This window comes from Epargyreus clarus, unplaced genomic scaffold (assembly GCF_041222505.1).
Source record: "Epargyreus clarus isolate Ecla_fem2 unplaced genomic scaffold, WU_Ecla_fem_2.2 ptg000003l, whole genome shotgun sequence".
NCBI classification, from domain to species: Eukaryota; Metazoa; Arthropoda; class Insecta; order Lepidoptera; family Hesperiidae; genus Epargyreus; species Epargyreus clarus.
Window position 1 is genome coordinate 9,380,942 of NW_027332211.1, and position 219,563 is coordinate 9,600,504.

A 219,563-nucleotide genomic window follows, 5' to 3' on the forward strand; every position below is an offset into this window, starting at 1 on the left:
TAACAACAAGCAAGTGCTCAAGTGACGATAAACTTTTTGTCTCCCTCACATGTTCGCAAAAAAAAGAGAAAAAACATAAAGTGTCATTTGTCAATTTAGACATTTAATGTTACGTTACTGACACTTTAGTTCTGATACAATCCGCTAGGGTCGCGAATTGGAAATTGTATGTGCAAATACGTAAACAAATACTAAAATAGTCAAATTTGTCAAAACGTAAAAACCATGGTAAGGGTACAGATCGAGGCATGTGACATCACAACGTATCAAATGGCGGAACGACGACACATGCCTCTTAATTCGTTACACGGGATCTGACTCATGCACTTTATAAGAATCTTCAACCAAGATACACAGCCATGAATATCACAAATAATATGTATGTATATTTATTTTTTATTAATATATTTATTTCCCGGGAACATCGGAACGTATCCTATCGCGGTCCCATGTCGCCTCTGAACCCAACGTGAACCTAAATGCTTCTTTGAAGTGAGTCAAAGAAGTATAAATGTGAAATGTACCCTGTAATGTTTTGTAAACAACTTGATTTAATAAAAAAAATACTTGCCTTAAGGTAAACTTCATGCGCATATTTATTTTTTCGGTACTATACAAACTGGTGAGGACTAATGTTGTAAGTCAGTCCACATACACACCCTTCCACGGAAGCGCAAGAAGTACTTCACGGAAGAAATGGGCATAGGAGTGTACTTTGGTGCCTACATACTGATTGTGCCACATTTTATAATTATACACACAGAGATATCCCAAATTAAATTTCATAGGTTTCATTTCTCATGTAATGTTTAACTAGATGAGCTAGTTGAAGGTGGTAAATCCCTTTGTGATTCGACTCCGGCGGCACCACCGCCACACCTATTTCTGCCTCATAACAGCAGTGTTAAGCGCTGCTGTGTTTTGGTTTGAAAGGTGTAGTAAATAAAGGATACATACTTAATTTTCAGAGGAGTTCCAGCTTGTCCTCAGGGTAACGGTATTTAGGTTTGATTACAGAAGTCTATGAGTGGCAGTAGCTACTTACCATCAGATGGATTGCATGCTCGTCTGCTGCTCCTACCTATATTATAAAAAAAAACTATTTAAAAAATAATTAATCATAGAACTTTAATAGAGGTTCTATTTAGTATACCTATATTCGGAAAATTATAACAATGATGAACGAAAACTTAATTAAAAATTAAATTTAACAATCCATCGCAACGAATATTCCATTTCAAACGCACGTAGTATTTGTATACTCTTTGTTAAACGCGCGCTCCGATTCGGATAGGCCAGATGTGTAACAATAACAAAGTAAAAAAATACTTTTAGAAAATTTGCTATCCACCTTAATGATTTTTTTTACAAACTTAACTACTTATTTCGAGAAAATTGTTTTATATTTTATCTTACTTATTTCAGAAATTCTTCACAGTGCCGTGAATCTTGCCTATATTATCTTTAGGTAGTTTTATGTTATCTGTATTGTGAATTGTACGCGCCAGCTGACACGACACGCCGTTTCCTTGGCCGTTTCTACTTTCGAGTTTCGTTCGTTTCATTTTGGGCATTCGGTTGTCTATGTATATTGTCTTTCTTTCTTTGCAATACTGTCAACGTGAGTATACGTGGTATTTGAAAAGTAGGTAAGTTTTCCAAATAATTTTGTCCACATTTTCTACAAATTGTAATAAATGAAATAATCACATAACATTCTTGTAGTTATTACGCATAAATGTGAATAATTTGAATAACTTTTAAATTATAAATGCATTCATTTAAACTACGAAACAATTGCAAAGACTTCAGAATAAATATAAATCTGTTCAAATAACCTAACTTCTGACCCGGCGACAGCGGCGCGACATTTAAAGCTGTATTTACATATTGATATAGCGTACGAAAGTTACAAAGTAACTTTTCTCTAACTTTTAAAACATCTGGCGCCAAAATTAAAGCATATTTTTTCGAATACTATCAGTTCCTTGTGATAAACATAGTAATTGTATTATTTTTGGCAATAAATGTCAAGCAACAAGTTACACGTTACACTCGTATCTATTTTAGTATCTTAACATTGAGGGCGACAGTTACGTCGATATACTCTGTTAGTAAACTGGTAACTGAACAGACTTTATTTGTTACATAATTCATTAATCATTCATATGTTATTTATTTTTTTCAGAAAATGTCTGCTTTAATTCACGAAAAGGTCTGGCTAGACAAGACAGTATATAATGATGCTGAAAAAAACTACTACGAATCATTATCAAAAGTAAGTACTAATGGCTATAAAATATCATATAAGATTATTCCTTATTTTTTAATTTATCTTGTTTTAGTTAAAATAATACAAAAGAAAAGCTGTAATAGTATTAAGACAAGGATTAATCGTAAGACTTTTGAACTTAATTCTCTGCTTGTCTATTTTTGAGGGTACAAGTGGTCCAGTGTCATCCTCACTAGCGAGTGAAGTTGAAAAAGCCAGGCAATTGATAAAATCTTCACTTGAGTGTGTAAGTAAAAGTTAAATACTACCCAAATAAAAAATGCTACTAGTTCTCAGATCTGATTTTGACAATGATCATTGCTCATAAAAGATAGGAGTACCTTTATGAGTGGTCATCTTTGTCAAATTTTATTAATCGAAAATGAGTGATTTCCTCGTCTCAGAATGAAAAAAATGTTTACCAATGATAGATAAACTTAAGTTATCATTATTATTAATTTTATCAAGATTAATTCTGAATTTCATTTGCATTTCTTAGCTACTGCATTACTTCAAATAATTTATGTAGATGTATCTGAATGTTGATATTATACCATTTATCATGAAGTTACATGTAACCTAGATAAACTCAAAGATATTAAAAGAATATGATTTGCTTCTCATAACATGTATCCTATAATCTTGTTTTCAATGAACTAGTAGTTAATTTGGCTATAAATACTTTAATTCTTACTTTCAGATGGATACTGTTGCCTCATTCACTGGAGTTCCCCAAACTGAAATTAATAAAAAGCTAAATAATCTAGAAAAAGAAAATGTGGAACTCAAAAAAGCAATTGAAGATTTGCGTAACCTGGTGATTAGTTTGCAAGCTAGAGTTTCTTCATTAGAGTCCAGCAGTTCAAAAGAGACAAATACATCCAAACCAGTACCACCTAAGGTAAGGATTTAAAATTTATCTAATAGAGATCAAATGACTATAACTGTGATCTGTAGATGGTTATTGCTTTAATTCGAAATTTAAAAAAAATCCTCTATGCTTGGGAGAATTCAGAGCACCAAACCCCCTCATATATGCCCACAAATTCAGAGAGGATAATAACCGGCTGAGATATTGTGCTATAAAGCTTGTGATATTTTGCTAAGCATTCAGAACAAAATCCCTAACAATTTCTGGTGATTTGCCTTAAGTCTTAAGAGATAACGCTTTAACGCTTTCTACACTCACAGCCCCACACTAGGATTCCCTGTATCGTGGGTGCTATGGACACACACAGACAAATACACAAACACCCAGACCCAGAAACAGGAATCTAAATTCATCATTTAGAAATCTGTCTGGCCGGGGATCGAACCCGGGACCCTCTGCGCGTCAGACCGGTATGGTGACCGCTCCGCCACGCGGGTCGTCATTCAAATGTGTTAATAATAAAAATCACTAGACCACATTTTCTCAATACATTTATTTTGCAAAAAACACAAGTTGTAGTGTTGTTAATATTATAACAGTACTCGCTGACCTGGCAAACATTGTATGTATTGCCATAAATAAAAAAATGTTAAGGGTGAACAACCCTTATCACTTAGGAGTATGAAAAATAGATAGGAGCCGATTCTCAGATCTACTAAATATGCATATAAAATTTGGTAAAAATTGGTAAAGCCGTTTCAGAGGAGCATGTGTAACTAACATTGTGACACGAGAATTTTATATATAAGATTATTACTCATGAATAATATTGTTTTAGGCTGCGAATGAAGCCCAAGACTCAGACGATGGAGTAGACCTGTTTGGATCAGATGATGAGGAAGAATCTGCAGAAGCAGCTAAATTACGAGAAGAGCGGCTTGCAGCATATAATGCTAAGAAGGCAAAAAGTATGTGTACATGGTTTATTTCATTTTTAGTTGCTACACCATTTATTTTTGCATTTACTTAGCATTGTTTATGCATCATATATAAATCATATATTGAAGAGTTTGGTCAGGTACATGAAGTAACACAAATTGAAGAAAAAAAATATTCAAAATAATTATGATCAACTTAAAATAGCTATTTATTTGACTTTCATATAACTTTTTGAGATATCGTTACAAATATTCTTTTTGTCTTCAATTATTCAGAACCAGTGCTCATAGCTAAATCAAATATCATATTGGATGTGAAGCCTTGGGATGATGAAACAGACATGAAGGCTATGGAAGAAGCAGTAAGATCTATCAACACAGATGGTCTTTTGTGGGGGGCGGCTAAACTTGTACCCCTCGCTTTTGGCATTCATAAACTCCAAATATCATGTGTGGTCGAAGACGACAAAGTTTCTGTAGACTGGCTCACTGAAGAAATAGAAAAACATGAAGATTTTGTAAGTAAATTTTCATATGTTAAGGATATTTCATTTAATTTAAATTGTGATCGATTTGAACAATCTGTCCTTTTTTTTTTAAATAATCAGTCAAATTTTTTCCATATGTCCAAAGGAAAATGTAGCTTCAATAACATTACAATAAACCACAAATTACATAGAAACATGATACTCAGAAGAGATTGTTTTTTTTTCCTGAAAAAATAAATTAAGTAAAATGCTATAAATTAGTTAACTGCTTCCCGTAACAACATACGGTCAAATTGATTGCAAAGGATATCAAGAAGCTTAATTAGATAAAAACTTGATTAGGACTACTGTGTAGATTCGTAGGCATTGAACGCGCGCTAGCAATACAGCTATTTGTGTAGCGCTATGTGTAAACGTGATTATTCACTTAACACGACTTTTCTCTCCATGATTTCTCGATGTTGTATAGGTATTTGATACTCTCAAAATATTGTGGACCAAGTTCAATTATAACTTTTCATTTGTTTTCATTTTCAGGTTCAGAGTGTCGATATTGCCGCATTCAACAAAGTTTAATGTCTAAAAGATTTTAATAAAATTTTAAATTTTGGTCTGGTTCTTATTTCAAGATTAAACAGTAATTTACCTATTTATCAAATTATTTGTCCTAATTTTATAATACATAAAATCCTATACCCTATAATAACAATGAATACCCTTTGGGTACGAAACTAAAAATTAATAACGAGTATGGTATGAGTGACCGGAAGGCACCTTCAAAATCTTTAAAAACAAATCCTTTATTACCCTTGCCTAGTTCATTTTTATCGTGTAACAAATTAAAACAATCAACTCATAATTAGGGAAAATAACAAAAATAAATTAGGCACTGTAATATAAGAAACTTATCACCTACATTTATGATATAGCTTCCCCGGTTTTGAATTTCCCTCTACAATTTAGAAACGTGCCGCTCTAGCTATACTAGATTTATGCACTAAGATATAGTCTGCTCTGAAGTTGTTGCGCACATGTGAAGTCAGGGAGCCAATGCGGTCGAACACAACTACAAGCATATACTCCGTAGCAACAGAAAGGCACACTAACGCTAATATCTGCAATTTGCTGTTGCGACGCGACTCGTTACTATATACAGAGCGGACTTGAAATTAGGTGCGGACTCTACCTGTGAATGACATCTCCACCTACGACCGTCACGTCGAGAACTGGAAGCATGAAATGCATACAGTGCCGTGTTTGAGCATGATAGTGCTTTTGCCACCCCCTTGAGATAAAACTCCAATAAATGCAACGTCTATTCAACCTTTTAACTATGAAATATTAAATTTTATTGGATTAAAGAACGTCTTACGAGTGAAACAAACATCGATGTTTCTTTGTTCAAAATAAGTCGATTATTGTAGATACTCTATTTTTCAAACTGAACTGTTCCTATATAGGTTACTATACTCTTTGCTGAACTGAACTGAAGAAAGGTTTTTTTAATATCAAAGAGTACATAGTAAATTCTACAGGATATCAATAGTATTGGAAATGTGACGGTGAGAAAAAGTCCTCACAAAATATGTTTTAAAATTATAAATCGCGTCAAGCGCACTGCCGATCATTCGTTATAAAATCTATTTGTAACAAAAGTTTTTATTATAATCGATATGTACTTACAGTCCGCGCCAAACTGCTAGTCAGCTCTGAAGTTGTTGCGAGCAGGTGTAATCATAAAATTTGCTATGGTGACGCGATTAATTTCTATATTCAGACCGGACTAGCAGTTTTACGCGGACTATACAATTTTAAAATCCATTATTAATAATCGATTATTTTAAATGTCTATCGAATCGATCATTATTTTTGCACATCCCTACTATCAGTGCTACTGCTCTAAGGTCTATCTACTACTTGTTTCAATTTAAAAAATCAAATGAAATTTATTTAATTTAATTTTTTCCATTAAATATGATTTGTAGAAAGTGTGAAAACGTCGGAACCATTACTATAAAAAAGGATTACTGTTACTGTGAGATTTGTTATCTGGTTTATATAAATCATAAATTTCGGGCGTGTATTGGAAAAAATAAGGTTATAACTCCAAATGAAAGCATTTTAATAGGTCTTTCAGGTGGAATAGGTTCCATTGTTTTGCTAGATTTAATTCATACGGGAATCACATTAAATACCCATAAAAAATTGCGAGTACAGCCACATTTTGTCCATTTGACAGGTAAGCAAACTTAAACTTGTAAAAAGTAAGTAAGTAATAAAATACATATATGAGAATCCTAAGCCTTCAGACAACAAATTATTTATTTTAATATATACATGATACACTAAGCATGTCCTGTTTATAATGTATTTATAGGAAAAGTTTATTTCCGTGTTATCTGTGTAATATTTTTTTATTTTAGGACAAGATGGACAAGATAATGTTAGTGAAGCAATTGTAGAACAATGTAGAAAATATGGTTTCACTGTACATATAATAAGTATGTCAAACTATACCTCAAGTAATGATATTTTATCATGTGACTTAGCTTCGCAAACAACTAGCAATGATTTTATAAAAAGAATAAAACAAAATATATTGGCGAGTATTGCAAAGGATTTAAAATGCAGATTAATATTTACTGCTGAAAATGCAACAGCTCTTGCTGCTAAATTGCTATCTGATCTTGTGATTGGACGGGGAGCCCAGGTTGAAAATGACATTGTAAGTAAAAAAATATCATTAAATGATTTCGTTTTTACTAGATTTATTAATTAAGTAGAAAATGTAATTTACTTTCAGGGATTTTCAGATGATAGACATGAGGATATAAGAATACTAAGGCCCCTACGAGAAATCACTAAAGAAGAATTACAACATTATATTAATATTAAAGGTTTGGTCCCAGCATGTAATCATCAATTACAAAACAGCTTACAATCAGTTATAGATAATTTTGTACAAAATTTAGAAAAAGAATCACCAGCTACAATATCAACTATATGCAAAACTGCAGACAAAATTGGTTCTGACAATGGTGGTGATCAGGAAAAACAGTGTGTATTTTGTAAGGTAATTTTTTTTTATAATTTTGGAGACTTCAAATATGCTATTTCACATCAACAAAACATATTCAATAAATACCCATTTAGCAAAATTGCAATATAATTTGCGTCTTAAAATAATAAATTTATTAGTTTCTTTTACATTCCTAAAACTTATATTTTTAGGGGAAATTGGATAAAGATGGTACTAAGCTGACAGCCATTCAAGCAACAACTTTTTCAAGAATAGTTTCGTTTGCTAATAAACAAAACGAATCTCAACTGGATGACTTGATAAATTCACATCATGAAGGAATCAGTGGAAAGTCAATGTTTCCTTTTATTCATACACACCTCTGTTATTGCTGCAGCAGAAGTTATGCTGAAATGGATGGAACTACATTGCAACAACATATTCAAAGATTAATTGACAAATGATATAGTTCTTCCTGTTTTTTTTTTTTAAATATTTTATATAGGTATAAAATGTGAATCATTAAAGATTTGATTTGTCATCCATAGTGAAAGAAGATGCAAATATGGTGAAACACTGATTCCACTAATCTGACCAACACCTATTGAATAAAAATATATATTTAGATGACATTTCTTTAAATATAGTATTGCGAAGAGACATTGTTTGATTTTATTTATAAGGATTTATCAAGCAGTGCTGCAACCGCGCGACCGCAATGCTCTAGGCGACATAGTCTAGACGAATTTTAAAGAAGAAGAAGTAAGAGTTAAATGCTACACTGTTAGTGAGGTATTGTGCTCAATCTTAAAAAATACGAGAAAATGAGAAATCTCGAATTGATCTCTGCAATTTTTTAAATTAAATTTTAAAAATCATCTGAATGCTGGTGTGGCAACACTGACAACAAATATTTTTCGATATTCTGTTTCTATGCATAATATCACAGATAAGGAATATAGAATCGAAAAAAAAATCCAAATCTAGGCCTAATACAATTTTAACCAATGATTTAAACAAAATATGACGACGATAGTTCTAAGTTCTTCGCACCGTAGCATGATGCAGATAGCGGATTACATTGGCAACAGGAATGCAATTCCGAAAAAGATCGATTGGAATCTAAGTCTGATTTATCAGATTCGCAAAAAAATCGAGGCATAAGGAATCGATTTTCAAAAAAACCGATCCTTTATCGATTTAGTCTTTGAATTCGTATTTTAATACAATTACAACCACACGATAGAAAACAGTTTTATAAACCTTAAACAAATATAGTTTTACTAATTTAAATTTCAAGTACTTACCTTATTTATTTGTAGTACATATAATTGAGCGGCACCAGAATTTGAGTAAAAAATTGAGGTTGGGAAGTACATTCAAGTAATTGTAAATAATTATGTGGTTGTTATCGAAACCGAAAAATACGAGTTTAGATTTTCAAGAATGAGATATTGATTTACTGATTAGATATCGATTGAAATAATCGTCGAAAAATCGATTAATTGATATCAGATCCCATCCCTACCTCACGTCACGACATTGCGACGAAATTCAACGATAGTGATGCGCAAGAGGTGGGATGACGTCATTTACTCAAGTAACATGGCCGACCAGAACGGTTACAGTTTTTTATCTTTTTTTGTATAGAAAATATAATGATTCTTGAAATTTGTATATAAAGGTTTTTTTAATCCTTTCAACGTGTATTTATTAATTGATTCTTTAATACTGTCAATATACCCATATACACCACAAACACCTATTTATAATAGGTTCACCGAACACATTTATAATTTCTTTTGTTTTAATCCAACCTAACCCCACGTTGGTTCAAACTTACCAGTTTCTGCAGAGAAGCTTACTACATTATGCGGCTCCAGTACGACGAATTGCAGATTCCCCTTGATGTATAAGTGTTGTATGTTAGGCCGCATTGGACCTTCGTGGTGGACTATGGTCTTAGAAGAAATTTTATTTTTACGATGTAAGCAGTCTTTCTTTGCTTTTCGAAGTAAATAACCGTTATGAATAAATTAATCACTATGCATACAGTCCAATCTGTTAACTCCGTTCTCACAAACGTGTTAAAATCATTGATATAATAACTAAAGATACGTTACTAGAAGAAAAAACTTGAATCATAGAAAAGCAACCAAAGACATATTAAAACTATAGATACGTTACATCCCCACTAAACAACACAAAAAGTGAGTGAAACGCCAGCGCAGACACACACACATGCACGTTTTTTATTTACTTGCATAGAAATATATTCTATAGGGGACAGAGCTATAATCAAAACAATATGAAAAAAGGCAACTCGTGTTTGCCTTTGCGTTTCATTACTACGTACGAGTACATATCGACGTAAACTTCGCTTCTCTATCACTTTACTTGAAGGAAAACGTTCTCTTTCTTGTCAGTTACGTGATCATGACGGACCAAACACAAAAATCATTAAAATATAATAATTTCTCCTCATTTACTTGTGATATGTGATCCCATGATTTTTTTTATTTTTTGCGCATCATTTGAACATTTACGCATTGCACAAGAAGGCACATTTTGAGGCTTAGAAGTCTCTAAAATAATTTTGTTTTACGTCTACAGTGTCATATCTATCAATTACTGCGCCGCGCGATAGTGACTGGAGTCTGGAGTCGACAAACACCAGTTAGTTGCTTTTGTACGTTTCAAGTTTTGCTCGCTAGTAACGTATATTTAGTTATTATATCAATGAAAGCGAAGCGGACTACTGCCAGCTCCATTGAATCGTCATTGCAACTTATTATAAGGATCAATATATTATTACAAGACCTGGTGTATTTTTCGTGCTAACCTCGCCTGCTGGCATAATATAAATTTATATCCAGCAATTATTATTTTTACCACGCTTTTATTAGCTTTACCTGTTTGTATGTAACGGATTTTTTATAGATTCCTATAGATTTTCCTCGGGCGATTCAAGTGTGGTTTTTAGTTTTTAAACTATAATTATTTATTATGTATTTATGAAAGCCCTTACATTTTAAAGGTGGTCTTTTCACCTTTTTACTAAGGACTAATAGAGGTACCTGAGGTCCTTGAAGGAGGCCTGTAGTATTCAAATCTAGACAATTTCCTAAATAAAGCTATCCGTACATCTAATCGTTTCAATAAAATTAAAGTGACCAGTATGTAGCATGCAAAGCTCCATTTATGTTTTATGGGAAAATGGATGTGTGTAATACTGGCTGCTTGAAGATTGCTGAAGTGAACCCAGGATATCACTTTCGATACAGCAATCTATTCTGCATTAAAATGTTCATAACTCTATTTTATATACACTTTAAACCACAATTTTAAGTACACACTTCAATGTGTAAAATCTATCAAGAATTAATCTATTTTGTAATTATATTGTCACCGCAAATCAACGCAAATCAATCAATGGTAGGTTCGATCTAATCGCGCAAAGTTAGCACAGAAGTAGTCCAGAAAAAATGAATATACAGGTAAATAATAATTGTCCACAAAAAATAAACAAAAAAATTAAAGAAGAACTTTCTAAAAAAATTTAATTCAACATATTGAATTTTATCTAAATCAGTTAATTCGCTAGATGGACCAACAGACGTACACACAGTATTTTTAATTGTACATGTCCAGAGGCTCCAGAATCCATTAAAGTTATCGAGCATATTCACTATCACAATACTTCATGATAGTAATTATAAGTTATTGCCATATTTACTATCATAATACTTCATGTTAGTAAATATAATATTTTTACTTTATATATAATAAAATATATAGCGACAGCAAATTTAATTTCATGGCATTAGACAATCTCCCAAGTACGAGAGTATATCAAACCGGTTTTCATACAAGTGATATAATGTGAATTGTTTACAGCTTTTCTTTTCTCATATTTTGATAAAGAAAACATCGATTGTATTCGACGTATACATACATATTTTCATATCCAAATTTTGTATTTTATCATTAATATTAACTACAAAAAATAGTTTCAAGTTTAACACAAATAATCCAAAACATATCAGGCAAAGTTAGTCTGTTTATTAAGGAAATTTTGATGCAACAACTTTGAGTTATCACACTAAAAATAAATTATAATGAGTCCCACCTTTAATGAAGATTGACTTGATTTTAACTATATTAAATGGATTAAGGACAACTAACATAACTTACTAAAAATATACTAATAGAAGCAATATTTTTATTTGACATTTCTAGTAATTAAATTTTACTGGTGTTCTTAACAAATCATATAAGAAAAGAAACAATTATGTCTTAAAATTTTGTATTTATCACATATATCTACACTTTTATTACATAAATACAAAATTTTAATTCATTTACCAACGAAACTAGCAAACCAGATTTCGCATATGGTATGCAGGTGTTATCAGTATATCATACAAGTAATTACAATATCAATACCATAGGTTAATAAATGCAAAAGATCAAGTGCAATGAAACTCGAAATGTTTTTATCTCAACAATAATATTGAACTTCACATAAAAAGATGGATGCTAAATTTTTATGTTAAAATTCCAAACCCATCATAAAATACTTGAAAGTAACAGTTTGAATACATTTTCACGGACTTTTAGCTGAGATAAAACACTTAAAACAATGAACAAACCGGATTTTTGCTAACATTAAACACTAAAATATATTGTCTTTCCAAATGATACTTCCAGTTATTTATCATTGTGGAATTGAGATGAAACTGTCGGTTGTATGGAGATTATTATTCTCTTCCTCGTGTCCCCTGCACAGATACCGCCATTGGGCTGGCCACTCTATTGTTTTGTCACCTTTCATTCTTATGGATCTCTTCCTGAATCTCGTACAAGTAAATATTCATATATGGTGCTGCAAATAGCATTACTGAATGTTGTAACAGTTATTCTGCTGCATTAATTGGTCCTTGTAGTGCATTTGGTGTTGGAGAATTGGAGGACACCATCCGGCCTTGTTCTTTTACAATGGGGTCTGAAATAAATTTATGAGTTACCAGAATACTTTTCACTAATCATTTTAAGTTATACTTTGATTTAAATAAAGAAACATTGGTAACAGAAAATATAACAAGTAAGCTAAGTTGGTACAGCATTGTGTATCTACAATATATATGTTACATATGGACAGGATATATGCATATGTTTATCAGATGTGTATCAAAGTTTATGGAACCTGGAGGTAGAAAGATACCGAATCAATGGTACTTCATACTCAATAATTGAAAATAAGTCCACTGAATCTATAAACAATTCTGTAATTTAATTTTACATCCTCATATGCATTGACAATATAATAAATGAAATGATTTATTGAAAAATGTATGACTTCACAATCTACTACATATAATGTCCTAATAAAGGACTACATATTATATAAGTACTTATGGAATAGCATTATATATATTTTAAGATTTTAAATATCACATTATCTTATGAACAGTTTGCATTCAAATTCCTTAACATTTACGGGACATGTTTCCTTGTCCTTTATACTTCACTATTATTATTGTTTTAAATTTAATAATATATTCCTTATGTTTGTAATGTAAGCAAAAGTAACAAAGCAATGCATGTGACATTAAGAGGGTCCTTGTATATCTGGAACCCGCGATTGTCAAACTCGAACATACATACTTACACATAATATCAATTTGGTTCAATTCTGAATGAATCATTGTCACCAGATACAGTAAGAGGTGTTTTAAACATAAACTACAGTACTTACAGAAATATGGATGATCCATAGCTTCACGAGCAGTGTAACGCTCGTAGTGATCGTAGCGTAGCAGGCGATCAAGAAAGTCTAACGCTTCTGTTGATACCAGATGCTGATTCTCTGAATGTACAAAACGTTCCCATCGTTTGCGTGAATGCCTGTAAATACACAAAAAAATATCAGTAATATCCAATGATTGTAGCAATTATGAATCATAACATATCAGTGGATGGCCCTCAGTGGATGTATGGCTTATATTAAAAAAAAAAACAAATCTGCAAGCATTTGAAGCCTATGTTAAATGATCCAAGTGTAAGGAACACACTAAATTATTTGTATAAAACATTCTCTGCCTTGCATTAACTTCTCACTTTTACATGATTTTATCATGACTTTATCTAATTACATCATACAGTAATGTGTAAAATCTATATTTCACAAAACGTTACATAAGTTAAAAGAAAGGATATTTCATAAGATTGGCATGATACAATGCAAACATTATTTGCTTGTCATATTTATTTTATGATAAAGAGAGTTTGAATTTACATGAAATGAATAATATCCTCACCTTCCAAGAATATCATTAAACCGGGGATCCAATTCTATATGGTATTTATCCAAGTATTCAAACAGTTCCTCAGTGCCCAGCACTTTTGCTATACGTACAAGCTGGTCATAATTATCATGACCATGGAAGAATGGTTCTTTACGGAAGATCATAGATGCCAACATACAACCCAATGACCACATATCCAATGAGTAATCATACATTTGATAGTCCACCAAGAGCTCGGGACCCTAAAATGACATACATGTGCTTGAATAAAATAAATTCATTGCAATATACAAATTATAAGTAAAAGTCAATAAATATTGCCACATAATATATATAATAGTTTTGATAATTTTCATTTATATGGGCTGTTCTTAACACTTTTTGCATGGTTTATGAGAAGCCTTTAATATAAAAGAGCCATTATTACTCTATAATGGCTTTATTTACTTAAAAATGCACTTAACTAGGGTAACTACATATACATCAAAAATGCACAATGTGTACACAGGAAAATCTTAACCTTTAGAGAGAAAAATTAACAAAGACTATACAGACCTTAAAGTACCTAGATGCAACACGAACATTATACTCTTGACCTGGATGATAGAATTCAGCTAATCCCCAGTCAATAAGGCGCAATTTTCTGTTATCATGATCAATCATTACATTATGAGGCTTAACATCTCTATGCATGATGCCCATACTGTGGCAATAATCTAATGCCTTCAGAAGTTCATACAAATAATACCTGCAATAATGTCAAAATGCATTAAATATAATTCACTGAAACATTTCAATAAAGAGTGTGCAATTATCTACACATCTCAATTAATAGTATAGTCATAGTAAATTAAATTTATATTATACCTTATATCATAATCTGACAGAGTTTGATAAAGTTGTTTAAAGTCGGTGTTGTTAACATGTTCGAAAATAAGAGCTGGAGTACGAGATACGGGATCCTTGACTACAGCTTGTAACGTGATAATATTTGTGCCTCCTCTTAAGTTTTCTAATATCTTTATTTCTCTTTTTATCTTCTTCTTTTTAACAGGCTGAAACATTTAAGAAGTCATAAACAATAACTCTATGAATAGTTGGCTGTAAGCATCCAAATGGATATAGCAAAAATATATGACTGTCTATAGGTTGCACATACTAACTAATGCAATTATCTCGCGTACATTTATATCGTGAAATATGATAACAAAAAAATTGTACTGTAGTGAAAATTCAAAGATTTCTACTCACCTTCAATATTTTTACTACACACTTCTCATTATTTGTGATATTTATTGCCTCAAATACTTCACTGTATTTCCCGCGGCCAAGCTTGCGGACTAACTGATAGTCTTCCTGATTACCCCAGTCCACCACATAGCTTTCATAGTCCCAATACTCCCGTGGTTTCTGTGAGTTAACGTCGGCATATACCCTTGCTCTACTAGGTACTGCCATCGTATTAAACCTTTGCCAACCTAAGTTTTTATCGACGATACTCTTACCGGAAATCGCATATGTCTTGAGTAATGATACTGTGAATAAAAATATTTTCGACGTCACTTTCAGCATTCACAACACCACTGTACTATTAGAATTTTGACCATTTGGTTTGTCACTTGAATTCATTACTAGCGATTATGAACGATTACGAGTCACTTGTATTGATGTATAACCTAAAAACGACATCCAACTCAATGATCCAATAATACACTAAATCAATTTAAATGGGAAACACAACTATTTATAACATTACATATGGATATATTGAAATCGATAATATGAACTAAACGCAGTTATTCGAGACTTGATGACATGAAATAAAATTTGAAAGTATTCAAGAGAAAAACGCACGCCATTATTCGTCAAATGATCAAATGAATCAAGCCCATAGCCATACCTAACACATTACTGTAGTTAATCTTATTTCAAACAATAAATAATTTAAGCATACATAAAATTCTTGAAAATTAACAAATAACGTTTTGTCCGATCTATAAAATACACTTTTATCACATAACCGGCACAAATTCAGCAAAATTCAAGATGGACGCCTATCCATCCATCTATCTACCACTACTCGGTCTCTCCGTCCCACCCTACACTAACCGTATATACTTGCAATATTCTGTGGACTTGCTCCACTTAAAATATATATTTGTTTACAATTAATAAATTAAAAATATCATATTTCGTATATTTGTACGTGCGTTAATAAATATTTTAATAGCAGTATGAAGTGAATAAAATATATATTATTATATAAAGAAATATTTTTGTTCGTTATTTGCAAAGAAGTATTTATTATATTTTGTTAACCATTTCTATTATTATACATAATCATACAGTTGCTCACTTATGTACAAACCTGATAAGATCGTTTTTTATTTTATATAAATTACATTTAACATCTATTTGTTTATAAAGAACTCATTACATTTTACCAGTTCACATTGGTCGGACCGACAGTTTTAACGTATACCGACTGTCGGGACTTGCTGAACAGTGATGATAGTAAAACTACCGGTGTGATCTGATGTGAACAAAACCTTTTCTTTTTACATATCACCGACCCGGCAGTCGAACGGTAACATAGTCGGGCCGTCCTAATATGAACTCACCCTTACTGCAATTTTTGCATTGAATAGGCTAGTTAAAGCAGGTCGTATATAGCGTATTCTTCCTTTGGTTAGTTTGTAAAAAATATTGATTGTATTTCTTTGGGACTTAAAAAGTTACAAAAGTTTTCTTGAACCGAACACTACTGTCTATCATCGGTATTGTACGACCAAGTTACTGTGTTTGCTTCAGTGTTGCTACCCTATGAATAGTAGTACAGTAGTAGTGAATATTGAACTATTTTGTAAAATGAAACTATTACTGGTTAACAGTATGACGATGACATTATTTGTATGACGACTCAAATATGCTGGATGGCGTTTTCGGTTGTTAAATAAAGAAAAAAATGAGAACTTAATGTGAATTTCTATAACTGTGCTTTACCTTTATACATTATTATCGATATATTTCTATTGTTTAATTTGCGCCAAGAGCTTTAAGAAATATATTATAGTATATTAGTTTTACTTAAATCAAGCTTGTAATAACTTATCAAAGATAAAATAGGCTACCTATTTTATCTTTGATAAGTTATTACAAGCTCGATAATTATGTGATCTGTTACTTAATTTATATAATATTATATAGTAGCGTTATTTAAAATGTGTTATTGTAACCATCACTAGAAAAACATATGTCAATATTCCGGTTTAATCTTTGTTTCCGCTTCTCATAATTTTTACAGCCTAGCAACACTAAGATCGTTAGTAGTGGTGCCTGCTATAATCCGACAGAAAGTCTGTCGGACTAACGGAGAATAACTTTGTCGTAACTTTTAGGCCCTGATATTATACTTATTTACTTACAACAAATCTTACCAGATAAAAAATAATAATAACATGTTGGCAATGAATGGACCATGTCTATTTTTACTTAATAAATAAAGACTATGTACTACTCGGATATTTATAACGAGATCTGCACTATACAAAGGTAGATCTTCGTGTTTTATTTTTATGTTGTAATATAATATATAAAGCGTAATAAAATGAAATGAGCAACGACTAATAAAATGATAACATTATATTGGATTACGTAAGCAAAAAAAGCAAACGATTTTTAACGATTTGAGTAGGTAGTGGTAGAGTAGTATTTAGGTAGGCAGCAGTCAGTTTTATATTGTCCTCAGAAGGTAATGGCGTTATATCCTGATAGGCAGTCATTCTATTTCGCCTACAACTTTTGTCCTATACTAACGGTAAAATGGCATTTCTTACATGAACCCTGAAACATAGCCTTTTTTATAATATCACCCCCGCCTCACAGGTCACGTAGTATAAGTACGTTCTCTAATGAGGCACAAATAGGTGGAGGTGGTGCTGCCGGAGTCGAATCACAGAAGGTCAACCACCGTACAAATATTTTTCATCTATGCTACTTTCCACAATCTAATTTTTACAAATATTTAAAAATGACTTAATAATACTTTAAAATGACTTAATAATGCAGGCGGGATTCCATCCGTACTACCAGAATTTGGTTTTTTAATTAATTTAAGTAAATAGTTTTATATATCATAATGTAAATTTATATTGTCATCAAATTTTACCTAATTTAATGAAGGAAATTATTTTAAAAGTCTATTATTTTAATCTTTCAATGTTAGTAAAGACAATAATATGTACTCGTGGCAAACTTTCCAGATGAAGAAATACACTGTCAATATCGCATTTTAATTTAGATTACGTATCACAAGAATGTTAAAACTATAAATGAAAGTCCTTTTCTACGTACTTCATAAGCTTTTATATTTCATAAAGAATTACATTTTCAATATAATATTAATATATTATTATAATGACGCTACGGGGCGTTGACCATTAAATACAGTATTATAGATAATACAAAACTAAAATAACAGATAACGAAAATGTTCACCAACATGTTTAAGCAACTTGTTTAACAACTAGGAGAGAGGTGTTATTAGTGAAATGTGTGGTGGCCTGGTTGTCGGGCCCCCACGTGGTGGTGACGGTGAAGGCGGCGCCCACGGGGTAGGTGCCGGGCGCCGCGCACAGGGCGCGCACTTGCACGCGGCGAGTCTCGAACTTCTCTAGGCTCACATTCAAACCCAGTTCCTTGGATTCGCCATTCAATCGGCAGCTTAATGCTCCAGCCCAACCTAACTCACTCGATGATTCCCTAAAAGTATTTGATGCGATTAGTAATGACACGATATATTACATGTTCTTTTTTCTGACACAGTGAATCCATCGCCGGATATGGCAAATTTACTTGCAATCAAATAATGCGAAATTTGTTAATCACTAGCGGCGAGCCTACAATATTTCGGAAAACATTGCATGTTACTTTATTCTTTTTATTTTCACAGTAATTGCTAAAGTTAGAGGTAAAATAAAGGGTAAATAAATATAATTCTCACCTATTTTGTTGTTTCGTAATATCTATATAGACTTTTACAGGGACGTTATAGCAGTTGACTATATTGATAACAATGGGTATCAAACATAACTTCCTTGTTTTAAAGTTATGATCTATATTCTTGGAATGTTCAAATTTTAATATGACGGCGTTACTTTTCTCATTTTTTTCTTTTATGTCATGAAGCTTCGCCTTACCGAAGTCCTCAATTTGAATCGAACTTGGGTCGGTAGTTAATTGCTCTCTTTCACGTGATATTACTCTTGTGAAACATTCCAACCACACGCAGTGTTGACCAATAGCAGTAGTATCGTTAAGCTTGTCGTACGCTTTCCACCTCAAAACAAACATGGACCGAATTAACCCAGTATTCCTTTTCTCTGCGTTCTCAGCATTTGTTTCGATGGAATCCATTATAGATGGTGAAAAATCTGTGACAAACTTGGAATAAGGAGGCACATTGACGTCGACGGCGCTCTCTGGGTCATCCTTCGATAACTTTAAGCTAGAATATTCCACGCGTTCATCGGGAACCTCTTCCGTCATTCTCTTGGCTTTAAAAATATAGTGAACTCTTTCCCGCGATATCAAGCGGTCGTTCCCATCGATGGCCGCGGTGAGATCGACGAACTTCCACTGCCGACTCAACAAGGACGCCTCCAGGACCTCGACAGATACGTCCTCCTCCTTTTCATTGCAAATATTCTTAACCTCGACCGCCAGCCGCAGGTTCTCGATCACATCCCCCCCAGCGACGGCGAGACCGCGGCGCGGAGTCGCGACCACCTCGATGGCTTCCTAAAAAGAGCAAAAAATATAACTGACGAGCAACAACGAATTCGTTGTCTTCATGCAATAGGAGCGACCCAGCACCCCGCGTTCGAAGCGCAAAGATCAGCGTGGGGGTCTCACCGTGACCTTGAAGCGGAACACGTGTCGCAGCAGGCGGTAGGGGCGCTCGCGCACGCCGGTCTCGTAGTAGGCGAGCAGGTAGAGCGCGGGCGCGCGCGCGTGCGGGCGCAGCAGCAGCGCGGCGCGCGAGCAGGCGCCCGGCGCCGCGCCCGCCAGCAGCCGCCGCGCGCGCCGCGCCGCCGCCGCCGCCGCGCGCCCGCCGCCGCGCTCCTCTGGGAAACATTCATATTTATTACACGCTTTATTGTACACGCTTTAATAGAAATCAAACTAAAAAATATAAAATAAACTTACAATTGTTTTAATGAAAAATTGTATTAACAACGAAAAAAGATATATTTAATTGTAAAAAAGCGTGGGGTGCACACTCTCGGTAGTTATAAATATTTTACCGACAGACATGAGCAGAAGGACCAACACTTTGATACTTTCAAAAGCACCCCACGCTTTTTTTACAATTAAATATATCTTTTTTAGTTGTTTAGCAGTGTATGATGTCAAGAAATTGTGAAAATATGCAAGCGATTTTATAATCAGTTGGTTAATGGATTTCCATTGGATGTTTAATTGAAAAAAAAAATATTTTTTTTACTATCTAAGGACTAGAGAATTAATACAAGAAGAAGAAAGAAAAATCAAGTGTAATTGAACTTAAAAAATCAATACCGCAGGGATCCGTACTTGGATGTATATTATTTCTAATATATATCAATGATTTGCCAAAATGCGTCAACACACCCTGTTTATTATTTGCGCACGATATTTCTTTAGTAGCTGATCTTCCGAACAGGGGAGCTGTTCGGAAGATTCTCAACTAAATTAAATACAATACAAAAAATCTGGCCTCCTACATGCCTACATACTTTGTTAAGTATATGCCGGGATTTTAGATCTAATCTTCGAGAATTCGCTTTATGACATATTTCATTACATACAACATTTTTTGCTTGCCTACTGTTCTTAAGATTTTATACATTGCTGACAATATAATAAGATACAACAAATAAGTAACACTATAACAATCACCTTGTGAAGTAAGCTGCTCACGATATTTTTCATCATATAAGATTTTAAAATTCTCTTCTTTTTCCTCTGGATTTACGATACACATGCATTCCGGATGCGACACAGCTAAATGCAAATTTTTCAAAGCCACTGGTCCGACGTTCCTGAATTCTACATCAACTGTTCTCAACTCCCCACTTATCACATTTGTGTTTGTTTCTGAAAACGTCATCTGTACCAAAAACATTAAGATAATGTGAACATATGATACAAATTATGATCCTATCTTATAGTTTATTATATAGTATTAAGTAAATAATTTACTTGTAGACATGGTGCATGTGGGATGACATGAATTTGCAGACGTTTATCGGGTGGATCGGCCCCTGCTAATAAATCAATTTTTCCAGATATTGTTACCCCGCCTTCAGTGTCGTTATCTTCTGCTACATTGTTAAGCCTGTAAGAAAAACCACGTAGCCATTACACAAAATAAAGAAATAGTATATTTGAATAACGAATATAAATACTTACTTATAAGCCAATCCGTGGATGTTTAATTGACCAGTCTTTAGTGATATGATCGAAAATGTTAATGTCTTTTGACAGTCACCTTCAAGAACAAACGTCTTTATTTTTTGACTGGTAATCAAATCGCTCTCCACAGTCTGACCGGCTGCCAACAATGGCTCGTTGTTTAACACTTTATCCTTCATAGCATCCATGTCCTCGACGTTTGGAACGAATTGCCACAGTATCTCAATGTCTTTCAAAAGTAGAGACACTTTCAATGGATTGCGTAGTACAATAGAGATTTGTATTGGTTCTGGAAAACAAAAGGTATTCGCAAATTTAGCAATATTTATTTTATGTAACTTCTATATTATGAATAATATTGTTGTTTATTTAAATATTTCGTTGGGCAGTGCAGGTAGTACATCGAATTTTTCATCAAATTCAAATGTTGATGTTCCTTCGAACTCTTTAGTAGATTGGCAATTAGTGCACAATAACATTTTCATATTGTTTTTTTTTTAAATATAGGACGATATTATGCTAAGCAACGAATTAAAAAGAATTTAGTCAGACTTATTTGGATAGTGGTAACTGGTCAATGTTGAGGATGTACACATCACAAGTGAACCACGGGACAGCTGCCGAGCGGGACACTCAATATATGTATTGAGAGGATTTCAACAAAGAATAATAAGGCGAACAGTACCCTTATCATGAGTTTTCAAAACATCCAGCAATTTTACGTTACATTTACTCAATCCATTATTCTATTCCATTTGCTTCAGTAGAATGAGTAAACAAACGTAACAACAGGTAAGTGCTCTTGTGACGATGAGCTTTTCGTCTACCTTACATGTTCGCAAAAAAGAGAGACAAAACATAAAGCGCCATTTTGTCAATTTAGACATTTAATGTCACGTTACTGACACTATAGTTCTGATACAATCCGCTAGGGGCGCTGATCGGAAATTGTATGGGCAAATACGTAAACAAATACCGAAACAGTCATATTTGTCAAAACGTAAAAACTCATGGGACGGGTAGAGGAGCGCACCGACCTCCCTGCGGCACGACGGGATGGGCGTCGTTGGCGGCGGTGTAGACGTCGCAGGTGGGCTTGAAGATCATCGGCGGCGCGGCGCGGGCCACGTGCAGCACGGCCTCCTCGAGGCGGCGCCAGTGCGCGTCGTCGGGCGCGCGCGGCGGCGCGGCGGCGGCGCGGCGGCCCGGCGCGCCCAGCGGCGCCACGCCCGCGCACGACACCGCCGTGCCCGCGCGCAGCGCCAGCGGCACCGCCAGCGCGCCCAGGCGCTCCCTGAACTCCTCCGAGCTCTCCACCCACTGCTGTGGAGTTGAACCGAAGCGCGGATGCTCGATTGGAAAAGTATACAGTGTATGTGCTAAAGAAATGCTATAACGGGACTGGATGGCGTAGCTAATAGTGACAAGAATCGTAGACACCCATTTCATACATATACCTATTTGCTTATAACAATAATGTAAGTCATTTTTAATTTGGCAGACTTGTGCCATAATGTGCAAATGCTAAAATCGTACAAAAAAAATAATGACATTACCTTGTCGATTGCTTTAAAATATATGTACATCTCATGGTCTTCTTACATGGGTCCAAATTATGCATAATTGGCGAAGTCCTTGGAATATATTAATAACTTGAGCACATCCTACCAGAAATGTTTATAACTTGCTCCATTTTCGCACAAAAAAGGCAATACAATAAACAATGGTTCCTGAATGAATAAAGAAATAATTATTTTTATACAAATTACTAAATAGATGAAATGTACTTACTCAAGATTTGATAGTTTTTTCATATAATTTCCTTTGCAATTCTATAATATATTTCTTGATTTGCTACAGTTCCCATTTAATATAATATTTAATAATGGTCTGCGTGCAAAATTGTTGCTTTAACATATTCCTTGGGTAGCAGGTTATCTTCTTCATAGCGAGATGGTGGCTGTTTGAGAAACCGTAATGTGTACAAGAGTAAAATAGGGTGCATATGTGTCTGTGTGTGGGGTGTACCTGGTGCGCGAGCATGAACTCGCGCAGGAAGGCGTCCTGCTGGTGGCGGTGGTGGTGCGAGGCGGGCGCGAGCGGCGCGGCCAGCCAGTGCGCGGCGTCGCGCGGCAGCCGCAGCGCGCCCGCCAGCCGCCCCAGCGCGAACTGCACGTGGTCCGTCGCCAGCCGCCACCCGCTCTCCGCGTACACCTGGCCACACAGATGCCCCGAATTTTAATATCTTGAAACCTAACACACATTACATTTAACACTAGATCACGTTGGCTTATTGACACTTCACCGTCAACATTTCCATCAAAGACTATTAATTATTGTTTTCCAGACAACTTTTCTTTTCGACTATATATAATGTAGGAGTAGCAGACGAGCATGCAGTCCACCTGATGGTAAGTGGCTACTGCCATCCATGGACATCTGTAATCAACCCCAGATAGGATTAGATATTCCTACCTGAGGTCGGCCCTTTAATACATATATGTATTATTATCTATTGATAACAATAACTATAACTAAAAAATACTTTCATTAATATACCTGGTAAGCTTGCTTGTAACATCTGTACGCATGTTTCTTTTGTCCGGCCTTAGAAAATCTGTGCCCTGCGAGAACCATATGGAAGGCGTACTTTCTACACATGGCCTTCGTTCCCGGTCCCTGAAGGAAGCACATTGCAGCTTGTTCTAGGAGCATTGCACTTCGCAAGTCACTGTCTTCTGAGGTCATACGTATTAATTGCTTCGCCGCTTCTCCATACAATCCAGAACTGACTAAGCATGGTGCAGATAGAAGTGTGGCTCTAACAGCATACTGAATCATCCTTAAAAATATTCATCATTTATTTAAACATAATTTCGAGTCGGATTACATGCATCAATTATTTATAAAACAACCTTTATGACTCACCTACAAGTATTGAGATATGTCACAATACTTTCTTCCATATAACTATAAGTTTTACGATTAGCTTCTCCGGCCATAAATGCACTAATAGCAGCCATCTCTAGGGCGCCCGCGTAGCAGAGCCAAGCACTGTCAGCGTAAAATTCTCTTTTGGCTGTATGATAAGCATCAAATGCCTTTTGCCATTGCCCACATATAAACCAAAGATCTCCTAATCGACGCAGTTGCAGTTCTGGACAATCAGTATTATATCTGGTAACATATAAAGAGGTAAATTTAATATAGGTAAAACAATATTTTATTTTTTCAACAACAGCCACAATATTTTTGATTCACACAGTAAAGGGAGAACTGTAAAAAAAAACATGTTGAGTAAGAGTTTTACTTAAAGTTGAAGTTAAACTGAAATACTAAATAAACCATGACATATTATCCCATCTTCGAAACAATGACACATAAACACTTCAGTTATACTTAGAAATAAGGCTTTGTCTTGTTCGGAACTGAAAGAGTTATACCATTTGTACAAAACTTTATACTTACATCACAGCATTATTTATAGTGGTGCTCCCAGACTTTCCTGTAGTAAACCATCTTTTAGTTGCTGAAAGTAGGGATCTGCTTACTCCTTTTCTATTAGCCACCTATAAAACCAAATTAATAAATAAAACAAAGTTCCTCACATGGTAGCAAACATATAAATTACATACATTAAAGATTTCATTGAAACAGTAAATATTTCACAATTTGTATATTCATAAACAACTGCAATAGTAAGAACTGTATTGCATATATAAAAAATAAGTTGAAATATAAAATATGTTCACCATTTCAGTTAATTGTCCTATTTGTTTCTCTAAATGGGGTAATAATGCCTTTGAAGCATATTCTTGCAGAAACCTCTTAATAGCCTCAATGTCATTGTTATTTAAGGCGGCTCCATGTACTTCAGTAAGGTTATCCAACGCTCTTCCAGTTGCATAAACACTTTCAGAGCTCCCAGAAAATGAATGAGTCTGTAAGAATTAAAACAAAATGGTTGATTTATAAAAAAATGTTTGTTTCGGTTTACAGTTATGGCAATGGTTCGAAGTTCATGATGAATTGCTTAGATATCTGATTTGTGCATTTTGCTGAGAAATAAACAATATTTTTGATGGAATTGAACAATATTTCATTGCTACCTAATTGCTTATGTACATTATTTTTTTTATAGGTAGTAAGTTAATTTACTGATCTTTCTATTGATTATTAAAAATTTAAACGCTATGTTTTATAGGAAGCAAAATATAAGAACAATTTCATAATGTCTCATACCTGCAAGCTGTTAGCATTATCATAAACTTCATTTTCATTTGTAGTTAATGGATGTGAGCCTTCATGTTGTACAGAAGATGTAATAGTATTTTGCTTTTCATCTGAAACATAACATAAATATTACAATTCTGAAAAATAAAAAAGTTAAGAAATAAAAAGAATTTTAAGTCCATATTATAGTGCAGAGTTCACAGCTAAAAATATTAAAATATTGTGTTGTTTATAACTAATTCATTCTATTTATAAAACTTAAAAAAATAGTTACATTAGATTTATTACCTTACATGTAGATTATTATTGTGAAGACTAAAAGATACTTGCCAGAAATAAAAATATTTGGTGGATTGAATGTGACCTGTGAATCAACTGGAGAAGTAGACAGATTTGTTAAAGATGACGAAATATCACTCTGGAAATAAGAAATTGTGTTTTTCAGTAAATAAAACAAGAAATCTACTAATAAACACATATCTCTAAATCAAAATACTTAATTACATTTGTATCAGGTGCTCTTTTAATAATGGGAGCCCAGAAATCATTAACCTTGATATCAATTGGGCTTTTTGAATTAATAGCCAACATAAAACAGTTAGCAGCACCAAATGTTTGTTTCAAGGTATCAAATGATGCATCAGCTCTGTAATGAGAAAATAGTATGAATTACTGTTTGTACATTAATATGCCTAGAATTCATGGTTTTAGTATATTATAAACACACTTACTTCTCTTTAGAAACTAGAGAAACATCATGTAAAAGAAGATATGATTTAAGAACTCCATTGTTGAACCATTTTGGTAATTTTGGAGGTGTTACATTTTGATATTGAGCGTACTGTTGATTTAAAGAATTATATGTGTCTACTATATTGTCATCTAAAGTTGTTGCTACTATAATGCATGACAAGAAATGCTTTGTAAATTCATGGTCTGATGGAAACTGGACTTCAAAGTAGGTTTCCGTCCAAGCCTCAAACCAAGGTGTCGAATGAGGTACATCAAACTTATGACCCTCTGAAAACATTAATATTGTAATATCAATTATTTACTACATAAAAAAATAGGGCAAATGTAATTTTATAAGTTTAACATGCCTAAGTCGAGAGTAATTGTTTTGTCATCATAATTATGCAACACAGCATTGTTTAATTGTCTTCTGGCTTCTGTAGGTTGTAGAGGTTTCCAACTAACATCTCTCACAATTAACTTCCAATTTTTAACAGTACAAACACTTCCACCAGGCTCTCGAAATTGCCCTGAAAATTTAACATTACATAAAGGTCTGCATCAGAAATTTTCTTCTTATTATGATTATGACTATGTGAAAATGCACAATGCAATTTTAAAATTCCAAAGACATGGAAATTTTATTTACTTGTATAGATATAACTGTAGTATCTATGTGATATTAATACAACATATTTGCTGTGTCTTTTGCATCTGTTGAATTTAATAACTAAATATGCATACTTTATTTGAATATAATATATATATCATTAACATACCTTCCCAATCCAAACATGTAAAAGGCTGAAGCAATTCGCAGAAAGATAAATTGTTCTTAGAGACAATGTTCTCTACTTTAGAACTACATAGTGTAGCAATAATTGGAGAAAATGAACTCTGTATGAATTCTTGAGGTGTTTGAGCCATTATTCCAACCAAAGTGAAGTTCTTATGACAAATTATAACACGATAATTGACATTCTTATATTATATTTATTATTTTATTCGTACAGGCTTGATACTATGGCTTGATATTGGTTTATCGGCCCATTTTATATGACAAGTTGCAGTATTCCATATTTTGCTAGTTTAACACAGACTTTACTACTCAGAAAGAAGTTATAAGAATGATTTTTTTATTTACATTATTCTTAGGCGTATATTTTACAAAGTATTCAATGCAATAAATTATTCTATAAACTATTGAATCAACAATTTTTCACAATTTCTACTATTCAATATGATTTGCTAGCTGTCGTACGCTGTCAACATGACAGTATGGATTTTTTTCTTTTTCATATTATTGAAATTATTTGTATAATGCCAATGATAAAAAAATATTGTCTATGACACTGCCTTTGGAGAAAAACAAGCGTACGTGTCTTCGGTAATTTTATTAATAATATTTTTTCTTTTTTAAGATTTAGATTATTTCTATGTATCATTACTATGTACCGGGGTAACGGCGTTAGTTTATTTGCTTTACGAAATGTTTGTCCCTATAGTTCCGGGACCAGAATAGGGCTACGGTATCCCCTGTAAGAGGTGACTAAAAGGGGTTTTCGAGATTACGGGCGGCAAGAGTGGGAGCTCGAACCACCCGGCTAGCGACCCCGGGAAGGACGGCGGTATGTGGTCGCATACCGTTGTATACACCAGAGGGGACAGTCCGCCGAGAGGACTCCGGTTGCGTTCCTTTGGGTATCCCGGAGTCTTCTATGCAGCGACGAGGACAGCCACAGGGGGGGTTTTTAGTGGTAAAAATAACCGCGTAACGCTCCCATGACACCGGATACCTTTTGAAGATTTCCCCCTCGAAAAGAGGGGAAAGTTGAATGGAGTCCCCAGTTTAAAAAGTTGATTTTATTTTAGGAAATTACATGTGTCATAAGGCTTATTCGCCGTTAAATAAGTATAACAGTGATGGTTTGGCACTTTTCACAGGTAGTTTAGTTCTGACCAAAGAGTATATTGTAATGTTCTGAAAACCTTGTGATTGCCCCAAGGGACCAGATGGCCGGGGACCCCCTTTGCCCGCTAGAGCAAATACCTATATATCACAGTTAAATGAGTCGACTATTCTTTTAACACGGAAAAATACACCTAATTTTTTTATTGTTTCATACGGGTCTGATTGTTACCGATAAAACTTCCTCAATTCCGGTTCATGAGCATTACATCAATAGCGTTACATTTGTGGCGTGGCAAATGAAAACCCTAGCCCATTATCAGTTTGTTCGGTGACAAATAATAAAAAATAATAATAAAACAAACTCTTATACTCAACGTATATTATATCTTTATTTATTGGAGGTTATCTTCTTTAAATTTATTAATAAAATCATTTATAATGGGTTTAATATTGTGATTTTATTCAAGGGTTTAAGAAAAACATCAAAATAATTGTTCCTTACATTTAATGAAAAATCTTACAAAATTCAGGTATACCTAATCTTGATTGAATACAAATAATACAATTTTTTCGTGGAGAAAATATTCATAAATGCATTACTTATATAAAATACCTCTATTTTAACTATAAACTTAAACATTTAAAAGTAATATATTTCAAACAACGAATAATAAAAATCACTTCTTAATATTAGAAGTATTATCAATAATTTTAACTATTACACAACTATGCTATGTAATGCACTTCCACAAGCATTTTTAATGGGAATGTTAAACAAAATACTTTTTATTTTGGTTTTTAAATTGAGATTGTATTTCTTGCGACTAAATCTGGGACTCAAAACTATAGATTCAACCACAGATTGCAAAACTTGTGACAGAACCCCTTCTTCTGCAGAATCGACTGTGCAAGTACCTCTAATATGACCACATAAATAGATGTCTAATGTTTGTTATAACAAATTCCACATATTAGTATTTTTTTCTAGTGTACGACTTACACCACAAGGCTTTCTATGTTTATTGGCGATTTATAAACTTATTCGCTAGCCAACTATACTTCTGGATGTTAATAGTTAGCCTGCACTGTCCTCCAAGCAGCTGGTGAACCTGGTTAACTATTTAAGCACCATTTGCTGGTAGAAAAATGATTGTTAGTATTATTACACATATAATGACAGTCTGATAACATTTATCACTTTGGTAGCCACAAGAATCGTAACTTACTTTATGCGGAAAACTCTATATCATATAAGATTTGTATAATGAACCCATACTATACAATGAATTCATAAAATTATTTTAGCGAACAAATAATCGTCATTTATAGAAAAATAATACCCTATTTTAGAATTCAAAAACAAATCAGCAAATTATGAAACTAAATTGAACCCATAAACATAATTACACCTAAGGATATTTTTCAAAGAACTCTCCAATTACAACGACACTGGTCAATTAATCTTATATCATAGGCCCTTTTTACTTATTTAGGAATGGTCTTAACAAAATATTTATAATATGGAACTAATAATAATAAATTATTGTTACAACAAAAATAACTCCACTGAAAGCATAACAGTGTCCTGAAATTACACTTATATTGCTTCTTTCTTATTTAAATGTATGTAAATCTCAGTGTAGCATATATTATTTTTACTTATTTAAAATACAATATTTTTGTATCTAACGTAGTACTATATAATAAAAATAACAAGATGCAAATAAGTATTCTTCAGAATTTATTAGAAAAATGTTTTGTTTTTTATTTGTTGGATGACTTCGTATTGTGCATTCAGTTGAAATTTATATTCAAATATTTGTTTCAAAATCCATCTAAATCTGAAGAACAATCACTTTCATATATGAAATACAGTTCGGTCAGTTAAAAACTGAGACTAAACATTCGGGAAATTCTATTTGTTTCAAAATAATCTCAATTCACTCATGTGGATAATACATGTTGATAATACGCGTTTAAAGGCCTGTGCCTTTGTGTTTTGCGTTGTCAGTATCTAACTAAACAATAAGAAAAACACTGCTAATTATTAAAACATATATAGATAATCCACTCGTGTTCATTTGCCAAAACTGCCGCTATTGGTAATTGTATGAATTTAATTTGCACGAAAATTTCGGTCTAATGGATTTCAATGCGGTTTTTATAACTTCACACGAGTTTTATCTATTGAAATGTATATCTATTCATAGCGTTCCAATTATCAGCCGATTAAAAATGACAGAACTGGCACAATGTACTAAAAAATACTAAATTAAAAAATAAAATATAATTATCTCACACGCGGCCATATTACATTTTACTTTTAAAGAATTTATACTGAACAAAGTTGTACATATTCGTACCGAAATAAATGTATGCTTTACACATGGAAGGCTCACGGCCAATTAATCGTATATTGTATTGGTCAAAATTTCGTTAGGTTTCTACAAAGAAAATAAAAAATAAATAATTTAACAGATGCACGCAAGTTTATTGTGAATATGATATGTCCTAAACAAAATTCAGGAATCTTTAAAAGATAATTATGATTTTAATATATTGGTTTGATTTTAAATCTACTTTGGATTTGAATTTCCCCAAACATAAATCATAATATGAAAATAATTGTTGTACAAACTTATTCATTTTGTAATAATAAAAATAATGAAAGTAAACTATGAACTGTTTTATCACAGTATAAGTATATAGATCCTTATACTGTGGTTTTATTATCCGACTAAACACTCCTAAAAGTAGATTAAAATAAAAATAAAAAATAATAAGACATTTTCACAAGTTTTCAGCTTACACTAAAACACACCTCAAAGTGCTAATTTGTTACAAATAAAATATATGTATACATGCACGTTAAAGATTTTGAAATAATAATTGTGTAACTTCGTTGTTTAGTGTTTTTTAATAGAGTTGTTACGAATTCGTATGACGTGCACTTAGCATGTGCTTCACTCATTCTTAGATTTCGTGGTACACAGGTACAAGTGTAGAATTAAGGCATCTATAATATAACTCGTCTTATATGTCATGTGACAGTATATTTTAATCTTAGCAAGATAATATTGTTGTGCGACTTGCGTCTGTAAGAGTGGTTAATTCCAATTTTACTACTACAAATAATTTTTCAGTATTTAAAAATACTGTTAGCTCTAAAAATAAAATAAACAATAAGGTTAAAATAAAAAAGGGCTAAAATTTAATATGTTGAGATACATGTACGAATCCAGCTCGCCTTTAAGTATTTTGCCGGAAAATTCAGAAAACTAATGAATGAATAAATGTAATTAAAAACCAGACAATGTATGAACTACACTATTATACAGATGTTGCGATGCCGATGATTGTATGGATCTCTTTCTGTAACTAGGTGAGGCATCTAGATTGTCTATTCTAGAATATACGCCACATTGCTTTAATAGTGTTTTGTCTAAAGTAAAAATAACACAATTACAACTGATATTTATTGTTCACAAAAGTTTCAAAAATATCAGTTGTCTTTCAATGGCATTTTAAGGCCTCATACGGAGTTTCGAATTATTTTTAGAGTTCATTAACTACAAAAATAGGTTATATACAACTTATTTCGAAATAGAGTATTAATTATTCAATTATTTTTCTATGAATAAAGCCAGCTAGGAGCGTCAGCTAGAGCCTTGGTCCTATACTCGAAATATCTGCATATCCATAAGCCGGCTTACTATTAGTGCATGTAATTTTGATAACTTCAATATTTAAAAGGTAAAAATTTTCCACCAACAATAAATGTCACCCTGTCAGTCATTGAAGTTACCAGTGTTACTTATCAACAGCTTCGACGTATTCATTTCCCGTTGGTCTTTGCCGAGTTAAGTACAACGTATTCACTTTACACTTAACCAACCGAGGTGGCATTATTTTGGAAATACAAAACCAAATATATTTTCACCCACCGTCAAGTATAGCTGGACGAACGTCCGCTCGTCGGCTGCAACAGCGAGAGCGACGAGCACGAACAACAACAGGTACATGTGGTCCCCGCGGTTCACTACTCAAAATTGGAGTTGAACATGTTGATGTTGAGGTCCTCGAATGTGGCGGCGCCGCCCTGGTCGAGGATCTGCAGCATGTCGGACAGCTCGTGCGGCGCGTGCGCGCCCTCGCCCGCCGCGCCCGCCACGCCCGCCGCGCCCGCCACGCCCACCGCGCCCACCGCGCCCACGGCACCGCCTTGCCACGACCACATGCCTATCAAGAAGCAGACAATAATTAAAACACAGTCAACGCGTTAGTCTTGTTTAAAAATAGTTATCAGAATCAAAGATGTTGCACCATCCCTTTCCAGGATTTATTTTGAGATTGACATTTGATAATTGGTGTAATTTACAGTCTACCATTTGGCAACGACAAAATCAAATTTACGGATGAGATAATTATAATAATTATACATAGTTTAAAAACTAAAAACCACGCTAAAATCGCACAAGGAAACTCGTTAATCCTGATTCCTGACGATCCTGATGAGGAGAATGGGATCAAATTATTGAAATCATGTATTGTCATCGGTTCTTGATAATTGTACAAAATCTTAAATTAATCGGACCGTTCAAAGTGGGTAAAAATCGAGTTCGAAGATTCCGTTACATAGATACTTACATACACACATACATACAACCCAAGCTAATAAAAGCGTAGTAAAAAGAAATATAATTCAACAAGTATCGATTTGATTTTATTCCCGTATTTTGAAACAAATGACGAGTCACAGAATTGCATAAAAAAATATCATACATGATACGTTACCATGAGCAGGGTGCGACGGATGCGAGGGGTGCGTGGGGTGTGTAGGGTGCGCGGGGTGCGCGTGGTGGTTGTGGTGGTAGTGCGCGGGCGGCAGGTAGGCGGGCGCGGGCGGCGAGCGCGCGGGGCTGCCGCCGCCCGCCGCCGCCTCGCCGCTGTACGCGTAGCCCTCGCCACCCGCGGCGCCGCCCGCCGCAGCACCGCCGCCGCTCTGCAATAACAGTTACATTTCAATTCAGTAATTTCATTTAATCATCTTATGTTTTCATCAGAAGGTTCAACATACGATCCAAACGTAATGTGTACAACCTCGATCTAAATTTTTTTTGATCAATTGTAACGCTTTCTACACTTACAGCCACACACTAGGATTCCCTGTGTCGTGGGTGCCATGGACACACACATAGACAAATACACACCATATAACACCCAGACCCTCTGCGCGTCAGACCGGTATGGTGATCGCTCCGCCACGCGGGTCGTCAAATAATGCTTTTATTCTATTTAACACTCCGTATAGGCATAGTTCGCGCTGAAGTTGTTGCGAGCATATGTAGTCAAACAATGTTACTATGGCGATCCGATTCATGTCTATATTCTGAGCGGACTAGCAGTTCTATGCGGACTATATATATCGGCCACATTAGTCACTTATCACCAGTCAAACTCGATATCCAGTATAATATATGCTCAAAGGCATTTAAATTCATTCAATATACAATGAAATTTCTACAGTTGCTGTTAACAATTTTAGATAATCAAAATTGATTATTCTATGTATTAAATATAGCATAAGTCTCACGGGGCGCAACGTGGTCCAGGTGGTGTGCGGCGGCGTGTTGGCGGGGCGGTGCGGCGAGTAGTCGGGCGCGTAGTGCGGCGCGTGAGCGTAGCCCGCGCCCGCCACCGCCTCGCCCGGAGACCGCGCGCTGCCGCCGTTGCCTGCGATCGACATAATATGTTCGTTTGTGAAAAAAATCCCAGATATAAAAAATTGCGGCGAAAGAATACACTTAAAGTAATTTTTTTATTCATACAAGTATTAATCAAGAGGGTTTTCGTATGACCCAAGTGAGAAACATAAAAACATCAGAAAATAATTTGTATTTAATATACATCATTAAGTCATTGTCAATATGAAACTTTGTCATGGCAAACTTTTTATACATGAATAGTAACAGTACTGACCTGGTGGTGCATGATGTTGCTGATGCAGGGCAGGAGCGGCAGTCTGATATACGTCACGTTGACGTAAATGATAATCGTAATTCTCTTCCGGTACCGGCTCCCCTGTTGTACTTCCTAGTGATCGACTGAAAAAAAAAAAATTAATTTCACACTTTCACATATTTTAACTATGTTAAATAAACATACAGGCAGATATAAAACTCACTTGGCCAATGTGTTTGTGCACACAATGTACTCAACGTCATCATTGTAAGGGTTCAAGAAGGCGAACGCAGAAGTCCTCAACCAAATCCATTCTCTGCTTTTAGTACGAAATCGGTACATAAGCGATATGATCTGACCTTTTAACTTCAATACTGGAAATAAAATGATAATTATTATACAACATTGTTATCAAATCTATATAACATGTAAGTGTCAATATTCCATATTATGCAAATAGCTTAAGCAACTTATATATCATTGGGTGTTAAAAAGAAACATATTATCTCGAATTACTAAAAAGTTATAATTGGTTAAAAAACAAGAATTTCGAGCTAAACTAAGCTTTGTAAAAGTATCGACAATTGGCACCAATATGAAGGTTGTAAATATATCCGGCAACCATTGGCCTCAATGAACAAAGACAGTAAAAGCTGCGCCATAAGGTTTAAATCGCCCATCGCCCTAAAAAGATTTATTGCGAAACCAAGCAATCACCTTGATCAAAATTATCCCTCATGTGCTGTTGATCCTCCGGGTGGTAGAACTCGTAACACAATTTGCCAAGCAAGTCCGCGGGCGCGTAGCCGACGACCTGCGTGGCGCGCTGATCCGCGAACGTGAAGCGCCCGTCCACCGAGTGCCGCGACACGAACTCCACGCCGCCGCTGCACAAGCTGTTCTCCGATGCGTTGGGCGTCGATGTTACCTGATGCGACGACAGTTTAAAATAATTTTGGTACATGATGATTCCTTATTAATTATGAAACAAATAAAAATATAGACAATTTGGTGTTAGCCGCCATTAGACATACTCAATAATCATTTAAAACCTTAACTTAACACATATTCTACAATATACTACAATAACTTGCCTGTAATCGTCCAATAGCCACAAGACAACAATGCGAAGCGTGTAGTTCGTCTTCGACAGGACGGTCCATCTGCATACCTGGAAACAAGTCTGATGTCCCAAAATACTTAAAACATAGCATTAAAATGTTAAATGATAAATAAGTATAAATTACGCTTTCTACACTCATAGCACCACCCTAGGTTTCCCTGTTGTCGGTGGTCGAGATCGAGAACGAAAATTTAAATTCATCATTTACATTTTCTATTCTATTGGCCTGGAAAACAAAACCGGAACACTGCGTGACAAACCGGTACGGTGATCGCTGTCATGTGGGTCGACAATACATGACTTTCATGACTAACTTTCAGTAATAATCATTCCAAAAACAGTAAAGTAAAACCAACACTCGTCCCTGTAATACAATTACCTGTAGGTGGCCAATTCTTAATGTACCCAGTGCAGTGCACGACGGCATAGTTGTGTCCGTCGTGCGAGGGGCCCAGCGAGTTGCGCGCGCGCAGGCGACCCAACTGAGCGCTCTCGGCCGTCCCGCCCACACGCATGCGGCATATGAAGCCCCGACGCGATCCCATCACTTGCCGCATCGACGCTGTGCACAATAATCAACAAAATTATTCATTATCACACATTTTATAACATAATTTAGTGTACATTTAAGAAGCATTATTGAAGGTGGTAGAATGCTTTGTGGTTCGACACCGGCGGCACCACCGCCGCAGCTTTTTCTTCCTCATAACAGCAATGTTAAACGCTGATGTGTTTTGGTTTGAAGGGTGTGGTAAGGGAAATATACTTTTCCGAGGCGTTCCAGCTTAGTCCTCAGGGGTAGCGGCGCATCTGTGGCCGACCACAGGTAGGAATATCTAATCCTATCTGGGTTTGATTATAGATGTCCATTGGCGGCAGTAGCCACTTACCATCAGGTGGACTGCATGCTCGTCTGCTATTCCTATATTATAAAAAAGGTCCTTACACTGATGCCCTTCCTTTTTAACAGTTCCAGTCTTCAGATCTAAAATGCGGCCTGTGTTTTGTGGTTCTTGAGTACTCAATTGCTCTCGAACTTTTTCGACGTCATCTGGATGTACTTGATCATATAAACAAGATGAATACCACTCTCCCTAAAAGCAAAATTAAGTGTTAGACGAATCACTGTTTGAGTAATAGAGCAAGTTTTTCATGTAAGTTCTGGTAAAATTATATAATGAATAACGATAATACACTAACCTGAGAGTAGTTAAGCACTGGTGCTATACTATCACTAACATATATGATACGTCCTGTATCACAACTCACAACAAATAAGAATCCATCCGCGGCTTCGAGAATTAAATGTTTCAATTCTTGGTCAGTTAAAAATGACGGCTTGTATGTACCATCTGTTGACGTATTTCCTGTACCTACAAAGTATCATTAATTATGTAAAACTAATTCTAGATTAAATTAATTTAGGTTTTTAGTTTATTAATATAAAATAATAACATTACCCCTCAAAGCTTTCATATGGGCTACGGCCATACGTAAGATTGTAAGTTTGTCGGGCTTTCGCGCGAGGGCGGAGCATGTTGGAACCATGTCAGATAGTTCCGTGATATACGCCGTCATCTTGTTTCTTCTACGACGTTCAATTTCACAGTGATTCTCGCGACTAAAAAAAAAAACATTTTCTTAATTAAATTCAAATTTATAAGTACTTACGTTATATATATTCTTAACCTAACCTTTAGCGGAAAACCTTTAAAAGATAACCGATGCCGTGGGAGCGACACGGGGTTATGTGGGATTCTTACCGCACTAAAACCCACCCGGTGGCCGTCCTAGGCGCTGCGTTAAAGGACTACGGGATCTCCAAAGGAACGCAACCGGAGTCCTCTTAGCGCGTCGCCCCGTCGGGCTCCGTTCGGGTGAGCAAGACGTTTGCCACAACGTCTGGCAGGTACAACGGTATGCGACCACATACGGCCATCATTCTCGAAGTCGCTGGTCGGGCAGTTCGAGTTCCCACTCTTGCCACGCAACCCCGGAAGCCCCCTTTTAGTCGCCTCTTACGACAGGCTAGAGATACCGTAGTCCTATTTTGTTCCCGGAACTACAGGGACGGATTCTTAACCTAACCTACTCAGCCTATTACTAAAGCCGCTTCTGCAGTGTGGCCATGCTGCTATTGGAGCCAATTGGCAAAGATCACTACTAATTTAGAAGATCCCCCTGTACAATTACTAAAGTGGATGAATTTTTAAAACATACTCGCTCACAGGTATAGGTACTCTCTTCGATGAAAGTGAATGGTCCTATTTTATTAACATATCTTAACAAGTATCTCATTTTATACAAAGTAATGGCTAACTAAAGTCAAGATTTTGCGTGATATGACACGTTTTCGATCATTACATAGCGCCTAATGAAAAGTTAGAAAACTTTACCTACAATAGTCATTCATGAAGGTCGTCGAATTGCATCCTTCATTATTTAAGTATGAAGGTATTGTTTTGTTTTAAACGTGAGACCTGCCTATTGTGTAATTAAACAATATGGTCATTACTGTAGTTAAAAAAGAAAAATTATAGGTAGTTGATTAAACTTCAAATGTAAAACTATTGCGCGTATTATAAGTTTCTTTTAATTATCATGTTACATTACACATTCTAACCGAACTGTTATGGATGATTCAAATTTGATAGATAATAATTGATGTAAAAAAATCATCCACTTTATCTTCACTTTTATTTTTATTAATATTTAACATATTAATACGAACAACAAATAACATACGGCCTAGTTTTTATGATCGTAACTTTATTGAATTAATAAAAAAAAAAGTTCTACTCAGGAAAATTGAAAAATGCTGATGAGGCCTAAGTGTGAGGCTGACAACAAAATTACCACAACTACAAAATCCGAAAACCAACACACGCATAGAAAAGTTTGTACAACTATATAAAAGAAATACAGTAGACGAAAAATCCAATAACGTCAACCTATCGCTATAGGTAAAAATCAACAGCACTTTTAAAACCTACTTCTTACTATTCAAATTTATTTTGTTTTAACTTACTCAGTATTACGCGAAAATATGTATCATGAATTAAAACTATTTCCATGCAGACCTACAGTCGAAAAATTGTCAAACGAATAAAATAAAGACAAAATACTTTAAGTTATTGAATTCTCGAATACTTCCTTATTTATTTTTATCAATTTCATAAATCTTCGTGTCGAAATGTTGATCGAAGACCCTTGCCAGCTGACTGACGTTAGCTGGCTATAATATAGTTTCTCAAAAAACAGCATAAAAACGAAAACTGTGATGTTAAAATATAAGAAGGCGCGACATATTACAAATTACGCTTAAGAAATATAAAACCATTGCATTAATTGTGGTGATTGGGTTACACTAGTTATTGTAAATATATTTTATACTTTTGTTATAATTTATTCACTTCAAAGTACTTGAGTTCAACTATGTTGCATGCTACATGCAACTATGCTGCTTTTCAACTCTTAAACATATCTGCATACTGCAGTTGAACTACTGAGACCAATAAGTTTAGCTGGTATACTAGTTCAATCATGAAATTAATTAGTTATTTGTTGGGTTACAGTTAATTTGTTGGGGAGTTGGGGAATGGATTTTGTTTTCTGTTTATAATTTAATTATGTTACCTTGCAAATCTCTCCTTATCTTGTATATTGTCCTCCTCCATCCTTGTGTATTTGCTGCCACTTGCGTCGTCTTCATCTGACCTGTTTGATACAAATAATATATGTATATTAGTAAGTAAAGATTCTGGTTAGTCATCAGAAATTTAAAAAGCTCAGCAAATGCCTGCTATATATATTTTATGTAAGGACATTTTCTAGAACAACTTGACGTGGTCTAGAATAGTTAAATTTTTTGTAATAATCATTACATAAAACATACATATTATCATGACAAATATAGAACAATGATGGGTTTATTATATATTTATTGACAATTGTTGACTATAAAACTCTCTAAGAATTTGTCTCTAATCAACGGCATGTTCTAAAACATAACATAATGAGATTTGCTGTAATAATAGTCATATTGAACTAATATTTTTTTATTATAAAAATAAATTTGGCATGACACAATGAAATTGCATGTGCTGCATTAGTCCTTAGCTAAATAAGAATGATACCTAAATAAGACAATAGCCAACCAGATAATAATATAATTATTTAAGTTGCTTATGGTTCGTTACTACTTTTGATTTTTATGATTGTGCAGAGTAAATCAGTAATAAGATTTTAAGCACATTTTATGTGGAATGTACAAAATATTTTGTTTCCCCGAATATGGTATAATATCAATTATCCAATATTATAAAGTTCCATATCATATTTGAAGTCATATTATGCCTATAACCCCTATAATAACAATATATAATCAAAATACATTTACAAATTTTAAACGGATATTGGAGTGAGAAATTAATACTTGTTTTCTTTCATTTCTTGAACTCTAATAAGTAATACTTGACTACTAATGGTTATTTGAAATAATCAAATTATGTGTTATTGAAATCTACTGCTTTGCTACTTTGTATAGAGATTTATTTATAATATTAATCATTTAAACATCTTTTAATAATGAAATGAGCTTTTATAGTAATGGGTATCCTAACTAATTTTTCCACATAAATTTGTTGACATCAACATAACTTACCCAACACTACCAGCACGACGCTTCTGTATGTCTTTTGTAGGGTCAGCCCCTGCAAAAACACTAACTGTAATAAGAGCAAATGAGTTAATAGTACTGGTCAATAGTAATTGAAAAATGTTTTTTCAATGAGGTTTTTTTTACAATGCAATGTGCTGATTGTGTCAAACATGGGATATTGTTAGAATTAGTTTAAGGTACTCTGATTAACTCACTCACCTTGACTGCTACTAGAAATAAATATCGACAAAACTAGGTAGCTATTACAGCAAATTACTTATGTTTAAATATTATTTCCAAAATGACATCTAATGCTAGAATTTTAAAGAGAACCAGTAGAATAAAATGTTTTAACAACTATAATTTGTTGATGTTATCCGCGCTACGGAAAGAGCATTCCTTGTGGGTCAGTTTTACTTACTCGAGAGTAAAGTAACAACGCGTCACGCGGAGCGACGTCAATAGAAAAATAGGTCGCTATAAAACAGTATATTCCAACAAACTACTATGAAATCCCATTACTACATCCATGATATTATTATATTAATTTATATAAAATGATGAACAAAATCTTTCTAAAGATGATTCCAAGAAACTATTCTGCAACAAGTAAAATAACACCAACCGGGGATAGTGGGAGCCACGGCAGACATCGGTCAATAAACTCATTAGTCCACAATATTTTAACGCTCGTTAGTAAAAAATCTTTATTGTTTATAACACAACTTTAATTTTATACAACACAAAAGACACACGTATGTTTATCGTGGATTGTTCAACACAACACAAGCGCCATTTTTCATTTGAGTACGAGACCTGACATCATCAAAATTGCCAACAACGAAGTCAACTAACCATATTTTGAGTAATATGTAAATTCATTCGCAATCGGAAAGAAAATCCTACTTTATAAGTTTATAATTTGTTTTATTTAAAAATTTACTAATAAATCATATTCAATGGAACTTCCTAAAATTATACTGTGTGCGTACTTTTGTAGTTATAAAGAATCCGCATACATTTGATTGAATAGTTTAGTTCGCAGACACTTTTGTCTATTAAAGTCATTTGTAACTGCGTCTAATAAAATTTATGAAATCAAAGAGCTACTGATTCATGGTGTTTTGCGTAGGTCTTCTATGTTCGGCGAGTTACTCGGCCGATTGTTTGCGAGTTCAGAATAATCTGGCATGACAAACTTATTTGTGCATGTGGCGATGATCGGAAACCGCTAGAGATGACCAAAGAGTATAGTAGTCCATGAGATGACGATCTAAGATCTTCGATCGAGATTAATCGAAGAATTGGTTTTTGGGGCCAAAAAAATCGATTATAATAAATTTTTATTTAGCGTTTTTTTGTGTACCAAAGTTAACCTAAAATTCAACCGCATTGCTTGTTCGTATGCATTTTTGCGTTTTTACCTATTTCTATTCCGCTTGCGTTTAATCGTAGTGCGTGCTAAGCCTAAAACCTAGATCACATTGCTTAGTCAGACGTTTGTGAAACAAAGTCCGACAAACTTTTCTGTGTGTGCTGCAGAGTCAAAGAGTAAAATAATATACGAGGCAGAGCACAGACCACCTATACTACCAAGACCTAACGGAAGTAAGCGTTACGGAGCGGCAGAGGCGCGAACAAAGAATATAGTAACCTATATATGGGCGCGACTGACGAGTATAATATTGCTAATTGTTGCTAGGTTGTTAAAAATACCTAAAAATGGAAAAAGAAGACAAGTTAATGTTTATGAACACGTATGACATATTATTACAAATCTCTAATCATGTTAGAAATAATGTTAAAATAATCTTAAAATATATTAAGAAGCAGACTCATAAGCTCAAAAAGCTTGCGGACTATAAACAACAACAATGATTTGATAATGTCATTATAACTAGCATTAGTTATGATGCCGGATTTAGATACTCGCGTATATGCACAAGATGCAACGCGAAATACAATGATCCGCACTGCCAAGTGCCATGTTGCCAAGAATGAACGAGTGAAGAGTGAGTGAGACGAGGCTATATACCTACTCGTCCTCGCATCTATTCGTCGAAGCTCGGCGAGTATCTATAAAGGGCATAAAACGCAACTATTTTAAATAAATTCATATACGCGTCTAAACAACCATATCAAAATCAAGTATTTATATATCAATATGAGTATAATTATTATGAAGTATGTATCTTTCATGATTGTTTTGAATTTAATATAAAATATTTTTAAAATTCTTATTGCAATATATTGAAGACATTAAAAAGTTGTGACTGGCTGATTATTTTTTTCTATTATATTTGATGTTTTCATTTGATAAATAATCAGGGATTTACATAAGTATTCAAAATTATGATTTAAAATTGAAAGAGCAACTGAAATTATGGATGGTGAGCCAGAAACTTTGTCCGATACAGCAACTAATTGTAATTTGGCGTCTGCATCTGAAACTCTATCGGATAATAATCAGGTCAAATTAGATTCACTCGAAAAAAAGGCTATTCACTTGAGGTATGTATATAAATAGCCTCTTAGAAACGTGACAGCGTATAGGTAGGTACCGATTGATTAATTAGTAGAAAATTAAGTATTCAATGGAAAGAAAAAACATAAAGCCTGAGTGTTGAGCTCATTATATTTATAATGTACATAGAGGGAGAAAGTCGCCACGAGAAACGTTATTCCTAATAGGGGTCTCTCGTCCACACACATAGGCACTTATTTTTTTTTTGTTTAAAATTGCCGTGTTCATACCGCCGTGTCGGATCAATTTTTACGGGACTTACTAAGATGTGTCATAAATTACTCCATATACTCCAAAATTACTTAGCGATCGTATTTCTTATAAAATGTAATATACGTATAAAATTTTTAATATTCCACAGGCTCGTTCTTGAAAGGGATTTCAAAGCTGCTGATATTAAATGGAGTCTTTTTGTAGCAGCTGCCTTTAGTTTTCGATACGAAAGTTGTCTACGACCATTTCCACCTGCTTTCATCAAGAATGGCATAAAAGATATGGATGAACTGGTATTGAAATATTAACTAGCTCTCACAATTATCTATTTTATCGCTTTATATTGCTCTTATTTTCAATTCCTAATGTGTATGAAACATTAAATACTCGATGTCTTTGGTACAACGTAATATAATAAGCTTCCGATTTCTCCAGTTGTGGGGACCAGAACCCTGTCCAGCAATGGGACATTCCTAGCAAAGGAAGAATTTTGTATGAAATCTCTCGATTTTTTTACAGCTTAGCATAATCACGGACGTGCCAGCTTTAGACTTGGTGTTGCAACAGTTAGACAACCTTGATAATTTGGCTAACATAAGCGAAATAATTGACTTGCTTTTTTATGTACTTGTTCGGTTAAAAGAACCTAGCTTAAAGACTGTGCCTGAAGAGTCGGTAAGATGTATAGCTTATTGTATTTATTTATTCAGTAGGTAGTAGTTTTAGTAGGTAACTTTTTATATAATATAGGAGTAGCAGACAAGCAAGCAGTCTACCTGATGGTAAGTGGCTACTGCCGCCCATGGACATCTGTAATCAACCTCAGATTGGATTAAATATTCCTACCTGAAGTCGTCCACAGATGCGCCGCTACTCCTGAGGATTGAGCTGGAACGCCTCGGAAAATTATATCCTCCTTATTCAAACCAGAGCTATGATCTGGTTTAACACTGTTGTTATGTAATAGAAATAGTTGTGGTGGTGTTGCCGTCGTAGCGAACCACCTTCGAAAAAATAAAGTATCTATTTAAAAATGAAATATTTCGATGGCAACATACATACAAATAAATAAATATCATAATAATATCACCAATTATTTAAATTGTATTGCAGCATGATGCGGTTCTTTTTAATGCACACTCTTTGGTAACAACAACAAAACCGCAGTACATTTTCCAAGTAGCTAGTACATGCAAGTCGAGCGCAGAGATGAAGTGGAAGGAACTATCAAAAAGCCAAAACGTGTTTTACGCTTATCATGGAAATCGATTAGAAAATTTTTATACCATACTAAATTTTGGATTACAGCAACATTTGAATAAGGTTTCTATTATTTTCTCTATTTTTACACAGTTTAAGCTCTAAAAGTAAAAAAGCAGAAATAAATAGTTTCCAGGGGGGGTCGCGACTAATACTTTGAAAAACGCTGGTTTAACTAATTACATAAAATCATGGGCGAGATCGTAAGCGAAATAGCCAATAAAATTATCTCTTTTTTTTTGCAAACAATTGGCAAACATTATACAGAAAGCTGCGTAGAACAATAATGCTGTGCACACCTTTAGCGTATGAATATAAACAATAAGCTTTATGTAGTATCTTGTTGTAATGCTGTTTATGTATTTACTTAGTTTGTCTTAGTAAATAAACAAAATAATATGCCAGTTTAACATTAGTTAAGTTTGGTTTGCATTCCAGACCACTTTGCTAGGGAACGGTGTTTACCTGTCACCGGACTTGAGCTTAAGTTTGCCGTACAGCCACGGGGGGTTCGGATGGGGCGCGAGTTGCATCGGTGGTCACTTGTCATGCATCGCCATGTGCGAAGTTATTGATGCTCCTGAAGGAATTAACTATCAAAAACCCGTTACTAGCGGAGGTAATAATTATCAAGATTATCTATCGGTTATTGAATTATTCAAATATTATACAAGTACGCATTACCTGTATATAAAACTAAATTATTTCAATAAATTTTGGAGCCACCCATTATCCACCTGAAGCATGGATTTGAACATTTAACTTTACTAAATGTTAATCTAATTCAAGATTTTTTAGGTGATGGTGTACAAGATGATGGAAAAAGTAAGAAAGCTATCGAACCGAAAAGTGACGCTCAAATGACACATTACATTGTTACTAACTGTGATTTGGTGAGGGTCCGATATTTGCTCGTGTATGCTAAACAACCTGTATCAATGAGATTTATTACAGCTAACTCAAATAGAAACGGTAAATCTAAAAAATATATCTTTTGTAGTTATAGTATATTTCATTTTACCTGTAGGTATAGTTAGTGATTACAATAATAAAGGATATAATGAGGACATATAGTAAAATAAGTGAAGTTTTCAATTTTAACGTTGTTGTATACACAGTGGAATAAAAAGTCTTTGTTTATTTTACTGCATGTAAATAAATTTGTAAATATAATTTTATAACATACGAAATCTACTGTATTATTTTAAAGACGAAATGAAATCAAAATACCTGATCGGTTGTAACGGTTTTATTTTTAACACCAAAACCTCTTTCAGCTGGTGGACTTTGGCAATGGCTCTCCAGACATAAGTTATTCTCCATACTCCTTGGCTACGGCCTTATGTTAGCGACAATCGGACTAGCAAATAACCAACCGATTCATTATTATTACAAAACTCTAATAAAGAAATTGGAAGTTGCCTTCAATGTGAAAGTGTAGTCGTGTTGTAGTTTTTTACCGTTTATTTTCAAATATGTTCTGTTTTACAAAATTAGTAATGTTTATCTCATAAATATTGTACTTATAACAAAAGACATTTTCTATTATTTTCTATCCTTTATTTCAAAAACTTAAGAAGATTTCCAAGTACCTACTTTATCAACTAAATGAAATAACCATTTCGTAGTTCTATGAAGAACAATCAGCAAATCTATTGGATGATATTCAAGCTTCCTAGCTTACACTATGAAATAGTCAAACAAAATATTTGACATCGACACAATTTGAATAATTAATGCCTACAACGATGTGTTCATTAGGATGACTATGGATTTAGAACAATGATATGAACCGTTGCGTTATGCCCGTTACGGGCTGGAGCGTAATCATTGTTCAATCTAATTTTTATTGTGTCAAATGTCCAAGCCGTGACCAGACAAAGGCCACACATCAGTTTCCAGCAGTCGCATCACACAACAGACTGGTTACATGCGCATTACACGTTCCCTGTCAATTCGATTGAGCTCGCGAAACAACAAAAAAGTAATTTTAACGTTTAAGATCATAATTAATAGATATCATACGTGGACAATGGTTTTCTGGAATATTGTATGGCTCTTCGTACTATCCTATGTTTTGGCACAAGACCCTATAGTTAATTTACCACAAGGACGTATTGTTGGGGTGAGCAATTTTAATGTTTTACTGTAAAAATACCAACTTTTATCTTCTTTCCGAGTGAAAGCTACACTATAATATCCGTTTCGAAATACTCCAACTCCTTGAACCTATGAAATAGACTTACTTAAAAAGACAAAACTCTTTGAATTATACTTATATAGAGAGAACACCTCTATAACTTAGGCATAAGTATAATGAAAAAAATGTCTAAAAGCTTAATATTATTAAGTAGCAATTTAAATTATAGGGACAGTATTTATATTTTTATTAAAATTTCAGATTAAAGTATACATGGAAAATTCGGTAACTCCTATTGAAATATTTTTTGGAATTCCTTATGCTATGGCGCCAACTGGAAGGTATAGATTTTCCGTAAGTCTATTCCACTCTATCCACTTTAAATATTTTTCATTTTGTTCTTCCGTATTATGTACCTACAGAGTGTGATTTAGGGTTGTGAAATAGGTAATACGAATAGCTTAAGTCTATATTAACATCAAAGTATTTCTGTACCAGATGCTAACATATTTTTTTTTCTTACTGAATAGTAACTTCCTACAAAAAACTAAATTATAAAAGTACTTATCTCTATATCATTTGCTTTTGTTCAGTAAATAAGCATGGATAAATTCAAAACTTCGTGAGTATTCCAAGTTCTGAGTTATAAAATATTAGGCACTACCTAAGCTATATCGACTTAATTTAATCAAATGACACTACATTTTAGACGCCAGAGAGGCATACAGGTTGGAGACGCACATTTTTTGCACACCGAATGCCTCCAAGGTGCCCCCAACCTGGATACAATAGCTCCGAGTACAGTGAGGATTGCCTTTTTCTTAATATATGGACAACAAGGGTGAGTTAAAGAAAAAAATATAATAAAGCTGTGTTTGATTAAGAAAAGTAAGCTAAAAAAGTATTTTTCAGGTAGCGAGCGGACGGGAAGTTACAACCAGTACTTGTATTATTATATAGCGAATCATGGTCAAACAGCGGTATCAGTCTACCATGTCAGGAGTTAGCCTCAGAAGGTGTCGTAGTGGTAACAGTTTCCTACCGCCTTCATTTACTCTCCTTTTTTACACTAAAGTCTACCGCAGCACGTGGAAACTTAGCTCTTTTTGATCAATATTTAGCACTGGTCTGGATAAGGGAAAATATTGCTGCATTCGGAGGAGACCCTTCTTCGGTTACTCTAGCCGGTCATTCGGTTGGAGCAAATAGCGTACTTCATCATATATTATCAGCGCGTCCAGTCGGTAATATACCTACTTACATACATATTTTATATTAGCATACCACATAATGTTTATAAAATTATATTGATTATTTTTTTCTTTATTTCCATGTTTTTCATATAGGTCTGTTTCATAGAGCTATAGTGATGTCTCCACGGGATGCTTGGAAAATTTTAGATAAACATATAAGTTTAAACACATCTGAAGTGGAGAAAATAAGTCGGGAAATTGCAAGTTTTCTAGGCTGTTCTAGTAAATCAGATCGTGAGATACTGCAGTGCATGCGAGCTCGACCAGTTTCAGATATTGTTAATTTTAAATTGGTAATGTAATATTTTTAATCTACACTTTGCAGTAACTAATGTGGGTTTTGTTCTCATCAAGTGGTTAGTAAAAATACACTATACAGCATAAGTTTTTAGGACGAAATGCAGTTTGATTACATACGACCATTCCCAGATGATTTTTTACCAGAGTCAGAGCAATATTTAACATCATCGCCATCAAATATTTTGGGATCGACGTCATTTCCAAACATGCAACTAGACCTTCTTATAGGCAGCACGGATCTCGAAACTATAAATTACATGGGTAAGCATAATAAAGATAATTAAATCAATTTTTTTTTAATTCAAAATAGGTTCTTTAACAGAGCACTTTTTGAAAGTCAATACAACTACCACTACCTACTTCACAAGGTGTTTCGTTATGGACAAGAAGAAGATACTTTTATTACTATTAATTAAACAAATTCAATAAACAACTATAAATGTTTTGCAGATGACAACAAATACAATAAATTAATGAAACAGAGTCCAAAGACAGTATATGAATATGCTACGGCTAAAATAATTCCGGAACTTTTAAGAACATTATCGCTTGATCATTCTGAAACTCTAACGATGGTAAGATTATTAAGTTATAAAAAATATTTATTTACGATTATGCTATTAAACTATTATTTTGAAAAGGTAATTAATGAATTTATAACCTAATTATTTTTTAGTTAACGAAAGCTGTTGAATGGGAATATTGGAATTCGGACCTAATCACGAATAGTAACAAAGAATCGAACAAAGCTGTAGAATCGGTCGCCCGAATGGAATCTGCAGGAAAATGGAGCGCAGGAGAAGCTGTTTTAGCTGCAAAAATGGCACGTCGAATATCTCGTCTATATGTTTATCGTTATTCAGAACCAAGTGTAGTTGATTTAAGAGGAGGAATATATAATTTCACAGGTAAGTACCTACCCAATACCCATGATATTTACTCCATGAATAAATGTCGTTGGACACACTGGATTGTAGCATTAATAGGTATCTCTGCTAAATCCATATTCGTCATCTAAATTTTTGTGTACGTACATAATTTTAGCAGCATGGTGCAAGTTATCCAGATGTATTTACTTTTGATATGCTTTTCGCATTGCGAACAGACTATGCATTGAACCGAGTTAATATGATATTTAAAATTGTAGGTGCTGTGCATGGATCGGATTTAATTGCACTACTTGGTGACGCATTAATGTTACAAGTAGCAAGAAGACCAGCATCCAAAGGCGAAAAGAGAATATCTTCCATATTCCGGAAATACTTCGTGAATTTTATTAAATTTGGGTTGTATTTTTTAACTCATTTTGTAAAATTCATATTCTTCTGTTTGCTTTAGTCATAATATTATGTATCGACATATGTATAATCAATGAAATACATTTTTGTAGGTCACCTGGAAATCAAGATGAATGGCCGCGATATGTTTTACAAGATCCAAACGTACACGAAATCTTTATAAGCGAAGGAACTAAATGTAATGTACGAAGTACGAGCAGGGACTTGGTTTTTTGGTTGGAGTATCTACCACAGCTCGCCAATCTCATGTATACAAATGGTCAATCTGAACATTTTAAAACTGATGAAGGTTGGTATTTACGATACCATTTAAATCAATAGATAGTTCGAATAAGATCTCCAGTAATATAAATGGTTACTCTTGATAACAATAAAATTACCTACTCTTTATGATTACAAATAGGTACCTACGAAGAAAATATGCAAAACATTTCTTCTCTTCTTGTCACAGGTGAAAGTCGGTTGCGTGGCGGTGTGTTCGCGATGTGTGGAGTCTCCGTTACTTTGCTGTTGTTGTTGTGTGTCAGTATCATTTTATTGCACAGAGGAAGAACATACCGTGCTTCTATTAGCGAGGATGGCACACATTTGTAGAAATAAATATACAATGATTTTATAAGCACACTTAAAAATTGAATATTACAAAATACAAATTATTTTTGTTACTTTTATTTGATCTCCAATTTAATTTCGTTCGTTTGAGCCGTTAACTTATGCTTCTAATTGATTCCTTCCACGATTGAGTACTTTACTCTCTCTCTCTCTCTCTAGCTCTATATTTTTCTGCAAGCGTGAATCAAAATATTTTAATTAAAAAAATCAACCTCTACCAACTAACACTTATTTTGGATACTTACACGTAGTCTAGGTTAGAAGTCCAGTACCAATGGGTTCAATGATTATTGGATTTTCCCCTATACATCACCAGCTTTATTAACGATGGAGAATAGTACAAGAATCTAAAATATGATCAATATGATAGCTTGTTAGTAAATTAATTATGCAATAATTTATTTTCATTACGTGTCACTTACCGATATATAGGTTCAACTTGAACTTGAGGCATTTTGAGTAAGTTGAATGTGAATTTCTGCAACCAGCCTTCCCTTTTTCCTATATAGGTTACGCTATCATTCGCCCTTTCCCTTTATGCATTGTGTATGTATGATGAGTATTATGAAGATATTTACACTGTTTTCGCCAAGATCAATAAACAAACATTTTACATAATAATACAGTCTAATATTATATTGATTTGTATAATACTTTATATTCTATTAAAAATAGAAACCTAAAAGGAAGAATCCGAGGCATCGAAGCGAAATAAAAAAATATATTTTGTCTTACCACTTGACGTTGACATTGACATTTGACAATTTAAAAGTGGCTTTATTTGCACTGCACGGGGTATAAGTTATATGAAGCATAGTTTTACTTGTTTTTAACTTTAATGTTAAGGTATTCGATACATATTTATGAAATTCAGTCACGCCTTATTTAATATTATCAGACTATAATTACAATTGGGTTTGATATAACAACAATTGAATTCAATTCGACAAAATGGCTTTAGCTCTCCAAAGACGAGCAAATGTGAGTACCATCGTTTAATATTTATAGTAATTACTCAATACTATTGAACAAATAAAACTAAAAAATAATTGAACCCGTAAATCGAATGATGTGTAAGAAATATAGCTAATTACTTTAAAATAGGATCATTTGTAATTCTACCTCATTATTTACAAACAATATTATTTCACAGGTCCGTCTGCCACCAGAAGTAAATAGAATATTGTACATTAGAAATTTACCATACAAAATTTCAGCAGAAGAAATGTATGATATCTTTGGAAAGTATGGAGCCATTCGTCAAATTAGAGTGTGAGTTTCAATCATTGCAAATAATTTAAAGACCATAAAATTATAATTGAGCAATTATGCAAAAATTAATACAAAAAAGTTTATACATAACACAACATACTGAATTCTTATCAGTTATGCCCAAGAATATTGTGATAATGTGCTGTAAAGTAGTCAAGTTCCTTGTGAAGTTAATAGATTATATTGATAAAGGTTATATTAACTTTGCTGACACCAATATGATAATTCTTTTATTTAACCAATATTATTTTCAGAGGGAACACTCCTGAAACACGAGGAACAGCATTTGTTGTATATGAAGATATATTTGATGCAAAAAATGCATGCGACCATTTATCTGGTTTCAATGTTTGTAACCGATATTTGGTTGTTCTATATTATAGATCAAATAAAGCATTCAAGGGTATGGATATCGAGAAGAAACAAGAAGAATTAGACACATTGAAAAAGAAATATGGCATATCTTCAGAGGATCTGAGAAAATAATGTTAGCTATATAATAAACTACTTTTTAAGTCATTCACTGTTTATTTTCTATATAAGTATTTCCCAATAAGCATAATAGATCTCATAAAAGAAACCTGCTTTATAATTATAACATTAATAAAGGAAGTCAAACCCATCTGTGGTACTTGAGGTCACACTGACATAAGACCCTGTACCATCCAAAACCAGTAATTTATTATATTCTATATGGAGCTGATGTTGATGGGTGGCAGAGACCACATACTATAAAATTAACTGTGCGTTTGTAATACTTCAATCCATACATCAGAATATATCTATGCTTTAATCTTATAAAAAAAGTATGGATCTTATATGTGAAATTGTGAACCTTCACTTGATTTACAAAGTTATTTTGAAATCTGATTTATTTCATTTAATTTTTCCCTTTTTTTATACAACAAAACTATACAAGAAATATGATAAATAAAAAAGACATAAAGGAGATACATTTCAGATTTATTGTATAAGTGCACAAACATTATATTGTTTTATTAATAAGCTATTGTTTAATTACTGTTAAGGCTAATTTAAGGATGACACAGAAAACATATAATCCTCACCGAGCGAAGTAACCACAGCATCATCAATATCACATATTTTGAGTTCTAAACACTTTTACGCTAAACCGAGGGGCGTCAATTACCGTTTTATTATTACAAACTATAATATAAGTACTTCATAATTAAACTTCTGTTGTAAAAATGTTCTATAAAGAATAATCATGTGTTATTATCATGTATTAGCCGAATAACAAACTACGCTGGGAGATAACTCGGTTTCGCTTCAACTTTTCTCGTCCTGCATGCTCGAAATTCAGTGAGGTCGCAATGCAACTTATGCCATCCTTTACGCCGAGGCAACGTTGCGCGATATTGGGATATGTCACAATGTTTGGCCCAAAAGTTACCACGACATTTTATCTTACGTATTTTCGTTGCGAGTACAATCATTTCGCTACTGCTGCTTTTATATAAAACAACCCTACAAGAGTAGTATTGTAATATAAAATCAAATCGCTCAATGTTACCTCAAGATGAAGCAGCCTTTATTACAACTACATGTAGATAAATGAGACAATATCAAGAGGTTACATGGGCTAATAAGAAATGTTCTCTCACTGTAACTTATCAAAGATCAAAAAAGATAAGTATACAGTCTAATTCGAATCATATTTGACTTTGATATGAAAACAGCCTATTAATATCACTAAGTATGAATACTCAACTATAGAGATGTCTGTGTAACTATAATGTACAGACAAATATGAGACAACTATTAAAATTATCTTGTGGACACTATGAAACTAACCATTTTAAATGTTGGCCTGCATACATTTAAGAAGGCCAACATTTTAAACAGAGAATATGATACTCTGTTGAGTATTATATCAAGTAGGAATTTTAAAACAATTTAGCATTACACATTTCTCTTAGAGTAGTTAAATACTTTATCTGAGTAAACATCAATCTAAATCCGACTTAACGTATCTGCTCTGCACGAAACGCATCGGTTCTAAAGAGAAACAAGAGTTAAAAAACCTATAATAAAACATAACAAAACAAAGTGAACATAGCATAAAATACACTTAAACATATAAATAAATAAACATTTGACAGTTACTTAAGCTAAATAATTGTCCCGTAATATACTTTTAGTTTAAGAAGCTACATAACACAACAAAAGGAATATAATGGAAATTAAGAAGCAGAGGCAAGACGAGCTCTTCCCTCCGTGACTAATTGCTTATTTAAATAAATGTCTTCGTCTGTTGAAGTGTCAATCAAGTCCAGGGTTAGCAAAGGTTCGGTAGGGTTAAGGGGATCCTTGCCAACATCTTTACATACACCCACGAACTGCTGCTCAACACACAGTTCCTGGAACCTAATGCAGTCTTCCACTGACCAGTCTTGATGAAGAGGCCATACATCTGAAAATGGATATAATTGTATATAATATCACTTTAATCCGTGATTGGATTAAATGCACAATATAAAAATAACATAATTTCATAATTACGTATCCAAAAATTTAAACAAAGGTTATTTTTGACAATATTAAAGTAATACAACGATACGATAAATATAATAAAATAATAATCTAAACAAATATAGATCAATTCACATTTCCCAGATTTTATATTACCCCAATTTCGTTCCATGCAGTAATAATAATAAAAAACAAGATTTATGGTAGAAAATTAAAATGTGATAATAGTAACACAACCTGGGTTATTCATAAAATTTTTTGTGCCGCCCTTTTTAAGTTAAGTTTGTAGCTGATCTTCGGTTTATCATTTTTCTGAATGTTGGTCGTACTCGAATGTTTTCTCGTTTTCATTGAATTCATAGCACGTTTGTTAAATTGTGTAAAGTTATTAAAATTTGTTTCGTTAAACAGTTACAAGATGTCATAAGTGACGTGTGTTATAGTTCGCGCCAACCTGCTAGTCCACTCTGAAGATGTTGCGAACAGGTGTAGTCAAACAATTTGCTATGACGACGCGATTAATTTTTATATTCAGACTGGACTAGCAGTTTTACGCGGACTATACTCGTGTTACGTTACGCACCGTATAGGCGCGCCTTGATGGCCTGCGGGGGCAGCGAGCGCGCCAGCGGCACCGCGGCGGGCACGCGGCGCAGCGCGCGCGCCGCCACCAGTGCCAAGTCGCCGTAGTCGCAGAAGTACACCGACACCATCTCCGTCGATACCGCGCCCGCCACCACCACCCTGCCACATCGCATACGTTATGCACGTCTTCAACCCATTACTGTCCCACTGCTGGGACTGCTGGTCTCCTCTCGTAATGAGAAGGATTAGGCCATAGTCCACCGCGCTGGCCAAGTGCGTATTGGTAGACTTCACATACATTTCAGATTTTTTTTATATAAATCTCTCGTATGCAGGTTTCCTCACGATTTTTTCTTTTACCGTTTAGCAAGTGATAATTTATTTCTAATACGATGTGCGTACTAAAAACTATGAATAACTTTGAAAAATCAGAGGTGCCTGGGATTTTAACCTCAGACCCCTCCATCGAGAGGCCGAGTTTCTTATGCCCGAGTTATGCACGCATTACACGAAATACCAAAAATAATACACATTCATTGGACACATGCCTGACTAAAAAATATGTCATGTCGAAAGTATAATATACAGAAAATAAATTCTACAGCTCTAAAGACGTACATTGTACACATAGACATGAATGTACAAACATCCACTACCAGAACAGAGATCTAAATTGTATATGTATATTTGTTATCTTATACTATGGTATACATAGTAACTATTTATTAATCTGTGATATGGTCTCGATTACTACTCTTCGACAGATATGTCTTATGAACAACTGCCCTTGAAGCTCAAATAAATAAATCCTGAAGCAATAGAAATATGTAGTCGTGTAACATCAATAACTTATGTTAATAATGAATAATGTTTACCATCCGCAACAACCACATAACTTAAGAGGGATTAAATGTCTATAGCAACACATCACCTCACCATATACTCACCTTTTTTTGCTGATATTAATACATCTGCAGCAATAAAAAAAGACAAAAACATGGTTTTTGAATGTTAGTTTTTGTGAATCATGTAACTAACAATGGATATAATTACCATCGCTAGTTACATAATTCATAAACTAGCATATAGATTGTCGATCACACAGTTTGAAACCTGTAAGTGTTGTAATATTAAGACATTTTTCAAAACAATTACAATATCTTGATAATATTTCTATAGCCATGATAAATATGTACTATTTGTGATGTTCATGAATGATAACTATTTATACAATTCATTAATAATTTTAGTTACAGTACTCACCTGTACCACGACGAATCTTTTTCGTAAAACCCTGCATATAGTTCCCCACTAGCTGGATTCGTTGGGGCATCCTGCTCGGATAATTTTGGACATTCTATTTGCAAAGACGACATCATCGCCATCAAAGCATGTCTCGTACTATTCGGCTGAACCTATGAAAAACATTAACTAACGGTTCATTTAGGTTTAAAGCAAGTCACTCATATTATTTTCATTCGTTTTAAATCATTAAAACTTAAGCCATTGTTGTTTCAGCGTCATATTATCAATAAGAATAAGATGGCTTAGGCCCTTGTAAACCAAGCTAGCCATGATTAGAAGAATGCACCCACCAACACCATACACAACTTTTAGGCAGAAGTTAGACGGCAAGAAGAATCGTCAGTTATTCCATTGCTTTTCAATTAAGTACGCAAAGTATTCCATACATTAGTAATTAAGTTTATTATTTTATTTGAGAAAAAGATAGTAACAACAATATAAAATTATAATATTTCTCATATAAGAGTCACACGTAAGCAAAATTTCCAGTATTGCGGTTTAGTAGAGTACAGGGGTGAGTGACGCTGTTTGTCCACCGCCATCGTCACCGAGCCGATACCGATAATTAATGACGGTGCCGAAGTAGCGTACATACATTTAATATAGTCGTTTGTCCACCGCACGTCCGTCACCCGAGCACCGTCATCCCGGTCGCCGATATTTCGAGTAGATCGGCGTGACCGTTGGATCGGCACCAAGATCTTGACGGGCCGATGTACCGACAATATAAAACACGTTGGAACTCGTCCATACATTGCCGTCACACGCGTGACAGCTGTGCTCCAAATACACTTTTAAAAAGAATACCTTTGCTCACTATTGTTATTTAGTTCATCATTAGATATGGTGTCTACACAATTTTTCTTCATTTTCACGTAGTAATTTATTTTAAAATGTATTTACTTCTCATCTATTTATATCTTATTTTTTTTTCTCACATTCTTTCTTTTTTTCATGTTCTCCTTTCTTCCTTTCTTTTTTTTCATTTTATTTTATTTCCTCATTATTATTATTATTATTTTAGTATAAGTGTACCGCCTTCAATTTTTCTGCACATCCTTAAGGTTGACTGGGAGAAAATGCCATTTAGCATTAAGTCCGCCTTTTGCACCACACTGTTTTTAACATAGTCAATAAATAATAATTAAATAAATAAATAAAAAACAAAATAAACCGCCGATGTCGGTCGCGGTGGACAAACTATCGCCGTCACGTCATATTAAAATCGGCCCGAAATAATATCGCTCTCGGTATCGGCTCGGTGACGGTGGCGGTGGACAAACGGCCTGCGGCTCACCACAAAGTTCCAGGGGTTAGCGGCCATGGCGATGTAGACGTCGAAGCAGCGGCCGGGCGCGGGCAGCGCGGGCGGCGGCAGCGCGCGCTCGTCGGGCGGCGGCGCGCCGTGCGACGCGCTGCGGAAGATGCGCTCCTTCTTCTTGTGCAGCGCCTCCACCGGGTCCGCGCGCTCCGTGCGCTCCTCGCGCAGCTTGCCGCTGCAACACGCATCGTCGTTAATCGCGCTGAGTATAGTCCGCACTGAACTGCTAGTCCGCCCCGAATATGTGTGTGTCACTTGTAATATAATGATTGACATTTTATATAGTAATTAACAGACTTCAAAAAGGAGGTGGTTATCAATTCGGCCGGTATCTTTTTTTTTTTTTTTTTTTATGTATGTACACGAATTACTCCGCCGTTAGTGGACCGATTTTAATAATTCTTCTTTTATTGTGTAGAGACGAGCTGGAAGTTGGTCCCATTTAAATATGGTTAGGATCCATGGATGGGTTCTGGAGAAAATGAGAGGAACTCCTCCACCCATGTAAATATAACAGCCATAACTTCGCCGTTTATGAACCTATTTTAATGCCTTTAATTTCGTGTGTGAACAATTGCTACAAGTTGGTCCCATTTAAATATGATGAGGATCAGAGTGGGTTCTGGAGACAAAATATGGAACTCCTCAACCGATGGGTATAATTGTATTTTGTTTGAAGATATTTGGTGTAGGTTCTAATGAAATTGCAAAACCAGTTTATCATTGACTATTTAAGGGTCTGATAATGTGGCTCGGAGTCAAAATATGTAACTCCTCAACCGATGGGAATAATTGAGTTGTGTTTGAAGATATTTGGTGTGGGTTCTAATGAAATTGCAAAGCCAGTTCATCATTGACTATTTAAGGGTCTGATAATGTGGCTTGGAGACAAAATATGTAACTCCTCAACCGATGGGAATAATTGAGTTGTGTTTGAAGATATTTGGTGTAGGTTCTAATGAAATTGCTAAGCCAGTTCATCATTGACTATTTAAGGGTCTGATAATGTGGCTAGGAGTCAAAATATGTAACTCCTCAACCGATGGGAATAATTGAGTTGTGTTTGAAGATATTTGGTGTAGGTTCTCATGAAATTGCAAAGCCAGTTCATCATTGACTATTTAGTTAGGTTAGGTTGGAACATATAAGACAATATAAAACTAAGCGAGCAGGGCGCGGCAGCGCCCTGCGAGCAGGCTGTTCCAATCAATGTAAACTCAGACCTTACCTTCATTCATGATCACGTTTATACAATTTTATAGTGTATTAATATGAATGTTAGTATGTCATCACTAAAAAGGGTGAAAAAAAATTTTTAACAAAAAAATACAATCGACTTCTATGTCACTACAAAGTAAAAAATAATTGAAATAAATGTTGGTTCAGTACATATTTCTGAAGTCGGCGCTCATATTAGACATGCTGTTTACATCGTTATCCAACGAAATATATTGAGTCTCTCGGGTCTCCGGTCTCGCCCCCGGGTACATAGCTGCATTAGTGTGCCCTTACGTTACGAAGTATATGCTAACTAAACCTGCGCGCAACAACTTCAGAGCGGACCAGAAGTTTGGCGCGGACGATACCATTAGTCGTCTTGTTCCCTTCGCTAATACCATTTAAATGACTAAGAAGACAGTAAATAAAGACAATCTTAATGTCAAGGTATCCTAAAATTCCTGTTCTCATAGGTACCGTTATTACAGTTATTACTAATTCCTACTCCTAGTACCACTACTACTACTACCCATGTTAGCAATATATCTGTGACCAAGACTATTATTATTTGTCTATGCATTTTTCATTGCCGCCAACATAATAATCGCGACGAAGAGTGGGAGAAAACGACGCGCGGCCATCTTAGCGATGATATTCATTCGAAAAAAGTAACCGCCTAAACTACATCGTAATTTGTCTTATAAGAAATAAAAACTCATGTTAAATAGTTATAAAGTGTTAATTCTATTCTTTATTAAAAAAAAAAAATCTTATACCCTGTAATAACTGGGTAACTATATCCCAAGGTTAAAAATATTACCAAATGTTAATATAATTAACCAAAAAAATACAATATTACACTGGTCAACACTGTTTTGTCACATGAAGTTAGTAGTAATTTTTTATTATGTTGGCAACCGTTCATTAAAAATCAAATATTATTTCCCTCCAATCACGTCCAGTTTTTTTGTGACACCTATAGATACATTTCTAGCCTCTAGGGATGGCGATTTTTTCCGATAAATATCGATTCGAATCGAAGTGTAATAAATCGATTCCCAAGAAAACGAGGCCCAAAGAATCGATTGTACGAAATCGATCTTCGATCTTTTCAGCTAAAAAGGGCGAAGATAGCGAAAAAACGGTCATCAGGGCCAAACAAGCACTGAAATACGTATGCATCTGCAAAAAAAATGTCTATAACACCAAAACCAACATCGAAAAGATCTACTTTCGATTTTATAGGATGAAAGATCGATTCACTGAATCGATCCATTACTGGAGATTACAATAACAAATTATTTTGGGCCAAAAGATCGATTCTTAGATTAATCGATCTCAAATCGCCATGCCTACGAACCTCAAAACGCGTTTTTATAAAATAAACTTTATTTCGGCAACTGTATAACTACTGTATTTTACTAATTTACATTTTACATTGCTTTAGGGTGTAACATGTCTTTAAAAATACACATGCTGCACTTTAGTTTAAGATTATTGTTGGAATCTTAAAAGAGACCAACCAGATGCTAAATATTCTCAAAAATAATGTTTATAAATTGTACATTTAACAATTACTTCTTTAAGTGTAGCATTTTTTCTATATATACCTAAAAATATATTAAATATATGTTTCTATATCACAAGGATACCTGACGTGTCAATTTTTTTTCTTTGATGTATTATTGTTTGATTGATTGATTCTTTGATGTATTATTACTAGTATATTCAAAATTTGACATAACTTTTCGTGTTACAAAAAAAAATATTTTTTTTGTTGACCAGTGTTACCTATCATTATCAGTTACATATACCCTATTTAAATTATATCTTTAACAAAAAAAACAACTTAATTTTCACCTAGAAAAAACTCCATCTAATTAATCACCTATGTATTTAACAGATATACACTAATCCACTGCTATAAATTCGTGAAATTGCAAAATCAATGAAGCTTCAACTCGCGTGCATTTATACGGAGAAAGTTGAGGAAACAGATATGCTCTAGTTATTTTAGTTGCGAAGCCGAAATCATTCCAATTAGACTGTTTCAAAAATTGTTATTAATATTGTAATTATAATTGTTTTTAATGAAATAAAAAGAAACAATATTATTAATTATAATCGTTCATGTTTCTGACTGTTTGATTTTACATTGACTATTTTATACAGACTATATAAGATATCTTTACGCGATGTTACTTAATGATAATGTAAAATTCTAGTCTAGTTATGTTGTCCGTCTGATATTAGGGTATCATTACAGCTCATCAATATTCTGTAAAATCAGTTCAAGGTAGTCCTTAGGTAAGGTAGTACTTGCTTGAGTAGCAAGCTTACAGCTCGAGTGCTTGGTGCGCTAGATGTAACAAGGAAATACACTCAAAACTGTAATCAAGTCATGAAAGAGTAATTCTGTAATCCTAAATGTCGTTAATCATAGAACTGGTCGGAGGGACTCAACTCACTTCTCGACGAGGTCGTGCTCGAGCAGGATGTTGTTGTTGACGGAGGCGAGTATCTTCTGGGGGCCGGAGCGCACGAAGAGCTCGACGTGCGGCGTCTGTGGCGTCTGCGCGGGCGCGGCGGCGGGCGGCGGCGCGGGCAGCGCGCGGCACAGCACGCGCTCGCCCAGCAGCAGCTGCCGCAGCCGCGCCGCCATGCTGCCCGCCGCGCGGTCCGCCGCGCCCAACCGCACCTGCATCGCCTGACACGCAACGCTTGCATCATTCGCCAATCGAGGGCTACAGTAATGCTTCGATGAAACTACAGAACCCTCCGAGATCTATTGCCCCATCCAATTGTACTTGCGTTCTTATTTTAAGTGTGTAGAGAGGTACAGTTTTTCTTCTTACATTCTTAGGCAGGAATCTTATCATGATAATACTAATCACATAATACGTTCATGAATGTCTGAGTTCACTTACTAACAATGTTGGAGTGCATTCTCATTTGGTCCTTCAGTTTCGTAAAAATAAAAGAATGTCCTGATTATAATGTTTTCAAGTAACTGTAAGCCTATCTAAGTTCCACTACTGAATATAAGTCTCTTACTTCTTCATATTATCAGTTACCACAAATACATTCACATATCACAATAATTATTAATTTAGTTACCTAATAAAACGAAAATATTTCAGACTAAATCTTATATAAACCGACCTATCACAAATGTAAGAATCCCTGTAACTATAAAGAGAGAAAATAAGTATCAATAGAAACATAATACAGATATGCCGTTTGATGAATGTGCTCACCTGATAGGGGAAGGCGTTGAGCGCGGGCGAGAAGTTCTGCAGCGGCACGAGCGAGGAGAGCGGCGCGCGCAGCACCAGCCCGCTGTCCACCAGCAGCGTGCGCACCGTGCCCTCGCCGTCCAGCCCGCTGATGATGGTGCAGCGCACCCTGCACAAGGACATGTCATGTAACTTACGCCCATAGATTAGTAAAGATTACTCACTCCTAACAAAAAAATGTAACCAGTATCGACAATAGAAATTGTCACTGTCATCTATTTTCGTGTTTGAAAAATATTTAAAAAAAATAGTTTTTAGATAATTTACGAACGAAACGATATTTTTCCGCAATTTTTCTTCGATTTCGTGTTTTTGCACTACTTAACTGCGCTTGTCGGCATTGTTCGGCGTAAATTACACCATGACAGCCACTAAACGGCTGACAAAATTGTCAGCCGTTTAGTGTAAAATTATTACAAAGAATCTGATAATTATACGGCGCACACGAATGAAGAGGCGTATCAATTTAAAAAAAAAAAACGCGTAGACTGCACGAAGATTTATTGTGAGTATTTGAATACAACTGTAAATTAGTAAATTATTTATTACCTAAAGTTCAAACCTATTCCTCTGTACTCGGCGAGTATGAAAATAGATGTGATATTCTATATAGTATAGTCCGCGCCAAACTGCTAGTCTGCTCTGAAGTTGTGACAAGCAGGTGTAGTCATACAATTTGCTATGGCGACGCGATTCATTTCTATATTCAGAGCGGACTAGCAGTTCTACGCGGACTATACCTATATTGAAAAGTATATTTAAGATGTACGTACATTTGAGCGCACACTCACCAGTCGCCGTCGTGCTGTCGCACGATGTAGAGGTGGGGCGCGGCGGGCGGCGCGGGCGGCGCGGCGGGCAGCGGGCGGCGGTAGGGGCCGGCCGTCAGCAGCGCCAGCGCCGCGCGCACCACCGCCACGCCGCCCGCGCGCGACACCCACACGCGCCCCTCCTCCGTCACGCACCGCACCTCCACCTCGCACAGCTTCTGCACGACGCACGGTACGTCATATTAGTATACCATAAGGATATGTAATACATCCTACACTTGGTAATATGACAAAATATAGTGTATTAGGCAAATAATATGCTATGAACTTCGATTGCTCACTCTAGGACTCGAATAGATGTAGTCTAGGATATTTATTTCTGATAGTTGTTAGTAACACGTTGTAGTGTGGAGCTAAGACATCCTTATATAAGATAGGAATAGAGTAATATTTAATATTCAACTTCAACGACTTCAACACAGTAATACGCCTCTAACTAGAACCTGCCTATGACATCTCTACATAGCTTTATTATTACTAACTTAATATTACTCTATTCCTTTTTTATATAAGGATGCCTTAGCTCCACACTACAATGTGCAATCTACCAATCCGCCCTTGATCAGTGTAGGAGACTATGATCCTTTTCATACAGCGGAGCAGAGCAGCAGCATCTCATCATAATTTAAAAATCGGTAACTAAAAATCCTAGTAGTGAGCGGGAACCTGTGTGATATTGAAGGCGCCGGCGATGCAGAAGTCGTGCACGATCTCCTTGTTGAGGTTGAGGTCGCGTTGCGTGGAGGTGTCGTAGAGCACGACGGCGACGGCCGGGTCGGCGGGGTCGTGGCGCGGGCCGGGCGCCGCCACCAGCACCTCGCCGGGCAGGCGGCGCTGCACCAGCTCCGCGCCCGCCTCGCTCGCCGCCAGCTCCTCCGCGCCCTCCAGCCGGCACAGGATCGCCTGCGCAAGAACATCGTCCACTTATACTCGTTATTCATTATCAATACATCATATTCTGAATATCAAAAAACTAAATTTAACAATTTCTCGTAGGCGGAAAGCATCAGGTCATTAGAAAAAACATTAGATAGATTGATTATTAAAAACGGGCGTTAAATTGTACGCGCTTAGAACATTTTACAAGTTTGTAGTGCATGTCACGCTTCATGTGTCACAAGTGTTAGTCAAGAGAGATAAATTACATTCAAACATAACTTAACTGTATGTCATCTTATGTTTGTCATCTTACATCCTTAGTCCACATGACTCATTTTGAGATTAAAGATAATTCCTATCCTAATAACCTACAAAATGCATTATTACTTATTTTATAAGCAATATTAATAAGATACTTGTTTGAAAATTTAATGTAATTATGTCATAAATGGTATAAGTATTATAATAAAACACTTTCTAAAATCATAGCCGTACACTATATGATTCCCTGTGTCGTGGGTGCTAGACACCCAGAGACAAATACACATTTATTTTTACAATTGCACTTTAATCAATTAAAACTTTTTTATATTGTTACACTGCTAAAAAACATACTTAGCACTTAAGCAAATCCAAATATCTCACCTGTGCAGGCAGCCTTCTAAACTGTGGTTCGAGGATCTTAATCTTGTCTATAAACACAGTGTCGTCGTCGCCGTGGTCGCCGAGGAACACGGTGGCCGTGTCGTCCTCTATCTCCAGGATCTTGGCGCGCTGCCACCCGCCGTCGTTTAGGTTAACTGCATACCTGCCACATGAATAAATATTTGAAATAATTGGTCCATTAACAATTCCGTACCTTAAAAGTGTCAAAATACATTTTAGGTACTATAAAATTTCATATAGCCCTTTAAAACGGTTAGGGTATTAATATTAACCAATTTTGAATGACGTCAAATTTCGATCTTTGGGAGTTAAAAGATTGACTTCATTGATTATTTAATAACCGGCATTAATAGATACATTATTGATTTTCACAAAAAATTAAGCAAACTAAATCTTACCAAGCATTTTTTATTATCATAGATTTGTCAACAGTAGTACCAGCGTGTTCATAATACTGAGCCATGTCTGCCAAAAGAACTTCAAACTCATCCTGAAATCAGATAAAATCTTATTAGCTAATTCAATATGGAAAATTAATTTTATATAATGAGTTCTTTACACTTATGAATCTGGACTTGGCAATGAATGGAACATGAAATAAATGATTAAGGAAGTAAAATACAAATTATTTTGAAATTAAAGATATTACTCTTTTTTAATGCCACTTCCTATAAATATTACAATTAAACTTACACTGTACTGTGGTCCTATAATCCTTAGCCAAATCTCGAGTGTGGAATTTGCAACAGTGATAAATACATTCCAAAAATCATCATCGGGAAACTGTAGTGGTGGTAAATCACTATCTATGGTATCATCTATTATGGTGTTCTCTATAAATGGTGATGTCGCCTCCTATAAACAAATTATGCAATAAATATTAAAATATAATCAGATAATACAGATTTTGGCCTCTGATGGAACATCCATCTCCATTAATGTCTAACAATATATACTTCAAACTCACTTCATTGTTCGGCAAAAGGACAAGTAGACCATTTACAACACGATCTTTTATAATTCGAGGACAATTTTCCACTAGATCTTGCCAGTTGTTTGGTAGATTTTCTCCATATTTTTGTCTAAAACAAAAAAAATAGTATAAAAAGCATTTATACAAGTTGTTTCATGATGCACAGGTGTTAACAAACATATTCAACAATGTGCATTGCAGGATTATAAAAGGTCTATGAAAATCATGCTTGTAATAAGAGAACTATACAAAAGGTACCTGTACAAATGTGGCACGGTACTGGCCCACAGACCCGCCTCGTGCTCCGACACTAGGTCGGCGAGGAAGGTGATGGCCTTGCTGTTCGAGGAGGTGGGCAAGCCGCCGGCCTCCGAGCTTTCTATTGCCGCTAGGATCTTAACTGCAGCCACCTCCTTAGCGAGGTCCTCCGACGGTGATGAATCGGGATACGATGAACACGAATAAGTATTGCCCACCTGTAAGAGAAAATTTACATGAAATCAATGTGTTCAATCTTAGAACAAAAGTGTAAATAGATTTAATATATAACCTTAATAGTGCAATCGTAGCTGACTGGTCCGCGTTTCGGTCTTAAGTCGTGCATCTTACAGACCGGTTGTGGAAGTCCAAGTTTCCGACAGGTCCATTCTAATTTCTTGAACGATGACGTCGAATCTGGCGGAGGCTCTAGATTATGCGCTGGTTCTACCTGTGTTACTGGGTCACTATGATCCTACAAGAATTCTTTTATGTTAACAAATTGATTGGAAAGAAAATTAACAAAAATTGTAGTTTTAAAAAATTACGTTTGTGCCACACATCCTACTGGTCACTTCCTTATGTAAATTCTATTAACAATGCGTTCAATCTATAACAATAACAATTATATTAACTTATTAGTACGCATTGACTTCATCAAAAGTGTTAAAATCTAAGCAGGTCTCAAAATCTTTTAAAACTTCAACAAACCCTATTAGGCCAAAAAATGATTCGTCTTATTATCTTCATTATCTTTTCTTGGTTATTTGAAAATCTAAGAAATAGGATATGAGATTACCATGTTCAGGAACCTTAGCCACATACCAGACAATCGTTGTAAGCAGGTAACTGCAAGGGTATCGAGTCGACGGTGTTTAGACGGTCTCGTAAGTTCGACAGCCTCTGTGATGCAGAAATTTTAGCACTGCTTCTTATTTCAGTCTCTTTGTCATTTCGTATGGAATGTTTTTTCTGGAATTATTTCCAAAAATATCACTTATCTCTATATAACAAACAAAAATTCATGTCTCATATGTGATCCGTATAGCTATCATGGACCAATTTGAATGCTAACGCGTTAACTTTAAATATAGTGATCAATCGTTAAAACTAGCATAAGTATACAATAATGATTTATAATAATGACAAGAGCATGAAAATAAACCATAAAACCAGACCATTTTAACAAAAAATGAAATCAGATTTGAGCTGTCAAATTTAAGTAAATTAATATTAAAAGAGTGAAAATCTTTTAGTTTCATTTTAAATAATCCTTGCTACACAACAACAAAAATGTAAATATTATATGATGCAAACAGAACCAAATTGAAGCCTATTCAGTCTTACTATTTTAGAGAATGCCTTTATAATATTAGTAGCATAATAGGTCAATTCATAGTCTTCATAACATTAGTTTCGACTGAAATACTAAGAGCACTATATTCTTATACATACTTCGTCAATAAATGTATTCGCCTCTCGTACCGTTTGTGAAGAACCTTTAGTTACATTTGGTGCACCATTATCTTTTTCAATATGGTCAGCTGTTGGTTTGCCAGTTTGTTTCACATTCATCACTTTCAATTCACCTGATTTGTTATGTTTGTTATACTAAAAAAAAAAAAATTTTTATATAACACTATAAATCACTTAGTATAAATGAATACTCTGACTTGAATTCCTTTTCATAATTTATGATTAATTCCTGGGAAGCATCAGAGTGATAGCTGCTTTTCCTTGAAATATTTATTGCGTAGCTTCATATCAGTATAATATTTAAATGTGGAAATTTTATTAAATTAGCCAATGATATATATTTCCAAGAAAATAAAGAATCCGATAAAGATATATATTTTTTTTTAATAAACTTATGAATAGAAACATGTTGGATCAAAAAATAACGAAGGTTAATTCAACTTACCTTATTGTAATTGCTAACATATGGAGCATTTGATTTAACTCTGTAATACTGGTTGGAGTACTGACTGTCATAATTTGATTGATAATTAGATGATGATGGTTTTCGCCATGAACCCTGCTTCTTAGGAAATCGGTTCTGAAAAGTGCATAATACTTAGAATTGCTTTTAGCAGTCTAATATTCCTACACCAAATGTGCTAGTCTACTTTTTAGGGTTGCATACCTAAAGTGTAAATAAGTACCCTATTTACTAAGCCTCTGCCCTCTATCTCTTTGTCACAGGGCTATATCTCACCAACTGTTATAGCTAGACACTTGAAATTATCACCACCTATATTTTTTAGTATTTTTAATATAATACACAAACTGTAAAAATAATAGAAAGTTAAAGTTGAAGGGGGATTCATAGGAATCCCCCAAATATTGGGTACTAGTATAGACTAGTACCCAATATTTTGCTTATTTGTATGCTTCTTCTATGATTAAAAACACTTGTGGAAAAGATCCCTCCATGTGTAAACTTGCACTTGGCCAATTCTTACGTTTTATTACCTCGTTTAAGCAAGTCATATTTTGTCCTATTTAGACTTCAAAACATCTGGCAACTGTATATCCGTACCATGCGTGAATAAGTTAATAAGTCAAAAATGCACAATGTTCATTGCAGCTATTTGTACTCTTTGGTGAGAGGGTTATTTTAAAATTTGACAAGTTGTGTATGTACGGTAAATAAAGACCCGTTAACTTACTTATTCACCCTATAAATTAAAATTATGAAACAAACCTAATGTTTATTATGACTAAAACAAAATAATGTATGTACATTATTTTGAAATATATTTACAGTAGATCGACATATCAACATATTCACGCATGGTACGGATATACAGTATACCCAGGACAACAAAACTAGGTCCTCTGCATTTGTAAGGCTATTAATCAGTTACAAACATTCGAACGAACACAAATATACAAGAATATAAGTATTATATTAAGCTTACAGGATAATTCAATTTCACTGCAGACTTCTTGCTTGTTTTTTGGCGAGCAACCATTGAAGCTATATGTTGTGTTTCCTGACTGGCGATAGCATCAACCACCCACTCATTATTACTTGCTTGTGAAATTTTAAAACCAGGTACATCTTTAAAAAGATCTACAAGGCTTGGGTAGCCCAGTTTCTTAAATGGTATCCATTCTCCTTGCAATTCACGGTAATCACCTGCAAGATAAATTTTACTCAAAATCATTTGATTAACAAAATATATTATTGTTGTTTCTAAGCTTTTAACAATAAAAACTAACAAGGGCCCAAGTGCCTTCATTTTACAATTAAAAAACTTGCCTGTGTATTTTATAAATTTTATACAAAAATACTATTTTTTAAATACTCACGGTTACATTGCTTTAATGTTAAAGCTCCTTTAACAGAAATGAGTGTCGCTCGAAGAGCTTGAATGACTGGTTCTTTCTCCGCCATTATAGATATGTCTACAAAGGGTATTACTTTTATTACAATATATGTATTTGAAATAAAGACATAAACCTTGTAAAAAAATTTGTAAAATTAATTTAATAAATTATCTGGCAGTATGAGTTGTGGAAAATTGTAATGTTATTGCACTAAGCGTGCAGACAAAATCAAGCTTTGACTCTGTACTTGAATGTTTAGTGCAGTTTCGTTTAATTATATTTAATATTTGATATATGGTTGAATTTCCCTGACTTTCAATGTTACAGGAAATCATTAAGCAGTGCATGCTCGATGTCTCAACTACCATTTATTAGTAAAGTAATTGACAGGATCTGTACCATTGCTCGATTACAAAGCCATTATCATAAAACACAGAACATACTACTCTCTTACGAGAGATCATAGAAGAAGTCAGTACATACTGTATATGACATTGACTGTATTTTACTCCTTAATGCTAGTAACTATGCGTGTTGAAGATTAGTACGGCCTACATTTTCACTGGCAAATAATCCTAAAAGGAAACTAAAACAGTTCAAGTTTAAGACCCGTAGACTTAATATAGAATTATAAGGGACGAATTATAACGGATATATAAAACACTGCTCACCTGCAGATATTGGTAAATATAGGTTTCGTCAGCACGCCGATACCAACAGCCAAACGAGGCAATCCTCTGATCGTAAGCAGTTTACATTTCGATTATAATATTTCTAAGAATCTGAAAATGAAAACAAAATAGATACTAATTTTGTAACGACCATGCAACAGTTTGGCATGCTGTAAGCGTAAGCAAGAGAAATCACACAATGTTTCATCAATAATTAGGTAGGTATTCAGCTTGAAAACCTTTCACCTTGCTTAGTACGTAAATAAATAAAGTTAATAGAGGTACTATGAATTTTTTTTACCGCTAACATCAGAAACCTAACAAATTTTAAGGATTCTTCAGTAATTTCTCAAATATTCGTTCGTTTGTTTTTCGACTATGATTTAAATGAAATATAGACAACTTCACAACTCAATGACGTTACCTACATAAAGTCTAGAATTGATCTGCCAAAGTGTCAAAAGCAGTGTTGTCAGGACGAATTTGTAATATTACAGTGCAATGATTAAAAAAATACATGAAAATCGGCATGAAAAATACAGTGAGTCATAAAGTCAAATACAGTGTTTTTACAGTAAATAAAATTATATCATATTTTTGAAAAATCACATTGTATTTTAACACGTTTAGTGCCAACGACTCGCCTTGCAACGGCTCATATTAGACATCGTTATCCAACGAAATATATTGAGCACCGACTTTAGAAATATGTGCTAAACCAACATTTATTTCAATTATTTTTTACTTTGTAGTGACATAGAAGTTGGTTGTATTTTTTTGTTAAAAATTTTAATTAATGATGTCATGTAATAATGACAAAGAAAACATTTATTATTAATTATATTAAATTATTTATTATTAAAGCTAACTATGTACTTGCTTTTGTTTTGGAAGAAAAATATAACGATGGAATTCAATTCTGATTCGAGATAATTTCTTGTTTTATTCTTGATAGGGCGGCGTTTGACTGCAATCTCAGCTGATGTCTGTCTGTTATACCTACTAGTTTCAATATTACCCAGCAGTATACTTAACGTAAGAAAGCGTAATTTTACTATGTCAATATTTTGATTGATAGGGATGTTTTAGATTACTCATTTATTAGAAATAGAAGTCGCACAAGTTAAGTTTTAAATCAATTTTATATACGCAAATATAAAAATATAAAACTTAACCTTACAAATAGAATTTTATCAAAAGATTGACAGTACCTGCATAAATTACAAAAGAAACTTACCTCCTGTTTATTTGATGGATTTTAGCCATGTTTATACGTGGAAATACACTAAACATTTGCCAAACACTTATTGATATAGATATAAACGTTGTGGAGACTGCGACGGCCACAATCACAACAAATCATTATGTTTAACTAACCATTATGCCAGTGAACTCGCCTAGCGAGTGCATTTAAATTGGTATGTAGTGCCGGCGACTCGCCTGGCGAGTCCATCGTGAAATATAGGCGGCACCTCAGAAGGAATTAATGAAATCATATTGGCATTGAACGTGTTAAATAACAAAAAGTAATTACTATCTGTATAACTTATGGAAGGTTCATTTTTATTATATATTTCACATTTTTATTATATGTTATTATTTATTTTATCGTTGTGGTCAAACTTTACACAGCTTTTGTGTTTGAATTAGTTGATACTAACTGGTGTGCTGAAATGTTGCCCGTGTGTTAATAATCAAGCGATTTCTTTCTTGTATATGTATATGTCGTTTATTTCGCTAAATCTCCTTTCACGGTCCTCTTCTTTCCAGTCTCGGCGACACCATCCAAAATCACATCAATCACCATCCAAAATGTATTTTTGATCCTTGTGCACTAGTGAAAATAAATTAAGGGTAAAACAATAAATAAATAAATACCGAACAATGGCGCTATGCTCCCGTTGGAGACCGGTCGTCCTTGATGCAAGCAACACACTATCGCTACTACCGAATAGGTCTTTTGAGGACCTCCGTGATAAATATATTATAATTATCTTGTCCCGTAATGAACTCCGAATTATGACTGTCTGTATTTTCCGCATTATGAAAGAAAAGTCAACATTTAAAATGTTGAATTTACTCTTTACTTATTATCAGTATTTCATCCGTATCAGTATTTCGTCCGAATACTGCACAACGGGGAACACCCGATTATTGATAATGCATAAAGCCGCATCTACACTTTTGTTGTGTGTATTAAACCATAAACACAAGCCAAACACCGAAGACAATCAAGCTTGTTGTTTGTTATAAACACTTACAAACTGAGACGGGTGGTAATTATATCTTATTGTTCCTTGTTGCTTGCCAAGTGTGTGGATAATTTACGTTATTAGAACTCAAACCAGAACACAGACTATAGACTACTTTGAGTATATCAAAGTGCGTTACGTTCTACGCAGATATTATGTATTTTTTTACATTAAAATAAACTACAGTATTTTTATACACTGTAAAATTGTAATACAGTATACAGTAAATGCAGTAAAATTAAGTAAAACTACTGTAATTACAGTGCATCTGGCAACACTAGTCAGAAGTCAAAACTGTTAAATAGTGTACAGAGCAAATATGGATAATAGGCAGGGTAAATAAAATAAGTTACTTATAAACTTTCGTCAAGAAAGAGACTTTCTTTACTATGGTACAACTAACTCATATGGGACATTCCATCAAACAGTATTATTATATGCATGTAACATTCCATCAAAGAGTAAAATAACCTATATAGAAACATTTCACTAAGATAAATTAATCATAAAAAAAACATATAAAACACTGTCTATGATAGCAAAGAGTATTATAGAAGAAAATTATACAAAATATACTGACCAAATCACATTTGACTGCATCGACATACTATTCGCATTTATTAATCATAGTCGAAATGAAAATTGCAAACATTATAAAGTTTATAATGTTTGCAATTTTCATATAATATAAACATACGACAAAACCAGATATGGCGCTGATTAAAGTGGATCATTTGTAAAAAAAAAGTATAGGCGACGAATAGATCAACGAGTAACCTTCTTATAGGCAACTTCTTTTCTTTGGGAAGTCTGTTAAAAATACCTTTTTATTTGATAAAATCTTATGTTAAAGAAGATACCGCATATAAAAAGAAACAATTTTAATAATAGTTTGTCTGGTCTTGTATATACTTAAAACATACAATTTTAGGGGTCTGTATAGTGACACATTTTTTGGAAAATACAAATAAATAATATTTAATGCAAAAATTACCAAATTTAAACGATAAATCATACGGCGAAACTGAAAATGTTATGAACTAGCGTGCGACGCCATGTCTGGTTGCACTTCCAAACAGTAAAACACGAATCAATCGAATAACCAACCAATATTATAAAGACTGGATAAATAAGTTTTTATGCAATTTCTAACAGGAATAAATTTAATACTATGCTATATTTTGTAGTGGTGACCATTCTAAGGTCAAATAGTTATTATGCAATTTTATAATGCAATACTAGCCACATAAACTTCGCCATCTTGTTTTATGCCTTTCACAAGTCACAATTCTCAAACGTCAACCTTCCTTTGGTAGGCAAGGTGTGTTCACGTGAGGTTGTGTGGTCCCTCGGAAATAGGTCACACAATCCTCAGAATTTCGTGATATATTCTTGTAAAATAAAAAAAAAAGCACAAAATTAACAAAAATCCAAAAAAATAGTAAAATAATAAAAAATTAAACGGGAGTCACTCGCTTAAAAGTTAGTGAACGTAAGCGTGCAACGTGGTCTAAGGAATGCGATAGGTAATCGTAAAGAGAAAGTGAAGTTGCTTTTTGTTAGCGCTTTAGTTTAATGCTCTTCATATTACGACCAATATAATCATTTCAATATGAATCCTGGACCACCTAGTTATCCGATGGCATCTTTGTATGTCGGGGACTTGCATTCCGATATAACTGAGGCCATGTTGTTTGAAAAATTTTCTACGGCTGGCCCAGTTCTTTCTATTCGCGTATGTCGCGATATGATAACCCGTAGATCTTTAGGCTACGCGTACGTGAACTTTCAGCAGCCCGCTGATGGTGAGTACTTTTGAATTTCTGTATGTTTTATGTATCAACCATGCCGTTCACATTGAGCGTTTCTTGAAAATAATATTCACGTTCTTTAATCCTCTAATCGTTTTAGGTACTAATTAAAAGAATTGATACAGCTTTGCATGTTGCACGATTTGTAAACGGTTTTAATGCTCATTCGGTGTCCTTCAGATGGGGAAGTACGCAATCTAAAACTATTTTAAAATAACTTCAATTGTATACTTTGATAAGTTCCTTTTGTCTGTTGCACAAGAATTAATTTCACATCTTATTGCATACAACATTGTATCTATTATCAATATTGATGCAATTAACACTTGAAGGTTTATTTAATACAGTACATTTATTTCTCATCATATATTATAAACTCATTAAATACATTTGACACATTAGTCCACTCAAATCAATGACTCATATTTTCATTCATTCTCTCATCTTGAATGTTTTATGTACAAAGCTATATTTTATTACTTGAACTTGTTGATGCAGTATAAGCAGAAATTATTTTAATGGGTGGTCACAGAGGATGTATAGGTTTGCAGCAGTAATATTTGTTGTAAACAATTAAATTAGATTGCATTTGTACTTTACCTATATTAAACTTATTAGATATCTATCAAATTATTAAATTTGTTACCTTACTATGGCACACACAAAACCAGTGTGTACTGGTTTTAACAATTAATAGCAAGGTATTAAATACTTCAGATATATAAGTAATATAGGAGAGAAGATACAATATTATTCTTGCTAGGTACTTCCAGATTAAAATTAATATAAGTGGGAATGTTCCATTATATTCATCAAAATCTATACACAAATGAGATGATTAATATTATGAATAGGCAGAAATGGAATTTAAAGTAATAACAGTTTAGGTTTCATAATTTAGATTATCTATAGACTGTGTTCACAAGATGTTAAACCATGTTTGATTGATGAATGTAATTATAATAAATTGCTTATTTAATTCTCAATCTCCCTCCAAATTTTTCATTATTATTGTTCATGGAGAATAGGAATGATGCCTTTTACATTCACAACTCCATACTGGGTTTTTACTGTCTAATAGTTTGTTGTTATTAAATGTTATTGGTTATATGTTCAAAATATTGTTTTTTAAATTTTATAATACTAGAGTAGCAAAATAACATTCAGTCCTTCTGATGTAAGTAAGTGACTACTGCCCATGGACATCTGTATTCAACTCCAGATAAGATAACATTCCTACCTGAGGTTGGCAACAGATGTGTTGCTGCCCTAAAGGATCAAGTAGATAAATATCTCTCTTTTACCACTCCCTTAAAACAACACGGCACTTAACACTGCTGTAGACAGAATAAGGTGTAGTGGTTGTGCATCCACAATATATAGATGGTTTTATCACCTTCAGATTGATTGTATGATAAACTCATTTTTTATGTCATTTCATTATAAATTGATTTGATTATTAATAAAAGTAAAATTTCTTTCAGCCGAGAGAGCGTTAGATACTATGAACTTTGACATGATAAAAGGAAGACCTATTCGTATCATGTGGTCACAACGTGACCCTTCTCTACGCAAATCTGGTGTTGGAAATGTTTTCATTAAAAATCTCGACAAAACTATAGATAACAAGGCAATGTATGATACATTCTCTGCCTTTGGTAACATATTGAGTTGTAAAGTAGCTCAAGATGAAACCGGCGCCTCTAAAGGTTATGGATTTGTACATTTTGAAACTGAAGAAGCTGCAAATAAGTCAATTGAAAAAGTAAATGGTATGCTTCTTAATGGTAAAAAAGTCTATGTAGGAAGATTCATCCCCCGTAAGGAACGTGAAAAGGAACTTGGTGAGAAGGCTAAACTTTTCACCAATGTTTATGTTAAGAACTTTGGTGAAGATTTCTCTGATGAAATGTTGAAGGATATGTTTGAGAAATATGGACGTATTACAAGCCATAAAGTAATGTATAAAGATGATGGCAACTCCAGAGGATTTGGATTTGTTGCGTTTGAAGACCCTGATGCAGCTGAAAGAGCTTGCATGGAACTTAATGGCAAAGAATTGGTGGAAGGCAAACCACTGTATGTGGGACGTGCTCAAAAGAAAGCCGAACGTCAAAAAGAACTTAAACGTAAATTTGAACAATTGAAGTCTGAAAGATTGACACGCTATCAGGGGGTAAACTTGTATGTTAAGAATTTGGATGACACTATTGACGATGAAAGACTTCGTAAGGAATTTGCTCCATTTGGAACAATAACCTCCGCCAAGGTAAATGTTGGCACAACTACTTTTTAAAGAATGATGAAAATGTTTTCAACAATATTAACTATTTACTTTTTTTTTGTTATTCTCTTATTGTACTTTTTCAATCAACAGTATAAAAGTAACAATTTATTGATCAAAGTTAATTCTATATGATAGCTTGAGAGTTTTTAATGCAAGTTTTTTAGTCCTTTTATACATTGATGTTATAAATAATACTCATAATTTATTTTACTATTGACAGGTAATGCTGGAAGATGGTCGCAGCAAAGGTTTTGGGTTTGTATGTTTCTCGTCTCCTGAGGAAGCCACTAAGGCCGTTACTGAAATGAATGGACGCATTGTTGGAACTAAACCATTGTACGTAGCATTGGCGCAACGTAAAGAAGATCGTAAAGCTCATTTGACGTCACAGTATATGCAGCGAATGGCGAGTATGCGTATGCAACAGATGGGTCAAATATTCCAACCAGGTAATGCTGGTGGTTACTTTGTTCCTACAATTCCTCCTGCGCAGCGTTTCTATGGTCCGGCCCAAATGACTCAGATGAGGCCTTCGCCACGCTGGGCCGCACAGCCACCAGTTAGGCCCAGCACTCAAGCTGCAGCCTCCGGTTATCCTAACATGCAAGCACCATTCCGTCCAACTCCAAGAGGCCCTGCTCAAGGTGCTCTTCGCACATCTTTAGGGGCCAGACCTATAACTGGACAACAAGGAGTGGCCGCTGCTGCTTCTATCCGCGCACCTCTTGTTACTAGTGGTCGGCCAGCTGGTTATAAGTACACTGCTAATATGCGCAACCCTCCAGCTCCTCAACCGGCTGTGCACATTCAAGGGCAAGAACCTTTGACTGCAACCATGTTGGCTGCAGCCCCACTTCAGGAACAGAAGCAAATGCTTGGTGAACGTCTTTTCCCTCTGATTCAAAGAATGCATCCTGATTTGGCTGGCAAAATTACCGGAATGCTTTTGGAGATCGATAACTCGGAGTTACTCCATATGTTAGAACATGGAGAATCTCTTAAAGCCAAGGTGGATGAGGCTGTTGCTGTGTTGCAAGCCCATCAAGCTAAACAGCAAGCTACTAAAAAAGATTAAGTTTTTTTGACACTGAATGTAATACATTTTATTTTGCTGTATTTTTTACTTTATTGCTTGAACATCTTGTATTTACTGTTGCTAACAGTCCCGGTCATAAAAATATTTATATATATAAAAAATAAAAATTGAAAAAACTACTTTAAAAAAAAAGGTGGATGGCACTGTTCCAAATTATATATAGTTATATACCTTTTATTACATATTGGAAGTGCACATCTACTAACAAAAATAACGCAACTTGAACATTTCTATAAATGATATCTGTGTCGTCTTATTTTCTTAGTGACAAGAATTTTAAGTTCCATCTTAGATTTCTCTTTAATTTCTCATGATATGGAGTTGGCTTTTGTTTTTACAATTTCTTTCATTCTTTTTTTTCTTGCTATCAGTTTTACATTGGAAATATGTCTACCTTGAACTGAAAACTTGGTCGCCAATGTAGCTGATTATAATTTGTAATAAATTGTTACATTACATTATATTCTTTCAAATATTCACAATAAAATGTTGTTTTATTTTCACACTAAACCACTTCCTTCAAGTACCTCTACCCAATGATATTATATTATATCTATGCCTCTAATTATTTGCATCCATAAATAATCAGTACCACATACGTAACTCAAAACTGCAATGAATATAGATAACTGGTTTCAATAGTATTTTTTAAATCTATAAAAAGCATGTTAAAAAAAAAAGACAACCTACTCCTCTCTCTACTATTAATAATGAAATTTATAATGACAAATGTATAACATATGAATCCTAATAATTATTATTAGGATTGCCTATCCAAAAGTTCCACAAGTTTTATAACATTTCTGACCGTAAAAAATTAGTGCTCGCCCTTGAACTGATAAGATATGAAAAATTTATAATAAAGGTTACTTGTATATAGTTCCCTGGAAAATACCTATACAACATTTAAATAGGATTGAACATTTATTTTATTTAAATCTTGTAAGAGTAGTATTTCATCAATAATTTTCTAGAAGCATTTTTTTGTGTGATACGATATTGTGACTATACCGAACATACGATACAATTAATAAACATTGTATTAAATTTGCGCTAACCTAAATAACATAATTGTTTGGTAACATTTTTGTACGTCAATTTTGAATAAACGCTTTGATGTGTGCTCGAAAAACCGACACCAAATGGCAAGTGCAAATATTTCAAGCAAGCTTTGAACAAATATACTTGTGCTTCACTGTGTTCAAAACTTCGAACATGTGTTCAAATGTTTGTGCTATGTCTAGTACGGGCCGAAAAAAAATATTAGCTTACTATTTTTTTGACTAATTTAGAAACGTGTATGATATATTTTTTAGTTCTTTTTATATTTGTCAGAGGTAAGCATTAAAATTTGTTTTATTACAGTATTTACAAGCATTTATGTATTTTGTTTTGTTAATTTGTATGTATGTACGTGGCTAATCTTGCAACTGAATTTGGAACTAGTTTACTCAAACCGATACTGCTGAATTTTGCCTTTTGATTTGTTGGATGACTTATTCCAATTCCGTTTCAGTCTAAGTCAGCGAACACTCAAAGATGGCAAGCCAAACGTATTTTATGCATCCCCATGATATGAATATCAAATGAAAGGAATTACTGAGACGAATACGAAAAATATACATAACATAAGACTTATATACGTAAGACGTATACTAATACATAAGACTTTACTACAAATTCAAGACGGCGGATAAATTTTTCTTATCCCCCCCCATGATAACATGGGTATCAGATGAAATATTTTTCTGAAAAGTACATGAAAAATTTTTGCTTTTTAAAAGCACGACATTGTTGTTATAAATTATTATTATTGTGATATTATCATTTGGGAAAACGGGACATTTTTGTGTCCAGCGGTTCATTTCGAGCACACCGGGACATAGAATCGAAACAAGGGAATCTACTTGTCCAAAACGGGACGGATGGTCACCTTAGAAATGCTACGCACGGAACAGTTTTCTGTTTTCGTGTCTGTCGTCCTTAATCATTATACCTTTCAAATGAACCTCACATATTATCAAACTATTGCTGCTAGACACAATGACAACATATTTCCCATAATAATTTCACAATAATTATTATTTATTTTTATGTAAAAATATGGTAAATTAATTAAAGTGAGAACATAAAGAGAAAAATAGATGTATATTTCAAAAAATTAACAGTATTCGATATTCTTGTTCGCTTGATCGATGCTTCCAAGTCTTAGAAATTATGGAAACGAATCGTCATCTGTAATCTGCTGATTAGGCTAAATCCGATTAGACAAAGTCGATAGAAGAAAAAGTAGTCGCACTTATAAATTAAACTACAGTCAATTTAGGAAATCATGGACAATTACAATTAAGAATTTCGAATATTCGAAACAATCGAAACATTTCGATTATCGCTATTAGTACTATAATAGTGCAGTACCGCAGTACCTACCCCCTTCCCTATTAAGTAATACCTATTTATCGGATCCACAAATTATTTTATTTCTGTCATCTATACATAACCGCATTTACACTTTTTCCACTACAAAATGGAAGATAATAAAATAAATAAGGCAAATCAAGTTGGTGAATTCCAAAATACACACGAAGATAAACAGAAAAAGAAGAACAAAAACAAGAAAAAACGAAGTGGCGGTGATGGAGATATCGGGGGTTCGGGGTCGGACCTAAAAACGGACATTGTGACTATTCCGACTGGTGATATACCTCAAAACCTTTCATTAAAAGACTTAAAGATGGCTATGGAAGTGCTTAACTTACAGCAGAAACCTGCTAAGACTACCGAGGAAGCTTTACATAAATCGTATCAGTTCTGGTCTACCCAACCTGTACCAACAATGGATGAGAAAATAGTGTCGAATGAACCGATTGAACCACCAAAGTCCCCCGAAGAAATACGTTCAGAGCCGTATACTTTACCAGATGGGTTTCAATGGGATACTTTGAATCTTAATGAACCTTTAGTTTTAAAGGAACTTTATACACTGCTCAACGAAAATTATGTGGAAGATGATGATTGCATGTTTCGTTTTGATTACCAAACTGATTTTCTTAAGTGGGCCCTGCAGCCTCCTGGATGGAAAATGGATTGGCATTGTGGAGTGCGTGTAGTTAAGTCTGGTAGGCTAGTAGGATTCATATCAGCTATTCCAGCAGATTTGAGAATATATGATCACACACAAACTGTTGTAGAAATAAACTTTTTGTGTGTTCATAAAAAGCTACGTGCAAAAAGAGTTGCACCCGTTTTGATTAGAGAAATAACTCGTAGAGTTAATTTAACTGGTATTTTTCAGGGTGTATATACAGCTGGCATTGTATTGCCGAAGCCCATTGCAACATGTAGATATTGGCATCGATCTCTAAATCCTAAGAAACTAATTGATATTAAATTTAGCCATTTGTCTAGGAATATGACAATGCAGAGAACTCTTAAATTATTTAAACTCCCAGATACACCGCGGACTCCTGGGTACCGTAAGATGGAACCTCAAGATTGTGAAAAAGTTGTTAAGTTACTCAATGAGTATTTAAAGAAGTTTGATTTAGCTCCCATATTTTCTGAGGAAGACTTCAAGCACTGGTTCATTCCCCAAATGGGGATAATTGATAGCTTTGTTGTAGAAGCATCTGATGGCAGTATAACAGACTTTGTCAGTTATTACACTCTTCCATCTACAGTTGTTTACCATCCAGTGCATAAGACACTTAAAGCTGCTTACTCATTTTATAATGTATCTACCAAAACTCCTTGGGCTGACTTGATGCTTGATGCACTGATATCTGCTAGAAATGCAGGATTTGACGTTTTCAATGCACTAGATTTGATGGATAACAAAGAATTTTTGGAACCTTTGAAATTTGGCATTGGTGATGGAAATCTCCAGTACTATTTATACAACTGGCGATGTCCTAGTATAACTCCTAACAAGATAGGCCTAGTTCTGCAATAGTGATGTAGTCGTAGTAAGACTACCCATTGCCTATCATTGTTTTCATCTTATGTAATGTTTTTATTTAAACAATATATAGTCCTAGTAAAAGTATCTTATCAATTTGTTTATAGACTACATAGCCCATGACTACAAAATTGAATAAGCCACCACATTTTTATAATTAAAAAAGAGTTCTGAAATAATCTGAACAAGTTCAGATTTTTTGTTGCTATTTATAAATGTATATTTTCAAATCAATGCTGTAAGGCTGCTATAAACACTGAACTACCAAATAAATAATGCTTGTGGGGCCTATATTTTTGATGTCAAACAAAACAGGCAAATGTGTGTAACTAAATTTGTTTCAAAAATGTATCTACATACAACTTTGGCACAGTTTTAAATCTTAATTATTTATGTGATGATGTAATAAATGTAAGTTAATACTAGCTCTAGTTTTATTTATATCAAGCTTAAATTTTACACATGTGTTGTTAATAAAAAAACATTGCAACCTGTGATCTGATTGTTTGCAAGAAAAAATAATCTTATCATATCTGAATTTAGATATGATAAGATTATTTTTTTTATAACTTTTCTGTTCCTGAGGCAGGGGCGTCACTGCCAATCATTTTGTTGCTAGGTTTTCAAAACTACCATAAAACAAATAGAACAATTTAACATTGTTACATTTTACTTATATTTCAGTTTCTACAATATCAATGGAATCGATACTCAAGTCTAAGTTAGGTTAGTAGTTTTTCAAAGCTTGCTATATTATCATAATCAATAGGCCGATATACTATGGGAAATATCGACAGAAGCTATTAGAAATAGCCAATAATTTGTGCAATAGTACTAACATGTATATAATAATACTCTATGAATAGTACTAATACAATAACAGGAAAAGGAAGTATATAATACGACAATCTTTCTTGTGCGTTTAGCTGGAACATCACTAACGATGAAAATGTTGCTAGATTATAAAAAAACTATCAAAGAAGTGGAAGTTTTTAACGATTTTGTATATCAATATTTCACATATTATTACGAATCTCTTAAAATTATGTTAAAAATCATTCATTGTAATAACAAATAATGTAAGTTCTAATTGCCCTAGTAGCCACGACTCATAGGTCAACGTTCATCGCTTTGCTTCGCAATCTAGTACAGCCGGTACTCGATTTGCAAGGGATGAAAACATAGTGGCAATGAAGGCAAGAACCGTTTATTAAAGACTAGCAGCAGCGTTAATTTTCAAGGCAACGTCGTGTAATTTCGAACGGCATGAGTGCTCTATGCTAACTGCTTTATCCGCGAGCTGCGAGTTTAAATAGTCAGTCTTACACCCAAAGAGTATAGTAACCTATATAGAAACCTACACCTACTGACTCTTTTTTGCGCATCGCCAAATCGGCTTTAAAATCAATTATAGAGTTCTGGGCAAGAATTAAGTAATTCATGTATATAATGGAATGATAAAAAGTATTTTAATAATAAAATCTTCATCGCGCACACATAAGTTAGTAACAGTTATAATAATATTTAGTAATTACATAAATAGTGTAGTACTACTTAATTAAAGTAGAACTGAGATGCTCAACGACCAAGAACACGGTACTTATTAAAAAAAGTATCATTCATTAATACTGAAATAGACCCGCAGCAATTTCATCGGATAAACAATAAATTTGTAATTTTCTAAGATCCAAAAAAATAAAATTATTTTTTTTATGAAACTACTGAAGAAATATACCCAATAATTTAATACTTACTAAAAAAAGGAGTCAATTACCCAATTGCAAACATCGATGTATCGATACATGCCCGTTGACAATCATACTTGACAGTTGACATTGACATTACGTATGCACTCCTTCACTAGTCCTTTCAAAATTTTCTTTTCTGCCGTGGTTGGTGTTTTTGTTTAAATCTATAATTTTCATACATATCCTTCAATGTTAACATCAATTATTAAGTGAATCTTGTGCCGTGGTTAATTAGGATAAATATAAGTGTAATATTTTTGTTGCATATTTTTAGGTAGAGTAAGGTTATCTCAAACATGGGGAAAGGAAATAATATGATTCCAAATGGCCACTTCCATAAGGATTGGCAAAGGTTTGTGAAGACGTGGTTCAATCAACCTGCACGGAGACACCGCAGGAAGCAAAACAGAATCAAGAAAGCTAAAGCTATTGCGCCCAGACCCGCTGCCGGTCCGCTACGTCCAGTGGTACGCTGCCCTACCGTTCGTTATCACACGAAAGTTCGGGCTGGCCGAGGATTCACCCTGAGGGAGATTCGGGTAAATTAACTTTTTATTTATTTTGCTTTCGCTTAATGCCGATAGAATTTCGGCAAGTTAGATCTTATTTTTATTCCTGTATTAGTACATTTTGTCAATAATAACAATAATTAAGACAAACTATGTCTTTAAAGTATGTTGTCCCATTTAATCGTAGTCAGAGTTCTATATTATTTATGTATTATTATTTATAAAATATCGAAATATTTGTTGTAACACAAATTCATTATATTAGTAAGTATTATTGATGATTGTTAGCCAGGGAAACTATGTGGCTTCATTATAATTTAATTGGTAACATTTTAAATGCAATCTTTTGGTTTATTTAGTGTGTTCAAGTGTTGTATATTGGAGCAGCTAGCACCATTTAAATTTTAAATGTCCTTGTTTGGGTACACATCATTTATGTTTCAGGTTATGATCTCAAGTAATTATTAGGTGGCCATACATTTTTTTCCTGGTATAGTCTGCGCCAAACTGCTAGCCCACTCTGAAGTTGTTGCGATCAGGTGTAGTCATACAATTTGCCATGGTGACACAGTTCATTTCTATATTTTAGAGTGGACTAGCAATATTACGCGGACTGTACTTGATACTCATATTTGGAAAATTGTACCTATTAAAGTTTCGATGCAGAGTAATTATTAGGCCCATTGCTTTTATTTGTACTTTCAGTTTTCTACATTAAATTATAATTAACAACAGTTATGTCTAAAATATTCCTAACCCATGCCAAGATTAGGAATATTTTAGACATGACTAAATATGAAGAATGTATATTTTGTCTTTTGTTGAATTTTTGTTAGGGATAGTTGCTGTGTGTGTGCTGGTGCATGTGTGGGTGAAGTTACCACTCTTTTGTTATCTTAAACATTTTTTAGATGTATAGTTATAAATGGAGGCAAAATTAAATGAATATTTAAATTTGATATCTAAATTGCTTATTAACAAGCATCAATTGTTATCAAGATAATAAATGATTACACTATGACATATTATATCTGTTGTGTGATTTTAGGCTGCTGGTCTTAGTGCCGCCTTTGCCCGAACCATTGGCATTGCTGTAGATCCACGTCGTCGCAACAAGTCTGTAGAATCATTACAGACAAATGTACAGAGATTGAAAGAATACCGTGCACGTCTTATCCTGTTCCCTAAGGGCAAAAAGGTAATTTTTAATATAGATATCATGAGGTTGTTTGTGTGGCATGTGATAAGGTAGATAAATGTATCTATAATCATTGTGTAAAAACAGAAGCTTAGAGGCCAAGACAACAGGATCAATGCAATTTTTTATGTTAAATTTCATCTTTGTTTTTTTATCAATATCATAGACTAAAAATTTAACTCAATTTTGTTTCTAAATAGGTACTGAAGGGTGAGGCAAATGAAGAGGAACGCAAACTTGCCACACAATTACGTGGACCCCTGATGCCAGTGCAACAACCAGCTCCCAAGTCTATTGCACGTGTCATTACTGAAGAAGAAAAGGACTTCAAGGCTTACCAATATCTTAGAGGGGTATGTTGCATTTATAGTACAAATAAACTTTATAGTAGTACAAATTTTGTAATAGTACTAAAGTTTATATACTCACTATACTTATATTAAAATTATTTATGCAACTCTGCTACTATGACCATTTTATTGAATTACTTTTCCTAACTTATTCTTAATTCTTTATTTTCAGGCTCGCTCCATTGCTAAACTGGTTGGCATTAGGGCAAAGAGATTGAAGGATGCTGCTGAAAATCCTGATGACGTCACTAAGGCCCCATCTGCTGCTAAAGAAGCTAAGGCTAAAAAGTGAAAAATAAAGTAATCTAACAGATTTATAATACTTTTATTAAATCCCTATATCCATAATACATCCATTGGCACCTCATTAGCGACCAATTTTTGTTCATACACTATTGTATGCCAAAATCAGTATGTCATATTCAAAAGCCAAATTAATGTATTTAGTTATTATTTTACAAAGGTAAAAAAGGTTTGGTTTGGTAAAGGTAAAGTTTGGTAAAGGTTTGGTAAAAAAGTTTAGGTAGCAAAGGTTTTGTAGCCCGCGACAAACTTCTATAGTCCGATTCATAATTAGGTGTCCAAAATGTAAACAAAGAAATGTCACTGTCAAAATTAACAAGAAACAAAAACTTAACAAAAAACTAAAATTAATAAATATACACAATTTAACAAACGCGTTATGTAAACGAGAAAACATTCGAGTTCGATCACAATCACGAAAATGAATAATATTAACTACGAAACTTAAAAATGACTGCACAAGAAATGTTTTGGATTCCGATTGTGTTACCATTATCACATTTTAATTTTCTACCATAAACTTTGTTTTTTATTATTATTACTGTATGTAACGAAATTGAGGTGATATAAATATTAGAAAATGTGAATTAATCTTTATTTATTTTGATTACAATTTTATTATTGTTGTATTATTTTAATATCGACAAAAATAAGAAACTACCATTTGAAACATATTTTCTTGATAGGTCAACACCTTTGTTTACATTTTGGATACCTAATTATGAATCAGACTATAGTCCGCTCTGAAGTTGTTGCGCGCAGGTGTAGTCAGAGAGCCAATGCGGTAGTTATGTATTGCGTCGGGATGCAGCAGCCAGGATACAGAAAGACCGAAATGACTTATTATAGAATATTTTAATTTAAACCGAATATTACAAGGTTTAACTAAATTTAAACTAAATTATAACTACCTAACCTAAAATGGTGACTTGCTGGGGCAATGTTAGCACCCAGAGTGATTCCCACGTTCGGGACTATGAGTGGCAACGTAGGTGCGTAGTCAGCGTTCCCACGGCCTGCGGCGGTGCGGATTCAGATTTCTTCCTGATAAATTTACTTAAGGCGAATACCTATTGTTGGTTAAGGCCAATATATAACACGGTCAAACACAATTACAAGCGTATACTCCTTAGCAACAGTAAGGTCAAATTAACGTAGCTATGTACCGTGGGCGAAAACTGGCAGCGGACGGGTGCCGGGAGGACCCGCGCTGTCTTCGTTCCGCTTATCTGCAATTTGTTGTTGCGTCGCGACCCACTTCTATATTCAGAGCGGTCTAGAAGTTTGGCGCGACTACATACAAATAGAATCCTTTTTTTGTTTAATCTTTTCGTGATGGACCCACACTACCAGGAGTATGGTGAGTCTGTATGTATGATGTTTAATATATATACACAGATTATTATATTGTTGTCAATATTATCTACTTAATTCTCCATTAAAAGTTATATTGTATTTAAATATGAGTAAGAAATGCTACACTCACACTATGACTTCCGGTATCGTGGATACCATGGACATACACATAGACAAATACACAAACACCCAATTATTTAGATTTCTGTGTGGCCGGGGGATCGAATCCGGGACCCTCTGTGCGTTAGACCGGTATGGTGACCTGTCCACCACGCGGCGTCTAAAAAAATAAGTATTCTTTGAGAAAAAAAAACTTCAGCTGTTCTTGTACTTGGTTCTATTAGTATGACTCTTTAATTGGATATTAGATGTTCAGTCATATAATAAAGGGGGTGACAAAAAAATTAAAATATCTTTAACCCTTTCCTGATAAGAAAAACCACATATGGCTAACCTCCTCTCAGAGCACTGCCGCGTCTTGTTTTATATTTAATTTTAGGTTCCATCACAATCTAATCAACAAGTTCTAAAGTGTTTGATACAGATTAGCTAGCCTACAAGTTTCTTATAAGATTAATTTAGAACATAAAATTAAATACTGTTAAGATTGCATTTTGTATTATAATAAAAATGTTGTTGCTATTCAAACTATCTTTATTCTTCGAAGCGGAGTGCTTCGATTTGCTCTATTTGATTCGAGAGAATAATAGTCAAGATTTGCGAAAGGACTCCACTATAATAATATTTCCCACATTACTGAGGATTGAATATTTGTTTTCAAATCCTATAGATTTGAACATTGGTTTTCAAATGAAGATAATAAAAATGTATTTCATTTCTTAGGGTAGTCTTTAATAGTTTATTTATTAGTATATCAATGAATATTTAATTACATAATATATGTAGTTAACGCATTAAAATAATAAGTAAAGTTAAGCAGACACTTCAACACTAGCTTTTTCATTGTTGCCCTCTTCACCTTTTGCATTACTTTCTTCACCATCACCAGCCTTGGACTTCTTATCACTTTTGCGGAATTTATCGTACCTGTTAAACATATTATTAAAGTTTTTAATCCTCGTTATATTACAAAAAACAATGCCTCTAAAGCTTCAACTTTTAACAGTTAAAAATGTTTTACCGGCCAAGATCTTCATCGTCGTCGCTACCTTCATTACCCTGTGGATCAACTTCCCTGAGCAACTCTCCTATATCCTTGTCCACATCTGCCCATAACTTATCTTCACTTCCTATAATAGTAAAGACATTTAATAGGCAATACACTATTTCATACCAAAGTTTACCATTAATGAATACAATAAGTGAAATGGAAGGGAAAGATGCTTTATTTTAACATATTACAATTATAACATTTCATTTAGGTATACTATTATTACATGTACATAATCATCTCCTTTTTTATATTTTTTTAATGCCAATAATATAATTTCTAAATACCTGAAGCATGTGTTGCATCAGTACCATTTTCAACAGATTTCTTATTTTCTGCAGTTTGTTCAGTTTTTTCCAATTTTACTTTAGCATCAGCTACATTCTCCGCTGCCTCTTCTTTTTCTTCTTCTAAAAAAAAAACAAAAATATTATGTTGTTATAAAACTATATAAAGACATGATAATTTAACACATGCCATGCCACCCATGAGTAGCTTAATAAAAAAAACAATATTGTGTATTTTTGACGTAAATTTTGTTAGTAAAGTGGATACTAACTGAACAACACATGAACGCCACATAGGTGGACATGAGCTTACAAAATAAAAAAAAACAACGGATAAGACTTTATCTTCTTATAAATAAAATTCTCGTGTCACAATGTTAGTTGCCGTACTCCTCCGAAACGGCTTTACCGATTTTCACCAAATTTTATGTGCATAGTAGGTCTGAGAATCAGCTACTATCTATTTTTCATACCCCTAAGTAATAAGGGTTGTTAATTTTTTATTTATATGGCAACACAACGTTTCCCGAGTCAGCTAGTTTTTTTATATGTTTTAGTGTTCATGCCCAATTAAATAGTTGAAATGCGAAATGTAGAGATAGACTATGTTTCGTGTAAATGTAGTAGTGTATAGTGTACCTTTCTGCTGGTGCAGCTGGCGGTGGATGCGCTCGGCGTGCTTGCGCAGCGTGCGCGTGTCGCGGTGCTGCACGTAGCGGCCGAGGTGCGTGCGCAAGCGGCAGTGCCGGCGCAGCGCCTCCGCCTCCTCCGCGCCGCCCGCCTCCGTGCGCGGCAGGTACAGCCGGCACAGCTCGCACCACCACACCTGACGCACGCGTTTACCATGTCAATGCCGCATTTATAATCGCCTTAATATAGTCGAATTGTCGATGTCTTAAGGTTTATGGTAGTGAATATAGACAAATAAAGATGGACCTTTCAAGATCTCATTTGTTAGAAGAATGAAGATGGACCTCTTTAATGATCTTATTCTTGCATACATTTTTAAGCGAATTGGTTAGATCTAAATGACATAGTAAAATGATTATTGAAAGTGGAAAATTTAGTCATACACAAAAAAACTGTCCACAAAATGATAAATTCTCCAAGGCATCATTGTTTCTCTTGTAATTACAGTATAAATTACACTACTTATCGTTTAATTTACGCATGTTACATGCTGGATACAAGTTGTTTTAGTTTTGGATTGAAAAAGAATAGAAAGCATAATTAGTAGGGGTGTGCGAATAATTCGAACTTACGAATTATTCGTTCCGAATCGAATATTAATATTCGATTCGAAACTCGAATCGAATAATTCGAAAAATTTCGAATAATTCGGAAATTTTCGAATAATTCGAAAATTTTCGAATAATCCGAAATTTTTTGAATAATTCGAATTTTTTCAGGGTTTCTTATTTTCAATTTTCGAATAAAAATTTAACAGTCAATAATCAATATACATTTTATTTAAACCATATAGTTACACAAATAGAACAATTAATATAGTTTTTTTTTTAAATAATGAAATAATAAAAATTATATTATAGCAAATAAAGTATTATGAAAAATTGAAATTTGGGGATGATCCTATTCTTGTAATGTTAATAAATAACTTATAAAAAAATGGATGGTAAAAATATTGATTGCCTTTTTTTACGGCACTTCAAAAAATTACCTGAAATTCATGCTTCTAGACTAGAATACCCCCTTAATTCGCGAATAATTCGAAAATTCGAATTATTCGATTCGAATTTCGAATCGAATATTGATATTCGATTCGATTCGATTCGAACGATATTCGCACACCCCTAATAATTAGTGATTTGTGCGTTATACCATTAAAAGATGATCTGTAAGCAGCATAGTTTACACACTGCATATTATAAACTTAATTATTATTTCATGTAATAACAGTCTTCAATACATACATAATACCTGTATTTGCTAATCAATACATAAATATATTGAGTAAATATATGACCTATTTTTTGTGTTAATGAGTATAAACAAAAATTCATGATCAATCAGTGGCCAAACTATCTGTATACATACCTCAATTTTTTTGATATGTTCACTTCCTATGTTGATTTCTACTTTAGGTTTCTTAGGCGTGGTCTCATCCTTCTTTTCTGTCCCAGAATCATCATCTTCAACTTCTACAATAAAACAAGTAACCAACTGAGTTAATCAGATTTGTGGCCGCTTAAATGAATTAGTTCATGAAAGAAGTGAATTCCACCTGTTTTGTGATAGAAATATATGAGGAAAAGTCATTTAAAATTTACAAGACAAGTGTGTTATACTTGTAAGTGACGCTTATTGGAATTTAAGAATAAAAATAGTAGTCAAACTTACCATCTACATCACCAACAGAATCGAGAGTCATAAAGTTATCCAAGTCTACATCCATTCCCTCATCTCCACTTCCATCAGCCTTTGGACTCACTCGGCGAGTGGCTTGGTGGGCTTTTCTCTATAATAAAAAAATAATATTAATAGCAACATATCGTTAACAAAAGACCCTAACTTGGTTAAAGTACGACAAATATTGTTATCTTACTTGTAGTATGGAATATCAAATTTGTTATATACCTTGAGATGTTCCAGGGAACAGATATGATGCTCGTAAATCATCGGCGAGCGGAATGTGACGCGGCAGATGCGGCAGAAGGGCATCAGGAAGCGCTTCATGGCGCGGTGGGTGTCGGTGAGGTTGTGCGCGTGGCGCGTGGTGCGGTGGTTGAGGCGGCACACGAGGCAGAAGGTGGTGCGCGCGGCGAGCTCCGCGCCCGCCGCCGCCTCGAGCTCGCGCTGGGCGCCGCGCTGCGCCACGCGCATGCGCAGCAGCTGCGCCTTGTGCCGCCGCGCCACCGCGCTCATCGCCGCGCGATGCTTGCCCGACACCAAATGCTTCGCGTAGCCCTGGTGTGCGTTATTGTTATTTTTTTCTATTACTTTATAAACTTTATACTTTGATTATTAGGCAAAAGTATTATAATGCTAATTACCCAATAAATACCTATTTTTGGAAAATTTATAGCTCGTGTTAAAAATATTTGTATATTGGGTCTACCGGTAGAGGAAGTTTGAATGCAAATATGTATTGCCTGCTCTTTACACCTTATAATTCACACGTTAATTCATTACCCATAAACATTGCGATTGGTAACCCTAAATAGATGTAGACATATTTTAATTGCAGCAGAACTCACAGCGAATGTGGCACATTTCTCTTTGCAATGCACACAGGCGAGATGTACGTAGGGGCGCGCACTGGGTGGCGGTGCGTCGGAGCCGGCGTCGGGCTCCTTATCGGTATCCGCGCCGCCTTCGGCCCCCGATGCCTCCGAGCCCTCGGCCTCCACCTGCTTGAATTAAAAGATTTCTGGCTAATTTACGCAATTACATAAAATGTTTTGTATTTCATATAGAATTCTTTGGATATATTTACAACGATTGACATATATATATTCTTATTTGTATATAGAGAATTGAATAATATCTGTATAAAGTCACGCTATACCTTAGGGGATTTCATCTTTTGATCCTTCTTATCTTCGATGGTGTCTTCTTTCTCATCTGCATCCCAGTCCTCCTCTGTCGATGATGCTTCCTCCTTAGATTTAATGGAGCTAGACAAATTCAAATTCATTAGTATAATTATTGAGAATAAAAAAAATACCACTAAAGTTTATACATGTACATTGTACAATACTGAATATCTAAACAATATATGTGGTAGCAGCCATAATCATCACTATCAGGTGTATGTATTATGTATAGCTGCCTGTTAAATTCTTCCAAATGTTTTCAAGGTTTCTCATAATCATTGAAGATACATGACTTCATAATTCGGAAAAGTTGGCATTGCCATGGCCAGAAGTATGGGAGCTTGCTTCTAGAACAAATATTTTCCATCATTCTTACAATATGCCGTAAAGCAACTAGGTAACTTGGAGCCCACAAGCTTTTCGAGATGCTGTGTATTGCGCGCCCATTGAGGCTTTCACGGAACGTCCGTGGAGAATTTCGATAGAAACTAATTTTAATATCAATTTGTCCAATTACCTTCGCCCCTTGATAGATCTGAAGGCGCGGGTGTAGCCAAGCGATTTATCTCCGAACCGCCTTGAGGTAAAAGTGCCGCGCGAGCGCGGGGCGCCGCGGTAAGAGGCGCGCGAGCGCAGCGTGCGGCCGCGGAAGGAGCGGCGCGGCGCGCGCGGCCGCGTGGCGGAGCGCAGCGGCTCGCGCGGCGGGCCCATGCCGCTCGCCTTGCGGTAGCCCTCTCGGTTGGGCGAGCGTCTCCGCTCCTCGCCGCCGAACGACCTCCTCTCACTGCCGTAACTGTCCTGTCTACCGCCGTACGATCCGCCATAGTGGCCGCCGCCGTCATGGCTACGTCTATCGCTCGAGGAGCCCTGTACATAACTCTCTTTGGTTCTCGCACAATGCTTCGTCGATCGAAGCGCAGTACATGATTAATATACACAGAAATATACATTGTCCATTCTTCTGATCTCGGGCACCAAATTATCTATATCTGTTACCAATCTAAAATGTCTCAAACTTTATTTTTGTAACATTGAACTACATAACTCTCGTTCCTTTCAAACAATATTCACTTGCAGCTGTTTTTAATGTATTTAAATTTTATTTCTCTGTTATGTTGTTGCCAGCCTTTTATTATTGTACTAGGAAATACAAGGGCATCAATTATCTTTCTGCTAACAAAATAGCAGTCACTTTTCAAACAAGTGCAATTGTAATTTCTACCTTTTAGCTATCCATGTGTTATTCAATTATACTTAGTCGATACTGATATTGTTTTCGTTGTGTATAAATTTAGTCTGATCGTCACCAAAATTGAATTGATTTATTTTAAGCTTGCTCCCAATTGCATCTCAGTTTTTATTGAAAATATCCCAAACTTCAAAGTTTGTACTTTAAATAAACCAACCTCATATTGGACTTCTGTCCAACTCAATTATCATTACAAATTATGCCATTTCCACTTAATCCTGGTGTCATATACTACATATGTACATTCTGGTAGTAAGGGTATAAAATCAAATTATAATCTGTAGTCCAGATTCTACTATATCTTTTGCTAATATAATTCACATTAATTTTAATTCATGGTAAGGATATTTGTCAGTTTGTTCATTTCCTTACGTTTTCTGTCTGTGTTTCTCACATTTCTTATATACCTACATATGTATTACTTTAGATTTAGATAGGCATATACTTACTACATTGTAAAGCACCAAATTTTCTTTGCCTCTTTGCAACTCTATGAATACATCTTCTCTGAAAAAGTGTTCAGTTGCACATTCTATAAAATATTTAATACCAAAAATGTGGAATAACTAACCTCCATTCTCATCCTTTTACGTTCCGGAGATCCAGATCTTCCATAGTCACGATTTCCATAGCTACCAGATGTTTCCTGTATTATATGCCAGAAGTTAATATAATAATTATATCTATCATTAAAAGTTAATATACGATTAAATTTTGGTCTATGCCTAGTCCAAGCTGAACAAACCTATTCTCATGTATAGGGTGAAATTTTCAAAGAGGCCTTGAGGGCCAATTCCGCAACTATAAGGATTAGCGAAAAATGCTGAAAGGAGTTATATATCTTTTCCCCTAGCCGGGAATTGAACAAGTTCATTTGGAAAAAAAAACACACCCTCTACATGATTCCACTATCTCATAGTATTGCTTATAAGGATCAGATTCTGGGTACTACTGGGGACTACTGGGAATTTAAAGATTTCGCATATTAACAAATTTTTGTGGCCTAATGTCTCAAATTATTCTGAAAGTAATAGTAAGAGATATAGAAAATCATATTTAACGTTGAAAAGACGTTGTCAATATTTTTCCCAAAAAAGAATGTATTAACATTTCAATTTAATAAAAATGAGGTTATGACATACATCTAATCAAGACAATAGTAAAGCATTGGTCAGTTTTAATTAAGAAATTACATTTTGATCAGAAATTGTCTTCTGAATTTTCTAATATATATATTTTTAAAGAAGTTAAGAATAAGAAAACTTAACCTTTACATACTTAAGCAGTGTAGCAAATAACAACATTTTATCCTTACTGATCTATATGGTTTCTTGTATGATTCTTCCATCCTATCACGACTTGAAGAATATCGATTAGCACTGCTACTATTGTAGCGCGAATCATTGTTGTAAGAAGAGTAGCCGCCGCCTCTGCCACCGCGTCCACCGTCGTACCCGCCACGATTACTGCTGCCGCGGTACGAGCCTCGGTACCCGCTACCGCGTCCGCTATAACTCCCTCTTCCACTGTAGCCGCCATATCCACGGCCACGCGACGACATCTACAGCGTGTCAATAAGTTTTGGCTAAGGCTAAATAAACTTTGAGGCTAAAAATTTTGATATCCAACTCAATGCATCCCCGGGATCTAATATAATTATAGGTATAAATAAAAAAGATCTCAATGCACAGTTTCTATTAACTTACGTTGAATACCTACCTAGATATAAATTATAATAATTTCAGTAACGCCATTACGTGGTAATATGGCAATGGCAAAACGACCTTTTTGACAGATTAATATTTACAATATTAAGTCCGGTAGAAATGAAATGCAACGATAGAAATAAATGTAACCCTAAACAAATTGCAAACCGGCGATAAAATGGCGCCGCTTTAGTCCAGGCCTCAGAAGACTGTTCTTACTTAGGACTTAAGTCTTAACTGAGTTTAGAAAATGTTACTATTTTCAAAGTTAAATACTCACATCCGTAAATGTATGAAGGTAGATTTCTCACTATTTTACCGCCTATTCTTTTTCTAGACAAAATCAATGAAATGGTGGTGAAAAGATTCACCAATCCCATGCGTAAGATAAAACGTAATACGAAGCGAAAAAAGCTAACACATTCATACTCATAGACAGATAACACAGATTGTCATAAAGTAAATGAAACGAATGACGCCGTCCTCACAGATAAATTACGATGCGTTGCAAATCGTTTTCATGCTCTATCAGGTAAACTATTCGTCGCACACAAGGTACCAAATTGAATAATTTGTATATTTTGTAATAGAACCAAAAATAACAAAGTTAATAACGATTAATATTAAAAAAAAAAAAAAAAAAAAATTTTATAACTTTTTTGTAGTAATTTTACAGCAACATGAAATTGGAGCATTTTCATAGAGGAGTTCTTAAGGAATAATTTGAAAATAACTATTTGAATTGTTCCTTGTCGCTTACTAGATGATCTACCAAGAAAACAATTCGTAATGTGGTGTAAGTACAGACGATGGGATTATTCATTTTTTGTTTGAATTTTTGACAAATAGAACATTTTTAGAGACAAGTTATGTATAAATAACTAATACGACCTAACTTACGTAATAAATAAATACGTAATTCAAACATTTTAGGGAAACTTTAGAACGGAGACGTGGCAACACTTTATTATTACGCTCACTATTTCAGTTGTCAAAACTGGTTACATTTTCTTGTTAAGAGTAATCTTTGAGGGACAAAAGTTGAGACCTCACATATTAAGATTTAGCCTAACACTAACTCCGTGGCATCCAAAAAATATAATTACGTCTTCTTAGGTATTACAACCTTACCTACTATTGCAACCCTGATGTAACATTTTAATGGAGAAATATTTCAACTTATGATTAGCGTTTAGTGTGTTTTACATAGTTGGCGTTAGAACGTAGTTCTCAGGGACAGCTACACATCTGTGGCGGGTTGCTGACAACAAGCTGACATGTAATCTTATTTTTTAGGGGAGAATCTCGGTACCCGACGACGTAGGAGTGACGCCGGGTTATGTAGTACTTTTACCGCACTAAAACCACCCCAGTGGCCGTCCTCGGCGTTTGGTGGAGAAGCCCGGGATCTTCAATGGAACACAACCTGAGTCCTTCTATAGTCCAGGAGGAATTGGCGCATGAGTACCGTAAACTATTCCACCTCAATTTTTTTATGCGATCCTCTTTAAATTGTCCTACTGGTAAAATAAATGCATGTTGCCATGGGGCAACCCCGTGCCATATTGTTTAAACTGAAATTGTTTAAACAATTGCAAGGAATTGTTATTTTTCAACCGGACAATTTTTTTTTATATTCTTTATTGAAATACGAATAAAAAAAGTCCTATGACTTTTCACGATAAAGTTAATATTTTTAGAGATATGAATTTTTAAAGGTTCGAAAAATCTCAAATTTGGGTACTTTTGACCCATGAAAAATATATTAAAAAAAATAATAAAATATAAATAATATTTTTTTTTAAATTCTTTATACAATAGTTAATAATATTCTTAATAGAGACTTTTAAAAATTTTATTGTTTATACCTGTTTTATAATTGTTAATTTCACGCGCTCACAAGTATGCGCCGCTTACCTTTAAGTATCGCCGTCTCTCTCTATGATAATAACTATGATAATAACAAAAAAATAATATAAACTGATAAAAAAGTAATTTTATTTACATGTTCCGATTCATGCTTAAATAACTTTCGTAAAATTGATTTCAGAAAAAAAAATATGAGAAACAAATTGTAGACAATTTAATTATTAATAACATTGCTCTCTTTAACAATCTTGATAAAGTTAATAGTTTTTAAGATAAATGATAAATAATGATTCAGGACATAGAGAGGCCGATGCAGCGCATGAGTCAGAGAGAGACGGCGATACTTAAAGGTAAGCGGCGCATACTTGTGAGCGCGTGAAATTAACAATTATAAAACAGGTATAAACAATAAAATTTTTAAAAGTCTCTATTAAGAATATTATTAACTATTGTATAAAGAATTTAAAAAAAAATATTATTTATATTTTATTATTTTTTTTAATATATTTTTCATGGGTCAAAAGTACCCAAATTTGAGATTTTTCGAACCTTTAAAAATTCATATCTCTAAAAATATTAACTTTATCGTGAAAAGTCATAGGACTTTTTTTATTCGTATTTCAATAAAGAATATAAAAAAAAATTGTCCGGTTGAAAAATAACAATTCCTTGCAATTGTTTAAACAATTTCAGTTTAAACAATATGGCACGGGGTTGCCCCATGGCAACATGCATTTATATCACCAGTAGGACAATTTAAAGAGGATCGCATAAAAAAATTGAGGTGGAATAGTTTTCGGTACTCATGCGCCAATTCCTCCTGGACTACTAACGCGATGCCCCTATCGGGCTTTGCTAGAGGTGATTACAGATGTCCATGGGCATCAATAGCCGTGTTATTCGCATGCTCGTTTTCTAGTTCTATGTTATAAAAATACATGTATAAAAGTATTCCTTTGTAATGAATTTAGAAAATGGATTATATTTACTTCATGAAGAATCTATCTAATCGAGGCTGCTTGTGGATTTTACGATTATTAAAACAATATTTACTTAAAAAGTTTATTATCAGTAAGTTTTGAAATATTATTTGACTCGGTGAATAACATTTTCAGTAAGAAAGAAGTATTGCACAATATTACATAACTTATTATTAGTAACTAGGAACTATTCTATTCAGTAACAATACCAAATTAATAACAACTATAAACTCTTCTCTATCTCTTTCTTTGACAACAATATAAACAAAAATGGAGAAACTGCTATTTCCATAAACAGGTATTTTTCAAGGGTGCCTTGTAGGCAAAATCCGAAACTATACGGAAACGCGAAAAATGCTCTAAGGATTTACCTTTGATGTAAAGGTGGATTTTGGTAAAAAGGAAAACTGCGTTCTAAGTTTTTTTTTTAATCTTACCCTAGTCAGGAATCGAACGAGATCATTTTGAAAATAAGTCACAACTGTATCATTCCACCATCGGATTGTGTCGCTAGTTTCCCAGAATTTCATGCTTATAAGGCCATCTAAATTTAATGTTGATGAGAGTGCGAGTGATTTGTTCGTTAACAAATATTCGTTAATAATATTATAAATAGTGTAATGTAAAATTCTATTCCAATTTTCAATTAGGATGCTATTTGAATTCGAATACAGCGAAAATTTATTGGACTCTTTTCTGCATCGTTATTTGTCGTATAATCTGACATTTAAGTACCTACTACCAGTGGCGGATTAAAAAAAAATAAGGTCTAGGCTGAACAGTTTGCCGCCCCTGCTTTTACAATTGTCATGTCTTTTTTCCTAGACTAGGTGGTATATTGGACTATTTATCGGATTAGGTAGGTTGCGCTCCTGTTATTTTTTTTTGTTCGCCACGTTGGTTCACAACATGTTTCCTGTTGTTTTTTGGTCGTTGCGTCGGCTTATGACACGGTTCTCGTTTTTTTTTGCTCGTCACGCCAGTTCATGACACGGTTAAGGCATGAACGAACTGGCTTCCTAATTAGCAAAAGAAAACATTCGGTCCCCAAATTTGCCGCCCTATAAATCTGTCGCCCTAGGCTGAAGCCTACTCAGCCTGCTGGTAAATCCGCCACTGCCTACTACTTTTTAAGCTTTAAAATAATTGAGGCTGCTAGAACGAGAGTAGCCTAACTGCATTTTAATAACTTTTGACCTATTTTCGTAATTTAAAAATGTTGCACACTTTTTACTTTTCTTTTCCATATTGTAAATCATGTTTTTTTTTGTAGTTAGGCTACTCTGGTTCTAATAGCCTCGACTATAGTTTAAAAACTAAAAACCACGCTAAAATCGCACAAGGAAAGTCGTTAATCCCGATTCCTGACGATCCTGATGAGATGAATGGGATAAAATTATTTAAATCGTGTATTGTCATCGGTTCAAAATTTTAAATTAATCTGACCGTTTAAAGTGTTTAAAAATCAAGTTCAAAGATTCAGTTACATACATACAGGTCAAGCTAATAAAAGCGTGGAAAAAATCGTTTCATGGTTACACTTTGCTTTAAACAAGTTTTACGTATGTATAACAATATATAAATATATTTCGTAAATTAGTTGCTGGCATACTCTTATTTAATAAAGTAAATCCTTGACGACGTCTGCATCGAATTTGTTTTTACCTTGAGTTTCGTGTTTTTTTTCCGCCAAATAATTCACCCCAGTACGTTTGCAGATTAGTCCAAGAATCCTAGAAAATATTATTTTTTAATACAGTGATTAATTGGTGTAAACAAATAAGTTATTATACATATATAAAGAGAGTTAAAGTAAATTATTTGACAGTAAGAAAGTAAATCAAAGTATAGGTACGGTTAAAAATGGGTATCCGACGCTTTCAGTAAATTAAGAAATAGTTTATAATTACCTTTTTGGCTTCGCGCCACTCTAAGTTGCGTAGACGGGCCAATCCCTTTAGATTGCGATCAAGTATTCCCAAGAAATCTGATCTAGATATTTTTGTGCTCTCTGTAGTACCATTGCTACTGGCGTCTGGTTTCATCGTTACAGCCTAATATAAAATATGATTTTAGGAACTTCATATTTCACAGCATATGGTACATCATTAACCTAGCATACAATCCATCTGATGATAAGTGGTATATGCCGACCATGGACATCTGGAACCAACTTTGTATAGAATAGAGTATTGACTATTGAGGAGGATTGTCCTGAAGCCGATCACAGACGCGTAGTCGCTTCTAAGAGCTATGATAGTTGCTTCATATACATATAGTTATCAGTCAGCTGGCATTTGACGACCCGCGTGGCGGAGCGGTCATCATGCCGGTCTGATGCGCAGAGGGTCCCGGGTTCGATCCCCGGCCAGACAGATATCTAAATGATGAATTTAGGTCTTTGTTTTTGGGTCTCGGTGTTTGTGTATTTGTGTGTGTCAATAGCAACCACCGTACAAGGTATCCTAGTATGGGGCTGAGAGTGTAGAAAGCGTTAAGCGTTATTTATCCTTACCCTTCAACCGAAATGCAAAACTGCCTCTTTTTAAAATAGATTTAGATGGAACCTCCTCGGTCAAACCATTGCTCTACCACCTTATAAATAATACTTACGTTATCATCAATAAATTGATTGTTGACTAAATCAGATATTTGCCCGTACGCACTTTTTGTGTCATTTATTTGCTGAAACAGAAAGATACATTTAGATTTAGATTTTACTTTGTACCTTTGTTATAATCCTATACACCTTTTGTTTTTGGGATACGCGCTATTCATTTATCTATATTACATTATGATATAGGTAGGTATATGTGTCTTTCTCGGGTAGCTCTTTGTAATAACTGTTTATAAGTACCTAATTATGAATTAAATATTAACAACTGATGCTTTTAATTTTACCTCTAATATCAGATTAAATACTGTTCCAAAGAATCCCCATTTTGGCTTTTCGGCTACACGTCTTCCTGCTCTCAATGCTGATTCTCTAAATATACGATCTTTTCCTATTGACATATCTGCCGTAGGCTGTAAAACATAAAAGGGATTAAAATAATCGCGTTTCGCGGAACACAGTCATCTGTTGAAACAACATTATCAATGGCAAAGGCAATGGCAATGCGTTGTGGTTACATCTATGGGGATTTCTACATTACTGTGTAGTAAGGTCCAATGGTGAAAAGCGTGTTCATATTCTTTCGTTTTAGATAATAGCCATAGCGAAATAAATCTACGTCGTAACCATTAGCCAAAAAATACTAGGTCTATGACTTCAATATCTGAAAATAACGTGAATCGCAATAATAAAACTAATGTGTTTTTTTAGTCACAACGCAGAATCACTGCAAATAAAATAATTGGTTTGTTTCTGATAGGTATTTCTGACGAGACTTAGTCGTTGAGGTTTGATTGTTATTTTTTAGCAAAATTAACATTAATTTTATAAACCTACCATACTCAGTATTTCCACTTTGACTGCTATCTGTAGCTTGCGAAATAGACGCAAAACCGTGACACAACGGCTTACAGATTGCGAAGATGCGACCGCGTCTTAGGACACTATCGAAATCGATAGAATTAGATATGTAGTTAATTCACTATAAAGCAGTTTCACTTCTCTTTCGTATTTTGCCTACGAGGCAATTTTCAGGGGGAACTATGGGGGTAAAAAAACGTAAATACCTATTGGGAGAACGATTTCTTTTTACTAAGATAAACATGACGATTATTCTACTTTGATTACACAATATGTTTAGAACAAAAAAAATCATAGGCAGTTATGAGGACTGCCGAACAAAAATGCCTACAAAATGTAAAAAAATATTTCCATATTTTTATTTTCCTGGATAATAAAGAGAAAAGTTTCATAGTTTTAAAAGAATCTGAAAATTATCGCTTGCATAATTACATTAGCCTTTATTCGGTTATTGGTCATTGGTCGCGTTGAATGACATTACTACAACACACAGGTATACCACCCACATAGGTAGTGCGTTTATGTCCGAACACATTCCATACAAACATAAAACCCATATGATGTGTTCCAAAACATAGTTATATATAAATGTAACTTGGTATATAAAAATGTATACGTTTCTCATCGAATGGAAAACCTTTTTGATGTCACTGTTTCGATGTGAGCTAAAATATACCTAATTATCTATTAAATGGTTTGATTAGAGCGTGATTGATGCATCTAACTAATTTAAGCCTCGAAGTGCAGAAACCAAGCTAAATTAAGTCATACATAAAAATGGTTGTGATAACAGCTAGAAGTAACTATACCTTTATTTAGTAACAAAACTAGAAGACCAGCGGGAAATAATGGAGATATGCTGATGCAGGCAGAGGGTGTGAAGAAGACCCAGCCTGGCGGGAATCTAGACGAATAATGTTCTGGGTCCTTGCACCTAGTTATTACGAAACCCAAATCATAGTATGGGGCTATGTTAGATTATAGGTAATTAACGGGGCTGTATATGGGGCTGCATTTGTTTATTTATAACAAAAGTTAAAAAAATATATATTAATAGGATAGATTAAAATTGAAGCAGGCAAAAGATAACATACTAACAGGTTGTGCTGTAAACAGTGGAAGGATGACTGCGACGAGCGTAATTATTACTGATATCGAGCAATGCTTGATGCCGGCCATTTTTATGACGCGTTTTCGAGATCTTCTGAAAAAAAAAAACAATATGTAGTAGGTATCAGTATATATTACTTAAGTAGGGATAAATTAGTGCAGTCGTTTGAAATTTGATTTCTTATGCTGTGAACTCCGGGGTTCGAATCACAGGCACCTCTGATTTTTTAAAATATATTTTAGAGATTGATTCTCAGCACAGACTTATTCTAGTAGTGGGACATTCGTCATTAATATTTATCTATTTTAATAAATAGTTCCTCAAAATTCTCCAATTTGTTACCATTATATACTTACTACTACTTACTACCTACCGGCTTGCGAATATTTTTTCTTAGCAGACAAAGTCTCAGGTAGTGTTTGCGGAAATGTTGGCAGTGGAATCAGTTTGAATTATATGTCGCGATCGTAGTACCAGCAATGAAATTCTAAATAAATATAATAAAAAAAATATTCACGTGCGTAAATTAAGTTAACTATGGTAATGTACCAAGATTTTTTTCTTTTATTTTAATCATCATAATGATAACGTTATGAATAGCCTTACTACATAGTTATAAATACAATAAAGATACAAATACACATACACGGGCGTTGGTGTAATGAATGTATCTATATTTTTTAGCCAATCTCATCTTGTTCCTTATTACGTGTTCTTAAATAACCATGGTGAAATATTGAGCGTCACAAGGTACGAAGCAAGCAGGTTCAACACTTTGAAATGAAATGCTTGCAAGTACAAAATGCCGTAATCATACTAACCTAATCACAACTTACCTAGCTTGTTAGACTTTAAGCCATAACAGTTATACTTGCTTAAAGTCTATGTTTGTACCTGCCCGTTACGCGGATTTCCTCATTAATCACTAGAAGTCAATTTCATACTCCATATAACCTTTCATATTATAACTCTTGGTAAAGCGGTTACCTACTACTTTGTTAGTGATAGGTCACACATAATTAGACTGCGATTCCTACGTATCTATTAAATAACACGACCTATTCCTGTATCGATAAAACATGCTGATTCAACGATAAATACTCAAACTATAAATAGATATTAATGATAATTATTTTACCATAAGCGTAATAGAATCTAAGCATGCGATTAGACCTTTAGAATGATTACTTCGGTTAACGACTATGACGTAGTAGGTAGCTTACTGGGGTTAGGATGGAACTTGGATAAGGATTATCATAAGGAGAGACGCATGCCAGGTAAAGTGGATATTTTTTTTTATAAGATTTGATTGTCAACGAGTTCATGTTACAGTTCAATTCACCGGAAGGGTTTTAACGAAGTCGATCACAGATATGCTGCCACTACTAAGGTCTAAGATGGTCGCCTCAGAGGTACCTACTTAAGTCAACTGGCATCTACTGGCACTTGAGGAATATTTGCGATAGTAGTAGGTAACCGTCGAACCCATAGATATATGATACTAAAGTAGGATAATATATCTATGGTCGAACTATACATATTTGCTGCACGTACTACTTAGCTAATAAATAGTTAAAAATTTATAAAAAAATTTAATTCTACACATATACATATAGGAAGGAAAATCTATAGATATACATATATGAAGGTTAATGGTATTCGCGTGGGTTGCAATAACTATATAATATGAAATTGCACAGTATTAAGTAATATATCTACTTTATCTAAATCGAATTGTGCAAATGTTGTAAGAATCAGTGTTGATATCTTGGTCACATATTTCGTACAACAAAAGAAATATAATTTTGGTCGGATAAATTGTAGGAAAAATTGTATTCGATTTGATAATATATACGTAGGTTATATTGAAGGATATATATTATTACTTACGTTTTTTTTTTAATATGAGCACATTAATTTTAACTTCCCCGAGAATAGAACCGAAATTCGCGGCGCAAAACCACATTGCTACTATACCTGATGCCACTATGGGGCATACGGTGTTCGGGTGTTAATTTGTAATTTAAAATTTAAATATAGGTAGGTAATATAAAAGTACATTACAAGTTTTGTTTTTTATTCACTTGAATGATTTAGTAAATATACTTTTATCGTAATAATAATTAATATTAATTACATATTAAAATATGCGTCACCTACTTACTAATGCGATTTTTAATAAGAATTTTACACAATTTTGTGTGAAGGTCGTCGGGTCGCAAGTTCCATTCACTGTACGCACATAGCTGTAAATGCAAAAGGTAAACAGTTTTATAAAGGTAATAACTTATTTGATTTTATAATAGATTGAGGTCTCTATTAGTGAGGTATGTATGCGTAAACTAAGTACACTTATGGAGTCAGTTTTTTTTATATTTGAAATTCAGATTTGAATAATTTGGTGCACTTTGTATATATTATATTTTACATTTATCCTTTAAAATAATAGTTACTTGCACTTAAAGATCATGAAATCATGTGAGACTCCTCATCTAATTAATAATGTATCCAAACAAAAACGTTAGAACAGCCGCAACACACGTATTATATAAAATCCAGTTGTCGTTATGTTTACAACGGTTCGTGTTCCGTGAGATTACGTACAGAGTATAATCGCGAGGCAGCGGCACACGTGCAACTGCTGCTTGCAGCGGACACTCGGGCTGCACTGTGGCCGACTGTGGCGGCCGCCGCGCGCGAAGCACGGTGTTCCCGCGCGGCTTGCGCAGCGCGCCGCCGCCGGGTACCATCGAGGCCAAGGCCGCTGTTGTGGCTGTTGCGAAGTCATCGTTATGTCAGCTGCGTTCTACTTATGCAATGCTTACCAATTTAATGCAGTTAGATGGCCCCTCTGGGTGCTCCAAATTATCAATAAGTATATAGAATTATCGGTTCATTGGGTATGCAAACATTGAAAAAGACTGAGAACAACTTTAATGTAAACGCTATCAAAACAGTAAGTTTACTTTTAACCTTAACTTATTTAAAAACAGTTATTCCTACCTTAAATAACAATACCCAACGTAGTATTAAAATTGGTACCAAACGAGATTAATAAAAAAAATATTTTTCTTCAATCAGTAAAGAGAATAAAAAAAATACTTTTATGAATGAATGAGGTTTGTGAATAGAGGTATTTAGGTATCACTATGTTAGTACATAGCGATACATAACCAATATAACGATAGTAGTCTCGGGACTTGTCGAAATAGTCGACCAAAACGGGCTTACGCGATCCTGGGATATGCCGGTATGAGATGTGTAGCCGGATATAGTCGTAAACAGTCGAAGATGTGAGGAGCGTAAGTGTTATTCTGTATTCTGGGATGAGCTCATGCTGGTGCACCGTTCAAAGGTGCACCATGCTCGTAGGACTCCGGTTGTGTTCCGTTGGAAAACCAGGGGTCATCTACGTAGCGCTAAGGACGCGCAACGGAGAGATTTTAGTGGGTAAAAACACATATTATTATAAACCGGTTTCGCTATAGGGCAACGGATACCTTTTGAAGATTTCCGCAATCGCTAATATGAGTACTATGCAGTCCATCAGTGTGACATGGTGACTACTGCCGCTCATGAACATCTGTAATCAACCTCAGATAAGATTAGAGATTTATTTGAGGTCGGCCACCGATGCGCCACTACCCCTGAGGACTATGCTGGAACGCATCATAAATGTATGTCTTTCTTTACGACACCCTTCAAACTAGAACACAGCAGCGCGTAACGCTGTAGCGGTGGAGCCGCTTGAGTAGAACCCTTTAGGTTTTGTACCACCTTTAACATTTCTAAACATTCAAAAATGCAACATATAACACCTATTATTTAATTAATTGAAAGGACACACAATTCTGTATACCATACAATTTATTCATACTTTTTAGATAAATAAAATGCTTACTAAACTTACTGGGTAAAGGTACTACGAAAATAAAACAATACATTAAAATTATAAAAATAACTAAAATATTAGTAAGAGATTATTTCTGAAGACAGAAGTATTTACTTTTTTAATAATAAGGACATCTATTTTATTTTCGTATAAACTATGAACCATGACGTGGGTAAAATAATATAACACTTTAATGCCTCAGTCAATTTAATACATTGCACGAAATATATTAAAATAATACGGTTTATAGTAATGATGAGATTGTAATTATAAATAACTTAGAAATTAAAAGCTTACTTAAAACATGAAACTAATACATTAACTTATCAGGACTAGAATAAGAATGCTGGAAAGTAGGTATTACATTTACAAATTTATTGATAAATACACATAGCTGATGAATATTAAGACAATAACATGGTATTGCTACAAGTAAATCAACGAAACTCTGTGTTCTTGTCACACAATTTTGTTGACAACATCTACAATATATCTTGTGAATATTATTGCATGATTGTGACAATATTGTCAATAATCCATACAATTACGTCAAGTCATTTATACGATTCAATTACAAACAGTAGTACTAAAGTGTGATGTACAAAATATCATACATGTTGGCAAGATAAAACAATGCCTAACAGTTTACGACCCAACTGGATGATTTATCTATTTGCTATTTAATCAAAATACATTTTAATACATTAATACAAAAAGGACTGCAAGTTCCATTTTTACAACACCAACATATTTTATAAGCATTTGTATTCAAGCACGTTTTTATAATCTTGATGATGATGATGTATCTACAAAAATGTTTTTTGACTAAAAAGTAAAATTACTAAATAACAATATAATATGATGTTACTATACAGTAACCGCGTTAATGATAAATTATTTAAGTTATTACGACGTAACTAATTCCATTTTTCTATATTTCTTTCTAAGAGTTGACACTGGGTCTTTAAATAGTATGGGATCTAAACGAAGAACGGAACGTATTAGTGGCATATAGCCCCAAGCTGACGCAAATGTATTCAGGCAGGACTGCCGCTGGACGAAATGCTCCGGATCGCTCCAGGAAGACCTAGAAATGAAATGAAATATATTTATTTTGCATAGGCCTACGGTGGCACTTACAAATTGTCAGTTACAATATTTTTTCCTAAACTACTACCGGATCGGAACGCGACCTCAACTCAGAAGATCCGATAAGAAACTCAGCGGGTTTGATTTTTTTTCCATAACAATCATTACTCTCTTTTTATTTTTTTATGTCATAATTTCTTACATATAAATAACTAGATTTTGCCCGCGGCTTCGCCCGCGTTTAAAAGAATAGTACATTACGATACGCGTGGCCAAAGAAGCCTATTTTTGCACGGCGCGAAGTTAGCGCCCGAGCGCAGCGAGGGTGCTAAACGCCGTGCAGATAATAGGCTACTTTTGTCACAAGTATCGTATACTATTTTATAGCTCGTGTGACATAAACCCGCTTATATTTGTGAAGAAATATGAAAAAAATATGATAATTATTTTGAAACTTATAAATGATTGAAACTAAAAATTATGAACTAAAAAAGCAATAAAAATGTGACACAACCAAAACCATTTAAATTTAGAGAATTTAGTAATTATTCTGCACTTGTGATAAAGACAAATCTAACACCACACATACGTCGAAATCTATCAAAACATTTAGGCTACATACAGGCGTATTAAAGAAACATATGATAAGCAATCACATAATGTACTAATACATAACTAATACTAGTGATACAGTAGAAAATCGATTATCCGGACCTTAGTTATAAATATTCGTGATTGTTCGGATTGTGAAACCTGAACAAGTACCTTTGTAATAACCCTTACAAATCAGCCACATTTTGTGTGACTTGTGCATTTAAATTCCGGAAAGTCGCCAAATGCAACAAAATAGTTATTATAAAAAACAAAAACCCGATTGCTAAAAATATAACCTATGTTATCGCCACAATTTAGACGAATTCAGCGACACATCATGTATCAAAATTAATTAAGTCGTTTGAGTTTGCCAAAGAATGAAAAATACATACGTAACAAACATATAGTCGAATAACATCACCTTCCTAAATCGGTTCAAATAGCTTTTCTTCATAAACTAAATTATCCAAATTTTCGATAATCCGAATGCCACAAATACGACAACAAATAGATTGCTTAGTCGAGATTCTACTTGAGTAGTATTAAGGCTAATTTTGATAACGATTCCTAATTTAAATATCTCCTACTATGGTGTGTAGCGAAAATAAAACAAACACAGTCAAAACAAACAATAAAATTCGATAAAGCCCAATAGTTAGTCTTATAGTGATGCTATTGCTTAGTATGTACACAATGGCAAAAACATTTATAAATACGTCCAAAATAAAATATTAAAATAATTATAGCTTTAAAGAAAATACTCATTACTCGCTTTTAATTTTTAAATGGCATTTAAAAGTATGAAACGTTCATAGCTATGTTTATTTTTTTCAACTGTGAGGGTAGTGTATTAATATTCGTACAGTGTAAAAATCGGCTACTTTGGACACAGAAATGCGTGGCTAAAATGCGGGTTTAGGTCACAGAGTGCTATAATAGTACATTACAATACGAGGACGAAAAATTTTTTTCTTCGCCGCAGGCGAGGACTGCAATCACACGAGTCAGAAAAACATTTTTCGTCCGCGTGTTGTATAAAATTTTATATTACGGGGTCGGAAATGGGGGTTTTGCGCACGCGAAGCGTGCGTAAAACGTCAATTTACGCACGCCGTGATATAAAATAATATAACATACTAACATACATAAAACTGTAAATTCGTACCCTCAACTTTGCTAAAGATCATCACTTGATCAAATGCATAGTTTACGATTCAATCCTTACTAATATCGATTAAAATAATCGATGTTTTGGGTCCAAAAGATCGATTCTCCGATTAATCGATCTTAGATCGCCATCCCTAGTTCCCGTGGGATTTGCGGGATATAAACTATCCTATGTCCTTTCTCGGGTCTCAGACTATCTTTGTACAAAATTTCATTAAAATCGGTTCAGTGGTTTAGGCGTGAAGAAGAGACAACCAGACACACAGACAGACAGACAGAGTTACTTTCAGATTTATAATATTAGCAAGGATAAAGCACTAGCTCCGGTATCTTGCTTTACATTATACGAAAGAAACACTATACGATAGAATTATTGTTCAAGCGACTAAACCATGTTGTACATAATATCGTGTAATGTGACGCAACATTATGAAGCAAATTATGCAAGAGCAGGTTATTCTGGGCACTATTAACTGTTTAGGCTTATGACTCTTAGCACACGTATGTTGCAAATGGTATGTCTTTAATCGTTAATTACAAATTGTTGACCTCACGATGTGAATCATCAAGGAATATATTCGTATTTTTTGGTAACACAAGCTAATCTATGACCAAAACATGTTTTGTAGGTCATGTTTCTTATATGGATATTATGTTTGTTAAGCTACGGCCATATAGGCAATGGAACAAGTTATTGTGCAAAAAGTATAATAATGACATAATCTATGTAACTCTGACAGAAAAGTGAGTATTATATGAAGTCGGTTAAAAAAGGAAAAACATGTCTGTATAAATGGGGTAGTGTTTGCAAGTGTGGAATCTAGAATAATAAACATACACTAACGAAAAGCTATACCTAAGTACTATTAAGGAAGGAAAGAAGGAATGGATGGGGCAAAGAGAAAAGACGTTTTCTACACTCACAGCTCCACACTAGAATTCCCTTTGCGTGAGTGCCATGGACACATAGACGAATACACAAACACCCAGACCCAGAACAGAAATCTAAATTTATCATTTCGATACCTGACTGGCCGGGGAATGAACTATGAATCCGATTCGCGTCAGACCCGTATGATATCCACTTTGCCATGATGGTCGATAAGAAGTTGTGGTATATTGGCATAGTCCGCGCCAAACTGCTAGTCCGCTGTGAAGTTGTTGTGACCAGGTGTAGTCATGCAATTCGCTAAGGCGACGAGATTAATTTCTATATTCAGAGCGGATGAGCAGTTTTATGCGGACTACACCCTATACAATGTTAGATGTACATAGGCGGTTTTTTGATTTAAAAGTAGTTCATATTTGGGTTGCTAATAGATGTTAATGTAAGATAGTGCAATGTAGGTGTAAAATGTGTTATAAACAACAAGGCAACAGGAGAACGAAAAAACAAGTGTAAAGCCCGCTCCACATTCTCGCGAGAACGCGAGAAAATCCCGATTTGTATCGGCGCCACATTCTCGTTTCTCATGTTTTTCTCGCGTGATTCTCGCGAGAATGTGGAGCGGGCTTAAGTGTAATAACCTGTGATGGAGGTGCGGCGCCTTGTACCGGCGGCGCTGCGCGAGCTTGAGCGGCGGGCGGCGCGTGGCGTGCGCGGCGAGGCAGTTGAGCAGGATGTCCTCGCAGTTGCGCGCGCGCCGCACGGCCAGCCGCAGCGCGGGCGGCGCGGCGCCGTACTGCGCCAGCAGCGCGCGGTGCACCAGCGCCGCGCCCGGCAGCACCATCGAGTACGCGCCGCCCCACTTGCTGCTGTAGCCCCACGCGCCCTGCACAATGCATGCGACATGACACTGCTGTTTATAGCAGGGTATAGCTGTGATAGCTTAGTGGTGAAGAAACTCCGCCTCTTGATCGAGGTGTCCGAGGTTCAAATCCCAGGCACCTCTGCTTTTTCAAAGTTATGTGTATATTAGTAGTTAATTATCACTACATTCAATGGTGAAGGAAAACATAGTGAGGAAACCTGCATACCTGAGAAATCTTAAAAAATGTTATCAAAGGTATGTGAAGTCTACCAATTCGCACTTGGCCAGCGAGGTGGACTACTGCTTCTACACCTTCTCTTTTCACCAACCAACGTTCTTTAAGTTTAAGCCAAAACAATATGATAACCAAAAAGAAACTTTTTAAATTGTACGATGTTTGTATGATAATTTCATTCCATATTTATAATCATCCGCTAATTAGATTAACATAGGATCAGCTTCTCGTCTAGGTCACCATAACTCATTTATATTTCTCATGCAAAAATTATAGCGTTAATTACGCTTCTCTATGTTGAGGAAGGATCCTACAAATTTCCAACGGACCACATGCGATTAAACCATTGATTACATTAAATGCTTAGATGCATGTTACTACACATACTTTAGATTCATCCCAAAAGTGATTGCGCGCCGGATAGCCGACGATGCGTTCGGGGAAGTGTTGCCACACGCGGAACGCGAAGTCGAGCTCTTCGGCCAGCAGCGGAGCGTCACCGTCCAACGAAAACACTGCTGCCGTCGGTACAGCCCACAGCGGCTGCCACCTCGCCGATACTCCTTCTCTATATAATAATAATTATTATATGGTTAAGAAATAAAGTGCATAATAATATTGTAACTAAATCATAAAAATATACTTTACAGTTCACTATACTGATTTTCGAAGTTTATAGGTAGTCAAATTATAGTAGTATAGTAATATATTTATAACATTTACCCAGGATAATGTGTTGTAGAATCAATAACCATAACGGGCAAAGGATCGCGCGAGTCCCCTGCCATTCGAGCCAGTAACTTGAGTGTCGGCGCTGCACGCTCGCTATCCCAGACCAATACAACCTGTGTGGAACAAATTATTATGGTATTTTTTTTTTATTTCATTTATCGTGATGAAATATCGTATTAATCTCTCAACTATAGAATTTCTGTGGCTCACGGATATATGAAAATAACCAGGTCGGGGCCCTTCTCCCTGTAGTATCGGGATAAGAATAGGACTACGGTATCCCCTGCCTGTCGTAATTGGCGACTAAAAGGGTCTTCCGGGGTTGCGGGCGGCAAGAGTGGGAGCTCAAACCGTCCAGCAAGCGATCCCGAGAAGGACAGCGGTTTGTTTGGTCGCATATCGCTGTAATCACCAGGGGATGTGAGAGGATCGTAAATTTCACCCCCCAGGGCAGAGCCCAATAGAAGGGCATCGCGTTAGGAGGACTCCGGTTGTGTTTCGTTGGAGATCCCGGAGTTCTCCGCCAAACGCCGAGGATGGCTACCGGCGAGGTTTTAATGTTGTAAAAGTCTCACATAACCCGGCGTCATTCCCATGGCATCGGTACTTTTAGGCTTTTCCCTCGTACACAAAAAAAGAAAAAAAGGCTGGGGGCCTGCTTTAAAAACATGTAAGCATGTATATAACATTAGATTCTAGTAAAATTAAATGTTATTTTTGAGGTTTATGATCATACAGACCTTTTCACAAAACTCGCTACTTGCTATGTTCGCGAGGAGCTTGTGCAGAGCGGGGGAGGTCGCTTGCACGTACAGGAGTGCGGTGTAGGTGTCGCCGGGCGTGGGCGGCGGCGCGACGTCGGGCACGGAGGGCGCGGGCAGCGGGCGCGGCGGCGCGGCGGGCGCGGCGGGCGCGGGCGGCGCGGCGCAGCCCGCGGGCAGGTGCGCGCGGGAGTCGCCGTACGTCGCCAGCGTGCTCAGGGCGCCGGGCGACGCGTTCCAAATGAGCGCCTCGCGTTGCCTCGAACTTCTGTGAGCTAATATTCGTTCTAGCAGAATCTGCAATAAGATACATGTCTTAACAAACAATACACTTTTTGATACTTTAACACTTATTAAAAGTATGTTATCTCAAGGAATTTTATCAACTATACCACCTTGCTCTATCATACCATTCATTGAAGACCTATGTTGCAACCATATAAATTGCACTTATGATGGTACTCTAAATTCAGTTTGCATACTCTTTTGCAGTGTATTTGTATGGTTTGCAGCAAAAATCCTCTAAATATGTTATCAGATTGCTTTGATATACTCTTTAAGAATGTTCAAGAGATTTCCTTATAAACCTAACAATCTCCAATGGATTTCTCCTATGGTGTAACAAGGACTTACAGGTGACACTAACAACTACATGATATGGAGTAGCATTTCAAAATTACCTCAATTGTAGTAAAAACTATTTTTTCAATTGATGAAAAATATTGCTCCCATAATAATTGTGTCTGCTGCCTCAGAGCAAGAATACGTTCAGGAGGAACTGAGCGTACCAACTCTGGCACCTAAAAGAAAATTGTATAAATGAAAATAACTATATTTTTAAGAATTAATGTACAATTTTATTTATGCATTATTCCTACACTTATGCATTTATGTGATACTAAAATATGCAGGACAAATATGCTAAACAACTATATTTTAAGAAGTCTTAATGTACGATTTTATAAAAATAATTTGTGTAGTAATTATGACTTATATGTATAAATATGCAGGGAAATTATAGACCTGTAACAAAAGACGTTCATCAGCCCAAATCACAGCTCGGCGCCAATCAATGCGCTCATCAAATGGCAACCGCCAACCATTACTTAGGAGTACCGGTACACAGCCTGCTGCTAAGGCCTCCAGGAAACGGTATGACCCCAGTCTTCTACCTCTTGCCACTAGGCAGAATGTTGAGTTTGCTAACAGCTGCTCATAATCAAATCTAAAACAAAATAATATTTCAATAGTATAATTATTGAATTGTATATAGGTATATAAAAATAATATTTCAATAATATACATGTTATATTTTTAAAATAATCTACATATCATTATAGTACATTAAAATTGTTAAATATTTACTTTAAATTTACATGAGATAAATATTAAAGAATTGTAAAATATCAGTACATCCAGCATGCTATGCGTCAGTAAGTCAGTTATATTTGAAAGGCTGATCAGTGAGTGTTCAGTTGGATTAGAAAATTCAAAAATACGTAAGAATAGAAACCAAAACAGTTACTCAGAATCATAGATGAGGACATATAATACACAGTAATGGAGTAGTAGGAAAATTACAATGGGCAAACAAACTAGAAAATAAAATAATAAATAATTCTTACTTATCATATTCCTTGTTATCCTCATCACATCTCTCATCTCTTAAGTCTTTCCATGATTTTCCATGTCTACATGTAGTTACCAAGATGAGATTGTCCCCATCATGCAAGTGCCACAGAGAATTTCTTGTTTCACTACCTATTCCATGAACATAACGTTTTCCTTTGAATGCTAGTAAATGTTTTTTGGGTGCTGGAAATTGATTGGCTGTCGCTGCTGGAGGCATCCCACCACGCTCAGGGTGTTCCTTATGAAATAGTGGCAAGGAGATGTCAAACCCATCCCGAAATATAGTTTCTGATGCACTTGCTCTTGCCAATATTGCTTCACCAGGATCAAACCCTAATGCACCTTCATCATAGTCAGGCCAAGTACCAGCATATAAATTGAATATTAAATGATTACGGCCATTCTTCCAGTACTGCAACCGTGATAATCTAGACGCAACGTCAGGAATGTGCTCTGGAGAAAGAGGATCTGCATCTAACGTGTCCACCGCAGGAACAAAAAGACAAGCCTCGTTGGGATCTCTAGTAGCATATCTGGATTCACGAATAACTGATAAAACTTTCCGATACGTAGCACTTACAGGACCATCTGTTGGGTATACATAGACCTTAGGATCACTGCCGCAGTTAGAGAAATCAAAACAAGTTTCCATGCGGCACGACTTTGTGGCTGAGTCCGGATTTCTTTTCAGGCGCGACGGTGCTTCCGAGAGCTCATCGAGTGTAGCGAAAGAGGGCAACTGATCAATTCTACTTTGATGAAGTTCTGTTTTAAATCGACGTCCTCCAAAGTAGCAATAAACAATAAAAATACATGTCAATGTAACAAGTACATAACGTTTTTTCGCCTGCATTTTTCTATATTTTAAACTGAAACTACATGTTTGTTAAACTTTCCATGGTTCTAATGATATAGTCACTGATTATTCTAAATGTTTCCACATTACGTATACCACCCAGTTCATTGAATATATAAAGTTCCTCAAATTCACAACACCACACATCAGAAAATAAACAAATCTATTCAATATTTCATTTTCAATTTCAGTTGATTAAATGAAATGGATGGATATGTATAATGTTATTATTTTAATTATATACTCTGTGGTACTACTTCATATCATCATATATTTGATTAAGCTGTCAATGTCAGTTCCACAAACACTAGGGATGTGAAAATACTCAATTTTTATAATAGTACCGAATTGACTATTTTTCGCAACAGGAGAGTCTAGAATTATTTGCCGTCAAATTTCAGGAACCCTTCATTGATGACTCTTTTTTCGCCGGACAATTTTCGATCTGTTTCAAAAATTAAATATATTTTTAGACGACATTATTTCGAAATAACAATCCTCAATCATGATATACAGGGTGAATTTTTCATTTTTTCAATTTTTCCGAAACTATAAGGATTAGCGAAAAATGCTAAAAGGTGTTATGAGGCCGATTTTCATAAAGGCCTGAAGGCCTGAAGCCCCGTTTGAAAAATTCAACATTTATCACAGAATGACACAGCAATGTCTATACATTATTAACTTCTCGTTAATTATTTGTTTAACCATTATACGACGTCACAAATATGGCAGAGGCCGTTTTATAGTTATTTACTTAACACTAGTGGACTAATGTTTGAGGGGACGGCAGAGTCCGCCTCTGCCTCTAAATGTCTGATAAGTTCAATTAAGTTCCCTTGTTCAACTGTTCTTAGACAGGCCTCCGACGAGTTTAGACCGCTACTGGTACTTAATAAAATAAAAAATTAAATTCATTTCTAAAATTTTTATTATCGAGATATATAGATTGACTAGGTCACAAGATTTAAGAAATAAACATTTCAGTATTTTATTTTGATAAGAGTCAAGAAGACTATTTCCACCATGCATAGAAGTTTGCACACAGTGTCTTGATTGTAATGTATTTTGTAAAATACTTGAGTAACAATTTCAATCTTCTATTAGATAAGATCATGCTTGTAGAAACTGAGATTTACTTTCTTTTTCTTCAACAGGTTTAGTTTCTTTGCGCCTTGTATATATGTGCAATATTGCTCTACAATCAGGATACAATTCATATTTGGTATTTATTATATCACTCTTAATCCTCTTTGCCACACTTTCTTGGTCGAGCATCATTTGTAATGCTTCTTCTTCTTTTAAATTGCTTAGATCTGCAGCTTTTATTTTTAGATCACATCTGTCTGTACCGTCAACCTAAAAGAAGGAAATATTAAATTTAAATAGGTATATATTTTAGTATGCTAATGTCAATAATAAACATAAAATAGATTTAGGGCTACAATAGGAGAATTGACACTCAAATATCAATATAATAAGACACAGTGATACTTTATCAGTATTGTAGTCACACATATCTTGGATTTTTAAATGTTGTGTTTTAGCAATCAATTATATCACTTGCTATAACAATGAGAGAAAATATTGTGTGGAAACTTGCACACCTCAGTGATCTTCATAAAGTAATTTCTCAAAATTTATTGTGAAGTCTGCCAATTCATACTTGGTCAGGAATGTAGTATGGCTTAACCCAATGGGGTTAAGCCATACTACATTCCTGAGGCTGAGTGCAGCCCCAGAGGAGATCTACGCCCATCAGTTGTATAGTAATAGCTTGAGGCCAATATTAAGTAGTACTTACTTTACACTGGAAAGATAATTCATAGTTGTCATTAACCACAGGCCATTTTTGCTCTAAAACATTTTCATTCCAATTGATGCATGATGAATTATTATTTATCCTTTCTGGTGCAGAAAGAAAGCCTGCCCACAATTCTGAACAGAAGTGTGGCATTACAGGAGATATCATAATAATCAATTGAGCTAGTGCCAACTCAAATTCCATACTTTTAGCTACCACCTCTGGTGGTATATTATTCTGAAACATATTGTAAGCAAATCTTGTATGATTCTGAATAGTGATATATTAAATTTACTTTCTATTAGCAAAACTTACTCTTAAGAGATTAGTTAAGCTTTGCAGCCTAGATATTCCTACACTGAGTTTTTGAGTATGTTTAAAATGGTATGTTGTTGTTGCAATCAGGTAGTTCCGTGTGTTCCATATTTTGGTTTCTAATTGCTTGAATTCTTCATCAGATATTTTTTTCAGCTCATTCTTGCTAACATTGTTTCGGTACTTTAAAAACTCTCTGATTGTAATCCATAAGCGACGCTGCCAGTTTAAGACGCCAGGTAATGCTGTTAAATAAATAAAATATTAGTGCTTCAATGACTTTATGGGAAGTTTCAACTACACATTTTGATGAACAAACAATACAGAATTCTTACTTGCATCTGACCAATGACGGCTTGTAGCTGGAGGTACATCAGCAAGGATTAACAGCCGAGTTGTATCACATCCATAAGTAGATAATAACCTCTGGGGATTTTCACCATTATACTTTGATTTACTCATCTTTTCCCACTGTGCAGAGACAGCCTCACCAGTACCTTTTTCCTTATACTTCTTACCTACTTTTTCAACGTTTTCTATCGGGATATATTTTCCTGAGGACTTCACTTTATAAGATTGTCCCATTACCATTCCTTGTACCAACAGCTTTTTAAATGGTTCTTTAGATGGCGTCCAGCAAAATGAGTTTAAGAAATAGCTCATAAAACGTGCATAATACAAGTGGAGTACTGCATGTTCTTTGCCTCCAATGTAACAAGTGACTGGCACCTTTCCTGAGAGACTTTCCTTACTAAATGGCACTTTATCATTATTAGAATCTAAATATCGATAATAATACCATGATGAATCAACAAAAGTATCCATAGTATCAGTTTCTCTTTTTGCACTTGTCAAGCATTGAGGGCATTTACAATCTACCCAATCATTTAGTTTAGATAATGTGTTGCTACCAGATTCTGTTTTACTTATTTCAGGTAATTGAACAGGTAGGTCCTCATATGGTACCGGTACAGGCCCACACTGTGGGCAGTGTATTATTGGTATTGGAGTGCCCCAGTATCTCTGCCTAGAGATCAACCAATCTTTGAGTTTCGAACTTACAAAGTATCCACCATATTGTTTTAAAGCAATATCAACTGCCTTCTTATTCTCATGTTCAATGTCAGAATTTAATATCTTGTTGCTGAGTGGAATATTCAAGGACGCAGACAATTTTTTATCATTTTCATCAAATGATGCACAAGCTATATATACATCTCTACCTTCAGGATATTCCACATTGTCACTAATAATAACAGGCATGTCGGAATTAGTAATAGGATTATGGCATGTTAAAATATTCATTTTTGTTATATCAAGTTCTTGTAAAAGTACATGATTTGTACTTATAGTTACATATTCCCCATGGATAAGTTTATACGGATCTGATGTCCAAACATCAAATGATTTTTTACTTCCATTTATCTTCATTTCAAAGTTTACTACTATGCCATTGCATTCACCAATCCAATGTTTTTGTAAATTAATTATATCATTCCAGTTTTCTAATTCCTTGCTGTCTAGTCCATCATACAAACTCTTAGCATATTTTGTAGTTTTAATAAACCATTGTGTTAGGATTTTTTTCTCAACCTTAGCCCCTGATCGCCAAGAGCATCCATTATCGTCAACCTGTTCATCTGCAAGAACTGTTTTGTCCACAGGATCCCAGTTCACATTTGCCTACAAAACATACGAGAACAACATTAGGGTAATTTAAAATATTAGATATAGATAAAGAAATATTCTAAATCATATGTGTTAATATCCCAAAACTTTAATAATATGCAGTCAATATAGCAAATTATGTGAAAAGAATGTAATTTTAAATATTATCTTAACTACCTTTTATTATTCTAAGAAAGTCACTTACTTTGCTTTGATAAGCTAAACCATTTTCATACAACTTTAAGAATATATACTGTGTCCATTTATAGTAACTAGGATCACATGTATTGACCTCCTTATCCCAGTCAAAGTTGAAGCCAAGTTGTAGAAGCTGAGTCTTCATTGTCTGTATATTTGACTCAGTCCATATATGTGGTGGTATGTTCCTTTCAATAGCAGCATTTTCAGCTGGCAAGCCAAATGCATCCCAACCTATTGGATGTATTACATTGATGTCATTTAATTTGTGGAATCTTGCAATGGTGTCCGATATTGAATATACTCTCACATGGCCCATGTGCAAATTGCCCGATGGATATGGAAACATTGGAAGGATATAGTAAGACGGCTTATTGGCATCATAACCTGGTCTGTTTAGTACTAGACTGGACCAATGCTTTTCTATTTTTAATTTTATTTCAGTTGAAATATTATCATCCTAAAATCAAATTACAAAAATAAATTGAAAAATAATAATAATAATAATAAGGGAAAATGATATGGTCTTCTATAATTCACTTCTATTATTTTATTAAACTCACCCAATATCCCAAACTACTTTTTCTACGAAAAAATTGAATTATATCATTTCTTAACTGTTTTCTATAACTTGCTTTCTTTAAACACACTCCGAAGGAATAAATCATTTTGATTTATTAGTAAATAATAAAAAAAAGTATGTATGAAGTACAGAATTAATATAGTTCGTGACTTTGATTGCAAGTTCTTCACAATTTGTATATTCCTTCCATTATTTTCACCCAAAATCAAAGTTAATATAAAATTATGAACGTATTATCTACGTCTCTTGGTACTCATTACAGCGTTTCCACTAAAACGTAGTGGCTGGTTATTACAGAAAACCTGTAAGTACTCCTAACGGAGCTGGTTATATTCTCTTTCTTTCCACCGCTACTCCTTGACAAAAAAGTTGTCAAATGTCAAAGTTAACAAATGACAATGACACAAAATGCGAATTTCCAGAAATAGAAACATTATTTTTTTAATAACTTGACACTGGCAAAATGGTTAAAAGACCGAGAAGCTATCGCAAAGACAAAAAAAAACCTTTATTTTTAATATTGATTTTCTGGTAATTTTTTATTTCCAGCTTAACTTTGTTAGTTAGTTTGTTAATGATACGATAATAATATCGCGAAATGATATAAGTTGTAATCTTTGAGTTCGTCCTATTTCAGGTCAATTTTAATTATCGACTAAATACAGGTCTGTGCGTAAAACCTATATGCACATTCCTAGGCAATCTTAGGGGCTCTATGCCTAGGGGAAATGAAAAAAACGCTTATGAAGTTGCCAATAAATTACCATTGACAATAACACACAGATATTTCCGAAAACCCTCACACGCACACAAGTTTGTAGGAATATATCTATTTTTATATAATTTAAGTTGTGATGTAGCTTGGAAGTTTATTATAAATATAACTTATATGTTAATTTGTGTTAGTTTGTGTGTTAAACGATATCTTTCTAAACGTGATTTGTCAATTATAGTATTCTTTTATGTCACTGTCATTGCATGATGTCATATTCTCATAGTCAAATTGGTCGATAGTACGAATAAGATTGCATTTCCGTGATTTCCAGTAAAATTGTCGAAATGGCGAAACCTAAATCAGATGACGCTTCCGAAGAAGCAAAGAAAATTGTCGATGATGCGAAAAATTTTATTGAGAAAGCGATAGCAGATATTGGTAAAACATCCGCAACCAAACAGCTAATTTTAGGAACTGCGTCAGGATGGTATGTGGTTACTCATCTTGTCTTTGTTTATTTGTGCATATATTTAAATCACGATTAAGAACTTATTGTTACAATTGGTATATTATTTATAGGATCACAGGATTTATAACAATGAAAATTGGCAAAATCGCTGCAGTGGGTATCGGCGGAGGCGTCATATTATTGCACATTGCAAGTCAAAAAGGCTACGTTGATATCAACTGGGACAAAATCAACAAGAAAGTTGACAAAATAACAGATAAAATTGAAAAAGAAGCTACAGGAAAATCGCCAGACTGGTTTGAAAAAGTGAGTCAAACCAAAAAATTTAATTATTCAAATTGTTTAGCTCTTACTACATTAATAGCAAAGTCTTTATATTGGTTATATTCTTCATAGAACTTGTAACATGTTACTCCATTCAAACTCACTCAGTTTCACCGGAATTAAAAATTCTATTATTGTATAGAGGATGCAGTTTGAACTACTTTTACTGCTGCTTAATATAATTCCTTGCTTTAATTTTTAATGTATTAAAAAAAAAATGTAAATTTAAATGAATTGTCCCAAAATAGGTTCTTCAAAATGTTAAGTTACTTTACATACCTGTACTCTTAATAGACACCTTGTTTTCCAAAATCCCGCTATTTTTAGGATATTCTCTCATATATTATAATGCTTGGCCAGGACATTTTCACTACATGGGTGTTTCCAACGGTCTTTTAAAAATAAGCACGTGGGAATAATGGAAGATTACTAGATTTAAAATAAACCAAAATTTTTGTTGCAGGTTTTCTTATTTGTGAAAGATAATTCCTATTATTCAGCAGGGTTCACAGGAGGATTCTTTTTTGGGATTGCATCATCATAAATTTTCAATATTTTTACTTCTATTAAAGTGAGTTCCTAAAAACAAAGTAAATAATTAAACAGGTACATACCTACAAGGGAATCTTCATTATTCCTGGCTTCTCTGGGAGCTTCAATCTTATATTAAATGTATGTATAAAATGAAATGTATACATAATATCATAAAGTAAAATAATAATAGGCATAAATTACAGAATTTCATGCGATACTAAAGGATTCTTACAGTGTAAATGACTGGTCAAGCATTTCAAAACAAAATTCTCTTGACTCTCTTGACCTAAGGAATCATAACCACACTTTATATTGTTTGTAAAATTCGTTTTCATTTTTAGTTTACCATTTTTTTTTATTTAGTCATATGTGCAACAGTATTTATTTGTCGATTGGGAAATCTATTGGTTAGTTTTAACTTACAATGGCTGATTACCCTTTGTAAGTTTATAAAAAGATTCTTACACCTACTACCAAAAATTAACTACAGGTTTTAACAGATGTGTCACTATACTGTCTTAATGGATATTCTATCATTGATCATTGTGCATATAGTGTAATCAGACTGTTCGATAAGTTAATGTGCTAAGTATTTGTATAAACATTTGTCATTATTTTTTTTTTGTAATATCACATTCAACCTTGTATTCAAAACTATAAGCTACTATTTTGCTGTTACAGGTAGAACGATTTGTTGACCGCAAACTGGATAAGGCTGAAGATTTATTAAAAAAGAAGGAATACAAAGCTAAACGTTGGTACAATAACTTCATTGGTGATGAGCAGTACCGTGCAACTGAATCCCATGTGTTTTTGGCATCTTTCATGGCAGGAATGGCCGTTGGCCTCATTTGCGGCAAATAACTTTGCTGTTATATCTTATCCAATAATTTATTCTAAACTTAACACTTAGTTTTAGTTATTAGAAATATTGTTTCTTAGTAATATTCAGTATTTTATCACTTACAATCTCCTATTATGGTTGGAAATTCAATGTATGAATATAAATAACTCTTGAATACTGCTTTATATGTAACTTTATGAACATATAAAAATAAATACATTTTCCTGTGACTCAAGATCAGATAAAAATGTAGCTGTGTATGTAAAAGTATTATATTTAATCATTAATAAAATATTAAAAACCCCCAGTTAGACAATTTATTTTTTATCCTTGTCATTCAAATAATAACACAAGACATATAAAAATGCTCTCTTTAATAATAAAACAAGTTTTTACTTTATAATTTATTCATTTTTTATTTAATTATTACATTTTATTGCAGGTACATACTTCCATCAATAGTCAATCTAATAAACTTTATTACTATCAAAATTTAGATTTGTAATAGTAAAACAATTGCTCTGGTGTCAAATGTTCTAAATATGCTGTGTACTGCCTTATGTAATCATTTTTAATAGTTTGGAGAGCTCTTTGATATCTTCTCTTTTCTGACTTTGATAAATTAGTCCAGTTACAATTTTGTAGAGATTCTTCATTGCTTTTAATAATATCAAATAATTCCATTGATGATCTGTAATGTAAATGCATTATATAATTTTATATGTAATTAGAAATTATAGAACAGATATGTTTCTGTAATAATCACAAACCTCAGTGGTGGTGTTGGCTCAGGAATCAACAAAACATTTTGTTCCACATTATGTTCACTTTCAAAATTACTAATTGTGTTGCAATGTTCCAACCTGAAATTCATTATCATTTATTCATTCATTTTCATTATAATTATATTTATTATTATTTATTAACATTTCATTTTTTTATAAGTAGAAGTTACCAAATTACACATATCACATCACATCAACAACCCATTACTGTCCCACTGCTGGGCACGGGTCTCCTCTCAGAATGAGAAGGATTAGGTCATAGTCCACCGCGCTGGTCAAGTGCGTATTGGTAGACTTTACATAGGTTTGAATTATTTTATTTCATAAATCTCTTAGTCATGTCCTTCACCATTTGGCAAGTGATAATTAATTTCTAATACACACATAACATAGAAAAATCAGAGGTGCGTCCCTGGGATTTGAAACTCGGATGCCTCGGTCAAGAGGCAGAGTTTCTTAACCACTACGCTATTACACCAATGGGTTAATATAAAAATTAAATGAAAGTCAAGGGGAAGATTCTTGTTATGGTTCTTAAAAGCAAATAATAGAAAAAAGTATATTTTTACTATAAAGTATTAATAATTCAATGTACATAATAATACCTTAATTTAAAAAAGCAGTTTAGTTTAATAAATATCGAAGTTATTATAGGACAATCTCATAACATGACTCATTACTATTATTGTACATTACTTACTGCTCATTATCATGAATCTCATTATTAACAGGTGAGTAACAAGTTTGTTCATTAATTAAATGATCTTCAACATTACTATGAAAATCATCATGTGTTTCATCTTTTATTTCAGTATCCACATCTTCGTTTACTTTTGGTAATCTGAAAATAAAAGATGTATATTATATCAATATATTTCAGATATAAAGTGAAAGCTTTTGTCGCAAATGTCTAAGCCTGCATAAGTGTTGATGTTGCTTTTTGAAAAGTATCAATGGAACAATAGGATTCACATGCCCTACCCACAGATGGATTATGGGCAGTAACTGCCACAACAGGAAAAAGACCCCGACTAGACATCATTGTTCATATTGATTAGTAGGATACTAAAACAATTCTCAGTCCACTAGAATTTTCAGGTGCCGAGCCATATTATAAGTAATTTACCTGCACTTAAGATTATCATGCTTTTTTTTTAAATATGGTTGCGCATTTTGTAAGCTTAATGCGAATTTTTTCTTTAATTTTAACTCTTGTTCCTTGAATGCATTTCTGAAATACTGTTTGTCATCCTTGCTTAACGAAACCCAGGATTTAGTTGCTTCTACAAGAAGATTTTGCTGTAAAAGTATATATTATTAAATTGATATATATATAATATATTAATATTTTATACTTCATAAAAATAGAAATAAATACAAGTTTGCACTTTGTAGGAATTGATTAAACTGCTACTTACTTTATTACTATTAGAGCCTTTCTTTTTGCAATAAAGCTTTACATATAATGCTAAGGCTGATTTTGGTAACTTATTATCGCTTTCCTTCATAATATAATTATTTGTATGAACAACAATAAACAGTTTTTTTTTTAAATAAATTAAGTTTCGCGTTTTCGAACTTTACAAAGTATTCACTTGCTTCAGTTTCAGAATGTCAAAATTGTGAAATTAAAACTAGTTGACAGCTGTCAATCAAATGAAAGAAACTGTCAAACAATGTTACAACTCAATACAAACATTATGGTATGTTTACACGCTTGCCAAGTCTTAGTAAGAAGCGTCTGTAAGAAGCGATTATATTTGATTTTAAGATATTAAGTTCAATATTGTAGTACTTATTTTCCCCTTTTCAGTTGGTTATTTTTAAGTATTCAGATATAAAAAATGTTTATAATATATATTTTTTCGCATTTTCGCGGAAGCGTTAAGTGGAACCAGTTAGTAGTATACTCAAAGAGTATAGTAACCTATAACTATACTCTTTGATTAGTAGTGTCATTTTTAAGTTAAAAGGAAAAAAAAATGAAACTTAAATACAATTAGAAATTTTATACCAAATGAAGGAAACATTGATAAATAAAATAATAATGAAAGTACAATAAAATTAGGCTGAAAGGCAAAAAGCCAAAGCCGTAAAACACCATTAAAAAAATGTCATTTTTAATGTCATGTCATCTAAACATCTACTATCTATCTATTGTCAAAGTGTCAATCTCATGCCATGTATATTGTGTGATGCCACTTGTCGTAAAATAAGTTAAATTCAGTTGTTGTTTAATATTTGATTTCTATCGTTTTTTTTATAGGTTTTCTTGATCCAAAAGTATACAATTCAGGATGTCTGAGAATAAGAAGTAAGTATTTACAATAATTTATTTTTTCATAGATTTGCATAACGAATATGAATTGCTTCATTAGATTAAATTAAAATTAGTCAATATCATAACAATAGTAGTTTCATTCCGACTTTACAAAAAAATCTTGTCTTCTTAATTAATATGGCACTTGTAGATACGGCCTCATCTTGCCCGATAGAGGCAAAGCTCCAAAACCTACCTTCAAAGCAAGCCATAATGTATTTGGAGATGATTCTGAATCTGAGGATGAGTCAAATAAAAGACCAGTACTTTTGCGCCCCAGTGACAACATCAATAGGCAGGTAAATAAAAGTTTTCATATCATATTTTATTGAAATAAACCTAAAGGAGACTGATGCATACTAAATTTGGGTTATGGAATTACTTTTTGCTTAGACACTTCTTTAGATGGCGCTACAGATCTCTTATTAATTCTGATAAGTTTGGCATTACAGGCAAAAATTACTCAAGAAAAGGCTATTATGGAAGATTCAACAGTCTATCAATATGATGAAATTTATGATACACTAGCTTCTAAAAAAGAAAGTAAAAAAGATAAAAGCAAAGAAGAGAAGAAACCGAAGTATATTGAAAATCTAATAAAAACAGCAAATAAAAGAAAAATTGAGCATGAGCGCCGTGTTGAAAGACAGGTGGGATAAACTTTTATATATTTACAGCACCAATATCTTAGTGATATACTGTTCTACCTCACACATGTGACTATTATTTTGGAGAAGTGATTAAAAATGGCCTATTTTTTAAATTCTCAAATGTGATATGGATCTCACTTAGCTACCACACCACAGTTTTTGTCTGATATGCTCAATGTCTCTAGATATAAATGAACCTCAATATCTGATACCTTCAAATGATATAATGTTTATCCTTAGCTCTTACATTGTTATGTTGTAATAATTCATTACTTCCATTTTATTATAAAATATGATTTCAGATACAAAAGGAAAGGGAAAAAGAAGGTGATGAATTTGCAGACAAGGAAATATTTGTCACTTCAGCATATAAAAAGAAATTGGAAGAATTGAAAAAAGAAGAAGAGAGGGAAAAATATGAAGAGTATCTGGAGAGCATTGGGGATGTTACGCGACAGAAAGATCTAGGTATGATTTGTAATATCATCATCAACCTATCACTGTCCACTGTCTCCTCTCATAATGAGAAATATTAGGCCATAGTCCACCGCGCTGGCCAAGTGCGTATTGGTAGACTTCACATACCTTTGATTTCTTTTTTTTATAAATCTCTCAGGTATGCAGGTTTCGTCACGATGTTTTTCTTCACTGTTTAGCAAGTGATAATTAATTTCTAATATGCACATAACTTTGAAAAATCAGCGGTGTGTGCCTGGGATTTGAACCTCGGGCCCCTCAATCGAGAAGTGGAGTTTCTTAACCACTATCACTGCCTGTATTTGTAATATAATAATTATAAAAGTCTTATTTAAATTATGTCTCTTACTTGTAACAAAGAGTTACTCATTACAATAGTTACATTTTGGGAGTTCCTATTTGTTCAATACATCAATATCAATTATTACAATCAATTTAGTTGTCATGATGATTTTGAGAAATAATAATTTTAAAACCATTATATTGTGATTTATTTCAAATTTATTTATGCAGGCAGTAATGTAATTTTAACAAGTTAACAAGAACATTCACTTTTATTTTCTAGGAGGCTTCTATAGACATTTATATGAGCAAAAATTAGGATCGGATGATGCCAATAAGACAGATGATAAAAAAGAGCAAAGTGAGGGTACTAGTGAAAAGGGTTCTAAAAAAGATATTTCAGATAACCTTAAATCTTCCAAAAACAGAAACTATAGGAAGAGAAAAATATCACATGACAGTAACAAAAAGCTGTCTGATGGTGAAATAGAAGATTCAGACGAAGAAATCAATCGTTGCAATTTAGAAGATATAAGAATAGCAAAGAAATCAAAAGCACTTGATCCTAACATTGATGCTGATTCCGATTTTTCAATTGACGAATCAAGTGATGAGGAGGATAAAGATATTAAAAAACCCGATGTTCAAAAAACGGATGTTAAGTCTCCAACTTCAAAAACTGAAAAGGATACAATCCCTGACATAGAACCCGTAACAGAAAATGTTGTAATTGAAACAAAAGTGAAAATTGACATATGGAAAAAGAGAACAGTGGGAGAAGTATTCGACCAGGCTTTAAAAAGATACTATGAGAGAAAAGCTGCTAGAGGCAGTTGATTCATATTTTAGATATGCTTCATTTTCATTAAATAGGTAATCATTTGAATAGTAAATCAACAATAAAAGTCCTTTCAGAAGGTATTTATTTCAAGAAAATGTAGTGAAGTTAATAAGTTATATTTTAATTAAAAACGTGAGACTTTGATATCGATTCACAACAAGAAACAAAATAAATAGACATTGGAATTTTATTAAAATGTGTTTTATTATCAATTTAATAAACAATTAACTTATAGACATTCTTCACATATTTAAACCACTCCATAGTGTGCCTTACAGTGAACTGAAACAAATGATAAAGTATGTAAACATTTTAAGAACATAAACATTTTAAGGTTGTTTTTAATAAGATATAAAACATATTATATAATAATTGTGTATATTGTCTCCATATTATGTGTAGTGTCATCACTTAGTGTTCCTGTTTGAAAAGTTTAAATGCTCGACTTGGCAGGTTCACTGCTGTGCCCCCATTTATTAATTTATATTTTAACATTTTGAATTTAACCTTGACACTTTATAAAGGATAGTAATAGGTTTCAAAATTACCTATAAATTCTGAAACAGGATCATTTTCACCTTCCGCTCTCATTGTACCAGTGATTTCTTCATTCTCAACCATTGGCAACACCAATTGAACAAATTCTGGTGTGTATGGAGGTGCTATAGCATCTAATACCTGTAATGGAATATTGAAAAATGCTTGAAATTCGGATAATTAATAAGGAAAGTGATTTAATATTAACAATGAAAGTGTATAAGTACCTCTGTAATAAAATATCTAATTAAAGAAATGTCGGTGTCGCCACGTTGCCAACATTGTTTGATGTAGCGTAGTACAGGCACAACACAACCACGGCTGAGCAAATTAACCATGCGGTCCAAAAGCATTTTCTTCAACTCCAACTGAAAAAGTTACATCAAAATAGTTTATTGATATGCTAATGTTTCTTTCTAGATATACAATATCAATGTTCATTTAACGGTTTTATATTGATATCATAGCAAAAGCCCATATTGGTCTGCCAAAAACTGATTTATTTTCAACAACACCTGTACTAAGATTTCCAACTCGTCTTGAGGAGATTCAAATAACTGTACAAGCAGTCTCAATAATCTATGATGTAACAGTTGGTGGCATGAAGCAACTTCATCAAGCAAGGCTAGATGCACTGGGCAGTGTTCTGTGCACAATTTAAAGTATGATGGTTCAGTTACAACACATTCCACCCACACCAGTATGCCCATCCCAACTACTGGAAACCTGAAAATGAGAATGTATTTCATGAAACTATTCTTAAACACGATTATTTAACTGAAAAATAAACACATACTATTCTTAATATAAAAAAAATATTATGATATTGGTTAAACAAATATCATTTACCTAATACAGTGGTATAAAGAAGGCAACTCAGCAATTAGTTCACTTGAACTAGCTGAACTACTACAAACAGCATGAATCTTCTCTATGGCTTGTACTGTCGCCTTTAGTTCATCTTTAACTGGCCTATTGGTAGAGACGCCTTCACAAACACTAGCAGCATATGCTAAGAGATACATGTACTTCGATTTATGTTCGGGATTTAACTTACTGCCCAGTTTGAATAATGAATCCACAAGAAGTTCTGAAATGACAACATAAAATTTTGTCTTGTAAAAGGTAAAACAAACATGAAGCAGTGGAAACTTACATTAATTATAATAAATACCAGTCATCTGTCAATCAACCCTATGCTAAAGATCTGAATATAAATGAATGACACAAAGTCATTTTTTAAAAATTAATATAACAAGTATGTTTCAATGTAATATGGAACACTTAGTAGGTTAGTCAGAACCCACAATTGACAGAATTTTCACGCTTGTACCTACCAAGGAATTGTGGTATTCTTATTAAATGAACTGGTGGTGGCTCTGCTTGAGTGTAGGCACGGAATAGCACTGAAATATCTGCGGGGTTTAAGGCACCTCGAGACAGCATGGCCGCTAGTGCCGTGCGGGCACTTCGCCACGATTCGCCAGGCGTTAACGCTAGGGTTATAGGAGTTACATCATGGCCACTAAAACAAAAATATTTCCTTTTGTTAATTTTTAACCAACTTCATTAAATGTACTTTTTATAGTATAAAAAAAACCTTATGAAAAATAAAATTACAAATGATACTTAACACATTCATTATTTTTTAATATTGTAAGTAATAGGACTTTTAATAACTAAGTTATTTATTCATTTTCAGTCATATATCTACACCATGTTTTTCTGTTACGCCGACATAGGTTATAGAAAAAGGCATCGAAAATGTATCCTCATTCTCTATTATTAGATGGGTTGAAGTAAAAGATTAGTGAAGTCGATATTTTTTACTAAGCAATAAAGCTTATATACCATTTAAGAATTAAAAACATACAACTTACAACTGTGTCTTATTGTCATTTTGTCATTGTAATAAAAATTTAAACATACCTTTGTTGTGCGCACCGTGTAATCTCTTGACTCAGTCTTTTCATTATTGCTCCTCCTCTAGGCTCTTGAGCAAGTATATGCACAATCACTTGACTATAAACATAAGTATGAGCACCATGGCAAACCATTTTCTATAAGTGTAAATTATACAAATTGTATAAATGTAATAGGAATTAACAAAATCTGAATAATTTAAATAATATTTCTGTAATAATGCGAGTGTTTGAAGACTTGATGCCACCCAAGTGAGCATAATTTTATTTATTCCAAAAGACCTTTTAACACATAGTAATTACATACAATCATCGAGTTTTAGAATAATTTCAAATTTATAACAAAGTGAATGGTATTAGCAGCATTTCAATATAATATGACTTACGGCACATTCTGTAACACTATTTTGCCAATCGTCTGAGCTTTGCAAAAATCCAACAATTGCAGACTTAAGAACTCTCGAAAAAACTTCTATCTGCTGTGCTGCAGTTGATATACTGGTAATCTCCCCTTGGAAACCGGCATCAGATATCAACTAGAATAAAAAAATAATAAAATGGTTTCATTTTCATTTCAGCAAATAATAAGTAAAAACATTTTTAAATTATATAATTAAAATATTGTCACTGAACATATCGTCATAGTCGTAGAACAAAGATGGATTTGACAAAAATGCGAATTTCACTTTTTATCATATTTGGATAACATATTGTCTTAATATTTTTACTGCATTACAGAAAAAATTATATGTATTTTGGTTTTCAAATTAATCAGTCGGTATAACGACGGATTTGAAAAGCGCTCATATTAAATGATGTTTGTGAATAACTTGAAATGGCTGCCCTGTAAAGTTTGTTATTTGTTAAATCCGATTTTGTTCTACGACTGTGATGATATACTCGATATACATTTATGGAACTTATTGTATACTCGTACAGTATTTTGTATTAGTGTTTAATAAAATCATGAAGTGTATTAAATAAAAGTAACTACCTTTATAGTGAAATTTAACATTAAACAATCCGGATATTCTTCAGCTAATCTGTATATCAGGGACCTCCAAGTGGGATGTTCAATCATCTCAGTAAGCCAAGCAGGTGTCTAAAAGATAAACATAAACATTTTCAGAAACTTTAAATGTTATGAATAAATATAAGTAAAAAAATATCTATAGAACTTAAAAAATATAGGACAAAATAGGCACTTCCTGTTAAAAAAAAATATTAATTTAATAATTAAAAATTGTTAAAAATTATTAGTTTTTGTAATTAGAATATGTTGTAGTTTTTTTACATATCTTAGAAATTAAGTGAATTGTGGTTAATGATAAAATTAAATCGATATTAAGTTTATAGCCCTGGCATACTTTATTCCTAATATTGATTATTTAAACTTTTTGTTGTTGGTGAATACAATTATTGTTATTGGTGCAATTCAACCATAAGGACACATAAGTTAAGGATTTTTTTAAAATACAAAATATGATATAATAGAACTTACCTCACCTTCTTCAGTGAATATTGTATCAGCTTTTTTGGGGTCAAATGTTTTCAGTATCATATCTTTCAAGTGATTTTCAACCATAGCCTGTACTTCTGTTACCTTTACTCCTAATAAATAAAACATTATATTATGTACCTACTAGTAATATTTGATGCCACATGTGTTTATTTTAGAGGAAGACATTTTGTTAACATGGCTCATTTTGTTGATGATGGCACAAAATGACAAAGTTGTAGTAGCACTCATACTACCATAACTACATGTATTAGTTATCAGAAGAATGTTAAGCTATTTTCTAGCTTAAAAATGTGAGAAAAAGAAATGTGAAAGAAAGAGCTGTGATTTTTTCCATTAAATAAATCAAAGATATACATCATTTATGTTATAATTATCTCTTACCTCCAAGAATTAGCCACTCAGCCAGCAAATTTGCCATCTGAGCTACAGCATTGTAATTTATAGACAGTTGTTCAATAACTTGTTCTGGGTTTCCACCGGCTTGGAAGTATCTTTTGAGTTGTCCGAATATTCCAGGTTCCATAATGTAATCTGGAGTTTTAAACTTTTCGAGGCACTCCTGGAGTACTTCCTCAGGGTTATCAATGACATCTTCAGCTGCTTCTTCCTACAATGACCAAAGAACACAAGTTTTACAATTATTATTAAGGTCCATTTAAAAGAAAACGTATAAGTAAACAAGTGCTTTCTGATTCATGAACTCACAAATGTACGGGTTATAAACTACTTACTTCATATTGACTGTGATTCGTCCCTTCCCAATTTCGATCTTCTTCGTATTGTGTAGGGTGTGTTGGCATTATTTACAATTTATCAGAAATTAATTATATTTACAATCAACAGTATTAATAAGAAATGTAGCCTCAATACAGTCAATACAATACAAGCCACAAGCATCCAACATAGTTATAAATGTCAATGTCAACAGTTGACATTGACAATTGTTATTTTTTATACTGCGTTCGTTTTGGATTCATGCTTATAAGCCCAACTTTATTGAAAGACAGCCATCTAATGTAATATTATCATACATGAGTTACGTGACCATACCGGACGATATATTATGTTGAATATTATTTTGAGAATAAGCATATTTATGTTTTACTAAAGTAAAACATAAATTTGCGTTTTAGTTCGTAACATTCTGACAGGGCTACCCTCACGTTTCAGGTAGATTGAAGGATTGAAGGAGAAGGATTGAAGATTGAAGGAGCATGGCAGAGAGTAAGGCAGGGTATGGCCCTCCGTACATTTAAGGCCTTTTTTTGAACACAACTCGGCGCTAGAGCGCGGCGTCGGGATTTTCTAGCGCTAGCGCTCAGCACGGCGCTAAAATACGCGTGCTGTTTGGCCGGGCCTCTAATGTTCTATGGGGGCATATTTCAAAACAACAAAATAAAAATAAACGACGTTCCAACATAGATTGAAGCAGGGAGGTACGATTTAGACGCTAAATTTTGTTAGAAGGTTTAATGCTAAGAGTCATAGATTAGTAAAGAACCTTAAAATATCACTTAGGAAACTGTCCGTCCTGCCTTATGTAGATCGATTAAGCCAAGACTAGATATAATCGTAGTACAGATATAGGCGATCCGTGAGGCTATGTGTGCACTGTGCATTACGGATCGGTCAATAATAATTAGGGTCTGATGGCGAAGCCGCAAAGGCATCAATTAACCGATAGCCGTGTTAGCCATAAACCTACAATAATTCTCTGTATTGGATTGGTCTCTATGATGATTGAAGGTGTGAAGTTCAGGACATGATGATGGTTTTCTGCTTTGTAACAACAACTTTAAATGCTGCTGTGTTCTGGTTTGACTGATGTGGTATGGCACACATACCTTAATTACATTTATCCATGCACTATTGACCATTGATTTTATTTTATACTAGTTTTTGCCCGCGGCTTCGCCCGCGTTTAAAAGAAAATAATATAACATACTAACATACATAAAACTGAAAATTCGTACCTTCAACTTTGCTAAAGATCATCACTTGATCAAATGCATAGTTTACGATTCAATCTTTACTAACATCGAATAAAATAATCGATGTTTTGGGTTCAAAAGATCAATTCTCCGATTAATTGATCTTAAATCGCCACTCCTAGTTCCCGTGGGATTTCCGGGATAAAACTATCCTATGCCCTTTTTCGGGTCTCAGACGGTTTTTGTACAAATTTTCATTACAATCGGTTCAGTGGTTTGGGCGTGAAGAAGAGACAGACAGACAGACAGAGTTACTTTCGGATTTATTAGTAATATTAGTAATAAGGAATATTAGTAAGGATTTAATGAGGGGGTTATGCAAACTTTACTAAAATGAAAACGAAGTTGTAGAGTTGACTATCAACCAGTTTATTCCAGGATACTAGAATATGTAACAATTTAGAAGGTCAAATAATAAAATGCTCTTAACATACTCAACAATAATAAAAATATCATAAATAATTTTATAACAAATTATAAAGTACGTATCGATTGCTTTTTAAATAACAGCTAAGTCTTACTTAGTTTTATTTGTCATCTTTATAACACTGCGTCAAGCAATGATAATGTAAACGTAGGTAAGTATGTTTTGCTTACATTATAATTCTTGACGATTAAAATACCAGCATATTTTTCCATACATTTTCTTACTGGAAATACATTGTCACCATTTTGTTTCTGAACAAAAGAAAGAAAACATTATACTTATGTAGGTACTTAAAAGTATAGACCGTTGAGACTTTAAGTTAGTTAAACACCCTAACTTGAGAGGACAATAATTATTGAAAGGAAACTAAAATTTAACACTCAAGTCACAATCATCATACCATTTATCATCATATCATTTAGGTAAACAGTTAATACATGCCTTTAATAACTTTAGTCGTAGTGATTTTGTTAATTTTTGAGATAGAAGATCAGCTTTAAATTTTTGTAAGTATTTGAACGTAAATTATTATCTAAACGTTATTAAGTAACATTAAAAATGTAAAATTCATTTTTAGCAATTTTGTATCCTTCGTTATCATCCGTATACAAATAAATGTCATTCTGCGCTATTTTATTACTCTTACCTATGCTTTTCAGTGCTGGTATGTGAGATTTGGATCAATAGATTTAATTATTAGGTGCCTCTCGTAGTTACAGATTGCAAGTTATAAGCAATAATGAAGCTCTAGGGAAATTATATCGCATTAGGACGGTTTACTATAATTACTTTTCTAAGGATCTCAAGGAGCAAATGTACAATCATCCTCGTTCGTAGCAAATAAACATTTTAAATTATGTTAATCGAAAAAATATATGGCGAGTTTTCAGACAAAATTTTGTCATTAACATATGTAGTTAAGAACTGGCCATTTAGTGCCGGGGTAAGTACCTATTACATTATGCCTTATGGTTCAAATCCTAAACTATAATGATAAAATTCTATGAAACAGATAAAAAAAATAACTTAAGAACTTACGACAAAGTGAATAAAACAGTTATTTAAAAAGTGGGAGCAGGTAGGTATGATTTTTAAAATTCCATATAATAAATAAATAATAAAAAATATTTAAATATCTAGTATTTTGTGCAGACATTTTTACTACGATAGGCATAATTGTGCTGCTTTTTATATAAAATCTTAAAATAGTCACATGTCGATTTTATGATCATTTTAGAATTTTGGGTATACAGAAGGTATCATTTTACTGGAAATTTTGGGCAGTCCAGTTACACCAATCAGTATAGTTAATACTAACGATGCCTTTAGTCAATGTCGCGCATCTATGTATAATTTTGCTAAAAAATCTAATTACCTACCCTAAACGACCAATGAAATTTAGTTTTTTAGGTACTTCAAATTTATGTCTATATTGTATATATAGGTGTCATGAAAATAAATCATTGTCCCACAATTTAAGAAATTGTTCCCCTTGTGAAGGTGGTTAGAAAACCTAAGAATACTAATAATTGTCTATATCTACATACATTATCGGGTCAAACATATGCTTAGCGTCTATCTTATTTCATATGAAAGATATACGTGACATGTTGCGGACGACTCTTGTTCAGAAAGACAGAGGAAAACTAAGTAGATACTAACCTATTATTGGACTAAAATTGTCTACTATGCTATCGGATTCATTAGATATTTTTGTGTCATGTAACTCAAGACATTTGAACAGTAAGCATTAAAATGTATGATTTTTTTAATAATTAAAAAATATAAAATACTTTACGGATACATTACTTTATTTTAGTATAATGGACTGCGCAGTATGCGAACCCTTTTAATTCAAAATACTATAGAAAGATAGGTATATAAAAGTGAAGAATAGGTATTTAGCGTTTTATTTTCTATGTGATAATTCATTTTAGAAACTCCTCGTAATTCTTTTGTATACAAACAATAATTTCGATACTAAAATGTTTTTAAAATGTGATTCCAAAGATTATGTAGATACGCTCTAAAATGAGCGTAAGCGTAGTTAAAAGTTTGATTAGATAGTAGGTACGTATGGTACATAATATAGTTAATAGGAAAATTTTGCAATTCCATTTGATTAGAGTTATTTATTGTTGAATGTTACTGAAAACAATTCTGTATGTTACTTGTTTTGGTATGTAACAAAATATGCCATATATAAGTAATGAAGGAGGAATGTTTAACTACAATAATGCTTACAATGTTATAATTAGACAAAATAGTTACTAAGGAAAAGTGAGTTCCACGAGTAACTTTTTTTCTGAAAGACAGTAGGTTTACCAGTTTTTTATGTTGTGTTGAACGTTTCAAACCTTATTAGCTGGTTGCGATAATTATTTTTATAAGTACCTACTTATAACATTTAAGAGCCTTACATTAATTTATTACTTCCAATGTCAGGCATATGTTTACCCTGCTTCACATATTTTAAAGAAATGGGTTCAAAAATTTTAAAATTGGTTCCAGATTACGACTTTTACAGAAGATGCACCCAATCACACTGATAAAACTGCATCGCAATAAATATAATAGGTACTATCTAAATTGTGTGCTATTTGTTAATTACTGAGGCCTTGTCCAGAAAGAACGAATTACGTCGAGAAACAGTTCATAAATAATTCCGCGACAAAATTTTGGCGTTCTATATCCCTAGAAACTCGAACTAAACGACACGGCGTCTTTAGTATCTCCACTCTACACACGCCCAATATGCGCGTTTTTTTTAAATTACGCGATGCATATTGACATGGATGTATCAGCACCGTCGCCAAAGTCTGTATGACTTCGCACGAAATGATTCACGGCAAATACGCCCTTTCCGGACGGGGTCTCACTTAGAAATTCAAAGACATATGTTTATACGGGCTGAATTATTATGATTCTAGTTACAACTAATGCAAGGAGGCAAGGAGAGATAATGTAAGTTGACTTTGATTATTTTTTATAGCACTCTGTGACCTAAACCCGCATTTTAGCCACGCATTTCTGTGTCCAAAGTAGCCGATTTTTACACCGTACGAATATTAATACACTACCCTCACAGTTGAAAAAAATAAACATAGCTATGAACGTTTCATACTTTTAAATGCCATTTAAAAATTAAAAGTGAGTAATGAGTATTTTGTTTAAAGCTATAATTATTTTAATATTTTATTATGGACGTATTTATAAATGTTTTTGCCATTGTGTACATACTAAGCAATAGCATCACTATAAGACTAACTATTGGGCTTTATCGAATTTTATTGTTTGTTTTGACTGTGTTTGTTTTATTTTCGCTACACACCATCGTAGGAGATATTTAAATTAGGAATCGTTATAAAAATTAGCCATAATACTACTCCAGTAGAATCTCGACTAAGCGACCTATTTGTTGTCGTATTTGTGGCATTGGGATTATCGAAAATTTGGATAATTGAGTGTATGAAGAAAAGCTATTTAAACCGATTTAGGAAGGTGATGTTTTTCGACTATATGTTTGTTACGTATGTATTTTTCATTCTTTGGCAAACTCAAACGACTTCATTAATTTTGATACATGATGTGTCGCTGAATTCGTCTAAATTGTGGCGATAACATAGGTTATATTTTTAGCAATCGGGTTTTTGTTTTTTATAGTAACTATTTTGTTGCGATTTGGCGACTTTCCGGAATTTAAATGCACAAGTCACACAAAATGTGGCTGATCTGTAAGGGTTATTACAAAGTTACTTGTTCACGTTTCACAATCCGAACAATCGCGAATATTTATAACTAAGGTCCGGATAATCGATTTTCTACTGTATCACTAGTATTAGTTATGTATTAGTACATTATGTGATTGCTTATCATATGTTTCTTTAATACGCCTGTATGTAGCCTAAATGGCTTGATAGATTTCGACGTATGTATGGTGTTAGATTTGTCTTTATCACAAGTGCAGAATAATTACAAAATTTTCTAAATTTCAATGGTTTTCGTTGTGTCACATTTTTATTGCTTTTTTAGTCCATAATTTATAGTTTCAATCATTTATAAGTTTCAAAATAATTATCATAACTTTTTATATTTGTTCACAAGTATAAGCGGGTTTATGTCACACGAGCTATAAAATAGTATGCGATACTTGTGACAAAAGTAGCCTATTATCTGCACGGCGTTTAGCACCCTCGCTGCGCTCGGCCGCTAACTTCACGCCGTGCAAAAATAGGCTACTTTGGCCACGCGTATCGTAATGTACTATTTCACACTTCTGGTCGCTATTGCTATCAAGTGCCGTGCAAAATATTTTTAACATAGGTAATAACTCGCGTCATCCAAAGTAACAAAATATTGACATAATTTAACATTCAGAAAGTAAGTTCTTCGACATATATAGGTTGGTATATGTTTTATACAAAGGAAATAAGTCAATAATAAACATGTTCATAAATACATAGACGGCACATACCTATATGTTAATCCATTTAATACAGAGAGTGTTGAAAATATCGCTTATAGCGAGAAAATGACAGTAAGAAATATGTTGAATGTAGGTATAGCCACAGTACAAATATATAGAGCCTTATACTGTGGTATAGCGCTACGCTCGTAGACTTCGATTCCCTGCCTCATCGTTTTATTACTTACATGGATGGTTACGTTTATTACAAAGTTATAGGCATGAAACTATAAAAATAACTGGGTCGGAATTATATTAAGTTTCAGATTGTTTTAACATACCAAGATCACTTTTTAAATTTATAGGTCTAATTAGAAGTCCATATACCTTTACCTGTTAGATGATCTTAAATAGGTGCATGTACTGCATATAACCAGGTCCCTGAACCGGAACAGAAATCTAAATTTATAATCATTATTTTAATAGTAGTAGCCTCCTAATATTAGTTGTAATGTTGTGTGACAATAGGTACAAATGCAATATGTATTACCAGCAATCTTACACACTAGACGTGACACGAGTTAACCTTAATACAATAGTACGCAAATTTAATTTAACGCCACTTAAATATAAAATTTTATTTGTGATAGGTATATTACATTGCTTGTAAAAAAAGCACACGTACTTAATTGGCAATCAAATCAATTAAAATTATTGCTTGACATTATTTTATGAGTACCTAACAATGAATTCATTAAAAGTAGTTATTACAAATTGTTACACAGGTTTCAAACATTTGGTCATTTCAATTACCACCCGTATGCTATAATAATTAATTACTATGACGTATTATTGGTATGTTCTAATTTACTAAATTCCCGTGCGTTCTACTATGAAAATACAATCTTTTAAATAGTTTATTTCGAGATCCGATTACCGTACAATAAAAATCATCCTCAAGGAATAGGGAATTATAAAATTGTTGCTTTATTTATTGTTATTTTGCAAGTTGGTAGGTACCACAGTCTGCAAACTCTGCGTCCTAACTCGTGTATTTAGCAAAATGTAAACTATTATTGTATGCCCCATTTGTTAATTTAATGGAGTTGAATAAGTAGTAATAATCTGTTTACATTTTATTAAACACTTTAAAAAATTGTTACAATATTACGTGTCGAATATTCTCATTGGTCCCGCAAGTGAAAGCGTTCATTTTGACATGACTATAGGTACGTGCAATGCAAAGGGGCAATCGCTTTAACTTTTATTTAGGAAAAGTTGTAGGTGCAGAAATAATCCTGTAACGAAAGGTTTTCGAATTGATGAACCTACGGATTTGGTGGATTCGTTATATTTTCAGTATTTAAGGCAGAGATAAAATATATTTTTCAGTTTAACCATATATGTGGACTGTTTTGTGATTCGAGTTAATATGCGTACATATCAATTGTGTTTAATCTAGATTGAGGTATCTTAAAAACTGAAAATGCTTATCACAGTTCAATTGTAATAATGAATGACATTTTTGTGCTATCAATGGCATTAGAATTTGTGTACATTGCTTCAGAGCAAACTCTACATTAGAAATATACTATTTATATATTTTTATAAATTTCATATATTATCTAAGAAGTCTTAAAGTAAGTTGTGTTCTCCCAGGGGATAAACTACGTTGGGCTCGAGTGCATGCCATACATGTGTGATTGTCTACGACTATATAAATATGATAAAATAAGTACGAGGATTGTTTAAGAAACCTTAGAAAAAGATAGAAAATACACTATTTTGGGCAAGAAAATGGTACCGAGTTAGGTTCTTTTTTTAATTTTATATGTCTTTATGACCTTATTTTTAAGTTTAGTAAACTCTAAATAAAAATATAGTTGAAGTAATAGCAGATTATCTAGTACCAAAATTAGTATGAATAAAATAAGGACATTTAACAATTCTAAGGATTAATTGAACAATCCTGGTAATATTTGGTTATTTCTTGATTGGTTACAATATAATTTGCTTTATTATATGAGATTGAAGCGATAGGACAGAGGTTATTAAATATTTTAACCGTTTGTATTTTTTACGTCATTTGTTAACCAACCCATTAGGTCTCATCGCCTTTGTTTTCAAACATTCTTAGATTTACATAATATACAAATATTACTTGGCCCCTTTATATTATCATACAGTACACATTTTGAACAAGAAAATTTTTATTTATAAAATCAATTGAGGAACATAGCGCCATTCCCAATTCTTAACACCCTGTATCTTATTTTTAGTTAGACGTTTGTAACAAAATAAAATTATAGAGTGACATTTAAATTTTATACACGGTTGGACACTGATTTTAAGATTTTTTATACTGTACCCACAAACTATAAGTATATTTTTAAGTTAAGTACTCAATCTCGAAATGTAGCTATATAGAAGTACGTGTATTTTTCGAAAATTTTTCGACTATCCATTTAAAAATATAATAAATTGCTTTAAGTTAGATTCGACAATTTTACTCCTTGCACGGAGCCCACATCAGGTCTATGATTGACCCCGAAACCAGGCTTTATGTTGTTGCACTTTATGGCCAATTTAACTAGCCAATGACAGATTCAGGTTAAACATTATTAGACCAATTTTTGCTAATAACTAACATCACATCATTAGTAGGTATTTGGGATTAGGTTACGTTGGGCATTTAGCATTAGGTATTTGGCATTTTTTTTTCAAATTATCCAATAAGCCTCAAGCCGGCACGTGTGCCTCAAAGATGACATGCTATTCTGAACATAGACGGGTCTTGTCAAGGGTACACGCCGTTGGGACCTCAGACCAATGCTACTCAGACAGATAAATGGTACCCGCAATCCTGACAAAGTGCATTCAGAGAAACATCGTGGGGATTTAGCCGGTAGGGTCCGACATATCCTCTCCCCCGCGACCGAGAGGAACTCATGCAGGATTTCCACACATAATTTAAAAAAAATATTTAAGGCATTTGGCGCATCTGTAGACTCGGCAAAGTAAAACATTACTTAGGCCAAACTTTTCATAAATGCCGACACCGCATATTTAACATTTGTATTTAGGAACTAAGAAGGCCGTTTATACTTATGAGATATACATATCTATCCTAATGTGGATATATACCAACGTAAAAATTGGTTATTTCCATTATTTAATGCTGAGAAAATGGTATATTTCTAATGTAGCATTTACAATTTTAAGATCTACTTGCTTATAACTGTGTACCTACTGTGTATTCATTTGTACATGATCTTAGCAGAATATTATGTTTTATAACAATACCATTATTGGAATAGAGGGACATGTTGACGTACGACAAATGTTTTCGAAGGTAAATTAATTAGATAGCAGGCTGTTTTTTTAAGCAAGTAGATCTTAAATGTGCTCTTATATAAATGAAATGTCATTCCAAAAGACTACGCCCACAATTAGCGAATAGTGGCAATAATACTTTTATGATCTTTTAGAGTGACTTTCAATCGTAAAGTAAAAATAAAGGCAAGTAATTCAATTATATTTTATACTTATAGATAATTCAAATCACTTATGCGGATTAAAATCTATATCGATTATATAAACCTTGTATGTACATTTTTAAGTACATTAATTTAAACGAAGCTTACGTCTACATTGTATTTTATCTCTTTAAAAGCATCAGGACATTATAATTTAAGCGTAATAACTATAACTATAGTTAAAATACGATGAACTAATCGTATTTTTCGTTAAATTACCATGTCTACTTTGAGTCTTTAATTTTTTACATTAAACTCTTAAACGAGTGGAATCGGTGGCTTAGACTTAGATTAACCACACTACCTATATCGTTGTACTGTTCATTATCGGAGTCGCATCGCGTCAGACTCAATCGTTCGTTTCTTAGCCCGTTTACTGTAAAGGTCCGTTCGTTCTCGAGTAATTTTAAATAAAGCACCTAGAAGAAAGTGAGAAGAACTTAGAAATTGCGAAAATTGCATTGATTCGTGAGGATTCGTGGAGCACGGCAATCAAACGTCGGGCCGGAGTAGATGTAAGTCAACGGCGACGTCTCTCCTCTGCGCGCGCAGTGCCCGCGGCGCGGCGGCGGCCTGCGCGGCGTCGCCGAGCAGCGCCGCGTCCTCGGCCAGCGAGTCGCCGGAGCCGTAGCCGCGCTCGTCCCCCCCCTCGCCCCACGACGGAGAGCCCGAGCTCCCGGAGCGGGTGCCGCCCGCTTCCGTCTCTACATCTACCGAACAGCTGGCGCAAACCTCTGAAACATTCACTCTTGTTCTCATTCTCGCTTGTAATGGTCAGGTAGTAGAGTATGCTGGTAGACTACCTAACTAACCAAGTATAGTATGTAGGACATATAATATATAATATGTGTAGTGGGGTAAGAATATGTATATGTTTAGTTTGTATTTTTGCGTACCTCTCAATATCAATTGGATTGGTGTAAATAAATTTGAATTACTAAATCATTCTTATTTATAGTACATAAGCTTATCAATTTAGTAGTAATATGTTAAACTAAAAATGTGTTTATAAATATTTTGTAAGTAATCTTTATAAATTTATACATGCGACACATGTAGAGTAGATATTATTATGTGATATGTAGTTTTAATATGATGAAATAATATATATAAATTAACTACTCGTAAATGTCTAAGTCACAGAAACATGCCGTAACGTATGAAATGTATTGCAAGCGACAGAAGCCTAAAATAAAATACATCCATCGCAAGTAATAAAAGTTTCGGTAGAGTCGCTTGTTTTGTTATAAAAGTCGTTAGCTAAAATGTGAAGACTAGCAGAATATGTTTGTAATTTTTGACTTTAGTGATCAAGATAAAGGAATAAATTAATCGAGTATAAGAAAGAACTGAATAGTAGAAAAAGATACAAAATGTAAGTCGGTTTATAAAACTGATAGAAATAGGTAATATGATTATATAAAAAATGGATAACACTATGAATAAATCTAAATACGACATTTCCATTATGTACATTCAGGGATAAGGAACGGGAGGGAGGGCACAGAGAGGCACTATTTTACGAGAACACATTCCACACATCGATAGGGGAAGGCTTAGGACTCACGCAGCCGGCGGCGGCCGATTAGAATGGGGCTCTCCCAAGGTGTCGGTCAGAGAGAGGTCGACGACGAATAGTCTTCATAAGATGCTGCAATTTTGTAACATTCGCATATTTATACCTATGGCAACGGTATCAATTGGTTAAAATAGATTTTACAATAAGCACTACAAAAGCTACACATGTTATTTTGCATCATATCTACTATTTATAAACTATAAAGTACATAAAATATGTATATACAATATTCAATCGAATTAAACATTAGTGCATTACCAACGAAGGCATCAACATCTGCAAGTAATACATAAGAAAGCAAAATGTTGCAATTGTTACTCAGTGAAACAACTCATACTCGAAGTAAAGGAACTAACTTAACTGTATCAATGTTTTTTTTTACTGTTGTGTACATTTTCTATTAAATTTGTAAATAACCAACATTTTTACCCAATACATTGAAGAATATACAATCAATTTCTTCCTTTTTAAGCTTTGGTTAATCATCATCATCTTATAACAATAAAACACTATTTTTCCATTTGCTATGTACAGAAGAACAATGGATAAAATTGAAATATCAGACGCCGAAATAAATAAAAAATAAGAACATTATACACCTAAGTTTCTACTGATTTAGGTCATAATGTATTTAAAAAAACCGTTAATGCTCTTATTATACATTTGATAACAATAACTTTATGAACATATTTTTCTACCTACCTACATGTATATTTTATCTGTATTAAAACGTCAAGTACCTGAACTATCTGTCACTAAGCGCGGAGGGGTGTCTTCGCGATCAGTTGGAACCACTATAACTACTTCATCGTCTCTAGGAGATTCGCCACTCCTACTTGATGTCCTGAAATATTTAAAAGTGGGATAGTAAGTAAATATATAGAAAGATTTAACATCCTTTAATAATGCATTGCATTCATATTATTTGTTATTCTAATATTCTGTATTAGATATCCGTATGCTCTGCGATATTAACAATGATTTAAATCATGCTAAACAAAATACTAAATAGAGTAAATTTACTCTGTTTAGTATCTTTTGTTTAGCATCTGTTTAATATCTTTTTGTTTAGTTTGAAGGTGGTAGAACCCTCTGTGGTTCGACTCCGGCGGCACCACCGCCACACCTATTTCTGCCTAATAATAGCAGTGTTAGGCGTTCCTGTGTTCCGTTTTGAAGAGTGTGGTAAGAGAGACATACTTTTCCGAAGCGGTCCAGCTTAGTCCTCAGGGGTAGCGGTGCATCTGTGGCCGACCTCAGGTAGGAATATCTAGTCCTATCTGGGGTTGATTACAGATGTCCATGGGCGGCAGTAGCCACTTACCATCAGGTAGACTGCATGCTCGTCTGCTCCTCCTGTATTATAAAAAAATCTTAAAAATCTGATATCTGGCTCATACATTCTGTCCTGCAATCCATTCAAGAACAAACAAATTGGTGCAACAGAAGTTTATGATTAAATCACATCCGAAATAAGTATTAGAAACAGTTAGTAAAATGCTTACTTTACGATGACTTTCTTTCGCATGAACCGCGTGCCTAAGTCTGAGTAGCCCCGATGCATAGGTCTTTTATGAGGCATTGGTGGAGCCGAGGCAGGGGTGGGTTGCTCGTAATTTCTGGATACGGGCGAGTTAGGCTCGGAACACTGTTTGTCGGTGAGCGCAGGCCGCGCCCGCAAGGACACCTCGCCGGGGGCGCCACTGTCCGCACTCTCGTTAATACCATTCCGTATTCGTCTTGATGATCTCCTGTCTTCTTCATACATTTCTAATAAATGATCCAACTTACTTTCTATATCATCTACCTAGAAACATTTAATTAATTTTATATCCTTTTGTTACTGTAGTTAATATTTTATGGGTGTCATTAAAGCTACTATTTAGGTACTTACTCGATAAAGTTAATTAAAATGTGAATACAAAAATTGATCACATCGGTCACTTACTTGTCTTTCAATTTTTACTACTCTGGAAGCTAGACTGATTTTAGACGCGTAGACGTCTTTAGCTTTTGAACCTTGCTTGCCAAGAATTTGGTCTAACCTGTGAGCGAAAGATTAAATTTAAATGATTTAATATAGTACATATAACCCTATATTTAGAAGTTGCAGTCGTATTTCATTTTAGCTCTATACAAATTAGATCATGTAATTTATCCCTTAGCGCAAAACGTTAAAACTAATAATAATTTGTTTACTTTCTAAATAGGCGGCTGTTTAATAGCCCACACAACAGGAGCACATATTTTATAAAAACAAAAATTTGTTATGTAAACACTTTCAGATTTTAGACACATGTGTAATACCCAAAAGCAAGTGACTGTGCTACTGTAAACGAATATTTATCATTTGGAGAATTAAACTGTACATTTGCGTTAATTTTATATTTGTACCAGCAGTTTTTTGAGTATCTATGCATATCTTTGTAAATGTAACTTATAAATTCACTTATTAATATTAAATTACTGTGTATTGTCAAAGAAGAGTAAAAAATTGGATGTAGTTTTTTTATCAAACAATAGGATTATATTTAATTATAAAACAATACGTATGTATTAACTCACACTTGGCAATGTTCCGTGCATGCGAAGATATAATGCAAAGCGGTAGATCACGTAAACACTCATCATGCAAGACGGTCGTGGTTAGGCTAAGGAGTTCAATTATATCAACTAGTATAAATAACTATAGGAATCACTATTCTACTTTATATTGTTAAATAGGTGTAAATGTACGATAATTACAAAATATTAGTAAGGTCAAAAGTGCCTTTCAAATGTTGTTAACGTAATAAAATTGCTTGCAGCATTGCGTATGCATAAAGAGAAATGGAGAAGTGTCCAAATTAGTGATAGTTCATAATAACTTTGTTTTGTGAATACCATTCCATTCCATTCTCAAAGCTAAACAAAAACGTACAAATAATTTTGAAACCGCGCCCAGTTGTTGGTAATGTATGTATATGCCTGGACAAACAGAACGTCATTGAGATATTTAAAACTAGTTATCAGTTTTGATTTTTTGGAAATACGCGTGTAAATTTTATTTACATCGCGCCCAATTGGTCATGTACCATGAAATATTGTTTTATAATCTCAAAATTAATGTATAGATATTGACATTAATAATTAGAACATTCATTGAAACTTCTCCATTATATAGATACATTGAGAAATATAATAAAAAAGAGCAATAGATAGATAATGCACAAAGCGTAGCAGTTGTTGAATAAAATAGACAAACAATAAAGCAATACATAAATAGTGTAAATAAAGAGCTGATATTCCTTTGATATTCGATAAACGACAATATTGCGATAGCGCTAAATTTATACTTGATGTAGTTTCGATTAAATATTATGTTGTTAAAGAATACAACTAGGTATCTTTCAATTTAAATAAAATATACTTAATATTTAAAATAAATACTTCTTGTTTTGCATAATATTGATGTTTCATTTGTTTTAGTTTAGATTATGTTATCTGATACATGACAAATTACAACAATAAAGGTATTTAAAATAAGTTTTTAAGAAAAAACTAAAATTTAAATAGTTTTTTCAAGAAATTTAATTTACCACCAGTAACTTATTTGAACTGAAATAAAGCAAAAGCGTTATATTTACAAGTATACAATACTCTGTACTACATAAATATATTTGTTGGCACATATGTATTTATTATTTTGGTTACTAATAATACACATGTTAGGTTCATCGGCTTTTACGATTTCATATTTTTAATATTTTATTCTTTTTTTATATATTGTGTCATTTGTACCCGTTAACTTCTAAATATACGTCAACACATCTGTGACAATATACATATGTACATACGTATATTGATATCTCTGAAGTTTAAATATGATTAATGATCACATTGAAAGTGTAAACTCTATTGTGCTGTCTAGCATTTTTTACATTGTTCGGCCTAAATTTGGCCTACGTCATATATTTTTCAAATAAAACTGTATCGAGATTTATAGGAACTACCCCGTGTACGAGTATATTATGTATACGATTGAAGTGGTTTCACGGAGATCGGCAGCGGCCCGGAGTCCCCGGACGCACCGGTAAGCACATTAATATCCTCGACGATATGAATCTCACCTGTACTGAAGGTTCTTGGTTCGGTTTAGCAGGTCCGCATGCCCGGAGGAGTACTGTTCTATCACGTCTTTCACGTCGTAAGGTTTCAATGCTTCTCTAAACCTCTTGCGTGCGACAAAATACTTGAGCTACACGAAAATAAAAATTACGTGATGGCTCAGTACAAAGTTAGTAGGCAAATTGTTATTAGTTAAAATATATAATTTAAATTTTATTTCTATAAATTATTTAATATTCAGTAAAATTTATTTCAAAGACTTATATAATTATTTACGAAATTATCTTTATGTTATTTGTAGTTTATATCAGCATAACCATAGGATTGTATTTATCTAACAGTTCTAACAAGCCTACATAACGCGTTTTATTCACATAGTTTAACGATGACCTTTGAAGTTTTGCCTAACAATCAGAAACGTCGAACATTTGGCCGAGATATTATAGCAGATATTACGACGAAAATGACTTTTATTGTATTTCCTCCGTGGGCGGTGGGTAATATAGTCCTGCGCTACCTCAATTTCCGTACGAATATCCATTGGAATCGTGTAATCGTCTTAAGAGTGTGTATGCTTCTTTTGTATTTTATGTTTTATATATATTTCGTTTGGTATTAAATATGTATATACCATATACGTGATTCTAAAACTCGGTTCACTCTTAACTTCAGTATTGCATTTCAGTAAGTATGTAAGTTTGTAAATATATTTTGTATTGTATAAAGTTGATGAAATGGGTATAATGAAATAATTGAATTAATAATTTAATAGATGCAAAAATGTTACCTTCGAAACTTTAATAGTTCTAAAGTATACCTGTTTAATATCGATCTTATTTTGAATGGTAAATGTATCATAAACACATGCCAAAATTAAAGCTATTGGACCATTACTTTTCGTTAAATAGGTCAAATCATAGCTTTTGGATATAATGTACCAATATTGAATAAAATAATAAGACATGCGGTTCGTATGTACACACGATTTGGTCTAGATAATATATAGGGAATCTGAAAATAGAACGTTTGGTATTTATCAATGTACCTACCTTAAGTAAAACATACAAATTGAATTTATATATGGGAAACATTGAAAATTTCCTACAATAATTAGATTGTTCCCACTGGGTGGATTGGCAGGAAATTTTCAATGGTCGATTTTGTTGTATAGGTTGAAAGTAAAAATAGCATCACACACACTACTAAGTTTAGCTACTTCAAGACGTACATTTATTAGATCGTAAGCCAGTATCTGACTACAGAGGTTCAAGACAGTGGTGTAGTGTCCAGACGAGAGAAGGAGTTAAGAAGGTAGAGAGTAAGTAAATGGTTGTGCAAGGCGTATAGGGTTTCGGTGGGTAGGAGTACTACCTAGTCTGGACGTTTTTCACTCTCCCCAGCAGGTCCACGTGGCCCGCTGAATACTGTTCTATTACGTCCTTGACGTCGTATGGCTTTAAAGCTTCTTTAAACTTACGACGAGCCACAAAATACTTCATCTGCCAGAATTTGACAACATAAACATAACTTAGATCATGTATAAGATAATTCTAAAAAGTACAACATATTTAATTTAAGAAATGTATTTCAACTTCAAAAATATGTGAGCCTAAATTACTATAACATGGTAATCAGAACCTAAATGTACCTTACCTTATTAAACCTTACTTTCGTAATATTACTCGTATTTCTTACACGAATGTTCCTGACATTGTAGTAAGTGAAACGTTTTATTGCATAATGTCCGTAAAAAGCCAAAATGATATAAGATACTTTTGTATTTTTATACGGCGGTCAAGTAATAAAGTTCGGACATTGTAAACAGCTTAATAATTCAGGGCACCCCAATGACTACTTAACTTTGCTACTTCACCCGGCTCTTCAATTATGTAGCAACGGCGAGGTGAACTGGAGCTTTTTTGTTTCTCGTGAGCTCGATCTTCAAGCAATCAAAATATTTTCCTATTTTATACCGAGTGCCCACTACTGAACGAGTATTTTTTAAGCCAAAATCTATTTATGTTGCTTCCAGATTGTCATATTACAAGATAGTTTGTTCTTTGCTCTATGTTGTATATTCCGTCCTTCGTTCTTTATTAACAGAATAAATTAAGTTATTTTTTTTAATACAGATTGAATTTTTCAGCGATGAATTTACTTTTTATTTCATCATGCAGTTTTTTAATGTAGGTATTAAATGTAGGTTGCAATGATCGAAAAATTGATCTTACATGTTTATGTATGTTGGGTCCAAGAGAATTTACGATGGCGTAGTCTTTATTAATAAGTGTTTTTGATTTTGTATTCAATTGTTTGACTGTACAGAACTTTTCACAAGAATAAATTTGATTATTCTCAACTAAAACATGTAAGTATTTTCTGAAATAGTAGGTACGTTGTAGTAATAGGTTTGCTCGTCGTCCGCGCCCTGCATCCGAAAGGTCTCTTACGATCTCGACTAGACGTCATGGTGTCATCTACCTTTGACGTAAACCTTTCGACGTGAACATTCTCACGAAAGCTATTAAACGGAGGTTAAACCGCACGTCACTTACAAATGTTATTGTAACTTTTTTCAATCAACATGGTAAAACAAAATGGGATTCATTTTCACCTCTCGCTTGTTTTTATTACGGGTGTGCGAGAAACATTATATCACACAAAGCGGCATTTTAATTGTTACACAGTTTATCTCAATTTTTGAAACATGTATAAATATTACGTGGGTTATTGGTACCTAACTATTATCACCTAAAAATTACAATATATACTGCTAAATACTTTTCTAAACTGCGCTTTAAATCAACCGCAGAGCTATATTATAAGAGTGATAACTCACGGAGTGTTTTACATCTGTCACCGTGGCTGACTCGGAAGAAAACGCTTCGTGAGTTCTCATCGTAAAGAGCCCAATTATTTTCCATTATTAATAGTAACAGAAACCTTTGAAGTGTTACCTTCATGTAGTAAATTTAATTTCAAATCAATTAATATCTATTTTGTGATGTTTATCTGAAATATACGTCTATTTAATGTAAACATACACACCTTTCTTATAAATCGAATGGCAGCTTTGTGTCTTGGAGTTAAAGTCACACAGCGCGGCTCCTCGTCTTCATCTGAAAAGAATAGTGTAAAAAGGTAACCAATTTGAGACGTACATAATTTAATAAATTTTAATCATTACTTTTTTGTCGTCTACCAAATTTATTGAGGCATTTGGTAGCTGACTAGACCAGCGTATACACTTTGATGTCACGTATTTTTGTTTTGATAGGATTATAAAGTTAAATTGTCTTTAAAAGGCCTCGGCGGTAAGGCGAGAAATATTACATATGCATAGAAAAAATAGAGACCGTAGATAAAGAATATCTATATTGACCGAAGATGCCATGAAACGTTTAGTATAGTAAGTAGTACGTTAGTAAGATGAGAATAACGCGATGCTTGTACCTATATGATAAAACACGTTGTTCTTTAGTTTATCCAACGTATATTTTTCACCCTCACAAGATAATCACAGATGATAAAACTTTACGTAATAAATTAGAAAATGATGGTGATAGGGACATCTTTATTACGTTTTCGCATCGTTTGTGTAATCGCTTTGGCGCCGCGTCAATATTATGTATTTATTGACGTAACGTTAAATTATTTTATTGAATCTTTTCTCGTAAAGTATATAGTAAATTTGCATCTGACCACGAAATTATAAATACATAGATACTTTAGGCAACAGTCCAAATATACAATCCATCCATCAATAAAGTCAATAATGTTCCAGCATAATAAAGTAGATTGAGAAAACATGTTTAAAATCGTTGTCAATTTGTTATGCCGACACTTCGTTTTTGTACACAAATCCCGTTTCTCATTGCCAACCTGTCATTCATTCAATTTTATTTTTGTTTGTAATAGAAAATTGTTGATTTTTAACTTGCTTTTATAATTTGTTAGGAATCACATTAAATTTCCTAAATATAGTAAAGTTTTACCTTTTGTATGTTTTAACTTAAAATCTGTTTAAATTAAATTTAGTACGTAAGCGTCAATACTCCAGATTTGAAAAAGCTCCTTACTCTTTGTTCTCTCTTATCTTTGATGCCGGCAAAGGCTAATCGAACGCAAGTGAGCGGTGACTGCTATTGAAAAGTTTTGATCATTATTTATTAAAGATAACAATTCTAATATCATCCTTGACAACCTAAATTGTGGAGTATACAGTGGTGTATACAGTAACAGTTATGTACTACGCTCAGGCATTCCTATGCTCTAGAACTGCGGATATCGAGCAAAGTTTAGATACTTACTAGACAAATCTTTAATAAAATTTATGATGTACGTAATAATAAATTGTAAAGAAATAAAGTTAGTCAACACAAAGATAAGACGTTCAAGATTTATGTTTTATTCTTTGTATTTAGAATGAATATAAACTCATAGACACAATCATGATTGAATTCAAATGATTCAATAATTTACAATGTGATCTATTTCTAACCAGCTTACCTACATAACACCCACAAACTTTTTGATCTTTTATATATTATGGAAAAGAGCGAGCTACAGTCATTGCTATTTTTAATTTAATTTTAAGACGTAGCTATTGTAATAGAGCACATATTATTATGTGGGAGTAATGCGTTAGCTAAAATAGATGATGTTGCATGGGAATATTCCATTGATTGTATCAATAGATTTACTGCATAAGTGAAAAATATGTTCTCATAGTCATATTAGAAATAAAATATATTCTACGTCTTATTTGACTAAAAGTTCATATTTTGGAATTGAAGAAATCGTTGTTAAACCAGGAAAGTATTGTTTAATTTATTCATATTATTGATATGTCAATCAATATTGTATTACATGTATACATATAGAGCTTGATATTCAAATGATAAGTAGGTTGCTTTCGAAACATTCGCGTGCTGTTTAGTTCAGCTGTAGAGTCTACAGACGAAAAGTTCTTTGGTAAGCATCAACATTTGGTAACTCAAGACATTCAATAGTTTAACAGAAAAATCCGATTAACTTCCATCCACATTAGCATTGTGTGCATTAAAATTAGATTCCGCGCGAATGCTTCAGTTTGATTTTATAGATAGAAGCATATCGGGTTTTGCAAGTGGAGCATCGGCTGTCCAACAAGATATCTATTGACCTAAATCTCAGACAGGTACGTATAGCCGCCATGTTATCGAGGAAGATTGATTGTCATCGAGTAAACTAAGCGAATCTCTATTTGTGTAACGAAGTTTCCTCTGTCGCTGCACCCCGGGGCGCAGTATACGAAGTCTATCCCATATGTTATGATACATACTCGTAGCTATATGAAGATTACGGTTGGTAACGTAATTAGTTCTTAATACGTTAGGTTGATATATATTATGCAGCTTAGGTAATAACGTAACTAATCAAACATGTACATAATTGTTAAATATAGCAATATGTATATAGATACCTATAGGTCAACGTTAATTTGGCTAGCTTATTAGTTTACCTGGATCTCAGTACCATATTATACATTTAGTTAAATTATATTTTAATGTTTTAGCATAATTAACTGTTGCATCAAGGTAAATAACTCAATTATTTAAATAAAATTTTGGCACCACATCTTGTTTAAAGATTTACAATGAAATTTTGCAATAAATTTTTTTATTGCAAAGGACAATGCCCATGAAAGTATGGACCGCCGTCCAGAGTTGCATCAAATTGAAACTTGTTGTAGACGATATATAATTAACCAAATACTACCACCAATAATTATTTTTTAGATCAGCACCCGGGTTCTGAAGTTATTTACCGAAATGTTACATAACCTCAAAATCCAAAATATCCGACGATAGATTGATGGTCGGTTTTAACTGATAGTAAGTATCTATAATGTAGTTCGACTAACATATTCCATTTACTTTTAAAGGTAGTAGGTAAAAAAACCTAAAATAATCCTAAAAACCTAAAATAATGAATTCCGAGTATAAAATTCCGCCATTTTAATTTTTAAGAACAACAATCAACATTTCGTCTTATTTTATCTTAAATGGAACCCCCCTGTTCAAAGAAACTATTCTGATCGACATATTATGTAAAAAAATCAAAAAATAATTTTAATATTACTTTCATTTTGACGCATGAGAAAAATCAGTACCAAGAATGGGCATTCTCCTTTAATTAATAAATTAAAATCATTAATTTCTGCCGTGTAATAGTTCAATTCGGTTTGAATGGGGTGATAAAGGAGGGGTAGCTACGCATCTATGCCCGCCCTCAGGTATGACCCTACTTTATCATTGATAACATACGAGTATGTCCGTGGGCGATAGTAACAACCTACCATCGGCAGAACTGCATTTTTTAAGAAACGTCAAAAAACATAAATATATAAATTCTAACTAACAATTTCCGCCATAATAGTCTATTAAATACGATGGTTTACTGTTATAAATTGTTCAAAATGTCCAAAGAAAGCTGCGTCTGGATTGTACAGTACAATCGACAACCATAGAGTCCATAGAGTGAAAAAAATCATAATAAAACCAAACTGCTTAATGCAAATATTGTAATACCTATGACCTATGTCTATTGCGTGTATTTTTGGGATGGATACTTTAGCCTGCTTAAGTTACTGTTCTTACATTGTACTATAGGTGCGCTATCCTCGCGCAACCCGCGTTGCCTACCTGCCAACATCGACAGCTTTCATATTAAATCCGTAGCTACAACCGAATATTGTACAACTTCCAGATGTTACGTGGCATATGTTACCTAACATGTATAATCGCTATACTCGTTAAACTATAATTATTAATGTTTATGCTACAAGCTATTACGTATGGCTTAGTGATATCCAAATTTTAATAAAGAAATCAATACCTAAGCTTCCCTGAATATGCTTGTCGCAGTTATTTTTCCTTTATTTTTCAACCTCTGTCATGGTTTTGCTGGTTATTTTTTTAATGCCAGGGCGGAGATTCTATAACTATTTTTCGGTATCGTGGTCAAATCTCGAGGATGTTCGTTTTATAAATTACTCATTTAGGATTAGTCTTAACACGATATATATTAATTAATTTCACAGTCCACACATTGCATTTCCATTAAATATAATAAAATATTATGTTACATTCAGTCTACCTACTTGAAGTATTTAAAACATTTTATTTTTATTATTTTATAAAAATGTTATGTACATAATAATACTTGTTAAACAAGAAAATACTAAGGTCATTGTAAAAAATATCTTACATATAAAAAGTCTTACAGCTACATAAGAACGTATGTACTTAGATGGAGCGTAAAACAAAAATGTGGTATTATTGACATTACATAAATATTTTAATGTTTTATTTTGTGTTGTACCAAAAGATAGGGGTTATTTTACGGTTAGAATATATTTGAAAATATTGTCACGCATATTAATAAATTATATTAATAAAGTAATTAAAAAAAATTAAGCGTTTTCTTATGCGTAGTCATAGATTAGTAAAGATACTTCGCCGCCTTGAAATTGAATGAAGCCACTAACGGCTTATTATAGTAAGTTATTTTTTTGAATTCTTGACAAATAAAAACATTTTTAGAGAAAATTTACGAATAAATAACTAATACTGCGTAATTTACATAATAAATAAATAATTATTTCAAATATTTTAGGGACATTTCAGCACGGAGACGTGGCAAAACTTTTTTACGCAACTATTTCAATTCTCAAAACTGGGTACATTTTCTTGTTAGGAGTGAGTAATCTGTACTAATCTATGTGCGTAGTGTACTATTTTTTAGTCTTAGAAGTTTATGTTTATATACTTACTTTATAAATGCCTGTAAGATATACATATCTTCAGTATTTAAATGTTTAACTTTATCTAAAGAGTTGTTTCGTAAAAATATTCATACATAAAACAATATGAGTTTAAACATCGTCCATAATTTATGTTAGTATCGCTTAATGGATTTTTTCGCACGACACAGTTACGGTTATGGAGTGGCGCGACCCGGAGTAATATTGTACATGTAGGTCCCCCGACTTATAATGCTTATGCAAGTGAAACTTTTTCAACGTCGTTGGGAACAGGAAAACTCAGCAAGAATAAACTCAATGCAAATAAAACGAGAATAGAAATGAAATATGATATTTTGTTCTTTTATGTTATCGAATTAGCGGTATTGAACCAATAGTGAACGTGACTTCTGAAACTGACTAGAAATAGAATAGAAATTTCCAAAAAACGCGGTCACAGATGTGCTGTTATTACTAGGAATTAAGTTGAAGCGCCGTGTTACGTTAAGTACGTCCGTCTTAAAACGTTTCCTGTATGTGTTATAATCCTATCGTACTTAAGCACTAATTCCAGCATAGCAGCTGTGTACACTGATGAAACAGAACAGAAACAGCGCTGCTACCCTTAGGTTACACCTTCCTTCACGTTACGTAATAATAGGCACGTTAATTACAACCAAAATGGTAATAAAATATGCAAATCCTTCTGGGAGTAGGCTTGCTACCAGGTTACGGCTTTGACCCTCTTGTTGCCGTTAACAGCTATGTTCCTCTAGTTTAAATAACTCTGACATTCAAGAAATTATTTAAACTTAATCAAAATATCACGTACTTTCGGTTTTAGTAGTTCTCAAGACATTCCAAAATCACTTATTGTATGTGCATTGATTTTTTTCGGAATGTCTTTTCATAAAAAGTCATAGAGTCATAGAGCTTCTTAAGCTCCTACCGAATGGATTGCTTGTTTTACAAGTTGCTGTTAGGGAGTAAAACTGAAGGTGGTAGAACCCTTTGTGGTTCGACTTCGGCGGCACTACCGCCACACCTATTTCTACCTAATAACAGCAGTGTTAGGCGCTGCTGTGTTTCGGTTTGAAGGGTGTAAGGGAGACAGACTTTTCCGAGGCGTTCCAGCTTAGTCCTCAGGGGTGGCGGCGCATCTGTGGCCAACCTTAGGTAGGAATATCTAATCCTATCTGGGGTTGATTACAGATGTCCATGGGTGGCAGTAGCCACTTACCATCAGGTGGACTGCATGCTCGTCTGCTACTCTTATATTATATATAAAAAAAAACTGCGTTTCATTTTGTTGTTCAAATTACTAGTTCTTTACCCGACTGTTGAGGATAATGTTCTTCAAGCGTAAGTATGTTTCGTTCTTTGGCACGCTCTACAGCCTAAATAGCTTGACGGATTTTTACATATGAGTTGTCGTTTGATTCGGTTAAATTGCAGGTATTTTTAAAGCAGTCGGGCTTTTATTATAATAATTGCTAGTTTTATAAAGTATATGAAGGTTTTAACGCTGATTGATAAACGAAAGCTCCGGGCTTAAAAAACGAAACGGGCTCCATCTAAGTATGACCTGTATTCTAGCTCTAGGATTATTTATTATAATTGGCGGTAACATTATTTTTAATTACGTAAGTATTTAATTATTTTCATACAATACAACGTGCAAAAATATTTTAATAATAATATGTGAATTACATACTGAAAGATTTCGTTTTAATTCAATATTACTTTTATTATCCAAGTTTTCTACTTTATGAGAATTGTTAACTACATTAGTATTAGGTAACCATATCTACATACCACTCCAGTTTATCTATTATACAAAGAAAATAAATTGGTTTGCGGGTGAAAAGCGACAGTGAGAGCGTATCATAAGGCGACAGGTTTTCGTTTCAAATGAAAGAACTATTTTAGCCTTCTCAGCTCTTACCATCGGAATTTTTCTTGGAGAGTGCTGTCTCCGCCACAGAGTCCTCGCTGTACGATGGGTTGACGGGTCGAGAGCCCCCAGAGCGGCCGTTGGTCGCCCCTGCCAACCCACACACGCACACTTCAACATAGGACCTACTGGTTCTTACGCGTTCCCACCCCTTTCGCGTTCTCGTTCGTTGTAACAGTTAATTATATGTGTATAGTTTCTAGCATGTTCAGCTACAATTTCATAAAAACGGACGAAACCCATCTGCGTTCATAGCGGGTACGACCCTTGTAATTATTGATTTTTTGTTTGTTTTGTTTTACATGCGACCATGTACATTCCAATTTCATCCGCCCGTCTGCCTGTCATTAGCGACCTGAATATGTTTGAATTGTATAGAATAGGTATCTATTGATAATACTGAAGCATAACATATATTTCAAGACATTTCCTCTTTATATACTTATTAGTTTAATTTTAAATTAATCAGTTAAGAATTGATATTTTTTATTTGATTTTTATATTTGAAATTGTGAAACACTGTGGTAACAAACTGACTTCATTTAAATGCTAAGCAGTCTAAAGGTCATGTTAAGGTATTCGGTGTTTCTTAGCTTATGCTAATTTGTTTCTCATTTTGATGAAAGTTAAACTTTTAAATGTCAAGGAAAGTTTACTCATTTTGTATTTTGTTATAGCGGAGACATAAGACTTATTATAAAGAAACAGGAACTGTAAATATTCACCCTTAAAAGTACGTTACTTTTTTGGTACTAACTTTAAAATAAATTTGGGCAGATTAGGAGGTTTTATGACCAAATCTGAAAGTTCCGAATATTAGGACTATATTACTTTCATCTATTTAATTTTGAGCAATAACTTTACAGTGATCGTTTAGTTACTACAAAACTTAAAAAGTCCAATATCATATTAGACGCATAAGACAATTGACGTATTCGGACCGTACGTTCTGAAATAGACGCATTTCAAAATAGATTATGTAGGAAGTAGGTATGTATGTACCTCCTATGTGCATTTGTTTCGTGTCCGTCACTGTAAAAAGTAGTCTGTATGAAAATATTTGCTGTCTAATCATTACGATGCTTGTAAAATAGCTTTCTTAAGTGAGTGATCCGCACATACGTTAAATGAGTATTCAGTGTCCAAACGTATTTTTGCAAATATTCTTAGAAAAAAGTGTCTTTCATACTTTATTTTCACACAATTTTCAATGATTAGTTCTCGCCTCCACATGCCATACATAAACGTTACGAATAATATATATACATAATCCACTAATCATAATGAGGATGGAACATATGACTTACGAAGAAAGTATTTATTCACAATTTTTGTTCAGCTTTGAGTTGTGGTCGTTACTTAGAATAATTCGAGCGCAGACTAGATTATTTGTTGTTTAATGAAAATCCCTATAAATTTTTTGGATCAATGGAACAATTGATCCTAACAATAACGTATTCGAATTTCAATTGTTTTCAGGCCACTTATGACAGTGACGAATCATTTCTCACATGAACCATATACCTGCGCAAGTTATGTGGTATTCTAGGAATGCAAGTGAAAACAAAGGTTACCTACTTCGGCGATAACGTATTAAATATTGACCAGCCTTCTAAGGATTTTGTTTTAAAATGAAATTCCTTTAATTACTTAGGTAAAGTAAATATCAAGGATAAATATATTTGAGTTCATCCAACCAAATGTCTTCGCAAATTCTACTAAATTGTAGGCTCTCGGCGTTATCTTATCGACATTGTGTCAATCAAATGTCAGTTTTTTGTGAAGCAATCAAATCCAAATAGATTTGCTTTTGACAGCTTAATATATTTTATTTACATAATATTTTCTTGAATGACTCTTTATGTATATTTATAGTTGAAATACAAGTAGCACTTATTAAAAGAAAATGAATGATAAGTAAATTTAAAGGTAAAGTAAATGGAAGCTACAGGTAATGAGCTTTTAATTTCAAAAAAAGTTAAGAAAAACATAAGTAAATACATTCTTACATTAACATGGTACCTTTTTAGTTTAGGACATAAAAAAGGAAAAGCCCTCCCCTCCCCCTATGTGTCATGTAATATAGTGTAGGTAATCATTTAATCAAAATAATTGGCAGCTTTGTAAATATGTATCTATGTACGTACGTAGGTATGTGTACGGATAATACGGTCAGTTTCATTTCATATAATATACTAATGAATATATGTTAATGATCAGTGAAACATACATAGATACAATGAATGACGAAGTGTTATGCTTTACTGCATCAAAGAAACACCTAAATAATGAGGTCAATGCAGTGGTTGCCACTTAATGTCTAAGCAAACTATCGATCGATTTGTTATCTCTTTCTTACAAAGGCGGTAACGATCCTCAAGTGTATAGTTAGCTTTGGAAATGAGGAAAATTTTACAAATCTAATATCATATTAATTGAATAGTTCAAGTTCTTGTTTACTTATTTATTGGCACTGGCGCGTTCGACGTAATTATGAACGCTATAATTGGAGCGAATAGTGTACTAAAAAACTTCACGTGTGCTTTTGCTGGAAACTTTTATGATGAAAATATAACTAAGACAATAGCCACATGAGCAGCTTGTTTTAAAACCTGAGCATACTTAAACTGTGTGTGGGTAAACAATACAGACACGATCTCTACATAGCGTAGATGTAGTTTCGTTTCTTTGTTAAGTTGAATACGTTTTCTAACAGTAAGTAGTTATTTTAAGATATAGCTTTTGTCATATATACTCGTAGAATGTCTAATATTTCGTAATATAAAAATAAGTAATATTGGTGATATATAAGTATGTATTAAGAAGTATGGTAATATACGCGTTTATATACTTAGATACTTATATACGTGCTTTAGGATTCATGAAGTTTTATGCCTTTACAAATGATTAGTTATTGTTTTAATGAAATAAAAGTAAATAGATATAAGTACCGCATCGCATAATTAAGTCGCATCATTAAGATAGAATAGATTAACAGAGTAATTAAGTTGTTAAGGATAGTAACATAATTGGTAAACATTTTGAAATAAAATTTTAATCTATTGTATAGTTTAATGAATATATGTAACTATATAAAACCCGTTGTTTGTTTCGAATAAAATGAATACTGGCTGATTTTAATAAGCCAGCCGCTTCAATGCGGATGATAAAAGACGTGGTAAGGTTAAATGGGTAACGTTAACATTATGTTAATTTATGAGAGATAGGCTAGATGGCGGTAGTAAAAATGTTTCTTAATTATGCTGTTGAGATTCTACAATGATTGTATGAAATGTAAAATTTCTATGGTTAATAAAATCTGGCTTGCGAAGATATTTCATTTAGGTGGTTTTCAAATTGGAAGCAGTTTCAAAGGTATATTTGCTGTGTTATATTTGTTGGATGACTTTTTTTATTGTACGTTAACATTTTACCCTCATTACAAGCTTTATTTCTTTCTCAGCGTGCTTAGGTCCTAGGAAATGGGAGCAGGTATTTTTTTTATCTTCAAGGCCTACAAAGCATCGATATCGATGTATCTAATTTTCAGGATAATATCTTAAGGTACACACATCATATTACATATTAAAGACAGGGAAGTTTGTCAAATGGCTAAAAAAAGCTTTAAAGTTAATTTCAATTACTTACGCCGCTATTTTCAAACTTTCTAAATTTTTGTATTGTTTTCTCATGGGGATTCTAGAAGTCCCATAGTGTATCCCTACAGAATATAGCGTTAACAAAATGTAAAAAAAAAAAAATGGTTGCCTGTAAAGTCGGTTTTACGGGCGAAGATTTTACGTGACAACGTCTTTTTCTCGGTAGAATATTTATTGATATGAATATAATTAAATTGCACAATAGGAACAAGGAATTGAATGAAAATAAGAATTGCACAAATTTTAACTATAGAAATATATTTTGTTTAGTCTCTAGTGCTGCGCGCGCGGCAGACCGATCATAGTTGAGTGGGAGAGAGACGCAAGGCATTCGGCGGGCCTCTCTCTCGTTCGGTGACTCATCGTAACGTTACCGGGCGTTACACTTTTTCATAAGTGACTCCCAGCCGCAACCTAATTTAAGACGTTGTCACGTCAAAAAAAACAAAGTTAAAATGTTTCTCCAATGGATTTCTGCACATTTTACCATGTTAAGCTATAAGGCTTAAAGGTGGATAATAATATATCACACACGATACCTTCTTCTTACGTTGAATACCTTTTACGTTTTCCTCTGACATTTCAGCGTTATATTAATTTTTTAGGGCTAAGAAACGGCAGTATTCATGCGTAACAGCCTTTGAAGGCATATTCATCTTTGTAAAATTTCTTCCTTTGAATTCATAATACCTCAATCAAAATGCCTGCTTGTCGCATTGAATTGACTGTGTAATGAAAAATTCTATACGCTTGAGTATTTAATACACGTTTATTTTCTGTAATTGAAATTTACGATTTATTTTAAAATTTGTGAACATGTAAAAGTATTGTTTTATATTAAAATCTTGCCGAGTTGATTCACAATAAATAACATATTACATAATAAGACATTTATAGTATTGCAATAATATGCGAAGAATTGAATACTTTTTGTTTTTAAATGCAATAAGTAGAGTTGTATCATAGACGGGCGGATAGGATGGACTCGAATTGGGTGTATGAATAAAGAAGATACATGTTACCCACCTTTTATACCCACCTATGTACATAATTATATCAATGTTATTCAAACAAAGAATAATATTTTACAGAATTCCTATTATTCTAACTTGCATGCATAAGTAAATGCCAAGCAGTATTAAATTACTCAAAAATTGTATTTAGTTCTTTATAAACTGAACTCAAAATATAAGCTTTAAAGAAAGCCATTCCAGTAATATCATAATATTCTAAGTAAAGTCGTATCTCTTGGAAATTCATTGTGTGAACCGTGATCTATGACGCTAAACGAACGCAAGTTTATGCAATGTTTGTAAAACATCTTTGTCGATTGATCTACCTTAGCATTTACGCAGAAGCGATCATTTAGAAGCAACTTTTTCACTGAAATGTTGGTATGTAAAGCTTCTGATTTGCAGTACCTGTATGTCATTTTGAAGCAGTATCTCATCTACGCGGGTGCATTTTATCTCAAAAAGTGAAAAAATAGAAAGAAGTAGAAGGTAGTCAGAATATCAGCAATCATTTATGTTGAGCTTAAAGACGTAGCGATAATCGCCGGAAGGGAGCGTTTCCTCCGGTACCAACAGTGCTACGTAGTACATGTTCGATTTTCGTGTATTCACATTTTCTGAAAAGTTCTTGCTAAGATAAGAATTAATAAGAAAACGCAGCAAAGTTTATCGACTGTAACTGTCATGCCATGGTGCCGTCTAAAAGATGAAGTATAAAACCTTGAAAGCAGCTTTTCCAACAATGGAGTAGACAACACGCATGGTCCCCGCCCGCTGTACGATTATCTATGAAACAGGGCAATATCATGTCACGCTCTATTTGACTAAGGTTATTAAATACACTGTGCAATGCTGTGTCGTAAAGTGGAAACGGTGGTGGATGCGGTTCGGAGCTGTTGTGTCTATTTAATGCTTTTTAGTAGAGCTCAGAAGCGTCGCGTCGTGTTTTTAATTACAATTTTGTTTTTTTACTATTTTGGAAGCCGGCACTGCTAATGAGAAGAGTATTATGTTTCAGTTTATTGTATAATTTTGTTCCGTCGCGGTGTTACAAGTATTATTTGTATTTTTTTAAATGTCGTGTTTTAGACGTAATTTTTAAAATGTTTTCAATATAACTATAGCTCACTGGTTCCCCGTGTTAATGCTGCAGCTGAACTTAATATTAGAGGTCAAATTTGTTCTGACGCATGCAAGTACCAATATACCTATAGCATATAGAAGTTAAAATGTTACGTCGTTGGGTTATGTGGTTGAGACTGTTCTGCCAATTAAAGAATTCTTTCTTGTATTCTTGTGAAAATACTGTCTGAAAATCAACAAAATGATTGTATATATATTTAAACTGACGGTAGGTTAATGGTGTAATAAGTGGTATTAATATACATGGTAATTGCATTGCTAATAGGCTTACCGAGGTTTTCAGCACTGGCGTTGACGTCGTAACGATGTGCAGGCTTTGAATGGGGCGCGGGGGAGTGCAGCGAGGTGCTCTTGTGGCGGCGGATCGTCGGCAGCCGCGACACAAAGGACGCATTGTTCTTGAACGATGCACTCATCACGCGACTGTCAAAGGTATACAATTATCATTCGTTTTCGTGTAATGCTTTTGGCACACGAGACGACCTCCGAATTCGAGATAAACTGCCGATGGAGCGATTCGAACGACAATATTATACCTAGACCACGATAAGACAAGATTCACTACAGATAATGTTAATTGAAGAAGAAAAGCTAATTCGCTCGAAGGCGAAAAAAACGTCTACTGAGTTAGCATTGTGTTCGCTGCTATTTCTTAAGATCTAGTTTAAGTGTTAGGTCAACAGCGAAAAAATTTCTCTTGATGTCGTGCTAACGTTGTAAATACTGTATTGTGGACTTTTCTGAATGACTCTTCTTCTTGTGGCATTGTGAATTTCTAGAGCGTTTGTTTTAATCTATATAAACCTATTTTGTACAAAATTTCAACATAATGTTTTCGAATAAAATTTAATTTCATGTATAACCTTACATATCGATACCTTAATTCGCAAATCAGCCAACTCCACTTTTTGTCAAAATGTGTTTTTATTTATTTTGATAGTAAATGGCGTTGAACGAAATCAAAATAAATAAAAAAAACATTTTGATAAAAAGTGGAGTTGGCTGATTTGCGAATTAAGGTATCGATATACAGTGTATTAGTGTCGTGAATGTAGACGATGGTGTAATGAGTGAAATTTTAATCTAAATATCAACACAAAATAATTGAGCAATCTAAACATGGTCGAAATCTGCATGGACTGCCGCGCCACTACCACTACATCCATTTCTACCATACTAAATCTATAAGAAGTCGAGTACAGAATGGTACAGATGACCATAGCCGACAGTGACTGTTTAATATCCGATGGGCCACATGTTTTTTTCAATATCCGCTCCTTTCCTGCTTCTATTAGGTACAGACACAAAAAATCAACAACTATGGTTTAGGTACACGCATTGAACAGGGGAGGAACAACAAAGTACAAAAAATTCGTTGTGGTTTTCAGCGTAGCACCACCGTAGAGCCTGGATTATCGGATTAAATTATCTTTAAGACTATATAAGATAAAAAATAGTCACCTAGTTTGTGGACTGGGCAGAGGTATTTGGTGTATCTTCCAGGTGGCTACACTCATGGAATGCTCGTCTGCCGCGTAGCATCGCCACAGCGCCTGGATTAACGTGGCCGCTGGCTGTCGCCTTCTAATCATATGCTTCTGTCTTTGTTGCTGCTGAACTTTAAGAGCGAAACCCGATCCCAGGATTCCCTTTCAAAACATAAGGCAAGACATAAAGTAGCTACATTAAAATCTTTACACAAAAAAGTTTCTTAACTAAATTTATACTACTCGTGGATTTCAATACTATGAAAGTTTTATCTATATCAATCTCTCCCGGAAATAGCGTGCTTTAAACCGTTCGAAGTATAACAATTTATGTTGAATATTGAAAAGCTTTTAATATAATTCATAAAGAGTGACATTCAGTTAGCGATGACGTAATAGCGATCCAATTCCATTAATATAATTAAATGTCAAGTGGAATATCTGTACCAGTGACCGTTATCAAGCAAATGGCTACTCACAGCGGGTAGCGCGAAGAACGAGATGCCCAGTAGCGCGCAGAAGGACGCGATGAACTTGCCCTGCCACGTCTGCGGCACCATGTCCCCGTAGCCCACAGTGCACAGCGTGATCTGACAACACGCCGAATGTTCAGTAATGGATACACTTGTGTGTTACTATGAGCGATACAATTGGATTACATCTACGCCAGTGGTGCTGTGATTGTTTTTGTAACTTAATTGATATAAAGTGTATATAATTATGTAGTTTAAGATTTACGATATTTGTTGAAAGATACGTACTTACATCCCAATTCACTAGTTCGTAGAACGTTTCTTAAATTAGAAATTGAAGGCCCTTTTAATATACAGTTTTATTTAGGCTATCAATTCGCGATTAGGTAGCGCGGTGGACTGTGCCTAAGACCCTTTCACTTAGTGCGTCAGTAGTGTGTTGAGGACGAGCCTTACCCTTTGTAAAAGCACCACTACTAACACCTCGTAAAGGGGCATATGATAATAACACTGATGAGCCGAATGTAACACGACGAGGTAACAAACCAAAAATTTATAAAACAAAAGTTACAAGTACGAAAGATATACATGAGACATATGATGCGTGACTTAGGGCATACCGCGCGCTGAAATTCTGATTTTTCATCGCAAACAGTAAGTGCAGTGTAAGGTTTTCACTTAATTTAATCTGTGGGCTCTGAAATACCGTAAATATACCACTGGCACAGCTATCGGCTCGTAAGTTTACTACTAGCTCGTAAAAAGTCCATAACGAATGAATAATATTTATAAGTGTTTAGCGAAATTAACTTTGTAATGCCACCACCAATCTTGTAATGGTGATCATAAAACTGTTTAATATTTGAGCCAGTTTTTTGGGTAGAGACTTTCTTGAATACATGATTTTGATACACGTGTAAGTAATTTTATTCAATTTATATTGCAAACGTACTACGTGTTCAAGAAAACTCAATTACCATGATACAAAATTGTTATTTCCTTTATTTTTTGTTTACATAATAACATACACATCATCCGTGTACATGAAAAAACATCAGTTTACATTTTTATCATGTAAAATAACTTTTATACAACTACACTAATAAACAAACAAAGAGCTAAAAACAAATTATCGGGACTTTCAGTCGTCCCTGACGCTACTGATTGTAGTGACATGATAATACAGTTAGAGAAGTAAATATCTTTATTCTCGTGTCGAGTTCAGCGTCAGATAATTTGTTTCTAGTTCCATTACATTTTTGGTTATACTTACTACTCCCCACCATAATGCTTCAGCAAAGTTTTTAAACTTAGTGTCGGCCACATCTTTTTCTGCTAAATAAACTAAAAATGATGCAAATATTAATCCGAGAAAACCTATATATAGTGTTGTTATCAATTCCTGAAACAATAATAAATATATTAGTTTTTATCGTATTCGGTGAAACAGGGCAACATTAGATAAATACAATTAACGTTAAAACTTAATGGTAAAAGTTCGATCTTTTTGTTTCTGGGTAAATTGAAGCTCCGGAACGTATTAACCCAATTTTCCGGTTCAGATCATCGTTTCTTTTTACCTGACTACGACGAGGCCAAAAAGAAGGGTAATGTATTCAAAGCGATGTATCCAAATACTGCGCTGTATCCAAAATAATTCGGTTATTATGCCATAACTGAGGAACTAATGGGCCGGTTTTCATAAATAAGGATCGTTACAATTTAATCGAGTTTATACATTTGGAGTATATATTCAAATGTATAAATTGATTATATATAAAACTTTAACTTGCACATTTCTATTCAGTCATGGTCGGGTTATAAATTTTATTTACTGTACCTAATTAAATAATTTGGTATGACAGTACAAGATTATAATGCACAAAGTGTACACTGGGGATTAAAACACTATGCATTGCATTTCATTTTCATTTTATTAGAGTACTGATTTACGGGTATGCTGATTTATTAATGTATCAAATATATCAACAATGCAATGATATTAATTTAGCGTGTATGTTCCCTACCATTAATGTAATTGATTTCACACTGCTAGTAAATATTAACTATAATATACTTATGGTAATACCTGTGGGTAATACCTAGTACAAATTGAATTATCTGATATTGGAATATTTAATTACTATAATGTAAAGTTGTCTAATAAATGAATACCACAAAATGGTAAGGTACATTTCCATCACATTACACAAGTTGAAAGCAATAAAAGCTGTGATTTATAAAAATGAGTCAGCTCGACAGATCTGCGGAGAGCAACCGAGTAACAATGGCCTGCTGATATAAGATAATATTTCGTTTTACGGGACGTTGTAAAGGATATAATAAAAAGAGCCAAGTGCTTATAATAAAGAAACATTTCTAGGTACGTACGTTATTACGAACTCAAACAACATAAACACGTAACAACGCGAGCGTCTAATTTAATAATTGCATTTGCGTATAAGTTTGTTTTGCAACGGGATTGTTTAGAAGTTCATTGTTTGGGTACGATATACCTACGTATTTGCTTAGTCAATATTGCAGAAGGAGCGGGAAATGCGACTGCGGGGTGGGTTTTATTTGCTCTGCATTGTGATCATGCAACTTTAACCTGAACCGATTGTGAGTAGATATTGAGTCCCGCCTTGTTTGTGTTTATATCTAGTCGGTCGTCAGGGGAAATTGCTACCAGTTTAGTCCACTCATCGTGTCTAAGCAAGATATTTGTACTAAAGCGAATTTCTCACAATTATTCCCGCATCATCATAATTTTTATAAGGTAACATAAGGAAAGTCAAAATATTAGGGAGGTTGGTTCGCATACTGTCTAAGGTACAATTTAGTCTATTAATGATATTGTGTTTTTATAATCAACGAAGCATGCTCGTCAGGTATATTGGGAATGGGATAAACACTCTCTGCGTCTGGTTTAAATAACTATCGGTAATTAGGTTGTGTAGGCTGCATAGTATTTACGAATATTTTGTGTTGATCGAACTGCTTGTTGAAAAATGTATTTGTAGCAAATTTATGATAACATATCGCCTGAAAAAATATTATACAAATAATACTTTAGAAAGTGGGTTTATTGATCCTTTGAACGATATATTATCCACATACCTAGTTGTAGTCTAAACATTACTTTGAACAATATTAAACTTACTATTAACCAATAAGAAATATGTAAAATTATGATAATTAGATTATTCGTACCTTTTATACTTTTCGTTCCTAATATTTAGAATGACTAGTGACACAAAACTTATATACATTGTCAAATTCCAATTCCTTTGTCTATGCTCGTTGGTCGGAGCTCGGTCGTATAACATAAATTACTCGTACATATTGTATTTTTTCGTAAATTTATCATTACACTTGAAATGATTTCTAACAAAAATCTTATTCCTTATGTAGGTATCTCTTATACTTCTAATCACGTTTTTTTTTTATTTATTTTTATTTTTTTATTATAATATAAGAGTAGCAGACGAGCATGCAGTCCACCTGATGGTAAGTGGCTACTGCCGCCCATGGACATCTGTAATCAACCCCAGATAGGATTAGATATTCCTACCTGAGGTCGGCCACAGATGCGCCGCTACCCCTGAGGACTAAGCTGGAACGCCTCGGAAAAGTCTGTCTCCCTTACCACACCCTTCAAACCGGAACACAGCAGCGCCTAACACTGCTGTTATTAGGTAGAAATAGGTGTGGCGGTGGTGCCGCCGGAGTCGAACCACAAAGGGTTCTACCACCTTCATACATACATATATATCATATCGCATATCGTAAGAATTAATATAACCTGTCGATGTGCATATACTACGGAGCCGAGCAGTTTCCACGTGCCACCGCGCCTGTCCATGCGAACCATCCGCAGAATTTGGAAGAAGCGGAGCCCACGCAAGGCTGAGGCTGCAAATACCTGGCCCGATGAGCCCATCCCCAGCACCACCAATGATGCCAGTATTGTTGTAACATCTGCCAGATATACAAGTTTTAAGTTTTGCGAGGAATCTCAGAGCTTTAACACAATTGTCAAAAAAACACATTTAAAAGTTCCCTGAAGTAATTTGTAAATAAACAAGTCATTAATTGTAGAGACTGATTGAGCGTAAACAATTTTGCTACTGCATGATTAGTTTGCATGATTTTATGGGTGATTAATTGATTAAATATGTTAATCAGCCAATTACTGGACGTTGGCCTCCCCTGCAATTTTAATTAGTACACCTATTTGTCATTACGAAATGAGGAGAGTAGTGTGTTATAAATATACTTCTGAAAATAACAGAATGTCATGTCGTCACGAGGATGAACAATGTGTGTTTTAAAAAACATCGTGCTTGGAGACTAACTGTAGCCACGTAAAATACAGAGACGGGTATAACATGTGACATAGGTGCTTTTTTGTTTGAGCTTTTTTCCCAGGGGTAAGTATTCGCCTAGTTATGAGAATAACGTGCATTTAAATTATCTAAATAGACCCTCGTACCTGGTTTACATGTGGAAGTGTTCGTACAAAATGTACAAAATAGTATTCACTACCTACGCTTTTAATTCTAGCGTAGTGCAGTTTTTTTGCAGCATGTAGTAAACGTAATTGTTTACATGCAAATCTTGATTTTGAACATTTACGTGTATATCTTGATGTAGGTTGAGATGTTTGAATAAGGGAAAACGTTTTGCAAGCCTACTTCCTGGTAATTACAAAATAAAAACAAAATGTATTTCAAACAAACAGTGTACGTAGGTATCTACATTTAGCTCAGTCTATGGTTTACGGACTAAATTTATATAAATTAATAAACGTTCCATACATTGCGGCTGATTGAATTAGGTAAAATGAAAAGAGAGTCACGACACGGTTCGGAGACACGATATTTTGAGGTTTCTTTATAAGCTCGAGTGGGTAATCGTGCGGCAATGTTTGTCGGGCGGCGAACAGGACGGGCCAGCTCCCCAGAGGGCAACGTAACGGCCGTACGAAACTGGTGCTCGGGGGAGGACGTCGAAAATGTGAAGGTCAAAGAAGATTGGTCCCACCTGAAATAGGGTCACTACGTCACCATTTATGGCCTAACGTGACTTTTACTTGGAAATGTTAGAACGGAAGTACATTGAGTTGGCAATATTTTTTGTACTTAACGTAAATGTTGCATAGTTGGTCGATCGTTTAATATATTAATTTATTGAGATGGGCCATTAATAATATTGTTAGTTATACTCATGAACTTGCCATTAATAGCAAGGTTAATGAAAATGGTTACATGAATATAAAACGATATAATGCCGCAGCTCTAGGTCGAGTAGGAAAAACTGAAGGGAAAATCACTTTAACTATTGGGGCGTTCCCATAAGGTTTCGAGACTCAAACAAATAGCCGGTTAGTTTGACGAAAACTCGAACAAAGGTTCGTGTGACAAAAACATCGGTCTAATTCACTTTGTCTGTTGGTTCACTGTGTACTGCTGCGGGTATAAAACTCTGTAATAAAAATAAGTGATACAAACTGGATGGAAGCGGTCATAGTTATGTGGCATTGGGAAATTGCAAGCGACCCGCCAATATAATCAACACTGAATGTGGTCTATCCTTGGATGTGTGACCATTGATATGGTATGGTGGTGATAGTAACATGTGTAATGTGGTCAATTAAGTCTTTGACTTCTCTTCAGTTTACGGAAATACCAACGTCCAGCAATAGAGTGAGTGATAAAGAATTTAAGTAAAATAAATAAAAGAGTAAATATGCACCTTACCTATGATACAAAATGGTCGCCTCAAAAATTTGAGGCGACCCATTGATCCTTGATATCGCGATCTGCATCCTGATGACCATAACCTGTACGGAAAAAATGTAATTTGACTTAACTACTTAAAATCAATAACGAAAAATGGCAAGTTATAAATCATGGTTAGTGTAACGACGTTAATTAGCAATTTCCCTAACGATTTTATGTTAATCAGTCGAGGTTATACCGCGGTAGTGACCATTAGTTAAATGATCCACTTTGCGTCAGAATCGATACGGAATACGGCAAACACTTCTGCGCCAGATCGTACACTTAAAAATAAAGACCAACCAATTTACGTTTCAACTGATATTATATTCTTAATGTAAAGTTTCGCAATTTGATTATTCATTATAGCAATAGCAAATAGGATAGCAATTCCTACGATTTATTAAAACTATTTTGTACCTAATATTTTAAATACCCGGGGTTTTGACCGAAGTATTAGTTAAGCTACCATCTTTGAACTCGTAATTTCTACGTTCATTTGTTTTTAGTAATTGTGAAGTTATGGATAAATTAAAATATGAAAAGCACGGGTGGATGCTGGATTTAAAAACAAGTAGTATAGATAATTATATAAATTTTTATTTAAATTTTTGAATTTTTATTGCAGGTTTATTTTGAAATTGTCCTTTTCTGAATGACATTTAAATTAATCTAAAAACAGCTGCATTCTTTTAGTCGAATACAAGAATGTAAAGTCAGTGACGCGTAGAGCGAGTTACTTATGATGCAGTCACGTATAATGTGCACGTTGATAGTTGATAGACGTGTAATAATTTTATTATTAGTTTTACCATCATTCCATTATCTCAGGCGATTTTGTGGAAAGTGTGTAAATCTCGCTATATTCCACATTCTAAACATAGTAAGTCCGGCTGCTCTGCGGTGTGAATAGATTGCTAGGTGATGGGTGTACCACAGTTCCCAATCTTGTACCTATATGATTTGTAGCGCTTGTGGTTCACGTGCCGTGTTATTGAAAAGTGATAAAAAATTAATAATCTTATATACAAAATTCTCGTGTCACAATGTTAGTTACCGTACTCCTCCGAAACGGCTTTACTGACTTTCACCAAATTTTATACGCAGGTTCAGTAGGTCTGAGAATCGGCTACTATTTATTTTTCATAGGTACTCCTAAGTGATAAGAGTTGTTCACCCTAAACATCTTGTTGTTTATATGGCAACGCAATGTTTGCCGGGTCAGCTAGTTATTCATAAAATTAGTGTTAGATGTGGAATTGTTTTTCTTGATACGTGAAATTTATATTTCTTTACTTTATTTATGAAAACGCTTCTATAGGAGGGTTTAATAATATCAGCGATTATCAAAACATCATGTTCCGTTTTTAATTAATTATTCGTATATGACTTATACTTAGATGCAAACATCTGGAAAACAAATTGATAGCAAACAAATAAGTTCTCACTTAACACGTGTTTCCTTTCCCGTGATGCGGCGTAGTGCGTAATATATTTTCTATTCGAAATTTCAGGCTGTGGATGGGATGGTGATTGACACAACATTATAAATGTATGTACCTATATGTTTAATGTTACGTGTTATATATGTTTCCTTGATTAAACATAATAAATAAATACCCATGTGTACTTGTGTTATAGGAATGTAGCCTTTTTTGCACTTTGATTTAGGTGAGAGATTCCAGTGTATACTCAAACACTTGTTACACCAATCAATAAAATTGCTGTAAAAATGAATACAACTCAAATTGACATAACTAGGTACTCCAGTAGTTGTTAGAAGTTAGAATGTATACACAAAAGTCGGCGTGGGTATCGTTAAACGTACATTGTAAGCTTTTAATGTCTTATTAAACTTTTTTATGCACGTAATTTAGTGGTATGTGACTGAAGTTCGTAAATATTTAACGTATGCTTATAATAAAATTTGCGACCAATAAGTTTCAGTAATTAAACATTATTTAATTGTTAAATAAAGCTTGTACTTTACCTATATTATGTTATGATTTGCTAGTACTAAATGGCTAGCAAAAGCTATTAAAATGTTAGTATTATATTATTTACAGTCACTACATATATACCTATCTATCAAAGGACGTTAGAAATGATATATAATAGGCAGCAAGAACTTATGGGTAGATCATCTGTCGTACCCACTACAGTGTTAGATGTTGATTACCACGCAGACGAAACCGCGGGTATAAACTATTATTCACTCAATAAGTCTATATTATTTATTAATGAAATTTACTATTATAAATATTTTTAACACAGTACTAATCGCAAGGTTGAGTTAAGGGAAGACTTTACAGCAAGGGTAAAATAGAATATGTTTAGTCCGCAAATATGTAGCGTTCCTGCAAGTTTCAAGCGTAATAAGATAACATGAGATAAAAGATATTGGACTACACTGTTGTTAAGATAGCTCCGAGAAAGTTATTTACAAATCCATGAAATACCTCCTATCATATTCTATTGTGTTTATTTTATGAAATATTAAAGCATTTTCTTTATTATGTTTAACATTCATAATCCTATTCATGAAATATATATAACTGTATCTCTATACTTCGTTATGTGTCGATCAATCTAATTATTGAATACTTTATCTATATTTGGACAGCTTCCGACCCAGTATAACAATCAAGTTAAGTAGATACACTGTAGGGATTATCCTGATCCCTCATTTGTGGATGGAGCAGGGCCGGCGCGAGTAATATTTACCACAGAATAAAAATCCGTCTTATTAATTAGGATTTGTAGTAAAATAATTTTGATAAAAGTTAAAAATAAGTGAGCTTTTGAGTAAAACCAAGTGCGACTCAAACTCGCACACGGAGTGTTCCGTACCACAAGTTTCATGTTTTTTTTTATGTTTAGTATTTATGAAAATTTTATGTCTACCTACTACGGTTCTATAGATAAAACGGAATACGCCGAAAATAGCGGTTTCGTGCATGGTGACCGCCATTTTCTCGTTTGTTTAGTACTTGTTGTTGTAACGGCCACTATTATTATATTTTGTGAAAATTTTCAAGTTTCAAGTTCCAGAGACTCAGCTAGTAATAGACGGAGAGACAGCGGAAGCCTACTAATAGAGTTCCGTTTTTACCCGTTGGTTAAGGAACCCTTAAAACAACTCCTAACGAATTATTAATCCAAATAAGATGCCAATCAATGCCAATCGATGCAACATCCAGTTATAATACGTACAAGCCAAATGACAATAATATAACTGACTTGGCTTTTGAAATGCACGCAAATAATTACAAAACAATAAATCTGGCTTATTAAGTAAAGGCGTTATGAAATCAGTCTAAAAATAAAGCATTTATTAGCTTTTGGAATCTAGGAGCATTTACTGCTTAAGCACGGAGTGGCCGCTCAATTTCCTAGTATAATACGATAAAACTGGCCTTTGTTGAGTGTAATGTGTCGTTAAAAAGGAAATAGACTTTCGTTTACTACTTATAAATTTTATTTTGTGTAGTAAAATCCTAGACTAAGCATAGTGAAAATTAATATTCAACGTTAAGATTCATAATAATGTCTAAATAACAATTAAATTTTGGTATAAACGCAAAAAGTAACAACCATCATAAGGCCATCATGATAAAAGGGAACAAAATAGTTATAACGGCTTGAATTTTGATAACAGTGATTTCGGTAAGATGACAAAAGTAAAGTAGGTAATTGTTATTATCATACATTTTTTGAATAACGCTCCTTTTGCCTGTATGCTACATTTAGATATGTTTTTCTATTTTCAAACCAGAACACATTAATATATCCATCAACTACTACGAGTAGAGGCATGAGAAAAATTATAACTAATAAATAGTAACTCAGTCAAAGATAAATCCGGCTATCGTAGATTGAGTGTAACATTTATCACAGATCAAATAAGATAATAGCCCTAAATCATTTAATAATGGTATAACAAATTGCAGCCACCCAATGAAATCCAATCCACAGATATTTCAAAACGATTAGATGACTATCGAACTCTATAAGTGTATCGTTGCCAACTTTGTTTCACTTCTCTTATACTCGTATGTACTCGTATGTTACATTGTGTTGTTAAATATTTTTCATATAAAAATGAGATAGGGTTTTCCCTTATGCCGTTTACTCACACGAGTTTACTCGAAAAATACGTGTTATTTATAAGCACTCTCAATATGCTTTCATACCTTGAAAACGAGTTGATTTTTGTACGTGTTTGTAAATACCATGAAAATTCGATAACTTCTGATGGAAAAGTACTAATGTATTGTTTTTTGAAATATATCGATCACATGCTTAACAAATCTTGTGAATCCTAACAAGGTTAAATAATTGTATTATACGTATAATTATTATCCATTTACTAAGATTCGTCATGTCTTACATATAGATTGAGTCACTTTCATTGTTCGCTAGAACTAATTCACGAAACGTTGAATAATTGACGCTTACTGAATAATAAATTTCAGGGTATGTACTGATTACCATGTCTAGATTGTCTAGATTGAGTTGTGGCTTTATCTTACATGCTATCATTTAAACATGTAAAATAGTAAAAAGGATACAGCGCCATTCATGCTAAACACCACATGCTAAACACCAGGAAAACATCACTGGGTTACAAAATAGTTTAATTTTGTAGTTTTCCTTTCCAAAGTCCTTACTATCCTTACTAATATCCTTACTAATATTATAAATCCGAAAGTAACTCTGTCTGTCTGTCTGTCTGGTTGTCTCTTCTACACGCCTACATAACTGAACCGATTTTAATGAAATTGTGTACAATGATAGTCTGAGACCCAAGAAAGGACATAGGATAGTTTTTATCCCGGAAATCCCACGGGAACTAAGGATCGCGATCTAACATCGATTAATCGGAGAATAGATCTTTTGGACCAAAAAAACGATTATTTTAATCGATATTCGTAAGGATTCAGGATTTCAAGTGATGATCTTCAGCAAATTTGTTCTCCATGAGCCCACGAAGGTTTCAGAGTTGGTACAACTAATTTTCGCCAGATGGCACCACTGCCATTCCAATGAAGGTACGAATTTTCAGTTTTATGTATGTTAGTATGTCATATTATTTACTTTACGGCAAAAACTAGTAATTACTATAATTTTCAGTCTGTTATTCTAGTATTGCTGAGGTAGCAATGGGATGAAGATGGAAATGAAGATCGCAGACTAAATAAGTTTAAGGACATAGTCCTCCACGCGGGCGGAGTGCGGGATGGCGACTTTATATAACTTTAAGCATATCATGATGGATTCTCAGTCATATCGGTTTTCTCACGATATTTCCTTTTCGTAATAATTGAAATGCTTTGAATATCTTATACGACATGTTCTAGAATACGTGTCATCAAATCAAAATTGAATCGATTGGGTGTCTTGAATAAGAAATTAAACTTCCAGCTTGGGAGTGCGATATAAATTGATATCACTCTACTATAAAGATTTCGAAAGTTATTAAGTAGTAGTAAGTATCTTTAAACTTCTTATGTTCTCCATTCTTAGAAACTCAAAGACACTAAAAATGCTATATATGAATTTACTCCAAAAGTAGGTACTCTTACCTATAATACAGCAACATGATAGAAGACTTTTTTAAGGTTTACTTAACAGTGGCTACTTGTTATATATATGAATGTAAATGAAATAAAAAAAAAAAAACTTTAACCCAGTGCGAGTCAAACTCGCATACAGAGGGTTCCGTACTACCAAATTTTCATTTATTATTCAGCCATGCAAAATAGTAGTTCCTTATATGGCGGCCCCCATTTATTATTTTCAAGACGTTTTATTTTTTTGTATTTGTTGTTATAGCGGCCACTGTTTTACATACACTGTAAAAAATCAAGTGTCTATATATAAGGTTCACGAGATAGAGCCCTATGGCAGACGGACAGACTGCGGTGGTTTTGTATTTCCCCTTTGGTACGGTACCTTTAAAATAACAAATAAATGTCCATGTTTTTCGAATCAACATATAGATACAAGCACACGAGGAAGTGGTACACACTATAATGTACTATATTGTGGACTAAAAGTATTTATGACGTTCGCGTGCTGCTTTTCAGTTTTGAATATTCCGTCCACTTAGCGGCGCGTCGCGGGCGGTTACCCACTTGACATTATTTTAAAAACTATCAGAGACAGACGTTCTATCGTCATAACAGCTGAAGTAAATGTTTATGTATTTTTCTTCTCTCGCGATGAATAATCAACATTATTAAAATGTATTTACTGTGATGTTTCGTAATTTAAAGTTCAAAGCTAACATTTTGCACTGTTTCCGTATCTTAACATTATGATTCTTGGATATGTAAAAGCATTTTAACGACCGCATTATACAGTTTTATTTTGAATATAGAAGTCATTATTTTTAAATATTACAGGCAAAGTGTACTGTCAAACATGTTTTATGAGAAGAAGTCTATAGTTGATTAACGTATAGTTAAACTTACCTTAGAAAAAATTCGATAGCGAACCACACGACGACCACAGTCTCCATATAGAATAGTACGATACCAGCTTTCGCTTCGTACTCTTCAATCGTCGAGAACACGGAGAGCGACAAACACATGAATACCATCAGGAACCTGTATACATAAAATTATATCAGATATCGCTTTTGATATTTTCATAAAATAATTAAATAGTTTTCAGATATATCTACATTTTTGTTATATGTACATAAAACTAGCAATTTCGTAACAGAATCCGAACAAAGTAGAGAGAATGTTTTATTCCTGTACCTATATATGTCAAAAGCTTTTGCAAAATCCTAATTGGGGAGAAATGATGAATTTTTAAGTCAATTTTAACGTGAAGCGCAGAAATTATAGATCTATAGCTGACGTGAAAATCTGCGAATAGTCAGATGCAATGTGGGTAGTTCGTGAGATAAACCGACGAGCTTTGATAGATACAAGAGAATGAAAGATGATGGATGACAGCGCGGGACCGTAATCAATAGAGCAGCCATCATAATGTAGGCCGCCCAGCGCGGTATGAATGGAAATAGAAGATTATTCACATTAGGCACAATACCGTATCCTGTAACATTCTTATTTTTAGTCATAGATTAGTAAAGATTACTCACTGCTAACAAGAAAATGTACCCAGTTTTGAGAATTGAAATAGTTGCGTAAAAAAGTTTTGCCACGTCTCCGTGCTAAAATGTCCCTAAAATATTTGAAATAATTATTTATTGGTTACGTAAATTACGCATTATTAGTTATTTATTCGTAAATTTTCTCTAAAAATGTTTTTATTTGTCAAGAATTAAAAAAAAGAACTTACTAAAATAAGCCGTTTGTGGCTTCATTCAATTTTAAAGAGGCGAAGTATCTTTACTAATCTATGTTTTTAGTAAAGATATATTACTTACAGGCGTAGCTAATCTTAATTATTTTAATCTTTCAAGCCAAGCATCCTGTTTGAAATTAATTCCTTTAATCTTCTGGTATTCTAAATGAAAAACTTTAAGTGTACTTTATATTGCTATTATAAATATAATAACAATACGTATAATTTAAACTTTCGAATCCGTCCTTATTTAATTCAAGTGAAATAAATTAAATTACACTAAAATATATGTATATGATAGGGATGAATGACTGCGGTTGGTTTTTCTTTTGTATCGAAATATTTTCTCATTCTGTGGGTCTCCCTGCAGCCCAAATGGCTTCATATTAATAGAAAATTCATAGAATAAAATTATTTCTTGATCAAATTTACAACTTCTATTATTCCCGCGCAAAACACAATCCAAACGTCAAGAGCGTTCTTTTTTATGTTAACTCATACAATCAGCCAGTAGCCAGTAATAATAATTTCCCATTTATATAGTACCAGCCAGTGACTATATAAATGGACAAAAACTTTGAATATATTTTTAACAATATGAGTAATATGCTTAGGCGATATTTTAAAGCAGTCGGGTTTCAAAATCGGCAAATCAATACTCCTTATTGTACCCAATAAAAGAAAATAAATAACTAATTTGACAAACAATATAAAAGGCGGTCTATCGTAGACCAGCGATTTCTTCCAGAAAACCTTTAGGTGAGGAGTTATAGTAAGGATGAATAAAAAAATAGGTAGGGTTCTAAATAACAATTTTAGGACTAATATAACATAAACATCTAGGAATAAATAAAATATATATAGCATAAACGAAGCACCAGTGAAGGAGACTAAAATAGAAAGGAAGAATAAAATAGAAAAAGTAATTAAATAAAACCAATGCTGTAAGTAATAAGAATTAACCAGATTTTTAAATGAGTATAATGAATCAGCGTTACATATGGAAATAGGAAGGGAGTTCCAAAGACGGATGACTACCACCGTGAATGATTTCTTGTAGAAGGAAGTAGAGTGGGAAGGAATACAGAGAGCAAGGTTTTCAGTAGAGCAAAGGGATCAGTCATGAGATAAGTGGAGAAATTGAAAGTGCTGCTTGAGGTAAGGAGGGGTATTCGGATTAAATAATACGCCGTAGAGAAGAGATAGAATGTGAGCATTCCGACGAAGGCGAATTGGGAGCCACTTGAGTTTAGTGCGATATTCAGATACATGGTCAGATTTACGTAGTCCAAATATATGAATCGTATACATACATTTTTGAGACACTCAAGCTTATTTAATTGCTCCTCGGTAATGTCAGGATAACACACACAAGTATTCACTTGACTTTGCTGAGAAGAAGAGACTGCGCAAGCATTATTTTAGTGGAAATAGGTAAAACATTTTTCAACTTTCGAAGGAAGCTCACGGCAGCAAACAGCTTCTTGTTGACTTCAGTTATCTGCGGTATCCATGATAAATGTTGGTCTATGCAGACACCGAGATTTTTAACCTAATGGGATTTGATTTTTTAGGCAAAGGGGTCACGTCGGCGTCTTTCCAGGAGGAAGGGAAGAAATTATTACTGATGGAGCTGTTTAGGATGAACGGCATAGTATGTAAAGAAGATATGTCAAGAAGGGGAATGATCATTTTACATCTAATGCAGTCGCTACCAACCGCAAATTGAAAGTAACGCTCTCTCGACATTGTCGTTGTCCGTCGCTTCTTGCATAGATGGCAAAAAAATGAAAATAATCTTAATCACCTTTGTTATATTTATATTTATAATTATCTAGTTATAAGTGTGTTGGATGGTATGAGGCGATGGGGTCACGCGACAACGATGAGCGTGCAGCAACGCATTAGCCAGTAATGGCTCTAAGAAAACATTTTCAATTGTATTGTCACCGTCTAGCCTTGTAGAATGTTTTGACAATGATTTATGTACTCCATATACATATTTTCATCATTAAATATTCATATAGTAGCAGGGAACGGCCGTAGATGGTTGTTTGTACTTCACAAGTAATATTCATGAACATAATTTAACCATTCTACTACTATGTTACATATTAAATTAAATTACCCCACGTTATTTTATTTGTTAAATAATTATGGGCATATAATTAACTAGGTGAACCTTAAAGTTAAAAAAATGTAGAGCAGATGCTATTTTTTGCTCTTTGGCGTCATAAAAGTAAAAACTATAATTGTAACCTGCTGTAACGTCTCGTAATGAGTGCGCCATCTTATCTGAGGTGATTAGCGAATGAGATGATTACATTATTAATATGAAACCATATTACACTTACACAATCATATGATACAGGACGGCCTTTACTCCCCGCGGCCGCTCAAGGAAGTTGTAGAACTTGGACTGCAGGCGTCTGTATCGCGCGTCGCGTCGCGTGGCGCGGTAGCTAAGCGGCTTGCCCAGAAGCGACATCCGCGGCGTCGCCAGCCGGTCGCCGCCACGCTTACTTTCACTGCAACCAACGAACGTTACGTGAAGCTTATCTTAACAATACGACAACCCTGTCGGGAACCTAGTTCGGAAGATTTGTACAGAGACAGTGCAGTTTATTTTGAGTTTTGAACTAGGTCATGCTACACCGTGCCGGGGCTGTGCCTAGGCGGTGGTTGTTATTTCATTTAGGGGACGTAATTACTGAAATAGACATAAACTAGTAAATAATATGATTTGTACAAATATACATTAAATGTACACTTCGTTTAATTGTACCCAAACATAATTAATTGATAATTAATTTGGTACCCAAACATAATTAATTGATAAATTTTGAAAAGAATAGAAAAAGCTGGCGTCATTACATATAACATATTAGATTACATTTTTAGTACGCTATATTTTTGTTATTTTTATTCTGTCGTTAAAGATATTCAAGGTTAATTTTAATATTAGAAATACTTTAATAATTATCATTTATATATTCATAGAAATAGAAAAAAGAAAAGTCTACGACAATATCACACATTATTCAGAAAATGTCAACTACCCTATTGACATAACTTAAAATACAGAACACGCCGTTAATCGGGACGTGCGAATTTAAATTTACAAAAGATTTTACGTAACTGTTGGAAAATTGCTGTGGGAAAATTATACCTACCACAAAATCTTTTAATATTGCTTTCAGTAATCGCGAATACTGGTAGTATAAATATAGCTCAATCAACGTCGGCAGTTAGCGCCGAAGCGACATAACGTGTCAAAGCATCATCCGGTGCCGGTTTCAAGCATTAAATCCTGCTTCTAACATATATCGAATTTAAAATAGTGACACGTAATCATATTAATTACATTTAATTCGTGTGAACTACTCGTAGTAAATGACGCCGAATTATTATGTAATTTACAGCTGACAATCATGTTCTTTCTAAACGGTTTTTTTCTTATCTCTATTTCCTCCGAATTTGACGCTGATTTCTACCTGTTTTTTTTTGTAATTATGTAATACGTAATGAAAATTCAAAATAATAGTTCAGAAATACGTTAATAAGAACTAATTATATTTTAAAAATATTTTTATATTTATAAGGTGATGTAGAGCTATATATTTAAGTTACGAAGAGTTCTGAAATACGAGTATACATATTCATTTGCCATAATTGTAGGCATATTAATACATACATCATGGTCTAATTATATAATAGGTATATACATTTAGTACACACATAGAAATTACCGAAAAGTATAAATAATAACACACAATATAATATACAACATTAGAAAATAGTGAGAATAGATATTTACTGTCCATAAGAAGAAAGTTATATCCAGAAGAAGAAAGTTGATACTTTGTATTCAAGTAATAATAATAAAGAAATATAAATCTATTTCTATATCGAATATGGAAGTTATGTGTGATTTTATCGGCTTGTTTTCTGCTCGTAATCTAAATGCCAGATGGAATAAAACTTTGCGTTCAGCCTTGTGCACCTGCGCTTGGCATATAAGCTATAAAACTTGGTGAATTTCAGCCAGGTGTTACAGTGATATTGGGGCGCTAGAGCCGAGAGCATATTACTTCAAATTAAATAATATAAATTGTTATCATTTTACGGTTGTTAGTCCTCCATAAATAATGGAATATAAGTAGGTACTGATTTTCTAATCACATAAGCAGTTTTCAATGAGGCCAAGTGAAGTAACCATGTACATTGTACATGTGTAATGACTCAAAATTCGTTATTTGTTAATTCATGCTTTATATCTTAATTCGTGGGTATTAATTATGAAGAAATGGGTATTATGTAGCATAAACCAATGTCACATTTCAACGGGTTTGTTAATCTATGGATTAGGTACTAGATAAATCAGCATTTGTATGTAGTCGTAGATAATTCAATTTTGTGATTATTGTTATAAAACGCACATGTTTCACTGCATTATTTTTGATAATACGAGTATTAATATCTACTTAAATTTTATTTTGATTATTTATCAGATGTACATACATTAAAGTATGTAGATACCTATCTGTTTCGGTACACTTGTTATTAAAGTTTTTAATGTGTAATTAAAAACATCAATAAACTTTTTTGTTTATAAGTAACTTAAGCGTAATAGTACTTAACATATATTATGCGTATACACATTACTACCGTGAAAAGCCTAAAGTAGGTAGTACTTAGTGGTACGTACGTACTTCAGAATATAGAATAGTTATGAGAACATATGAGCGCATTGCGAGTATAGAGCAAGGTCTTAATTACATTCCTATTTGCCTTCAATAAACATCTTACTAATATCCGCTGCTAAATAGAATCCTTTATGCAAGGATGATTAAAGAAACCTCATAAAGAATACAAGAAACAACAAAGTGTGGGGAACTATACGAGTACATACAATTTACATGTTATGTTTTCTATTACGATATGTTGAGTATGTTTTTCGACTTTTGTACAGAAAAGAACTCTTTAATATTCCTTGGCTGTTCGTTGTTTGTTTGTCCTGTGAAATATCCGGTTAAAATATTTGTAAAATGCTGGAAACGTATAAAAAAAAATAAAGCAAATCAGCTAACCACCAATCCACCTAACGATTAGTGGTCACTGCTGTCCAAGGACACTTGTAACCAATTTCAAATAGGGGTGGTTTCAGTGGCTCTACCTGAAGCCGATCACAGATGCATTGTTACTTCTAAGGGCCATGATAATGACCTCATATGTAAGTCGCCGACCTTTCCAACAAAACACAAGAACAACTTGAAGGTGGATTTTTTTTTATATAATATAGGAGAAGCAGACGAGCATGCAGTCCACCTGATGGTAAGTGGCTACTGCCGCCCATGGACATCAGTAATCATCCCCAGATAGGATTAGATATTCCTACCTAAGGTCGGCCACAGTTGCGCCGCTACCCCTGAGGACTAAGCTGGAACGCCTCGGAAAAGTCTGTCCCCCTTACCACACCCTTCAAACCGGAACATAGCAGCGCCTAACACTGCTGTTATAAGGTAGAAATAGGTGTGGCTGTGGTGCCGCCGGAGTCGAACCACAATGGGTTCTACCACCTTCGAAATTGGTGGAACCATCCTGGTTACAACACTTTTTGTAGCAACTGTAAAGCTGTTGACTTTATGGTTATCGATTAGGAGAGTTAGTCCTATATTTTAACAATATAAATACTTTAAATACGTAATAGTAGGTAAATTAACTCACTTTTACCCATTTCTGTTAACATAAAGTGTTTGTTAGTCAAAAATACTTTGGAACGTGAATTATGGCATTAACTGCTATAGGTGCCTTATTCAACATCCATCTACATTGAATATCAATCTTAACAATAATGAATGTGCCTGTTGATGAGATTGTTAACATTGTCTAGCAAATATTTAGGTATGTGAGTAATTATATCATTATTAATATTAATCATGTGTACGTTATTTACAATGATGTTTTAAATTAAATAGCTTTACAATATGCAGGTACTATATTCTAAAATTCAAGAGACTTTATTCAACAAACCGTAAAATAAAGATTTTGACATATCCTTTGTTGTCTGTATCACGTAAACACAGGTAATATATGTACCTAGTTTGTATAAGTTTGTTTAGAGTTCATTCATCATAAAAGGCTCAAGCAAATATTAACCCTTTTAGATTTATGAACACTAAAAAGATTAAAAGTTGAGCGAGTAGTATTATGTTATGTCAGATCGTATTTACTTCAGGCTACGTTGATGCTTGATAGATGACTATCGCATTAGGATGTAGGTACCTACGACTTGTTTACCTCTCCGCCCAAAATGTAGGGCAAAACTTAACGACTCTAGATGTAGTAAATAAGTTATTTATGAAACTTCTATCTCATTAACATTTTTAAATAAGTGCTACTATTTGTAGCAAATTGTTTTGTTTTCACATAGATTAGTAAAGATTACTCACTCCTAACAAGAAAATGTACCCAGTTTTGAGAATTGAAATAGTTGCGTAAAAAAGTTTTGCCACGTCTCCGTGCTAAAAAGTCCCTAAAATATTTGAAATTATTATTATAAATTATTTATTTATTATGTAAATTAAGCAGTATTAGTTATTTATTCGTAAATTTTCTCTAAAAATGATTTTATTTGTCAATAATTCAAAAAAAGAACTTACTATAATAAGCCATTTGCGGCTTCATTCAATTTCAAGGCGGCGAAGTATCTTTACTAATCTATGTGTTTTCAAATATGGCGACGACATGGAGTAGGTATTTTATGTGTCATATTTACGAGATTGTCATAGATACGACCATGAAGCACTGAAACATGTATGTGCTTTAAAGCTTAGAGCTTAAAACATCTATACATAAGTTCAGTTGATCGACAATTATTCGAATGAAATGGAGCATGCATTTAAATAAAACGAATTCCCACAAGTTTCTTTCATAATCCATTCAGATAATATAGAATAGGTTTTTAGATAGTTCGCAGATTTTTATAGATAAATCCACGTTTTTTGCAGTCACAAGCATAGACTTTATTGAAACAGTTAAAGTTAAACACAAGTAGCAAGTGTACTAATAATGTTCATATAGGTATTTCAATATTGAATTTCTACACTTTTACTTCTTTTATTTTGCTTATTATTGAAATAAATAAGTCGGTACTGTGAAAACATCGTGAAACTGTCGTGTTGTTGTTTGTGTGTAGTCAATAACATTGTCAACAAGTCATAAAATTAGTCGGGAACGTAGTTTGGCCTGGTGTCATCCTAAATTATTCTGCTACGTATGAATATACGAACAGGCATGTGAAGTGCCTAACTTAATCTTGCCCGACTTGTGACATAGCTACGCTAAGTAAATGACATTTAGTTACATGACATACATATATAGACGTGAACGAGAAAATTAGGTTTGTTTCAGAAAATGTTAAAAGGTCACTGTAAATTGTCTATTACAACACGATTCTTGTTATAATTACGGTGAAGATTATTTATTTTCAAGGTAAACAAAGTACCTACGTAGAGTTTATACGTATGGCACATTTGAGCATTTGTAAAGTCGTTTTTCTAATTTATTACCACGGCATGTTAGAAGCATACGGTTACGTGGAAGTTAAAAAACATTTTCCATGAATAAAATGTTCCGCAAGCGCTTACATTTAACTCCCTCGAGAAATATTAATAATGCGAGCTATTGCTGCGTTTTCAAGTAAAGTCGGGCGGTGAAAAGACGAAGAAAAACCTTACATTGTCATTGGATATTTTAGTTGGTGGACTATACTATTTAAAAATTATTACTCGTTTCAATACAACTTGCTCTACATGTTTTGCATTAGGTATATTGGGTGTTTAAAGGGGGGCTTCCAGGGTTGCGGGCGGCAAGAGTGGGAGCTCAAACCGCCCGGCCAGCGGCCCCGGGAAGGACGACAGTATGTGTGGCAAGAGTGGGAGCTCAAACCGCCCGGCCAGCGGCCCCGGGAAGGACGACAGTATGTGTGGCCGTATACTGTCGTAGGCACCAGATGGTGTGGCGAGCGCCAAGCTCATCTCGGCGGAGCCCGACGGGGCAACGCGCTTAAGGACTCCGGTTCTCCGTTCCTTTGGAGATCCCGGAGCCCTCTACGCAGCGCCGAGGACAGCCACTCTCAGAGAACAGAGAGAACAGCCAGCTCCCGTGGGAGCGACACAGAGTTATGTGGGATTCTTACCGGATTCTTACACCGGGTACCTTTAGAAGGTTTCCCCCTCGATAACAAAAAAAAAAGGTATATTGGGTGTTTGAAAACGGAAATTGAAAATCTTTTTTGATCCAAAACCATCTAGCATAGATTTATTAACCTTTTTTCTAAATTAATGTGTATCTATGATTAAGAGAACATTAAAATTAGTATTCAGTTTTTAAAGTACTATTAATAAAAGATGAATAGTACCTAAATTTAAACAAGCGCTCGCGCTAAAACCTTCGTGTTCATTTTTTAAAATTAAACTTTACAATGTCGTAAAAAATCGGATACTCTTCGACATTTTGTAAACTTTGGTTTTAACATAAATCATCCTAATTACTATATTTTATATACATACAGAATACCGAAAATCCAAACAATACCTCTGAATAATTACACCGAAAATTTTCTTTTCCCATTTTATATCAAAATAAAGGTAAATGCATAGTAAGTAATGCATTTTATTTAAGTTGGCACATTAATGTGTTAGGTGAAAACTTTAGTAATAAACATAGCTCACTTACAAATACACCGACATCCTATCACTGTTAAAATATCAGCTGTTTAAGCTTTAAATACTTTAAAGCTCTTACTACTTTAATTAATATAGATAATGTTATCGTATATATCATATCGCAGCCACTTAAAAAGTATAGTTATCTATGTATAAAACCGTTATCACTGAGTACTTAATCGACAAACGTAGATACTAATAAACTAAGGTTCGACGTTGAATTATATTTTTTGTTTATACTTTAGTAATGTTTTTAACAATGTACACGGCATATCTTAAATAATTAAAAAAAGGCATTAATTTTTTTTTAAATAAATTAAGGTTTTTTTTTATTGAAAAATAAACGGTATTTAACAAAGTTTTACGATATTGTTCTATATAATACAACATAGATAATATTCAACACAGCTACTTTTAATATCTACTAGCCAATTAAGTAATTACAATATACGAGTATAAGCTTAAAGCATAGTTGGTAATTTGTGAATAAAAGAAAAATAAGGTGAAGGTAAATAGTTGTTTGAAAGTAGCGAGAACAAATGGATAAAATCTGAATGAAAAGGCGATCTTTGAGATTATCGCAACGTGATAGAAGCGGATATAAAAGTTCATCGGAAAGCAAAGTTAGCTTAAGTAGATTGAAAAATCTTTTACTCAAATAGGTAAAGCAATGTTAAAATATTGTTTGTCCTATTAAATGATTTTATACCGTTGCGACGTATTATACCTACGGATACAGAACATTAAATTGTGACTAATATTATAGGTATAAAATTCATAAATCTTATATTTCTTGTTATTTGTTAAATTTGTTTGCCTTTTTAAGTTACCTATAGAAGTAAAAGTTACATTATTCGAATTTGTTACATATATCTGAAATATGGCACACACAAATTTCCTATAAGATTTGAGGACGCAGATATTATTCTACGTCTATATTTTCTGCTTAAAGATAATATTTTAGTTTCAGTTTAAAAGTCTGGAAACATCATGATATCATCATATATATCATACACGTCTGTTTTGGTATTGTTGGTGCACTATGGCTTAAGTCCTTCTCATTACAAAAGGTGATATTATTACGAGTAGATATACTCATACCTCGTAGATATACCTAGACCTTGTGCCGAATACTGATCTGTATTTATTATACCAGGTTTGTATATATTTAATATTACTTGAATAACTATAACATATTAATATTTTATAAGGAAAAAACAGATTCCCACTCCATTGCTGTAACGCGGATTATAGCGGAATATAGGTATACCTAATATCGAACGCTGATTCGAAGAAAAGCTCAAAGAAAGCTTTTATCGCTCACGAATTATTTGTTAGTATGAACCATAACTTAATTCTCACTATTATTTTGTGCATGATATACAGTGGGTCGGAAATATACCGTAGAATGTATCAAATGTAATGTAAATGTATCAGTAGCAAATAAAATTGGAAACATATCAGTAATGGATATGTATAACTTAAATGAGCTACATTAAGGCCCACACTTCGAAAATCGCATGTTGGCAAGATTGTAATACTACTACGATTTTGTTATAAATGTCTGTTAATCTCTTATTATTGTTTTAATTTTTACTGAATGTGTGGAAGAGAAACCTTAATGTAAAACACTTAATACATTGCAAAGTATTCCGCGGGCATCTACGATTCAACTATTGCTAAAAGGAATGCCAGGTAGATGCTAAACGTGATGGGAATTGCAGATCTTTAGATCTGGATGTGTAGAGAACTTGGGTACAGAAATTTGGGTTAAATTTGAAATAGTTTTGAAGGGGTGTCGACGTTGTTATAAAATATACCTGCCTATTTATCCAAGAGTATTGCAGAGATTTGTTCTAGTTGCATTATCGGTTTAATCTAACTACAATAGCAAAGAATCATGTTGTTAAGAAAGATTATATTAGTTTTTTACAAAACAAATAAATCAAACTTCTACGCAATTACTACTTGTTCGCATAATAGAAAATAATAAGTAAAATTACTGTAGTATATATTACCTATGACGAATAGCATCTTCATGTACCCGAACACGCCTTGTTGATTTCATTCTCACCTAAACATTTTATGCCAATCAATATCTTAACTTAGTAGTTAGGAAGTAATCAATTAAAATAATAGGAGACACTAAACAATATTTAATCCAAAATCAACAACCAACTTCACGATTAAAATGTTCAAGAGTGAATGATTTCATTCGTGATAGATAGACTTTTATTGCCTTTTGATGAATGTGTAGTAAAAACAATGTGTAGTACACAAGCTTCAAATCATGTAGATGTTGTTGTGTTTAAATAACATTTCATAAACTAGGCACTAAATACCTACTTCCTGTCAAATTACTTTCAGGCTTTCCGGTTAATGTAACATCATTATTATGCCCATAGTCGAAGAGTATGGTATCCTTCGCACCTTTCCTTACATTTCTGACATTGTTTTCATTTATGTTTAAGGCACAAAACTGGTTCGTTGATTGTTGCTAATAAGAATGTAAATTGACAAATTCGCGACGGCGCACAAAGCTCTGGCGGCTGTCGTGTTTTAATCATGTAATTTAATGCGAAAAATGTGTAGAACTCTACACTGCCGCTGTTTAATGGTAAACTATCGATCCAAATATAGAAGGGCACTCTCTACGTCATTAAGTATAGTTATTGATAGCAATTACTTTCGATTCCATAAAAAATACAAAGCTCGGTGCAACATACAAAGGCGTGCTACATTTAGCGATTCGTTTCATTCGAACTGCCCAGCGTGATCGAAACTGAATAAACTGACATAAATATTGTCGTGTAAAAATCGAAACACCAGACATTACTTACATACCTTGAATTTCACAGCCAATCTAAACAACTGAAAACTGACATCCATAAATATTTACATTCCGGTCTACAGACGTGAAACGCGTAATCGGGTGCGATTCGGGGTACGAGCCGAGCGCGTAGACGTCGTCGGTATCGGAGCGACGCGGCGCGGCGGCGAGCACGCGGCGCGTGGAGAGCGGCCCCGGAGCGCCGGCATAATAGCCGCCGGTGGGGGTCGGCCGCGGCGGGCGGCGGCGGGCGGCGGCGCACTGCGATCACGAGGCGCGCGGGCTGCGGGCGCCGACTGCCGAGTGACGCGAGGCCGCTGCCGCGAGACCGTGACGCACCCGCCGCGCGCCGGCCGCCCGGCTCCTCGCCTGCCACCGCCACCATCGCCCGCCCAGCGCGCCGCCCTAGCTCCTGTCCGCCCGCGCACCTCTTATTCTAATTGCTGGACATCTCGTCCGATCCAAGTCATCGACCATCTATTTATTAGTTTCATTTATTGAAATCATTTACTTTCTCTTAATAAAACCTTTTTAATACCGAATCAACTTTGAACTCTTAAGGGAGTATAAATCACAGTTAAGAAGGTAACTCTATATTTCAAGTTAATCTTTGGAACTTTACAATAACGTATACAATAGGGAAATCACAATGTTACACGATATCAGACAATAACTACACAGTTGATGCAATCTTAACAATGCGGGAGTAACGGAGCTTACAAAGCAGAAAAATAAACGAGCTAAGTATTCGTTTCCTATTAGGAAATTCCTACGTAGATTTAGCATTACAATACGGATTCATATTAAGTAAGTAGTAAAGGTTAGTTGGTATTACGACTTTTATAATATTGATTACTCATTTAATGTACAAAACATTGACTAACGTGCATATAAACGTAGAATAAATGTAATATAATGGATGTAATATAACGATATTACACATATTACTTGCTATGGATATAACTACGTTTTAATTTAAATGTACATAAAAACGTATATACGTACGAGTATATTTATTTATTTCGTCTTACAGGGCTAACAATGTACATAATGTACTGTTAAACTACACTCTCATGTTAAAGTAAATAGATACTAAGGAGGTCATTATTCGTTATGATCAAATTATAATAATGAAGTGGAGCTCCGTGGAACTAACGACGTAGGATGCCGTACTGCCTGCCGCTGACGCGATGGATAACATCGTTAAAACTCTTCACATTAGTTCAGCGTTTTCCTTTGTGCGAAATGGAGGACTCGACGGCGAATCAAACAATAATAGTTGCCAAGATATTTGAGTATACTTTCTTAAGTTGAACTTTATGAAAACTACGAGGCTCTACATAATACATTTGATTTAAGTTTGTGCCAGTTTATTCGTTTTTATTTTATTTTGCAAATAGTTTTCATATTCCAATGGAATAAAGAACTTTTATACACTATATCGTTGTTGGTATAAAGCAATTCCGATTTTCTTTTCAACTTTGTCAACACACAATTTCCTTATACTATTATGAGCGATATAAAAAATAGTATGCTTATGCTTTTTTTTTGTAAATTTGTAAATCAATCTTAATTTTCCGCTATCATCGTCCTTTAGTTTTCATCTTCTCGTTGAAGTTTTGAATATAAATGTTACTCCTGTGTAAGCCCTGTCGCCTTGATCGTGAGTCGTGACAGCCTTAACAAAACCAGTAACGAGTAAATAACAACACAAATTTCTATATAATAAAAGCAAATCTTATATATAAGAAATGCAGTCGTTAAAACTGATAAGAAAATAGCATTTAATGGCTAAAATATATGCATTAATTTCTTTTTGTTTTTATTTTGTTTTTGCATGACCTGCGTACACTTGTATGTTTATTACGAAGCGTGACTTCGTAGCAAACGTAACTGCTACGTCGCTCTATATAAATTCATTACTTGCTTTCAAGCATAAAGTTACAGTTATTTGAATTTCATATACTTAAACAATCAATTTACTTGCCAACACGATCTCAACTTATGTTGGAATTTATAATAAACAATTTAATTGTATTGTATTCCGTCGTAGTATGATGGACTTCCTCGTCAGTGCATGTGAGGTAACGGCAAATAATATTAAGGAATACACTTTCTCCCGCGAAATAGAACAGATATAAGAAACAGGACGAATTTTTGTGTGGTTATAGTGTTAGTAAAAACCTGCTAAGAGCGAGTCACGTTCGCGCTCATAGGTTTTCGTACCAAAAACGTTACAAAATAAAGCATGTTTCTTATGTTGTCATCAACCCATTATTGTCCCACTGCTGGGCACGGGTCTCTTCTCAGAATCAGAAGGATTAGGCCATGGTCCATCGCGCTGGCCAAGTGCGTATTGGTATACTTCACATACCTTTGAGATTTTTTTTAATATTAATCTTTCAGGTATGCAGGTTTCCTCACGATGTTTTCCTTCACTGTTTTAGCAAGTGATAAATAATTTCTAATACGCACATAACTTTGAAAAATCAGAGGTACCGCGTACCTGGGATTTGAACCTCGTTCGAGAGGCCGAGTTTCGTAACCATTAGGCTATCACTGCTTTTTATGTTTGTTATAAGGAGGATTATTTTAAATGTTTTTTTTTACTTTATTTTGATTACATATCGGTAATTTCAGTGTTTCTCTGTTACAGTTTATAAGATACAGCTCTATAACAAACTGGCGGAAGACCGATCTGTTTAGGTAGAGTAGTAAGAATGTCTCTTCTTGATTCGACTTCGGAGACCCTATCGCCACATCTTTTTTATATTTGAACCTGACGATAAAGCAGACGTGCTACCTGATGGAAAGTAGTTAACGTCGCCTATGGACATTTAAAACACCAGAGGAGTCGTCAGTGCCTCGCCGGCTTTGAAGGAGAGCTCTTTATGCACCTTTTTTGAAGAGCCCTATGTTATAGCGCTCCGGGAATACCTCGGGAGGATGTTCATTTCACATCTTGCACGTCCATGGCAAAAACGTCCGTGCAAGCCGAACCGTGGAGGACCGCCACGAGTCCAGTTGGTGCGGATGGAACTTCATCCTTCGGCGAGTGGTGCGATGGAGGAATGGTGACGTAGGCACAATTCAAGCAGTAGGTCAAATAGTTCCTCGGAACACTCACTGCGCGTTTCTGCACGGAGTCAAGTGGGTTTAGTTGGTATTTGGGCTGCCCAGAGATGCGAGCAGTACTCCATGTGGGGTCTCACTTGCGCCTTATAAAGCAGAAGGAGTTGCCCCGCAGTGAAGTACCGCTTCGCTTTGTTCAAGACGCCCAGCTTTCTTGACGCTAAGTTCGCCTTAACGTCCAAATAACCCCGGTACTGCACATCACACGATATGTCACCTCCTAGGATCCCTATAATTTTATTAATGGTGAGTGGAATTCCTTGCACACCTATTTTTCTTTATAAGATCAGTTATAAGCGTCGTTATGTTTTGTTTAAAAGGTGTAATAAGACATAGGCACGAGGCGTATACGAGGTGTTGAGGTAATGAGGCGAGGGGTAGCAATGCCTCTCCTACACTTAGTAGGACTATAACCCTATTTTAATTATTATTGATGTCCAAGGGCACCAATGGACACTTACTATAAATAATTAATGTATTAAAATAGGTTTCCAGTTTAGAGCCCTAATAATAATAGGGTACGCATATCTATAACACAACATAAATACTATAAGCTATAGGTAATAATAGCAATATAACAGATCTGTAATATATGATTATTTTCTTAGAACAACAGCATGGAATAAAATTACAACAAAAATATATTTGTATACAGGATAAGAACATGATAATAATAATAAAAGGCTACCTCGTATTTTATATCTATCGTCGGGATTTTATTTGCATAAAGATAAGTAGCTACTTACATGTGTGATCGTGACTTTGCATATTAACCTTTTTATATGAACTTATGAACTTTTATGGCCATTTAAATTCGTTAGTACGCAGAGTATAAAAAATACTGTTTTTCGAAACAGTACTTTAATGAAATAGCGATTTTGTAGAGCCCTTCATCCATGGTTAGTAGATGCAGCTGTTGCGGTTAAGCTTAGATTGTGGTAGAGGATATCAGTTAAACGAATGAGCTTAAGTAGTCAATGCGTCTATCATAAAATTTCTACTATTTTACTTACCCCAATTAGTTCCATTCTCTTGTAATTATCTCTACCATCAGGCAGATTGCATATCTTTTACCAACACTCGGTAAAAATCGAGTTCAAATATTCCGCTATATACATACATACCTACATACATACGATCAAGCTTATAAAAGCATAGTAAAGAGTCGACATTGACGAAAGACATTTCGATCAAGCTCCCACCGTATTTAACGAGTGATTAAAGGTTTTTACGTGAAATAAAACTATTTAAATATAATATTAATTATTAAATAAATATAGTTTAAAAAACTAAAAACACGCTTTTATGATAAAATTAACTAAAAAGTAAAAAATAATCTTCAATCTAGGAATCAATTAAGGAACAGTAAATAGTATATTTGTGGAAAAAGTGTGGGGCGATAGCGACCACCTTTATGCAAGCTTTACAAAAAAAACGAGTGTCTATCAATTAGGGTTTAAGAGATAAAGCCCTGTGACACACGAACAGACAGTGGAGGGTTTCGTTTTGTGAGTACGGAATCCTAAAAATCAATCTAGTAACTTGCGATAAACTTTCTCTAAGGCGCTTGAACAATTTCGCCACGAAAATCGTGAATCCTGAGGATGTTGATAAGGACAATGGTCCAAAATTATTAAAATCGTGTATCTGTTTTTGATAATTCTTCAAAATTTTGAACTAAACTGAACCTTCAAAGTGGATAGAAATCGGGTTCAAAGATTCCGTTGTATATACATACAAACATACAACCCAAGCTACTAAAAGTGTGTTAAAAAATATTGCTTCTATTTATGTACTTATCATAACCACGTGCGTGTTGGTACGTGCGTGAGTGGCGAGCGGCCGGCGTCCGTGTCATGTTTAGGCGTGTCGTAGTGTGTCTACGTAGGGCAGAAAAATGTATGGTGTATTTATGCCTGAAAACACATATGGACTTTGAATTTTTTGCTACGCTACGTGAAGCCCTAATTGCAATGCAAAATAGTTTCATGTTTGCTTATGGTATTTATTTTATTTTGTATGCTGAGTAAACAGTCGACTGTTGCAGTATTTGGAGTATTCAATTTTATAACCATGTATATATAAACAAAAGCATTGATTTCGGGCAGGCCTATTGGTATTCTGTAGCCATATAACTTCTAAAGTAAAGGTAAACCTGTTCATCTTCGGAGAAAACTTGTAGAGCTTAGATTGACAATGTGTGTTGACCTAATGCCTGGCAGCCTGCACGGATTACAAAAAAAGATTAAAGTGTGTATCAAAAACTATGGCCCAAAGATATTTTATAATATGTGAAACGTTATAAAAATTGAGTGCCTATATTCCTGAATTGCTTTTCCTGCTAATTGCGCTATCTGTGGCCGCTGACAGCGTAGGTACACATAAAGATATGAGGTACTGTGGGTACTTTACAAAGCCACTTTTCACATATTAATGCACTCAATAATTTAAGTAATTTTTCGTGTCTTGTAATCTGGTTTGATACGCGATGCGGAAATATTTGACATTTAAATTACTTATACCTTTTATGTTCAGATATATTTATGCTTTATAACAGCAGTATTGAGCTCTGGTGTGATCAGGTTTGAAGGGCGTAGTAATGTACAGACACTGAAATAAAATTAAAATAATTACTACACGAGTCATTTCAACTCAGTCCTTAAGGATAGCAATATAACTGTTGCCGACCTCACGTAGACAATACATTTGGGGTCGTATTCAATTACATTTGGGGTCGGTTGACCATGGGCGACGGTGGCCACTTACCCTACCTACCCGTAGTACACTTAGTATAAGTTTTTACGTTTGCTCGATAACGGTCATCGTTTATATTTTTATTTTATAAATACAAATACAATACATTTATTTTTATATTTGTAAATTAATTTTGGGAGCGAAATTTATTCCGTTTTAAACTCATATTGCAAAAGTTATATCAGAGGCCATTCGTATTTGCTATTAATGTATTCATGTCTATGAACTGTATTTAATTAAAGTAGTTATGGCTGTGCTATTTCTGTTTGATTAAAATCTATGGATACGGAGTATGATTTAGACCACTGCGTGACACTGTCCAACAGGCCTTATATGTTTATTGTTGTTTATTTGGGGCTCCACCTGTAAGGGGTAGATCAGCAGTACCGTAGTTTTCATAGGCACATGGTTGCTTGGTGGTTGAAGACAGAGAATGAATAACTTTACAAGATTGAATCCCTTAGTCGACTCTCATGACAACCAAGATAAAATGGTGCTAATTAAGGTGAACTACAGGGTAAAGGTGGATGATTTTGGTTTATTAAATATGGTCGCGTGGAAAACTCATTGAAAGAAGCTGTGAGAAAAAATCTAGGAAGAATCTGCCTAAAAACCTGAAAGTGTTCTTTAAAAGTTCATGAGCACACAGGATCAAGTTTAAATTTTATGCCCGCCCAAAACAGTATTTAGTTACTTAATGTTTAAAAATATTTTAAGCACCGTTATCACGCGTAAGCTAAAAACTTACAGGTGATTTGTATAGATGTGTGTAGGTATGACGATTTGGGAGCGCGCGCTCTTGAGCGTTAGGTACCTAGCGTGTCTGACATTTGTCCCTGCAGCCAACCTGTAGCTACGACCATGATCAAAATATAAAGTAGGTTTCTGTAGTAGCAGGGGTTATAAAGTTTAGGATTTAGTAATTGTTTTTAGTAGGGTTTTTCGGAGGTTCGGAACTCTCTTAGCATAAAAGAATAATACATAATAATTTTTCCGTCATCCGTCCGTTTTCGTGTGACCATGTCGTCAATATGGTGTCGGTCGAATGGAGGCAACTCAGTATGCCCGTGATGCGGTTAGTTTAGGGAAAAAATATAAGGGTTGATTCAACCCCGCTAACTTTTTAGTCGGGAAAATTAAACCAAATACCAAGTAAACTGTGAAGTGGCAGAAAATGGAATTACCAAAGAAAATATACCCACTATTATTTTATCGTCTATGGAGTCTCTACATTCGTCAATACCGTCGTCATATCATGATTTTGACACTACAGATAAGTGTGGCCAGTCGTAAACAAAAATATTCCCATGAAAATAGTTCGGTAATATTTAAAATGATTACTAAAAGTAAAACATAAACAAGAAGCCATAATATTTTTAAGTTCATAAAAGACGTCTAGCTTCGATTTAGAACAGCTATTAATTTTTTTTCAATAACGGTTTTACTATAAAAATAAAGAAATATTCCACGAAGTGTATTATATATAAGATAGCAACACCAAAGCAAAATAACGATATTTCCCAAATTATGTCTAGATAATTGTAAAGGCATCGCTATTGCATTTTTTTACGTTTTAAAGTTTACTTTATAGTCCGTATTTTTATTGTGCGTATGGCAGAAACTGTAATATGTTGTCAGCTTCATTAGCGATTGTTCTATTACCCCAAGGTTTTTTTGTTACCTTAATTTAATAATTACAGTTTTAAAATTAGACTTGTTTTGTGTATAAGAGGACTAATTTTTACATTAATATTTAGAGACTCGTCACAACTTATGTCAAAGGTTGAAAAAATATCCGTTGAACTTTTCCACTTCTTAGGTAGTTTAGATAACCTAGCAACATTTTGACTAGTGGTGCCACTGCCACACGTACAGAAAAGGAGAAAAGTTTATCGGACTTTACATTCCATCAGTGTCATAACTGTCAAATGTCATGTAGTGAATCATGATGACATCAGTGTCACTTGTCAATGAGTTCAGCTTCAGTGACAGTCTGTAAATCTGTGTTGTATATAGTAGTAAGTTTTTAACATAGAAACTACAATTTCACATAGTTTTAGATCATGACTTTTTATTAAAGTATCGTAAGTAATTAAGTAATCTCCGTCATGGATCACCACAACCGTTCTAGAAGTGAATTAGACGTGGACAGTTTTCGTCCAGACGAGCCGGGCTATGACAGGGCTCGTATGAGGAGACAATCAGGTGGCTTTGTTGATTTAGGAAATGAATCACAATATGGAACAGGTGGCCACCAAGCGTCGGGGGCTAATGAGATTTTTGCAGATATACAGGTATATTAGCTGGTTACGAATTATTATTTATAGTCTACTATGACTTAATTTCACTTAGTACAGATTCGATAATGTAGATAAAGACTATTTTTCTTTTATCAATATATTGATGGATTAATACGTTTCTTTAGGATCTTTACGATACTTCTGATATAAATTTAGTTATAATTTCTAGGAGATACATATGTTAATTTAAGTGTAACTATGTTATATGAAATCTTGGGAGTATAAGTAAAATTTATAAATTTTCAGGGTGATGTTCCATGGTGGAAGTCAAACTTCTTCATATCGCAGCCAGTTCTATTTGGAACATGGGATGGAGTGTTTACATCATGTCTTATAAATATCTTTGGTGTTATCGTATTTTTAAGATCAGGTTGGATCGTCGGCCAGGCTGGCTTAGTTAATGCAATATTTATAGTGATTTTTACTGGTAAGTTAATTGCAATATTATTATTAAACACCTTTTTGTTTGATAACCATCTCAAGTAATTTATTACAACAAAGTAAGTGACATAATTTTTCTTTTTGCATAAAAGTTCATTGATAATTATTTCAGTTGTTACCAAGTTTATTCCATATTCTGTTGATAACTTCATTCACTTTTACCAATTACCACACGTGCATATGCTCATGTCCATGTTAAAATTTTATTTTACTTTTTTTTTATATACATTGAGATGTAATAAATGTATCGAAGATATTTTAATAAACATATTTGTATTTCAGTATTTGTAGCTCTCATCTCTGTGCTCTCAGCAGTTGGGATTTGTGAAAGATGCAGGATAGAAAGTGGTGGTGTGTACTTTTTGCTAGCTCATACTCTGGGCTCTCGTATGGGAGGGGCTCTGGGGATGGTCTATTGTTTTGGACAGGTAAATAAGTTAAATACATAACAGAATAGTTAAATTCTTTGTAAAATCACAAGTGATTACAGTTTTTTTTTATTTCTTTGATAAAAAAAAAATATTATACTTAATTATTACTAAAAACAGTTGATAATGTCAGATAATTTATAAAGCAAATCAGCCTTGCTTATTTTTGTAACTATGTATTATGTTGTATATATATATTTTTTAATAACATTTTATTGAAGTATTATTAAACAAATACAGTGTAAACTCTATATAACGGCACTGAAGGGACTGTGCATTTTATGGCGTTATAGAGAGTGGTCGTTAAATGGAGAGAAGAAAAATCAGAATTAGAAAAAGAAAAAGTTTATTTCAGTCTAGTGTTAGTTGTTATGTACAAAAAAAGAATCTTATTTGAACGCTATTGCGTGTAGTCTGTTATTTTTGTCTGACGTCTTTTGCTGCACCAGTAATTTTGTTGTATTTTTTTAATTATTTTATTCATATCTTCTGATATTGAGGCATCTTGGTGAAAAAGGAAGTAATTTTCCAATAATTTTGTGCAAGCAATCCAATTTGTAAACAAAAGAACGAATTTCTTAGAAAGTTTCGGATGCGTGATGCCGACAGTCGAGTTTATTGCGGGCTAGGATAAAAAGGCGACAAAAAAACGTACACAGGTACAAAGTTTTTACTAATTTTAGCAACTTAAAAGGTACTTTTATTACTCAATTGTGGTCGTTATTGAGAGTGGGTGTAATGCTATGTAGAGTGTATCATTGTATGGAATACAAGCTAAACCAACTAAGCCAATTGTTTTCGACGCTTTAGAGAGTTTGTCGTTAAATCGAGTGACGTTACATGGAGTTTACACTGTATAATTATTTATTTCAGGCTGTTGGTTGTGCCTTAAATGTATTTGGTTTTGGAGAGTCCATGGCGAGCCTGGTTGGGACTGATAACACATGGGCAGCTCGTGGGTTTGCTGTGGCGGCTGTTCTGTTGCTCGGTACCATCAATGTTGCTGGGGTCAAATGGGTCATCAAGCTGCAGTTTATCTTGCTCCTAATAATCCTGCTGGCTGCTCTGGACTTCTTTGTTGGCTCATTCACTGCTGTACCTGGTAAATAATTAAAGATATAATTACTAAAATTTAAGTGAAATATTTTAATAAGTATTAGTTTTAATTGCTTTATATTAATAAACAGGTAGATGTGAAGGAAAAACATTTTAAATAAGTATATGAAGTTAGATCAAAATTAGTATTAGTTCCAAATTGAGACTAATATGTCCATTAGTAATCTTAAAATGAAATGTATTTTCTATGTATACTAGATTTAAATAATTATACTAAGTGAAATACTAGATATATAATTTTTTTTTTTTAGCAAATAAGTTCATTTTTTAATTCTGCTTGTGTACTTAAAGTGTTAATTCATTTCTCAAAATTAACTTGAATATATCACAATTTCTTAAAGGTGATGAATTCAAAGGGTGGCTAAGTGGTACCATGGCAAATAACACTTGGTCGGACTATCAGGAAGGCTACACATGGTTTAGATGCTTTGGTGTCTTTTTCCCAACAATAACTGGAATACTAGCTGGAATTAATATGAGTGGTGATCTCAGGAACCCATCCATTAATATACCTAATGGTTCATTGGCAGCTATCAGTACGGGGTGAGTAATAATGCACGGTAGATATTTAATATTTCCTTATAAAGAAGCAGGATATTTGTAAAATATTTACTACACTGTAAACAATTTACTAATATTCTGCCATAACATATTAATGTTGTTTGTCATATACTGGATTATGAGTATTTTGCAAAACCAAAAGACAAACACTAAACCACACCAAAAAAAAATACATCATACATTATTTACTTTGTTACGGGTTGAACTTAAAGATCACATTATATAATATTTTGATGTCTGTGTGTCAAAATGTAAACTATATTTGTATGACAGAATTATGTGTTTACATTTTTATCAATATGGTGATTTATTTTTTCAGGACCTTTTTATATTTAATGTTTATAATAACATTAGCGGCCACAGTTACAAGAGATGCTCTGTTGAAGAATTTCTCAATAACAGCTGATATATCAGCTGTGACCGTTCTACTTCTTGCTGGATTGTATGTGAGCTCTATGAGCTCTTGTCTGGGAGCTATGTATGGGACACCTAGGGTATTGCAAAGCATTGCACAAGAAAAAGTTATACCTGGATTAGATGCATTAGGACATGGTGTAAGTTTTATTTTTGCCAATAAAAATTAACTCAATTGTTTATTTATAAGTTTAGCAAACATTGTCATTATTTATAATCTCAACCTGTTTTTTTTTGTATACCATAATTTTGTATCACTTTCATTGATCACGTTGTGTATTTTCACAGAGAGGTCCAAACAAGGTGCCTATATACTCGATGGTGGTAGTAGCAGTAGTGACCGTAACATTTATCATCATCGGTGACATTAACAAACTAGCACCAATTGTCACTATGCCATTCCTTATCACTTACGCTAGCATTGATTATTCTTACTTTGCTCTCGCGCAAACATTTGATTTACAACATAGACGCGAAATGAGGTATGATTTGTGTTCTACATTTTTTATTATTTTATCATAAGCTTATTTTTATTTTTACATCCTCACTGACAACATAAATAATTATACTATCTAGCAGTAAGTTTAATATGTGTAACTAATAACTAAACTTAATAATAGTAAATATTTCTAAAGTAAAGGTGGCTGAATTACTTATGTACAAACTCTTGCTTACATTTGATATAAGAGAAATTGCAGGCATGTTTTGCGGCATAACTGTAACTGCATTTTATAGGAATGATTATCACAATGTTTTTTATCAATATTAGGTGGAAGCTTGTATTTTTTGTACTCTAATTGATATCATTTATATTAATAAATATAAATATTACATGTTATACTCATTTTGTATTTTAAAGACACGGTTACATGGATGTTAAAATGGTTGTTGTAGATTCCAGGGACCTTCTCAAAGAGATATGCAAGTATATGGCGCTACTGGTAGTGATCTTGATCTGTTGTTCCCAGAGAGGATACGACATAAGACTGTTGGAGTAAGTAAATAATACATTACCAAAACATCCATCTATGTTGAAGGACTCCACATTTTTTGGGATTTTTAATGTGTTTTTATGTATTCAACTCTTCAGTATTCATTTATAAATGGTTTTCGATAATGATGTTATCATCTGATTAGGTTTAAGTAATTTTGTTACAAATGACGTAGATGTTCTTTATCAGGAAATTGTATATTAGCGTCTGTAAACCTTTCTTGTTCGATATTTTTAAGTTATTAAATTTGAATTACGAATTTTATTTTTGTAATACTAACAAACACATCAATTATAACACATCATTAATAGTAAATTGTGGTTATTACTATACTATATAATGATGATAAAAAATACGTAGTTCACATATCAATTAAAAGTCGTCGGTGCCAGGATCGTCAATGCAAATACCTAGCAAACCTGGAACAAAAAAATATATTTATCATTTAGATGTTGGCCTGGCCAAGGATCCTGGAACCTGGAACCTTTTCGGTACTAGACCACTGGCCACTGAGTAACGTAAGTTATTCAACCCAACTTTATCATATATTTTCTAATACACCAGGACTTCACGCCGTCCCCAACTGACTCGGCCATCATGAATGGGAGGATGGCGAACGGTGACGGCGGGCGGCGGCCCAGCGGCAGCGTGCACTCTAAGAACAAGAACTGGTACTCGCATCTGTGCAATCGGTGGCTGTCGTTGGCTGGGGTAAGATATGGACGATTATCTCTCATCAACTTACTTACTTAATATACTTAGCTTAGTCAACGTTATACTCAGGGATCTTGGATCTCTAGAGTAGGAAGACGATATTTACCCCGCTAAGCTTTAATGGCTTCTAATGTATTACTAAATTTCGCTGGTATTGAGAACGTAATAATATGTGATTTTTTATCCATTAATTCATAGCTTGTATTATTTATTATATGCAACGTGTTTTGAGACATTAAAAGCAGACAATTTTATATATTTTAAGAAAATACGTTAAATTCTCGCAGGCGTTATAGAATAGAATCAAATATGCGTCAAATAGAATCTTTGAAAGTGGAGTTGCTAAATTTATAAACGTTTTCAGCTATATCTGAATTGCGGCTGCTGTACTTTACATACCTTTACCTAAAATTCAAATGTTGCTAAATTACAGTTAAAAGTAGAGGCATAGATGAATACGAAAAATAATGTGACGTATTTTCAATTAAAGGTGGCAGTAAAACTGTTGTTGATGTTCCTGGTTGATTGGATATATGCGTTGGGCTGTCTGTCCATCTTGTGGCTGCTGTGGCTCTATATTGGTGCAGCGAACCCCGCGGTGAAGCCTGGCCGAGCGTCTGAGTTCCGCTTCTTCCATTGGCTGAAGATCTCTTTCCTCCATGCTATTGGGTAACTATGAAGAAATTGATTTATTTTTATAGCTGAAGACTATTGTATAGCTACATCATTTAATGTATGTTTGTAATTATAGAGGAGAAATTGCAGCTTCATTGTTTATTAAACTGGAATTTCTGGATTACGGCTCTATCGTGTTAGAACTCGAACTTTTATAGATTGTTTAAATTTCCTCACAAAAAATCTTATTGATTTGAGAAAATAATAAAACAGTTTCATATTCACCTACTGGTTATAAAGATGCCAATTGTAATACATAGGTAACTCTTAAATCTGAGTGATTTTGAGAAATCTGAGAGATATTTTGTGTTAGATATACAAATCTATAATCCTGGGTGTTTGAAATTTATGGCACTGGACTTTTACTGTACAATAATTATGCCATTATTGATATTCAAATCTAAAATTTTATGTTACAGGAAAAGACCATTGGAATACGAACAATTAGTAGTGACTCCTGTGCATGCTGATATTACCATGGAACAAGAGAGGCTGAACGATGACAACGAGGACTTTGCTTCGCGCCGCCGTTACCACCAGTCCACAGCTCTCCAAACACATCTCGTTAATGTTTCTACTTAAATAATAATATTTTTTAATATTTTTTATGCATTTAGTGGGCTTTAACTCTTAAACTAAAATTGATTTGTTAATTGCAATATTTTTATACATATTTTTGTATAATCATAATCTATTTGTAGGCGATTCATTTTCAACAGCTAATTTTATACTTATTAGTGAGTGAGATACCACTGCCCAGTAATCAAATTAAAAATAACATAAATATACTTAACCTCCCATAATCAACTTTTTGTACTATAATCATAGCAAAATATTTTTAAGCTACATATAAGAGTTTTTTTTGTTGTACACACGTACATTACGATACATATTTAGAGTGCAGAACAGTAGTATTTATTTTCTAATTTTAACATATTTGATATAATCAAAATCATCTTGATATTTGCTTAGACTGATTAAGTAACTAATAATTTGCAATAAAAATGTATCAGAAAGTACATTTATTGTTTTTGAATGTGCATCAAATCTTTTTTATTTGCAGTTGGCTTATAAAATTTTATATAAACATTCCTTTCATTGGTTTTGGAATAAAAAATGATCTCACGAAATTAAATACTATCTTCTTATTTTTTATTGAGAGCTTAGTTATGAAAATTGATTTCAAAATTGTTTTTATAAGATTATCCACACAACAAATAAAAAACATGTAGTACCGAAGTAAAATAAATAATGTAACAAAGTCAAGCACACATAGTATTACTCTTAGAGCACCTATATATCCAGTGTATAATTATTATGTAGAAATATATCATCTGAATTTGTAGTCATCATCAATATTTATACTCTTCATATCAGATCATAATATAAGTATTAATAAAGTTTAAAACTTAATGTGATTTGCTTGAGATTTGAAATTATATTTTTCTAATAAAATGGAATTAATATTTACTTTGTTTTCCAATTTTACCTTATACAAAACACAAATTAAACGATGATTTCTTTCTGAGCTAAACAATACTTAGATTAGGTAGATTCCGAATATTTATTTATTTATTTATTTATTTAATCTTCTTATACCTAGAATGTGGTACAAAGGCGGACTTAATGCTATAAGCATTCTCTACCAGTCAACCTTTAGGTTAAGCAGAGATCAGCGAGGACGGCACTAGCAAAATCAGATATGTATAATGTAAATAGTACATTCAATATACAAACTAATAATATTGTATACATATATTTATATATAAATGGTAATAAAATAAACACATAGGTGCATAAATAGTAGAAAATAAATTAAACAAATATAATAATAATATATAGATAATACTAAATTAATTCCCTAGATGTTGTTTTAGATAGAATTCTCTGACTTTTGATTTAAATGTCTGCCGGTTCAGAAGTCTTTTAAGATTAATAGGAAGGGCGTTCCAGATACGAGCAGCATGGATGGCAAAAGAATTGGAAAGGAAACCTGAATGGTGTAGAGGAAAAGATAGAGTAAGAGAATCTAAAGATCGTAGCTGACGCTCGTGGGAATCGCACAGATATTGAAAATTTTGCTTTAAATAACTCGGAGAAACAGGATCAAAGAGAATAGAGTGAAGAGTATTGAGTGATCTAATCTGTCTACGATCACGAATGGGAAGCCATTTAAGTTGGCGACGATAGGATGAGATGTGATCAAATTTACGTAGACAGAAAATAAAACGTATGGTATAATTGATGAGTCTGTCCAGCTTATTCAATAACTCACCACTAATCTCGGAGCAGCACACATCAGCATAATCGATAATCGGAAATAACAGTGACTGCACAAGGATGACCTTCACCTGGACTGGGAGAAAGTTGCGGAGACGATTCAGATTACGCAACCTCGCGAACACTAATCGGCTGACCTCGCTAATGTGTACTGACCAACTCAACGACGAGTCAATGTGCAAACCTAAATCCTTTACGCTAGATGAGAAGGGTATAACAGAATCATCAAACACAACAGGTGGGACGGTGCTCGTATCCAATTTTGCAAGCTGACGAGAGCTACCCAATATAATTGCTTGACATTTGGACGGATTAACCTTAATGCCAAACCTACTAGACCAGCGACTTAGATTGTCCAGATTCTTGTTCAAGCCTTCTATCGCTTTGTTAACATTGCTCACATCAGCTTGCACATATATCTGTAGATCATCTGCATACAGGTGGTAAGAGCAATCAAGTCGGTACGTGAGAAAATTAATAAAAATCGAGAAAAGCAATGGCGAAAGTATCCCACCTTGAGGCACTCCAGAATTAAGGTCACACCAATCGGAATGCGTACGATCAACGCGGGTAGCTTGTTGTCGCCCCCGAAGATAGGAAGAGAACCATTCCAGTGCCTTAGACGAGAATCTAAAATGTTGAAGAGCGGCAAGAAGAATATCATGGTCCACCATATTGAAAGCGTTAGAAAAATCAATAAGAACAAGAAGAGTGACCAATTTATTCTCCATGCCTGCACGGACATCTTCAAGAACTTTGAGCAAGGCCGTCGTGGTGCTATGTCCAGGACGAAAGCCAGATTGAAAGGGACTGAGGAGATTGTTATTATAGATGAAAGAGGAAACTTGTTTATGAACAGTGGCTTCAAGAATTTTTGAAAGAAAGGGAAGAATAGATATAGGTCTAAATTGGTTAAGAGTGCAGGGGTTATTTACTTTAGGAAGAGGGATTATGTAAGCTTTACGCCAAACTTCAGGAAAAACCCCCGTAACCAAAGAAAAGTTGATGATGTGAGTAAGAGTAGGCAAGGAGTAGTAGGTAAGGGTAGTAGTAGGAATATAAACTAAGGCTAGAATATTCTTCGAACGCTAATATTATACTTAAAATTACACTAGCTAAAAATAGAACTACAATGAAATACTATTTAAATTTTGTAACAGACCAGCAAAATTTGGATTTACGCGCCATCCTCGGTACCATAGACTTAGAAATTTTTCGCTGACATCCTATATCTATGGTCAGTACATTAGTTCTTACTGTTCGGCCACATACTCCACTAGTAGCGATGGAAGTAGAGGGAAGGGGAAGGGAGGGTGAGGGAAGAGGGCAGAGGCGTGGTGTTGCAGGAGCTCTTGTCATGTTGCTTTTAGTGCCCAATGATCTGAATTTTGAGGATTTTTAGCGTGATTCAATGGAAGGGCAATTCATTTATCATAAGTATGTTTTTAAAAGAAGGAATCAGAAAAGTATAAAATAAGTCTTCTGGACGTATGTTGTAGAAAAGGATATCAGAAAACTGGACCCGTGGTTACAATCATTTTAATCGGCGAAAACTAAATGTTTTTTTTTAAAGAACCTACTATATTTTTGCAATGTTTTTGCAGGAAAAACCATTTCTACGAAAATAGTGGTGCCCCTACGTGGATGTTATCACTTGCAAGAGGAATACGAGGTGCAGCGCGCAGAGCAGTTCGAGGAGTATTGTGTGGTCGCACCCTACACATTTACTCTAATGATATTCTAATTATTGTAATTATTTCTTATAGTTGAATAAATTTGGTCCGTAGGTTTAATTTTTACAATTTGTATTGGTATCATTATTTGTGCTGTATTATGTACATTGTACTGTGTATAGTGTATATGTTACATGGTTCCCAACTTAGGGGTTTTCCCTCCAAATTTAGGGGGTAAATGAGTAAGATGGGATTTATTTAGGGGTTTTATATGTTTAGGGGTATTTTTGGGGTTTTCTGAATATGTAATATTCTGAATATAATAGACCTATTCAATCCAATAATAGTCATTCAAATATGATCAATAAAATATATTCAAATAATAGTCATGCAAAGTATTATGATGGTTCGTTTCACATTATATAATTCGGAATGGTGGATCTTGCTCTACATTTAATCCATCTTCAAAAATGTTAAGTTTATGTAATGTCAATATATACCTATGATTTAATTAATGCGGACTCTTCACAAGAAAATAATATAATTTATAACGTATTAGATAATTTATAAATCAAGAAAATTAAGAAATATTATGTACTACTTATTACTTTTATTTTATATATTTTCGAGAGTTGGTAACACTGATATGTTAACATAGTTTATTATTTATGGTTTTTTCGTCTGCGGTTTGACATTTGGGAACAAGAGATTTCTGTTTTTGCAAATAAATTATGAAATGAAAAGTGAAACTATAAAGAATTAAAGTGTTTGTTGTTGTATTGACATTAATTATAGTTATATAATAAAATGGCCGACGACCTTAGAAACTACAAACTGCAGTTGCAGCAGGTATAATTTAGTTGTTGTGTGGTATTAGGTTGCTTGTCACAAAGCAGCATCTCTAAATCCCTGATTCGCTTGCTGTTTCAGGTGGAGGCAGCGTTGCTGACCGATCCTGATAACGAAGAACTTCTGAAATTGAAAGCAGACTTAGAAGAAGTAATTGAGTTGACACAAGATCTAATTAAAACTCAAGAAGGTGATTCGAAGTTTAATAACGTTCATAGTTCTAGTAATGATGATGATGTTACAGCTTCCCTGCTGGCCGCGGAGGGAGGCGATGTCCAGGAGAGTTCCACCTCCAAGTGGCATATCGGTGACAAGTGTCTAGCGAAATGGAGAGCAGATGGCATGTAAGTATTTTTATCGTAATCCTAAACATCTTTCATCGTATTCTGTTTTAACAGCATGTGTGTATTCACTGTAGGAATATCAAGAAAATCAATGGCTATTACACGGTATGAATTGTAAATGAAAGATAATTTAGGTTGGTTAGATATTTTAGGTAAAAAAGAAAATGCACTGAAGTAAGTAGTACAATTGTGAACTTTAAAAATACAATAAAAACTATTATTCATGTCCCAGATGTCCCCTTTATGATATTAATATTGTAATATTCTATTGAAAATAATATCCAAATCAATGAGAATTATTGATTTAGCTACTTTTAATTTTGTATTTGCTTCATTGTTTTCTGATAATGACTTTCTAAAACCTTGGTATGTCATGTTTAGGTATTTAAAGTGATCTTTTATATAATACACAGGTTACATTGCATATAGACGATGAAGAGGAATTACCATTATGTCGAACCGTTAATTTGTTATTTTATAAGTTGAAATATTTTAAATAAACTCAATTTTTAAAACATAACTCATTATATTTACATCATGTATATTGTAAAACATACATCTAAAAATACTGCTATTACATCAGCTTACTGTCATTGTAATTCTAAAGATGTGATTTTTTCTGGTTTCTGGGTCTGTATATCTATGACACCTAGAAAATAAGGTAGTATTGCTTAGCAGTGTTGAGTATTAAAGTCAGGCTCTAAATAATAAAATTTATCATGATTTCAGGTTTTATGATGCTGTAGTAGAAGAAATTGGAGATGATATATTGAAAGTAAAATTTGACGGGTACACAACACTGGAAGTGGTGTCCATGCATGATGTAAAAGCAGTGGGCAACGGTCAAAAGAGACCCTTAAGTGGTGATGAGGGCAAGTAAGTTAAAAGATGTATTTTTTTAAAGATGGTAGGACCCTTTATGATGCTACTTTAGCGGCATCACCACCACACCTATTTCTGCCTAATAAATGCAGTGTTAAGTGTTGCTATGTTTTGGTTTGACTGGTAAGGGAGACTTGCATTTCAGCTTATTCCTCTGGGGTAACGGTCTAATTGTGTTTGACCAGTTAGGAATCTCATCTTTTCTGGGGTTGATTACCCATGTCCTCTGACAGTAGCCACTTACCATCAGGTGTAGAGCATGCTTGTCAGCTACTCTAGTATTATAAAAAATATATCACAGTACAAGGAATTCTACTCTGGAACGCCTTGCCCGAAAACATCAGGAAAGCATCATCTAAAAGCACCTTCAAGAGATTGGTACGGGAGCATTATTTACGATGGTCACCTGACTGATATCAATATTTCTCAGTCTTAGTATTATATATTTATATGTATATATTATATGGATATATATGTTTTTATGTATTAATTTGTTTCATTTGTATTGGATGCAGGTTACTGTTTTCTTTGTATTAGCCTACCACATATTATTGCCATCACCCAGGGTTGACTGGCAGAGAATGCCATTAGGCATTAAGTTCACCCTTTGTAACACTTTGAAGGTGGTAGAACCCTCTGTGGTTCGACTCCGGCGGCACCACCGCCACACCTATTTCTACCTAATAACAGCAGTGTTAGGCGCTGCTGTGTTCCGGTTTGAAGGGTGTGGTAAGGGAGACAGACTTTTCCGAGGCGTTCCAGCTTAGTCCTCAGGGGTAGCGGCGCATCTGTGGCCGACCTCAGGTAGGAATATCTAATCCTATCTGGGGTTGATTACCGATGTCCATGGGCGGCAGTAGCCACTTACCATCAGGTGGACTGCATGCTCGTCTGCTACCCTTATATTATAAAAAAAAAAAAAAAAAAAAAAAAAAAAACTTATTTTAAGGCGTTTAAAAATATATATATATATATATATATAAAAATAAACAGTATAATCATTTTCTTTGTCAATAGAGTGCTAGAAAGTATGTAGTAGTAATGCAACACATATTGTACCAAGTAACCACAAAAATAATGATTACTAGAGCTTTTACTCATAGAACAGATTTAATGCATGCATTAAATATATTTCTAAATATTCTATTTAGAAATATATGTATGGATAATTATATAATTAATAACTCTGTATGTTAATTTTCAGGCATGGCAAGGGGTATAATAGAGAATACCTTAAGAAGAAAAAGCAGAAAAAACAACAAAGATTTAAACAAATTGAAGAGGAAAGGGAAAGTGAGAAAAATAAATGGTTGAATTTTCATTCCAAAGCTTCAAAGAAAGCAGGGGTCAGATCAAAAAGTATTTTTGCTTCCCCTGATAACCTATCTGGTAGGGTGGGAATAGGAACTTGTGGCATATCGGGAAAACCAATGACTGAATATACTCCTGGTGAAAAGTGGAAAAAGGGAGGGTAAACAAGTCACTAGATTAATAAATAATTTTAAGTTAGACTTATTCCTAATTGATAATTATCCAATTATTACTTTTTAATTAAATACACAATAAATAGTAAAGTTACTAGCTTGTATTTTTTCCCCAACCATGTTTAGATTACTAATTAACGGGTTGTAAATGAACACCAAGCAGTAATCTCTCAAAGCAAGCTCAATAAAATTCGTCCTGGATTTTCGAAGTCTGGGAGATGTGTATATTTTAAATTGTCACTAATAGTAAAGACAAATATAAGGACAAAGTTAATTTGAGAGACTACCAAGCATAAGGTAATACAAAGCAGTCAGTAATAAATCAGTCAGAATTACTGTTAAAACTTTTAAGTGCAGCCTATCCCAGTGCTACTTCTAATTAGATGTCGTCGATAAGACATTGCTTCTATAGATGAGAACAGTATTCCGTCTCAACTAACTATTCCTGATAGACTATGTTTTACGCTTTTTAATCTTGCCATTCGGAAGTACAATTATATGTCCGGCAGTGGGACAGAAATGGTTTGACTTGAGCTTAGGGAGCTCCGAATTTTTTGCTACAACACGTATTGGTGGAATTATGAGTTAGTAGGATCAGCCTTGTTCGATTTTAGACTTACCTGAAAACGTGGACTTCATGCTAGTTTCATCATCATCATCGCAATAATCAACCCGTTGTTGCGAGGCAAAGCTCTCCTCTCATGATGAGAAGGATTAGGCCCTAGTCCAACGCGCTGGCCAAATGCGAATTGGTAGACATTACATACCTAACTATTTTAAAGATCTTTTAGGTATGCAGGTTTTCAAACGATGTTTTCCTTCACCATTAAATCAAGTGATAACCAATTTCTAATACGCACATGACTTTGAAAAGTGAGTGTCTGTGATTTGAACTTCGGACCTCTTGATTAAGAGGCCGCGTTATAACCACAAGGCTATGACTAAATGCTAGTTTGCTACTTGTTTATTGTAATAAAACAATTATGTTCACAATTGTTAATACCTATATATTTTTTTGTCTAACATTTACAAGACATTTGAAATAGCTTTTTCGTTGTTGATATTCAATTTATTCAATATTTTATCTACCGAAGACCAAAATTTCACTACTTCATACTAGAAGAAGATAGATTAAGTTTTACTAACGGGCGATAATAAATATTGCTGTTTCGATATTAATATTATATGGTACAAAATAATATTTTTAAACTTTATTAATAAATTAGATAAATTAGATCAGCTATTATGTACTAATAATTTTCTGTAGTAAACAATTTCTCGATTCTTTTTCGCGGCATACTATAGTCTACGCCGTAGAAGCTACGGAGTACGAGACTCGACCAATTTCTATGGCACATTTTTCGTTAGATCAACAATTGTTTTCGGTTTCAAAATTAAGATTTATTCGTACTATGATGAAACTTACTCATTACAAGCATAAAGACAAGCAGTGAATAATTTTGACATAAAGTTAGTCTTTATAGGCTAGAGGAACTACTTAAGTATGAAGTTCATGTAAGCTTGTTCGTTGAGGATATTGAGTAGACTACTTTGAAGGAGCCAAGGCGTAAATGGAACTACTTACACGCTCTGTGGTCTTGCTCAGTTACTTTGCTCTAAATATTTTATTACAATACTTTCAAAGTTTGCCAATAGATGTCGCTACATGTATCAAATTAAGCTTGTACGTTTTAAAATAAAATTATTTAAAGACGACGTATTTCTGGTACATACATAAAGGTAGTAGAACGGTTTTTGGCCCAACCGCTTAGTGCTTACCAACCACATTCCATCCGCAAATTCGTTAACTCCCTACTTCTATCACTTAAAGTATGATATCTTAAATATAGTATTCTTTATTGTTAATAAATAACTTTTATAAATTAAATCTTATTAAATCATAATTATCTCGAGGGGTTAAGTTTCTCTTACCCATGATAAAATAAATACTGGTAATGAAAAACTGCAATAATTTTAAAACCTGCTTTCGATAATTGACTCTGTCGGAGACATACTAACTGGGTTATAAAGTTAAAACCTCTACAACGGTAAGTGTTCGATAATTATAATTATTACTGTCTTGTAGTCGTTGTCGAAAAATAAATATAACGTGCATGTGCATGTGTACCTAATGATACCTAAGTGGTCATTGTCGACATCTTGGACATCTGAAATCAATAAATAGGATAAGATTTCTGCCTCAAGTCAGTTACGTAATTGTGATGCTTTGCTACTTTTGCAGTCATAGCCCAATGACTTAAAAACTCGGCCTCTGAACGAGGGGTCCGAGGTTCAAATCCTAGGCACGCACCTCTGATTATTCAAAGTTATGTGGGTATTAGAACTTATTTATCATTTGCTTAAAACGGTGAGAGAAAACACCGTGAGGAAACCTGCATGCACGAGAGATTTATAATAAAAAAATATCTCAAAGGTATGTGAAGTCTACCAATACGCACTTGGCCAGCGCGGTGGACTATGGCCTAATCCTTCTCATTCTTAGAGGAGACCCGTGCCCAACAGTGGGACAATGAATGGTTGATGACGCTACTTTTGAGGGCGTAGTTGGAACGCCACGCATAAGGGATCTTAACATACACTCCACGTAAAAGAACATAGCACGTTACACTACTGATATCAGGCAGAACCTTTCAATCAATAAAATTGTATAATGAGTTAATGACAATACTAACAAGATGATCATTGGTTGTTTAGTTTTATTAATGAGTGCAGCTTATCAGGATCAATTAAGTACCTATTTCGTACATCGTTATTCCGTGATTAAAAAATGAAAAGAGATGTCAATTTACAAAGGATTTGAACTTATTTATCCTAGCAAATATTTTAAAATGTCAATAGGATTTAATCCAATGTAGCTACTAATGGACGAAATGGTGGATTATATCTTCTCTGGACGGAGCAGCTAAAAAGCCTTAAAGCCGATTACAGAATCATTGGGTATAGAGGTTTCGTTCACTATATTTTTTTCTATTTTCTGAATTCGCCATTTAAGGTTTTCCTAAAATCAATTAAGTATTTTTTGTTTATTTAACGAAAGTCCATTTCCCATTTAACATATCATTTTTTATAGTTCTACGACATTAAAATTTCAAATTGGGTATCATTTATACAAGTAGGTTATTTATTATACAGGCAGGTAAGATCTTAGGAAAACATTTATTGTAGCAGTTATTCATACGTTGCTGCGTAGAATGTAGTAAAACAGTAGGTACACAGTCAGGACTCTTATTTTGAGTTTATAAGGTAAGTATCTAATAGGTGTCTATGATACAGTAATGGTGATTCATTAGATGAATGACAGGTTCATCTGCTCTTTAAATTTGTGAAATAAAATAAATTACTAACAGGTCCTTATCATTCGACACTGCACTATGTACCTAGTTATATGTATGAACGTAGTATGTACGTAATAACTAATAGGATAAGCTTTATCAACACATAGGAAATCCTATGAATATTAGTAGGTAATATGTATTCCTAAATTCACTTATTATATTCTATATTTATTGTATTTATGTAAGGTTCACCAAATAAGGCCTATCTTAATTTCATTACTACATAAGTAGCAGGTTTATAAGAAAAATGCACTAATCATTTGAAATATTTGCATTTATTTATTAAGCTTTGTAATACAATAAACAAAATTGCTTCAGAAATAAAAGTCACACTTTTGTGAAGTCAAATAATAAAAATGACATTTTGGCCTTATAGGGAACCCTGTATCTTAATAAACCCTTACTAAAAAGAAATAACCATTTAGCGATATGAATTATTTTGGTCTTTTTAGATCGAACTTAAAGAGTTTCTTATCAAGTAAAAGTACTATAAAGTCTTTTTCATCTTTTTTTTTAAACACTTTCCTGAACAGTAAAATATGTGCTGATAAACAGCGCGTGTAAGTCCAACACACAGCTCATGATACCAAACACCACAAGTAAGACATTGTCGGATATCATCAACTCGGTTTTCTTTACAAGCTGGACAATACCAGGAAAGTTTATTATCATACCCTTTTGTGCCACGATGTTTCGCTGTTGATTTTGGTGCATTTGTGTTCATTTTTAGTATGGATGAAGTCCCAGGAACAGCCTCTAATCTTAATGATGGCACAGTAATCTGTGATGTGGAAGTCGTAGCATTGTTACTAAACAAATCTTTAGTTACCTCTTGAGCTTTGTAATTCAGAGACTTTTTGCGTGGAGTAGTATTATTAATCTTAAATGTAGGTGTTGGTAAAAATTCATGAATCTCACGGGTGGGTGTTATTGAATTGTCTGTCTTATGTGGAGTTTCCGTACTCGGATTGTTTTTTAAGGGCAAATACAGTGGCCAATTCTCAGTATCTGTGCCTGATCCATCAGAATCAGCAGTCGCAGTGGAAATCTTTTGTCCCTGGATTCAGTGGATAAGACCGCAATATTCTCTCTGCTTGTAGGATTTGTAAGTACTGACAACGAACCACTCTCTACATGATTGCGTAGGGTTCTTCTGGAAATGTTGTATCTGTCTGCAGTAGCATATGTAGATAACATACCCCCTTTTACTATATTTACAGCGTTTTCAATCTGCTGCGAAGTCCGTTGAGCCCTTTTCCTGTTTGTGGTAGAAGCTGGTGATCCTTCTTCCATGATGTTACTGAAAACAAAAGTTTAGAATTTAACTGTGACATTTTTACTAATTTAATTATTTAAATATATATTTATTAAATATTTAAATAATATTAAATATTTCACTAATTTAACTGTGACATAAAACGTTGTCCTAATAAGGCCTAAACATTTTTGATACGTTTTATTAGGGCATGGCACATGAGTAAAAAAACTACAGTTGCATGGAATTTACATATAACAATTTTTGACATTTGTGAGGTGGTGGCTAAAAGTATAATTATCCTACAGAGACAATACAGCAAACAATGTACAAATAAAACTGAAAATACTTACTGTTTTTCGGCAAGAATTTTATGAAACCAAGCGTGCGCTCCGCGTGGGAATTGTTTTCGACTGCAGGTACGAGTAGGTACCAAACCTTCGCGACACACGAACACGAACTTTGAACGACGAATGAACAATGAGGCATTGAGTGCAGCCCACTGACGTAATCCGCTGCCAGTCCGCCGGTCAGTCTCAATTCGATAGTCATGAGTCACATCGTGCAAAAAGGCTCAATGGACTTCGCAGCAGATGGAAAACGCTGTAAATATGGTAAAAGGGGGTATGTTATCTACATATGCTGCTGCAGACAGATACAACATTTACAAAAGAACCCTACGCAATTATGTAGAGAGTGATTCGTTGTCAGTACTTCCAAATCCTACAAGCAGTGAGAATATTGCTGTCTTATCTGCTAAATCCAGGGGACAAGAGATTTCCACTGCGACTGCTGAAGATTCTGATGGATCAGGCACAGATACTGAAAACTTGCCACTGTATTTGCTCTTAAAAACAAACCGAGTACGGAAACTCCACATAAAATACACAATCCAATAACACCCACCCGTGAGATTCATGAATTTGTACCAACACCTACATTTAAGATTAATAATACTGCTCCACGCAAGAAGTCTTTGAATTATAAAGCTCAAGAGGCAACTCAAGATTTGTTTGGTAACAATGCACTTACGCATTAGACACAACTTTTTAATTGGAGCATTATTTATCTTGTCTTTTCATAGTTTTTATATCAAAAAAATGTAGAGTCTACGAGATCCCTTCAATCATAGGCACGTTTTTGTATACATATTGGTACATAGCTGGATGTCTTCTATTAAAAATGTATTGGCAAAGTTCATCAATAATACGAAATATATTATGTAGGTAGATAATTATAACACTAAAGATCGACTTTCGACACTTACACGTTGTGATTTTTCGGTCTTCGGTAGGCAAAAATTGAATAGATTGATAATATTGGACTTTAAAATGTAACAAAAAGCGCCTAACGTGAACTTATTAAACAACTTGAATAATAGGAAGTTCTATTTCTCTGTTCGTATATATGTTTCCAACCAGTTTCATGTCAACATCAACCCACTATCGCCCTACTTCTGGGCACGGGTCTCCACCCAGAATGAGAAGGATTAGGCCATAGTCCACCGCGGTGGCCATGTGCGTATTGGTAGACTTCACATTTTTTTATAATATAGGAATAGCGGACGAGCATGCAGTCTACTTGATGGTAAGTGACTACTGCCGCCCATGGACATCTGTAATCAATCTCAGATGGGATTACATATTCCTACCTGAGGTCGGCCACGGATGCGCCGCTACCCCTGAGGACTAAGCTGGAACGCCTCGGAAAAGTCTGTCTCCCTTACCACACTCTTCAAAACGGAACACAGCAGCGGCGCTACACTGCTGTTATTAGGTAGAAATAGGTGTGGCGGTGGTGCCGCCGGAGTCGAACCACAAAGGCTTCTACCACCTTCATTTACATACCTTTTGAAAACTTTTCTTAAGATATTTCAGGTTTCCTCATAATGTTTAGGTACTTTCACCATTTAAGCAAGTGATAATTAACTACTAATACGCACATAAATTTTAAAGCTAGTTTTAAATGTAGGTAAGTATATGTTGGTACTTAAGTAAATTAGGCATATTACAGAGCGGACATACAAACTTTAGTCGACATCAAGTTCAAACGTCCCACCAGACAACAGGTTTTGAATAAAAGGATAAGTAGCAATGGAGTATGCAGTCCTCCTGATGAACATAGACGTCGATCGTCGATCGACAAATTAAACGCAAATAAGATTATAGTCCTACGAGAGGTCAGACAAGAATGTGTTCCCCTTGAAGACTAAGTTGGAACGCTTTAAATAAGTATGGTACACTGCTGTTCTGCTTTCGGAGTCTAACCACAAAGGGTTTTACCACTTTCAAACTTTTCAATTTCAAAGGCTTTTTAATTAAAATTCAAGGGGTTGTATGGGAAGATCTTGAAAAAATACAGGCGTGGATTTAATGTTAAAGGCAGAAGTGCTGCCACAATTAGGTATATCTATTTGTATTTTAGTCATGGTGATTTCTTCAAGTTATAGCAGTTACTAATAAGACACATTCAATTTTGTTCTCAGAAATTACAGGATATCTTTGTTTGATCTTATCTTTTAATATTTTGGTAGCTATTTAGAGTTGATTATTTGAAATGTCCTTATCAATTATGTAGTAACAAAGTAATTGCAAACGGAATTGCTATTTTTTATATAAAATGTAAAAAATAGCAAAGTTATTGAGCGTAAGTCACTATAGTTACGTTCCATTTAGATGATTACAACTTATAGTTTTTCTTCAATGAAATATAGTACTTCCTTATATGAAAATAAATAATAATTAATCAATGGTTGTCACCAGTATAGTTAGTACTCAGTAGGTACTGTATCTGTGTAGTGTGCAGTTCTTATTTAATTCTAATTATTTCTTGGATATTACACATATTCAATCCGTAATAATACACAAGCATTATATTATAAGCAATCTAAAATTACATATCGTTTAATACTTACCTACATGTCAAAACTTCTTTCAATAAACTTCATTCGAAATTCACGCTATAACTATTTGGACGATCTGTATATTTCACAAATAAATCTCAATTACCTATTTATGTCTTAAACATCATTATTGAGGAATAAGTATACCAACCAATAAAGTTACCAACTATTTAGTAGCAAGGGCGTCTTGTTTTACAAAAGTAACATAATATTTACAATGTAGACTTTGTTTAAATAACAATCTTTATATTTTCTGTGATATCACGCTCTTAGAAATTCTAAGGCTTATAGTATGTGACACAAAGAAGAAACTTAAAGTAATTACCAGATAACCGGCCGCAAAACAATTTATGGATCAAAGATGGTGAGGTTCAGATCATTTTTTAAGCACTACTTAAATTGCGATTTGTAATTGTTCAATTTGAATTATCAAAATGAATTTTGCATCAATGTTGTTACTCCTATAAATTTTCTTGTGTAAGTCTTCATCAGATAATCTTCAGTACGAGTAGGTATGTGTATCAGGATTGTATCAGGATATCGTCTTAAATATATATAGGTATCCATTATTTACTTACACCAGATAAGTAATTGTTATAAAAAAGGCTTTTATAATCAATTTAAATGGTATTAATTTAGGTAACATTATTATTCTAAACCGCTACTTTCTCTGCCATGATACACATCTACCACATTCAATGTCATACAGCCATTTATACCATAGTTTATTTCCTACTCATCTACAGGTTCAACTTTAAATACATTTATATTTTCGATTTTTACAAAATGATTCTCATATGCCAATCGTCGTTCCATTTCTTCTTCAGTTTCGAATTCTACCTTAACTGAGACCTTATTTTGAGTGTCCAACAAACTTTCGCCAACTTCCTCTTTCGGAAACGCCTCGACAGATGGTAGTGGATTGTGTACATAATTATGTTTAGTTGAATAACGATTCGATGCATTTAACATGTTCGCCCGAGCGACCGCATCAGAGAACGTTGCCCAATTGGCTTCTATTTCAAACGCAGTAGCTACACGTTCTGGCTCGATGATGGAACAGTGAGCTCCAGCATCTTTTGTTGCCGCATCCGAGCACGATATATCTTCGCTCTTTTCGCTGCTCGGGTCATTCTGGCTATATCTGGTTTCGATTTTCCCATAATGGCAGTAATGCACACTTCTACAATGCACTAATATTGCACATAAAAAATATATTTGTCTTTATAAATACATGGGAATAAGCAAAGCTATAAGCAAAAAAGTATCTTAAATTAATTACTGACAGACTATTCTTACTTTATAGGCAGTACTTATTTTATAGGCAGTTTAGCCCACAGAATTCAGAATTTTACTGAAACATTTCGTTTCTAACTTTTTAACCATATATTCTAATAATAAAAGATTATGAGACGACAAAATATTTGCCATAAAAGTTACAAAAACGTTGACCGAAGTGATAAATGGTTTAATTTGGTTGATTCATTGCTTTAATTCATTTATTAACTACCTATGTGTTATCTACTGTGTTGATAGCTGGTAGAACCCATCGTGGTTGATTTCCGGGAGCATCACGTCCACAGCCACTTCTATATTATACAGAAATATTATGCGCTATCCTTCAAACCAAATCAGTTGGTTTGAAGGATAGACCTAGTAAGAAAGAAAAACTTGTACGAGGCCTAACTTAGTCGTCAGGGATACAAACAGATTTGTAGCACACTTCAGGTTGGATTCTTGTCAAATGCTCCTGTTTCAGATTACACGAGTATGGTATAGACACTTGCAAGAGACGTTCCAGTTTAGTCCTCAGTCGTGTCAACGCATCTGTGGCTGACCTCAGGTGTTGATTAAATTCATTCTAGGGGGGTTGATTAAAGATACTCATGAGCAGCGGGGGTTACTGATCAACAGGTGAACTGCGTGCAAATAACCATGCTACTTTACAGGTACTTCCCCTATTATTAAAAGTACCAAACATCATTTTCGTACGCACTCGATTGTTCCTGTATAAAATGATTTTATTAATGAAGCTTTTATGTGGCAGAGTTTCAAGACTTGTCAATATCCTCGTTCATACAAATTTTCACATTGTCCTTTGTTTTTAATAAAATTAGCTGGCAATGAAAATAAATATAAGACAACGATGGCATAAGGATGAGAAATAAAAACGAAGTTTTCAAGGTTCACTGTAACGACTGTTATCGTCACTGAAACGGGCCCAATATTATTGTTGTCACATTTGCATGCCGCTCGGCGGTAAAGGTCAGAGCCGAAAGCTACGCACTCGTAGCGGGAACTTAAATCGTTCTTAAGTTGCTACGCAGGATAAAAGAAACGTTTTAAAGGAG

The 219,563-nt window shown here is 34.0% G+C and overlaps 21 protein-coding genes across 41 annotated transcripts; 11 read left to right on the top strand and 10 right to left on the bottom strand.

Annotated features, from left to right (window-relative positions):
- Nucleotides 1–1,490: 1,490 nt before the first annotated feature.
- On the top strand, nt 1,491–5,178 carry eEF1delta (elongation factor 1-delta). Of its 3 annotated transcripts, none has more exons than XM_073087551.1 (7): nt 1,491–1,649; nt 2,189–2,278; nt 2,439–2,519; nt 2,973–3,173; nt 3,982–4,111; nt 4,358–4,599; nt 5,107–5,178. In XM_073087551.1, the coding sequence occupies exons 2-7, from the start codon at nt 2,192–2,194 to the stop codon at nt 5,143–5,145; spliced, it is 780 nt and encodes a 259-aa protein (XP_072943652.1). In that variant the 5' UTR covers nt 1,491–1,649; nt 2,189–2,191; the 3' UTR covers nt 5,146–5,178. The 3 variants fall into 3 exon arrangements, with proteins under 3 accessions (XP_072943652.1, XP_072943662.1, XP_072943671.1); XM_073087561.1 differs by having other exon boundaries at nt 1,516–1,645; XM_073087570.1 differs by having other exon boundaries at nt 1,535–1,621.
- A 1,262-nt stretch (nt 5,179–6,440) lies between these two features.
- Nucleotides 6,441–8,250, top strand: Ctu2 (Cytosolic thiouridylase subunit 2). Its single transcript, XM_073087536.1, has 4 exons — nt 6,441–6,808; nt 6,993–7,294; nt 7,373–7,642; nt 7,801–8,250. The coding sequence occupies exons 1-4, from the start codon at nt 6,544–6,546 to the stop codon at nt 8,050–8,052; spliced, it is 1,089 nt and encodes a 362-aa protein (XP_072943637.1). The 5' UTR covers nt 6,441–6,543; the 3' UTR covers nt 8,053–8,250.
- Nucleotides 8,251–11,122: 2,872 nt separating this feature from the next.
- Nucleotides 11,123–16,007, bottom strand: CkIIalpha (casein kinase II subunit alpha). Of its 4 annotated transcripts, none has more exons than XM_073087596.1 (7): nt 15,797–16,007; nt 15,148–15,431; nt 14,764–14,951; nt 14,452–14,644; nt 13,909–14,138; nt 13,347–13,495; nt 11,123–12,593 (listed from the first exon to the last, which is right to left on the bottom strand). In XM_073087596.1, the coding sequence occupies exons 2-7, from the start codon at nt 15,352–15,354 to the stop codon at nt 12,505–12,507; spliced, it is 1,056 nt and encodes a 351-aa protein (XP_072943697.1). In that variant the 5' UTR covers nt 15,355–15,431; nt 15,797–16,007; the 3' UTR covers nt 11,123–12,504. The 4 variants fall into 4 exon arrangements, with proteins under 4 accessions (XP_072943697.1, XP_072943682.1, XP_072943705.1 ...); XM_073087581.1 differs by having other exon boundaries at nt 15,148–15,572; XM_073087604.1 differs by having other exon boundaries at nt 15,851–16,003.
- Nucleotides 16,008–18,237: 2,230 nt separating this feature from the next.
- l(3)76BDm (trafficking protein particle complex subunit 8 homolog l(3)76BDm) lies at nt 18,238–27,329 on the bottom strand. Its single transcript, XM_073087614.1, has 18 exons — nt 27,096–27,329; nt 26,685–26,846; nt 26,316–26,604; nt 26,089–26,230; nt 25,915–26,002; nt 25,594–25,694; nt 25,104–25,292; nt 24,820–24,920; nt 24,280–24,528; nt 23,911–24,193; nt 23,380–23,565; nt 22,389–22,674; nt 21,349–21,640; nt 21,139–21,274; nt 20,836–21,046; nt 19,810–20,021; nt 18,899–19,695; nt 18,238–18,657 (listed from the first exon to the last, which is right to left on the bottom strand). The coding sequence occupies exons 1-18, from the start codon at nt 27,241–27,243 to the stop codon at nt 18,402–18,404; spliced, it is 4,128 nt and encodes a 1,375-aa protein (XP_072943715.1). The 5' UTR covers nt 27,244–27,329; the 3' UTR covers nt 18,238–18,401.
- Nucleotides 27,330–28,846: 1,517 nt separating this feature from the next.
- On the bottom strand, nt 28,847–40,791 carry tgo (Aryl hydrocarbon receptor nuclear translocator homolog tgo). Of its 4 annotated transcripts, none has more exons than XM_073087654.1 (14): nt 40,598–40,791; nt 39,976–40,024; nt 38,949–39,029; nt 36,773–36,933; nt 36,513–36,685; nt 36,259–36,406; nt 35,692–35,874; nt 35,284–35,360; nt 34,907–35,117; nt 34,413–34,563; nt 34,208–34,332; nt 33,822–33,961; nt 33,023–33,230; nt 28,847–32,467 (listed from the first exon to the last, which is right to left on the bottom strand). In XM_073087654.1, exons 1-14 carry the CDS (start codon nt 40,623–40,625, stop codon nt 32,268–32,270), a joined length of 1,935 nt encoding a protein of 644 aa, XP_072943755.1. In that variant the 5' UTR covers nt 40,626–40,791; the 3' UTR covers nt 28,847–32,267. The 4 variants fall into 4 exon arrangements, with proteins under 4 accessions (XP_072943755.1, XP_072943746.1, XP_072943739.1 ...); XM_073087645.1 differs by having other exon boundaries at nt 35,284–35,372; XM_073087638.1 differs by having other exon boundaries at nt 39,976–40,039.
- Nucleotides 40,792–42,256: 1,465 nt separating this feature from the next.
- Parp16 (Poly(ADP-ribose) polymerase 16) lies at nt 42,257–49,616 on the top strand. Its single transcript, XM_073087716.1, has 16 exons — nt 42,257–42,483; nt 42,858–43,002; nt 43,229–43,384; nt 43,823–44,032; nt 44,408–44,588; nt 44,768–44,941; nt 45,247–45,398; nt 46,819–46,950; nt 47,026–47,353; nt 47,456–47,655; nt 47,755–47,923; nt 48,113–48,237; nt 48,339–48,570; nt 48,810–48,948; nt 49,053–49,249; nt 49,412–49,616. The coding sequence occupies exons 1-16, from the start codon at nt 42,356–42,358 to the stop codon at nt 49,552–49,554; spliced, it is 2,811 nt and encodes a 936-aa protein (XP_072943817.1). The 5' UTR covers nt 42,257–42,355; the 3' UTR covers nt 49,555–49,616.
- A 725-nt stretch (nt 49,617–50,341) lies between these two features.
- Nucleotides 50,342–51,363, top strand: Sf3b6 (splicing factor 3b subunit 6). Its single transcript, XM_073087704.1, has 3 exons — nt 50,342–50,553; nt 50,726–50,844; nt 51,099–51,363. The coding sequence occupies exons 1-3, from the start codon at nt 50,524–50,526 to the stop codon at nt 51,328–51,330; spliced, it is 381 nt and encodes a 126-aa protein (XP_072943805.1). The 5' UTR covers nt 50,342–50,523; the 3' UTR covers nt 51,331–51,363.
- Nucleotides 51,364–51,788: 425 nt separating this feature from the next.
- Nucleotides 51,789–69,133, bottom strand: tapas (tudor domain-containing protein 7 tapas). 4 transcript variants are annotated; one of them, XM_073087687.1, is made up of 21 exons: nt 68,974–69,133; nt 68,673–68,783; nt 67,984–68,079; nt 67,590–67,810; nt 66,590–66,724; nt 66,154–66,279; nt 65,494–65,640; nt 64,961–65,143; nt 64,669–64,886; nt 64,405–64,519; nt 64,131–64,292; nt 63,836–63,927; nt 63,417–63,579; nt 62,559–62,795; nt 61,854–62,050; nt 61,024–61,171; nt 60,235–60,473; nt 56,525–56,723; nt 55,186–55,337; nt 53,921–54,081; nt 51,789–53,278 (listed from the first exon to the last, which is right to left on the bottom strand). In XM_073087687.1, the coding sequence occupies exons 3-21, from the start codon at nt 68,066–68,068 to the stop codon at nt 53,049–53,051; spliced, it is 3,210 nt and encodes a 1,069-aa protein (XP_072943788.1). In that variant the 5' UTR covers nt 68,069–68,079; nt 68,673–68,783; nt 68,974–69,133; the 3' UTR covers nt 51,789–53,048. The 4 variants fall into 4 exon arrangements, with proteins under 4 accessions (XP_072943788.1, XP_072943768.1, XP_072943779.1 ...); XM_073087667.1 differs by having other exon boundaries at nt 66,124–66,279; XM_073087678.1 differs by having other exon boundaries at nt 66,124–66,279; nt 68,981–69,118.
- A 3,076-nt stretch (nt 69,134–72,209) lies between these two features.
- On the top strand, nt 72,210–76,605 carry Pabp (poly A binding protein). The gene is made up of 3 exons (XM_073087727.1): nt 72,210–72,729; nt 74,220–75,004; nt 75,243–76,605. Exons 1-3 carry the CDS (start codon nt 72,537–72,539, stop codon nt 76,095–76,097), a joined length of 1,833 nt encoding a protein of 610 aa, XP_072943828.1. The 5' UTR covers nt 72,210–72,536; the 3' UTR covers nt 76,098–76,605.
- A 1,943-nt stretch (nt 76,606–78,548) lies between these two features.
- On the top strand, nt 78,549–80,501 carry Nmt (N-myristoyl transferase). Its single transcript, XM_073087737.1, has one exon. It carries the CDS (start codon nt 78,646–78,648, stop codon nt 80,068–80,070), a length of 1,425 nt encoding a protein of 474 aa, XP_072943838.1. The 5' UTR covers nt 78,549–78,645; the 3' UTR covers nt 80,071–80,501.
- Nucleotides 80,502–81,861: 1,360 nt separating this feature from the next.
- Nucleotides 81,862–84,194, top strand: RpL13 (ribosomal protein L13). Its single transcript, XM_073087747.1, has 5 exons — nt 81,862–81,968; nt 82,099–82,363; nt 83,382–83,531; nt 83,732–83,884; nt 84,054–84,194. Exons 2-5 carry the CDS (start codon nt 82,121–82,123, stop codon nt 84,171–84,173), a joined length of 666 nt encoding a protein of 221 aa, XP_072943848.1. The 5' UTR covers nt 81,862–81,968; nt 82,099–82,120; the 3' UTR covers nt 84,174–84,194.
- Nucleotides 84,195–86,370: 2,176 nt separating this feature from the next.
- LOC140753269 (uncharacterized) lies at nt 86,371–93,955 on the bottom strand. 3 transcript variants are annotated; one of them, XM_073087774.1, is made up of 13 exons: nt 93,788–93,955; nt 93,117–93,362; nt 92,373–92,447; nt 91,070–91,419; nt 90,525–90,633; nt 90,214–90,366; nt 89,594–89,923; nt 89,357–89,474; nt 89,054–89,157; nt 87,638–87,824; nt 86,999–87,121; nt 86,682–86,790; nt 86,371–86,587 (listed from the first exon to the last, which is right to left on the bottom strand). In XM_073087774.1, exons 2-13 carry the CDS (start codon nt 93,360–93,362, stop codon nt 86,473–86,475), a joined length of 2,019 nt encoding a protein of 672 aa, XP_072943875.1. In that variant the 5' UTR covers nt 93,788–93,955; the 3' UTR covers nt 86,371–86,472. The 3 variants fall into 3 exon arrangements, with proteins under 3 accessions (XP_072943875.1, XP_072943859.1, XP_072943867.1); XM_073087758.1 differs by having other exon boundaries at nt 90,214–90,369; nt 93,788–93,954; XM_073087766.1 differs by lacking the exon at nt 93,788–93,955 and adding an exon at nt 93,521–93,724 and having other exon boundaries at nt 90,214–90,369.
- A 2,469-nt stretch (nt 93,956–96,424) lies between these two features.
- LOC140753291 (uncharacterized) lies at nt 96,425–103,651 on the bottom strand. Of its 6 annotated transcripts, XM_073087787.1 has the most exons (8): nt 103,547–103,651; nt 103,107–103,188; nt 101,299–101,429; nt 100,930–101,035; nt 99,258–99,383; nt 98,970–99,041; nt 98,267–98,410; nt 96,425–98,089 (listed from the first exon to the last, which is right to left on the bottom strand). In XM_073087787.1, the coding sequence occupies exons 4-8, from the start codon at nt 101,008–101,010 to the stop codon at nt 98,018–98,020; spliced, it is 495 nt and encodes a 164-aa protein (XP_072943888.1). In that variant the 5' UTR covers nt 101,011–101,035; nt 101,299–101,429; nt 103,107–103,188; nt 103,547–103,651; the 3' UTR covers nt 96,425–98,017. The 6 variants fall into 6 exon arrangements, with proteins under 6 accessions (XP_072943888.1, XP_072943905.1, XP_072943913.1 ...); XM_073087804.1 differs by lacking the exon at nt 101,299–101,429; XM_073087812.1 differs by lacking the exon at nt 101,299–101,429 and having other exon boundaries at nt 103,103–103,188; nt 103,547–103,645.
- A 1,372-nt stretch (nt 103,652–105,023) lies between these two features.
- On the bottom strand, nt 105,024–113,912 carry ttv (exostosin glycosyltransferase 1 ttv). The gene is made up of 8 exons (XM_073087844.1): nt 112,789–113,912; nt 112,187–112,388; nt 111,844–111,963; nt 111,143–111,460; nt 110,394–110,515; nt 110,058–110,238; nt 109,212–109,456; nt 105,024–105,921 (listed from the first exon to the last, which is right to left on the bottom strand). The coding sequence occupies exons 1-8, from the start codon at nt 113,646–113,648 to the stop codon at nt 105,741–105,743; spliced, it is 2,229 nt and encodes a 742-aa protein (XP_072943945.1). The 5' UTR covers nt 113,649–113,912; the 3' UTR covers nt 105,024–105,740.
- A 649-nt stretch (nt 113,913–114,561) lies between these two features.
- Nucleotides 114,562–118,586, bottom strand: LeuRS-m (Leucyl-tRNA synthetase, mitochondrial). The gene is made up of 6 exons (XM_073087855.1): nt 118,197–118,586; nt 117,641–118,093; nt 116,103–117,450; nt 115,768–116,012; nt 115,453–115,689; nt 114,562–115,007 (listed from the first exon to the last, which is right to left on the bottom strand). The coding sequence occupies exons 1-6, from the start codon at nt 118,299–118,301 to the stop codon at nt 114,762–114,764; spliced, it is 2,634 nt and encodes an 877-aa protein (XP_072943956.1). The 5' UTR covers nt 118,302–118,586; the 3' UTR covers nt 114,562–114,761.
- A 599-nt stretch (nt 118,587–119,185) lies between these two features.
- On the top strand, nt 119,186–121,409 carry LOC140753479 (FUN14 domain-containing protein 1A). 3 transcript variants are annotated; one of them, XR_012103575.1, is made up of 4 exons: nt 119,186–119,418; nt 119,511–119,706; nt 120,188–120,396; nt 120,940–121,078. XR_012103575.1 is itself a non-coding variant. In XM_073088119.1 (4 exons), the coding sequence occupies exons 1-3, from the start codon at nt 119,276–119,278 to the stop codon at nt 120,266–120,268; spliced, it is 420 nt and encodes a 139-aa protein (XP_072944220.1). In that variant the 5' UTR covers nt 119,186–119,275; the 3' UTR covers nt 120,269–120,295; nt 120,940–121,079. The 3 variants fall into 3 exon arrangements, 2 of the variants coding, with proteins under 2 accessions (XP_072944220.1, XP_072944213.1); XM_073088119.1 differs by having other exon boundaries at nt 120,188–120,295; nt 120,940–121,079; XM_073088112.1 differs by lacking the exon at nt 120,188–120,396 and having other exon boundaries at nt 120,940–121,409.
- Nucleotides 121,410–124,040: 2,631 nt separating this feature from the next.
- Nucleotides 124,041–126,653, top strand: LOC140753337 (nuclear speckle splicing regulatory protein 1). The gene is made up of 5 exons (XM_073087881.1): nt 124,041–124,201; nt 124,359–124,506; nt 124,660–124,857; nt 125,160–125,325; nt 125,900–126,653. The coding sequence occupies exons 1-5, from the start codon at nt 124,185–124,187 to the stop codon at nt 126,451–126,453; spliced, it is 1,083 nt and encodes a 360-aa protein (XP_072943982.1). The 5' UTR covers nt 124,041–124,184; the 3' UTR covers nt 126,454–126,653.
- TH1 (negative elongation factor complex member TH1) lies at nt 126,643–131,333 on the bottom strand. The gene is made up of 12 exons (XM_073087869.1): nt 131,170–131,333; nt 130,820–131,045; nt 130,418–130,527; nt 129,911–130,018; nt 129,303–129,452; nt 128,924–129,054; nt 128,332–128,519; nt 127,844–128,084; nt 127,510–127,720; nt 127,222–127,362; nt 127,006–127,135; nt 126,643–126,739 (listed from the first exon to the last, which is right to left on the bottom strand). Exons 1-12 carry the CDS (start codon nt 131,236–131,238, stop codon nt 126,708–126,710), a joined length of 1,737 nt encoding a protein of 578 aa, XP_072943970.1. The 5' UTR covers nt 131,239–131,333; the 3' UTR covers nt 126,643–126,707.
- Nucleotides 131,334–140,298: 8,965 nt separating this feature from the next.
- On the bottom strand, nt 140,299–188,925 carry KCNQ (KCNQ potassium channel). The gene is made up of 15 exons (XM_073087893.1): nt 188,675–188,925; nt 179,456–179,629; nt 176,258–176,392; nt 169,761–169,843; nt 167,804–167,979; nt 165,272–165,400; nt 164,005–164,115; nt 163,500–163,687; nt 162,310–162,461; nt 149,532–149,602; nt 146,486–146,613; nt 144,325–144,421; nt 143,882–144,183; nt 143,117–143,220; nt 140,299–141,531 (listed from the first exon to the last, which is right to left on the bottom strand). Exons 2-15 carry the CDS (start codon nt 179,587–179,589, stop codon nt 141,290–141,292), a joined length of 2,052 nt encoding a protein of 683 aa, XP_072943994.1. The 5' UTR covers nt 179,590–179,629; nt 188,675–188,925; the 3' UTR covers nt 140,299–141,289.
- A 7,625-nt stretch (nt 188,926–196,550) lies between these two features.
- On the top strand, nt 196,551–202,786 carry LOC140753356 (solute carrier family 12 member 8). Its single transcript, XM_073087906.1, has 11 exons — nt 196,551–196,840; nt 197,093–197,273; nt 197,570–197,715; nt 198,589–198,817; nt 199,173–199,374; nt 199,712–199,946; nt 200,095–200,288; nt 200,701–200,800; nt 201,363–201,509; nt 202,003–202,181; nt 202,607–202,786. Exons 1-11 carry the CDS (start codon nt 196,655–196,657, stop codon nt 202,767–202,769), a joined length of 1,962 nt encoding a protein of 653 aa, XP_072944007.1. The 5' UTR covers nt 196,551–196,654; the 3' UTR covers nt 202,770–202,786.
- A 4,019-nt stretch (nt 202,787–206,805) lies between these two features.
- On the top strand, nt 206,806–209,793 carry Spf30 (Splicing factor 30). Its single transcript, XM_073087920.1, has 4 exons — nt 206,806–206,989; nt 207,071–207,333; nt 208,063–208,209; nt 209,420–209,793. The coding sequence occupies exons 1-4, from the start codon at nt 206,948–206,950 to the stop codon at nt 209,688–209,690; spliced, it is 723 nt and encodes a 240-aa protein (XP_072944021.1). The 5' UTR covers nt 206,806–206,947; the 3' UTR covers nt 209,691–209,793.
- Nucleotides 209,794–219,563: the final 9,770 nt, after the last annotated feature.

Coding starts and splice junctions, on each gene's coding strand:
- LOC140753479 (XM_073088112.1), top strand. CDS start 119,276: ATGGCGAAACCTAAATCAGATGACGCTTCCGAAGAAGCAAAGAAAATT. Junction 119,419..119,510: donor TTAGGAACTGCGTCAGGATG/GTATGTGGTTAC, acceptor TATTATTTATAG/GATCACAGGATTTATAACAA. Junction 119,707..120,939: donor CGCCAGACTGGTTTGAAAAA/GTGAGTCAAACC, acceptor TTGCTGTTACAG/GTAGAACGATTTGTTGACCG.
- ttv (XM_073087844.1), bottom strand. CDS start 113,648: ATGCAGGCGAAAAAACGTTATGTACTTGTTACATTGACATGTATTTTT. Junction 111,964..112,186: donor ATGAACGTCTTTTGTTACAG/GTCTATAATTTC, acceptor ATTTTCTTTTAG/GTGCCAGAGTTGGTACGCTC. Junction 110,516..111,142: donor GTAGCGAGTTTTGTGAAAAG/GTCTGTATGATC, acceptor TGTTCCACACAG/GTTGTATTGGTCTGGGATAG.
- Nmt (XM_073087737.1), top strand. CDS start 78,646: ATGGAAGATAATAAAATAAATAAGGCAAATCAAGTTGGTGAATTCCAA.
- TH1 (XM_073087869.1), bottom strand. CDS start 131,238: ATGCCAACACACCCTACACAATACGAAGAAGATCGAAATTGGGAAGGG. Junction 130,019..130,417: donor TATTCACTGAAGAAGGTGAG/GTAAGTTCTATT, acceptor TTTATCTTTTAG/ACACCTGCTTGGCTTACTGA. Junction 128,085..128,331: donor AAGAATACCACAATTCCTTG/GTAGGTACAAGC, acceptor TTGTCATTTCAG/AACTTCTTGTGGATTCATTA.
- RpL13 (XM_073087747.1), top strand. CDS start 82,121: ATGGGGAAAGGAAATAATATGATTCCAAATGGCCACTTCCATAAGGAT. Junction 82,364..83,381: donor TCACCCTGAGGGAGATTCGG/GTAAATTAACTT, acceptor GTGTGATTTTAG/GCTGCTGGTCTTAGTGCCGC. Junction 83,885..84,053: donor CTTACCAATATCTTAGAGGG/GTATGTTGCATT, acceptor CTTTATTTTCAG/GCTCGCTCCATTGCTAAACT.
- Spf30 (XM_073087920.1), top strand. CDS start 206,948: ATGGCCGACGACCTTAGAAACTACAAACTGCAGTTGCAGCAG. Junction 206,990..207,070: donor ACAAACTGCAGTTGCAGCAG/GTATAATTTAGT, acceptor TTGCTGTTTCAG/GTGGAGGCAGCGTTGCTGAC. Junction 208,210..209,419: donor TTAAGTGGTGATGAGGGCAA/GTAAGTTAAAAG, acceptor GTTAATTTTCAG/GCATGGCAAGGGGTATAATA.
- KCNQ (XM_073087893.1), bottom strand. CDS start 179,589: ATGTCGCTTCTGGGCAAGCCGCTTAGCTACCGCGCCACGCGACGCGAC. Junction 167,980..169,760: donor GCGACCATTTTGTATCATAG/GTAAGGTGCATA, acceptor TATATCTGGCAG/ATGTTACAACAATACTGGCA. Junction 163,688..164,004: donor CGTTCTTCGCGCTACCCGCT/GTGAGTAGCCAT, acceptor ATGTTTTGAAAG/GGAATCCTGGGATCGGGTTT.
- tgo (XM_073087629.1), bottom strand. CDS start 40,625: ATGTCTGCCGTGGCTCCCACTATCCCCG. Junction 36,934..38,948: donor GATAAGGAGAGATTTGCAAG/GTAACATAATTA, acceptor TTTTTTTTTTAG/TCGCGAGAATCACTGTGAAA. Junction 33,231..33,821: donor CCTGGACCACGTTGCGCCCC/GTGAGACTTATG, acceptor CTGTTATTGCAG/AGCGGCGGCGGTGCTGCGGC.
- LeuRS-m (XM_073087855.1), bottom strand. CDS start 118,301: ATGATTTATTCCTTCGGAGTGTGTTTAAAGAAAGCAAGTTATAGAAAA. Junction 117,451..117,640: donor GTTTAGCTTATCAAAGCAAA/GTAAGTGACTTT, acceptor TATGTTTTGTAG/GCAAATGTGAACTGGGATCC. Junction 116,013..116,102: donor CCGTCATTGGTCAGATGCAA/GTAAGAATTCTG, acceptor TTTATTTAACAG/CATTACCTGGCGTCTTAAAC.
- LOC140753269 (XM_073087758.1), bottom strand. CDS start 93,362: ATGTCGTCGCGTGGCCGTGGATATGGCGGCTACAGTGGAAGAGGGAGT. Junction 89,475..89,593: donor GTTCCCTGGAACATCTCAAG/GTATATAACAAA, acceptor TTTTTATTATAG/AGAAAAGCCCACCAAGCCAC. Junction 86,588..86,681: donor GACGATGAAGATCTTGGCCG/GTAAAACATTTT, acceptor TATGTTTAACAG/GTACGATAAATTCCGCAAAA.
- Ctu2 (XM_073087536.1), top strand. CDS start 6,544: ATGATTTGTAGAAAGTGTGAAAACGTCGGAACCATTACTATAAAAAAG. Junction 6,809..6,992: donor ACATTTTGTCCATTTGACAG/GTAAGCAAACTT, acceptor TTTTTATTTTAG/GACAAGATGGACAAGATAAT. Junction 7,295..7,372: donor CCCAGGTTGAAAATGACATT/GTAAGTAAAAAA, acceptor ATTTACTTTCAG/GGATTTTCAGATGATAGACA.
- Parp16 (XM_073087716.1), top strand. CDS start 42,356: ATGGATGGTGAGCCAGAAACTTTGTCCGATACAGCAACTAATTGTAAT. Junction 44,942..45,246: donor AGCTAACTCAAATAGAAACG/GTAAATCTAAAA, acceptor AACCTCTTTCAG/CTGGTGGACTTTGGCAATGG. Junction 47,354..47,455: donor ATTATCAGCGCGTCCAGTCG/GTAATATACCTA, acceptor TTTTTCATATAG/GTCTGTTTCATAGAGCTATA.
- Sf3b6 (XM_073087704.1), top strand. CDS start 50,524: ATGGCTTTAGCTCTCCAAAGACGAGCAAAT. Junction 50,554..50,725: donor CTCTCCAAAGACGAGCAAAT/GTGAGTACCATC, acceptor ATTATTTCACAG/GTCCGTCTGCCACCAGAAGT. Junction 50,845..51,098: donor GCCATTCGTCAAATTAGAGT/GTGAGTTTCAAT, acceptor TATTATTTTCAG/AGGGAACACTCCTGAAACAC.
- CkIIalpha (XM_073087581.1), bottom strand. CDS start 15,468: ATGCTGAAAGTGACGTCGAAAATATTTTTATTCACAGTATCATTACTC. Junction 14,952..15,147: donor GTGTAGTAAAAATATTGAAG/GTGAGTAGAAAT, acceptor TAAATGTTTCAG/CCTGTTAAAAAGAAGAAGAT. Junction 14,139..14,451: donor TTGCATCTAGGTACTTTAAG/GTCTGTATAGTC, acceptor ATGTCATTTTAG/GGTCCCGAGCTCTTGGTGGA.
- eEF1delta (XM_073087551.1), top strand. CDS start 2,192: ATGTCTGCTTTAATTCACGAAAAGGTCTGGCTAGACAAGACAGTATAT. Junction 2,520..2,972: donor TAAAATCTTCACTTGAGTGT/GTAAGTAAAAGT, acceptor TCTTACTTTCAG/ATGGATACTGTTGCCTCATT. Junction 4,600..5,106: donor TAGAAAAACATGAAGATTTT/GTAAGTAAATTT, acceptor TTTCATTTTCAG/GTTCAGAGTGTCGATATTGC.
- LOC140753337 (XM_073087881.1), top strand. Junction 124,507..124,659: donor GTGACAACATCAATAGGCAG/GTAAATAAAAGT, acceptor TTGGCATTACAG/GCAAAAATTACTCAAGAAAA. Junction 124,858..125,159: donor AGCGCCGTGTTGAAAGACAG/GTGGGATAAACT, acceptor ATATGATTTCAG/ATACAAAAGGAAAGGGAAAA.
- tapas (XM_073087667.1), bottom strand. CDS start 68,068: ATGGCGGAGAAAGAACCAGTCATTCAAGCTCTTCGAGCGACACTCATT. Junction 65,641..66,123: donor CGAATACATTTATTGACGAA/GTATGTATAAGA, acceptor AAATAATTCCAG/AAAAAACATTCCATACGAAA. Junction 63,928..64,130: donor TTATAGGACCACAGTACAGT/GTAAGTTTAATT, acceptor ATCTGATTTCAG/GATGAGTTTGAAGTTCTTTT.
- LOC140753291 (XM_073087804.1), bottom strand. CDS start 101,010: ATGGCCGGCATCAAGCATTGCTCGATATCAGTAATAATTACGCTCGTC. Junction 99,384..100,929: donor CACTGTTTACAGCACAACCT/GTTAGTATGTTA, acceptor TATGTTTTACAG/CCTACGGCAGATATGTCAAT. Junction 98,411..98,969: donor ATCAATTTATTGATGATAAC/GTAAGTATTATT, acceptor ATTTTATATTAG/GCTGTAACGATGAAACCAGA.
- LOC140753356 (XM_073087906.1), top strand. CDS start 196,655: ATGGATCACCACAACCGTTCTAGAAGTGAATTAGACGTGGACAGTTTT. Junction 196,841..197,092: donor AGATTTTTGCAGATATACAG/GTATATTAGCTG, acceptor ATAAATTTTCAG/GGTGATGTTCCATGGTGGAA. Junction 197,274..197,569: donor ATTTATAGTGATTTTTACTG/GTAAGTTAATTG, acceptor TTTGTATTTCAG/TATTTGTAGCTCTCATCTCT.
- Pabp (XM_073087727.1), top strand. CDS start 72,537: ATGAATCCTGGACCACCTAGTTATCCGATGGCATCTTTGTATGTCGGG. Junction 72,730..74,219: donor CTTTCAGCAGCCCGCTGATG/GTGAGTACTTTT, acceptor AATTTCTTTCAG/CCGAGAGAGCGTTAGATACT. Junction 75,005..75,242: donor GAACAATAACCTCCGCCAAG/GTAAATGTTGGC, acceptor TACTATTGACAG/GTAATGCTGGAAGATGGTCG.